Source organism: Ranitomeya variabilis, chromosome 8 (assembly GCF_051348905.1).
Source record: "Ranitomeya variabilis isolate aRanVar5 chromosome 8, aRanVar5.hap1, whole genome shotgun sequence".
NCBI classification, from domain to species: domain Eukaryota; kingdom Metazoa; phylum Chordata; class Amphibia; order Anura; family Dendrobatidae; genus Ranitomeya; species Ranitomeya variabilis.
Window position 1 is genome coordinate 66,806,447 of NC_135239.1, and position 246,148 is coordinate 67,052,594.

General features: G+C 45.1%; 1 protein-coding gene across 2 annotated transcripts; it reads left to right on the forward strand.

Annotated features, from left to right (window-relative positions):
* The first annotated feature begins 587 nt into the window (after positions 1-587).
* Positions 588-202,525, forward strand: LOC143787567 (flavin-containing monooxygenase 3-like). 2 transcript variants are annotated; one of them, XM_077276427.1, is made up of 9 exons: positions 588-718; positions 94,470-94,609; positions 98,012-98,200; positions 131,378-131,540; positions 193,374-193,516; positions 198,044-198,240; positions 199,923-200,278; positions 200,388-200,460; positions 201,014-202,525. In XM_077276427.1, the coding sequence occupies exons 2-9, from the start codon at positions 94,478-94,480 to the stop codon at positions 201,357-201,359; spliced, it is 1,599 nt and encodes a 532-aa protein (XP_077132542.1). In that variant the 5' UTR covers positions 588-718; positions 94,470-94,477; the 3' UTR covers positions 201,360-202,525. The 2 variants fall into 2 exon arrangements, with proteins under 2 accessions (XP_077132542.1, XP_077132543.1); XM_077276428.1 differs by lacking the exon at positions 588-718 and adding an exon at positions 18,422-18,548.
* The last annotated feature ends 43,623 nt before the right edge of the window (positions 202,526-246,148 follow it).

Here is a 246,148-nt window from a genome sequence, read left to right on the forward strand (position 1 = left end):
TCATAAAGTATAATATGTCACGAAAAAACAATCTCAAAATCACCGGGATTTGTTGAAGCGTTGCAGAGTTATTACCACATAAAGTGACACTGGTCAGATTTCAAAAATTTGGCTCCGTCACTAAGGGGTTAACTTATTTATTTCAAAGGGTATGCAAGCAAATATAAAGCAGGGGGAGCCAAGATTTTGTCTGGCCCATTTTTGAGGTTTTGCATGAAATTATGTCAAATTTGCCCCTTTTCTCTTTTTTTTGTGTGTTGTTCCCATACACACAAAGGAAATAAATATGTGTATAGCAAAACGTGTAATCGCAATAATTTTCAGGATGAAATGCTTCATTTTCTGGAACAATTTCAACTGTACCAACACTTTCAGTCATGACTGTATTTCTGTCATCTGGTGAGGTGATTGTACTAGATATCTTACTGTTTGCTAATTTTAGTGCAAAATAGATATTGCTTCTGCGGGCTATGCGATGTGTATCCCTCTTTCTAGTCTTTCAACGTTTTGTAAGATATGGATACCAGTGTCGGTGCAATCTCTCTCTCTGGATCAGACCTTTGATCTCTTTTGCTTCACAACAAGGAGAGGACTGTCAACTGCTCTTTGTTTATTTCCGACCATATCACAGTAGTTACTGATTCTTATAGTCCTAGACGGAAAGAAGTATCATACTTCTACAGATAGTCCAGATTCCAGGAGAAGAGCAACAGGACAAGTAAGACACTTTCCATTTGTTATGAATGTTTGGTTATTAACTTAGCAGTAGCTTTCTTTGAGCTGGCATATTCTCCTCTCTAGTAAATTAGTAATTCAAATCGATAGATAGTAAAGCTTTTTCTTTCTTATCACTGTTTTTGCAGAAGATGTCATTTTCACCCTGTTTGAAAAGTATATGTTGGTATAAAATGGTGAAAAATAAATCCTTCTCTCCCTCAGTCTCTAAAGTTAAAAGTGCTGAGAGAAATAGACTGACAGCGGTATTTAATATGTGCCGACATGGGAGGGCTTCATTCCGCATGCCAAACTACGAGTCCGTGACATGATCGCGGGATGCCAATGTGCTGCCATGACAGTCAGAGGTCTGCTGAAGACCTCGGTGTTTGTCATGAAAATTCTCCTGTGAAAGCCAGCCTGTTGCTGGCATTCATTGGCAGTGTCGGACTGGAGAACACAAAGCCCACCAGAGAATATTATGCTTGGGGCCTACCATCCATTTACTATATTAATAAGAAAGTCTAAGTTCTGCAACAAAAAGGAGGACACACTCTGTACAATAAGATAAAGATTGCAAAACTAAAAATGATAGATTTCTTTCATTTTTTTTATCACTATTTGGACTATACAGCTCTGGAAAAAATTAAGAGACCACTGCAAAATGTTCAGTTTGTCTGATTTTTCTCTTTCTAGGTATATTTTTGAGTAAAATGTAAATTGTTCTTTCAGTCTATAAACTATTGACAACTAGTGATGAGCGAATATACTTGTTGCTCGAGTTTTCCTGAGCACGCTCGGGTGATCTCCGAATATTTATGACTGCTTGGAGATTTAGTTTTCCTTGCCTTAGCTAGATAATTTGCGGCTACTAGACAGCTTGATTACATGTGGGGATTCCCTAGCAACCAGGCAACCCCCACATGTACTCAGCCTGGCTAGCAGCCGTAAATCATCCAGCTAGGGCAAGGAAAACTAAATCTCCGAGCAGTCATAAATACTCGGAGATCACCCGAGCGTGCTCGGGAAAACCCGAGCAACGAGTATATTCGCTGATCACTTCTGACAACATGTCTCCGAATTTCCAAGCAATCATTTTTGTATTATTTTTCTGATAAAGAAAAATGGTCAAAATTAAAAAAAACTAAACAGTGCTTTCAGACCTGAAATAATGCAGAGAAAAAAGTTCATTATCATTTAGAAACAACAATACTGATGTTTTAACTCAGGAAGAGTTCAGAAATCAATATTCTGTGGAATAACCATAATTTTTAATCACAGCTTTCACTCGTCTTGGCATGCTTTCCACCAGTCTTTCACACTGCTTCTGGCGCAAAAACGTAAGCAGTTCTTCTTTATTTGATGGCATGTGACTATCCATCATACTCTTGATTACATTTCAGAGGTTTTCAATGGGGTTCAGGTCTGGAGATTGGGCGGACCATGACAGGGTTTTGATGTGGTGGTCTCTTAATTTTTGCCAGAGCTTTATACTGTATTTGATGGACTATGTTGGACCAACATAGGATCTATTTGGTTAATAAAATGATCAACGGGGGATGGTGTTTAAAATATGTTAGCGTCAGGGTTGTTTTGTTGCCTCAAAAATAGATTCCCCCTCACTATTATTTCACTGCCTACTGCACCATGAGAGTGTGAATGTTTGCTTTCCTGGGGTGGCTGCAAGCCATTATTTTTAGATAAGGAAGTAACCAATATCCACGGACCTTCACATCCCAAAAGGATCTGTTTTATGGTGTTGGTTTTCTGTTGGCTGGTTTGGAACCATTTTATTAAAGAGATGAATCCCATGCCGATCCAAAGTAGTCTATCAAATCTGATGTAAGGGGCTTACAAGAAACAGATTTTTCGAAAGGGTGTTTCAAAGTGGCTTATTGATGATCAATCCTTATAAAATATAACTTTTAATAAGTAAAGTTTAAAAATAGACCCAAAACAAGGTGAAAAGTGCAACGTTCAAAGCAGGTATTTTTATATGTACTGTAATGCTGCAGAAGCACCGTTCGCAATGAAGAGGCAGTGACCCACAAAGTTCAAACACAAAAGTCTCTTTACTGTGTTACTTCACACATAAAGGTGCATAGTTTTTTACAGTACATGACATCAAAGTTAAATACACAGTGCCCGTTTCATAGCACTATACATCATGCGGCTTTAGATTGCAGTCCCTAAAGAGGCCAGACTTCCCTTGTCCTGTTTCCCTGGGCGACCGCACGCCATATTACAGTCTCCAAGCACACAGCTTTACATGTTGCAAACACTACACACGCCAGTCCTCTTCTGACTACTTCACGTGGGTATCCTGCATTGCTGTATCACAGTCTCTCTACTCACACAGCTGTACACAGCCCAGGATATCCCCTAGATAGCAGGCGGGCACCATATCCACCTGTTTGCAATCGTTACACATGCCAGTCTTCTTTTGGGCACAGGACATCTACCTCCGGTATACCTTTGGGCACAGGACTGTCCACATCCGAGACCAGTTACCATGGGCGACTTGCATTGCTGTATATGCTGTGGGTGTCAGGCTATTCAGTTGCCATAGCTGCTGGCTCCGCTGGCCTGTGCTGCTTCACACACACACAGCCATCGCTCTGCAGGCCTCGGCCCTGCACAAGAGCACACACCAGACTGACACTGATATTACACCTGACACACCCATACCCCTTACTGCAGGCTTTTTAACAAACAAACCCGTGGCATTCAGCCAAATCGAAAATCCGTACCGGAAATCCGTGACTCCCATGCACACCTATGGACTCCATCAGTCTCCATGCACAACCTGGGGAGAACACACAGCGACCCCTACCTGTGACATGAGTCACTGCCTCACAATACATATAGAGGGCTACCGAAAACAGGGGGCAGGCTAGTAGCATATATGAAGAACTAACACTATACTCCCTTGTCCACAACATTGATGCAACTGATAGCACCTTACGTTCTCTATGTGAGTGTCAGCTTAATCTGACAAAAAACATGCAGACAGAGTAGAAGACACATAAAAGTCTATTATAGCCCTATATAAGGCCGCATCTGGAAGAATAATAAAGGTAATGTATAACTAAATTGCCTGGAGAAATAACAAAGATCAAACCTGCAATACCTGTGGACAGGTAATCAGCTATTACTGTACATCTTATTATTGCTATACCATGCTTAGGGAAAATGTGCCACAGTCAGCGAAAAAAACATTCACACTAAGCCGATGTTTGGCACCCTAAGCTGGCGAGATATGGCGCCCCCGCTCGTGCGTCGGCTGCCCCTAAGCTCTTACCAAATACCCTTGTGCAGACATAGTCAGAAAAAGTGGGCTCACTCCCTGACGAAGCAACTTGTGAAACGCCCGTTGGAGTGGGGGGTAGCAGTGGCACCACGCTTAAGATGAATTCCAGTTAGTATATGCAGATATATGCCTTATTATTACTCTTTATGGACAAGGTTATTGATTACTGTTTGCACTTTGGCACTTTACAATATTTATGGGCATATATGTACATTTTACTATGTGTGCACTGAGCGCTTTTTTTGCTCACCAGTATTATCTGGATTTATTATGTATATGGCACCTTATTGATTAATAGATTATAAATTTTTGAGCACTGAGCACTCCTTTTTGCTTACCAGCACCATCTGGATCTAATATGAATTATTTGGATTTATTATGTCTATGACACCTTATTGATTAACAGATTATAAACTATTAAGTACTGAGTACTCCTCTTTGCTTACCAGTATCATCTGGATTTGCTACTTATAAAGCACTTTATTGATTATGGAGTGAATTTTACCTTTTTCTACCATTAATTATATTTGTACTACGATTGGTGCCCTGCTCCCCTTGTGTGTTTTTAATTTTGTTATATGTTTTTATCATGTATTGTGTAAATTTGGATTGGTGTCTTTAATAAAATTGTGTTTTATATGAAGATTAATTTGTGTATTATGTGGTTAATATGGATTTAGGTGTTCAAGCAGTTTTTTTTTGGTTTGAAGATTAGGTTGTCTACTTGAACAAGATTTTGATTATATAATTGATAGGTTATTTTTTACTCCTATTTTTTGGTTTAAAGAAAAAGAGGGCCAGTCTGAGCTGTATCTGCTAATATCAGTCCTTAGGACCATGAAAAAAGGTATTAGATAAAACAAGGGAATAAAAATTGGGGTAAGAAGGAGGGTAGGGGTTTGTATGATAAAGTGACAGAATGGAGTACAGACACACCTTTATAAACACTGTTTATTGCAATAAACAGTCAATGCAGATTGCAATAGAACAAACAAAGTAAACATGATATACAAATAATATTAAACTTTCCCACTGGCATTATACATAAAGGAAAATAAAAATAACAATGCACGTGAATGATGAACAATGAGCACTATGCAAACCAGGAGCAAAGCATAGACAGATAGGTCACATGGCCTACCCTAGGCGAGGCCGATAACAGACGTTCAAATTAGATCAGAGAATGATTTATGAGTTTAGATGTGTTGCTTCAGGCTAGATAGATGGTGCCAAATTCAATCTTGATGTGTTTACCCCATGGCTGGGTTCATCAGGAGATGCAAAGATATTCGCTGTTGCAACAGCCTCATCCTAAGGACACTGATTCTCTGTAATGCACCATATCTTTGCATCTCCTGATGAACGCAGCCCTTGGGGAAACACATCGAGATTGAATTTGGCACCATCTATCTAGCCTGATGCAACACATCTAAACTGATAAGTCATTCTCTGATCAAATTTGAATGTCTGTTATCAGGCCTCCTCGCCTAGGGTAGGCGATGTGACCTATCTGTCCATGCTTTGCTCCTGGTTTGCATAGTGCTCATTGTTTAGCGTTCACGAGCAGTGTTATTTTTCTTGTCCTATATGTATGGCGCCAGTCAGTGGGAAAATTTAATATTATTTGTATATCATGATTACTTTGTTCCATTGCAATCTGCATCGACTGTTTATTGCAGTGTGAATAAAGGTGTGTCTGCACTCCATTCTGTCACTTTATCTTACAAACCCCTACCCTCCTTCTTACCCCAATTTTTATTCCCTTGCTTTATCTAATATCTTATTTTATGGTCCTAAGGACTGTCATTAGCAGATACAGCTCAGACTGGCTCCCTTTTTCTGACTATACGTCTGCACACGGGTATTTGGTAGGAGCTTAGGGGCAGCTGACGCACGAGCGGGGGCGCCTTATCTCGCCATCTTAGGGTGCCAACCTTCGCAAATAGGTAGGTGTGCAGCAGGGGTAATACTTAGGGCTAGCGCACCCCTTCCTCACATCGGCTTAGTGTGAATGGTTTTTCACGGACTGTGGCATATAATTCCTAAGCATGATATAGCCATAATCAGATGTAATAGCTGATCACCTGCCCACATGTATTGCAGGTTTGATCTTTGTTATTTCTCTAGGCAATTTAGTTATACATTACCTTTATTATTCTTCCAGATGAGACCTTATATAGAGCTATAATCGACTTTTATGTGTCTTCTATGCTGACTGCATTTTATTTTTGTCAGATTAAGCCGATACTCACATAGAGACAATAAGGAACTATCAATTGTATCACTGTTGTAAACAGGGGAGTATAGTGTTAGTTCTTCTTATTCCCTCCTACTAACTGCCCCTCTGTTTTCGCTAACCCTCTAAATGTATATAAAGAAATACATGCTTTGCACGTTGCACTTTTCACCTTGTTTTGGGGCTATTTTCAAAAAGGAACCTGTCACCAGGTTTGGCCGATAGGAGTTACGGACATGCCTTTTCAGGACTTATATACAGCATTCTATAATGTTGTGTATAAGCCCCCGATCCAACATGTAAGAGAAGAAAATTAACTTTTATTATATTCACCTGTGGGGCGGTCCGGTCCGATAGGTGAAACCTACAAAAATTACTACAAAAATGTCAATAAGAACAATGAAAGAAATCTCTTATATTGCAGCACTAAAAGCTTTGGACCTTAGAGCACAGTCATCTATGCTGGAGTGAACTCCACTCCCCAAAACAGAAGCACATGTAACAAACAAGAAATATAGGGGATCATTAAGGGTATGTGAACACGGTCATTAATTGGCAGCACTTTGGATGCAGCACATGTCTGCTGCGTCCAAAGCACTGCCAGCTTTTGAACGCAGGTGATTCCGCATGTGTTCATTGAACCGTGCAGAATCGCCGGGCCCAATAATTGTATGGGTGAGATTTATCTTGCGGAGACTCGCATCTCTTCAAGATAAATAGACATGCTGTGGTCTGGAAAGATGCGCCTCATGTCCATCTCCACAGGTGAGCCACAGGCCCTTATGCACGCATAGTGAACATGAGATTTCTTGAAATCCCATCCACTATGCTGTTGTAAGAATAGCAGGGACGCAAGATGCAGCAACAAGCCGGAGGTAGAGCAAGAGTTAAAGTGTTTATTACAGGGGATACTCAATGCAGGGAGAGAAAGGGTTAAGAGAGGAGTTAAACAGGATATTATGTGAGGGTAAGAACAAACGGTTATGAAACAGGTACACTTATCAGTCTGATGGTTTCCGGCCTGTCGAAGCTTGAAATCCCACGGTGGCACCGTAAGTGACTCAAAGTCTCTGGCCTGCTCCTGAAGAAAGTTGATGTGTAGCGCCCCCACCGCCGCAGGGCCGAGGGGTACCCGGTACCGGGCCTCTGAGTCTCTGTTCTGGGGTAGTCACGGTGGCTAGACCCGGCCCGTGACCCTGCTGAGGGGCGTACAATGTAGGTAGAGGTATAGGAGGGTGTTATCGTGCAGGACGCAATCAATCACAAGGACACAGGGGTGCAGTCTCTTTACCTCTTTACTGAAGGTCTCAAGGTCCTCAGTCCGGAATACGCTGTCAACAGGGCTGCCTGAGACCGGCCGGTCCAAAGGCACATCAGGAGTTCCCTTAACAGGTGGGAATCAGTGTCTACCTTCTAGCGCCTGTGTGTTGTAGTCCTTCCCTGCTGAGCTCCCGGGATAGTCCTCACAACTGGTTCTGTCTGTCTCTGATGTTCGTTCTCTCCGTCCCCCAGATGGTATGGTAGGATGCACCCGTATGACGGGGTAGGCCTGGAGTTCTTCCGGGACCCTAGAGTCGCCCCTCTCCCACAGCTGCCTCCGTTGTCTGCTTAGGTGATTTGTGTGAGACAGCCAACCTATAATTGGCTGTCCGGCCGTGGTTTGCAGTATGGCTTAGAGTCTCTTACTTGCTCGGCGTTCCGGCCACCGACTGTTGCGCCTCAGAAGGATGCTGCCTTGGTCTAACAGCACGACTCCTTCTGGTCCTAATGCCTCTTAACTGTATTCCCGTTGCTCACTGGTTTGTTCTGCTCTAAGGAGTCTGCCAGGATCCCATCCCTGACAGGTCCTCTCTCCATCTCTCCCCAGTTACTTCTCCCTGTCTTCCTGTCCAACCCCCAGTTTTACCAGAGTGTGAGGAGTGGCCTACTAGATAGAACCACCCCCCCTGGTGGCCGGAGTGTGAAGTGTAGTGTGTGTTACCTGATCAGGTGAACTCCTTTAGTGCAATCAGACGTAACATCACTCACCTTAGTGGCAGAGCGACGTTACTGCAACGACCAGGACTCTGGGGCGCTGCACTCCCCCCCGGTTAAATCCAGTACTCCCGGACTGGGAAAAACAAAAAACAACAACACATGTTAACAGAAAACACACCACATTTTGAAATATTGTAAACAATCCAACATAACAGAGCTTCCCTTTATGGGAGGTGAGGACTCTTGAACGTTGCAAAAGTTAGGTCATGCACAGTTTATGACTCTTAGTTCAGTGGTTGAAACAGCGGGGACCCCGGGTAAACAAAGGGGTCCCCCTTTTGAAAGTTTTTGAGCAATTCACCGTCCATTACTCTATTGTCCATTTTACAACCTGTAACAAAAGATATGTACACAAACAATTTCAACTACATAGCAGCCCTTATTAATACCTCCAAGTTTTGTAGTGGAGGGGAGTTTGATTCTGAGTGCTGCGCGTGGACCTGCGCAGCGCAGGGGTTGCTACTGGCCTAGCCGGGCCCACTATGCTTGCTACCGCTGGTGTAGTGTACTGCCTCCTAGCTACACTTCTAGTGAGTCTGGGTAGCACGGGCAGGCTAGAGCTCTCAGGGCTGCTACTAGCAACAGTGGGTACGGCAGGCTCGCTGATAGCAGAGGCAGGACTCGCCAGTTCAACAGTCGGCGTGGCATCTTCAGGTAGGGCTTGTTGAGGTAGCAGGACCGGATGATCTGGTACCACTATTGTTTCTGGTGGGTCCGGCTGGTGAAACGTGAGAACAGGTACCACGATGGCCTGATTTATCTGAGTCCAGGACTGGGGAAAGTCTCCAAGGACGGTGTGGATCATCTTCTCCTTTTCCACCGGTGGGGAGATTCCTGGGGCCGTGTCCCTCTCTCTCAACTTATCGGGGCAGACCTTAAGGTGATCCCTGGATATCGCTGTTGAGGTCTCTCCTCCGTCCTTGCTGACGAGACAGACCTTCGTGTTGTCAAAATCGGATGGCAGGATGGTATACGGTTCCGCTTCCCATTAGTCGTCGAGCTTGTGTAGCCTCCTCTTTCGTTTGAGTACTTGCTCACCAGGTGACAGGGGAATCGCAGGAGCATGCTGGTTGTAGTCCCTTTCTTGTTTTTGCCTAGCCTGGGCGAGACTTCTTTCCACGCACTCCTGTACTTGGCGGTATCTTCACTGCCTTTCTGCATCCCAATCTGCATCCGACGAGGTATCTTCGGGGACTAGGACCCCCATGTCCAGATCAACAGGTAACTGGCTAGACCTTCCTCGCATCAGGTACGCTGGAGTGCAGTTGGTGGAATTTACTGGGATGTGGTTGTACATATCCACCAAGTCAGGCAACTTGGTCGGCCACATGTTCCGTTCCTCTACGGGTAAGGTCTTCAATAATTCGATCACCACTTGGTTCATCTTCTCGCACATCCCATTGGTTTGAGGGTGGTACGGTGTGGTTCTGATCTTCTTACACCCGTACAGTTGGCAGAACTCTTGAAACACTTCTGCTTTGAATGCTGGTCCCTGATCGGTCAGTACCTTCTCCGGGTAGCCATGGGGCCTACAAAAGTACTGCTGGAAGCCTTTGGCGGCAGTCCTGGCCGTGAGATCCTTGACAGGTACGACCACCAAAAATCTGGAGTAGTGATCTACGATGGTAAGAGCGTAGATATAGCCTGACCGGCTAGGTGTCAGCTTCACATGATCCAGTGCGACCAGTTCGAGCGGCCGTTTGGTGATGATAGGCCGCAGGGGAGCCCGTTGACTACCACGGTCCTTCCTGCGTAGGCTACATGGACCACACTCCCGACACCACTTCTCAATGGCTCTCTTCATGCCAATCCAATAGAACCTCCCTCGGAGTAGCCTCTCTAGCTTCCTCCATCCGAAGTGTCCGGCTCCATCGTGGTAGGCTCCCAGAACCATGGGTGCATCTCGCCTTGGCACCACTATCTGCCACACCAATTCATGAGTACGTGGGTCGATGCTCCTCCGGCACAGCTTGCCATCATGGATAAACAGTTTGCTTCTCCCCTTCCACAGCTGTTGGGTCTCCTGGGGATCATCTGGGCCGGGGTGCAACCCTGCCTGCGTCAAGAGCTCTTTCACCCGACGGACCGCGGGGTCACCATCCTGGGTTACCGCCCATCCGTGATGGGGCAGGGGATTCAGCGTGGCATCCGGTTGGTTCTTGTGCCTGTTCTTCACATGATGAGAGTTCTGAGTGGCTTTGGGGCGATGGAAGGCAGGCAGCTCCACCTCTTCAAGTGCCTCCGGGTCTTCTCCCATTTCTGGCAAATTGGGCATTCGGTACAAGGCATCGGCATTGGCATTCTTGTGTCCTGCCCGGTACTTGATGGTGAAATCGTAGTTGGACAGCCGGGCCATCCACCGCTGTTCCAAGGCCCCGAGTTTGGCAGTATCCAGATGCGTTAGCGGATTGTTGTCCGTGAAGATGGTGAATTTCGCAGAGGCCAGGTAGTGTTTGAACCTCTCTGTCTTTGCCCAGACGATGGCAAGGAATTCCAGCTTAAAGGAACTGTAGTTGTCAGGGTTTCTTTCCGTGGGACGGAGTTTCCTGCTGGCGTAAGCGATCACCCTCTCTTTGCCTTTCTGGACCTGGGACAGCACGGCTCCCAATCCCACATTGCTGGCATCCGTGTACAGCACAAACGGCTGGTCGTATTCGGGGTAGGCCAGTACCTCTTTGCCCGTCAGTGCCGACTTCAAACAAGTGAAGGATCCCTCTAGCTCCTCGTTCCAATCAAATGGGGTGTTTCTCCCCTTGGTCTTCTTTGGTTGGCCCACCAACAGGTTTTGCAAGGGTGCGGCCTTCTTGGTGAAGTCCTTAATGAACCTCCGGTAATAGCCTACCAGCCCGAGGAACTGCCGGACTTCGTGGAGGTCACTGGGCTTTGGCCAGTCCTTGATCACCGTGACCTTGTCCGGGTCTGGGGCCACTCCTTCAGCGCTCACCACATGGCCCAGGTACTGCACTTTAGGTTTCAGCAGATGACACTTGGACGGTTTCACCTTTAAGCCAAAGTTGGACAGAGCTTCAAACACCTTGGCCAGGTGCTTCAGATGGTCTTCATAGGTCTTAGAGAAAACAATAACATCATCCAAATACAGCAGCACGGTTTCAAAGTTCATGTGTCCCGGGCAGCACTCCATCATCCTCTGGAACGTCCCTGGAGCATTGCACAATCCGAAGGGCATGTAATTGAATTCGCAGAGACCCATTGGTGTCGTGAAGGCCGTCTTCTCTTTGTCTGCCTCCGCCACGGGAACCTGCCAGTACCCACTGGTGAGATCTAAGGTAGAGAAATAGTTAGCAGATTTTAAAGCAGCCAGAGACTCCTCTATCCTGGGCAGTGGGTATGCGTCCTTATGTGTAATGCGATTCAACTGCCTGTAATCAACACACATCCTCATTGTACCATCTTTCTTTTTAACAAGGACTAACGGAGCTGCCCAGGGGCTACAGCTGTCTCTCACCACCCCAGCCTCCTTCATTTCCCGCAACATGTCTTTGGCACACTGGTAATGAGCTGGGGGTACAGGGCGATATCTATCTTTTATGGGTCGGTGATCTCCCGTGGGGATATGATGTTGGATCCCTTTCACCTGCCCAAAATCTAAGGGGTGTTTGCTGAATACCTGCTCGTACTCGTGTACCACCCTGTAGGCCCCCTGTTTTTGATGGGATGGGGTAGAGTCAGTGCCCACATGCAATTCCCGACACCAGTCTTTCGAGTGCTCTGCAGAACCGTTGTCCTCTGCCACGTTTGACGGGACCAAGGGTTCAGGTGTCTGTATCATACTATTATTAACAGTGAACAATTTGGCGAGCGTGGCATACTTGGTGAGGTGAACTTCTTCCTCCCCACAATTGAGGACACGTACAGGCACCCTCCCCTGGCGAACGTCGACCACCCCCCGGGCTGTCAGAATAGTAGGCCTATTGTCTGAATATACGGGTTCTACCAAGGCCTGGTAGTTCTTTCCCCTGAGGCCTATGGCTGCCAGACACCATATTAACATTTCACTCCTGAGGGGTATCGCGATGGGGTTTGAATCACTCACAGTGACACGACCAATCTCACCACCAGTCAGCTCTACCTGCTGTCTCTGCATCAGAGCTCTGATTTCCTTCTGCAGGGCACGTTGCTCACTGTGGCCAGCGGTTTCTGCCACCTGTTGCAACAAAACAATAACTTCTGCAAGACAATTTTCTATAACATTAGTACCAAGAGTCATCATGGGATTACATTCTCGACGATCAATATCAACAATCACAATCCCTTGGGCTTTCAATTCCACCTGCCCCACCTTGATGGTGACCTCCTTATACCCCACTTGTGGCAATGGCTGACCATTACTGGCTATTATGGTGAAATCATCGTCAGGGCCACGAGTAATATCGGTGTCCTCCCAATACCGTTTATAAAGCACATAAGGTATAGTTGTCACCTGAGAACCGGTGTCCAGCAAAGCGTTCAAGGGGATTCCATCAACCACTACAGGGAGAACTGGTCGTCCTCCAATGTACTTGGTTCTCCAATGCTGCGGGCCTGACCGTCCTACTCCTGGGGGTTGGCCCTTTGCCCCAGGGGTTGCTTGTTTAAAGGACAGTACCTTGCAAGGTGGTCCACCTGGTGACAGCGGCGGCAGATGGGTCGTCCGTCCTGGTGGAAGCGGTCGTCGTTCCGGCCTCTGGTCGGCGGAATCCTCCTCTGTCGCATCCAAGGGACATCCTCTGGTCTGGAGGCCAGCTGAATCTTCTCCTTGGGGGCCTCCTGTAGGGACTGCACCGTCCGGGCCAGCGCAGCAACGCTCTTGGTTAGCTCCTGCATTTGGAGGCGAAGCCCTGCAGGGGAGTCGTCCTCTAGGCTCTGGGCATCGGCCTCGGCGGCGACTGGGGCATCCGACGCCACCTCCTGGTGGTACGTGAGAGCGGGACGCCTGGGTGGTACTGCGCGGCTGGGTTGTCGCTCCTGCAGCGCCTGGATAGCTTTATCTTTGAATTGCGCAAAAGTCAAGTCTGGATTCTGCATGGCCAGGAAGTGCAATTGGCCCCGCTGGTAACTGCACAGGAGCCCCTCAATGAACCGCTCCTTCAAAAGTTTATCTTCATCTTTCGTGCTGTCGGGGTCACTCTGCTTAATGGCCCGCATCGCCTCCTGGAGATTAAGGGCATAATCCCGTAAGCTATCCTGTGGCTTCTGTTTGCATCCATAGAAAGTCAATTTAATTTCTGTAACAGTACGGGTATCGAAGGGAAGGTGGCCTTAAGCTTTGCAAAAATCTGCTGTGCCGTTCCCTTATCCACAGCGGGCCAGGACTTCACTTCTCTCAAAGCCGCCCCAAAGAGTTGGCCGACTATCATATGAACCTTCTGAGGCTCTGTCAAGGGATAAAACTCGAGCAGGCTGCAGATCCCTTCTTTAAAATCAGTGAAGGTATGTGACTCCCTAGAGTATCGTGGGAGCCAGGCCACTCCAGGCAGGTACGGCATAGAGAAGGGCATTATGGCTTTTGTGGTAGCGGCAGTGTCCGACTGGCTGAGGGGGCAGCGGGTTCTGCGGCAACCGGTGGTTGTACTAGAGCCGCGGCTTCGCCCACTGCGGGGCCCGGAGGTGCCCCTGCGTCCCCGGCTGCGGCCCCCACCTCCACTCCTTCCGATTTGGACATGGCTGGCCCTTCCTCCACTAACCTGCTGGGGGTCGGAGTTCCTCTTCCGGGATTGGTACGTTACCGCGCTTTCTCGTTCCGAGCTTCTTTCGGCCGGTTCCGCCCACGAAACTAAGGCTCCTCCCTCCGTGCCCGGCAATGGCAAATCGTGGCGGGAACTCTTGGCGGCAAGTGGCAATACACAGTTCTTGCAATAAAGTACAGTCCAAGCACAGTAAATCACAGTAGTTCCAAGGCACACATGACCTGATTCTTCAGGATTAAGTAGATCCTGTTCGTGACGCCAAGTTGTAGCGCCCCCACCGCCGCAGGGGCGAGGGGTACCCGGTACCGGGCCTCTGAGTCTCTGTTCTGGGGTAGTCACGGTGGCTAGACCCGGCCCGTGACCCTGCTGAGGGGCGTACAACGTAGGTAGAGGTATAGGAGGGTGTTATCGTGCAGGACGCAATCAATCACAAGGACAAAGGGGTGCAATCTCTTTACCTCTTTACTGAAGGTCTCAAGGTCCTCAGTCCGGAATACGCTGTCAACAGGGCTGCCTGAGACCGGCCGGTCCAAAGGCACATCAGGAGTTCCCTTAACAGGTGGGAATCAGTGTCTACCTTCTAGCGCCTGTGTGTTGTAGTCCTTCCCTGCTGAGCTCCCGGGATAGTCCTCACAACTGGTTCTGTCTGTCTCTGATGTTCGTTCTCTCCGTCTCCCAGATGGTATGGTAGGACGCACCCGTATGACGGGGTAGGCCTGGAGTTCTTCCGGGACCCTAGAGTCGCCCCTCTCCCACAGCTGCCTCCTTTGTCTGCTTAGGTGATTTGTGTGAGACAGCCAACCTATAATTGGCTGTCCGGCCGTGGTTTGCAGTATGGCTTAGAGTCTCTTACTTGCTCGGCGTTGCGGCCACTGACTGTTGCGCCTCAGAAGGATGTTGCCTTGGTCTAACAGCACGACTCCTTCTGGTCCTAATGCCTCTTAACTGTATTCCCGTTGCTCACTGGTTTGTTCTGCTCTAAGGAGTCTGCCAGGATCCCATCCCTGACAGGTCCTCTCTCCAGCTCTCCCCAGTTACTTCTCCCTGTCTTCCTGTCCAACCCCCAGTTTTACCAGAGTGTGAGGAGTGGCCTGCTAGATAGAACCACCCCCCCTGGTGGCCGGAGTGTGAAGTGTAGTGTGTGCTACCTGATCAGGTGAACTCCTTTAGTGCAATCAGACGTAACATCACTCCCCTTAGTGGCAGAGCGACGTTACTGCAACGACCAGGACTCTGGGGCGCTGCAGATGCACTGTCTCCTGATGGAAGCGGCGTATCCTGGCTCTCTGAGGTGAGGTCCTGGGTTACTGGGTTACTGGGATGACGTCCGTGCTGTGATGTAGTCTGAGGTACTGCCGAACTGCGTCTCAGTTCAATGGCAAAGGCGTGGATGATGCTACCCGGTTCAGCTGGTCCGACTTAGGCCGCGCTTCTGCGGTATTAAGCGGAATGGTGCGGGAAGGAATCCAAAAGACTGGGGTAAGTGGGAACACAGATATACATTCCTCACAGTCAGTGTGCTCAACGGCTGGTGAGATGCAGCGCAGGCCTGGACTATTGCATCTCCCCACTGAGAGTGAATAAACCTTCCCCTGCTGCGTGCTCTGTCTTCCCACAACTGTCTCACTGTCCTGTGCACTGACCCTTTTATCCCTGACATGTCTCCTACAGTCGGGTGCAAAGGTCTGTCTGGGTCGGAAAGCTTTCCTCACCAGCAACAATGGTGGAAGCCCTGATAGTTCCGGAACCAACACGAGAGAGGTATTAACAGCCCGGTCCATCTTCCTACACTCCCCATCTCCTTTTGCTCGCCATTCCACGGGTGAGTGTTCTTGTAAAACGCATTGGCAATCTTCTTTTTCTTGAACAGTTTGCTGACAAATAAATTGGCCCCGATTGTATTGATTGGGGGGTATTCCGGCTGTTGTTCATTCGGAGCGGCGTAAGTCAGAAGGAGTATGTAATAATTATAGGGGATAACTCAGGAGACTCTTTGCGTGGAACAAGACAACTACAGGACACAGTTTTATAAGTGGTAAAGTCTATATTATCACACGGTGATTCAAACAGGTGCAGAGAGAAACTCAAGTCCACAACACTTGGTGCAAATAATAAACGCAGCTTAGCAGTCTATAGGAAACTTCAGAGCAAAATGCAATCAAGCAGAAAGTCTATGAAGCACAGTTATTCTTGAGGATACTTGACACGAATAAATCCTTGTCTTAGTCCAGACACAGATAGATATGCTTATAGGCAGTTCAAATCATATCTTAGCTCAACCAGGGAGGCCTGGTTAATAGTCTCAGGTTATAGCAAAGCAGCAGCAGCTTACATGTCCAGCAAATGCAGATGAAGTAAACACGAGCAGCAGATGAAGGAGGATTACTGGAAACTTGTGTATGCAGCAGGAACTCAGAGCAGAGTAGCAGGATCACCACACAGGTTAACAGGAGCAGGTGTTTAGCCAGGGAGTAATCAGAGGTCAGGAGCTGGATGCAAGGCAGAATACTCTAGCACAGACTGAAGGCTGGGGTGGAGTTTTATAGCAGGAAGACACAGTGCACATGAGACCAAAGACGCCATCTTGGAAGAGAGCAGTAATGCATAAAAGGTAAAAAATGAAAGGTAAAAAATGAGTCCTGACATTACTCCCTCCTTAGAAGCGGCCTGAGGATGATCCTGGACCTGGTTTCTCAGGGAATCTCTGATGAAAACGACAAATCTTCTGTTGGGCATTGATGTTTTCCACTGGTTCCCAAGAGTCTTCCTCAGGGGGATATCCCTGCCATCTTATCAGATACTGGAGCCGATTCCTGTGAATCCTCGAATCAATAATTTCCTCCACCACAAATTGTTCTTGCCCATCAATCACCACAGGCTGCGGAGGTGGCACAACATGTCCCTGAAAGGTATTAGGAGATACAGGCTTTAGTAAAGATACATGAAAAAATGGGTGTATCTTCATTGTCCTAGGCAGCTTCAGCCGGCAGGCCACAAAGCTCACAATACCGTTGATCTTGAAAGGGCCAATGATTTTCTGTCCAAGTTTTTGTGAAGGAACGTTTAACTTCAGATTCTTAGTTGCTAACCACACGGAATCTCCTACCTTGAACATGGGTGCAGGTTTACGGAATCTATCAGCCGATCTCTTATAACGTTCTTGAGCTGTGGTCAGGGATTCCTTCAGAACCTCCAGATTTTGTCTCATCGCAGTCAGCCTTTCCTCCACTGTCGGACAGGAGAATTAATTGGAGACCTAGGTAAAATACACGGATGATAACCCAGATTGGCAAAGAAAGGTGTAAATTTAGTGGAGGTGCTCTGAGAATTATTATATGAAAATTCGGCTAACGGCAACAACTCCAACCAATCATCCTGGAGATGGCTGACATAGCATCTTAGATATTGTTCCAGCGTCTGGTTGGTACGCTCAGTCTGACCATTTGTCTGGGGATGGTAAGCAGAAGAGAGACAGACATTAATATTGAGTGCAGAGCAAAACCCCTTCCAGAATCTTGAAGTGAACTGTACTCCACGGTCAGAGATGATCTCATCCGGAACCCCATGCAACCGAAAGACATTCTGTATAACCAAGTTCACTGTATCTTTAGCTGAGGGGAGGCCGGTGCACGGAACAAAATGAGCAGCTTTAGTCAGGCGATCAACTACCACCATGATTGTATTCATGCCCCCTGATGTAGGCAGCTCCACAATAAAGTCCATTGATATAGACCCCCAAAGGTGGGACGGAACCGGTAATGGGTGTAGAAGACCCGTAGGTGCCACATGAGGAGTCTTGTAATGGGCACATACCTCGCAAGAGAGAACATAGTCCTTGGTAAATCTTGCCAAATCAGACAAGGTGATTTTCTGGATTTGTTTTCTCATTTTGATTCTCATAGTTGTGGTCTACCTAGGATGTCAATTACAGGCATCTCTCATCTTTTTCAAGTTGGAGAACTTGCACAATTAGTGGCTGACTAAATACTTTCCCCACTGTAGCTGGGACTATGAATAAATGCAGTAATTTATTTCTAATTTTTTTCCTTTTTTATCTTTTTTTTTGTTGATTATTACTTGTCTATAAGATTTCCATTATATTCTTGATCTGGGGGATCAGATAAAGAGAAATTCTGTGACTCTTAACTCTGATAAGATTATCCTTCTCCAAGAGACACATATGACAGTAAAAGCAATATCAACTTCGCACTGGAAATTGTTGTGTCAGAACTACAGCTTATGTTATTCATATTTTTCCACATGTGACTTTTGATTTAATAAGTAAAAGAAAATATGCTACTGTATATTCATTTACAAGTCTACAAATGCAGATGAAAGCTACAGATTATAGACTATACACTGTGACTATTGGATGATTGTTTTATGGGATGTTTATTCAGAATGCAATCAAAAGTGAATTTCGAAATATCAAGTTGAATTTGTGTAGTCAAGTCCTCCCTTAAGGCTTTCAGTTAAGACATAGCTGTAAAAACAAGAGGACGGAACTTGTTTTGATTAATGTAAAACGATAATAAGGCATGCTGTAGAAGAAGAACAAAATTAAGTAAGTATAAAAAATTTTTTTTTGGATATGATCGATAGCCAGACAAATATATATGTATGTATTTATATGTTTACAGATAGATAGGTAATAGTAGATAGACAGTGCTCAGATCAATTATTTTTCTGTTGTACAGCTAGCAGACAGCAAATATATCGTGAGTTAATGATTTGTGTTGTCTTGTGTAATTTACAGGATTTGGTTCCATGCTATTATGTGAGCATGAAATTGCATTCCTGTTTTAGTTGATATTCAATTCAGCTGGCATCCAATAATTTTGACTTGATGCATTTCACACTTGAAATTTGTTGCGTTATCCAAAATTGAAAGATATCATGCTCAAATAGTAGTCAAGCATAATTTAAAAAAATGTCAAAACATATTTTGTGTGAGGTTTTGTCTTTTAACAAAATCGAACAAAGTCCAGCTCACCATGATCGACATCCTTGGAAACTCGGAGCACGGAACGGACTGATAGTATTAGCTTCTATATTGTATGCGCTAACAATTATGGTGTATTTTTCCATGTTCATAAAATCATAACATTAAATGCAATAATTTTTTTTTCTTATCATAAGCATGCATTCGTTAGACTATTATATACAACTAGATGGTGGCCCGATTCTAACGCATCGGGTATTCTAGAATATGCTATTGCCCAGCCACGTAGTATATTACCCAGCCATGTAGTATTCTTGTTTTTCGTTTGAGAGGATTTAATTTATAAATTGACTGATAACTAGTGTTGAGCGATACCGTCCGATACTTGAAAGTATCGGTATCGGAAAGTATCGGCCGATACCGGCAAAGTATCGGATCCAATCCGATACCGATACCCGATACCAATACAAGTCAATGGGACTCAAGTATCGGACGGTATCCCTGATGGTTCCCAGGGTCTGAAGGAGAGGAAACTCTCCTTCAGGCCCTGGGAACCATATTAATGTGTAAAAGAAAGAATTAAAATAAAAAATATTGCTATATTCACCTCTCCGAGGGAACCGGCAGCGTTGTTTGCTTAAAATTCGCGTTTTTCTTTCCTTACGTGAAGTCCCGGCTTTGTGATTGGTTGCGTCGCAGTCACATGGGCGACGCAACCAATCACAGCAAGCCGTGATGTAATTTCAGGTCCTTAAGGATTTTAAAATTACGTCCCGGCTTTGTGATTGGTTGCGTCGCAGTCACATGGGCGACGCAACCAATCACAGCAAGCCGTGACGTAATTTCAGGCCCTTAAGGATTTTAAAATTACGTCCCGGCTTTGTGATTGGTTGCGTCGCAGTCACATGGGCGACGCAACCAATCACAAGCCGTGACGTCACGGGAGGCTGGACACGCGCGCATTTTAAAATGCGCGCTTGTCCAGCCTCCCGTGACTGGACACGCGCGCATTTTAAAATGCGCGCTTGTCCAGCCTCCCGTGACGTCCCGGCTTGTGATTGGTTGCGTGGCGGTCAACCAATCACAAGCCAGGAGGCTGGACACGCGCGCATTTTAAAATGCGCGCGTGTCCAGCCTCCCGTGATGTCACGGCTTGTGATTGGTTGCGTCGCCCATGTGACTGCGACGCAACCAATCACAAAGCCGGGACGTAATTTTAAAATCCTTAAGGACCTGAAATTACGTCATGGCTTGCTGTGATTGGTTGCGTCGCCCATGTGACTGCGACGCAACCAATCACAAGCCGGGACTTCACGTAAAGGAAAGAAAAGCGCGAATTTTAAACAAAGAACGCTGCCGCTTCCCTCGGTAAGGTGCAGGCTGCGTCGGAGAGGTGAGTATAGCAATATTTTTTATTTTAATTCTCTCTTTTACACATTTTTACATTAATGTTGTTTCGATACCGATACCCGATACCACAAAAGTATCGGATCTCGGTATCGGAATTCCGATACCCGCAAGTATCGGCCGATACCCGATACTTGCGGTATCGGAATGCTCAACACTACTGATAACCTTAGATTTGCATCTATACTGTATGTGCTAACAATTATGGTGTATTTTCCCATGTTCATAAAATCATGACATCAAACAAAATTCCATATATATAGGATATTTTTTGCTGCTATTTTTATGCAATAGGATATATAATCCAAAAATTATTTAATACTGTGAATAACATATTGCCCATATTGTACTTTCATCCAGCGAAAGTATTTGTTTTAATTTGTATTCATATTCACTTTCTTGTGTTTTCACCTTGTTTAGCAATTATGTTAATTAATCAGTGTACCGGTGTGCTCACCGGATCTTAGTATAAAAATGCAAGACTAGCCACATATTGGATATCATGACTAAGGGTGTTTGATCACCAGAAACGCGTTGATATCGCTTTTTATTCTTTGTAATCGCTGATGTTTTTATCCTCTACTGAACACATCTTTCAAGTGAATAAAGAAAAGCATTTTTTCACTACCTCATTGAGCTGGATTCCTCATTTCTTCTTTGTCTTTTAAGCCCTTCCACCTGCAGGCATTTTTAATTTTTTCCCTTGATTTTTTTTTTTTATCCAAGTCATAACTTTTATATTTTTCCATCAGCAAAGCTATATGATAACTTGTTTATTTTCATGATGAATTGCAGTTTTTTCTTTATTCCTAATTTACTGTATAATGCTAGCTGAAAAATGGAGGAAATTGTAAGGTGGAATACAGGAAAGTAATTCTTCTACTGTTGATGGGTCTTGTTTTTACATTGTTCAGTGTCTGAAAAAAAAATTACCCACTAGCTTTATTTTGCATGTTAGTGTGGTTACAGTGATACCAATTGTAAATAACTTTTATGTTTGACAGCTTTTAAAAAATACAAAATTATAAAAAGTCACCATTTTTCTTCCAATAGGTCTGTAAGATCTTGCAATTTCTGAAATAAACTGCAGTATATATTATTGCCAATTTAGGGTACTGTACATAATCACTCTGATTGCATTTTGTTTCATTGATTTGGTGAGAGGTAATCAAATATCAGCTACAAAAATTGGCATTTTTATTTATTTCTTAGTGCTCAAAAGTTTGGACTTTTAGAGACTGCATAACACTTAATATGTTTATTTTTTATTAATGAATGGTAAAATGGTGATGTATTATTTTGTATTTTTTTTTACATATTTTTAAATAGTTTTCATTTTAAGAAATTTAGAAAAAAAAAACATTTTCATGCTGCTAAGGGACAGGAATTGTATGCACAGGAAGCAGATACAACTCACTGCAATACTTTTGCATTGAAATCTGTTATCCATTTAGTGAGGCTTAACATGGGGTGTGTTTTTGCTACAAAAATTTTAGCAGTAGAAAAAACTAAAAATTTGCAACAGCATATTCGCAGTATTTGCTGAGAAAATTCTACAGTTATACTGCAGACTTTTTGCATTTCAAAAGATGAACTTCAAAACTAATATAAATAATCACAACACTGATGCTGTAACACATGTAAGCTTTTATGTCCAGAAAATCCGCTGCTTATTCGACCCATTTGAACATACCCAGTGTAATGCTGGTGGTCGGGTGATAGAGCAACCAACGCTTCGACCACTGGCAGTAGGTCAGTGGCTGCATGACTATGAATCAATGTTGTGTGGCTATTGACTATCGCTGTGGCCAGAATTTCAGCTGTATGCGGTCAACCACTCTATCTAGCACTACCCTAAAGCTACATTTGTATGAGCATATACAGTATATATGCATGAGTGTATATTTTCATCTGTATTGTCATTTGTATGCAATCCATATAGCACCCTTATTTATACAGTGGGTATGGAAAGTATTCAGAGCCCTTTACATTTTTCACTCTTTGTTTCATTGCAGCCATTTGGTAAATGTTTTTTTTCTAATTAATGTACACTCTGCACCCCATCTTGACTGAAAAAAACAGAAATGTAGTACTTTTTGCATATTTATTAAAAAAGAAAAACTGAAATATCTCATGGTCATAAGTACTCAGACCCTTTGCTCAGACACTCATATTTAAGTCACATGTTGTCCATTTCCTTGTGATCCTCCTTGCGATGGGTCTACTCCTTCATTGGAGTCCAGCTGTGTTTATTTAAACTGATAGGACTTGATTTGGAAAGGCGCACACCTGTCTATATAAGACCTCACAGCTCACAGTGCATCTCAGACCAAATGAGAATCATGAGGTCAAAGGAACTGGCCAAGGAGCTCAGAGACAGAATTGTGGCAAGGTACAGATCTGGCCAATGTTACACAAGAATTTCTGCAGTACTCAAGGTTCCTAAGAGCACAGTGGCTTCTATAATCCTTAAATGGAAGAAGTTCTGGACCACCAGAAGTCTTCCTAGACCAGGCCGTCAAGCCAAACTGAGCAATCGTGGGAAAAGAGCCTTGATGAGAGAGGTAAAGAAGAACCACAAGATCACTGTAGCTGAGCTCCAGAGCTGCAGTAGGTAGACTGGAGAAAATTCCACAAAGTCAACTATCACTGCAGCCCTCCACCAGTCGGGCCTTTATGGCTTAGTGGCCTGATGGAAGCCTCTCAATAGTGCAAGACATATGAAAGTCCACATAAATTTTGCTAAAAATCACATGAAGGATTCCCAGACTATGAGAAATAAGATTCTCTGGTCTGATTAGAGAAAGAGACCATTTTGGTGATAATTCTATGTGGTATGTGTGGAGAAAACCAGGCAGTGCTCATTACCTGGCAAATACAATCCCTACAGTGAAACATGATGGTGGCAGCATCTTGCTATGGGGGTGCTTTTCAGCTGCAGGGACAGGAAGACTGGTTGCCATTGAAGGAAACATGAATGCGGCCAATACAGCGATATGCTGGATGAAAACCTCTTCCAGAGTGCTCTGGACCTCAGACTTGGCCAAAGGTTCACATTCCAACAAGACAATAACCCTAAGCACACAGCTAAAATAACAAAGGAGTGACTTCAAAACAACTCTGTAACCATTCTTGACTGGCCCAGCCAGAGCCATGACCTAAACCCAATTGAGCATCTCTGGTGAAACCTGAAAATGTATGTCCACCAACGTGTACCATCCAACCTGACTGAACTGGAGAGAATATGCAAGGAAGAATGGCAGACGATCCCCAAATCCAGATGTGAAAAACTTGCTGCATCATTCTCAAGAAGACTCGTGGCTGTACTAGCTCAAAAGGGTGCTTCTACTCAATACTGAGCAAAGGGTCTGAATACTTATGACCATGTGATATTTCAGTTTTCTTATTTAATACATTTGCAAAAATTTCTACATTTCTGTTTTTTTCAGTCAAGATGGGGTGCAGAGTGTACATTAATGTGAAAAAATAACTTTTTTGAATTTATCAAATGGCTGCAATGAAACAAAGAGTGAAAACTTTAAAGGGGTCTGAATACTTTCTGTACCCACTGTACATCAGCAGTTATTGAAATATATAAGAAGAAATAACATTCCATATATTAAAGAATTGCAATATTTAATTAAAAATTCGATGCTGTACAGATGATCTGTATGAATTCTGCGCACCCACAGACTTGAATAGACACATCTTATAAAATATGTAAGAGACTTGTGCATACTGGGATTTTTTTTCATGGGGACATTTGGTCCAGGTGAAAAAATAGTCATCAGAGTAGCCTTATTGAACAACAAAGGTGTGAGTGATCTCAATTTTTTTCACAGAGAGTACCCAGAAGGAAAATAAGGCAGAGTGAACGTACACTAAGGGCTCTCACATATCACCGTATAAATTGGATAAGCACTATCTTTTTGTTTAACATATCACAATGGCACTAACGTTATTCAATGGGGCAGTGCTGGTAACCGATTTTTTTCAGTGACAGAATTTGTGATTTCATTCTGAAATAGGATGGATGAGAGAAAAAATCAGATGCCATTCAGAGCCACAGTATAGCGCCCGATTATTACAGATACATTACAATTCTGTAGCATACGAAACAGTAAATGGTCCTGTGAAAGATTAATAGCTGCTGAATAAAAAAATGGATTGCATACGGACATCACACGGATGATAAATGAGGAAAAAAATCATTACACTTTTCTGGATGAAAATCGGACCAATTTTTTTTTATACTCGTGTGACCCTAGTCTATGGCAAAGTTCCCACAATGAGTGTTTGGTGCTTTTTGGATGATGCAAATCTTTAGCACCATTTGTGCACAAATTAGTCAGTAAAAATCAAACATCATTTGGATGTCATCAATAGTGTTGAGCATTCCGATACTGCAAATATCGGGAATCGGCCGATATTCGCGGTATTGGAGTTCCGATACTTTTAGTGTATCGAATACCGGAATCGGAAGTTCCCATAATGCAATGACCCAGTTTGATTTGATTCAGCCAATGAGGAATCCCAAGAAGTGTGGGCACATCCTGTTATGCATGTTAGGCATGTAACTAATGGCATGGCAGTGATTGGCTGCTGAAATGATGTCATGATGCACTATAAAAGCCGCTGCTGCCATTTTGGGTTCACTCTGCTGTGAATTCAGTTAGGGACGGACGCTGCTGTTCTGACTGAGGGCCAGTTTGAGATAGCGATTTGCTACATTGTGCTTTACCCAGGCTACTTTAGCAACCGCTGTGTGAGAAGCTTTTTTTTGCCTTGCAGCGCTGTTCACAGCTGTCTGCAATGTGTCTGTGTGTGAGTGCAGCTCACGCTGTAGTCTGTTCTGCAGCCACATCTGGTTGTAGTCCACTCAGCGTGCGTCACTGCCTCATACTGTTTAATTGTCCTTTTTTGCATTTGTGCAGCTGCACATTTTTGCTGATTTCTCCTATTAGTGTGTTTCCATCCGTATCCAGCTAGATTGCGTGCGCACAATATATAGGAGTAGATAGAGGAGCTTTTCTGAAGCCTTGCAGCGCTGTTCACGGGTGTCTGCAAGGTCTCTGTGTGTGAGTGCAGCTCATGCTGTAGTCTGTTCTGCAGCCACATCTGGTTGTAGTCCGCTCAGCGTGCGTCACTGCCTCATACTGTTCAATTGTCCTTTTTTGCATTAGTGCAGCTGCTCATTTTTCCTGATTTCTCCTATTAGTGTGTTTCCATCCGTATCCAGCTAGATTGCGTGCGCACAATATATACTGTAGGAGTAGATAGAGGAGCCTTTCTGCAGCCTTGTGCCCTGCAGCCCCAGCCAGATTAGTATTAGCGTATTTTTTGGAGTCTCATCTATTGCATTGTAGGTTACCTTCCTGCATTGTAATAGCTACAAAAAGTTTGTGATACTATCGGTTTTACATCTTTGGGCACATCCAGTATCTTTTTGTGAAAAAAACAAAAAGTTAATAAAGTTCACCAAACACTCCACTTTACAGTTGTGTAGGCCACATTAGCTCATATTAAAGTCTAGTCCACACTTTATAAAATTAGTGTTTCTTATACCTGTTAGCAGCTGTTCAGGAATAAGCACACTCAGCCCTTAGTACTTTTCTGCCTATCTTTATCAGTCTACCAAGATGAAGAAGGCAGGGAGTAAGGCACGTGGTCGTGGGCGTGGAGTTTCTGCAAGGAGAGGACATGGGGATTCTGTGCCTGCTGCAGGCACCAGAGACTCAGCATCCCCCAGTTTTACCAGGGAACAGTCCTTTATGCGCAGCTTTGTAGGAGCTCGCCGTACCCCACTGCTGCGGGAGGAACAAATTGAAGCTGTTGTTGGATGGATGGCAGCTAATGCATCGACTTCAATTAGTGCCACATCCTCTCAGGTCCAGAGCACTGAAGAGCACCCATCTGTCTCTTCACCACCTGCCAAATTGCCCAGGCAGTCAGAGAGCCCTGGACAGGAGCCATCTCTACTTCTGTTCTCTGAATCTCTTGGCTTGGAAAGAGGGAGCCAGCCAAGCAGCATTCAAGAAATTGAGCAGTGATGCGCAACTGCTTTGTCTCTCTGAATCTGAAGAGGCGGGTGGGCCAGTGCCTACGGTCAGCACACCTCAGTACGCATCTGATGATGAGACTCAGGTGTTATGGACCTGGTGGTTAGGAGCACCCAGAATGACCTGATGGTTAAAACGGAAAACCTGGGACAAGCTCTGAGGAGGTGGTAACTCTACTGACCGCAATCCCTAATCCTATCACACACACTAGAAATAGCCGTGGAGCGTGCCTAACTCTCCCTAGATGCCTCTTCACAGCCTAAGAGCTAACTACCCCTAAAGACAGAAATAGAAGCCTACCTTGCCTCAGAGAAATTCCCCAAAGGAAAAGTAGCCCCCCACAAATAATGACTGTGAGTTAAGAGGGAAGTGACAAACACAGGAATGAAACAAATTTTAGCAAAGGAGGCCGAATCTTCTCTAGATAGACAGAGGATAGGAAAGGGAACTGTGCGATCAGTATTAAAAACTACAAAAACCACGCAGAGTGTGCAAAAAGACCTCCACACCGACTCACGGTGTGGAGGTGCAACTCTGCACCCCCAGAGCTTCCAGCTAGCATGGAAATATCATAATAGCAAGCTGGACTAGAAACATAGCATGTACTGAGAAATATATTCAAAAACCCATGAACAACAAATGAACTAGCAGGGACTTAGCTTCTGCTGAAGTAGACAGGTCATCTGAGAAATCCAAGAGAGAACTGAACCAGTACTGACACATTGACAGCTGGCATGAACTAACGATCTGAGCAGAGTTTAATAGGGAAGCCAGCAGAAGCAATAAGCGAGGGCAGCTGAGAAAGCCAACCTCAAAGATCAGCAGTTCCACTCAAAGCCACCAGAGGGTGTCTAAGGACAGAACTCACCAAAGTACCATTCACGACCACAGGAGGGAGCCCGAGAACGGAATTCACAACACTCAGGTGCCACTTTCTGGGGCATACTGTGCTGCCGGGACTACCCAGGAGAAGCAGTCATTGGAAGAGGGTAGTGTAGATGATGAGGTCCTTGACCCATCATGGCGTGAGGTACAGGAAGGTGGTGGGAGCAGCTCTGAGGAAGAGATTCCCCGAACGACCTAAAAAGGAGGGAGAGGGAGGGGGCAGACTGGGTTTCCTGTAGCCTCCACTTCGGCACCCATTAGGAGCATGCCTCTTCCAAAAACCAAAATGGGCGCTCCCAAGACTTGCAGTGCTTGGTCCTTTTTTGACACAGTTGCAGATGACATTTGCTGTGTCAAATGCAAGCTATGTAATCAGAAAGTCAAAAGAGGGAAAAGTGTCAGCAACCTCAATTGTTGTGAATTCCGTTCTCGGGCTCCCTCCTGTGGTCATGAGTGGTACTGTGAGTTCTGTTCTTGGGCTCCCTCTGGTGGCTTTTAGCGATGCGGATGGTTTGTAGCTGGGCTCCAGCTGCCTCGTTTTCTGCTAGTCTGGCTGCCTATTTAACTCCACCTGGACCTTTACTTGTTGCCTGCTGTCGTTGTATTCAGTACTGGTCCTGATCTCTCTTGGACTTCACTAGTGACCTGTCTCCTCCTGGAGAAGCTAAGTTTTGCTAGTTCATGTTTGCTCATTGTTTTCTTGAAAATGTTTCTCAGCATATGATGAGTTCAGTCCAGCTTGCTTATATGTGATTTTCTCGCTTGCTGGAAGCTCTGGGGTGCAGAGTTGCGCCCCTCACATCGTGAGTCGGTGTGGGGGTTTTTTGTATTCTCTGCATGGATAATTTTGATAGTATTTTATACTGACCGCACAGATCCCGTGCTATCTTCTGACTATTTAGTGTTAGCGGGCCTCATTTGCTAAAACCTGTTTTCATTTCTACGTTTGTGTTTTCCCCTTAACTCACCGTTATTATTTGTGGGGGGCTATCTAAACTTTGGGGTAATTTCTCTGAGGCAAGTGAGGCTGTGTTTCTCTCTAGGGGTAGTCAGTTTCTCAGGCTGTGAAGAGGCGTCTAGGTTTTTAGGAACGCTCCACGGCTGCCTATAGTGTGTGTCGATAGGATCAGGGTTGCGGTCAGTAAAGTTCCCACATCCCCAGAGCTTGTCCTTAATATGTGGTTTACTTATCAGGTCGGTTTTTGTGATCCAAACAACCAGGATCATAACACTCAATACCACAAATATGTGGAAACGTGCGGACCAAGCATGTGGTGGAGTTACAAAGACACACTGAAGACCTAGGCCAACCTACAGTGCCACCTACTACCTCTTCAGCTCATGTTGTAGCCTCTTCCTCCTGCTCACACACAGCTGGTTCGGTTTCCTCACAGGATCGCCATGGAAGAACCTCTGGCACTGTTGGACAGAGACAGAGTGTAATTCCACCCACAGCACCACGTTCCCTGTCATCGTCACACTCCCAGGTCAGTCTACAGCCATAAGTAGCACAGGCATGGGAGAAAAGGCGCCCATACTTGGCAAATCACCCCCGAGCACAGGCTCTGAATTCTGGCATTGCAAATCTACTGTCGCTTGAAAGGCTCTCATTCAGGCTTGTGGAGACTGACACCTTCCGTAACTTCATGGCATTGGCAGTCCCACAATACAATATGCCCATCCGATTTTATTTCAGCAGGCAAGCCGTCCCTGCCCTGCAAAAGCAAGTGGAGGGAAACATTAAACATACGCTACTAAACGCGATCAGTAGCAAGGTCCACCTGACCACTGATGCGTGGACCAGTAACCATGGACAGGGACGATACCTTTCCTGTTGTGATTTTGCTTTTTGCTCCCTCTAGTGGTCATTAGTGATTTGACTCTGGAGCTTCTGTCTTTTCCTATATCCTCACCTGGGCCGTTAGTTCAGGGGCGTTGCTATATAAGCTCCCTGGACCTTCAGTTCAATGCCTGGCATCGTTGAAATCAGAGCTAATCTGTTGTGCTCTTGTCCTATGATCCGGGTTCCTGTATTTCAAGCTAAGTCTGCTTCCTTGCTTTTTGCTTTTGTTTTGTTCGGTATTTTTGTCCAGCTTGTTCCAATCTGTATCCTGACCTTTGCTGGAAGCTCTAGGGGGCTGGTGTTCTCCCCCCGGACCGTTAGACGGTTCGGGGGTTCTTGAATCTCCAGCGTGGATTTTTATAGGGTTTTTGTTGACCAGATAAGTTATCTTGCTATATTCTGCTATTAGTAAGCTGGCCTCTCTTTGCTGAACCTGGTTCATTTCTGTGTTTGTCATTTCCTCTTACCTCACCGTTATTATTTGTGGGGGGCTTGTATCTTGCTTTGGGGTCCCTTTCTCTGGAGGCAAGAGAGGTCTTTGTTTTCTTCTCCTAGGGGTAGTTAGATTCTCCGGCTGGCGCGAGTCATCTAGCGATCACCGTAGGCATGATCCCCGGCTACTTCTAGTGTTGGCGTTAGGAGTAGCTATTTGGTCAACCCAGTTACCACAGCCCTATGAGCTGGATTTTTGAATCTCGCAGACTTACACGTTCCTCTGAGACCTTGTCCACTGGGGTCATAACAGTATGCCAGGCCAGTATTAAATGTTTAATGCATTGCAGAAGTGGGATTATAAGAAAGAAAATTTTGAGTTTTTTTTTCCCTCTCTCATTTTTTTTTTTTTTTTCTCTTTTCCCCTTTACCTCAGAGTGGCTTAAGCTTGCTGCAGACATGAATGTCCAGACCTTGATTACAAGTGTGGACCAGCTTGCCGCTCGTGTGCAGGGTATACAAGATTATGTTACCAGAAATCCTAGGTCTGAACCCAAGATTCCGATTCCTGAACTGTTTTCAGGAGACCGATTTAAGTTTAGGAATTTCAGGAATAATTGTAAATTGTTTTTGTCCCTGAAACCTTGTTCATCTGGAGACTCTGCTCAACAAGTAAAAATTGTTATTTCATTCTTACGGGGTGACCCTCAAGATTGGGCTTTTTCGTTGGCGCCAGGAGATCCGGCATTGGCTGATATTGATGCGTTTTTTCTGGCGCTCGGTTTACTTTATGAGGAACCCAATCTTGAGATTCAGGCAGAGAAAGCCTTGCTGGCTATGTCTCAGGGCCAGGACGAGGCTGAGGTGTATTGCCAAAAATTTCGGAAATGGTCTGTGCTGACACATTGGAACGAGTGTGCACTGGCCGCTAATTTTAGAAATGGCCTTTCTGAGGCCATTAAGAATGTTATGGTGGGTTTTCCCATTCCCACAGGTCTGAATGATACCATGTCCCTGGCTATTCAAATTGACCAGCGGTTGCGGGAGCGCAAAACCGCAAATTCCCTCATGTTGTTGTCTGAACAGACACCTGATGTGATGCAATGTGATAGAAAAACCGCAAATTCCCTCATGGTGTTGTCTGAACGGACACCTGATTTGATGCAATGTGATAGAATCCTGACTAGAAATGAGAGGAAAATTCATAGACGCCGGAATGGCTTGTGCTACTACTGTGGTGATTCTACACATGTTATCTCAGCATGCTCTAAACGTATATCTAAGGTTGTTAGTCCTGTCACCATTGGTAATTTGCATCCTAAGTTTATTCTGTCTGTAACTTTGATTTGCTCACTGTCATCTTATCCTGTCATGGCGTTTGTAGATTCAGGTGCTGCCCTGAGTCTTATGGATCTCTCATTTGCTAAGCGCTGTGGTTTTATTCTTGAACCATTAGAAAATCCTATCCCTCTTAGGGGTATTGATGCTACGCCATTAGCAGAAAATAAACCGCAGTATTGGACACAGGTTACCATGCGCATGACTCCTGAACACCGCGAGGTGATACGTTTTCTCGTTCTACATAAAATGCATGATTTGGTTGTTTTGGGGCTGCCATGGTTACAGACCCATAATCCAGTCCTTGACTGGAAGGCTATGTCAGTGTCTAGTTGGGGCTGTCGTGGTATTCATGAGGATTCCCTGCCTGTGTCTATTGCTTCTTCTACGCCTTCGGAAGTTCCTGAGTATTTGTCTGATTATCAGGATGTTTTCAGCGAGTCCAGATCCAGTGCATTGCCTCCTCATAGGGAATGTGACTGTGCAATAGATTTGATTCCAGGCAGTAAATTTCCTAAGGGAAGACTGTTTAATCTGTCGATACCTGAACATACCGCTATGCGTTCATATATCAAGGAGTCTCTGGAGAAAGGACACATCCGTCCGTCTTCTTCCCCTCTTGGTGCGGGATTCTTTTTTGTGGCTAAAAAGGACGGATCTTTGAGGCCTTGTATTGACTATCGGCTTTTAAATAAGATCACTGTCAAATTTCAGTATCCTTTGCCGCTGTTGTCTGACTTGTTTGCCCGGATTAAAGGTGCCAAGTGGTTTACCAAGATAGACCTTCGTGGTGCGTACAACCTTGTGCGCATTAAGCAAGGGGATGAATGGAAAACCGCATTCAATACGCCCGAAGGTCATTTTGAGTACTTGGTGATGCCTTTTGGGCTCTCTAATGCTCCCTCAGTGTTTCAGTCCTTTATGCATGATATTTTCCGGAAGTATCTGGATAAATTTATGATTGTTTATCTGGATGATATTCTGGTTTTCTCTGAAGATTGGGACTCACATGTGGAGCAGGTCAGGATGGTGTTTCAGGTTTTGCGTGAGAATGCTTTGTTTGTTAAGGGCTCAAAGTGTCTCTTTGGAGTACAGAAGGTTCCCGTTTTGGGGTTTTGAGTACTTGGTGATGCCTTTTGGGCTCTCTAATGCCCCTTCAGTTTTTCAGTCCTTTATGCATGACATTTTCCGGAACTATCTGGATAAATTTTTGATCGTTTATCTGGATGATATTCTGTTTTTTTCTGATAATTGGGACTCGCATGTGGAGCAGGTCAGGATGGTCTTTAAAATTTTGCGTGAAAATTCTTTGTTTGTCAAGGGCTCAAAGTGTCTTTTTGGTGTACAGAAGGTTCCCTTTTTGGGGTTCATTTTTTCCCCTTCTGCTGTGGAGATGGACCCAGTCAAGGTCCGAGCTATTCTTGATTGGACTCAGCCCTCATCAGTTAAGAGTCTTCAGAAGTTCTTGGGTTTCGCTAACTTCTACCGTCGTTTTATCGCTAACTTTTCTAGCATTGTGAAACCTTTGACGGATATGACCAAGAAGGGCTCCGATGTGGTTAATTGGGCTCCTGCTGCCGTGGAGGCTTTCCAGGAGTTGAAACGTCGGTTTACTTCGGCGCCTGTTTTGTGCCAGTCTGATGTCTCGCTTCCCTTTCAGGTTGAGGTGGATGCTTCAGAGATTGGAGCAGGGGCCGCTTTGTCGCAGAGAGGCCCTGGTTGCTCTGTTATGAGACCTTGCGCCTTTTTCTCTAGGAAGTTTTCGCCTGCGGAGCGAAATTATGATGTGGGCAATCGGGAGTTGTTGGCCATGAAATGGGCATTTGAGGAGTGGCGTCATTGGCTCGAGGGTGCTAAGCATCGTGTGGTGGTCTTGACTGATCACAAAAATCTGATGTATCTCGAGTCTGCTAAACGCCTGAATCCTAGACAGGCCCGCTGGTCATTGTTTTTCTCCCGTTTTGACTTTGTTGTCTCGTATTTACCAGGTTCAAAAAATGTGAAGGCCGATGCTCTTTCCAGGAGCTTTGTGCCTGATGCTCCTGGAGTCGCTGAACCTGTTGGTATTCTTAAGGATGGTATTATCTTGTCAGCTATTTCTCTAGATCTGCGACGTGTGTTGCAGAGATTTCAGGCTGATAGGCCTGATTCTTGTCCACCTGACAGACTGTTTGTGCCTGATAAGTGGACCAGCAGAGTCATTTCCGAGGTTCATTCCTCGGTGTTGGCAGGTCACCCAGGAATTTTTGGCACCAGAGATCTGGTGGCCAGATCCTTTTGGTGGCCTTCCTTGTCTAGGGATGTGCGGTCATTTGTACAGTCCTGTGGGACTTGTGCTCGAGCTAAGCCTTGCTGTTCTCGTGCCAGCGGGTTGCTCTTGCCCTTGCCTGTCCCTAAGAGACCTTGGACACATATCTCCATGGATTTCATTTCTGATCTTCCGGTGTCTCAAGGCATGTCTGTTATCTGGGTGATATGTGATCGCTTCTCCAAGATGGTCCATTTGGTTCCTTTGCCTAAGCTGCCTTCCTCTTCCGATCTGGTTCCTGTGTTTTTCCAGAACGTGGTTCGTTTGCACGGCATCCCTGAGAATATTGTGTCAGACAGAGGATCCCAGTTCGTTTCCAGATTCTGGCGATCCTTTTGTAGTAGGATGGGCATTGACTTGTCGTTTTCGTCTGCTTTCCATCCTCAGACTAATGGACAGACGGAGCGAACTAATCAGACTTTGGAGGCTTATTTGAGGTGTTTTGTCTCTGCTGATCAGGACGATTGGGTGACCTTCTTGCCGTTGGCTGAGTTTGCCCTTAATAATCGGGCTAGTTCCGCCACCTTGGTTTCGCCGTTTTTCTGCAACTCTGGTTTCCACCCTCGTTTTTCTTCGGGTCATGTGGAACCTTCTGACTGCCCTGGGGTGGATTCTGTGGTGGATAGGTTGCAGCGGATCTGGAATCTTGTGGTGGACAACTTGAAGTTGTCACAGGAGAGGGCTCAGCGCTTTGCCAACCGCCGCCGCGGTGTGGGTCCCCGACTACGTGTTGGGGATTTGGTGTGGCTTTCTTCCCGCTTTGTTCCTATGAAGGTTTCCTCTCCCAAATTTAAACCTCGTTTTATTGGTCCTTACAAGATATTGGAAATCCTTAATCCTGTATCCTTTCGCCTGGATCTTCCTGTGTCGTTTGCTATCCACAACGTGTTTCATAGGTCCTTGTTGCGGCGGTACGTTGTGCCTGTGGTTCCTTCTGCTGAGCCTCCTGCTCTGGTGTTGGTTGAGGGCGAGTTGGAGTACGTGGTGGAGAAGATCTTGGATTCTCGTCTCTCCAGGCGGAGGCTTCAGTACCTGGTCAAGTGGAAGGGCTATGGTCAGGAAGATAATTCCTGGGTGGTCGCCTCTGATGTTCATGCGGCCGATTTAGTTCGTGCCTTTCACGCCGCTCGTCCTGATCGCCCTGGTGGTCGTGGTGAGGGTTCGGTGACCCCTCACTAAGGGGGGGGTACTGTTGTGATTTTGCTTTTTGCTCCCTCTAGTGGTCATTAGTGATTTGACTCTGGAGCTTCTGTCTTTTCCTATATCCTCACCTGGGCCGTTAGTTCAGGGGCGTTGCTATATAAGCTCCCTGGACCTTCAGTTCAATGCCTGGCATCGTTGAAATCAGAGCTAATCTGTTGTGCTCTTGTCCTATGATCCGGGTTCCTGTATTTCAAGCTAAGTCTGCTTCCTTGCTTTTTGCTTTTGTTTTGTTCGATATTTTTGTCCAGCTTGTTCCAATCTGTATCCTGACCTTTGCTGGAAGCTCTAGGGGGCTGGTGTTCTCCCCCCGGACCGTTAGACGGTTCGGGGGTTCTTGAATCTCCAGCGTGGATTTTTATAGGGTTTTTGTTGACCAGATAAGTTATCTTGCTATATTCTGCTATTAGTAAGCTGGCCTCTCTTTGCTGAACCTGGTTCATTTCTGTGTTTGTCATTTCCTCTTACCTCACCGTTATTATTTGTGGGGGGCTTGTATCTTGCTTTGGGGTCCCTTTCTCTGGAGGCAAGAGAGGTCTTTGTTTTCTTCTCCTAGGGGTAGTTAGATTCTCCGGCTGGCGCGAGTCATCTAGCGATCACCGTAGGCATGATCCCCGGCTACTTCTAGTGTTGGCGTTAGGAGTAGCTATTTGGTCAACCCAGTTACCACAGCCCTATGAGCTGGATTTTTGAATCTCGCAGACTTACACGTTCCTCTGAGACCCTGTCCACTGGGGTCATAACAATTTCCCTCACTGCCCATTGGGTAAATGTTGTGGAGCCGGGTACAGATCTTCAGAGTGGCGCTGTACGTGTTCTGCCAACTCCAAGGATTGCAGGAATCCAGTCTGTATACATTGACTCCTCCTCATAATCCAGTTCCTCTGAATCACTGCTGCAGGAGCCGTCACGGTCTACCTCCACCTTGACCCATGAACGCTTACCTGTTACAACCGATATGAACACAGCCGTGGCCAAACGTCAACAGGCCATATTGAAATTAATTTCTTTGGGGAATCGAAGCCACACTGCGCAGGAGCTCTGGAATGCCATCAAGCAGGAGAGCGACTTGTGGTTTGTGCCAGCGAATCTCCAGCCAGGCATGGTAGTGTGTGACAATGGCCGAAATCTGGTGGCTGCTCTGGGCCTAGGCAACCTCACTCACATCCCATGTCTAACACATGTGCTCAACTTGGTCGTGCAGTTTTTTGAGGGACTATCTGGATCTTGATGCACTGCTGCACAAGGTCCACCTAGTGTGCGCTCACTTGCGCACCAGCATGGCAAGTTCGCGCATTGCAGCTCTGCAGCGCCGATTCCGCCTTCCGGAACATCGCATCATATGGGACCTGCCTGCCAGGTGGAATTCAACCTTACATATGTTGGAGCGGTGGTGTGAGAAGCAGGCAGCAGTAATGAAGTACCAGCTGCATCAGGCGCAAACAAGTCGCACTGCGCGCCGTTCACACTTCACCACCCCTGAGTGGGCCTCTATGAAGGACATCTGCCACGTTTTGCGTGCCTTCGATGATTCCACGCGGATGGCGAGTGCAGATGATGCACTAGTCAGCATGACTATCTCACTTATCTTCCTGCTTGAAAAAACACTGCAAGTACTAAGGGAGGAGGTTTCGGAAGAGGTGGAGGATGAGGAGCCACAAATGCCATCTGCTTCTGGACAGTCTGCGCAACGTGGTTCTTCACAGTGGCCTAGGCAGGGGACACTTTGTGAGGAGGATGAGTCAATGGAAGAGGAAGACATCTGTCCAGAGGAGGGAGGTACACAATGCTCTAGTAGTCAGTTTGTAGAGCGAGGGTGGAGTGATGCAGAGCAGGAAGAGATGACGCCTCAAGCAGGGGACAGCGTTTCTTGGCCAGTTGGCAGTCTGCAGAACATGGTTGATTTCATGCTGCGGTGGCTGAGAAATGACCACTGCATCGCCCACATTCTCAACACGGCTGATTATTGGGTGTACACCCTCCTCGATCCTCACTACCGGGACAACTTACAAAGCCTCATAACACCGTTGAACTGTGAGCGTAATGTTATGATCTGGTGACCTTGGAGCCGCATGAGACTTTCTCTGGAGTAGGTGGTACCTGTACTGACCGCAAACCCTAAACTGACACCGCAACTAGAAGTAGCCGTGGGGTGTACTTAACACATCCTAGACACCTCGACACAGCCGGAGGACTAAATACCCCTATAGATGGAAATGGGAATTCTATCTTGCCTCAGAGCAGAACCCCAAAGGATAGGGAGCCCCCCACAAATATTGACTGTGAATATAAAAGTAAAGACACACACAGGCAGAAAACAGGATTTAGCAAAAGAGGCACCTCTAGCTAAATAGAAAAGGATAGGACAGAGTACTAAGTGATCAGTATTAAAATCCTAAAAATATCCACAGCAGAAAATACAAAAATACCACATCTAACTAAAGACATGGAATGTATATATGCATCTCCTGAGAATGCAACATGACTGAAAAATCCAAACACAGTCTAAGCTGGACAAATAAACACAATGAATTGCACTGAATTGTAAAGCACACAGCATGTGTGCTGCAGAGACAAAAACAGAAACTTATCTTAGCTGAATTGGCAGCAGAGCAGGAGGAACCAGACAGAGATGAAACACCTCCAAGAACAATGGACAACTGGCAATGGCTAATGGATCCTGCAGACCTAAATAGCCCAGTCAGAGCTGCAATCAGCAGAAACACCTGCCCAGGATTGCATCCCAGAGGCAACTGCACTACCACCAACAACCACCGGAGGGAACCCAAGAGCAGAATTCCCAACAGCATAAAATGCGGGAGTACCAAGACACACTGGTGCATTCCATCATGTTCTCCTTTCCAACCGAGAGCAGTGCTGCTAGTGCTTTACAAAGCAGCTCAGTGCGTCAAGGTAGTGAAGAAAGCTCTGCACAAAGAGGGAGCAGAAGCAGCGCCTCAGCACAAGGCAAGACCAGTATGGCCCAAATGTGGCAAAGTTTTGTGTCCCCGCCACAAATGTCTACACCATCACAGACGGCTCTAGTCAGCAGGAGGCAACGTTTCCGTCAGATGGTGACGGACTACATGTAATCCCTGGGCTCCAACACTGCCAGTTGCTGCTCAGAAGTGCTGTCTGCACAGTCAACACCTGCTCCTGTGTTATTGGGGTTCAGTAACGTCAGCTGATCCCCTGCTGTGTATTTGACAATTGCTCCTGCTCCATCCACACTCACACTACAACAGATATTAAACTTGCTCCAATTAGGCCTCGGCCTAAACTCTGTTTCTAGCATTTACCCTGGGCTCCAACACCACCAGTTGCTGCTCGGAAGTGCTGTCTGCACAGTCAACACTTGCTGCTGTGTTTATTGGGGTTCAGTAACGTCAGCTGATCCTCTGCCGTGTGTGCCGCAATTTCTCCTGCTCCCTCCACATTCAAACTACTACAAATATCAAACTTACTCCAATTAGGCCTCGGCCAACACTCTGTTTCTCCTGTAATCCCTGGGCTCCAACACTGCCAGTTGCTGCTCGGAAGTGCTGTCTGCACAGTCAACACCTGCTCCTGTGTTATTGGGGTTCAGTAACGTCAGCTGATCCCCTGCTGTGCATCCGGCAATTGCTCCTGCTCCGTCCACACTTATCGAATAATCAAGATACTGGGCGCACTACCATATAATGATAAAGCATATTATGGGTGCAAAGTCAGTAATAAACAAAATTGCAAAACCAAGAAGAAAAAGCATTACTGCAAAAAACTCGCACACCAATAATAATATGCAATAATATATAAAAATAACAAGCTGATTTTATTAGACAATTCATAGACCTCACAAACAGTTAAAACACAATTAAAAAATACACACCATCCAAAATACACAGGTAATAAAGACCAAATAGCAATATAATATAGCCACCCAAATCAAACCCAAACTAATGGCTCATGAATAGTGTTGAGCGATACCGTCCGATACTTGAAAGTATCGGTATCGGAAAGTATCGGCCGATACCGGCAAAGTATCGGATCCAATCCGATACCGATACCCGATACCAATACAAGTCAATGGGACTCAAGTATCGGACGGTATTCCTGATGGTTCCCAGGGTCTGAGGGAGAGGAAACTCTCCTTCAGGCCCTGGGATCCATATAAATGTGTAAAAGAAAGAATTAAAATAAAAAATATCGCTATACTCACCTGTCCGACGCAGCCTGGACCTCAGCGAGGGAACCGGCAGCGTTGTTTGTTTAAAATTCGCGCTTTTACTTGGTTACGTGAAGTCCCGGCTTGTGATTGGTCAGGGCGGCCATGTTGCCGGGACGCGGACCAATCACAGCAAGCCGTGACGAAATTACGTCACGGCTTGCTGTGATTGGTCCGCGTCCCGGCAACATGGCCGCCATTAACCAATCACAAGCCGGGACGTCACGGGAGGCTGGACACGCGCCCATTTTAAAAAGCGCGCGTGTCCAGCCTCCAGTGACATCCTGGCTTATGATTGGTCACGGCGCCATGTTGCCGGGACGCGGACCAATCACAGCAAGCCGTGACGAAATTACGTCACGGCTTGCTGTGATTGGTCCGCGTCCCGGCAACATGGCCGCCATTAACCAATCACAAGCCGTGACGTCACGGGAGGCTGGACACGCGCGCTTTTTAAAATGGGCGCGTGTCCAGCCTCCCGTGACGTCCCGGCTTGTGATTGGTTGCGCCGCGGTCAACCAATCACAAGCCGGGAGGCTGGACACGCGCGCATTTTAAAATTTTAAAATGGGCGCGTGTCCAGCCTCCCGGCTTGTGATTGGTTGACCGCGGCGCAACCAATCACAAGCCGGGACGTCACGGGAGGCTGGACACGCGCCCATTTTAAAATGCGCGCGTGTCCAGCCTCCCGTGACGTCACGGCTTGTGATTGGTTGCGTCTCCCATGTGACTGCGACGCAACCAATCACAACGCCGGAACGTAATTTTAAAATCCTGAAGGACCTGAAATTACGTCACGGCTTGCTGTGATTGGTTGCGTCCCGGTCACATGGGCGGCACGCAACCAATCACAAGCCGGGACTCACGTAAAGGAAAGAAAAGCGCGAATTTTAAACAAAGAACGCTGCCGCTTCCCTCGGTAAGGTGCAGGCTGCGTCGGAGAGGTGAGTATAGCAATATTTTTTATTTTAATTCTCTCTTTTACACATTTTTACATTAATGTTGTTTCGATACCGATACCCGATATCACAAAAATATCGGATCTCGGTATCGGAATTCCGATACAGCAAGTATCGGCCGATACCCGATACTTGCAGTATCGGAATGCTCAACACTACTCATGAAGCAATGTGCAAAAATATATCCGTATTAGGCAGCATAGTATACACCCAATATACGCACACTAGCAGTCCTATGCAAAAACATATATACAAACAACTGCCCAAGGAATTGTATACCCAGAGAGTAGCCAAAAAAGGGGGGGGGAAGGGGGGGGGAGGGTTTAAGAATCACCCATAAATAAAGGTGCTGAGCTGGATCTAATAGCTATATACAGAGGAAACCCTCCATTAGAATACAACCTGGTATATGGAGCGATGCCCACGCGTATCGCCTGACAAGCAGGCTTCGTCAGGGAAGATGTCAATGGAATGGCCCGACAGCTATAAATATTAAGAGCCTAATAGCTCATAAGAGACCGGTATGTGGGCGCCCGGAGACGACGGAAGTAGATCAAGCCGCCCAAAGCAGGACCACGCATGATCCAAAGCATAGTGCCTGATAGACACAGGATTGAAACAAGGCGCATGTGCAAAGAAATTGTATAAGAACAGCCGCTCATATACAAACAGCGGCTGCGCCAGATGAGGCGCATAGATCCAGGGCGCGCACGCGCAGAAGGCACAGGGCATCATTCAGGTGTCCACACATGGGCAAAGGATCATGCCCATACTGAACGGAACACTGATATGCCGAGTGCACAAGCGCTGAAAGAAAAGACGAAGTAGAGAAGCTTAGATAGAGCAAAGGCCATAGGAAAAGTGCCTGCCCATAAGGTAGCAAGTTGTGATACTCCAAATCAAAGCTGTTATATGAAAAGCCCAAATAGGTATAAACAGAATATACCAACCAAAGGACATATAGGCATACCACTCCTAACATACATATCCCATAAGTCATCCGCCACATTCCCCCGGGGGCACTCATCCATGCAATCATACCGACCTGACCAAATAAATACAAAAAGAGCCAGCAAGGAACCAGCAAAGAGTATAAACATTTATACAAATTGTTGCAAAAGGATTTCTTTATTATTATTATTATAATTATTATTGCCACAATTTTATTATGTAAAGAACCATGGTGTATACTATGCGGATTTCCCTAGACAATAAATATTAAGGTCACAGTACGATAAGATAGAATGGGCGAATAGACACCCAAGAAGTAGCAGCAATACAGCATATATATATATAAATATAACGGGAAGGGGGGAGGTTAAGAACAACATACCAAAAACTACCCTAAACTGAGAGAGTACAAAGCACACCCCATGAGCCAGGCAAAGACACACCACCTCTTGAGCCAATATAGAAAAATATATATACACTATAGCATTCGCCCAAAATATGTCCAATAAAGGCATTATAGCGGACTATATACCAAAAAAGGGGGCACATCAAAATGGAATTCTAGGCCCACCATAGTTAGGTAGATGTTAGCAAAGCATAAACATGGAAGATCAAGGGTTACCACAAGCAACATCGGACAAAATTCACACTAAGGGTAACTACCAATACAGAGCCCAGGCTAGAAGGCAATATAGCCGGGTGGAGGAGGCTATCCCCCAAAGCAAGGGAGAATGATGGAAAGAAGATAATTCTTATAGTCCAGATTCTTCTAGTCCAAGTTACGATCAATTGGAGAAGAGGAGAGATGGTCATCCCAAAAAACCGGTGAATAATAATTCCTCGTTCAGACCTGTGGGGGTAATGGAGCCAAGATTAAAGATCCATTTTGCTTCCATACGTAAAAGCAATTGCTTGTGTTACGCTCCCCTATTAGACATTTGAATCTTATCCAAGCCAACAATCTTAGTGCCGGAAACCCGGCCACCATGTTGTGCCAAGAAATGAGAGGCCACCGGAGTCAGCATCCTACCCTTGAGGTCATCAGAGCGTGCGAGATTAATTGTAGAAAGATGTTTTTGTATTCTACGTCGCAGCTCCTGAGACGTCTGGCCAACGTAAACACGTTGGCATGGGCATATAAGGGCATAGATTACATAGGCCGTTCTGCAGTTAATGTAGGATCGTAATCTATGTTTATTGACGTCCCCTGGGTTCACAAAGAAGTCCCCAGTTGGGGACATATAAGGGCAGATACTGCAATTACCACATGCAAAGGACCCACGATATTCAATGCCCCGATGAAGTTTCACAGTTTGGCGCTTGTAATGGCTCCTAGTTAGAAGATCCCTAAAATTAGGGGCTCTTCTTGCTGTAAGTTGTGGTTGGTCTCCCACCACCAAAGAGGTGCATAAGTCAGTGGTAAGAATGCCCCAATGCTTATAAAGGATGGCCCTAATTTGTGACCAATTATTATTATAATTGGTGATAAGCCTTGACTTATTATCCCGCACCTTATTCTAGGGCATCAAAAGTGACTCTTGTGTATGTGTCCTAGCCCATTGAAAGGCTGTACTGATGCTCCTCTGTGGGTAGTGTCTCTGTTTAAATCGATCCATCAATTTAAGGGCCTCTTGATGAAAATCCTCATCCGAGGTACAGTTTCTTCTGATCCTAAGAAATTGTCCCATTGGAACTCCATTTTTGGTGTGTTGTGGGTGAAAACTTCTATAGTCCAAAAGACTGTTTGTTGCAGTTGGCTTGCGAAACAATCTAGTAGAGAGAGAGCCATCCCCAGCCAGCCCCCAGGTCCAAGAAGGTAGCTGTGATAGGAGAAACAGAGTGTGTAAGCACAATATTGTGGGGATTCACATTTAAGGAATCAATGAAGCTACAACACTCCTCCCTACCCCCTGTCCAAATGAAAAACACGTCGTCGATGTAATGACTCCAATGGCGTATATGCCTCTTAAATTCCTCCCGGGTATAGGCCATGGTGGCCTCCCACCAACCCAAGAAGAGGTTGGCGAAGGCCGGGGCACACCTAGCCCCCATGGCCACACCCGAGATCTGGAGATAGTAAGCTCTGTCAAATAAGAAGAAATTGTGCTTCATAATAAATTCCAGGAGGCCAACCACTAAAGAGTCGTGCATCCTATCCGAATGCCCTAGTTGGTAAAGAAAATACAAAGTCGCTGTGATCCCGTCCTCATGGCTGATATTCGAATATAGCGACTCCACATCGCAAGTAACCAATAGAGAGTCAGGGGGCAGAGAGACCTCACAGCAAATCCGGATGAAATGTGACGAGTCCTGAACAAATGAGGGCAGATTTCTGACCAAGGGCTGTAGGAAGTGGTCCACATATACACACGCTTTCTCACAGAGGCTGCCAATGCCGGCTACAATAGGCCGGCCCTGCGGCCTCTGTAAATCTTTGTGGACCTTCGGCCACATGTAGAAAGTAGCCATAATAGGCGATTCTACCCACATGAAGTCGAACTCCTGATGACTAATAATGCCCAGGTCCCTAGCCCTTTCCAGGAGCCGTCTGAATTTGACTGCAAATACTGCCGTAGGATTGGATGGAAGCCTCCTATAGAACCGGCTATTTCCAAGCTGACGATGTGCCTCCTCCAGGTAGAGTGAATGTGGCCACTAGACCACATTACCCCCTTATCCGCCTCTTTAATCAAAAAGGCGTTGTTATCCCTCAGACCGTTGAGAGCACGCCTCTCCTTCCCACTGAGATTACCCAGGAAGGAAGTACATGGGCGCAAAGCCATAATGTCCCTTTTGGTAAGTTCAAAGAAAACCCTAATGGCAGGGACCAGAGAAAAGGGCGGGACCACACGAGACTTATTTTTAAATGGACAAGGATTCTTACCGTCGTCCGAGCTGTTTTCCTGTAAAAGTTGCAGTAGATCACAAAATACTTGTTGGTCCGTTGGCTCAACACCCTCAATCATACGGGGTCTGTTATGTAACACCTGCAATAGAAGACGTCGACAAAATAAGTATAGGTCCTTTACCAGAGTAAACTTGTCCAATACATGGACATGGGAAAAGGTGACACCTCGTTGTAATACAGAGAGTTCAATAGGGGACAGAGTATAATCCAACAGGTTAATGACCTGAAATGTCCCCAAGGGTACCTGGTCATCAGCAGCAGAGTCCCCGGGGGCAAATGCCCCTACTTGCGGTTGTTCCTGTTGTGCTTCTGTACAGGGGGTCTGTGACCTCCGTATCTGGTGGTCCGTGGTGGTAGAGATGCGACGCCTCCGCCCCCTTCTAGTCCAACGTCGGGCTCGCTTTCCACTGACGATAAAAAAAAAAATCGCTCTCCGAAGTATAGTCCATTCTCCTAGAGGAATCAAGTTTTGTATCCACCACTTTCTAGATTTGTGGCCCCCGTCTTCCATTTCCTTGGTGTCTCCATTTAAATGCCTTATTTGAATCAAAATCATTACGATCTCTAAAAAAATTATTTTTCTTTTTTGACATAATGTCACGGTCATACTTTTCTAAGCCCTCCTTTAACATACCTCTGAGCGGCTGGACCTGTGTTGCATCATCAAAATTAACCAACCTGGTTTTTTGCAGTAATGCTTTTTCTTCTTGGTTTTGCTCCGTCAACACTCACACTACTACAGATATGAAACTTGCTCCAATTAGGCCTCGGCCTACACTCTGTTTCTCCTGTAATCCCTGGGCTCCAACACTGCCAGTTGCTGCTCAGAAGTGCCGTCTGCACAGTCAACACTTTCTACCGTGTTATTGGAGTTCAGTAACGTCAGCCGATCCCCTGCTGTATATCTGGCAATTTCACCTGCACTGTCCACACTCACACTATTACTGATTTTAAACTTTCTCCAATTACGCCTCTGCCTCCAGTCTGTTTCTAGTATTTACCCTGGGCTCCAGCACTGTCAGCTGTTTCCCAGCAGTGTCTTTGGCACGGGTACTCCCTCTTGCCCAGCCTGGTTCCAGCACGCCAGCTGGTCCTTGGTAGTGCTTTCTGGCATGGGTACCTCCTGCTTAGTAACTGGGTTCCAGTACCGTCAGCTGGTCCTCGGTAGTTCTATTGGCTCTTGTACCTTCTGCTACCCATCCGGGTTCCAGCACCACCAGCTGGTTCTTGGCAGTGTCTTTGGCACAGGTACTCCCTCCTGCCCACCTTGGTTCCAGCACGCCAGCTGTTTCCGGGTAGTGTCAATGTCACTTCGCCTCCAATACGTTGTCCTGTCGGGTTGCTGGCGAGTTTGCCGACTCTATGGTGCCTGCAGTTTAGGTGCTTCCTATGTGGGCTGCGGGATCTGGCAATCAAGGCTGGTTCCGTAGTGCCAATAGGACATGCTCCCCCTGTAGGACTGTGGGTTTCAGTAACTGCAGCTGGCTCGCGGCCTTGCTACTTTTTTTTTCATGTGGACCTTCTGCTGCCTATCTGAGTTCCAGCACCATTAGCGGGTTCTTTGGAAGTCAATCTTAAATAGGTCCCCCTGGGTTCCAATACCATCAGCTGATTCCAGGCAGAGCCTTTGGCTTAGGTGCCTCCTTCTCGGTATCAGAGTTCCACCAATGTCTGGTGGTCCTTGGTAGTGCATTCTGGCACGGGTACCTCCTGCTTAGTAACCGAGTTCCAGTACCGTCAGCTGGTCCTCAGTAGTTCCATTGGCTCTTGTACCTTCGGCTACCCATCCGGGTTCCAATACCGTCAGCTGGTTCTCGGCAGTTCCTCAGCCTTCTTGTACCTTCTGCTACATTTCCAAGTTCAAGCGTTTTTTAAATGGTTTTTGGTAATCACTCTGGATCTCCCTGATGACAACCCTAAAGATGACGACCCTGAAGACGACCTCGAAGAAGACGACGACCCCGGAGACGACGACCCTGGAGACGACGACCCTGGAGACCACCCCGAAGAAGATGACGACCCCGGAGACGATGACCCCGGAGACGACGACCCTGGGGACGACAACCCTGAAGACCACCCCAAAGAAGACAATGACCCTGGAGACAACGACCCTGAAGACCACCCCAAAGAAGACCAAGAAGATGACCCTGAAGAAGATGACCAAAAGGAAAAAGAACAAGAAGGCAACCACCAAGATACAGAAGAACAAGAGACAGAAGACCAAGAAGCAGAAGAGAAAGAAGCTGCAGAACAAAAAGCAGAAGTACATTAAGCATAAGACTAAAAATCAGAGCAAAAGATATTATCTAAATTATAAGCAGAAGAATACTAAGCAGTGTATGGGGATGAGTCTGTTCCTCCTCGTGGTGCCCCTGGAAAAAACCTGCTGCTGCAGGCCAAACTGAACGTGGACAAATCCTGTTGTAAATCTTTTGTGACAGGCAGAATGGAAGGTGTAATCTTCAAACTTTTATAGATGACAACTACAGGAATGCCTGCTACAAATAAGAATATGATGAAGAAGAAGAATACGAAGAAGATGAAGAAGTAGAATATGAAGCGGAATAATAGTTGAATAAGAAGAATATGAAGAATGTAAAAAAAAGAATAATAGGAAGAAGGTGAAGAAGAAGAATATGAATAAGGTGAAGAAGCAGTTGATGAAAAAGATGCTGCTGCTGAGGATGATGAAGGAGAAAGTGTGGGAGAAGTAAAAAAAGAAGGTGAAGAGCATGGAAGTAGTGAAACATAAATATCTGACAAAATATAAAAAAGCTTAAAATAGTCAATATCTTTGTAACCCCGAACGTCTTAAAAAAAAAATAATTCCTGCTATTCCATTTGATTGGGCTAAACCTCTATGCCTTTAATGTCTCCTCCACCTCCCCCAATACATTCTACATTATTCTTAGTTGTTTTCCTTCATGTAGAATTAACCTACAAGGAAAGAAAGGGTTTATTTTAATTCCGATATTTGTGTTCCATTGACTTGCATTTGGTTTCCGGTATCGGAATCGGCGATACCCGATATTTTTTGGATATCGGCCGATCCAATCCGATCCCAATATTTCCCGATATCAGAAGGTATCGCTCAACACTAGTCATCAAGCATTTTTACCAAGAACCATAGACTTTCATAGGCGAGTATAATCAGTAACTTGGATCAAAATTGGACATGTCTTTATGTTGTGCTGATCATCAGCAAAAATACATGGATGTGTGAACAGCCACACAGACTATGAAAGGTACAAATTCTATCTGTGAAAAATATTGATAGAACACGGACGTAACTAATGGACGTCATCATGATGTCTGTCATTGAGAAATAACGCTATATAGCTAGAACACACAGTGAAACTTGTGCTGCATGTCTGTCTAAAGTGCTCAGGGCATTAGCCGTGGCCGAACTGCGGCTTCTCTACACTCTGGCACCCCATAAACAAACAGTGTCCCAGTCCATTAGTGTTCTGTACATTGCATTGTACTCACTTGCAGGCCAGAGGTCCAGGATTAGCTGCACACACATCAGGGGACATCCAGTTCATTATAACAAGTTCAACTTTACTCGACAGTTTAAGTACATCAGTCTTTAACATGCAGTATCAGGCAAAGCACCCTCCAGTTCCAGTTACATCAACATAGTATGTCAAGCTCTAGCTTACGTTCAGCTCAGACTATCCCTATGCTTGATCCTCCTGTCAGCCCCAGGGATTTCCTAACTGGCACCATAGCATAGCACTCCAGAGAACGTTACATTTTCCTCACGTGCTTCACTATTTGGCTTTCTCTGTATGGAAAAGAATAAAGCACACCGCTCTGTGCCTAGTTCGTGTCATAGGTCACGGACGTTACAGGAATGTCCACAGAAAATCTGGTGCAACCTCATCCTGTCAGAACTATATATGAATCCTCTCCAGCCACTGCAACTTGTGCCTGAACTTCACACTTTACCTAGCTAACTAATCTGGGAAGTGATTCCCCTTTTTACTTGAGCCTCCCATGATCGGCTGGTCCCAAACATTTAACTGTTTTCATACATTATTCCTATTACTGTACACTAATAAGGCCCGCCACTGCCTTATCTATCCTAATGTTCCTATTGATCACAATCTAAGTACTAACCTATTTTCTACACTTTCCCTACCACTGATCTGAGTGTATCAAAGTTACCTTAGGCGTTACCTTACAAAACACACACTCTGCATTAATCACGTTACACTTTTCACATTACAAAATAAAATGTGGTAAATCCTCAAGACAATATTCACACTACGCAAATAGTTGTTTTTATTGGCAGGTATACCACTGTCTCAGTCACACCCTTATTTTATGATCCTATATATTCTGTGTTCTTTTGAGATAGACTATCTGTGGACCATGCTTCATGCTTAATAATGATTCAATTATATTAGGATTAAAACATTAACTGGGCGTGACACACAGAGAAAAGAACATACCGTACACATTTCTCAATCCAGTTCTGGTCAATTTAATCTAATTATCTAGTTATAAATTATGCAAAATATGTGCAAAAGTATTAGGACACCCTAAATTCAGGATATTCACTCAGCCCCCTTGCCATATGGATGTAAAATTCATCACCTCGCTAGTAAGTCTTTCTAAAGCGTGATTTTTCTGAATGTTAGATGGTATGATGTATTGATACACTTATTTATACAGTTCCCTAAGGCAAGTAATTACCACCCCTCTACTTAACTATTAATACTTCACTTTTATTAGCGTTTGTTAAAATTTATTTAATTTATTTAAAAAAAATCCCTGATATCTTTATAAATATTACCATTTTTTCATTCATTTATTCTAACTACCATGCATGGCTGAATGAACAGATTGTATCAGTTATTAAGTCTTGTCTGCAGCACACACCACATCTAATACATCATATGGGAAGCACCAGCATTAATGTTTGCCATTACAGCATCCTAGACATTGTTTTCCTCGACAAGGCAATACAAATTCTAAAAATCTCCAAGAGAGTTTGTATAGAGATAAAATGTTGACTTTATTTCATCTTAAAATTGCTGTGATTTTAAGGATGAAATAAAAGCTACATTTTATCCATATACAAACTCTCTGGAGTCACTGAACTTTTTGGAATTTGCATTGCCTTGGACCTTTTGTGGGGTCATACTGTGCCAGCACGTAGTAAACATTGGTGCCTGAGAATCGCTCACTGGTTCCTTTGACAGTTCATTATCAAAGGGAACCAGGGCTATAGCATAGGGACAACGTCATTTAGATGTTCTGCATTTCTTAATTTTCTAATCCCCCTTATAACTTTCAATCAGAGTTTGTGATAGCAGGCAAGTCTCTATTTACTTTGACAGGCATTTTGATCCTTCAATAACTGAACTTGCTCACTGAGTCAAGGGATTGACCCTGCTACTATTATATTTACGCCACCTTACAAAGTGCTGGTCTGCTCGTCATTCTGATGTACCTCAATTCTATGTAAAAGTGCAGCTGAAGGGTCCTTGCTTCTATTTTACATGCCTAACATTGAATTTGTTAGGGAATTTAAACTTTGAAGTATATGTCTTTGCACTTAGGGTACGTGCATGTCTCATAATAAACGATAAATAAATGTTAATAAGAAAAAAGCATATACTTTTGACTTGCTGTACATACTGTTTAATGTTTTGAGCTTCACCAACAATTTTATTTTTAAAGCATTACATTTTTTTCTTATGCATAATTATTTTTGATTGATGGTGCCTCTTATTATTAGGTACAGCCATGGGTATAGTTTGTGCACCATTGTTTGCCAATCTTCTTTAGGGTGGTAGGATGACCAACAGATGATATGATTTTTTACATGAGTCACATTTCTTTTTGGGGCAATATATGTATTTTTTGGAAGGCAAGAGACACATTTTTGTGGATTTTATTTTTATCCTAAGTAGCAATAAAATAAGGATGCCCTTCATATGTTATATGTGCAAGAGATACATTGCGTAGATCTGAGGATCTGGGTTGATCTTGATGGCTGTGTCCAAAAAAGATATTTTTTTAACAGCCATTTGAATTGGAAAAGCTGGCATCTACCATTTCTGTTTATGGGAATAACAGTTGGGCAATATGTTAAAGCCTATAGGAACTATATTACAGTATATTCCTATAGTTCTGATTACTTCACACTCTAGACTGAATTTAATAACTGATATAAAAAATTCCAGATGAATGGAGGATACCCTAATAAACCATAGAGGAGAGCATAATGGCAAAACAAGGGTTAGTACATGATTTAATCTGTTAATCAGAAGGATAAACAACAATAAAAAAAAACCTCTAAATCAGATTAAGTGCATTCATGTTGGTATTGAAAGCAGATTCAACATTACATAATCACTGTCCATTATTGGCCAATCCTGAATTTAAAAATGTCATCGCCCCTGAGTGTAACCTACAGATGAGGAAAAAATCTACGAAAATTTCTTGTGCATAGCAATTTAATTAAAGAAATATCAATAGATTTTTGCAGAATAATGGCTCATGAAAAAAGAAAAAGTGTCATGCTTACACTTTGCAAGAAAGAAATTTCTTGAGTGGTTTCTAACAGAAGTTATTCAAGGTTGCCAAATGGATGTAAATCCACAAAGTGGAAGAAAAATTAGAAAATGTAAAACATCAAAATTAATGGTACAATTGAAAACAGGGAATTACATTAAAGATACATGATCAGGATTAAGAGCTACATAGCTAAAAACTCGTACATCCGATGTCTTTTATCCCCTTTATTCATGTGTTTTTAACGCATTTGCATGTTTTTAATTATACCATTAAATGTGATGTTTTAAATGTTCCCATTATTTTCCGATGCTGTATTTACCTCCTTTATCCTGCATTCATTATTACACTTAGAGACCGGCCTGATGATTCCCTGCACCGCACCCTAATGTTTGGAAATTCTCTGAGCTGATATTTCTTTCCTTTATTCTTAGCACTGTAAGCAGGTTCGGAAATGCAGTAATGCAGGGATTGCAGAACAATGCTGTTTAACAATAGTATTTAATTTTTTAACAAAAGGATGAAACTGATCTCCTTGCATGGAGTTAACAAAAAATAGACAGGAATCTAAGGAAGTAAATAGTTATCACAACAGTCTGATAGCTAAACAGCACTTATCGTAGTCTTCTCTGATCCTCATCCACATACAAACATACAGTCTGATGGGAGTTGGAGTACCGGAAACGGCCGGCGTGGTGTCCTCAGACGGATCACAACAAATCATGGTCCAGCTTCTGGCGGCAACGGGTGGTCGCTGGTTTTGCCCTCTGAGCCCCTAGTCCATAAATCTGTGCAGCCAAAGTGGGGAGCGCTGCAGTAGTCTTTGTGCCGCACATGCGCTGATGCGCATATCTCAGCAATGGGGAACACACGTCAGGGTCCTGCCACTGGCAACCGTGTTGTGAACTCTGTTTTCGGGCTCCCTCTTGTGGTCACAGGTGGTATTGTGTGAGTTTGGTTTTTGGGCTCCCCCTGGTGGCTTTGTTTGTTATCCTGTGGGTCTGTGGCTGATCAGCTGCCTCGTTATTCACCAGGGAGGTTCCTATTTAGCTCTGCTACACCTTCACTTGTTGCCGGCTGTCGATGTACTCAGTGCTATTCTGATTACTCCTGACTATCTTCGTTTTCAGTCTCTTCATGAGAAGCTAAGTTTCTGTTTGATTACTTTTTGCTCATCAGTCTGCAATATGATTTCTGTGTATGATGAGTTTAGTCCAGCTTGCTAATATGTGATTTCTTGCTGCTGGTAAGCTCTGGGGTACGGAGTTGCTTCCCCCGCACCGTTAGTTGGTGCGGGGGCTCGAGCAATCTCTGCGTGGATATTTTGTATAGGGTTTTCTATTGACCGCACAGCTCCCTTCCTATTTTCTGCTATCTAGTGTTAGCGGGCCTCATTTGCTAAATCTATTTCATCTCTGCGTTTGTGCTTTCCCCTTAACTCACCGTTAATATTTGTGGGGGGCTTTTCTATATCTTTGGGGTCATTTCTCTGAGGCAAGTGAGGACTTTACTTCCCCTCTAGGAATAGTCAGTTTCTCAGGCCGTGAAGAGACGTCTAGGATTTCCAGGTAACGTTCCACGGCTACCTATAGTTGTGTGCGGATAGGATCAGGTTGCGGTCAATCCAGTTACCACTTCCCCAGGGCTAGTCGTCGGTTTAGTTTCTTAGCTACTCATTCTTGCGATCCTTGCCGCTAGGATCATAACAGTACAGCCGGCCATAAAGTGTTAATTGCATGGCAGAAGCAGGAGAAGAGAAGCCTTGAGAAATTTTTTTTTTCTTTTTGCTGCCGTGTGTCTAGCTGCTGTGTGTCTAGCTTCTCTCCTCCTCTTAATCTTGGTGTGGCTCTGTGTTCAGCTGCTGACATGGATATCCAGAGTTTGGCTTCCAGTGTAGATCATCTTGCTGCAAGGGTACAAAGTATTCAGGATTTTGTTGTTCACAGTCCTATGTCAGAGCCTAGAATACCTATTCCGGAGTTGTTTTCTGGAGATAGATCTAGGTTCCTGAATTTTAAGAACAATTGCAAATTGTTTCTTTCTTTGAAACCTCGTTCCTCTGGCGATTCCGTTCAGAAAGTTAAAATTATTATTTCTTTCTTGCGTGGCGACCCTCAAGATTGGGCCTTCGCACTGGCGCCAGGGGATCCTGCATTGCTCAGTGTGGATGCGTTTTTTCTGGCCCTTGGATTGCTCTATGAGGAACCTAATCTTGAGAACCAGGCTGAAAAATATTTGCTGGCTCTCTCTCAGGGGCAAGATGAAGCAGAGGTGTATTGCCAGAAATTTCGGAAATGGTCGGTGCTTACTCAATGGAATGAGTGTGCCCTGGCTGCAAATTTCAGAAAAGGTCTTTCTGAAGCCATTAAGAATGTCATGGTGGGGTTCCCTACGCCTGCAGGTCTGAATGAGTCAATGACTCTGGCCATTCAGATTGATCGGCGTTTGCGGGAGCGCAAACCTGCGCACCATTTGGTGGTGTCTTCTGAACAGACACCTGAGTCTATGCAATGTGATAGAATTCTGACCAGAAGTGAACGGCAAAATTATAGACGGCAAAATGGGTTGTGCTTTTACTGTGGTGACTCAGCTCATGTTATCTCAGCATGCTCTAAGCGCACAAAAAAGATTGATAAATCTGTCACAATCGGTACTTTACAGCCTAAGTTCATTTTGTCTGTTACCCTGATTTGTTCCCTGTCATCTTACCCGGTTATGGCTTTTGTAGATTCAGGTGCTGCCCTGAGTCTGATGGATTTGTCATTTGCCAGGTGCTGTGGTTTTGTTTTGGAGCCTTTAAAATTCCCTATTCCACTAAGGGGAATTCATGCTACACCATTGGCTATAAATAAACCTCAGTACTGGACGCAAGTGACCATGTGCATGACTCCTGTTCATCAGGAGGTGATTCGCTTTCTTGTACTGCATAATTTGCATGATGTTGTCGTGTTGGGTCTGCCATGGTTGCAGACTCATAATCCAGTCCTGGATTGGAAAGCAATGTCTGTGTCAAGTTGGGGTTGCCAGGGAATTCATGGCGACGCTCCTGTGGTGGCAATTGCTTCGTCCACTCCTTCTGAAGTCCCTGCGTTTTTGTCGGACTACCAGGATGTATTTGATGAGCCCAGACTCAGTTCTCTACCTCCTCATAGGGATTGTGATTGTGCTATAAATTTGATTCCTGGTAGTAAGTTTCCTAAGGGACGACTTTTCAATTTGTCAGTGCCGGAGCATGCTGCTATGCGGAGTTATATAAAGGAGTCTTTGGAGAAAGGACTTATTCGCCCCTCCTCCTCCCCTCTTGGTGCGGGGTTCTTTTTTGTGGCTAAGAAGGATGGTTCCCTGAGACCTTGTATTGATTATCGCCTTCTAAATAAAATCACGGTCAAATTTCAGTATCCTTTGCCATTGTTATCTGATCTGTTTGCTCGCATTAGGGGGTCTAGTTGGTTCACCAAGATAGATCTTCGTGGTGCGTATAACCTTGTGCGTATTAAGCAGGGTGATGAATGGAAAACTGCATTTAATACGCCCGAAGGCCATTTTGAGTACTTGGTGATGCCTTTTGGACTTTCTAACGCTCCTTCTGTCTTTCAGTCCTTCATGCACGACATCTTCCGCGAATATCTGGATAAATTTATGATTGTGTATCTGGATGATATTCTGTTTTTTTCTGATGATTGGGAGTCCCATGTTAAGCAGGTCAGGATGGTGTTTCAGGTCCTGCGTGCCAATGCTTTATTTGTGAAGGGCTCAAAATGTCTTTTTGGAGTCCAGAAGGTTTCTTTTTTGGGTTTCATTTTTTCTCCTTCTACTATTGAGATGGACCCAGTCAAGGTTCAGGCTATTCATTACTGGACTCAGCCTACATCTGTTAAGAGTGGGGAGTCCACCACTCCTCTGTGGGTCATTTGCATTTAAGCTGTTCCATCCTGCATGTCCACATGGATAGTCCTTCTCTGAACCCTGCTTATACAGGTACTATACAGATGATCAGGTTTTAAATATATCAGATAGGGATTTTATACATTAGTTAGGACTGCTCTATAAGGGTATACCTTGATGATTTGGTGGAGCAGCTTAGTATACATTTTTTTGCAAAAAAACGTATCAACTAAATACCCTGTTTTCTTTACATCTTTTGACTAGCACTTGCTGATTACTGTGATTTTTTTTTACAACAGCGTATTTTTGACCTCACTGTGCTCTTTTGTCTTCAAGTTTTCTGGTGGTGTGAACAGGTTCCTATAGACTTGTTCAATGTGAAAGTGGCCCATGTGTTTCTGGTTCTCTAATTGTTCTCTTGTTTCTACAAGACTGGGGAGTCCACCACTCCTCTGTGGGTCATTTGCATTTAAGCTGTTCCATCCTGCATGTCCACATGGATAGTCCTTCTCTGAACCCTGCTTATACAGGTACTATACAGATGATCAGGTTTTAAATATATCAGATAGGGATTTTATACATTAGTTAGGACTGCTCTATAAGGGTATACCTTGACGATTTGGTGGAGCAGCTTAGTATACATTTTTTTGCAAAAAAACGTATCAACTAAATACCCTGTTTTCTTTACATCTTTTGACTAGCACTTGCTGATTACTGTGATTTTTTTTACAACAGCGTATTTTTGACCTCACTGTGCTCTTTTGTCTTCAAGTTTTCTGGTGGTGTGAACAGGTTCCTATAGACTTGTTCAATGTGCAAGTGGCCCATGTGTTTCTGGTTCTCTAATTGTTCTCTTGTTTCTACAAGACTGGGGAGTCCACCACTCCTCTGTGGGTCATTTGCATTTAAGCTGTTCCATCCTGCATGTCCACATGGATAGTCCTTCTCTGAACCCTGCTTATACAGGTACTATACAGATGATCAGGTTTTAAATATATCAGATAGGGATTTTATACATTAGTTAGGACTGCTCTATAAGGGTATACCTTGACGATTTGGTGGAGCAGCTTAGTATACATTTTTTTGCAAAAAAATATATCAACTAAATACCCTGTTTTCTTTACATCTTTTGACTAGCACTTGCTGATTACTGTGATTTTTTTTACAACAGCGTATTTTTGACCTCACTGTGCTCTTTTGTCTTCAAGTTTTCTGGTGGTGTGAACAGGTTCCTATAGACTTGTTCAATGTGCAAGTGGCCCATGTGTTTCTGGTTCTCTAATTGTTCTCTTGTTTCTACAAGACTGGGGAGTCCACCACTCCTCTGTGGGTCATTTGCATTTAAGCTGTTCCATCCTGCATGTCCACATGGATAGTCCTTCTCTGAACCCTGCTTATACAGGTACTATACAGATGATCAGGTTTTAAATATATCAGATAGGGATTTTATACATTAGTTAGGACTGCTCTATAAGGGTATACCTTGACGATTTGGTGGAGCAGCTTAGTATACATTTTTTTGCAAAAAAACGTATCAACTAAATACCCTGTTTTCTTTACATCTTTTGACTAGCACTTGCTGATTACTGTGATTTTTTTTACAACAGCGTATTTTTGACCTCACTGTGCTCTTTTGTCTTCAAGTTTTCTGGTGGTGTGAACAGGTTCCTATAGACTTGTTCAATGTGCAAGTGGCCCATGTGTTTCTGGTTCTCTAATTGTTCTCTTGTTTCTACAAGACTGGGGAGTCCACCACTCCTCTGTGGGTCATTTGCATTTAAGCTGTTCCATCCTGCATGTCCACATGGATAGTCCTTCTCTGAACCCTGCTTATACAGGTACTATACAGATGATCAGGTTTTAAATATATCAGATAGGGATTTTATACATTAGTTAGGACTGCTCTATAAGGGTATACCTTGACGATTTGGTGGAGCAGCTTAGTATACATTTTTTTGCAAAAAAACGTATCAACTAAATACCCTGTTTTCTTTACATCTTTTGACTAGCACTTGCTGATTACTGTGATTTTTTTTTACAACAGCGTATTTTTGACCTCACTGTGCTCTTTTGTCTTCAAGTTTTCTGGTGGTGTGAACAGGTTCCTATAGACTTGTTCAATGTGCAAGTGGCCCATGTGTTTCTGGTTCTCTAATTGTTCTCTTGTTTCTACAAGACTGGGGAGTCCACCACTCCTCTGTGGGTCATTTGCATTTAAGCTGTTCCATCCTGCATGTCCACATGGATAGTCCTTCTCTGAACCCTGCTTATACAGGTACTATACAGATGATCAGGTTTTAAATATATCAGATAGGGATTTTATACATTAGTTAGGACTGCTCTATAAGGGTATACCTTGACGATTTGGTGGAGCAGCTTAGTATACATTTTTTTGCAAAAAAACGTATCAACTAAATACCCTGTTTTCTTTACATCTTTTGACTAGCACTTGCTGATTACTGTGATTTTTTTTTACAACAGCGTATTTTTGACCTCACTGTGCTCTTTTGTCTTCAAGTTTTCTGGTGGTGTGAACAGGTTCCTATAGACTTGTTCAATGTGAAAGTGGCCCATGTGTTTCTGGTTCTCTAATTGTTCTCTTGTTTCTACAAGACTGGGGAGTCCACCACTCCTCTGTGGGTCATTTGCATTTAAGCTGTTCCATCCTGCATGTCCACATGGATAGTCCTTCTCTGAACCCTGCTTATACAGGTACTATACAGATGATCAGGTTTTAAATATATCAGATAGGGATTTTATACATTAGTTAGGACTGCTCTATAAGGGTATACCTTGACGATTTGGTGGAGCAGCTTAGTATACATTTTTTTGCAAAAAAACGTATCAACTAAATACCCTGTTTTCTTTACATCTTTTGACTAGCACTTGCTGATTACTGTGATTTTTTTTACAACAGCGTATTTTTGACCTCACTGTGCTCTTTTGTCTTCAAGTTTTCTGGTGGTGTGAACAGGTTCCTATAGACTTGTTCAATGTGCAAGTGGCCCATGTGTTTCTGGTTCTCTAATTGTTCTCTTGTTTCTACAAGACTGGGGAGTCCACCACTCCTCTGTGGGTCATTTGCATTTAAGCTGTTCCATCCTGCATGTCCACATGGATAGTCCTTCTCTGAACCCTGCTTATACAGGTACTATACAGATGATCAGGTTTTAAATATATCAGATAGGGATTTTATACATTAGTTAGGACTGCTCTATAAGGGTATACCTTGACGATTTGGTGGAGCAGCTTAGTATACATTTTTTTGCAAAAAAACGTATCAACTAAATACCCTGTTTTCTTTACATCTTTTGACTAGCACTTGCTGATTACTGTGATTTTTTTTTACAACAGCGTATTTTTGACCTCACTGTGCTCTTTTGTCTTCAAGTTTTCTGGTGGTGTGAACAGGTTCCTATAGACTTGTTCAATGTGCAAGTGGCCCATGTGTTTCTGGTTCTCTAATTGTTCTCTTGTTTCTACAAGACTGGGGAGTCCACCACTCCTCTGTGGGTCATTTGCATTTAAGCTGTTCCATCCTGCATGTCCACATGGATAGTCCTTCTCTGAACCCTGCTTATACAGGTACTATACAGATGATCAGGTTTTAAATATATCAGATAGGGATTTTATACATTAGTTAGGACTGCTCTATAAGGGTATACCTTGACGATTTGGTGGAGCAGCTTAGTATACATTTTTTTGCAAAAAAACGTATCAACTAAATACCCTGTTTTCTTTACATCTTTTGACTAGCACTTGCTGATTACTGTGATTTTTTTTTACAACAGCGTATTTTTGACCTCACTGTGCTCTTTTGTCTTCAAGTTTTCTGGTGGTGTGAACAGGTTCCTATAGACTTGTTCAATGTGAAAGTGGCCCATGTGTTTCTGGTTCTCTAATTGTTCTCTTGTTTCTACAAGACTGGGGAGTCCACCACTCCTCTGTGGGTCATTTGCATTTAAGCTGTTCCATCCTGCATGTCCACATGGATAGTCCTTCTCTGAACCCTGCTTATACAGGTACTATACAGATGATCAGGTTTTAAATATATCAGATAGGGATTTTATACATTAGTTAGGACTGCTCTATAAGGGTATACCTTGACGATTTGGTGGAGCAGCTTAGTATACATTTTTTTGCAAAAAAACGTATCAACTAAATACCCTGTTTTCTTTACATCTTTTGACTAGCACTTGCTGATTACTGTGATTTTTTTTACAACAGCGTATTTTTGACCTCACTGTGCTCTTTTGTCTTCAAGTTTTCTGGTGGTGTGAACAGGTTCCTATAGACTTGTTCAATGTGCAAGTGGCCCATGTGTTTCTGGTTCTCTAATTGTTCTCTTGTTTCTACAAGACTGGGGAGTCCACCACTCCTCTGTGGGTCATTTGCATTTAAGCTGTTCCATCCTGCATGTCCACATGGATAGTCCTTCTCTGAACCCTGCTTATACAGGTACTATACAGATGATCAGGTTTTAAATATATCAGATAGGGATTTTATACATTAGTTAGGACTGCTCTATAAGGGTATACCTTGACGATTTGGTGGAGCAGCTTAGTATACATTTTTTTGCAAAAAAACGTATCAACTAAATACCCTGTTTTCTTTACATCTTTTGACTAGCACTTGCTGATTACTGTGATTTTTTTTTACAACAGTGTATTTTTGACCTCACTGTGCTCTTTTGTCTTCAAGTTTTCTGGTGGTGTGAACAGGTTCCTATAGACTTGTTCAATGTGCAAGTGGCCCATGTGTTTCTGGTTCTCTAATTGTTCTCTTGTTTCTACAAGACTGGGGAGTCCACCACTCCTCTGTGGGTCATTTGCATTTAAGCTGTTCCATCCTGCATGTCCACATGGATAGTCCTTCTCTGAACCCTGCTTATACAGGTACTATACAGATGATCAGGTTTTAAATATATCAGATAGGGATTTTATACATTAGTTAGGACTGCTCTATAAGGGTATACCTTGACGATTTGGTGGAGCAGCTTAGTATACATTTTTTTGCAAAAAAACGTATCAACTAAATACCCTGTTTTCTTTACATCTTTTGACTAGCACTTGCTGATTACTGTGATTTTTTTTTACAACAGCGTATTTTTTACCTCACTGTGCTCTTTTGTCTTCAAGTTTTCTGGTGGTGTGAACAGGTTCCTATAGACTTGTTCAATGTGAAAGTGGCCCATGTGTTTCTGGTTCTCTAATTGTTCTCTTGTTTCTACAAGACTGGGGAGTCCACCACTCCTCTGTGGGTCATTTGCATTTAAGCTGTTCCATCCTGCATGTCCACATGGATAGTCCTTCTCTGAACCCTGCTTATACAGGTACTATACAGATGATCAGGTTTTAAATATATCAGATAGGGATTTTATACATTAGTTAGGACTAGGGTTGAGCGAAACGGGTCGATCATTTTCAAAAGTCGCCGACTTTTGGCTAAGTCGGCGTCTCATGAAACCCGATCCGACCCCTGTGCTTGTCGGCCATGCGGTACGCGACTTTCGCGCCAAAGTGGCGTTTCAATGACGCGAAAAGCGCCATTTCTCAGCCAATGAAGGTGAACGCAGAGTGTGGGCAGCGTGATGACATAGGTTCTGGTCCCCACCATCTTAGAGAAGGGCATTGCAGTGATTGGCTTGCTGTCTGCGGCGTCACAGGGGCTATAAAGGGGCGTTCCCGCCGACCGCCATCTCACTGCTGCTGATCTGAGCTTAGGGAGAGGTTGCTGCCGCTTCATCAGAAGCAGGGAGAGCGTTAGGCAGGGTCCACTAACCACCAAACCGCTTGTGCTGTAGCGATTTCCACTGTCCAACACCACCTTCGGTGTGCAGGAACAGTGGAAGCTATTTTTTTTTTTTTTTCCTCAGCGCTGTAGCTCATTGGGCTGCCCTAGAAGGCTCCGTGATAGCTGTATTGCTGTGTGTACGCCACTGTGGAAACCAACTGCTTTTTTCAAAGCACATATCCTCTTGTTCCTTTCTGCACAGCTATCTTTTTTGTTTGTCCACACTTTTTATTTAATTTGTGCATCAGTCCACTCCTATTGCTGCCTGCCATACCTGGCTTAGATTACTGCAGGGAGATAGTAATTGTAGGACAGTCCCTGTTTTTTTTTTTTTTTTGTGGGAGATTAAGATTGGCATTTCTGCTACAGTGCCATCCCTGTGTGTGCCATCTCTCACTGAGTGGGCCATAGAAAGCCTATTTATTTTTTCCGTGATTTGTGTTCTAAATTCTACCTCAACACAAAAACACTACATCAATCAGTGGTAGAAAAATATTGGCCTCAGTCAGGGCTTGTGTGCCACTGCTGTGTGTGCTATCTCTCATTCAGTGGGCTATAGAAAGCCTATTTATTTATTTATTTTTTTTTCTTATTATTTGGTTTCTAAAGTCTCCCTGAAAAAAAAAAAAAAAAAAAAAAAACAGTGGGAGAGTAATATTGCCCTTTCAGCTTGTGTGCCAGTCTTGACTCCTGGGTGTGCCACCGCTCTCTCATTCAGTGGGCCATAGAAAGGCTATTTATTTTTTTGGTTTTTTTAATATTATTTGGTTTCTAAAGTCTCCCTGAAAATAAAAGAAAAAAAACTTAAGAAAACAGTGGGAGAGTAATATTGCCCTTTCAGCTTGTGCGCCAGTCTTGACTCCTGGGTGTGCCACCTCTCTCTCTCTAATTGTGGGCCATAGAAAGCCTTTATTTTTTTGTTTTTTTTTAATATTATTTGGTTTCTAAAGTCTCCCTTAAAAAACAAAAAATACATAAAAAAACAGTGGGAGAGTAATATTGCCCTTTCAGCTTGTGTGCCAGTCTTGACTCCTGGGTGTGCCACCTCTCTCTCTCTCATTCAGTGGGCCATAGAAAGCCTATTTATTTATTTTTTAAAATATTATTGGGTTTCTAAAGTCTCCCTTAAAAAACAAAAAATACATAAAAAAAACAGTGGGAGAGTAATATTGCCCTTTCAGCTTGTGTGCCAGTCTTGACTCCTGGGTGTGCCACCTCTCTCATTCAGTGGGCCATAGAAAGCATTTTTTTTTTTCCTTGATTTGTGTTCTAAAATCTACCTCAACACAAAAACACTACATCAATCAGTGGGAGAAAAATATTGGCCTCAGTCAGGGCTTGTGTGCCACTGCTGTGTGTGCTATCTCTCATTCAGTGGGCTATAGAAAGCCTATTTATTTATTTATTTTTTTTCTTATTATTTGGTTTCTAAAGTCTCCCTGAAACAAAAAATACATAAAAAAACAGTGGGAGAGTAATATTGCCCTTTCAGCTTGTGTGCCAGTCTTGACTCCTGGGTGTGCCACCTCTCTCTCTCATTCAGTGGGCCATAGAAAGCCTATTTATTTTTTTGGTTTTTTTAATATTATTTGGTTTCTAAAGTCTCCCTGAGAAAAAAAAAAAAAAAATTAGGTGGGAGATTAATATTGACATTAGTGCTTGAGTGACCGTCCTGCGTGTGTGTCATCTCTGTGATTTTGTGCCACAGAAAACAGAGTGTGTAACATTGTGCCTGATTTTCCTTGTGGTCTCACCAACCTGTTAAGGGATATTGAAATCATACTGAAGTTATAGCTCACCGTGTAAGTTGTTTGACAGCAACAAATAAAGTTACTTTGGTTAAGATTTTAAAACAATGAGGAAGTCTGGTGCAAGAGGTCGTCGTGGGCGTTCATTGTCAGCTGGTAATGATGGTAGTGGTAGTGGAGCATCAGGTGGTCGTGGGGATAAAAATATTCCACCTAAGTCTGGAGCTGTGGAGCCAGTTTCGTCGTCAGGCTACACAAGGCCTCGAACGCTCTCTTTTCTGGGAGTAGGAAAACCGCTTTTAAAGGCGGAGCAGCAACAGCAAGTTTTGGCTTACATTGCAGACTCAGCCTCTAGCTCTTTTGCCTCCTCTTCCGAAACTGGTAAATGTAAAAGCAGCGCGTCGCTTGTGGATGTTCACGGTCAGGGACAAGTCGCTTCCTTGTCCTCCTCAGCAAAAACTACAACAAGAGAGAAGGATGCAGCAGGCGACACAACGGGTCACTCCATGGAGCTCTTTACACATACCGTCCCTGGCTTAGAAAGTGAAACATTTAACAGGCCATGCCCATTACAAGTAGATTCTGACATGGAGTGCACTGATGCACAGCCACAGCCAGAGTACTATGCTGCTCCTTTGACTCAGACCACCACATTGCCCTCTCAGGGTACAGATCCACAATCAGACCCTGATGAGACTATGTTGCCCCGCCACGAACGCTATACCACCGACCGACACAGTGACACAGACGAAGTTGCACACGAGCTCGAAGAGGAGGTAATAGATGACCCAGTTATTGACCCCGATTGGCAGCCATTGGGGGAACAGGGTGCAGGCGGCAGTAGTTCAGAAGCGGAGGTGGAGGAGGGGCCGCAGCAGGCATCAACATCGCAACAGGTTCCATCTGCCGGGCCCGTATCTGGCCCAAAACGCGTGTCAAAGCCAAAACCTGTTGGAGGACAGCGTGGCCATCCGGTTAAAGCTCAGTCTGCAATCCCTGAAAAGGGATCCGAGTCTAGGAAGAGTGCAGTCTGGCATTTTTTTAAACAACATCCAACTGATCAGCGCAAAGTCATCTGTCAAAAATGTTCAACTAGCTTAAGCAGAGGTCAGAATCTGAAAAGTCTAAATACTAGTTGCATGCATAGACACTTAACCACCATGCATTTTCAAGCCTGGACTAACTACCAAACGTCCCTTAAGGTTGTAGCACCCTCGGCCAATGAAGCTAGTCAGCAACGCAACATCCCTTCCGTCACTGTAAGGCCACCATTTTCCGCACCAACGGCAGTATCTGTGCAGGTTTCTTTGCCAGCCAAAAGCAGTCAGGGTCAGGGAACCACCAGTTTTGTAGGAGGAAATATTGCATCTAGGGCACCGGCGGAAACAATACCGTCTCCAACCGTCTCTCAGTCTGCCATGTACACCGGCACACCCGAAAGTTCCACGATCTCCAGCTCTCCAGTCCAGCTCACCCTACATGAGACTCTGGTTAGAAAAAGGAAGTACTTATCCTCGCATCCGCGTACACAGGGTTTTAACGCCCACATAGCTAGACTAATCTCGTTAGAGATGATGCCCTACCGGTTAGTTGAAAGCGAAGCTTTCAAAGCCCTGATGGAGTACGCTGAACCACGATACGAGCTACCCAGTCGACACTTTTTTTCCAGAAAAGCCATCCCAGCCCTGCACCAGCATGTTAAACAGCGCATCGTCCATGCACTCAGGCAATCTGTGAGTACAAAGGTGCACCTGACTACAGATGCATGGACCAGTAGGCATGGCCAGGGACGTTATGTGTCCATCACGGCACACTGGGTGAATGTGGTGGATGCAGGGTCCACAGGCGACATCAATTTAGGGACAGTTGTGCCTAGCCCACGGTCTAGGAAACAGTTGGCTGTAGGCGTTCGCACCCCCTCCTCCTCCTCCTCCTCGTCCTCCTGCAGAAGCTACAGCTCTTCCACAGAACGCAGTCTGCCAACCACTCCATCGGCAGATGACACTGTTGCACACCAGTTGTCCCATTATGGGCCAGCTACTGCCAAGCGTCAGCAGGCTGTATTGGCTATGAAGTGTTTGGGCGACAACAGACACACCGCGGAAGTTCTATCCGAGTTCTTGCAACAAGAAACGCAGTCGTGGCTGGGCACAGTAGATCTTGAGGCAGGCAAGGTAGTGAGTGATAACGGAAGGAATTTCATGGCTGCCATCTCCCTTTCCCAACTGAAACACATTCCTTGCCTGGCTCACACCTTAAACCTGGTGGTGCAGTGCTTATTGAAAACTTATCCTGGGTTCTCCGACCTGCTCCTCAAAGTGCGTGCACTTTGCTCACATATCCGACGTTCGCCTGTACACGCCAGCCGTATGCAGACCTATCAGCGGTCTTTGAACCTTCCCCAGCATCGCCTAATCATAGACGTTGCAACAAGGTGGAACTCAACACTGCACATGCTTCAGAGACTGTGCGAACAGAGGCGTGCTGTTATTTATTTGTGGGAGGATACACGGGCAGGCAGTAGGATGGCAGACATGGAGTTGTCAGGTGTGCAGTGGTCTAAGATACAAGACATGTGTCAAGTCCTTCAGTGTTTTGAGGAATGCACACGGCTGGTTAGTGCAGACAACGCCGTAATAAGCATGAGCATCCCCCTAATGCGTCTGCTGATGCAAAGTTTGACGCACATAAAGGAGCAGGCGTCTGCACCAGAGGAAGAGGAAAGCCTTGATGACAGTCAGCCATTGTCTGGTCAGGGCAGTGTACAGGACGAGGTAGCGGGCGAAGAGGAGGTGGAGGACGAGGAGGATGATGGGGATGAGTATATTTTTAATGCCGAACCTTTCCCGGGGGCACAGGAAATTGGTTGCGTGTCACGGCCGGGTTCTGGTTTTTTGAGGGACACAAGTGACGTAGATTTGCCTGCAACTGCCCCTCAACCAATCACAACCGGAGATTTGACAACTGGAACTTTGGCCCACATGGCGGATTATGCCTTACGTATCCTAAAAAGGGACACACGCATTACGAAAATGATGAACGATGACGATTACTGGTTGGCCTGCCTCCTTGATCCACGCTATAAAGGCAAATTGCAAAATATTATGCCACATGAGAACTTGGAACTAATATTAGCAACCAAACAATCAACTCTTGTTGACCGTTTGCTTCAGGCATTCCCAGCACACAGCGCACGTGATCGTTCTCACACGAGCTCCAGGGGGCAGCAGACTAGGAGTGTTAGGGGTGCACACATCAGAAGTGGCGTTGGACAGAGGGGTTTTCTGACCAGGTTGTGGAGTGATTTTGCTATGACCGCAGACAGGACAGGTACTGCTGCATCAATTGAAAGTGACAGGAGACAACATTTGTCCAGTATGGTTACTAACTATTTTTCATCCCTTATCGATGTTCTCCCTCAACCGTCATTCCCATTTGATTACTGGGCCTCCAAATTAGACACCTGGCCAGAATTGGCAGAATATGCATTGCAGGAGCTTGCTTGCCCGGCAGCAAGTGTCCTATCAGAAAGAGTATTCAGTGCTGCAGGTTCAATATTAACCGAAAAAAGGACTCGTCTGGCTACCCAAAATGTTGACGATCTAACATTCATTAAAATGAACCACAACTGGATTTCGAAATCTTTTGCCCCACCTTGCCCGGCCGACACCTAGCTTTCCTATGAAAAGCTCTTGCCTGTGAATTACTTTTCTAATGTCTAATTTGCTGCAGCTGATTGTACAGCATACGACATGTTTACACCTCCCTAAATGGCAAAACTCCCCACACGGGGCCGTGGTATCGCGACTTGGCGCAAGCACCCGTGAGACTGCTGTTTGTCTGAAGAGGTGGGTGTGCTCGCTTTTGGTTGACGGCATTGCTACTGGGTCCCTCATAGTACAATGTAGTGTCTCTGGCGGTGGTGGTGCGCACCCAACGTCAGACACACCGTTGTAACATGAGGGGCCCTGGGGCGGTCCCGCCGGCCTCAAGAGAGTTCCCCCCTACCCCAGCTCAAAATGTGCTCTACCACGTGCAAAATTATGTCGCACAGCTCCACCAATCTTTAGTCTATTCGCTGACATCATTCAATGTCTGGCACTGACAATACAAATTTGTAGACATCTATGATGCAACTTAAAGTAGTCTGTGTCTGTGTCCTATATTGGCACCATTAAATAGTTACTGCCAAATTACTATGTCAGAAACTCAGTAGATGAGCCCACCCCTGTACCTAAGTATGCCACCTTTTTTTTTGTTTTGGTTGTTTTGCGAGACATTAACATCTATTTATATTTTGGGAGTACTGGGACAGACACTCCTTGCACTACTCCTCCACTCACCACCAAGCTGCCTGTGTATCCATGTAACCGCTGTAAAGCTGCCATGAGCCTATTGTTTGTTATTTTAGGCCTTTGATAGCCTGTCTGCGGTCCCTACTTTAAATACTCCTCCACTGACCACCAAGCTGCCTGTGTATCCATGTAACCGATGTAAAACTGCCATGAGCCTATTGTTTGTTATTTTAGGCCTTTGATAGCCTGTCTGCGGTCCCTACTTTAAATACTCCTCCACTCACCACCAAGCTGCCTGTGTATCCATATAACCGATGTAAAACAGCCATGAGCCTATTGTTTGTTATTTTAGGCCTTTGATAGCCTGTCTGCGGTCCCTACTTTAAATACTCCTCCACTCATCACCAGCTGCCTGCCCGTGTATCCATGTAACCGCTGTAAAACTGCCATGAGCCTATTGTTTGTTATTTTAGGCCTTTGATAGCCTGTCTGCGGTCCCTACTTTAAATACTCCTCCACTCACCACCAAGCTGCCTGTGTATCCATGTAACCGCTGTAAAGCTGCCATGAGCCTATTGTTTGTTATTTTAGGCCTTTGATAGCCTGTCTGCGGTCCCTACTTTAAATACTCCTCCACTCATCACCAGCTGCCTGCCCGTGTATCCATGTAACCGCTGTAAAACTGCCATGAGCCTATTGTTTGTTATTTTAGGCCTTTGATAGCCTGTCTGCGGTCCCTACTTTAAATACTCCTCCACTCACCACCAAGCTGCCTGCCCGTGTATCCATGTAACCGCTGTAAAGCTGCCATGAGCCTATTGTTTGTTATTTTAGGCCTTTGATAGCCTGTCTGCGGTCCCTACTTTAAATACTCCTCCACTCACCACCAAGCTGCCTGTGTATCCATATAACCGATGTAAAACAGCCATGAGCCTATTGTTTGTTATTTTAGGCCTTTGATAGCCTGTCTGCGGTCCCTACTTTAAATACTCCTCCACTCATCACCAGCTGCCTGCCCGTGTATCCATGTAACCGCTGTAAAACTGCCATGAGCCTATTGTTTGTTATTTTAGGCCTTTGATAGCCTGTCTGCGGTCCCTACTTTAAATACTCCTCCACTCACCACCAAGCTGCCTGTGTATCCATGTAACCGCTGTAAAGCTGCCATGAGCCTATTGTTTGTTATTTTAGGCCTTTGATAGCCTGTCTGCGGTCCCTACTTTAAATACTCCTCCACTCATCACCAGCTGCCTGCCCGTGTATCCATGTAACCGCTGTAAAACTGCCATGAGCCTATTGTTTGTTATTTTAGGCCTTTGATAGCCTGTCTGCGGTCCCTACTTTAAATACTCCTCCACTCACCACCAAGCTGCCTGCCCGTGTATCCATGTAACCGCTGTAAAGCTGCCATGAGCCTATTGTTTGTTATTTTAGGCCTTTGATAGCCTGTCTGCGGTCCCTACTTTAAATACTCCTCCACTCACCACCAAGCTGCCTGTGTATCCATGTAACCGATGTAAAACTGCAGTATTTTGCTTATAAAAAAGAAAATACTGGAGAGATATCAAATGCAGACATTTTAACATTAAAAACAAAAACACATACAACAAAAAACTGGTACAGTACAAAAATTGGCCACCAGCTACAAAAACTTGCTCCTGCAAGTAGTTAACTGAAAGGTTTTTTTCCATTGAAAACACAGATATGGCATCCACCGAGTGTTGTCCTGTCGCGTCTTCTTTATATTATTGCCAAGAAGCTGCAACTGAATAAAGCTGAGCTTCTACCTTCTGCCTCTTATTAACTGCTTTTTTTAAAAAAAATTGTCCACCAGCTACAAAAACTTGCTCCTGCAAGTAGTTAACTGAAAGGTTTTTTTCCATTGAAAACACAGATATGGCATCCACCGAGTGTTGTCCTGTCGCGTCTTCTTTATATTATTGCCAAGAAGCTGCAACTGAATAAAGCTGAGCTTCTACCTTCTGCCTCTTATTAACTGCTTTTTTTAAAAAAAATTGTCCACCAGCTACAAAAACTTGCTCCTGCAAGTAGTTAACTGAAAGGTTTTTTTCCATTGAAAACACAGATATGGCATCCACCGAGTGTTGTCCTGTCGCGTCTTCTTTATATTATTGCCAAGAAGCTGCAACTGAATAAAGCTGAGCTTCTACCTTCTGCCTCTTATTAACTGCTTTTTTTAAAAAAAATTGTCCACCAGCTACAAAAACTTGCTCCTGCAAGTAGTTAACTGAAAGGTTTTTTTCCATTGAAAACACAGATATGGCATCCACCGAGTGTTGTCCTGTCGCGTCTTCTTTATATTATTGCCAAGAAGCTGCAACTGAATAAAGCTGAGCTTCTACCTTCTGCCTCTTACTAACTGCTGTTTTTTTAAAAAATTGGCTGTTCCGGCCTACTAAAGGTGTCTGTCTGCCCCTGCCTGGTGTTGTCCTCAACTGAATAAAGCTGAGCTTCAACCTTCAGTTCCAAATTACCATTTTTAAAAATGCAATTGGCTGTTCCGGCCTACTAAAGGTGTCTGTCTGCCCCTGCCTGGTGTTGTCCTCAACTGAATAAAGCTGAGCTTCAACCTTCAGTTCCAAATTACCATTTTTAAAAATGCAATTGGCTGTTCCGGCCTACTAAAGGTGAATGTCTGCCCCTGCCTGGTGTTGTCCTCAACTGAATAAAGCTGAGCTTCTACCTTCTGTTCCAAATTACCATTTTTAAAAATGCAATTGGCTGTTCCGGCCTACTAAAGGTGAATGTCTGCCCCTGCCTGGTGTTGTCCTCAACTGAATAAAGCTGAGCTTCTACCTTCTGCCTCTTACTAACTGCTGTTTTTTTAAAAAATTGGCTGTTCCGGCCTACTAAAGGTGAATGTCTGCCCCTGCCTGGTGTTGTCCTCAACTGAATAAAGCTGAGCTTCAACGTTCAGTTCCAAATTACCATTTTTAAAAATGCAATTGGCTGTTCCGGCCTACTAAAGGTGTCTGTCTGCCCCTGCCTGGTGTTGTCCTCAACTGAATAAAGCTGAGCTTCTACCTTCTGCCTCTTACTAACTGCTGTTTTTTTAAAAAATTGGCTGTTCCGGCCTACTAAAGGTGAATGTCTGCCCCTGCCTGGTGTTGTCCTCAACTGAATAAAGCTGAGCTTCTACCTTCTGCCTCTTACTAACTGCTGTTTTTTTTAAAAATTGGCTGTTCCGGCCTACTAAAGGTGTCTGTCTGCCCCTGCCTGGTGTTGTCCTCAACTGAATAAAGCTGAGCTTCTACCTTCTGCCTCTTACTAACTGCTGTTTTTTTAAAAAATTGGCTGTTCCGGCCTACTAAAGGTGTCTGTCTGCCCCTGCCTGGTGTTGTCCTCAACTGAATAAAGCTGAGCTTCAACCTTCAGTTCCAAATTACCATTTTTAAAAATGCAATTGGCTGTTCCGGCCTACTAAAGGTGTCTGTCTGCCCCTGCCTGGTGCTGTCCTCAACTGAATAAAGCTGAGCTTCAACCTTCAGTTCCAAATTACCATTTTTAAAAATGCAATTGGCTGTTCCGGCCTACTAAAGGTGTCTGTCTGCTCCTGCCTGGTGTTGTCCTCAACTGAATAAAGCTGAGCTTCTACCTTCTGCCTCTTACTAACTGCTGTTTTTTTTAAAAATTGGCTGTTCCGGCCTACTAAAGGTGAATGTCTGCCCCTGCCTGGTGTTGTCCTCAACTGAATAAAGCTGAGCTTCAACCTTCAGTTCCAAATTACCATTTTTAAAAATGCAATTGGCTGTTCCGGCCTACTAAAGGTGAATGTCTGCCCCTGCCTGGTGTTGTCCTCAACTGAATAAAGCTGAGCTTCTACCTTCTGTTCCAAATTACCATTTTTAAAAATGCAATTGGCTGTTCCGGCCTACTAAAGGTGTCTGTCTGCCCCTGCCTGGTGTTGTCCTCAACTGAATAAAGCTGAGCTTCTACCTTCTGCCTCTTACTAACTGCTGTTTTTTTAAGAAATTGGCTGTTCCGGCCTACTAAAGGTGTCTGTCTGCCCCTGCCTGGTGTTGTCCTCAACTGAACAAAGCTGAGCTTCCACATTCTGGCTTTCGCCCTATACTATCAGATATTAAACTGCATTTGGCCTACTAGTGTGGTTAGGCCCTTGAAACAGTGTCTGCTGCTCTTGGGTTTGCTACTCCACTGAACAAAGCAATGCCGCCTGTTTAGTCCTGTTACCAATTTTGAACTGCATTTAGCCTACTTTATTCTTTGGCCCTATATCTGTTTCCTCCTCATCCTGCCCATTGCCCAGCCACTGCTAGATGAGTCTGCTGGTACATTGACCTAGACCACTACATTCCCCTTATACTCTACACAGCCAGAATCTGACCCTGCTGAAAGTAAGGTTCCCCTTCCCGCATGTTATACCACCTTACACAGGGACAGAGAGGAAGGTGCAGATGAAAGTGCAGGTTCCTTCATCAGGTGGGGGGGCATACTCGTTGGCGACGTCACTGGCACAGGGCCCCTCAGAGTACGCAAAAGTGTCGCTGCTGGTGGGAGGCGCCCCCGCCATGCAAACACACATCGCTGTACTTTGAGGGGCCCTGTGCCAGTGCCAATGCGAACGAGTGGGCCCCCCCTGCTTGCTCAGGATCACAGCACTTGCAACGTTGAAATACTTACCTTTCCCTGCAACACCGCCGTGACGTAGTCCGCATTTCCTGGGCCCACGAAAAACTTGAGCCGGCCCTACTCCCCCCACAACTTTTGCCAAATGACCCCCAATTCCCTATGCCCAACTATTATTATAAAGTTAATTAAGATTGACAAGCTTCAGAAACAAGAATGGATGTTTTTGGCATTAAAATGGGCACTGTAGGTGTTTTCCTGGCCTCCACTCACTGCCGACTATGCTTCCCCATTGACTTGCATTGGGTTTCGTGTTTCGGTCGATCCCCGACTATTAGCGATAATCGGCCGACTGCACTCGACTCGACTCTGGACAAAATCGGGTTTCACAAAACCCGACTCGATCTTAAAAAAATGAAAGTCGCTCAACTCTAGTTAGGACTGCTCTATAAGGGTATACCTTGACGATTTGGTTGAGCAGCTTAGTATACATTTTTTTGCAAAAAAACGTATCAACTAAATACCCTGTTTTCTTTACATCTTTTGACTAGCACTTGCTGATTACTGTGATTTTTTTTACAACAGCGTATTTTTGACCTCACTGTGCTCTTTTGTCTTCAAGTTTTCTGGTGGTGTGAACAGGTTCCTATAGACTTGTTCAATGTGCAAGTGGCCCATGTGTTTCTGGTTCTCTAATTGTTCTCTTGTTTCTACAAGACTGGGGAGTCCACCACTCCTCTGTGGGTCATTTGCATTTAAGCTGTTCCATCCTGCATGTCCACATGGATAGTCCTTCTCTGAACCCTGCTTATACAGGTACTATACAGATGATCAGGTTTTAAATATATCAGATAGGGATTTTATACATTAGTTAGGACTGCTCTATAAGGGTATACCTTGACGATTTGGTGGAGCAGCTTAGTATACATTTTTTTGCAAAAAAACGTATCAACTAAATACCCTGTTTTCTTTACATCTTTTGACTAGCACTTGCTGATTACTGTGATTTTTTTTACAACAGCGTATTTTTGACCTCACTGTGCTCTTTTGTCTTCAAGTTTTCTGGTGGTGTGAACAGGTTCCTATAGACTTGTTCAATGTGCAAGTGGCCCATGTGTTTCTGGTTCTCTAATTGTTCTCTTGTTTCTACAAGACTGGGGAGTCCACCACTCCTCTGTGGGTCATTTGCATTTAAGCTGTTCCATCCTGCATGTCCACATGGATAGTCCTTCTCTGAACCCTGCTTATACAGGTACTATACAGATGATCAGGTTTTAAATATATCAGATAGGGATTTTATACATTAGTTAGGACTGCTCTATAAGGGTATACCTTGACGATTTGGTGGAGCAGCTTAGTATACATTTTTTTGCAAAAAAACGTATCAACTAAATACCCTGTTTTCTTTACATCTTTTGACTAGCACTTGCTGATTACTGTGATTTTTTTTACAACAGCGTATTTTTGACCTCACTGTGCTCTTTTGTCTTCAAGTTTTCTGGTGGTGTGAACAGGTTCCTATAGACTTGTTCAATGTGCAAGTGGCCCATGTGTTTCTGGTTCTCTAATTGTTCTCTTGTTTCTACAAGACTGGGGAGTCCACTACTCCTCTGTGGGTCATTTGCATTTAAGCTGTTCCATCCTGCATGTCCACATGGATAGTCCTTCTCTGAACCCTGCTTATACAGGTACTATACAGATGATCAGGTTTTAAATATATCAGATAGGGATTTTATACATTAGTTAGGACTGCTCTATAAGGGTATACCTTGACGATTTGGTGGAGCAGCTTAGTATACATTTTTTTGCAAAAAAACGTATCAACTAAATACCCTGTTTTCTTTACATCTTTTGACTAGCACTTGCTGATTACTGTGATTTTTTTTTACGACAGCGTATTTTTGACCTCACTGTGCTCTTTTGTCTTCAAGTTTTCTGGTGGTGTGAACAGGTTCCTATAGACTTGTTCAATGTGAAAGTGGCCCATGTGTTTCTGGTTCTCTAATTGTTCTCTTGTTTCTACAAGACTGGGGAGTCCACCACTCCTCTGTGGGTCATTTGCATTTAAGCTGTTCCATCCTGCATGTCCACATGGATAGTCCGTCTCTGAACCCTGCTTATACAGGTACTATACAGATGATCAGGTTTTAAATATATCAGATAGGGATTTTATACATTAGTTAGGACTGCTCTATAAGGGTATACCTTGACGATTTGGTGGAGCAGCTTAGTATACATTTTTTTGCAAAAAAAGTATCAACTAAATACCCTGTTTTCTTTACATCTTTTGACTAGCACTTGCTGATTACTGTGATTTTTTTTTACAACAGCGTATTTTTGACCTCACTGTGCTCTTTTGTCTTCAAGTTTTCTGGTGGTGTGAACAGGTTCCTATAGACTTGTTCAATGTGAAAGTGGCCCATGTGTTTCTGGTTCTCTAATTGTTCTCTTGTTTCTACAAGACTGGGGAGTCCACCACTCCTCTGTGGGTCATTTGCATTTAAGCTGTTCCATCCTGCATGTCCACATGGATAGTCCTTCTCTGAACCCTGCTTATACAGGTACTATACAGATGATCAGGTTTTAAATATATCAGATAGGGATTTTATACATTAGTTAGGACTGCTCTATAAGGGTATACCTTGACGATTTGGTGGAGCAGCTTAGTATACATTTTTTTGCAAAAAAACGTATCAACTAAATACCCTGTTTTCTTTACATCTTTTGACTAGCACTTGCTGATTACTGTGATTTTTTTTACAACAGCGTATTTTTGACCTCACTGTGCTCTTTTGTCTTCAAGTTTTCTGGTGGTGTGAACAGGTTCCTATAGACTTGTTCAATGTGCAAGTGGCCCATGTGTTTCTGGTTCTCTAATTGTTCTCTTGTTTCTACAAGACTGGGGAGTCCACCACTCCTCTGTGGGTCATTTGCATTTAAGCTGTTCCATCCTGCATGTCCACATGGATAGTCCTTCTCTGAACCCTGCTTATACAGGTACTATACAGATGATCAGGTTTTAAATATATCAGATAGGGATTTTATACATTAGTTAGGACTGCTCTATAAGGGTATACCTTGACGATTTGGTGTAGCAGCTTAGTATACATTTTTTTGCAAAAAAACCTATCAACTAAATACCCTGTTTTCTTTACATCTTTTGACTAGCACTTGCTGATTACTGTGATTTTTTTTACAACAGCGTATTTTTGACCTCACTGTGCTCTTTTGTCTTCAAGTTTTCTGGTGGTGTGAACAGGTTCCTATAGACTTGTTCAATGTGTAAGTGGCCCATGTGTTTCTGGTTCTCTAATTGTTCTCTTGTTTCTACAAGACTGGGGAGTCCACCACTCCTCTGTGGGTCATTTGCATTTAAGCTGTTCCATCCTGCATGTCCACATGGATAGTCCTTCTCTGAACCCTGCTTATACAGGTACTATACAGATGATCAGGTTTTAAATATATCAGATAGGGATTTTATACATTAGTTAGGACTGCTCTATAAGGGTATACCTTGACGATTTGGTGGAGCAGCTTAGTACACATTTTTTTGCAAAAAACGTATCAACTAAATACCCTGTTTTCTTTACATCTTTTGACTAGCACTTGCTGATTACTGTGATTTTTTTTACAACAGCGTATTTTTGACCTCACTGTGCTCTTTTGTCTTCAAGTTTTCTGGTGGTGTGAACAGGTTCCTATAGACTTGTTCAATGTGCAAGTGGCCCATGTGTTTCTGGTTCTCTAATTGTTCTCTTGTTTCTACAAGACTGGGGAGTCCACCACTCCTCTGTGGGTCATTTGCATTTAAGCTGTTCCATCCTGCATGTCCACATGGATAGTCCTTCTCTGAACCCTGCTTATACAGGTACTATACAGATGATCAGGTTTTAAATATATCAGATAGGGATTTTATACATTAGTTAGGACTGCTCTATAAGGGTATACCTTGACGATTTGGTGGAGCAGCTTAGTATACATTTTTTTGCAAAAAAACGTATCAACTAAATACCCTGTTTTCTTTACATCTTTTGACTAGCACTTGCTGATTACTGTGATTTTTTTTTACAACAGCGTATTTTTGACCTCACTGTGCTCTTTTGTCTTCAAGTTTTCTGGTGGTGTGAACAGGTTCCTATAGACTTGTTCAATGTGAAAGTGGCCCATGTGTTTCTGGTTCTCTAATTGTTCTCTTGTTTCTACAAGACTGGGGAGTCCACCACTCCTCTGTGGGTCATTTGCATTTAAGCTGTTCCATCCTGCATGTCCACATGGATAGTCCTTCTCTGAACCCTGCTTATACAGGTACTATACAGATGATCAGGTTTTAAATATATCAGATAGGGATTTTATACATTAGTTAGGACTGCTCTATAAGGGTATACATTGACGATTTGGTGGAGCAGCTTAGTATACATTTTTTTGCAAAAAAACGTATCAACTAAATACCCTGTTTTCTTTACATCTTTTGACTAGCACTTGCTGATTACTGTGATTTTTTTTACAACAGCGTGTTTTTGACCTCACTGTGCTCTTTTGTCTTCAAGTTTTCTGGTGGTGTGAACAGGTTCCTATAGACTTGTTCAATGTGCAAGTGGCCCATGTGTTTCTGGTTCTCTAATTGTTCTCTTGTTTCTACAAGACTGGGGAGTCCACCACTCCTCTGTGGGTCATTTGCATTTAAGCTGTTCCATCCTGCATGTCCACATGGATAGTCCTTCTCTGAACCCTGCTTATACAGGTACTATACAGATGATCAGGTTTTAAATATATCAGATAGGGATTTTATACATTAGTTAGGACTGCTCTATAAGGGTATACCTTGACGATTTGGTGGAGCAGCTTAGTATACATTTTTTTGCAAAAAAACGTATCAACTAAATACCCTGTTTTCTTTACATCTTTTGACTAGCACTTGCTGATTACTGTGATTTTTTTTACAACAGCGTATTTTTGACCTCACTGTGCTCTTTTGTCTTCAAGTTTTCTGGTGGTGTGAACAGGTTCCTATAGACTTGTTCAATGTGCAAGTGGCCCATGTGTTTCTGGTTCTCTAATTGTTCTCTTGTTTCTACAAGACTGGGGAGTCCACTACTCCTCTGTGGGTCATTTGCATTTAAGCTGTTCCATCCTGCATGTCCACATGGATAGTCCTTCTCTGAACCCTGCTTATACAGGTACTATACAGATGATCAGGTTTTAAATATATCAGATAGGGATTTTATACATTAGTTAGGACTGCTCTATAAGGGTATACCTTGACGATTTGGTGGAGCAGCTTAGTATACATTTTTTTGCAAAAAAACGTATCAACTAAATACCCTGTTTTCTTTACATCTTTTGACTAGCACTTGCTGATTACTGTGATTTTTTTTTACAACAGCGTATTTTTGACCTCACTGTGCTCTTTTGTCTTCAAGTTTTCTGGTGGTGTGAACAGGTTCCTATAGACTTGTTCAATGTGCAAGTGGCCCATGTGTTTCTGGTTCTCTAATTGTTCTCTTGTTTCTACAAGACTGGGGAGTCCACCACTCCTCTGTGGGTCATTTGCATTTAAGCTGTTCCATCCTGCATGTCCACATGGATAGTCCGTCTCTGAACCCTGCTTATACAGGTACTATACAGATGATCAGGTTTTAAATATATCAGATAGGGATTTTATACATTAGTTAGGACTGCTCTATAAGGGTATACCTTGACGATTTGGTGGAGCAGCTTAGTATACATTTTTTTGCAAAAAAACGTATCAACTAAATACCCTGTTTTCTTTACATCTTTTGACTAGCACTTGCTGATTACTGTGATTTTTTTTTACAACAGCGTATTTTTGACCTCACTGTGCTCTTTTGTCTTCAAGTTTTCTGGTGGTGTGAACAGGTTCCTATAGACTTGTTCAATGTGAAAGTGGCCCATGTGTTTCTGGTTCTCTAATTGTTCTCTTGTTTCTACAAGACTGGGGAGTCCACCACTCCTCTGTGGGTCATTTGCATTTAAGCTGTTCCATCCTGCATGTCCACATGGATAGTCCTTCTCTGAACCCTGCTTATACAGGTACTATACAGATGATCAGGTTTTAAATATATCAGATAGGGATTTTATACATTAGTTAGGACTGCTCTATAAGGGTATACCTTGACGATTTGGTGGAGCAGCTTAGTATACATTTTTTTGCAAAAAAACGTATCAACTAAATACCCTGTTTTCTTTACATCTTTTGACTAGCACTTGCTGATTACTGTGATTTTTTTTACAACAGCGTATTTTTGACCTCACTGTGCTCTTTTGTCTTCAAGTTTTCTGGTGGTGTGAACAGGTTCCTATAGACTTGTTCAATGTGCAAGTGGCCCATGTGTTTCTGGTTCTCTAATTGTTCTCTTGTTTCTACAAGACTGGGGAGTCCACCACTCCTCTGTGGGTCATTTGCATTTAAGCTGTTCCATCCTGCATGTCCACATGGATAGTCCTTCTCTGAACCCTGCTTATACAGGTACTATACAGATGATCAGGCTTTAAATATATCAGATAGGGATTTTATACATTAGTTAGGACTGCTCTATAAGGGTATACCTTGACGATTTGGTGTAGCAGCTTAGTATACATTTTTTTGCAAAAAAACCTATCAACTAAATACCCTGTTTTCTTTACATCTTTTGACTAGCACTTGCTGATTACTCTGATTTTTTTTACAACAGCGTATTTTTGACCTCACTGTGCTCTTTTGTCTTCAAGTTTTCTGGTGGTGTGAACAGGTTCCTATAGACTTGTTCAATGTGTAAGTGGCCCATGTGTTTCTGGTTCTCTAATTGTTCTCTTGTTTCTACAAGACTGGGGAGTCCACCACTCCTCTGTGGGTCATTTGCATTTAAGCTGTTCCATCCTGCATGTCCACATGGATAGTCCTTCTCTGAACCCTGCTTATACAGGTACTATACAGATGATCAGGTTTTAAATATATCAGATAGGGATTTTATACATTAGTTAGGACTGCTCTATAAGGGTATACCTTGACGATTTGGTGGAGCAGCTTAGTACACATTTTTTTGCAAAAAACGTATCAACTAAATACCCTGTTTTCTTTACATCTTTTGACTAGCACTTGCTGATTACTGTGATTTTTTTTACAACAGCGTATTTTTGACCTCACTGTGCTCTTTTGTCTTCAAGTTTTCTGGTGGTGTGAACAGGTTCCTATAGACTTGTTCAATGTGCAAGTGGCCCATGTGTTTCTGGTTCTCTAATTGTTCTCTTGTTTCTACAAGACTGGGGAGTCCACCACTCCTCTGTGGGTCATTTGCATTTAAGCTGTTCCATCCTGCATGTCCACATGGATAGTCCTTCTCTGAACCCTGCTTATACAGGTACTATACAGATGATCAGGTTTTAAATATATCAGATAGGGATTTTATACATTAGTTAGGACTGCTCTATAAGGGTATACCTTGACGATTTGGTGGAGCAGCTTAGTATACATTTTTTTGCAAAAAAACGTATCAACTAAATACCCTGTTTTCTTTACATCTTTTGACTAGCACTTGCTGATTACTGTGATTTTTTTTTACAACAGCGTATTTTTGACCTCACTGTGCTCTTTTGTCTTCAAGTTTTCTGGTGGTGTGAACAGGTTCCTATAGACTTGTTCAATGTGAAAGTGGCCCATGTGTTTCTGGTTCTCTAATTGTTCTCTTGTTTCTACAAGACTGGGGAGTCCACCACTCCTCTGTGGGTCATTTGCATTTAAGCTGTTCCATCCTGCATGTCCACATGGATAGTCCTTCTCTGAACCCTGCTTATACAGGTACTATACAGATGATCAGGTTTTAAATATATCAGATAGGGATTTTATACATTAGTTAGGACTGCTCTATAAGGGTATACATTGACGATTTGGTGGAGCAGCTTAGTATACATTTTTTTGCAAAAAAACGTATCAACTAAATACCCTGTTTTCTTTACATCTTTTGACTAGCACTTGCTGATTACTGTGATTTTTTTTACAACAGCGTATTTTTGACCTCACTGTGCTCTTTTGTCTTCAAGTTTTCTGGTGGTGTGAACAGGTTCCTATAGACTTGTTCAATGTGCAAGTGGCCCATGTGTTTCTGGTTCTCTAATTGTTCTCTTGTTTCTACAAGACTGGGGAGTCCACCACTCCTCTGTGGGTCATTTGCATTTAAGCTGTTCCATCCTGCATGTCCACATGGATAGTCCTTCTCTGAACCCTGCTTATACAGGTACTATACAGATGATCAGGTTTTAAATATATCAGATAGGGATTTTATACATTAGTTAGGACTGCTCTATAAGGGTATACCTTGACGATTTGGTGGAGCAGCTTAGTATACATTTTTTTGCAAAAAAACGTATCAACTAAATACCCTGTTTTCTTTACATCTTTTGACTAGCACTTGCTGATTACTGTGATTTTTTTTACAACAGCATATTTTTGACCTCACTGTGCTCTTTTGTCTTCAAGTTTTCTGGTGGTGTGAACAGGTTCCTATAGACTTGTTCAATGTGCAAGTGGCCCATGTGTTTCTGGTTCTCTAATTGTTCTCTTGTTTCTACAAGACTGGGGAGTCCACCACTCCTCTGTGGGTCATTTGCATTTAAGCTGTTCCATCCTGCATGTCCACATGGATAGTCCTTCTCTGAACCCTGCTTATACAGGTACTATACAGATGATCAGGTTTTAAATATATCAGATAGGGATTTTATACATTAGTTAGGACTGCTCTATAAGGGTATACCTTGACGATTTGGTGGAGCAGCTTAGTATACATTTTTTTGCAAAAAAACGTATCAACTAAATACCCTGTTTTCTTTACATCTTTTGACTAGCACTTGCTGATTACTGTGATTTTTTTTTACAACAGCGTATTTTTGACCTCACTGTGCTCTTTTGTCTTCAAGTTTTCTGGTGGTGTGAACAGGTTCCTATAGACTTGTTCAATGTGCAAGTGGCCCATGTGTTTCTGGTTCTCTAATTGTTCTCTTGTTTCTACAAGACTGGGGAGTCCACCACTCCTCTGTGGGTCATTTGCATTTAAGCTGTTCCATCCTGCATGTCCACATGGATAGTCCTTCTCTGAACCCTGCTTATACAGGTACTATACAGATGATCAGGTTTTAAATATATCAGATAGGGATTTTATACATTAGTTAGGACTGCTCTATAAGGGTATACATTGACGATTTGGTGGAGCAGCTTAGTATACATTTTTTTGCAAAAAAACGTATCAACTAAATACCCTGTTTTCTTTACATCTTTTGACTAGCACTTGCTGATTACTGTGATTTTTTTTACAACAGCGTATTTTTGACCTCACTGTGCTCTTTTGTCTTCAAGTTTTCTGGTGGTGTGAACAGGTTCCTATAGACTTGTTCAATGTGCAAGTGGCCCATGTGTTTCTGGTTCTCTAATTGTTCTCTTGTTTCTACAAGACTGGGGAGTCCACCACTCCTCTGTGGGTCATTTGCATTTAAGCTGTTCCATCCTGCATGTCCACATGGATAGTCCTTCTCTGAACCCTGCTTATACAGGTACTATACAGATGATCAGGTTTTAAATATATCAGATAGGGATTTTATACATTAGTTAGGACTGCTCTATAAGGGTATACCTTGACGATTTGGTGGAGCAGCTTAGTATACATTTTTTTGCAAAAAAACGTATCAACTAAATACCCTGTTTTCTTTACATCTTTTGACTAGCACTTGCTGATTACTGTGATTTTTTTTACAACAGCATATTTTTGACCTCACTGTGCTCTTTTGTCTTCAAGTTTTCTGGTGGTGTGAACAGGTTCCTATAGACTTGTTCAATGTGCAAGTGGCCCATGTGTTTCTGGTTCTCTAATTGTTCTCTTGTTTCTACAAGACTGGGGAGTCCACCACTCCTCTGTGGGTCATTTGCATTTAAGCTGTTCCATCCTGCATGTCCACATGGATAGTCCTTCTCTGAACCCTGCTTATACAGGTACTATACAGATGATCAGGTTTTAAATATATCAGATAGGGATTTTATACATTAGTTAGGACTGCTCTATAAGGGTATACCTTGACGATTTGGTGGAGCAGCTTAGTATACATTTTTTTGCAAAAAAACGTATCAACTAAATACCCTGTTTTCTTTACATCTTTTGACTAGCACTTGCTGATTACTGTGATTTTTTTTTACAACAGCGTATTTTTGACCTCACTGTGCTCTTTTGTCTTCAAGTTTTCTGGTGGTGTGAACAGGTTCCTATAGACTTGTTCAATGTGCAAGTGGCCCATGTGTTTCTGGTTCTCTAATTGTTCTCTTGTTTCTACAAGACTGGGGAGTCCACCACTCCTCTGTGGGTCATTTGCATTTAAGCTGTTCCATCCTGCATGTCCACATGGATAGTCCTTCTCTGAACCCTGCTTATACAGGTACTATACAGATGATCAGGTTTTAAATATATCAGATAGGGATTTTATACATTAGTTAGGACTGCTCTATAAGGGTATACATTGACGATTTGGTGGAGCAGCTTAGTATACATTTTTTTGCAAAAAAACGTATCAACTAAATACCCTGTTTTCTTTACATCTTTTGACTAGCACTTGCTGATTACTGTGATTTTTTTTACAACAGCGTATTTTTGACCTCACTGTGCTCTTTTGTCTTCAAGTTTTCTGGTGGTGTGAACAGGTTCCTATAGACTTGTTCAATGTGCAAGTGGCCCATGTGTTTCTGGTTCTCTAATTGTTCTCTTGTTTCTACAAGACTGGGGAGTCCACCACTCCTCTGTGGGTCATTTGCATTTAAGCTGTTCCATCCTGCATGTCCACATGGATAGTCCTTCTCTGAACCCTGCTTATACAGGTACTATACAGATGATCAGGTTTTAAATATATCAGATAGGGATTTTATACATTAGTTAGGACTGCTCTATAAGGGTATACCTTGACGATTTGGTGGAGCAGCATAGTATACATTTTTTTGCAAAAAAACGTATCAACTAAATACCCTGTTTTCTTTACATCTTTTGACTAGCACTTGCTGATTACTGTGATTTTTTTTTACAACAGCGTATTTTTGACCTCACTGTGCTCTTTTGTCTTCAAGTTTTCTGGTGGTGTGAACAGGTTCCTATAGACTTGTTCAATGTGCAAGTGGCCCATGTGTTTCTGGTTCTCTAATTGTTCTCTTGTTTCTACAAGACTGGGGAGTCCACCACTCCTCTGTGGGTCATTTGCATTTAAGCTGTTCCATCCTGCATGTCCACATGGATAGTCCTTCTCTGAACCCTGCTTATACAGGTACTATACAGATGATCAGGTTTTAAATATATCAGATAGGGATTTTATACATTAGTTAGGACTGCTCTATAAGGGTATACCTTGACGATTTGGTGGAGCAGCTTAGTATACATTTTTTTGCAAAAAAACGTATCAACTAAATACCCTGTTTTCTTTACATCTTTTGACTAGCACTTGCTGATTACTGTGATTTTTTTTACAACAGCGTATTTTTGACCTCACTGTGCTCTTTTGTCTTCAAGTTTTCTGGTGGTGTGAACAGGTTCCTATAGACTTGTTCAATGTGCAAGTGGCCCATGTGTTTCTGGTTCTCTAATTGTTCTCTTGTTTCTACAAGACTGGGGAGTCCACCACTCCTCTGTGGGTCATTTGCATTTAAGCTGTTCCATCCTGCATGTCCACATGGATAGTCCTTCTCTGAACCCTGCTTATACAGGTACTATACAGATGATCAGGTTTTAAATATATCAGATAGGGATTTTATACATTAGTTAGGACTGCTCTATAAGGGTATACCTTGACGATTTGGTGGAGCAGCTTAGTATACATTTTTTTGCAAAAAAACGTATCAACTAAATACCCTGTTTTCTTTACATCTTTTGACTAGCACTTGCTGATTACTGTGATTTTTTTTTACAACAGCGTATTTTTGACCTCACTGTGCTCTTTTGTCTTCATCTGTTAAGAGTCTTCAGAAGTTCTTGGGTTTTGCTAACTTTTACCGTCGCTTCATCGCTAATTTTTCTGGTGTGGTTAAGCCTTTGACGGATTTGACCAAGAATGGTTCTGATGTTACTAATTGGTCTCCTGCGGCTGTGGAGGCCTTTCGGGAGCTGAAGCGCCGGTTTTCTTCGGCTCCGGTCTTATGTCAGCCAGATGTCTCTCTTCCTTTCCAGGTCGAGGTTGATGCTTCTGAGATTGGAGCGGGGGCTGTTTTGTCGCAGAGAAATTCTGATGGCTCTGTGATGAAGCCATGTGCTTTCTTTTCAAGAAAGTTTTCGCCTGCCGAGCGGAATTATGATGTCGGTAATCGGGAGTTGTTGGCTATGAAGTGGGCATTTGAGGAGTGGCGACATTGGCTCGAGGGAGCTAAGCATCGTGTGGTGGTCTTGACTGATCACAAAAATCTGATTTACTGTATCTCGAGTCTGCCAAGCGGCTGAATCCTAGACAGGCTCGTTGGTCGTTGTTTTTCTCTCGTTTTGATTTCGTGGTCTCGTACCTGCCTGGTTCGAAGAATGTGAAGGCTGATGCTCTTTCTAGGAGTTTTGTGCCTGACTCTCCTGGAGATTCAGAGCCGGCTGGTATCCTCAGAGAGGGGGTGATTTTGTCTGCCATCTCCCCAGATTTGCGACGAGTGCTGCAAAAATTTCAGGCGGATAGACCTGACCGTTGTCCTCCGGAGAGACTGTTTGTCCCAGATAGATGGACCAGCAGAGTTATTTCCGAGGTTCATTCTTCGGTGTTGGCGGGCCATCCTGGAATATTTGGTACCAGAGATTTGGTGGCCAGGTCCTTTTGGTGGCCTTCCTTGTCGCGGGATGTGCGTTCCTTTGTGCAGTCTTGTGGAATTTGTGCTCGGGCTAAGCCTTGCTGTTCTCGTGCCAGTGGTTTGCTGTTACCTTTGCCTGTTCCGAAGAGGCCTTGGACGCACATTTCCATGGATTTTATTTCAGATCTCCCTGTCTCAGAGAATGTCTGTCATCTGGGTGGTTTGTGATCGTTTTTCTAAGATGGTCCATTTGGTGCCCTTGCCTAAGTTGCCTTCCTCCTCCGAGTTGGTTCCGCTGTTTTTTCAAAATGTGGTTCTTTTGCACGGGATCCCTGAAAATATTGTTTCCGACAGAGGATCCCAGTTTGTGTCTAGATTTTGGCGGACCTTTTGTGCCAAGATGGGCATTGATTTGTCTTTTTCGTCGGCCTTCCATCCTCAGACAAATGGCCAAACCGAGCGAACTAATCAGACCTTGGAAACCTATTTGAGATGTTTTGTTTCTGCTGATTAGGACGACTGGGTGACTTTTTTGCCATTGGCCGAATTTGCCCTTAATAATCGGGCTAGTTCTGCTACTTTGGTTTCGCCTTTCTTTTGTAATTCGGGGTTTCATCCTCGTTTTTCCTCGGGTCAGGTGGAGCCTTCTGACTGTCCTGGAGTGGATCTTGTGGTGGATAGGTTGCATCAGATTTGGAATCATGTGGTGGACAATTTGAAGCTGTCACAAGAGAAGGCTCAGCGCATTGCTAACCGCCGTCGCTGTGTGGGTCCCCGACTTCGCGTTGGGGACTTGGTGTGGTTGTCTTCTCGCTTTGTTCCCATGAAGGTCTCCTCTCCTAAGTTTAAGCCTCGGTTTATCGGTCCTTATAAGATTTTGGAAGTCCTTAACCCTGTGTCATTTCGTTTGGACCTCCCAGCATCGTTTGCTATTCATAATGTGTTCCATCGGTCGTTGTTGCGGAGGTTTGTGGTGCCTGTGGTTCCTTCGGTTGAGCCTCCTGCCCCTGTGCTGGTTGAGGGAGAATTGGAATACGTGGTGGAGAAGATCTTGGATTCTCGTATTTCTAGACGGAGGCTTCAGTATTTGGTTAAGTGGAAGGGCTATGGTCAGGAGGATAATTCCTGGGTGGTCGCCTCTGATGTTCATGCGGCCGATTTGGTTCGTGCCTTCCATGTGGCTCACCCTGATCGCCCTGGGGGTTTTGATGAGGGTTCGGTGACCCCTCCTCAAGGGGGGGTACTGTTGTGAACTCTGTTTTCGGGCTTGTTGTGAATTTGCTTTTTGCTCCCTCTAGTGGTTACTAGTTTTTTGACTCTGGTTTTTCTGTCATTCCTTTTATCCGCACCTGGGTCGTTAGTTAGGGGTGTTGCTATATAAGCTCCCTGGACCTTCAGTTCAATGCCTGGCAACGTAGTTATCAGAGCTAGTCTGCTGTGCTCTTGTCTACTGATCCTGGTTCCAGTTATATCAGCTAAGTCTGCCTTTTGCTTTTTGCTATTTGTTTTGGTTTGGTATTTTTGTCCAGCTTGTTCCAAATCTATATCCTGACCTTTGCTGGAAGCTCTAGGGGGCTGGTGTTCTCCCCCCGGACCGTTAGACGGTTCGGGGGTTCTTGAATTTCCAGTGTGGATTTTGATAGGGTTTTTGTTGACCATATAAGTTACCTTTCTTTATTCTGCTATCAGTAAGCGGGCCTCTCTGTGCTAAACCTGATTCATTTCTGTGTTTGTCATTTCCTCTTACCTCACCGTCATTATTTGTGGGGGGCTTCTATCCAGCTTTGGGGTCCCCTTCTCTGGAGGCAAGAAAGGTCTTTGTTTTCCTCTACTAGGGGTAGCTAGATTCTCCGGCTGGCGCGTGTCATCTAGAATCAACGTAGGAATGATCCCCGGCTACTTCTAGTGTTGGCGTTAGGAGTAGATATATGGTCAACCCAGTTACCACTGCCCTATGAGCTGGATTTTGTATTCTGCAGACTTCCACGTTCCTCTGAGACCCTCGCCATTGGGGTCATAACAGTTTGCCAGGCCAGTATTAAATGTTTAATGCATTGCAGAAGAGGGATTATAAGAAAGAAGATTCTGAGTTTTTTTTTTTCTTTTTTTTTTTCTTCTTCCCCTTTACCTCAGAGTGGCTATGCTTGCTGCAGACATGAATGTCCAGACCTTGATTACAAGTGTGGACCAGCTGGCTACTCGTGTGCAGGGCATACAAGACTATGTTATCAGAAATCCTAGGTCAGAACCTAAAATACCGATTCCTGAACTGTTTTCCGGAGACAGGTTTAAGTTTAGGAATTTCGTGAATAATTGTAAATTGTTTTTGTCCCTGAGACCCTGTTCATCTGGAGATTCTGCTCAGCAAGTAAAAATTGTTATTTCGTTCTTACGGGGCGACCCTCAGGATTGGGCTTTTTCACTGGCGCCAGGAGATCCGGCATTGGCTGATCTTGATGCGTTTTTTCTGGCGCTCGGTTTACTTTATGAGGAACCCAATCTTGAGATTCAGGCAGAAAAGGCCTTGCTGGCTATGTCTCAGGGGCAGGACGAGGCTGAAGTGTATTGCCAAAAATTTCGGAAATGGTCCGTGCTGACACATTGGAACGAGTGTGCACTGGCCGCTAATTTTAGAAATGGCCTTTCTGAAGCCATTAAGAATGTTATGGTGGGTTTTCCCATTCCCACAGGTCTGAATGATACTATGGCACTGGCTATTCAAATTGACCGGCGGTTGCGGGAGCGCAAAACCGCAAATTCCCTCATGGTGTTGTCTGAACAGACACCTGATTTAATGCAATGTGATAGAATCCTGACTAGAAATGAGCGGAAAATTCATAGACGCCGGAATGGCTTGTGCTACTACTGTGGTGATTCTACACATGTTATCTCAGCATGCTCTAAACGTATAGCTAAGGTTGTTAGTCCTGTCACCGTTGGTAATTTGCAACCTAAATTTATTCTGTCTGTAACTTTGATTTGCTCACTGTCATCTTATCCTGTCATGGCGTTTGTAGATTCAGGTGCTGCCCTGAGTCTCATGGATCTCTCATTTGCTAAGCGCTGTGGTTTTACTCTTGAACCATTAGAAAATCCTATTCCTCTTAGGGGTATTGATGCTACACCATTGGCAGCAAATAAACCGCAGTATTGGACACAGGTTACCATGTGCATGACTCCTGAACACCGCGAGGTGATACGTTTCCTGGTTTTACATAAAATGCATGATTTGGTTGTTTTAGGGCTGCCATGGTTACAGACCCATAATCCAGTCCTGGACTGGAAGGCTATGTCAGTCTCAAGTTGGGGCTGTCGTGGTATTCATGGGGATTCCCTGCCTGTGTCTATTGCTTCTTCTACGCCTTCGGAAGTTCCGGAGTATTTGTCTGATTATCAGGATGTCTTCAGTGAGTCTGAGTCCAGTGCACTGCCTCCTCATAGGGACTGTGACTGTGCTATAGATTTGATCCCAGGCAGTAAGTTTCCTAAGGGAAGACTGTTTAATCTGTCGGTACCTGAACATACCGCTATGCGTTCATATATCAAGGAGTCTCTGGAGAAAGGACATATTCGTCCGTCTTCTTCCCCTCTTGGTGCGGGATTCTTTTTTGTGGCAAAAAAGGACGGATCTTTGAGACCTTGCATTGATTATCGGCTTTTAAATAAGATCACTGTCAAATTTCAGTATCCTTTACCGCTGTTGTCTGACTTGTTTGCCCGGATTAAGGGTGCCAAGTGGTTCACCAAGATAGACCTTCGTGGTGCGTACAACCTTGTGCGCATTAAGCAAGGTGATGAATGGAAAACCGCATTCAATACGCCCGAAGGTCATTTTGAGTACTTGGTGATGCCTTTTGGGCTCTCCAATGCGCCTTCAGTTTTTCAGTCCTTTATGCATGACATTTTCCGGAAGTATCTGGATAAATTTTTGATTGTTTATCTGGATGATATTTTGGTTTTTTCTGATAATTGGGATTCGCATGTGGAGCAGGTCAGGTTGGTCTTTAAAATTTTGCGTGAAAATTCTTTGTTTGTCAAGGGCTCAAAGTGTCTCTTTGGTGTACAGAAGGTTCCCTTTTTGGGGTTCATTTTTTCCCCTTCTGCTGTGGAGATGGACCCAGTCAAGGTCCGAGCTATTCTTGATTGGACTCAGCCCTCGTCAGTTAAGAGTCTTCAGAAGTTCTTGGGCTTCGCTAACTTCTACCGTCGTTTTATTGCTAATTTTTCTAGCATTGTGAAACCTTTGACGGATATGACCAAGAAGGGCTCCGATGTAGCTAACTGGGCTCCTGCTGCCGTGGAGGCTTTCCAGGAGTTGAAATGCCGGTTTACTTCGGCGCCTGTTTTGTGCCAGCCTGACGTCTCACTTCCTTTTCAGGTTGAGGTGGATGCTTCGGAGATTGGGGCAGGGGCCGTTTTGTCGCAGAGAGGCCCTGGTTGCTCTGTTATGAAACCTTGTGCCTTTTTCTCTAGGAAGTTTTCGCCTGCCGAGCGAAATTATGATGTGGGCAATCGGGAGTTGTTGGCCATGAAATGGGCATTTGAGGAGTGGCGTCATTGGCTCGAGGGTGCTAAGCATCGTGTGGTGGTCTTGACTGATCACAAAAATCTGATGTATCTCGAGTCTGCTAAACGCCTTAATCCGAGACAGGCCCGCTGGTCATTGTTTTTCTCCCGCTTTGATTTTGTTGTCTCGTATTTACCAGGTTCAAAGAATGTGAAGGCCGATGCTCTTTCTAGGAGCTTTGTGCCTGATGCTCCTGGAGTCGCTGATCCTGTTGGTATTCTTAAAGATGGAGTTATCTTGTCAGCTATTTCTCCGGATCTGCGACGTGTGTTGCAGAGATTTCAGGCTGATAGGCCTGAGTCTTGTCCACCTGACAGACTGTTTGTCCCGGATAAGTGGACCAGCAGAGTCATTTCCGAGGTTCATTCCTCGGTGTTGGCAGGTCACCCGGGAATTTTTGGCACCAGAGATCTGGTGGCCAGGTCCTTTTGGTGGCCTTCCTTGTCAAGGGATGTGCGGTCATTTGTGCAGTCCTGTGGGACTTGTGCTCGAGCTAAGCCTTGCTGTTCTCGTGCCAGCGGTTTGCTCTTGCCCTTGCCTGTCCCGAAGAGACCTTGGACACATATCTCCATGGATTTCATTTCTGATCTTCCGCTATCTCAGGGCATGTCCGTTATCTGGGTGATATGTGATCGCTTCTCCAAGATGGTCCATTTGGTTCCCTTGCCTAAGCTGCCTTCCTCTTCCGATCTGGTTCCTGTGTTTTTCCAGAACGTGGTTCGTTTGCACGGCATCCCTGAGAATATTGTGTCAGACAGAGGATCCCAGTTCGTTTCCAGGTTCTGGCGATCCTTTTGTAGTAGGATGGGCATTGATTTGTCGGCTGAGTTTGCCCTTAATAATCGGGCTAGTTCCGCCACCTTGGTTTCGCCTTTTTTCTGCAACTCTGGTTTCCATCCTCGCTTTTCTTCGGGTCATGTGGAGCCTTCTGACTGTCCTGGGGTGGATTCTGTGGTGGATAGGTTGCAGCAGATCTGGAATCATGTGGTGGACAACTTGAAGTTGTCACAGGAGAAGGCTCAGCGCTTTGCCAACCGCCGCCGCGGTGTGGGTCCCCGACTACGCGTTGGGGATTTGGTATGGCTTTCTTCCCGCTTTGTTCCTATGAAGGTCTCCTCTCCCAAATTTAAACCTCGTTTTATTGGGCCTTACAAGATATTGGAAATCCTTAATCCTGTATCTTTTCGTCTGGATCTTCCTGTGTCGTTTGCTATTCACAATGTATTTCATAGGTCCTTGTTGCGGCGGTACATTGTGCCTGTAGTTCCTTCTGCTGAGCCTCCTGCTCCGGTGTTGGTTGAGGGCGAGTTGGAGTACGTGGTGGAGAAGATCTTGGATTCTCGCCTCTCCAGGCGGAGGCTTCAGTACCTGGTCAAGTGGAAGGGCTATGGTCAGGAGGATAATTCCTGGGTGGTCGCCTCTGATGTTCATGCGGCCGATTTAGTTCGTGCCTTTCATGCCGCTCATCCTGATCGCCCTGGTGGTCGTGGTGAGGGTTCGGTGACCCCTCACTAAGGGGGGGGGTACTGTTGTGAATTTGCTTTTTGCTCCCTCTAGTGGTTACTAGTTTTTTGACTCTGGTTTTTCTGTCATTCCTTTTATCCGCACCTGGGTCGTTAGTTAGGGGTGTTGCTATATAAGCTCCCTGGACCTTCAGTTCAATGCCTGGCAACGTAGTTATCAGAGCTAGTCTGCTGTGCTCTTGTCTACTGATCCTGGTTCCAGTTATATCAGCTAAGTCTGCCTTTTGCTTTTTGCTATTTGTTTTGGTTTGGTATTTTTGTCCAGCTTGTTCCAAATCTATATCCTGACCTTTGCTGGAAGCTCTAGGGGGCTGGTGTTCTCCCCCCGGACCGTTAGACGGTTCGGGGGTTCTTGAATTTCCAGTGTGGATTTTGATAGGGTTTTTGTTGACCATATAAGTTACCTTTCTTTATTCTGCTATCAGTAAGCGGGCCTTTCTGTGCTAAACCTGATTCATTTCTGTGTTTGTCATTTCCTCTTACCTCACCGTCATTATTTGTGGGGGGCTTCTATCCAGCTTTGGGGTCCCCTTCTCTGGAGGCAAGAAAGGTCTTTGTTTTCCTCTACTAGGGGTAGCTAGATTCTCCGGCTGGCGCGTGTCATCTAGAATCAACGTAGGAATGATCCCCGGCTACTTCTAGTGTTGGCGTTAGGAGTAGATATATGGTCAACCCAGTTACCACTGCCCTATGAGCTGGATTTTGTATTCTGCAGACTTCCACGTTCCTCTGAGACCCTCGCCATTGGGGTCATAACAGGGCTCTCTCTTGTGGTCACAGGTGGTATTGTGTGAGTTTGGTTTTTGGGCTCCCCCTGGTGGCTTTGTTTGTTATCCTGCGGGTCTGTGGCTGATCAGCTGCCTCGTTATTCACCAGGGAGGTTCCTATTTAGCTCTGCTACACCTTCACTTGTTGCCGGCTGTCGATGTACTCAGTGCTATTCTGATTACTCCTGACTATCTTCTTTTTCAGTCTCTTCATGAGAAGCTAAGTTTCTGTTTGATTACTTTTTGCTCATCAGTCTGCAATATGATTTCTGTGTATGATGAGTTTAGTCCAGCTTGCTAATATGTGATTTCTTGCTGCTGGTAAGCTCTGGGGTACGGAGTTGCTTCCCCCGCACCGTTAGTTGGTGCGGGGGCTCGAGCAATCTCTGCGTGGATATTTTGTATAGGGTTTTCTATTGACCGCACAGCTCCCTTCCTATTTTCTGCTATCTAGTGTTAGCGGGCCTCATTTGCTAAATCTATTTCATCTCTGCGTTTGTGCTTTCCCCTTAACTCACCGTTAATATTTGTGGGGGGCTTTTCTATATCTTTGGGGTCATTTCTCTGAGGCAAGTGAGGACTTTACTTCCCCTTTAGGAATAGTCAGTTTCTCAGGCCGTGAAGAGATGTCTAGGATTTCCAGGTAACGTTCCACGGCTACCTATAGTTGTGTGTGGATAGGATCAGGTTGCGGTCAATCCAGTTACCACTTCCCCAGGGCTAGTCGTCGGTTTAGTTTCTTAGCTACTCATTCTTGCGATCCTTGCCGCTAGGATCATAACACATCCGCTCCTCCACGCGAGTACTGAACCCTGCTTGGCCTGGCGGGTGGCACTCTGAACCCTTGCTGGCTCACTGGAGCATTCACCTAAGCTTTGCAGGGGCACGTCTCCACACTGCCTCTGTAACTGCAGAGCGCGCCACACACCTCTCTCTGCTCTCACTGCCGGTGGGTAACTGAGAGCACGCTCCCGTGCTTCCTGCTCACTGCCTGGCTTAGCCACGCCCCCTCTTCCCGGGTCATGGGACCTGTCCGGCTCTCTATTCTTTCCCCCGGCAACACTGGATGCAGCCTCGACAATTCCAGACCAGAAGCCCGGTCTTCCTCCGGACATCACAATTATATTTTGAATAGATTACTGCCATCTTTTTTTTTAACATATTTATTAATTAAAAACAAAGTGAATCCTTCTTAACTCTATGTAGAAACAAGAAGTCTCTGTTCCCTGCGTGAGTCATCATTAGAACTATAATTCAACATTACTGAAAAGTCCCTGGTAGGGGGAGAAGAGGAGCAATTGGTTGTTACAGTGGCATTGCTTTCCTCACGGGGAGAGTGATGTCACGCTTGGAAGCGAGGTAAGATCTCTTTCATCCGGGAACCACAAAGCACACAGCATGTTCACACTCCAGGCCAGAAGGGGGAGCTCTGATCCAGCTTGTGGGTGGCTCCCATATATATATACATATTCTGGTCTGGAGGGAAAGTCAGTTAGTTCCTGTCAGAGAGACAGAGGGGAAGGAAGCAGAGGGGCCATGCAGCCACGATAAAGTGCTGCAGCTCCTGGAGTGACAGAGAGTTGGAGAAGGCAAGAGAGGAACTTGCCACGGAACATCAGCTGAGGCGGGGCTGGTACGAAAGGAGTGTAGCTGAGCAGACGTGGGAGTCTACAGCTCCTGGCAGAAAGAGAGAGAGAATACAGAAGGAAGAATCGCGGGTAGTGAGTGTGCAGGAGAGCGAAGCACAGGAGCATGACAATTGGGGAGGACAGCTGTGACTGGGCTACCTCCTTGGCAGAATTCAGACACGGGTAGCCGGGGACCGAGGTTGTGAGGGACTGCAAGACTTACAGCAGAAACCAGCAGGATAGCTGGACTACACATCACCTGTCTGCCCTAATACAGAGAAGACACAGTGGCGCATAGAGCTCGGGTCATGATAGAGACCCTGTAAAAAGGCTCGAGCCACCTGTCATACGGGTGTCCCAACTTTAAGGAGGACAGAGAGAACTGTGAGGACCTTGACAGAAGCCACAGGCAGCAAGGGACTACACCACCGCGCTAGTAGGAAGGCTTTTAACTCCACCTAGTAAAGGGGACTCTGAATTCGCTTCCAAGCTGGCCGGACCCTGCCTGTACCTGTGATCTGGTGCCCTGGACTGTAGCTGCCTGAAGTCTTCAGTAAACCAAGTAAAGAGATTGTAAACCTGTGTCCTCCGTTCTTTGCTGCACCACTCACCATCTCCATCTACACATCGGGAGCTCTGAGGACTGACTTCACCTGTGGGAAGTTACTCCATTCCATAGAATGTAATTCTAGCTGCCTTAACATCATCCCAGAGGACCCCTTTAAGCAGCGTCGGTTATCTGTGACCGAACACCACAGGTGGCATCACAAACACAAACTTTATTCACAAATCCCCTTTAAAGACTATTCCTTTTACTTGGGCGCCCAGGGCCACGGACCGGTTCGCAGCCACCGTGACCACCCCTTTAACAGAGACCAGACTTGGTACTGAGCAGGGCTGGACTGGGACTAAAATTCAGCCCTGGCATTTGAAGTTACACAGGCACACTTGTCACATGCTGACTGTATAATATCTTTGTACACTTGTAGGTTACAAGAAGTGAGGGGAGTGTAACACGACTATATAACATATAATCACAGCTGTTTCCAGCATTACAGCTCAGTCCTATTTATTGCTTTTAGTTGCAGTACCAAGAAAAGCAGCTATTACCTACATAACTGGATCTCGCAGATAATGAAGGGATTGAGACCAACAAAGGCTATGGAAACTCATTCTGATTCTCCATAAACTTTGCCTACAGCCACTTTTGGTTCTGCTGCACAGCACGAGACCCAGTGACTCTGAAGAGCGGTGACATCAGTAACGTCACGCTCTTCAGATATTCCGGGTCTTGCGCTGAGCTTGGCGACTGTGAAGAGCGGTATTGTTACTACCGTCACCGCTCTTCATAGTCGCTGGGTCTCGCCAGGTCTGGGCTATTACTGGGGGTGTCTGATAGACATCTCTCCATTACTTACACCAAGGATTGATAGCAGCTGACATTACGCAGCTGACATCGACCCTAAAAATCATTACACATACCAGAATTAAATGCTCTGGCGGCTGGGAAAAGCAGTAGAGTTAGCGCTATTCCCATAGAATATAATACAGCACCCCATAGAATATAATACAGCACCCCATAGAATATAATACAGCCCCCAGAGAATGTAGTACAGCCCCCATAGAATGTAATACAGCCCTCCCCATAGAATGTAATACAGCCTGCTGCTCCCCCCATAGAATGTAATACAGCCCACCCCATAGAATGTAAGACAGCCCCCCATAGCATGTAATACAGCACAGCACCCATAGAATGTAATACATCCCTTCCCCATAGAATGTAATACAGCCAGCCCCATAGAATTTAATGCAGCACAGCCCCCAATAGAATGTAATGCAGCCAGCCCCCATATAATGTAATGCAGCCAGCCCTCATAGAATGTAATATAGCACAGCCCCCATAGAATGTAATACAGCACAGCCCCCATAGAATGTAATGCAGCCAGCCCCCATAGAATGTAATGCAGCCAGCCCCCATAGAATATAATACAGCACAGCTCCCATAGAATGTAATACAGCACAGACCCCATAGAAAGTAATACAGCCCTTCCCCATAGAATGTAATGCAGCCAGCCCCCATAAAAAATGTAATACAGCACAGCCCCATAGAATGTAATACAGCCCTTCCCCATAGAATGTAATGCAGCCAGCCCCCATAGAATGTATTACAGCTCCCCCAATTGCCCCACAATCCAGTTATCACTCATTGATATATTAAAAAAAACAAACACTCTCCTCACCTCTCCTCGTGCCCGGTGCTGCTCCCGGCTCCAGTCTCAGCAGCTGCAGTCTGCCCGCCCGAAACACAGCAGGTTCGTGATGATATGACATCATCGCGCACCCACGGTGTCAGAGGCAGACCGGGGAATAATGGAAGAGGGAGCGACAGCAGACGCTCTCTCCTCCATCATTGTATTCAACTGTTGAATGCGGGGCGGGGAGTGTGCTGACAGCGGGGGGAGTGTGCTGACAGTTGCACACTCGAGCGGCCCACTACTGCCACCGGCACTTCTGGCATTTGCCAGAACTGCCTGACGGCCAGTCCGGCCCTGGTACCGAGTATCCCAGGCCCTGGTGAGCGTTCCAGATTCATGCAGGGGTAAAAGACCTACTGTTTTTACATAGATTTTAAAATGATTCAGCTAGTCCATGTTTAATCACGTGATGTCATAGGCCTAATGGAAAAGAGGAGAATTAACTGGATAGAAAGGCAAAATGAGCAATTGTAAGAACAAAGTACTTATATAAACTGATGACTGCAATTTACTCTATATGCAATATAGAGGATAGAAAGTTTGATAGGAGTGCTTCTTTAATTATATGCCTAGTGAAAAGGGAAACTGAAATATGAAAACAAATACTTTATGTTTAATTTGTTTTAGGCACAAAGTTAGATGTCAATTTACAAATTATTTTCTTCATGTTGCAGATAAAGTCATGGTAAAGACAGTTGCTATCATTGGAGCTGGAATTAGCGGCTTGGGTGCTATTAAGGCATGTGTAGAAGAGGGTCTTGAGCCTACTTGCTTTGAAAGAAGTAATGATATTGGAGGCCTCTGGAGATTTACAGTAAGTACTCTACATATAATTACTGTCATAAATGGGTGCTTGATGATAAAACCCATCAATCCCGGGCAATTATTTTGTTTTTTATACTTTCTGTTTTTTCTCCCCTTCCTCTAAGAGCCTTTTTTTTTTTTCATTTTTCCATTCAAGGAAGGAATTGTGTGGAAGGAGTTATAATTTTGAATGATATAATTCACTTTACCATGTAATTTACAGAAAAATGGGAAAAAAATTAAATGTGGGATAAAATACCTTATATACTCGAGTATAACTCGAGGCACCTAATTTTTCCACGAAAAACTGGGTAAACCTAATAAGTCGGGTAGCACTGTCCCCTCATCCCTATCCTGGTATGCATGGCTCCCACATCCCTGTCCTTGTATGCATGGCTCCCCTGTCGCTGTCCTTGTATGCATGGCTCCCCTGTCACTGTCCTTGTATGCATGGCTCCCCTGTCGCTGTCCTTGTATGCATGGCTCCCCTGTCGCTGTCCTTGTATGCATGGCTCCCCTGTCACTGTCCTTGTATGCATGGCTCCTTGTTCCCTATCCTTGTATGCATGGTTCCTATATAAATAAAAACATCCTACTTACCTTGTCTGTGCGCCCTCGTTGCATCTTGTTCTGGCGCCAGCAGGTCCATGTGATCACTCAGCCGGAAGAGATGCTGGCACCGGAACGAACAAGATGCAACGATGGCGCGTAGGGAAGGTAAGTAGGATATGTGCTGGAAGCTTGCAGCTGCAGCTGTCACTGTGCGCTATTACAGAGAAATGCATATTCATTTCTCCTTAGCAGCGGGCACAGGCTTTAGCTACAGCTGTCGGCTCCTGCCTCTGTGACCCGCTGCTCTGTTGCTCCCCCTCCCCATCTTTCTGGGACAGTTGACTCCTGTATAAGCCGAGGGAGGCATTTTCAGCACAAAAAAAGTGCTGAAAAACTCAGCTTATACACGAGTATATATGGTAATTAAAAAAAAATGCAAATCTACCATATTTTCATGGATTTTTCTTACGAAATTCATTGTGCAGTAAAAGTTATTTATCAATATGATTCTTCAGGTCAGTATGAATGTGACTATGCCAAACCTGTATAGTTTGGTTATTGTTTTAGTGATAACATTTTTTAGAAATTTGCTAAAAAACATTGTATTTTTTGTCACTTGGAACTTTTTTAGTTCTCTCTTGATAGAGCTGTGTCAGTGCATATTTTTTGCACCTTATGCTGCTAATTTATTGATACCATATGGCAGTATATAAGACATTTTGATTGCTCTGTACTATATTTTTTAAGAGGTGAGGCGATGAAAAAAACAGCAATTCTAGCATTTTTTTTTAACTGTAAAGTATTGATGTTTTCCATGCAATTTAATTACTTTATGTTGAGATAGTTCAGCCTTTTACGGATGCAACAGTACTAAATATTTTTTTTACTTTAAAATTCGAAAATGGGAGAATGATTTAAATTTTTATATATTTTTTAAATTGTTTTTAAATATTTTCATATATAATTTCACTTTTAGGGATTTGATTTTATTGATTGCTTGTTCTATGTATTGCTGTATTGCAGTATATATTTAAAGTATTGGGCTCCAGAAGACTACCAATATGGCAGCTGTGGGTGCTTTTAGCAAGTCCCCAACTGCCATAGTAGCCCATTGGCACCCTGTGATCATTTTGTGGAAGGTGGGCAATGCAATTGCTCTGTCTAAATGCCCCTGCCAGCAATTGACAGGAGCATCTACGGTAAATAGTTAAACAGCAGTGAATGGCGCTCCCTCCAGTCAGAGGCAGATGCTGTAAAACACTGCTGGCATCTGATGTGTATGGAGTGGGCTCAGCAGCTGAGGCCACTTCACAAATGCAGATTCCGGCACAATGTCTATATGCACCAAGGTTAAATACTATATATATAGAGGGACAGGGAATGGAAGAGTCAGCTTACCATATATCAATTCCTCAGATGAAGATAGAGTCCATGCAGGGCCGGCCCGAACGTATAGGCAAACTAGGCGGCCGCCTAGGGCGCTGACCCTAAAGGGGCGCCAGAGAAAAAATAGAAAAAAGTATAAAAAATCTTTTCAAAAGGCAAAAGGTGTATGGAGCGGAGCTGAATGTGTATGAGGTGTATGGAGTGGAGCCGTGTGTGTATGAGGTGTATGGAGCGGAGCTGTGTGTATGAGGTGTACAGAGTGGAGTCATGTGTGTATGAGGTGTATGGAGGGACAGGGAATGGAAGAGTCAGCTTACCGTATATCAATTCCTCAGATGAAGATAGAGTCCACGCAGGGCCGGCCCGAACGTATAGGCAAACTAGGCGGCCGCCTAGAGCACCGACCCTAAAGGGGCGCCAGAGAAAAAATAGAAAAAATTATAAAAAATCTTTTCAAAAGGCAAAAGGTGTATGGAGCGGAGCTAAATGTGTACGAGGTGTACGGAGCGGAGCCGCGCGTGTACGAGGTGTATGGATCTGAGCGTGTGTGTACGGAGTGCAGCCGTGTGTGTAGGAGTAGCTATGTGTGGCCATTATACGGTACGAAGTATCATGGGCGGCCAATATACAGTATGGAGCATCATGTGTGGCCATTATACAGTATGGAGCATCATGTGTGGCCATTATACAGTATGGAGCACTGTGTGGCCATATTTTTTTGTTTATAATTATTCTTTATGAAACAGTGTGATCAGCAGTGCTAAATGGGTGTGGTTGGGATGTGGATATGGGTGTGGCTAATTATGAATGGGTGTGGTCAGAGGTGTGGCCTAAAATTTGCCACGACACGCTTCGCGCACCACAAACTTTGTCCCTCTTTCCCATCTTCAAAAGTTGGGAGGTATGTTAAAAGTAGTAGGGGCACAACAAAATAGTTTCGCCTAGGGCGCCGTAATCTCTCGGGCCAGCCCTGAGTCCACGCAGTGAGCTGCCCCGACTCTGGGCTTGCAGGAGCAAATAATGTGAAAGAGGTTCTCCAGCTTGGTCAGGAATAAAACTTCACGCTTCTGAAGACCATGATTAAGACCTCAAGGTCAAAATGCGTTGGTCACTAGCCATCCTGGGCTCTCCACCATATGTCCTCTTAATGTTTCTACAACAAATGTGAAGTTGTATTCCTCACAATGCTGGAGAACCTCTTTCACAAGGTGAAATACTAGGTTTTTATTCTGGATCTATTTTTCAACTAAGTAGATTTGGGTCGAGTGTCTCCATCTATTGTGAGGGTTTATAAGAATAACTGCACTGGAAGTGACATCTTCCATCGGCATTTTTCAAAAGCTATTAGAATAAAAAAATGTTTTGTAATGGAATAATGTCATATTTAAACGTGGAACAAACAATTTAAGTAAAAATATCTAGATATTGCCATAATGTGAACTAATAAACATATTGAAAAATTGAACTACCTCAGGATGAAGCAGAAGATGGAAGAGCGAGCATCTACAAGTCTTTGGTTACCAATGTTTCCAAAGAAATAATGAGTCACAGCGATTTTCCAATGCCGGAAGATTTCCCAAACTACTTGCCACATCACAAATATTTTGAATACATCAAGCTCTATGCGAAACATTTTGCATTAGTAAGATATATCAAATTTAAGGTAAGAATATTAATATTTTGCATGGTAAAGTCTAGAAATATTGTTATGCAAAACAAAACTGGTACATTATTTTTGATATCTTGTAGTGTCTCTTAGGGTGTGTGCACACATTAAGTTTTTATTGCAGAAATTGCTGCACCAAAAATGCATCCCTTGGCAGGAATAAAGCATGCATAGATTACACACACTTTGACTTATTGGACTTATTTTTTTGCATGCAGTTTTTTTTGTTTTTTCCCTAGTCATATGGATGAAAAACACTGCAAAAATGTTGAAACTGCTTTAAATCCTAAATATGTGCACATACCCTGGGGTTTCCCCACATCTAATTTTTTTTTTAATAAAAGCATATAACAGCACACTGTAAGTGAAAACATTTATACAAACATTGAATACTGTATATAAAATTTGAACTAATGGAATATACTTATAAGGCTGGGGTCACACTTGCGTGTGCAATGCGAGAAGCACGAGCGAGTCTCTATCATCAATTCCTGGCACTGCCGCCGGCAGTTCGGACCGGAGTGTTCAGCTGCATAGAAATACCTGCAGTCGCACACTCCGATCCCGAGTGCCGGCGGCAGTGCCAGGTATTGATGCGTGAGTTTCTCGTATTGCACAAGTGTGACACCGGCCTAAAGGTACTTCGTGCATAAATTGGCCAATACATGAGAGCCAACAAGCCATGATAAAGCGTACTTCCCCTTGATGGGACCACAACAGAATGTCATGACTCTCCTGGGCTCAAAGCCCTCAAATTTAAAGGGAAGGTAGGATCCAGCACTAATTAAAAACAGCCTTAGGCCTCCTTCAAACATCAGTGATCCCAAGTATGTGTGGTGACAGTTTTCACATGTTCTGGAGAAACACTTACTTACACACATAGACCAGTTCAAGTCAATGGGCACGTCTGCGCACATGTCAATGTGTTTACAAGGACAGTATATCCTTGTGAAATGAATGCTGACATGTGTTACGGAACTGCAACACAGAACTAGAATAGAAGGGGGAAAACTGACCCTACATTGAGACTAGGCTGATACCCTACGATGGAGTGGGTGACCCATTCCTTGCGAATAGACCCGACGATCCTAGGTTAAGCTCAAGCGAAGACTTATAGACAGGGGGAAGGAGGTCCCTGAAAGATCTAAAGACTGGGTATAAAATTCAGGCCACATCCTAATAGAAAACACAGAGACAGTTGCAGAAAACAACTGAAAACAGAGACTAAGGATAGCAGAACCAGAGATCCCAGAACTGTACAATATACAATACAGAAAGCTATCAAAGCACCTAGCCAGAACTCTAGCGGATGAACACTGTTGCCCAGCAAGGAATGGGAGGCTGGTGCTGGGTAATAAAGGGTGATACAATCACCTGACCTAAGACAACCCAGCACCAGGGGAAAAAGACCAGCAGACAGAAAACCACAACAAGATGGCGGATGGTCAAAAAAACAAAACAGATTCTAACACATATTCATGAGTCCTCAGTGTGACATGTATTGGCGCCTACGAAAAGCAGTACAGTTAGCGCTTTTCCCAGTTGCCGGGTGCTGAATCCAGCTCTCAGCATTGTCGCCTGGTCTCCCTGTGGTCAGCGTGACCAGGTGACAATGATAAGAGTTGGCGTCAGCAACTGCTGTGTGTGTGTATCGTGCGTATTAAATAAATAATTTTAAAAAAGAAAACACTGTGGGGTTCCCTTAACCCCCTGGGGTATTTTTGTTTTTGCATTTTCATTTTTCGCTCCCCTCCTTCCCAGAGCCATAACTTTTTTACTTTTCCATCAATATGGCCATGTGAGGGCTTGTTTTTTGCGAGACAAGTTGTAATTTTGAATTACACCATTGGTTTTATCATGTCGTGTACTTGAAAACGTGAAAAAAAATTCCAAGTGCGGTGAAATTGCAAAAAAAGTGCAATCCCACACTTTTTTGTTTGGCATTTTTACTAGGTTCATTAAATGCTAAAACTGACCTGCCATTATGATTCACCAGGTCAGTGGGTGGCGCTCACAGCAGGCCGGCAGTGACAAGCATAGAGGTCTCTAGGAAACCTCTGGTTGTCATGTCAATCCACCGTTGACCCTCGATCACGTTACGGAGGTCACCAGTGAGCAGATTTCCGGCATGATTGCCGGAAGCTCATGTTAAACGCCACTGTCAGCATTTGACAGCGGCATTTAACCACAGTTTAACAGGTTGACATGTCTTCCAGGCACATTTCAGCTGTTCAAAACAGCTGCCATGTGCCTGGAAAGGTATGGGCTCACTGCCGAAGCCCACATCAGCGGGATGGAGTCCGACACTGGCGTATTATTATGACCAATGTCGGAAAGGGGTTAATTTTCCTAACCAGTTGAGGGAAAGCCAACAGCTGGGGGCTGGTGTTCATATTCTGGGAAGCGGCCAATAGCCATAAAAGTTCCCAGCCTATTAATCACAGCTCACAGCTGTTTGCTTAGACCACCCCGAAAAAATGACAAGTGGTACCCCCTATTATTACTAACCATCAAAGGATAAACAAACATATGTTGGTTGATGTTAAAAGGCTGGGAAGGAACAATGGATATTGGCCCCCTCCCAGACTAAAAACATCAGCCCTCAGCAGCCCAAGAAGTGGCGCATATACAGTATTAAATGTGCCAAATCTGGTATGTAGCTACAGCTCTTCTCACTTGCCCTGGTGTGGTGGCAAGTGGGGTCATATTTTTGGGGTTAATGTCAACTGTTTTATGTCCACTGACAACAAGCTCATAGGTTAGTAATGGAGATGTGTATATCAGTCATTACTAACACCATAGTCAAAAGTAATAAAGACACACACAGAAAAAAAGTCCTTTAATTGAAAAAAACACTCTCCAACAATGAGCCTCTTTTACCCATTTATTTACCAAAAAAAATAAAATAGCAAAGTTAAAACTCATTTGTTCACCAAAAATCCATTAAATGCTGGTGTCCCACCACGATCCGGATGGTTTGGTGAGTGGTCACATCAGTAATGCGACTGCTTATCACTAGGGATGAGCAAGCACTAAATTGCTCAGGTGCTCATTGCTCAAACCAAGCAATTCCTAATACTTGCATGCTCGTTTCAAGTAATGAGTATAATGGGAATCAATGGGAAAGCCAAGCTTTTTTCTGGCAGACCCTACAAAGAGGTCTAAGGGGCAGTGAAAATGTTGCTGAATGGAACAGTACGGGGAAGACCCCGGAAGCATCTATAACTCCCAGATCGCTGCTGAGAACAATGTTGTCACACTTTTTACTTCACTTCAAAGGGAACCTGTAAGCAGGATTGTGCACAGTAACCTACAGTGTCAGGTCGGCGCCGTTATACTGATTAAAATAATACCTTGGTTGATGAAATCCGTCTTGTAGTTGTTGTTTAATCTATATTTTCAGTTTTGAGCTAATGATATGCTTATGTTACGGGGTGGCCTGTGGAGGGTCTTCATGTTGTGCTCTGATTATTTATTCATCAGTATGATGAATTTAATAGTTTACATAATGAATATTATATATATATATCTTAAGAAAAACAACCCTTCTGCAGGCAGGCGCCATTTTCAAATGGATTTTTTTTTTAGGAACTTCAAGATTACAGCAAACAAATGTGTATGTATATAATTCATTACATATGCAATCATGCTGCAGCACAGGCACCACCATCGGGAACACACTTGCTTTATTCAAGTAATCCTTTGTGAAAGCAGCACATGGCTCTTATCTCAGGCCTTCCCCAAGGTTACCTGAGGAGTCAGGCCATGTGCACACGTACAGTATTTTTCGCAATTTTTTTGCGTTTTTTTTGCTATAAAAACGTGATAAAAATGCGAAAAAAAGCTTACATATGCCTCCCATTATTTTAAGTGTATTCCGCATTTCTTGTGCAAATGTTGCATTTTTTTCCGCAAAAAAATCACATCGCGGAAAAAAAAGCAACATGTTCATTAAATTTGCGGAATTGCGGGGTTCCGCACACCTAGGAATGCATTGATCTACTTACTTTCTGCATGTGGCTGTGCACACCATGCGGGAAGTAAGCAGATCATGTGCGGTTGGTACCCAGACTCTCCTCCACGGACTGGGCACCGTATAATTGGTAAAAAAAAAAGAATTAAAATAAAAAATCGTGATATACTCACCTTCGATGGACCCCTGGAGTCTTCCCGCCTCTCAGTGCTGCATGCTGCCGCTTCGGTTCCTATAGATGGTGTGGTGAAGGACCTGCAATGACGTTGCGGCTTGTGATTGGTCGCGTGACCGCTCATGTGACCACTCACGTGACCGCGACATCATCGAAGGTCCTGCGCACACACACCATCTATAGGAACGGACGCTGCTGAGGAGATCGGCTGTCTGCAGGTGAGTATAACCATTTTTTTAATTTTTTTAAAACATTCTATCTTTTACTATTGATGCTGCATAGGCAGCATCTATAGTAAAAAGTTAGTCACACTTGTCAAACGGTATGTTTGACAAGTGTGACCAACTTGTCAGTCAGTTTTCCAAGCGATGCTACAGATCGCTTGGAAAACTTTAGCATTCTGCAAGCTAATTTCGCTTGCAAAATGCTAAAAAAAACGCAAAGGAAACGGGAAAAAAACGCAAAAAAAATGCGGATTTCTTGCAGAAAATTTCCGGTTTTCTTCAGGAAATTTCTGCAAGAAATCCTGACGTGTGCACATACCCTCACTATGGTACTCTGTAAGGAGCCTCAGCACGGAGCTTCTGTCCACAAACAAACTTCTCTTACAAACTTTGTGGACAAAAGCTGTGCTGAGGCTCCTTACCATAGTTACTCCTCAGCTAGCCTTGGAGAAAGTCTGAGATAAGAGCCATGTGCTGCTCTCACAAAGTATTGCTTGAATAAAGCAAGTGTGTTCTCATCACTATGTTTGTCATCAAAGTGTTAAAGAACCAAACAAATGTGAGCAGACATCCATGTCCACTCTTCAGTTGCTATGTGCGGAGGCGACCACCGACGGGCATGTTGGAGTTGGTACTCAACCACTGACCTCTTCTGCTAGCAAAGCCTTGTCAGCATGGGCAGTGTGGAGTTCCAGCACGTGATGACATCGCACACCAGTTGGCGAGCTGGCACTTGCATGTGCTGCTAGTTGCTGCAGCACTGCCAGAGCAGAGGCAGCTGTAGCTGACTTGTGGAAATGGGCGCTGAAGCTGCATACCTTGACCAGAAGCTCTGACAAATATGAGTATATTTTCAGAAACCACTGAACTACCAAGTTTAGTACATGTGCCAAGCATGGTGCGTGTGTGAGCTTGCCACGATTCACAGCCACGATCAGGTTACGTCCATTATAATACACGACAATACCTGGTAGGAGGTTCAGCAGCTAAAACCACAGAGCTGTCTGGTCTATTATTCCTTTAAGTAACTCTGAAATTAGCTTCAGAAGAGTCTGCTGCCTCTTCGCTGTGCCAGTGCTCCAGAGCATCCAGCTGATGTGGACGACGTGCTCTGAAATACGACGTTGTAGATGGAGTATGTGGAGGAGCACGAGGATGTGTAAGAACTGATGTATGCGGAGGAGGAAGCCATAATAGGTGTAGGGCCAGCAATCCTCAACGTCGGGAGCACATGCAACGTGGCAGGGTGTGACTCTGCTCCAGCCTCCATAATGTTCACAAAGTGTTCCATCAGGAAAATGTAGCATCCCTGGCCACAAGCGCTTGTCCATGTGTCAGGCGTTAAGTGGACAATGCCAGTAAGGCTGTGTGCACACATAGCATATTTTTCGCGTTTTTTTCACGGTTTTTCGCTATAAAAACGCTATAAAACCACGAAAAAAATGCTAACATTAAGCATCCTATGTAATAGAATGCATTCCGCATTTTTTGTGCACATGTTGCATTTTTTTCCTGAGCGGAATCGCATTCCAGAAAAAAACGCAGCATGTTCATTAAAATTGCGGAATCGCGGCGATTCTGCACCCATAGGAGTGCATTGATCTGCTTACTTCCCGCATGGGGCTGTGCACAACATGCGGGAAGCAAGCAGATCATGTGCGGTTGGTACCCAGGGTGGAGGAGAGGAGACTCCTCCACGGACTGGGCACCATATAATTGGTAAAAAATAAAAGAATTAAAATAAAAAATAGTGATATACTCACCTTCGATGTCCCCCGCAGTCTTCCCGCCTCTCCGCTGCACGCTGCCGCTTCGGTTCCTATAGCTGCTGTTCGGTGAAGGACCTGCTATGACGTCGCGGTCTTGTGATTGGTCGCGAGACCGCATGTTACCGCTCACGCGACCAATCACAAGCCGCGACGTCATCGCAGGCCCTTCACCGCACACCAGCTATAGGAACGGACGCCGCTGAGGTCTGCAGGTGAGTATAACCATTTTTTTTATTTTTTTAATTATTTTTAAACATTCTATCTTTTACTATAGATGCTGCATAGGCAGCATCTATAGTAAAAAGTTGGTCACACTTGTCAAACACTATGTTTGACAAGTGTGACCAATCTGTCAGTCAGTTTTCCAAGCGATGCTACAGATCGCTTGGAAAACTCTAGCATTCTGCAAGCTAATTATGCTTGCAAAACGCTAGTTTTCTGCGGGTATATGCATGCTAATTCTGCATGCGATATACCCGCGGCAGGAGGCGCAGAATTGCCGCGGAAATTTCCGCTGCAATTCTGCAACGTGTGAACTTAGCCTTAGTGTGTTGGTAAGGGCATGGGTGGTGTTCATTAACACATGCTGGTACAAAGCTGGGACACCCCACTGGGAGAAAAAGTGTCAGCTGAGGACCAAGAACTGAGGGATGGCTGCCACCAAGAGTTGGTAGAAATCCTCCGTGTCAACCAGCCTAAATGCCATAACCCCTATTGTATATTAATCAATGAGGTAGAGAGTATTTTCAAAATATCAATATTTTATTATATATATATATACAAGATTCATTTACATGGGAGTAGAGTACCACAAACCAAGCAGGTTTAAAGGGGAATAAAACCAGGTATGTTGCAAGTAACAATTTATACCATCAAAATTTAATGAAGCATTATTTTATAAACATAAATGCCAAGACCATAAAAGGTTTCATATACACTCACCGGCCACTTTATTAGGTACACCATGCTAGTAACGGGTTGGACCCCCTTTTGCCTTCAGAACTGCCTCAATTCTTCGTGGCATAGATTCAACAAGGTGCTGGAAGCATTCCTCAGAGATTTTGGTCCATATTGACATGATGGCATCACACAGTTGCCGCAGATTTCTCGGCTGCACATCCCAAAGATGCTCCATACAAGGCAGGATGGATCCATGCTTTCATGTTGTTTACGCCAAATTCTGACCCTACCATCCGAATGTCGCAGCAGAAATCGAGACTCATCAGACCAAGCAACGTTTTTCCAATCTTCTACTGTCCAATTTCGATGAGCTTGTACAAATTGTAGCCTCAGTTTCCTGTTCTTAGCTGAAAGGAGTGGTACCCGGTGTGGTCTTCTGCTGCTGTAGCCCATCTGCCTCAAAGTTCGACGCACTGTGCGTTCAGAGATGCTCTTAGGCCTACCTTGGTTGTAACGGGTGGCGATTTGAGTCACTGTTGCCTTTCTATCAGCTCGAACCAGTCTGCCCATTCTCCTCTGACCTCTGGCATCAACAAGGCATTTCCGCCCACAGAACTGCCGCTCACTGGATTTTTTTTCTTTTTCGGACCATTCTCTGTAAACCCTAGAGATGGTTGTGCGTGAAAATCCCAGTAGATCAGCAGTTTCTGAAATACTCAGACCAGCCCTTCTGGCACCAACAACCATGCCACGTTCAAAGGCACTCAAATCACCTTTCTTCCCCATACTGATGCTCGGTTTGAACTGCAGGAGATTGTCTTGACCATGTCTACATGCCTAAATGCACTGAGTTGCCGCCATGTGATTGGCTGATTAGAAATTAAGTGTTAACAAGAAGTTGGACAGGTGTACCTAATAAAGTGGCCAGTGAGTGTATATCCATACCAAATTTTGTGCAAAGTTGCTGTGTATAGTGAGAAACCAAAAGATGTCTGGCCCTTTAAGAGGGAAGTAAATATTAAGAGACCAAGGACACTTGTATGTATAAGGCTAATTTATCCTGGATGCTAATTAAAGCTAATAGGAAATCAAGTATAATCTGCAAGTGCAGTATAATACAACCCCACTGCAGGGTAAGCTCCAAGTGCTATGCAGAGATTAAGAGCCTAAGTTATATAACGTGTGTCAAACTATAACTTACTTCCAAAATGGAGACCTGGACCCCAGCCTGCCGCCCCGATGCGCGTTTCGCTGTTCTTCTTAAGGAGGCGTGGCTTAATACTGAGCTCATATCCGTATATATACAAAGAGCTAACCAATGAAGAAATCCCATTCCTTATTGATGTCAGCCGATGTTCGGCGCATGCGCGAGTATTCTCCGGCCCCATATGGGCACTTCCTCCTACGCTCCTGAGACGCAAGCGATCCACCGCTGCTTATCAGTGGGGAATGCCCACGCATCATGTGAGCGCATCGGGAAGGTCCGGGCACAGGAATCTCCGGGCATGCGCTCTGGCTGAAGAGGGTATACCAGTGGCCAATACATAAAGGGCATGTGTAACCAAGAGAAATGGCCGTGTAAATACTGAGTATATTAAGGGGACAATATTAATTCTCAGAAGTATGTGGACAGGAAAATAGACTTAAAATTAGAGTTAGGACTATTCTACTAGCTACAGAGACAACGGACCAGCATCATGATGGATCACCATACACAGCACCAATGCAAAGTGCAAACTCCAGCAGCAAATCATAAGATATACTGTATATAGTTCAAGTAGAATTTCAAAATTAACATATGTAATAAGCTCAATTAATTATAAAATATATATATATATATATATATATATATATATATATATATATATATATATAGAATAATATCAATTACAGTGCATGAAATATAAATGCATATAAAGTGCTGTGTAGATAATACAGTACTAATATACAATAAGAAAATGTATATAAAAAATACCGTATCCAGTGTAAAAAATTATTTTATATAAGTGAGATAATTAATATACAAATTATACCAAAACAGATGCATATTAAATTACAAAGGCCATTTAAGACTACAATGGCCATGTGGAAGTGTATGTGTTAATTATAAATAGCTATAAGGTGCTATATAAAGATTACAATACTGATGTACAATATCAGAATGTCTATATAATGTAATACCACAAATAAAAGTGTGGAACTAAGGTGCATATGTGTTAATTAATATTAAATTTATACAAGACCATTACATATCAAATAACAATAAATATATAAAATCACAATAACAATAAAAGGAAAATATTATAAGAATTAGTAATAATAATAATTAATAATTATATCTGTCCATGATTGTGCTTGATAATTCTTCATAAGATTTGTCAGAGTTGTAGAATTCTTTACTCTTGACAGTATTCGCACAGGCTTTGCATTTTTTACAAGGAAAAAAGCCTTGTACTTCCCAAAAGGGGTTCATCTGAATAGTTTTCCTTGGGCGAAAGGAGAGAGAGGTTTAGGTGTCAAAGTCCTCTTTATGATAGGGTCCGTTAATAAAATGGCCCAGCGGTTATGTATGATTTTAGTTAATTCCTCCCATTGGCCATTAAACGTAGTGATCAGTCTTACTTTATCGGATTTTGGTTTCTTAACCTTGTTCATATAGAGGAACTGATTTCTTATAACACTCCGAGGTCTATTATAGGCATGACGGATTGGACGATGTCCATATCCCCTTTTTCGAAACCTGGAGTAAAGATCAGGGAATTTGTCAGAGTTTTATCTCAAGTGGAAAGTCACTGGATTTATAGGCTGAACACTCTAGTCCCAAATGGACTAAATGAGAGTCATGGATTCGGATCATTTCTTTGAATTACTGCTCATTATGGGTTAATTCTTTTATAACATGTTCATATATGGTTTTAATTTGTTTTTAGTCTTTGTATTGATATTTTGATTTATATTCCCTAGATATATTTACTTATACATCTGAGCGACCATTCTTTGAGTGTGGATGATGGGAGCTAGTTCTTGATTGGAGAATGGAATATGTTGGATCTTATGAAGAATTATGAAGCACAATCATGGACAGATATAATTATTAATTATTATTATTATTACTAATTCTTATATTATTTTCCTTTTATTGTTATTGTGATTTTATATATTTATTGTTATTTGATATGTAATGGTCTTGTATAAATTTCATATTAATTAACACATATGCACCTTAGTTCCACACTTTTATTTGTGGTATTACATTATATAGACAATCTGATATTGTACATCAGTATTGTAATCTTTATATAGCACCTTATAGTTATTTATAATTGACACATACACTTCCATATGGCCATTGTAATTTAATATGCATCTGTTTTGGTATAATTTTTATATTAATTATCTCACATATATAAAATAATTTTTTACACTAGATACGGTATTTTTTATATACATTTTCTTATTGTATATTAGTACTGTATTATCTACACAGCACTTTATATGCATTTATATTTCATGCACTGTAATTGATATTATTCCTACCTATATATATATATATATATATATATATATATATATATATATATATATATATGTAATCTATTTTATAATTAATTGAGCTTATTATATATATTAATTCTGAAATTCTACTTGCACTATATATATCTTATGATTTGCTGCTGGAGTTTGCACTTTGCATTCGTGCTGTGTATAGTGATCCATCATGATGCTGGTCCGTTGTCTCTGTAGCTAGTAGAATAGTCCTAACTAATTTTAAGTCTATTTTCCTGTCCACATACTTCTGAGAATTAATATTGTCCCCTTAGTATACTCAGTATTTACACGGCCATTTCTCTTGGTTACACATGCCCTTTATGTATTGGCCACTGGTATACCCTCTTCAGCCACTGCGCATGCCTGGAGGTTCCTGTGCCCGGACAAAATGAGAATGCTGTGTCTGGGGAAAATGTGTGTAAAAGGGTGAGTAACTGGCTTAGTGATAGAAAGCAGAGGGTGGTTATAAATGGTATATTCTCTAACTGGGTCGCTGTGACCAGTGGGGTACTGCAGGGGTCGGTGTTGGGACCTCTTCTCTTCAACATATTTATTAACGATCTGGTAGAAGGTTTACACAGTAAAATATTGATATTTGCAGATGATGCAAAACTATGTAAAGAAGTCAACATAAGAGAAGATAGAAATCTGCTACAGATGGATCTGGATAGGATGGAAACTTGGGCCGAGAGGTGGCAGATGCAGTTTAACAATGATAAATGTAAGGTTATACACATGGGAAGAAGGAATCAATATCACCATTACACACAGAATGGGAAACCACTGGGTAAATCTGACATGAAGAAGGACTTGGGGATACTAGTTAATGATAAACTTACCTGGAGCAGCCAGTGCCAGTCAGCAGCTGCCAAGGCAAACAGGATCATGGGGTGCATTAAAAGAGGTCTGGATACACATGATGAGAGCATTATACTGCCTCTGTACAAATCACTGCTTAGACCGCACATGGAGTACTGTGTAAAGTTTTGGTCACTGGTGCTCAGGAAGGATATAATAGAACTAGAGCGAGTACAAAGGAGGCAACAAAATTAATAAAGGGGATGGGGGAACTACAATACCCTGAGAGATTAGCAAAATTAAGATTATTTATTCTAGAGAAAAGACGACTGAGGGGCGATCTAATAACCATGTATAAGTATATAAGGGGACAATACAAATATCTCTCCGAGGATCTGTTTATACCAAGGAAGGTGACGGTCACAAGGGGGAATTCTCTGCTGTCTGGAGACGAGAAGGTTTTTCCATCAACGTAGAAGAGGATTCTTTACTGTTAGGGCAGGGAGAATCTGGAATTCCTTGCTTGAGGAGGTGGTGATGGTGATCTCAATCGAGAGGTTCAAGAGAGGCCTGGATGTCTTTCTGGAGCATAATAATATTGTATCTTACAGTTATTAGGTTCTTTAGAAGGACGTAGATCTGGGATTTCTTCTGACGAAATATAGGCTGAACTGGATGGACAAATATCTTTTTTCGGCCTTACTAACTATGTTACGATGTTACTATGATGGCACCAATAATGTACCCAGGTGTTCTGCCCACTGAGTCAGGTGCTTAGATGACATGTGCCTGATCATGCTGGTGGTGGTTAGGCTCTTAGTGGCCAGACCCCTGCTGATCTTTGCATGGCACAGGTTGTAAATGGCCATTTTATTTGTCTCAGAACTCTTTTTAAAAAAGTCCCAAATTGGGGACCACCTAACTCTTTGACGGAGAAATTCAGAAGTGTTGGTGACCTGCGTAACAGTTGCCCAACTTCTCCCACTGGTCACTCCACTTCCTCTTCCTGTCTCCGAATGCCAGCTTTCCAGGTTGGGTCAGTGACTTCATCTTCTACCATCCTGGTCCTCCTCAATTTGTGACTTAACAACAAGATTTAGCGGCAACTGTGTCTAATCATCATCATCCTCCTTATCCCAAATTTGCCATTCCCCACCGCCATGTTCTTGCGGCAGTGGCTGCTCTAAGTTAAGTTTTATGCATCACTAAACCGCATGTTGACCTATCCCTCTTCAAGCATGCAGGTTGAAAAGCCACAATCAAGAAATGTTGGGATAAACAGCTCCTCAGAGAGTCCTAGTGTGGGTTCTCTCATCTCCTGGGAACTTAACATGATGCAAAGAAGGAGGATCAGGGTGAAGATTATGTGATCCAGACTTTAGGCTGGTGAGACTGGACCATGTGGAAGACTGTGTGATGCTGCCCAGCCTGCTAGAAGCATTATCTGCTATCCAACCAACCACATGTTCGCATTGCTCTGGCTTGAGAAGTAATGTACCATGCCTCCCTGCATAGTGAGACAGGAACCTATGGGGTCATGGATGGGCATGATTCTTGTGCTCCAGCAACAGGCATAGTTACACCTGCCCCATGTCCTCGGCATCTGAATGCATTATTATGAGCACTTCCCCTTCTCTTAATGCACACCTTACGCCTTTTGTAATTGCTAGGTCTCTTGAAACAAAGTTTATTTTTAATATAAGAAAAAAAATGGTCACCTGCAGCAATCAAAGTGGGTTTGGGGAGTTTACTCCACCGTAGTGTAACAAAAAGAATGCAAAAATTCACGGATGTTTCCAGACCACCTATTACTGTAGGGCTGAGAAATGGAAGCCTACAAAAAATTTTAAAGCTTTTTTTCACTTTTAAAGATGAAAGAAATGGTCACAGACCACGTAACACTGTATGGCTGAGAAAAGGAAGCCTACAAAATTTTTAAAAGCTTATTCTCAGTTTTAATTTATTTCACACTACCGAATAATGTATGGCTGAGAAATGTAGTCTAGAAAAATGTTTCAATGATTTTTGGGCATGTTATATAACACAAATGAAAGTAATACTTCATGAATCAAAATATATTAAATTTTTTAAGCCCCCGCAAAAAAAGCTGCTGCTATATATTTGCCAACAGACTACACAGGCCTAATCCCTGTCTAAAGACTGGATTCTATCACTTTTCCTGCTCCTGCGCACTCTCTCCCTCCCTATGCTATATGCAGATTATATGTTATATGTAGCGCCCCCACTGCCGCAGGGCCGAGGGGTACCCGGTACCAGGCCTCTGAGTCTCTGTTCTGGGGTTGTCACGGTGGCTAGACCCGGTCCGTGACCCTGCTGAGGGGCGTACAATAAAGCTGGAGGTATGAGATGATGTTATGGTGCGTTGCAGGTCACAGTAAATAACAAGGACACCAGTTTGCAGTCTCTTTACTGAAGGCTTCACGGTGCTCAGTCCGGAGCACTGTTAACAGGGCTGTCCGAGACCGGCCGGTCCAAAGGCACATCAGGAGTTCCCTTTTCAGGTGGGAATCAGTGTCTACTTTCTAGCGCCTGTGTGTTGTAGTCCTTCCCTGCTGAGCACCCCGGGATAGTCCTCACAACTTCTGTGTCTGTCTCTGATGTTCGTTCTCTCCGTCCCCCAGATAATATGGCTAGGATGCACCCGTATGACGGGGTAGGCCTGGAGTTCTTCCGGGACCCTAGAGTCGCCCCTCTCCCACAGCTGCCTCCGTTGTCTGCTTAGGTGTTTGAGTGAGACAGCCAACCTATAATTGGCTGTCCGGCCGTGGTTTGAAGTAATGCTTGTAGTTTCTTACTTGCTCAGCGTTCCGGCCACCGACTGTTTGCGCCTCAGAAGGATGTTGCCTCGATCTTACAGCACGACTCCTTCTGGTCCTATTGCCTCTTTGCTGTATTCCCGTTGCTCACTGGTTTGTGCTGCTCTTAAGAGTCTGCCAGGATCCCATCCCTGACAGGTCCTCTTTCTAGCTCTTCCCAGTTACTTCTCTCCCTGTCTTCCTGTCCAACCCCCAGTTTTACCAGAGTGTGAGGAGTGGCCTATTAGATAGAACCACCCCCCCTGGTGGCCGGAGTGTGGAGTGTAGTGTGAGTGTTACCTGGTCAGGTGAACTCCTTTAGTGCAGTCAGACGTAACATCACTCCCCTTAGTGGCAGAGCGACATTACTGCAGCGACCAGGACTCTGGGGCGCTGCATTATACACACAGCACAGCAAATGATTAGCCTTTAGAAGGGCTGTTAGAATGATGGCTTAGCTTCAGCATCAGTATCAACACTACAAGCCTCTGATTCGTTATTCTGTGCACACAGGCTTAGACAAGCATTGTCTCCCTCCAATACGAAGTGTCACAGAACTATGCAATGGTGTCAGTGTGCCGTGCTGGGTAGTGCCTGTCCTTTTATAATCCTCGATGATGTCACAAGACCAGCCAATCACAATATTACAACAACCAAGATGGCTACGGCATTACTATGACTCCCAGGCAATCCCCCCATGCTTATTGGCTACGTAAAAGTCGCCAAACATGCGGGGTGGGGACTCGAGTTTTACAATAAACACTGCCCATTAGGGTTGAGCGAAACGGGTCGATCATTTTCAAAAGTCGCCGACTTTTGGCTAAGTCGGCGTCTCATGAAACCCGATCCGACCCCTGTGCTTGTCGGCCATGCGGTACGCGACTTTCGCGCCAAAGTCGCGTTTCAATGACGCGAAAAGCGCCATTTCTCAGCCAATGAAGGTGAACGCAGAGTGTGGGCAGCGTGATGACATAGATCCTGGTCCCCACCATCTTAGAGAAGGGCATTGCAGTGATTGGCTTGCTGTCTGCGGCGTCACAGGGGCTATAAAGGGGCGTTCCCGCCGACCGCCATCTTACTGCTGCTGATCTGAGCTTAGGGAGAGGTTGCTGCCGCTTCGTCAGAAGCAGGGAGAGCGTTAGGCAGGGTCCACTAACCACCAAACCGCTTGTGCTGCAGCGATTTCCACTGTCCAACACCACCTTCGGTGTGCAGGGACTGTGGAAGCTATTTTTTTTTTTTTTTCCCCTCAGCGCTGTAGCTCATTGGGCTGCCCTAGAAGGCTCCGTGATAGCTGTATTGCTGTGTGTACGCCACTGTGGAAACCAACTGCTTTTTTCAAAGCACATATCCTCTTGTTCCTTCCTTTCTGCACAGCTATCTTTTTTGTTTGTCCACACTTTTTATTTAATTTGTGCATCAGTCCACTCCTATTGCTGCCTGCCATACCTGGCTTACATTACTGCAGGGAGATAGTAATTGTAGGACAGTTTTTTTTTTTTTTTTTTTTTTTTTTTTGTGGGAGATTAAGATTGGCATTTCTGCTACAGTGCCATCCCTGTGTGTGCCATCTCTCACTGAGTGGGCCATAGAAAGCCTATTTATTTTTTCCGTGATTTGTGTTCTAAAATCTACCTCAACACAAAAACACTACATCAATCAGTGGGAGAAAAATATTGGCCTCAGTCAGGGCTTGTGTGCCACTGCTGTGTGTGCTATCTCTCATTCAGTGGGCTATAGCAAGCCTATTTTTTTTTTTTTTTTTTAATATTATTTGGTTTCTAAAGTCTCCCTGAAAAAAAAAAAAAACCTAAAAAAACAGTGGGAGAGTAATATTGCCCTTTCAGCTTGTGTGCCAGTCTTGACTCCTGGGTGTGCCACCTCTCTCCCTCTCATTCAGTGGGCCATAGAAAGCCTATTTATTTTTTTTAAAAAATATTATTGGGTTTCTAAAGTCTCCCTGAAAAAACAAAAAATACATAAAAAAACAGTGGGAGAGTAATATTGCCCTTTCAGCTTGTGTGCCAGTCTTGACTCCTGGGTGTGCCACCTCTCTCCCTTTCATTCAGTGGGCCATAGAAAGCCTATTTATTTTTTCCGTGATTTGTGTTCTAAATTCTACCTCAACACAAAAACACTACATCAATCAGTGGGAGAAAAATATTGGCCTCAGTCAGGGCTTGTGTGCCACTGCTGTGTGTGCTATCTCTCATTCAGTGGGCTATAGCAAGCCTATTTTTTTTTTTTTTTTTTTTTTTTTAATATTATTTGGTTTCTAAAGTCTCCCTGAAAAAAAAAAAAAAACCTAAAAAAACAGTGGGAGAGTAATATTGCCCTTTCAGCTTGTGTGCCAGTCTTGACTCCTGGGTGTGCCACCTCTCTCCCTCTCATTCAGTGGGCCATAGAAAGCCTATTTATTTTTTTTTTTTAATATTATTTGGTTTCTAATTCTCCCTGAAAAAAAAAAAAAAACCTAAAAAAACAGTGGGAGAATAATATTGCCCTTTCAGCTTGTGTGCCAGTCTTGACTCCTGGGTGTGCCACCTCTCTCCCTCTCATTCAGCGGGCCATAGAAAGCCTATTTATTTTTTTTTAAAAATATTATTGGGTTTCTAAAGTCTCCCTGAAAAAACAAAAAATACATAAAAAAACAGTGGGAGAGTAATATTGCCCTTTCAGCTTGTGTGCCAGTCTTGACTCCTGGGTGTGCCACCTCTCTCCCTTTCATTCAGTGGGCCATAGAAAGCCTATTTATTTTTTTTTTTAAATATTATTGGGTTTCTAAAGTCTCCCTGAAAAAAAAAAAAAAACCTAAAAAAACAGTGGGAGAGTAATATTGCCCTTTCAGCTTGTGTGCCAGTCTTGACTCCTGGGTGTGCCACCTCTCTCCCTCTCATTCAGTGGGCCATAGAAAGCCTATTTATTTTTTTTTTAAAATATTATTGGGTTTCTAAAGTCTCCCTGAAAAAAAAAAAAAAAACCTAAAAAAACAGTGGGAGAGTAATATTGCCCTTTCAGCTTGTGTGCCAGTCTTGACTCCTGGGTGTGCCACCTCTCTCCCTCTCATTCAGTGGGCCATAGAAAGCCTATTTATTTTTTTTTTTAAATATTATTGGGTTTCTAAAGTCTCCCTGAAAAAACAAAAAATACATAAAAAAACAGTGGGAGAGTAATATTGCCCTTTCAGCTTGTGTGCCAGTCTTGACTCCTGGGTGTGCCACCTCTCTCCCTTTCATTCAGTGGGCCATAGAAAGCCTATTTATTTTTTCCGTGATTTGTGTTCTAAATTCTACCTCAACACAAAAACACTACATCAATCAGTGGGAGAAAAATATTGGCCTCAGTCAGGGCTTGTGTGCCACTGCTGTGTGTGCTATCTCTCATTCAGTGGGCTATAGCAAGCCTATTTTTTTTTTTTTTTATATTATTTGGTTTCTAAAGTCTCCCTGAAAAAACAAAAAATACATAAAAAAACAGTGGGAGAGTAATATTGCCCTTTCAGCTTGTGTGCCAGTCTTGACTCCTGGGTGTGCCACCTCTCTCCCTTTCATTCAGTGGGCCATAGAAAGCCTATTTATTTTTTCCGTGATTTGTGTTCTAAATTCTACCTCAACACAAAAACACTACATCAATCAGTGGGAGAAAAATATTGGCCTCAGTCAGGGCTTGTGTGCCACTGCTGTGTGTGCTATCTCTCATTCAGTGGGCTATAGCAAGCCTATTTTTTTTTTTTTTTTTTTTTTATATTATTGGGTTTCTAAAGTCTCCCTGAAAAAACAAAAAATACATAAAAAAACAGTGGGAGAGTAATATTGCCCTTTCAGCTTGTGTGCCAGTCTTGACTCCTGGGTGTGCCACCTCTCTCCCTCTCATTCAGTGGGCCATAGAAAGCCTATTTATTTTTTTTTTTAAATATTATTGGGTTTCTAAAGTCTCCCTGAAAAAACAAAAAATACATAAAAAAACAGTGGGAGAGTAATATTGCCCTTTCAGCTTGTGTGCCAGTCTTGACTCCTGGGTGTGCCACCTCTCTCCCTTTCATTCAGTGGGCCATAGAAAGCCTATTTATTTTTTCCGTGATTTGTGTTCTAAATTCTACCTCAACACAAAAACACTACATCAATCAGTGGGAGAAAAATATTGGCCTCAGTCAGGGCTTGTGTGCCACTGCTGTGTGTGCTATCTCTCATTCAGTGGGCTATAGCAAGCCTATTTTTTTTTTTTTTTTTTTTTTTTTAATATTATTTGGTTTCTAAAGTCTCCCTGAAAAAAAAAAAAAAACCTAAAAAAACAGTGGGAGAGTAATATTGCCCTTTCAGCTTGTGTGCCAGTCTTGACTCCTGGGTGTGCCACCTCTCTCCCTCTCATTCAGTGGGCCATAGAAAGCCTATTTATTTTTTTTTTTTAATATTATTTGGTTTCTAATTCTCCCTGAAAAAAAAAAAAAAACCTAAAAAAACAGTGGGAGAATAATATTGCCCTTTCAGCTTGTGTGCCAGTCTTGACTCCTGGGTGTGCCACCTCTCTCCCTCTCATTCAGCGGGCCATAGAAAGCCTATTTATTTTTTTTTAAAAATATTATTGGGTTTCTAAAGTCTCCCTGAAAAAACAAAAAATACATAAAAAAACAGTGGGAGAGTAATATTGCCCTTTCAGCTTGTGTGCCAGTCTTGACTCCTGGGTGTGCCACCTCTCTCCCTTTCATTCAGTGGGCCATAGAAAGCCTATTTATTTTTTTTTTTAAATATTATTGGGTTTCTAAAGTCTCCCTGAAAAAAAAAAAAAAACCTAAAAAAACAGTGGGAGAGTAATATTGCCCTTTCAGCTTGTGTGCCAGTCTTGACTCCTGGGTGTGCCACCTCTCTCCCTCTCATTCAGTGGGCCATAGAAAGCCTATTTATTTTTTTTTTTAAATATTATTGGGTTTCTAAAGTCTCCCTGAAAAAAAAAAAAAAAACCTAAAAAAACAGTGGGAGAGTAATATTGCCCTTTCAGCTTGTGTGCCAGTCTTGACTCCTGGGTGTGCCACCTCTCTCCCTCTCATTCAGTGGGCCATAGAAAGCCTATTTATTTTTTTTTTTAAATATTATTGGGTTTCTAAAGTCTCCCTGAAAAAACAAAAAATACATAAAAAAACAGTGGGAGAGTAATATTGCCCTTTCAGCTTGTGTGCCAGTCTTGACTCCTGGGTGTGCCACCTCTCTCCCTTTCATTCAGTGGGCCATAGAAAGCCTATTTATTTTTTCCGTGATTTGTGTTCTAAATTCTACCTCAACACAAAAACACTACATCAATCAGTGGGAGAAAAATATTGGCCTCAGTCAGGGCTTGTGTGCCACTGCTGTGTGTGCTATCTCTCATTCAGTGGGCTATAGCAAGCCTATTTTTTTTTTTTTTTTTTTTTATATTATTTGGTTTCTAAAGTCTCCCTGAAAAAAAAAAAAAAACCTAAAAAAACAGTGGGAGAGTAATATTGCCCTTTCAGCTTGTGTGCCAGTCTTGACTCCTGGGTGTGCCACCTCTCTCCCTCTCATTCAGTGGGCCATAGAAAGCCTATTTATTTTTTTTTTTAAATATTATTGGGTTTCTAAAGTCTCCCTGAAAAAACAAAAAATACATAAAAAAACAGTGGGAGAGTAATATTGCCCTTTCAGCTTGTGTGCCAGTCTTGACTCCTGGGTGTGCCACCTCTCTCCCTTTCATTCAGTGGGCCATAGAAAGCCTATTTATTTTTTTTTTAAAATATTATTGGGTTTCTAAAGTCTCCCTGAAAAAAAAAAAAAAACCTAAAAAAACAGTGGGAGAGTAATATTGCCCTTTCAGCTTGTGTGCCAGTCTTGACTCCTGGGTGTGCCACCTCTCTCCCTCTCATTCAGTGGGCCATAGAAAGCCTATTTATTTTTTTTTTAAAATATTATTGGGTTTCTAAAGTCTCCCTGAAAAAACAAAAAATACATAAAAAAACAGTGGGAGAGTAATATTGCCCTCTCAGCTTGTGTGCCAGTCTTGACTCCTGGGTGTGCCACCTCTCTCTCTCTAATTGTGGGCCATAGAAAGCCTTTTTTTTTTTTTTTTTTAATATTATTTGGTTTCTAAAGTCTCCCTGAGAAAAAAAAAAAAATAAATTAGGTGGGAGATTAATATTGACATTAGTGCTTGAGTGACAGTCCTGCGTGTGTGTCATCTCTGTGATTTTGTGCCACAGAAAACAGAGTGTGTAACATTGTGCCTGATTTTCCTTGTGGTCTCACCAACCTGTTAAGGGATATTGAAATCATACTGAAGTTATAGCTCACCGTGTAAGTTGTTTGACAGCAACAAATAAAGTTACTTTGGTTAAGATTTTAAAACAATGAGGAAGTCTGGTGCAAGAGGTCGTCGTGGGCGTTCATTGTCAGCTGGTAATGATGGTAGTGGTAGAGGAGCATCAGGTGGTCGTGGGGATAAAAATATTCCACCTAAGTCTGGAGCTGTGGAGCCAGTTTCGTCGTCAGGCTACACAAGGCCTCGAACGCTCTCTTTTCTGGGAGTAGGAAAACCGCTTTTAAAGGCGGAGCAGCAACAGCAAGTTTTGGCTTACATTGCAGACTCAGCCTCTAGCTCTTTTGCCTCCTCTTCCGAAACTGGTAAATGTAAAAGCAGCGCGTCGCTTGTGGATGTTCACGGTCAGGGACAAGTCGCTTCCTTGTCCTCCTCAGCAAAAACTACAACAAGAGAGAAGGATGCAGCAGGCGACACAACGGGTCACTCCATGGAGCTCTTTACACATACCGTCCCTGGCTTAGAAAGTGAAACATTTAACAGGCCATGCCCATTACAAGTATATTCTGACATGGAGTGCACTGATGCACAGCCACAGCCAGAGTACTATGCTGCTCCTTTGACTCAGACCACCACATTGCCCTCTCAGGGTACAGATCCACAATCAGACCCTGATGAGACTATGTTGCCCCGCCACGAACGCTATACCACCGACCGACACAGTGACACAGACGAAGTTGCACACGAGCTCGAAGAGGAGGTAATAGATGACCCAGTTATTGACCCCGATTGGCAGCCATTGGGGGAACAGGGTGCAGGCGGCAGTAGTTCAGAAGCGGAGGTGGAGGAGGGGCCGCAGCAGGCATCAACATCGCAACAGGTTACATCTGCCGGGCCCGTATCTGGCCCAAAACGCGTGTCAAAGCCAAAACCTGTTGGAGCACAGCGTTGCCATCCGGTTAAAGCTCAGTCTGCAATCCCTGAAAAGGGATCCGAGTCTAGGAAGAGTGCAGTCTGGCATTTTTTTAAACAACATCCAACTGATCAGCGCAAAGTCATCTGTCAAAAATGTTCAACTAGCTTAAGCAGAGGTCAGAATCTGAAAAGTCTAAATACTAGTTGCATGCATAGACACTTAACCACCATGCATTTTCAAGCCTGGACTAACTACCAAACGTCCCTCAAGGTTGTAGCACCCTCGGCCAATGAAGCTAGTCAGCAACGCAACATCCCTTCCGTCACTGTAAGGCCACCATTTTCCGCACCACAGGCAGTATCTGTGCAGGTTTCTTTGCCAGCCAAAAGCAGTCAGGGTCAGGGAATCACCAGTTTTGTAGGAGGAAATATTGCATCTAGGGCACCGGCGGAAACAATACCGTCTCCAACCGTCTCTCAGTCTGCCATGTACACCGGCACACCCGAAAGTTCCACGATCTCCAGCTCTCCAGTCCAGCTCACCCTACATGAGACTCTGGTTAGAAAAAGGAAGTACTTATCCTCGCATCCGCGTACACAGGGTTTTAACGCCCACATAGCTAGACTAATCTCGTTAGAGATGATGCCCTACCGGTTAGTTGAAAGCGAAGCTTTCAAAGCCCTGATGGAGTACGCTGAACCACGATACGAGCTACCCAGTCGACACTTTTTTTCCAGAAAAGCCATCCCAGCCCTGCACCAGCATGTTAAACAGCGCATCGTCCATGCACTCAGGCAATCTGTGAGTACAAAGGTGCACCTGACTACAGATGCATGGACCAGTAGGCATGGCCAGGGACGTTATGTGTCCATCACGGCACACTGGGTGAATGTGGTGGATGCAGGGTCCACAGGCGACATCAATTTAGGGACAGTTGTGCCTAGCCCACGGTCTAGGAAACAGTTGGCTGTAGGCGTTCGCACCCCCTCCTCCTCCTCCTCCTCGTCCTCCTGCAGAAGCTACAGCTCTTCCACAGAACGCAGTCTGCCAACCACTCCATCGGCAGATGACACTGTTGCACACCAGTTGTCCCATTATGGGCCAGCTACTGCCAAGCGTCAGCAGGCTGTATTGGCTATGAAGTGCTTGGGCGACAATAGACACACCGCGGAAGTTCTGTCCGAGTTCTTGCAACAAGAAACGCAGTCGTGGCTGGGCACAGTAGATCTTGAGGCAGGCAAGGTAGTGAGTGATAACGGAAGGAATTTCATGGCTGCCATCTCCCTTTCCCAACTGAAACACATTCCTTGCCTGGCTCACACCTTAAACCTGGTGGTGCAGTGCTTATTGAAAACTTATCCTGGGTTCTCCGACCTGCTCCTCAAAGTGCGTGCACTTTGCTCACATATCCGACGTTCGCCTGTACACGCCAGCCGTATGCAGACCTATCAGCGGTCTTTGAACCTTCCCCAGCATCGCCTAATCATAGACGTTGCAACAAGGTGGAACTCAACACTGCACATGCTTCAGAGACTGTGCGAACAGAGGCGTGCTGTTATTTATTTGTGGGAGGATACACGGGCAGGCAGTAGGATGGCAGACATGGAGTTGTCAGGTGTGCAGTGGTCTAAGATACAAGACATGTGTCAAGTCCTTCAGTGCTTTGAGGAATGCACACGGCTGGTTAGTGCAGACAACGCCGTAATAAGCATGAGCATCCCCCTAATGCGTCTGCTGATGCAAAGTTTGACGCACATAAAGGAGCAGGCGTCTGCACCAGAGGAAGAGGAAAGCCTTGATGACAGTCAGCCATTGTCTGGTCAGGGCAGTGTACAGGACGAGGTAGCGGGCGAAGAGGAGGTGGAGGACGAGGAGGATGATGGGGATGAGTATATTTTTAATGCCGAACCTTTCCCGGGGGCACAGGAATTTGGTTGCGTGTCACGGCCGGGTTCTGGTTTTTTGAGGGACACAAGTGACGTAGATTTGCCTGCAACTGCCCCTCAACCAATCACAACCGGAGATTTGACAACTGGAACTTTGGCCCACATGGCGGATTATGCCTTACGTATCCTAAAAAGGGACACACGCATTACGAAAATGATGAACGATGACGATTACTGGTTGGCCTGCCTCCTTGATCCACGCTATAAAGGCAAATTGCAAAATATTATGCCACATGAGAACTTGGAACTAATATTAGCAACCAAACAATCAACTCTTGTTGACCGTTTGCTTCAGGCATTCCCAGCACACAGCGCACGTGATCGTTCTCACACGAGCTCCAGGGGGCAGCAGACTAGGAGTGTTAGGGGTGCACACATCAGAAGTGGCATTGGACAGAGGGGTTTTCTGACCAGGTTGTGGAGTGATTTTGCTATGACCGCAGACAGGACAGGTACTGCTGCATCAATTGAAAGTGACAGGAGACAACATTTGTCCAGTATGGTTACTAACTATTTTTCATCCCTTATCGATGTTCTCCCTCAACCGTCATTCCCATTTGATTACTGGGCCTCCAAATTAGACACCTGGCCAGAATTGGCAGAATATGCATTGCAGGAGCTTGCTTGCCCGGCAGCAAGTGTCCTATCAGAAAGAGTATTCAGTGCTGCAGGTTCAATATTAACCGAAAAAAGGACTCGTCTGGCTACCCAAAATGTTGACGATCTAACATTCATTAAAATGAACCACAACTGGATTTCGAAATCTTTTGCCCCACCTTGCCCGGCCGACACCTAGCTTTCCTATGAAAAGCTCTTGCCTGTGAATTACTTTTCTAATGTCTAATTTGCTGCAGCTGATTGTACAGCATACGACATGTTTACACCTCCCTAAATGGCAAAACTCCCCACACGGGGCCGTGGTATCGCGACTTGGCGCAAGCACCCGTGAGACTGCTGTTTGTCTGAAGAGGTGGGTGTGCTCGCTTTTGGTTGACGGCATTGCTACTGGGTCCCTCATAGTACAATGTAGTGTCTCTGGCGGTGGTGGTGCGCACCCAACGTCAGACACACCGTTGTAACATGAGGGGCCCTGGGGCGGTCCCGCCGGCCTCAAGAGAGTTCCCCCCTACCCCAGCTCAAAATGTGCTCTACCACGTGCAAAATTATGTCGCACAGCTCCACCAATCTTTAGTCTATTCGCTGACATCATTCAATGTCTGGCACTGACAATACAAATTTGTAGACATCTATGATGCAACTTAAAGTAGTCTGTGTCTGTGTCCTATATTGGCACCATTAAATAGTTACTGCCAAATTACTATGTCAGAAACTCAGTAGATGAGCCCACCCCTGTACCTAAGTATGCCACCTTTTTTTTTTGTTTTGGTTGTTTTGCGAGACATTAACATCTATTTATATTTTGGGAGTACTGGGACAGACACTCCTTGCACTACTCCTCCACTCACCACCAAGCTGCCTGTGTATCCATGTAACCGCTGTAAAACTGCCATGAGCCTATTGTTTGTTATTTTAGGCCTTTGATAGCCTGTCTGCGGCCCCTACTTGCAATACTCCTCCACTGACCACCAAGCTGCCTGCCCGTGTATCCATGTAACCGCTGTGAAACTGCCATGAGCCTATTGTTTGTTATTTTAGGCCTTTGATAGCCTGTCTGCGGTCCCTACTTTAAATACTCCTCCACTGACCAGACCACTGCTGCCCGTGTACCCCTGGAACCAATTATAAAGTGCCTACAGCCAGCCCATTTTTTTATGTTAGGCCTTTGAAGCCTGTCTGCGGTCCCTACTTGCAATACTCCTCCACTGACCACAATGCTGCCTGGAGTGCCTGCCTGTGTATCCATGTAACCGATGTAAAACTGCCATGACTGCCTACTGTTTGTTATTTTAGGCCTTTGATAGCCTGTCTGCAGCCCCTACTTGCAATACTCCTCCACTGACCACCAAGCTGCCTGCCCGTGTATCCATGTAACCGCTGTGAAACTGCCATGAGCCTATTGTTTGTTATGTTAGGCCTTTGATAGCCTGTCTGCGGTCCCTACTTTAAATACTCCTCCACTGACCAGACCACTGCTGCCCGTGTACCCCTGGAACCAATTATAAAGTGCCTACAGCCAGCCCATTTTCTTATGTTAGGCCTTTGAAGCCTGTCTGCGGTCCCTACTTTAAATACTCCTCCACTGACCACCAAGCTGCCTGCCCGTGTATCCATGTAACCGCTGTAAAACTGCCATGAGCCTATTGTTTGTTATTTTAGGCCTTTGATAGCCTGTCTGCGGCCCCTACTTGCAATACTCCTCCACTGACCACAATGCTGCCTGGAGTGCCTGCCTGTGTATCCATGTAACCGATGTAAAACTGCCATGACTGCCTACTGTTTGTTATTTTAGGCCTTTGATAGCCTGTCTGCAGCCCCTACTTGCAATACTCCTCCACTGACCACCAAGCTGCCTGCCCGTGTATCCATGTAACCGCTGTGAAACTGCCATGAGCCTATTGTTTGTTATGTTAGGCCTTTGATAGCCTGTCTGCGGTCCCTACTTTAAATACTCCTCCACTGACCAGACCACTGCTGCCCGTGTACCCCTGGAACCAATTATAAAGTGCCTACAGCCAGCCCATTTTCTTATGTTAGGCCTTTGAAGCCTGTCTGCGGTCCCTACTTTAAATACTCCTCCACTGACCACCAAGCTGCCTGCCCGTGTATCCATGTAACCGCTGTAAAACTGCCATGAGCCTATTGTTTGTTATTTTAGGCCTTTGATAGCCTGTCTGCGGCCCCTACTTGCAATACTCCTCCACTGACCACAATGCTGCCTGGAGTGCCTGCCTGTGTATCCATGTAACCGATGTAAAACTGCCATGACTGCCTACTGTTTGTTATTTTAGGCCTTTGATAGCCTGTCTGCAGCCCCTACTTGCAATACTCCTCCACTGACCACCAAGCTGCCTGCCCGTGTATCCATGTAACCGCTGTGAAACTGCCATGAGCCTATTGTTTGTTATGTTAGGCCTTTGATAGCCTGTCTGCGGTCCCTACTTTAAATACTCCTCCACTGACCAGACCACTGCTGCCCGTGTACCCCTGGAACCAATTATAAAGTGCCTACAGCCAGCCCATTTTCTTATGTTAGGCCTTTGAAGCCTGTCTGCGGTCCCTACTTTAAATACTCCTCCACTGACCACCAAGCTGCCTGCCCGTGTATCCATGTAACCGCTGTAAAACTGCCATGAGCCTATTGTTTGTTATTTTAGGCCTTTGATAGCCTGTCTGCGGCCCCTACTTGCAATACTCCTCCACTGACCACAATGCTGCCTGGAGTGCCTGCCTGTGTATCCATGTAACCGATGTAAAACTGCCATGACTGCCTACTGTTTGTTATTTTAGGCCTTTGATAGCCTGTCTGCAGCCCCTACTTGCAATACTCCTCCACTGACCACCAAGCTGCCTGCCCGTGTATCCATGTAACCGCTGTGAAACTGCCATGAGCCTATTGTTTGTTATGTTAGGCCTTTGATAGCCTGTCTGCGGTCCCTACTTTAAATACTCCTCCACTGACCAGACCACTGCTGCCCGTGTACCCCTGGAACCAATTATAAAGTGCCTACAGCCAGCCCATTTTCTTATGTTAGGCCTTTGAAGCCTGTCTGCGGTCCCTACTTTAAATACTCCTCCACTGACCACCAAGCTGCCTGCCCGTGTATCCATGTAACCGCTGTAAAACTGCCATGAGCCTATTGTTTGTTATTTTAGGCCTTTGATAGCCTGTCTGCGGCCCCTACTTGCAATACTCCTCCACTGACCACAATGCTGCCTGGAGTGCCTGCCTGTGTATCCATGTAACCGATGTAAAACTGCCATGACTGCCTACTGTTTGTTATTTTAGGCCTTTGATAGCCTGTCTGCAGCCCCTACTTGCAATACTCCTCCACTGACCACCAAGCTGCCTGCCCGTGTATCCATGTAACCGCTGTGAAACTGCCATGAGCCTATTGTTTGTTATGTTAGGCCTTTGATAGCCTGTCTGCGGTCCCTACTTTAAATACTCCTCCACTGACCAGACCACTGCTGCCCGTGTACCCCTGGAACCAATTATAAAGTGCCTACAGCCAGCCCATTTTCTTATGTTAGGCCTTTGAAGCCTGTCTGCGGTCCCTACTTTAAATACTCCTCCACTGACCACCAAGCTGCCTGCCCGTGTATCCATGTAACCGCTGTAAAACTGCCATGAGCCTATTGTTTGTTATTTTAGGCCTTTGATAGCCTGTCTGCGGCCCCTACTTGCAATACTCCTCCACTGACCACAATGCTGCCTGGAGTGCCTGCCTGTGTATCCATGTAACCGATGTAAAACTGCCATGACTGCCTACTGTTTGTTATTTTAGGCCTTTGATAGCCTGTCTGCAGCCCCTACTTGCAATACTCCTCCACTGACCACACCAATGCTGCCCGTGTACCCCTGGAACCTATTTAAAAGTTCATAGAGCCTAGTTATATATTTTATTTACTATTAATAAGGCCATGATGGACTACGCTGTACCACGCTACAAGCTAACCAGTCGACACTTCTTTTGCGAGAAAAGCCATCCCAACCCTCCACCAGCATGTAGAAGACCGCATTGTCCATGCACTCTGGCAATCTGTGAGTACAAAGGTGCACCTGACAACAGACGCATGGACCTGTAGGCATGGCCACGGAAGATTACGTGTCCATTACGGCGCAATGGGTTAATGTGGTGGATGCATGGTCCACAGGGGACAGCCTACTAAGTCTGTCTGCAGTCCCTAATTCAAATTGTCCTCCACTGTCTAAATCGGAACTTCCACCTTCTGGCTTTCGGCCTATAGTATCAGAAATTAAACTGCATTTGGCCTTCAACTTTGGTTAGGGCCTACTAACGGCTTCTGCCCCTCCCTGGTGTTGTCCTCAACTAAATAAAGCTGAGCTTCAACCTTCCGGCTCTCATTATGTGGTTTTAAAAAAAAAATGGTGGTTAGGGCCTACTAACGGCTTCTGCCCCTCCCTGGTGTTGTCCTCAACTAAATAAAGCTGAGCTTCAACCTTCCGGCTCTCATTATGTGGTTTTAAAAAAAAAAATGGTGGTTAGGGCCTACTAACGGCTTCTGCCCCTCCCTGGTGTTGTCCTCAACTAAATAAAGCTGAGCTTCAACCTTCCGGCTCTCATTATGTGGTTTTAAAAAAAAAATGGTGGTTAGGGCCTACTAACGGCTTCTGCCCCTCCCTGGTGTTGCCCTCAACTAAATAAAGCTGAGCTTCAACCTTCTGCTCCAAATTACCATTTTGAAAAATGCAATAGGCTTTTCAGGCCTACAAAAGGTGTCTGTCTGTGTGCCCCTCCCTGGTGTTGTCCTCAACTAAATAAAGCTGAGCTTCAACCTTCCGGCTCTCATTATGTGGTTTTAAAAAAAAAAATGGTGGTTAGGGCCTACTAACGGCTTCTGCCCCTCCCTGGTGTTGTCCTCAACTAAATAAAGCTGAGCTTCAACCTTCCGGCTCTCATTATGTGGTTTTAAAAAAAAAAATGGTGGTTAGGGCCTACTAACGGCTTCTGCCCCTCCCTGGTGTTGTCCTCAACTAAATAAAGCTGAGCTTCAACCTTCCGGCTCTCATTATGTGGTTTTAAAAAAAAAATGGTGGTTAGGGCCTACTAACGGCTTCTGCCCCTCCCTGGTGTTGCCCTCAACTAAATAAAGCTGAGCTTCAACCTTCTGCTCCAAATTACCATTTTGAAAAATGCAATAGGCTTTTCAGGCCTACAAAAGGTGTCTGTCTGTGTGCCCCTCCCTGGTGTTGTCCTCAACTAAATAAAGCTGAGCTTCAACCTTCCGGCTCTCATTATGTGGTTTTAAAAAAAAAAATGGTGGTTAGGGCCTACTAACGGCTTCTGCCCCTCCCTGGTGTTGTCCTCAACTAAATAAAGCTGAGCTTCAACCTTCCGGCTCTCATTATGTGGTTTTAAAAAAAAAAATGGTGGTTAGGGCCTACTAACGGCTTCTGCCCCTCCCTGGTGTTGTCCTCAACTAAATAAAGCTGAGCTTCAACCTTCCGGCTCTCATTATGTGGTTTTAAAAAAAAAATGGTGGTTAGGGCCTACTAACGGCTTCTGCCCCTCCCTGGTGTTGTCCTCAACTAAATAAAGCTGAGCTTCAACCTTCCGGCTCTCATTATGTGGTTTTAAAAAAAAAAATGGTGGTTAGGGCCTACTAACGGCTTCTGCCCCTCCCTGGTGTTGTCCTCAACTAAATAAAGCTGAGCTTCAACCTTCCGGCTCTCATTATGTGGTTTTAAAAAAAAAAATGGTGGTTAGGGCCTACTAACGGCTTCTGCCCCTCCCTGGTGTTGTCCTCAACTAAATAAAGCTGAGCTTCAACCTTCCGGCTCTCATTATGTGGTTTTAAAAAAAAAATGGTGGTTAGGGCCTACTAACGGCTTCTGCCCCTCCCTGGTGTTGTCCTCAACTAAATAAAGCTGAGCTTCAACCTTCCGGCTCTCATTATGTGGTTTTAAAAAAAAAAATGGTGGTTAGGGCCTACTAACGGCTTCTGCCCCTCCCTGGTGTTGTCCTCAACTAAATAAAGCTGAGCTTCAACCTTCCGGCTCTCATTATGTGGTTTTAAAAAAAAAATGGTGGTTAGGGCCTACTAACGGCTTCTGCCCCTCCCTGGTGTTGCCCTCAACTAAATAAAGCTGAGCTTCAACCTTCTGCTCCAAATTACCATTTTGAAAAATGCAATAGGCTTTTCAGGCCTACAAAAGGTGTCTGTCTGTGTGCCCCTCCCTGGTGTTGTCCTCAACTAAATAAAGCTGAGCTTCAACCTTCCGGCTCTCATTATGTGGTTTTAAAAAAAAAAATGGTGGTTAGGGCCTACTAACGGCTTCTGCCCCTCCCTGGTGTTGTCCTCAACTAAATAAAGCTGAGCTTCAACCTTCCGGCTCTCATTATGTGGTTTTAAAAAAAAAAATGGTGGTTAGGGCCTACTAACGGCTTCTGCCCCTCCCTGGTGTTGTCCTCAACTAAATAAAGCTGAGCTTCAACCTTCCGGCTCTCATTATGTGGTTTTAAAAAAAAAATGGTGGTTAGGGCCTACTAACGGCTTCTGCCCCTCCCTGGTGTTGCCCTCAACTAAATAAAGCTGAGCTTCAACCTTCTGCTCCAAATTACCATTTTGAAAAATGCAATAGGCTTTTCAGGCCTACTAAAGGTGTCTGTCTGTGTGCCCCTCCCTGGTGTTGTCCTCAACTAAATAAAGCTGAGCTTCAACCTTCCGGCTCTCATTATGTGGTTTAAAAAAAAAAAATGGTGGTTAGGGCCTACTAACGGCTTCTGCCCCTCCCTGGTGTTGTCCTCAACTAAATAAAGCTGAGCTTCAACCTTCCGGCTCTCATTATGTGGTTTTAAAAAAAAAATGGTGGTTAGGGCCTACTAACGGCTTCTGCCCCTCCCTGGTGTTGCCCTCAACTAAATAAAGCTGAGCTTCAACCTTCTGCTCCAAATTACCATTTTGAAAAATGCAATAGGCTTTTCAGGCCTACAAAAGGTGTCTGTCTGTGTGCCCCTCCCTGGTGTTGTCCTCAACTAAATAAAGCTGAGCTTCAACCTTCCGGCTCTCATTATGTGGTTTTAAAAAAAAAAATGGTGGTTAGGGCCTACTAACGGCTTCTGCCCCTCCCTGGTGTTGTCCTCAACTAAATAAAGCTGAGCTTCAACCTTCCGGCTCTCATTATGTGGTTTTAAAAAAAAAAATGGTGGTTAGGGCCTACTAACGGCTTCTGCCCCTCCCTGGTGTTGTCCTCAACTAAATAAAGCTGAGCTTCAACCTTCCGGCTCTCATTATGTGGTTTTAAAAAAAAAATGGTGGTTAGGGCCTACTAACGGCTTCTGCCCCTCCCTGGTGTTGCCCTCAACTAAATAAAGCTGAGCTTCAACCTTCTGCTCCAAATTACCATTTTGAAAAATGCAATAGGCTTTTCAGGCCTACTAAAGGTGTCTGTCTGTGTGCCCCTCCCTGGTGTTGTCCTCAACTAAATAAAGCTGAGCTTCAACCTTCCGGCTCTCATTATGTGGTTTAAAAAAAAAAAATGGTGGTTAGGGCCTACTAACGGCTTCTGCCCCTCCCTGGTGTTGCCCTCAAGTAAATAAAGCTGAGCTTCAACCTTCTGCTCCAAATTACCATTTTAAAAAATGCAATAGGCTTTTCCGGCCTACTAAAGGTGTCTGCCCCTCCCTGGTGTTGTCCTCAACTGAACAAAGCTGAGCTTCCACATTCTGGCTTTCGCCCTATACTATCAGATATTAAACTGCATTTGGCCTACTAGTGTGGTTAGGCCCTTGAAACAGTGTCTGCTGCTCTTGGGTTTGCTACTCCACTGAACAAAGCAATGCCGCCTGTTTAGTCCTGTTACCAATTTTGAACTGCATGTAGCCTACTTTATTCTTTGGCCCTATATCTGTTTCCTCCTCATCCTGCCCATTGCCCAGCCACTGCTAAATGAGTCTGCTGGTACATTGACCTAGACCACTACATTCCCCTTGTACTCTACACAGCCAGAATCTGTCCCTGCTGAAAGTAAGGTTCCCCTTCCCGCATGTTATACCACCTTACACAGGGACAAAGAGGAAGGTGCAGATGAAAGTGCAGGTTCCTTCATCAGGTGGGGGGGCATACTCGTTGGCGACGTCACTGGCACAGGGCCCCTCAGAGTACGCAAAAGTGTCGCTGCTGGTGGGAGGCGCCCCCGCCATGCAAACACACCGCCGTACTTTGAGGGGCCCTGTGCCAGTGGCAATGCGAACGAGTGGGCCCCCCCCCTGCTTGCTCAGGATCACAGCACTTGCAACTTTTAAATACTTACCTTTCCCTGCAACACCGCCGTGACGTAGTCCGCATTTCCTGGGCCCACGAAAAACTTGAGCCAGCCCTACTCCCCCCACAACTTTCACCCAATTCCCTATGCCCAACTATTATTATACAGTTAATTAAGATTGGCAAGCTTCAGAAACAAGAATGGATGTTTTTGGCATTAAAATGGGCACTGTAGGTGTTTTCCTGGCCTCCACTCACTGCCGACTATGCTTCCCCATTGACTTGCATTGGGTTTCGTGTTTCGGTCGATCCCCGACTTTTAGCGATAATCGGCCGACTGCACTCGACTCGACTCTGGACAAAATCGGGTTTCCCAAAACCCTACTCGATCTTAAAAAAATGAAAGTCGCTCAACCCTACTGCCCATTGTTCACCAAATAATGAGTGATAACCGAGTACATTCCCTCATCCCTACTAAGTAAGACTCTAGACCAAACAGAGAATACACAGAATGATACAGAGCAACTAGACAACACTCCTAAAATCAGTAAGAATATGAACATAGACAGACTGATACCTCACACACCAAATCACACCATCACATCTGGGTTTTATTTTTAGATTGTCTCTCACAGTTGAAGTGTACGTATGATAAAAATTTTAGTTCTCCGTTGTTTGTGGGTGGGAATACTTGCAAAATCGGCAGTGTATTGAATACTTATTTTCCCACTGTATACTATAAACATACTAGCTTTTTAGGCACTTTTTTCTGACAAACATTTATGAATCCTAATTGTATAAATATAAATTAAATAGAATTGTAATCTCTTATATAATATATTATTCAATAATTTAAGTTAGTAATTAAAATGAAAAAATTCAATATATAAGACTTCCTTTAAATAAAACCCCAATGAAATCAACGATATAACAAAAACAAATTAATAAATTACATTTAAAGCATTCTCCTAATATTACCTAATTTTTGCCTTAAATTTAGACAACCGTTTGCCGAGTAGAGAAGCATTCTGAGTTCTCAGTCACTGGTCAGTGGCTAGTTACTACAGAAAGCAATGGAGAAAAGAAGACGGATATATTTGATGCAGTTATGGTTTGCACTGGTCAGCATGAACAGCCTGTGGTACCTTTGAATACTTTTCCAGGTAGTTATAAAGTATGATTTTTTCATTTTTTTATTTTATCTAATTTCTACATAATTTAGAATGTTGTAATGAAGATACAATTGTATTTTATCTAATTCCATATAAATTCTACATAACGTATCCACTTTAGGTAACTTTAGAAAACAATACTTTTGTCTGACTATCTAACAATATATCTACAAACCAAAGAGTACAGCTATAGATAGGGATGTACTAATCGCTGTCCCATCCTCTGCCATGATTGGGCCCATACACTCCCTGACAGAAGTTATGTCGCTTATCCAGGTTATGTAAATAAAAGCTTATAACCTGACGTTAAATTCATCCATTGGTTGTATAAGTTATTCTTTTGAAAGCTGAAACCCTCCTAAATGTGGTTTAGGTTAAGAAAATAAATTGGCATCAATGCAGAAATATTGATCAGTTAATGGACACAGAATGGTCAGATTTTGGTAAGACAAAAGTTTTGTTGCCTACAGAAAGTAATATGATATTCAAACAAATAATTAACTTAAAATACAAATATATGTTGCATAACATTGGTGAATGAAGTTGTGGTGCTATTAGAGTCATATTTAATATTTTGAGTGACTTCCATGAGCTTGAAGGACTGCATCCATTCGGTTCAACAATGATTCATACAATTTATTAACGAAGTCATCAGGAATAGCAAAGAATGCAGTCTTACATGCCTCCCAGAGTTCATCTAGATTCTTTGATTTTGTCTTCCATGCTTCCTCTTTCATTTTACCCCAAACATGCTCAATGATGTTCATGTCTGGTGACTGGGCTGGCCAGTCCTTGAGCACCTTGATCTTTTTTGCCTGGAGGAACTTTGGTGTAGAGATGGATGTATTTATCAGCAATTTCTCATTTTTTCAACATCTACAAAACCAAATTTTTTATAGACATCACATGTGAAGTCATTTTGAAAAACTTATGTGACAGAAAATGCCTAAAAGTGACACCCCTCAAGGTACTCAAAACGGCATTCAAGAAGTTTATTAATCCATTAGGTGCTTCACAGGAATTAAAGCAATGTAGAAGAAAAAATACTTTTTCACAGAGGTAACTGGAACAAACTGAGTCCAAAATTGTTGCGAAATTTCTCTTGAGTATGCTTATACCCCATATGTTGTGGAAAAGTACTATTTGGGCGCACGGCAAGGCTCGGAAAGGAAAGAGTACCATTTTACTTTTGAAACTCAAAATGAGCTGAAATAGATAATGAACATCATGCTGCGTTTGCAAAGCCCTTGATGTTCCTTGATGGCTTGGTTTTATAATTAGATCCTCAGACCTGTTGCTCCATGGTCAGCTCCCCTATCTGCTTAGCTATTACCTTTTCTTTCCAGTCCAAATGCTGATGGTTGATAGTTCTAATTTTCCCCTTACTTTGTTTGCTCTTCTCCAGATGTTTTCCATTTTCCTGTTTTAGTCTGTCCTATTATATTCTGAATTGGGTTTTATATGTTCACCCTTCACTGTACTTCCTTGCTAGCTATACCTCTAGGTGGTCTTGGGTTTAGGATTTCTAGCCATTCAGCTAAGGGGTTTACTTTGCATGGCAAACCCCACTTGAATTCCTACAGTTAATCTGTTTGCTTTCTTTCACAGTTCCTCTTACTTTCAACTCTTTAGGTTTCTGGGAGATTATACTTGTTCCATTTACTCATGTCTCTCCTTAGCTTTCACTCTCTACTCTATGTGAATATGTTCTAATTTTTTCACTCTGAGTTTTTGTATCTTCTTGCACACTTTCCTCTCCTCTTGTTGACAGTGTGCGCTGAGACCCCATGTGTTGTTGTGAAAAACTACTGTGTAGGCACACTGCCAAGCTCCAAAAGGAAGAAGGAACATTTTTGAGCAGACATTGATGGAATGGTCTGTGGGCGCCATGTTGCATTTGAAGAGCCCCTGATCTTCATAAGTAATGGAAACTCCAACAAGTGACCCCATTTTGGAGACATTCCCCCAAAGAATTTATCTAGAGATGTGGTGAACACCTTGAACCCACAAGTACTTCACAGAGTTTTATAATGTGAGCCGTGGGAAAAAAAATTACAGTTTTCACCAATATATGTTGCTTTAGTCCAAATTTTTTCATTTTGACAAGGGTACAAAGAAGAAAAATAATAATACTATTTGTTATGCAATTTCTCCTGTTTATGTGAATACCCAATATATGGTCAAGAACTACTTTTAGGCACAGTACACAGCTTATTAGAAGGGAAGGAAAACCATATTATAGTACAGATATCGCTGTTATGGTTTATGGGTGCCATGTTACATTGGCAAAGCCCCTGAGTGGCCAGAACAGCAGAACCCTCCCATAAGTGACTGCATTTTATAAACTACATCCCTCAATGAATTCACCTAAGAGTGCAGTGATCATATTGACACCACAGGCGTGTCATAGAACCTTATACCATTTTGCGGTGAAGAAAAAATAATTACATTAGTTATTGCCGCAAAAAAATTTGCTATAGCCCCAAATTGTTCATTTTTACATGGGGAAATCAATAAAAATTGCACCAAAATTTGTCACTCAATTTCTGCTGAATGCGGCAATACCCCATATGTGGCTGTACAGTACTGCCTAGTCACACGACGAGACTATGGAGGGAGCGCTATTTGACTCTTTGAGCACAGATTTTCCTAGAATAGTTTGCGGACTCCACATATAGAGCCTCTAAGCACCAGAACAGAAGAAGTACCCCTCAAGTTACCCCATTTTGGAAATTAAACCCCTCTAGAAATTTAATTACAGGTATAGTGAAAAGCTTGACTCCATGGGTGTTTTACAGAAACAAACACCAATAGATGTTGCTGAGTGAAAATTGCAAGTCTGCCATTGTAGTACATTGTAGAGTCCAGTATGTTGTAGTGCCCATACATTGTGCCCAGCTTGTGCTTCTGGAGTCATGCAACCCATAAATTAAGCAGGCTTTCATTGCTACAAACAAGAGTGGGGACTTGTTTTTTGTGGATTTAGCTGAAACGTTTGTTGGGAAAACTTGACAGCGTTTTGGATCACGTTTATCCTTCTCTCTACGCTGAGCACTTACATGTGTTTCTATTTAATTGACATGATTCAGATGAAACCCCCGATGGATCCATTATAATGAGGCAGAAGCATTATATCTGGCATCTGTTCAGCAGTGTTCCTTTTTTCAGAGGCCCAAATCACAGATTTCAGCAATTTAAACGAAACCCGAGTGTAAGCTCTCAGTGTAGAGCTCAGGATAAATGTGAGCCAAGCCTTACTGCGATCTTTGGGAGGCAAAATAAACGGAACAACATCCGGTCAAGAATTGTTTGTATTTATTTTTTATGCCATTTTTCATGCTATATAAGTGATAAGGTGGTTTTTTTCTACGGGTCGGTGCGGTTACAGCTATACCAGACTCTTTTTTTTTGGTTTGGGTACTATCTATCTGTCACCGAAAAAAAAAAATGTTCTGGTTTTGTAAAAACAAGTTTTTGCATCGCCATATTTTTAGAGCTATAATTTTTGTATATTTCTGCAGACAGAGTCACGTGAGGGCTTGTTTTTTTGCGAGAAGAATCAGTTTTTATTGATATAATTTTCAGTTTTTTTCATCACTATAGTCAGAGCTATAACTATTTCTCGGCTGATGTAGCTGTATGGTGGCTTTCGTTTCAGGTGTAGATGATGCTGTCAGCTATACCATTTTTATTTTATATTCAACTTTTTATCACGTTTTATTCCACTTTTTTATCATCAGTGTGACAAAACATTTTTTGTCGCTTTTTTACGGTGTTCAATTAAGGGGTTTGATAGTGTGACAGTTTTATAGATCATGTAGTTTTGGACATGGCAATGCCAAATATGTGTACTTTGTTTATTTTTGTTTTACATAAATATGGATATTTATTGGTATTTTTTTATTTTTATATTCTTTATTTTGGAATTTGGGATTTTTTTTTATTAAAGTTTTACAATTGTTTTACTTTCATTTATTTTTTTTTTTACCTAGTGCATTCATTAGACATCAAACTTCCCTACCCTGATCTCTGATCTAGTATTCTGCAATGCTTTTGAATTACAGGGTATTTGATCAGTGAATCTCACACAGGCGGGAGGTGTGTCAGCTCCTGCCCTCAGCAAGAACTTACAGGACTGGATGACCCCTTGGCTATCTATTGGCCCAGCATCATCATGGAGACCATCAACAGCATGAATACAATCATGTTGTACTGTCTGAAGCAAAGAGGGAGCATCATACCAGGAAGTGGCCTAGGATGGAGAACAGTATACCAGGATGGAGGACATTACACCAGGAAGGGGCTTGGGGTAGGGGTCATTATACTAGGAAGGGGCCTAGGATGGGTTTTCATTATACCAGGAAGTGGCCCAGGATGGGGGGCATTATTACAGTAAGGGGGTCAGGAAAAATTACATTATTACAGGAAAGGGCACAGGATGGGGGACATTATAATTTCAAAGGTCTAGAATGAGAGACTTTATTACATGATGGGAACCACAATGGGGGATATTATTACAGGAAACAGCCAGGATGGGGCTCATCGTACTCTATTTACAACACTAGCTATAGATATGTGAAAACATTGAATATCTGCATTTTAAATCTAAAAATAAATTACAGCAGTAAGAAGAAATCCTTATAAAGCATCCAGCTGATTTCATGTACATTACCCACTTCACGACCTTGGACGTATCCATGTATCCAGGTCGTCATGGAGATTTTGCGCACATAGAAGCTGTGCGTAAGCGATGGCCGCTAGGTGTTCAGTTTATACGACAGTTGACACCAGACACTCACTGCTAGAAGTGGCACCTCACAACTCCTGCCAATTTAACCCTCTCAATAGCGATCACATCATTTAGAAAGCAGGCAGAGGGAAGGGCCGATCATTGCCATGATGACCCAATGTCACCAGAGCTAGCATGCTTGCTACACCATGCTGAGTGTAAATTAAGTAAAAAAAAAGTAAAACAAAAATTGTAAAAATACAGTACAGACCAAAAGTTTGGACACACTTTCTCATTTAAAGATTTTTCTGTATTTTCATGACTATGAAAATTGTACATTCACACTGAAGGCATCAAAACTATGAACTAACACATGTGGAATTATATACTTAACAAAAAAGTGTGATACAAATGAAAATATGTCTTATATTCTAGGTTCTTCAAAGTAGCCACCTTTTGCTTTCATGACTGCTTTGCACACTCTTGGCATTCTCTTGATGAGCTTCAAGAGGTAGTCACCGGGAATGGTCTTCCAACAATCTTGAAGGAGTTCCCAGAGATGCTTAGCACTTGTTGGCCCTTTTGCCTTCACTCTGCGGTCCAGCTCGCCCCAAACCATCTCGATTGTGTTCAGGACTGGTGACTGTGGAGGCCAGGTCATCTGGCGTATCACCCCATCATTCTCCTTCTTGGTCAAATAGCCCTTACACAGCTTGGAAGTGTGTTTGGGGTCATTGTCCTGTGGAAAAATAAATAATGGTCCAACTAAAAGCAGACCGGATGGAATAGCATGCTGCTGCAAGATGCTGTGGTAGCCATGCTGATTCAGCCTTCAATTTTGAATAAATCCCCAACAGTGTCACCAGCAAAGCACCCCCACACCATCATACCTCCTCCTCCATGCTTCACGGTGGGAAACAGGCATGTAGAGTCCATCCGTTCACCTTTTCTGCGTCGCACAAAGACACGGTGGTTGGAACCAAATATCTCAAATTTGGACTCATCAGACAAAAGCACAGATTTCCACTGGTCTAATGTCCATTCCTTGTGTTCTTTAGCCAAAACAAGTCTCTTCTGCTTGTTGCCTGTCTTTAACAGTGGTTTCCTAGCAGCTATTTTACCATGAAGGCCTGCTGCACAAAGTCTCCTCTTAACAGTTGTTGTACAGATGTGTCTGCTGCTAGAACTCTGTGTGGCATTGACCTGGTCTCTAATCTGAGCTGCTGTTAACCTGCGATTTCTGAGGTTGGTGACTCGGATAAACTTATCCTGAGAAGCAGAGGTGACTCTTGGTCTTCCTTTTCTGGGGTGGTCCTCATGTGAGCCAGTTTCTTTGTAGCGCTTGATGGTTTTTGCTACTGCACTTGGATACACTTTCAAAGTTTTCCCAATTTTTCGAACTGACTGACCTTCATTTCTTAAAGTAATGATGGCCACTCGCTTTTCTTTACTTAGCTGCTTTTTTCTTGCCATAATACAAATTCTAACAGTCTATTCAGTAGGACTATCAACTGTGTGTCCACCAGACTTCTGCACAACACAACTGATGGTCCCAACACCATTTATAAGGCAAGAAATCCCACTTATTAACCCCTTCCCGACCCATGACGCCACGCAGGCGTCATGAAAGTCGGTGCCAATCCGACCCATGACACCAATGTGGCGTCATGATATGATTGTGTCCCTGCAGATCGGGTGAAAGGGTTAACTCTAATTTCACCCGATCTGCAGGAACAGGGGGAGTGGTGCTTCAGCCCAGGGGGGTGGCTTCACCCCCCCCGTGGCTATGATCGCTCTGATTGGCTGTTGAAAGTGAAACTGCCAATCAGAGCGATTCGTAATATTTCACCTAAAAAACTGGTGAAATATTACAATCCAGCCATGGCCGATGCTGCAACATCATCGGCCATGGCTGGAAACACTTATGTACCCCCCCACCACCACCGATCTCCTCCCCGGTCCTCCATCCGGTGCTCCGCTCCCCTCCGTCGTCCTGTCTGCTCCCCCGTCCTCCTGCCCGCTCCCCCGTGCTCCGATGCCACCCCCTGTCCTCCGATCCACCCCCCATGCTCAGATCCCTCCCCCCCACTCATACTTACCGGGCCTCCTGGTGTCCGTCCGTCTTCTCCATGGGCGCCGCCATCTTCCAAAATGGCGGGCGCATACGCAGTGCGCCCGCTGAATCTGCCAGCCGGCAGATTCGTTCCAGGTATAGTTTGATCACTGTGATATAACCTATCACAGTGATCAAAATAAAAAAATTGTAAATGACTCCCCCCCTTTATCACCCCCATAGGTAGGGACAATAATAAAAAAATATATATATTTTTTTTTCTTTTTCCACTAGGGTTAGGGTTAGAAGTAGGGTTAGGGGTAGGGTTAGGGGTAGGGTTAGGGCACGTGCACACAGTGCGGATTTGGCTGCGGATCCGCAGCGGATTGGCCGCGGATCCGCAGCGGATTGGCCGCGGATCCGCAGCGGATTGGCCGCGGATCCGCAGCGGATTGGCCGCTGCAAATTCGTAGCAGTTTTCCATCAGGTTTACAGTACCATGAACACCTATGGAAAACCAAATCCGCTGTGCCCATGGTGTGGAAAATTCCGTGCAGAAACGCTGCGTTGTATTTTCCGCAGCATGTCAATTCTTTGTGCGGATTCCGCAGCGTTTTACACCTGTTCCTCAATAGGAATCCGCAGGTGAAATCCGCACAAAAAAACACTGGAAATCTGTTGTGAACTCTGTTCTCGGACTCCCTCCTGTGGTTGTGAGTGGTACTGTGTGAGTTGTGTCTTTGGGCTCCCTCTGGTGGCTCTTTTGTCTTTCTGCGGGTCTGTGGCTGGGATCAGCTGCATCGTTACCTGCTAGACAGGTTTCCTATTTAACTCACCTGGACCTTCATTTTTTGCCTGCTGTCGATGTATTCAGTGCTGTTCTGATCTCTCCTGACTTCATTCGTTTTCAGTCTCTCCAAGAGAAGCTAAGTTTTTTTGCTTGTTCATTTTTGCTCATCTGTGTTCTATATGTTTCTCAGTATATGATGAGTTCTGTCCAGCTTGCTGGTAGTGCTGGGGTGAAGAGTTTCTCCCCTCACATCGTTAGTTGGTGTGGGGGTTCTTGCATTCTCTGCGTGGATATTTTTTGGATAGGGTTTTTTACTGACCGCACAGATTCTTGCTATCCTCTTTCTATTTAGTGATTAGTGGGCCTCCTTTGCTGAACCTGTTTTCATTTCTACGTTTGTGCCTTCTCCTTTACTCACCGTTTTTATTTGTGGGGGCTGTTCTAAACTTTGGGGTTATTTCTCTGAGGCAAGTGAGGCTTTTATTTCTCTTTAGGGGTAGCCAGTTTCTCAGGCTGTGAAGAGACGTCTAGGAATTTTAGGAACGTTCCACGGCTGCCTATAGTGTGTGCAGTTAGGATCAGGTTTGCGGTCAGTCTAGTTACCACATCCCCAGAGCTCGTCCTATGTTCTCTTACTTAGCTGGTCAGATTTGTGATCCTAAGCCACTAAGGATCATAACAGAAATCCACTGTAAATCCGCAGGTAAAACGCAGTGCCTTTTACCTGCAGATTTTTCAAAATTCGTGCGGAAAAATCTCACACGAATCCGCAACGTGGGCACATAGCCTTAGGGTTAGGGTTGGAATTAGGACTAGGGTTGGAAATAGGAATAAGACTAGGCTTGTGGTTAGGGTTACGGATAGGGTTAGGGGTGTGTTGGGGTTACAGTTGTGGTTAGGGTTGGGATTAGGGTTAGAGTTGGGATTAGGGTTAGGATTAGGGTTAGGATTAGGGTTACGGGTGTGTTGGGGTTAGGGTTGTGGTTAGGGGTGTGTTGGGGTTAGTGTTGTGATTAGGGTTATGGCTACAGTTGGGATTAGGGTTAGGGGTGTGTTGGGGTTAGTGTTGAAGTTAGAATTGAGGGGTTTCCACTGTTTAGGCACATCAGGGGTCTCCAAACGCAACATGGCGCCACCATTGATGCCAGCCAATCTTGCTTTCAAAAAGTCAAATGGTGCTCCCTCCCTTCCAAGCCCCGATGTGCGCCCAAACAATGGTTTACCCCCACATATGGGGTACCAGCGTACTCATAATTATTGAGGAAAGAACAATTATTTTTTATTTCCACGGCTCTGCGTTATAAACTTCTGTGAAGCACTTGGGGGTTGAAAGTGCTCACCACACATCTAGATAAGTTCCTTGGGGGGTCTAGTTTCCAAAATGGGGTCACTTGTGGGGTGTTTCTACCGTTTAGGCACATCAGGGGCTCTGCAAATGCAATGTGACGCCCGCAGACCATTCCATCAAAGTCTGCATTTCAAATGTCACTACTTCCCTTCCGAGCCCTGACGTGCGCCCAAACAGTGGTTTACCCCCACATATGGGTTATCATTGTACTCAGGACAAACTGGGCAACAAATATTGGGGTCCAATTTCTCCTGTTACCCTTGTGAAAATAAAAAATTGCTTGCTAAAACATCTTTTTTGAGGAAAGAAAAATGATTTTTTATTTTCACGACTCTGGGTTGTAAACTTCTGTGAAGCACTTGAGGGTTGAACGTGCTCACTACACATCTAGATAAGTTCCTTGGGGGGTCTAGTTTCCAAAATGGGGTCACTTGTGGGGAGTTCCTACTGTTTAGGCACATCAGGGGCTCTGCAAACGCAACCTGACACCCGCAGAGTATTCCATCAAAGTCTGCATTTCAAAACGTCACTACTTCCCTTCTGAACCCCGACGTGTGCCAAAACAGTGGTTTACCCCCACATATGGGGTATCAGCGTACTCAGGAGAAACTGGACAACAACTTTTGCGGTCCAATTTCTCCTGTTACCCTTGGGAAAATAAAAAATTGTGGGCTAAAATATCATTTTTGAGAAAAGTAAAATCATTTTTTATTTTCATGGCTCTGCGTTATAAACTTCTGTGAAGCACTTGGGGGTTCAAAGTGCTCATGACACATTTAGATTAGTTCCTTGGGAGGTCTAGTTTCCAAAATGGGGTCACTTGTGGGGGAGCTCCAATGTTTAGGCACACAGGGGCTCACCAAACGCGACATGGTGTCCGCTAATGATTGGAGCTAATTTTCCATTCAAAAAGCCAAATGGCATGCCTTCCCTTCTGAGCCCTGCCGTGCGCCCAAACAGTGGTTTACCCCCACATATGGGGTATCATCGTACTCAGGACAAACTGGACAACAACATTTGGGGTCCAATTTCTCCTATTACCCTTGGGAAAATAAAAAATTCCGGGCTAAAAATCATTTTTGAGGAAAGAAAAATTATTTTTTATTTTCACGGCTCTGCGTTATAAACTTCTGTGAAGCACCTGGGGGTTTTAAGTGCCCACTATGCATCTAGATAAGTTCCTTGGGGGGTCTAGTGTTATGATCCTTAGTGGCTTAGGATCACAAATCTGACCAGCTAAGTAAATGAACATAGGACGAGCTCTGGGAATGTGGTAACTGGACTGACCGCAATCCTGATCTTAACCGCACACACTAAAGGTAGCCGGTGAACGTGCCTAGAATTCCTAGACGTCTCGACACAGCCTGAGAAACTAGCTACCCCTAGAGAGAAAGCAAAGACCTCACTTGCCTCAGAGAAATAACCCCAAAGATATAGAAAGCCCCCCACAAATAATAACGGTGAGGTAAGGGGAAAATACAAACGTAGAAATGAAACAGGTTTAGCAAAATGAGGCCTGCTAACACTAGATAGAAGAAAATAGTGAATGATAATGAGTTAAATAGGAAACCTAACTAGCAGGTGACGAGGCAGCTGATCCAGCCACAGACCCGCAGAAAGACAAAAGAGCCACCAGAGGGAGCCCAAAGATACAACTCACACAGTACCACTCGTGACCACAAGAGGGAGCCCGAGAACAGAGTTCACAACAGTACCCCCCCTTGAGGAGGGGTCACCGAACCCTCATCAGAGCCCCCAGGGCGATCAGGACGAGCCACATGGAAGGCACGAACCAAATCGGCCGCATGGACATCGGAGGTGACAACCCAGGAATTATCCTCCTGACCATAGCCCTTCCACTTAACCAAGTACTGAAGCCTCCATCTTGAAATACGAGAATCCAAGATCTTCTCCACCACGTACTCCAATTCTCCGTCAACCAACACTGGAGCAGGAGGATCCACAGAAGGAACCACAGGCACCACATACCTCCGCAACAATGACCGATGGAACACATTATGAATGGTAAACGATGCTGGGAGGTCCAAACGAAATGACACAGGGTTGAGAATTTCTAAAATCTTATAAGGACCGATGAAACGAGGCTTGAACTTAGGAGAGGAGACCTTCATAGGAACATAACGAGAAGACAACCATACCAAATCCCCCACACGGAGTCGGGGACCCACACAGCGACGGCGGTTAGCAAAGCGCTGAGCCCTCTCTTGTGACAATGTCAAATTGTCCACCACGTGGTTCCAAATCTGCTGCAACCTATCCACCACAGAATCCACCCCAGGACAGTCAGAAGGCTCAACCTGACCCGAGGAAAAATGAGGATGAAAACCAGAATTACAAAAAAAAGGCAAAACCAAAGTAGCAGAACTAGCCCGATTATTAAGGGCAAACTCGGCCAATGGCAAAAAAGTCACCCAGTCATCCTGATCAGCAGAAACAAAACATCTTAAATAAGTTTCCAAGGTCTGATTAGTTCGCTTGGTTTGGCCATTCGTCTGAGGATGGAAAGCCGATGAAAAAGACAAATCAATGCCCATCTTAGCACAAAAGGACCGCCAAAATCTGGACACAAACTGGGATCCTCTGTAAGACACAATGTTTTCAGGGATGCCGTGCAAACGGACCACATTCTGAAAAAAGAGCAGAACCAAATCGGAGGAGGAAGGCAACTTAGGCAAGGGCACCAAATGGACCATTTTAGAAAAACGAACACACCACCCAGATGACAGACATTCTCTGAGAGACTGGAAGATCCGAAATAAAATCCATGGAAATATGCGTCCAAGGCATCTTCGGAACCGGCAAAGGCAAAAGCAAACCACTGGCACGAGAACAGCAAGGCTTAGCCCGAGCACAAATCCCACAGGACTGCACAAAGGAGCGCACATCCCGCGACAAGGAAGGCCACCAGAAAGACCTAGCCACCAAATCTCTGGTACCAAAAATCCCAGGATGACCCGCCAACACCGAAGAATGAACCTCGGAAATAACTCTGCTGGTCCATCTATCTGGGACAAATAGTCTCCCTGGTGGACAACGGTCAGGTCTATCCGCCTGAAATTCCTGTAACACCAGTCGCAAATCTGGGGAAATGGCAGACAAAATCACCCCCTCTCTGAGGATACCAGCCGGCTCTGAAACTCCAGGAGAGTCAGGCACAAAACTCCTAGAAAGAGCATCAGCCTTCACGTTCTTCGAACCAGGCAGGTACGAGACCACAAAATCGAAACGGGAGAAAAACAACAACCAACGAGCCTGTCTAGGATTCAGCCGCTTGGCAGACTCGAGATAAATCAGATTTTTGTGATCAGTCAAGACCACCACACGATGCTTAGCTCCCTCTAGCCAATGTGGCCACTAGGGTTGAGCGACTTTCATTTTTTTAAGATCGAGTAGGGTTTTGGGAAACCCGATTTTGTCCAGAGTCGAGTCGAGTGCAGTCGGCCGATTATCGCTAAAAGTCGGGGATCGACCGAAACACGAAACCCAATGCAAGTCAATGGGGAAGCATAGTCGGCAGTGAGTGGAGGCCAGGAAAACACCTACAGTGCCCATTTTAATGCCAAAAACATCCATTCTTGTTTCTGAAGCTTGCCAATCTTAATTAACTGTATAATAATAGTTGGGCATAGGGAATTGGGTGAAAGTTGTGGGGGGAGTAGGGCTGGCTCAAGTTTTTCGTGGGCCCAGGAAATGCGGACTACGTCACGGCGGTGTTGCAGGGAAAGGTAAGTATTTAAAAGTTGCAAGTGCTGTGATCCTGAGCAAGCAGGGGGGGGGCCCACTCGTTCGCATTGCCACTGGCACAGGGCCCCTCAAAGTACGGCGGTGTGTTTGCATGGCGGGGGCGCCTCCCACCAGCAGCGACACTTTTGCGTACTCTGAGGGGCCCTGTGCCAGTGACGTCGCCAACGAGTATGCCCCCCCACCTGATGAAGGAACCTGCACTTTCATCTGCACCTTCCTCTTTGTCCCTGTGTAAGGTGGTATAACATGCGGGAAGGGGAACCTTACTTTCAGCAGGGACAGATTCTGGCTGTGTAGAGTACAAGGGGAATGTAGTGGTCTAGGTCAATGTACCAGCAGACTCATTTAGCAGTGGCTGGGCAATGGGCAGGATGAGGAGGAAACAGATATAGGGCCAAAGAATAAAGTAGGCTACATGCAGTTCAAAATTGGTAACAGGACTAAACAGGCGGCATTGCTTTGTTCAGTGGAGTAGCAAACCCAAGAGCAGCAGACACTGTTTCAAGGGCCTAACCACACTAGTAGGCCAAATGCAGTTTAATATCTGATAGTATAGGGCGAAAGCCAGAATGTGGAAGCTCAGCTTTGTTCAGTTGAGGACAACACCAGGGAGGGGCAGACACCTTTAGTAGGCCGGAAAAGCCTATTGCATTTTTTAAAATGGTAATTTGGAGCAGAAGGTTGAAGCTCAGCTTTATTTACTTGAGGGCAACACCAGGGAGGGGCAGAAGCCGTTAGTAGGCCCTAACCACCATTTTTTTTTTTTAAACCACATAATGAGAGCCGGAAGGTTGAAGCTCAGCTTTATTTAGTTGAGGACAACACCAGGGAGGGGCACACAGACAGACACCTTTAGTAGGCCTGAAAAGCCTATTGCATTTTTCAAAATGGTAATTTGGAGCAGAAGGTTGAAGCTCAGCTTTATTTAGTTGAGGGCAACACCAGGGAGGGGCAGAAGCCGTTAGTAGGCCCTAACCACCATTTTTTTTTTAAAACCACATAATGAGAGCCGGAAGGTTGAAGCTCAGCTTTATTTAGTTGAGGACAACACCAGGGAGGGGCAGAAGCCGTTAGTAGGCCCTAACCACCATTTTTTTTTTTAAAACCACATAATGAGAGCCGGAAGGTTGAAGCTCAGCTTTATTTAGTTGAGGACAACACCAGGGAGGGGCAGAAGCCGTTAGTAGGCCCTAACCACCATTTTTTTTTTTAAAACCACATAATGAGAGCCGGAAGGTTGAAGCTCAGCTTTATTTAGTTGAGGACAACACCAGGGAGGGGCACACAGACAGACACCTTTTGTAGGCCTGAAAAGCCTATTGCATTTTTCAAAATGGTAATTTGGAGCAGAAGGTTGAAGCTCAGCTTTATTTAGTTGAGGGCAACACCAGGGAGGGGCAGAAGCCGTTAGTAGGCCCTAACCACCATTTTTTTTTTAAAACCACATAATGAGAGCCGGAAGGTTGAAGCTCAGCTTTATTTAGTTGAGGACAACACCAGGGAGGGGCAGAAGCCGTTAGTAGGCCCTAACCACCATTTTTTTTTTTTAAACCACATAATGAGAGCCGGAAGGTTGAAGCTCAGCTTTATTTAGTTGAGGACAACACCAGGGAGGGGCACACAGACAGACACCTTTAGTAGGCCTGAAAAGCCTATTGCATTTTTCAAAATGGTAATTTGGAGCAGAAGGTTGAAGCTCAGCTTTATTTAGTTGAGGGCAACACCAGGGAGGGGCAGAAGCCGTTAGTAGGCCCTAACCACCATTTTTTTTTTAAAACCACATAATGAGAGCCGGAAGGTTGAAGCTCAGCTTTATTTAGTTGAGGACAACACCAGGGAGGGGCAGAAGCCGTTAGTAGGCCCTAACCACCATTTTTTTTTTTAAAACCACATAATGAGAGCCGGAAGGTTGAAGCTCAGCTTTATTTAGTTGAGGACAACACCAGGGAGGGGCAGAAGCCGTTAGTAGGCCCTAACCACCATTTTTTTTTTTAAAACCACATAATGAGAGCCGGAAGGTTGAAGCTCAGCTTTATTTAGTTGAGGACAACACCAGGGAGGGGCACACAGACAGACACCTTTTGTAGGCCTGAAAAGCCTATTGCATTTTTCAAAATGGTAATTTGGAGCAGAAGGTTGAAGCTCAGCTTTATTTAGTTGAGGGCAACACCAGGGAGGGGCAGAAGCCGTTAGTAGGCCCTAACCACCATTTTTTTTTTAAAACCACATAATGAGAGCCGGAAGGTTGAAGCTCAGCTTTATTTAGTTGAGGACAACACCAGGGAGGGGCAGAAGCCGTTAGTAGGCCCTAACCACCATTTTTTTTTTTAAAACCACATAATGAGAGCCGGAAGGTTGAAGCTCAGCTTTATTTAGTTGAGGACAACACCAGGGAGGGGCAGAAGCCGTTAGTAGGCCCTAACCACCATTTTTTTTTTAAAACCACATAATGAGAGCCGGAAGGTTGAAGCTCAGCTTTATTTAGTTGAGGACAACACCAGGGAGGGGCAGAAGCCGTTAGTAGGCCCTAACCACCATTTTTTTTTTTAAAACCACATAATGAGAGCCGGAAGGTTGAAGCTCAGCTTTATTTAGTTGAGGACAACACCAGGGAGGGGCAGAAGCCGTTAGTAGGCCCTAACCACCATTTTTTTTTTTAAAACCACATAATGAGAGCCGGAAGGTTGAAGCTCAGCTTTATTTAGTTGAGGACAACACCAGGGAGGGGCAGAAGCCGTTAGTAGGCCCTAACCACCATTTTTTTTTTAAAACCACATAATGAGAGCCGGAAGGTTGAAGCTCAGCTTTATTTAGTTGAGGACAACACCAGGGAGGGGCAGAAGCCGTTAGTAGGCCCTAACCACCATTTTTTTTTTTAAAACCACATAATGAGAGCCGGAAGGTTGAAGCTCAGCTTTATTTAGTTGAGGACAACACCAGGGAGGGGCAGAAGCCGTTAGTAGGCCCTAACCACCATTTTTTTTTTTAAAACCACATAATGAGAGCCGGAAGGTTGAAGCTCAGCTTTATTTAGTTGAGGACAACACCAGGGAGGGGCACACAGACAGACACCTTTTGTAGGCCTGAAAAGCCTATTGCATTTTTCAAAATGGTAATTTGGAGCAGAAGGTTGAAGCTCAGCTTTATTTAGTTGAGGGCAACACCAGGGAGGGGCAGAAGCCGTTAGTAGGCCCTAACCACCATTTTTTTTTTAAAACCACATAATGAGAGCCGGAAGGTTGAAGCTCAGCTTTATTTAGTTGAGGACAACACCAGGGAGGGGCAGAAGCCGTTAGTAGGCCCTAACCACCATTTTTTTTTTTAAAACCACATAATGAGAGCCGGAAGGTTGAAGCTCAGCTTTATTTAGTTGAGGACAACACCAGGGAGGGGCAGAAGCCGTTAGTAGGCCCTAACCACCATTTTTTTTTTTAAAACCACATAATGAGAGCCGGAAGGTTGAAGCTCAGCTTTATTTAGTTGAGGACAACACCAGGGAGGGGCACACAGACAGACACCTTTTGTAGGCCTGAAAAGCCTATTGCATTTTTCAAAATGGTAATTTGGAGCAGAAGGTTGAAGCTCAGCTTTATTTAGTTGAGGGCAACACCAGGGAGGGGCAGAAGCCGTTAGTAGGCCCTAACCACCATTTTTTTTTTAAAACCACATAATGAGAGCCGGAAGGTTGAAGCTCAGCTTTATTTAGTTGAGGACAACACCAGGGAGGGGCAGAAGCCGTTAGTAGGCCCTAACCACCATTTTTTTTTTTAAAACCACATAATGAGAGCCGGAAGGTTGAAGCTCAGCTTTATTTAGTTGAGGACAACACCAGGGAGGGGCAGAAGCCGTTAGTAGGCCCTAACCACCATTTTTTTTTTAAAACCACATAATGAGAGCCGGAAGGTTGAAGCTCAGCTTTATTTAGTTGAGGACAACACCAGGGAGGGGCAGAAGCCGTTAGTAGGCCCTAACCAAAGTTGAAGGCCAAATGCAGTTTAATTTCTGATACTATAGGCCGAAAGCCAGAAGGTGGAAGTTCCGATTTAGACAGTGGAGGACAATTTGAATTAGGGACTGCAGACAGACTTAGTAGGCTGTCCCCTGTGGACCATGCATCCACCACATTAACCCATTGCGCCGTAATGGACACGTAATCTTCCGTGGCCATGCCTACAGGTCCATGCGTCTGTTGTCAGGTGCACCTTTGTACTCACAGATTGCCAGAGTGCATGGACAATGCGGTCTTCTACATGCTGGTGGAGGGTTGGGATGGCTTTTCTCGCAAAAGAAGTGTCGACTGGTTAGCTTGTAGCGTGGTACAGCGTAGTCCATCATGGCCTTATTAATAGTAAATAAAATATATAACTAGGCTCTATGAACTTTTAAATAGGTTCCAGGGGTACACGGGCAGCATTGGTGTGGTCAGTGGAGGAGTATTGCAAGTAGGGGCTGCAGACAGGCTATCAAAGGCCTAAAATAACAAACAGTAGGCAGTCATGGCAGTTTTACATCGGTTACATGGATACACAGGCAGGCACTCCAGGCAGCATTGTGGTCAGTGGAGGAGTATTGCAAGTAGGGGCCGCAGACAGGCTATCAAAGGCCTAAAATAACAAACAATAGGCTCATGGCAGTTTTACAGCGGTTACATGGATACACGGGCAGGCAGCTTGGTGGTCAGTGGAGGAGTATTTAAAGTAGGGACCGCAGACAGGCTTCAAAGGCCTAACATAAGAAAATGGGCTGGCTGTAGGCACTTTATAATTGGTTCCAGGGGTACACGGGCAGCAGTGGTCTGGTCAGTGGAGGAGTATTTAAAGTAGGGACCGCAGACAGGCTATCAAAGGCCTAACATAACAAACAATAGGCTCATGGCAGTTTCACAGCGGTTACATGGATACACGGGCAGGCAGCTTGGTGGTCAGTGGAGGAGTATTGCAAGTAGGGGCTGCAGACAGGCTATCAAAGGCCTAAAATAACAAACAGTAGGCAGTCATGGCAGTTTTACATCGGTTACATGGATACACAGGCAGGCACTCCAGGCAGCATTGTGGTCAGTGGAGGAGTATTGCAAGTAGGGGCCGCAGACAGGCTATCAAAGGCCTAAAATAACAAACAATAGGCTCATGGCAGTTTTACAGCGGTTACATGGATACACGGGCAGGCAGCTTGGTGGTCAGTGGAGGAGTATTTAAAGTAGGGACCGCAGACAGGCTTCAAAGGCCTAACATAAGAAAATGGGCTGGCTGTAGGCACTTTATAATTGGTTCCAGGGGTACACGGGCAGCAGTGGTCTGGTCAGTGGAGGAGTATTTAAAGTAGGGACCGCAGACAGGCTATCAAAGGCCTAACATAACAAACAATAGGCTCATGGCAGTTTCACAGCGGTTACATGGATACACGGGCAGGCAGCTTGGTGGTCAGTGGAGGAGTATTGCAAGTAGGGGCTGCAGACAGGCTATCAAAGGCCTAAAATAACAAACAGTAGGCAGTCATGGCAGTTTTACATCGGTTACATGGATACACAGGCAGGCACTCCAGGCAGCATTGTGGTCAGTGGAGGAGTATTGCAAGTAGGGGCCGCAGACAGGCTATCAAAGGCCTAAAATAACAAACAATAGGCTCATGGCAGTTTTACAGCGGTTACATGGATACACGGGCAGGCAGCTTGGTGGTCAGTGGAGGAGTATTTAAAGTAGGGACCGCAGACAGGCTTCAAAGGCCTAACATAAGAAAATGGGCTGGCTGTAGGCACTTTATAATTGGTTCCAGGGGTACACGGGCAGCAGTGGTCTGGTCAGTGGAGGAGTATTTAAAGTAGGGACCGCAGACAGGCTATCAAAGGCCTAACATAACAAACAATAGGCTCATGGCAGTTTCACAGCGGTTACATGGATACACGGGCAGGCAGCTTGGTGGTCAGTGGAGGAGTATTGCAAGTAGGGGCTGCAGACAGGCTATCAAAGGCCTAAAATAACAAACAGTAGGCAGTCATGGCAGTTTTACATCGGTTACATGGATACACAGGCAGGCACTCCAGGCAGCATTGTGGTCAGTGGAGGAGTATTGCAAGTAGGGGCCGCAGACAGGCTATCAAAGGCCTAAAATAACAAACAATAGGCTCATGGCAGTTTTACAGCGGTTACATGGATACACGGGCAGGCAGCTTGGTGGTCAGTGGAGGAGTATTTAAAGTAGGGACCGCAGACAGGCTTCAAAGGCCTAACATAAGAAAATGGGCTGGCTGTAGGCACTTTATAATTGGTTCCAGGGGTACACGGGCAGCAGTGGTCTGGTCAGTGGAGGAGTATTTAAAGTAGGGACCGCAGACAGGCTATCAAAGGCCTAACATAACAAACAATAGGCTCATGGCAGTTTCACAGCGGTTACATGGATACACGGGCAGGCAGCTTGGTGGTCAGTGGAGGAGTATTGCAAGTAGGGGCTGCAGACAGGCTATCAAAGGCCTAAAATAACAAACAGTAGGCAGTCATGGCAGTTTTACATCGGTTACATGGATACACAGGCAGGCACTCCAGGCAGCATTGTGGTCAGTGGAGGAGTATTGCAAGTAGGGGCCGCAGACAGGCTATCAAAGGCCTAAAATAACAAACAATAGGCTCATGGCAGTTTTACAGCGGTTACATGGATACACGGGCAGGCAGCTTGGTGGTCAGTGGAGGAGTATTTAAAGTAGGGACCGCAGACAGGCTTCAAAGGCCTAACATAAGAAAATGGGCTGGCTGTAGGCACTTTATAATTGGTTCCAGGGGTACACGGGCAGCAGTGGTCTGGTCAGTGGAGGAGTATTTAAAGTAGGGACCGCAGACAGGCTATCAAAGGCCTAACATAACAAACAATAGGCTCATGGCAGTTTCACAGCGGTTACATGGATACACGGGCAGGCAGCTTGGTGGTCAGTGGAGGAGTATTGCAAGTAGGGGCTGCAGACAGGCTATCAAAGGCCTAAAATAACAAACAGTAGGCAGTCATGGCAGTTTTACATCGGTTACATGGATACACAGGCAGGCACTCCAGGCAGCATTGTGGTCAGTGGAGGAGTATTGCAAGTAGGGGCCGCAGACAGGCTATCAAAGGCCTAAAATAACAAACAATAGGCTCATGGCAGTTTTACAGCGGTTACATGGATACACGGGCAGGCAGCTTGGTGGTCAGTGGAGGAGTATTTAAAGTAGGGACCGCAGACAGGCTTCAAAGGCCTAACATAAGAAAATGGGCTGGCTGTAGGCACTTTATAATTGGTTCCAGGGGTACACGGGCAGCAGTGGTCTGGTCAGTGGAGGAGTATTTAAAGTAGGGACCGCAGACAGGCTATCAAAGGCCTAACATAACAAACAATAGGCTCATGGCAGTTTCACAGCGGTTACATGGATACACGGGCAGGCAGCTTGGTGGTCAGTGGAGGAGTATTGCAAGTAGGGGCTGCAGACAGGCTATCAAAGGCCTAAAATAACAAACAGTAGGCAGTCATGGCAGTTTTACATCGGTTACATGGATACACAGGCAGGCACTCCAGGCAGCATTGTGGTCAGTGGAGGAGTATTGCAAGTAGGGGCCGCAGACAGGCTATCAAAGGCCTAAAATAACAAACAATAGGCTCATGGCAGTTTTACAGCGGTTACATGGATACACGGGCAGGCAGCTTGGTGGTCAGTGGAGGAGTATTTAAAGTAGGGACCGCAGACAGGCTTCAAAGGCCTAACATAAGAAAATGGGCTGGCTGTAGGCACTTTATAATTGGTTCCAGGGGTACACGGGCAGCAGTGGTCTGGTCAGTGGAGGAGTATTTAAAGTAGGGACCGCAGACAGGCTATCAAAGGCCTAACATAACAAACAATAGGCTCATGGCAGTTTCACAGCGGTTACATGGATACACGGGCAGGCAGCTTGGTGGTCAGTGGAGGAGTATTGCAAGTAGGGGCTGCAGACAGGCTATCAAAGGCCTAAAATAACAAACAGTAGGCAGTCATGGCAGTTTTACATCGGTTACATGGATACACAGGCAGGCACTCCAGGCAGCATTGTGGTCAGTGGAGGAGTATTGCAAGTAGGGGCCGCAGACAGGCTATCAAAGGCCTAAAATAACAAACAATAGGCTCATGGCAGTTTTACAGCGGTTACATGGATACACGGGCAGGCAGCTTGGTGGTCAGTGGAGGAGTATTTAAAGTAGGGACCGCAGACAGGCTTCAAAGGCCTAACATAAGAAAATGGGCTGGCTGTAGGCACTTTATAATTGGTTCCAGGGGTACACGGGCAGCAGTGGTCTGGTCAGTGGAGGAGTATTTAAAGTAGGGACCGCAGACAGGCTATCAAAGGCCTAACATAACAAACAATAGGCTCATGGCAGTTTCACAGCGGTTACATGGATACACGGGCAGGCAGCTTGGTGGTCAGTGGAGGAGTATTGCAAGTAGGGGCTGCAGACAGGCTATCAAAGGCCTAAAATAACAAACAGTAGGCAGTCATGGCAGTTTTACATCGGTTACATGGATACACAGGCAGGCACTCCAGGCAGCATTGTGGTCAGTGGAGGAGTATTGCAAGTAGGGACCGCAGACAGGCTTCAAAGGCCTAACATAAAAAAATGGGCTGGCTGTAGGCACTTTATAATTGGTTCCAGGGGTACACGGGCAGCAGTGGTCTGGTCAGTGGAGGAGTATTTAAAGTAGGGACCGCAGACAGGCTATAAAAGGCCTAAAATAACAAACAATAGGCTCATGGCAGTTTCACAGCGGTTACATGGATACACGGGCAGGCAGCTTGGTGGTCAGTGGAGGAGTATTGCAAGTAGGGGCCGCAGACAGGCTATCAAAGGCCTAAAATAACAAACAATAGGCTCATGGCAGTTTTACAGCGGTTACATGGATACACAGGCAGCTTGGTGGTGAGTGGAGGAGTAGTGCAAGGAGTGTCTGTCCCAGTACTCCCAAAATATAAATAGATGTTAATGTCTCGCAAAACAACCAAAACAAAAAAAAAAGGTGGCATACTTAGGTACAGGGGTGGGCTCATCTACTGAGTTTCTGACATAGTAATTTGGCAGTAACTATTTAATGGTGCCAATATAGGACACAGACACAGACTACTTTAAGTTGCATCATAGATGTCTACAAATTTGTATTGTCAGTGCCAGACATTGAATGATGTCAGCGAATAGACTAAAGATTGGTGGAGCTGTGCGACATAATTTTGCACGTGGTAGAGCACATTTTGAGCTGGGGTAGGGGGGAACTCTCTTGAGGCCGGCGGGACCGCCCCAGGGCCCCTCATGTTACAACGGTGTGTCTGACGTTGGGTGCGCACCACCACCGCCAGAGACACTACATTGTACTATGAGGGACCCAGTAGCAATGCCGTCAACCAAAAGCGAGCACACCCACCTCTTCAGACAAACAGCAGTCTCACGGGTGCTTGCGCCAAGTCGCGATACCACGGCCCCGTGTGGGGAGTTTTGCCATTTAGGGAGGTGTAAACATGTCGTATGCTGTACAATCAGCTGCAGCAAATTAGACATTAGAAAAGTAATTCACAGGCAAGAGCTTTTCATAGGAAAGCTAGGTGTCGGCCGGGCAAGGTGGGGCAAAAGATTTCGAAATCCAGTTGTGGTTCATTTTAATGAATGTTAGATCGTCAACATTTTGGGTAGCCAGACGAGTCCTTTTTTCGGTTAATATTGAACCTGCAGCACTGAATACTCTTTCTGATAGGACACTTGCTGCCGGGCAAGCAAGCTCCTGCAATGCATATTCTGCCAATTCTGGCCAGGTGTCTAATTTGGAGGCCCAGTAATCAAATGGGAATGACGGTTGAGGGAGAACATCGATAAGGGATGAAAAATAGTTAGTAACCATACTGGACAAATGTTGTCTCCTGTCACTTTCAATTGATGCAGCAGTACCTGTCCTGTCTGCGGTCATAGCAAAATCACTCCACAACCTGGTCAGAAAACCCCTCTGTCCAATGCCACTTCTGATGTGTGCACCCCTAACACTCCTAGTCTGCTGCCCCCTGGAGCTCGTGTGAGAACGATCACGTGCGCTGTGTGCTGGGAATGCCTGAAGCAAACGGTCAACAAGAGTTGATTGTTTGGTTGCTAATATTAGTTCCAAGTTCTCATGTGGCATAATATTTTGCAATTTGCCTTTATAGCGTGGATCAAGGAGGCAGGCCAACCAGTAATCGTCATCGTTCATCATTTTCGTAATGCGTGTGTCCCTTTTTAGGATACGTAAGGCATAATCCGCCATGTGGGCCAAAGTTCCAGTTGTCAAATCTCCGGTTGTGATTGGTTGAGGGGCAGTTGCAGGCAAATCTACGTCACTTGTGTCCCTCAAAAAACCAGAACCCGGCCGTGACACGCAACCAAATTCCTGTGCCCCCGGGAAAGGTTCGGCATTAAAAATATACTCATCCCCATCATCCTCCTCGTCCTCCACCTCCTCTTCGCCCGCTACCTCGTCCTGTACACTGCCCTGACCAGACAATGGCTGACTGTCATCAAGGCTTTCCTCTTCCTCTGGTGCAGACGCCTGCTCCTTTATGTGCGTCAAACTTTGCATCAGCAGACGCATTAGGGGGATGCTCATGCTTATTACGGCGTTGTCTGCACTAACCAGCCGTGTGCATTCCTCAAAGCACTGAAGGACTTGACACATGTCTTGTATCTTAGACCACTGCACACCTGACAACTCCATGTCTGCCATCCTACTGCCTGCCCGTGTATCCTCCCACAAATAAATAACAGCACGCCTCTGTTCGCACAGTCTCTGAAGCATGTGCAGTGTTGAGTTCCACCTTGTTGCAACGTCTATGATTAGGCGATGCTGGGGAAGGTTCAAAGACCGCTGATAGGTCTGCATACGGCTGGCGTGTACAGGCGAACGTCGGATATGTGAGCAAAGTGCACGCACTTTGAGGAGCAGGTCGGAGAACCCAGGATAAGTTTTCAATAAGCACTGCACCACCAGGTTTAAGGTGTGAGCCAGGCAAGGAATGTGTTTCAGTTGGGAAAGGGAGATGGCAGCCATGAAATTCCTTCCGTTATCACTCACTACCTTGCCTGCCTCAAGATCTACTGTGCCCAGCCACGACTGCGTTTCTTGTTGCAAGAACTCGGACAGAACTTCCGCGGTGTGTCTATTGTCGCCCAAGCACTTCATAGCCAATACAGCCTGCTGACGCTTGGCAGTAGCTGGCCCATAATGGGACAACTGGTGTGCAACAGTGTCATCTGCCGATGGAGTGGTTGGCAGACTGCGTTCTGTGGAAGAGCTGTAGCTTCTGCAGGAGGACGAGGAGGAGGAGGAGGAGGGGGTGCGAACGCCTACAGCCAACTGTTTCCTAGACCGTGGGCTAGGCACAACTGTCCCTAAATTGATGTCGCCTGTGGACCCTGCATCCACCACATTCACCCAGTGTGCCGTGATGGACACATAACGTCCCTGGCCATGCCTACTGGTCCATGCATCTGTAGTCAGGTGCACCTTTGTACTCACAGATTGCCTGAGTGCATGGACGATGCGCTGTTTAACATGCTGGTGCAGGGCTGGGATGGCTTTTCTGGAAAAAAAGTGTCGACTGGGTAGCTCGTATCGTGGTTCAGCGTACTCCATCAGGGCTTTGAAAGCTTCGCTTTCAACTAACCGGTAGGGCATCATCTCTAACGAGATTAGTCTAGCTATGTGGGCGTTAAAACCCTGTGTACGCGGATGCGAGGATAAGTACTTCCTTTTTCTAACCAGAGTCTCATGTAGGGTGAGCTGGACTGGAGAGCTGGAGATCGTGGAACTTTCGGGTGTGCCGGTGTACATGGCAGACTGAGAGACGGTTGGAGACGGTATTGTTTCCGCCGGTGCCCTAGATGCAATATTTCCTCCTACAAAACTGGTGATTCCCTGACCCTGACTGCTTTTGGCTGGCAAAGAAACCTGCACAGATACTGCCTGTGGTGCGGAAAATGGTGGCCTTACAGTGACGGAAGGGATGTTGCGTTGCTGACTAGCTTCATTGGCCGAGGGTGCTACAACCTTGAGGGACGTTTGGTAGTTAGTCCAGGCTTGAAAATGCATGGTGGTTAAGTGTCTATGCATGCAACTAGTATTTAGACTTTTCAGATTCTGACCTCTGCTTAAGCTAGTTGAACATTTTTGACAGATGACTTTGCGCTGATCAGTTGGATGTTGTTTAAAAAAATGCCAGACTGCACTCTTCCTAGACTCGGATCCCTTTTCAGGGATTGCAGACTGAGCTTTAACCGGATGGCAACGCTGTGCTCCAACAGGTTTTGGCTTTGACACGCGTTTTGGGCCAGATACGGGCCCGGCAGATGTAACCTGTTGCGATGTTGATGCCTGCTGCGGCCCCTCCTCCACCTCCGCTTCTGAACTACTGCCGCCTGCACCCTGTTCCCCCAATGGCTGCCAATCGGGGTCAATAACTGGGTCATCTATTACCTCCTCTTCGAGCTCGTGTGCAACTTCGTCTGTGTCACTGTGTCGGTCGGTGGTATAGCGTTCGTGGCGGGGCAACATAGTCTCATCAGGGTCTGATTGTGGATCTGTACCCTGAGAGGGCAATGTGGTGGTCTGAGTCAAAGGAGCAGCATAGTACTCTGGCTGTGGCTGTGCATCAGTGCACTCCATGTCAGAATATACTTGTAATGGGCATGGCCTGTTAAATGTTTCACTTTCTAAGCCAGGGACGGTATGTGTAAAGAGCTCCATGGAGTGACCCGTTGTGTCGCCTGCTGCATCCTTCTCTCTTGTTGTAGTTTTTGCTGAGGAGGACAAGGAAGCGACTTGTCCCTGACCGTGAACATCCACAAGCGACGCGCTGCTTTTACATTTACCAGTTTCGGAAGAGGAGGCAAAAGAGCTAGAGGCTGAGTCTGCAATGTAAGCCAAAACTTGCTGTTGCTGCTCCGCCTTTAAAAGCGGTTTTCCTACTCCCAGAAAAGAGAGCGTTCGAGGCCTTGTGTAGCCTGACGACGAAACTGGCTCCACAGCTCCAGACTTAGGTGGAATATTTTTATCCCCACGACCACCTGATGCTCCTCTACCACTACCATCATTACCAGCTGACAATGAACGCCCACGACGACCTCTTGCACCAGACTTCCTCATTGTTTTAAAATCTTAACCAAAGTAACTTTATTTGTTGCTGTCAAACAACTTACACGGTGAGCTATAACTTCAGTATGATTTCAATATCCCTTAACAGGTTGGTGAGACCACAAGGAAAATCAGGCACAATGTTACACACTCTGTTTTCTGTGGCACAAAATCACAGAGATGACACACACGCAGGACTGTCACTCAAGCACTAATGTCAATATTAATCTCCCACCTAATTTATTTTTTTTTTTTTCTCAGGGAGACTTTAGAAACCAAATAATATTAAAAAAAAAAAAAAAAAAGGCTTTCTATGGCCCACAATTAGAGAGAGAGAGGTGGCACACCCAGGAGTCAAGACTGGCACACAAGCTGAGAGGGCAATATTACTCTCCCACTGTTTTTTTATGTATTTTTTGTTTTTTCAGGGAGACTTTAGAAACCCAATAATATTTTAAAAAAAAAATAAATAGGCTTTCTATGGCCCACTGAATGAGAGGGAGAGAGGTGGCACACCCAGGAGTCAAGACTGGCACACAAGCTGAAAGGGCAATATTACTCTCCCACTGTTTTTTTAGGTTTTTTTTTTTTTTTCAGGGAGACTTTAGAAACCCAATAATATTTTAAAAAAAAAATAAATAGGCTTTCTATGGCCCACTGAATGAAAGGGAGAGAGGTGGCACACCCAGGAGTCAAGACTGGCACACAAGCTGAAAGGGCAATATTACTCTCCCACTGTTTTTTTATGTATTTTTTGTTTTTTCAGGGAGACTTTAGAAACCCAATAATATTTAAAAAAAAAAATAAATAGGCTTTCTATGGCCCACTGAATGAGAGGGAGAGAGGTGGCACACCCAGGAGTCAAGACTGGCACACAAGCTGAAAGGGCAATATTACTCTCCCACTGTTTTTTTAGGTTTTTTTTTTTTTTTCAGGGAGACTTTAGAAACCAAATAATATAAAAAAAAAAAAAAAAAAAAAATAGGCTTGCTATAGCCCACTGAATGAGAGATAGCACACACAGCAGTGGCACACAAGCCCTGACTGAGGCCAATATTTTTCTCCCACTGATTGATGTAGTGTTTTTGTGTTGAGGTAGAATTTAGAACACAAATCACGGAAAAAATAAATAGGCTTTCTATGGCCCACTGAATGAAAGGGAGAGAGGTGGCACACCCAGGAGTCAAGACTGGCACACAAGCTGAAAGGGCAATATTACTCTCCCACTGTTTTTTTATGTATTTTTTGTTTTTTCAGGGAGACTTTAGAAACCCAATAATATTTAAAAAAAAAAATAAATAGGCTTTCTATGGCCCACTGAATGAGAGGGAGAGAGGTGGCACACCCAGGAGTCAAGACTGGCACACAAGCTGAAAGGGCAATATTACTCTCCCACTGTTTTTTTAGGTTTTTTTTTTTTTTTTCAGGGAGACTTTAGAAACCCAATAATATTTTAAAAAAAAAATAAATAGGCTTTCTATGGCCCACTGAATGAGAGGGAGAGAGGTGGCACACCCAGGAGTCAAGACTGGCACACAAGCTGAAAGGGCAATATTACTCTCCCACTGTTTTTTTAGGTTTTTTTTTTTTTTTCAGGGAGACTTTAGAAACCCAATAATATTTAAAAAAAAAAATAAATAGGCTTTCTATGGCCCACTGAATGAAAGGGAGAGAGGTGGCACACCCAGGAGTCAAGACTGGCACACAAGCTGAAAGGGCAATATTACTCTCCCACTGTTTTTTTATGTATTTTTTGTTTTTTCAGGGAGACTTTAGAAACCCAATAATATTTTTAAAAAAAAATAAATAGGCTTTCTATGGCCCGCTGAATGAGAGGGAGAGAGGTGGCACACCCAGGAGTCAAGACTGGCACACAAGCTGAAAGGGCAATATTATTCTCCCACTGTTTTTTTAGGTTTTTTTTTTTTTTTCAGGGAGAATTAGAAACCAAATAATATTAAAAAAAAAAAATAAATAGGCTTTCTATGGCCCACTGAATGAGAGGGAGAGAGGTGGCACACCCAGGAGTCAAGACTGGCACACAAGCTGAAAGGGCAATATTACTCTCCCACTGTTTTTTTAGGTTTTTTTTTTTTTTTCAGGGAGACTTTAGAAACCAAATAATATTAAAAAAAAAAAAAAAAAAAAAAAAATAGGCTTGCTATAGCCCACTGAATGAGAGATAGCACACACAGCAGTGGCACACAAGCCCTGACTGAGGCCAATATTTTTCTCCCACTGATTGATGTAGTGTTTTTGTGTTGAGGTAGAATTTAGAACACAAATCACGGAAAAAATAAATAGGCTTTCTATGGCCCACTGAATGAAAGGGAGAGAGGTGGCACACCCAGGAGTCAAGACTGGCACACAAGCTGAAAGGGCAATATTACTCTCCCACTGTTTTTTTATGTATTTTTTGTTTTTTCAGGGAGACTTTAGAAACCCAATAATATAAAAAAAAAAAAAAAAAAAAAATAGGCTTGCTATAGCCCACTGAATGAGAGATAGCACACACAGCAGTGGCACACAAGCCCTGACTGAGGCCAATATTTTTCTCCCACTGATTGATGTAGTGTTTTTGTGTTGAGGTAGAATTTAGAACACAAATCACGGAAAAAATAAATAGGCTTTCTATGGCCCACTGAATGAAAGGGAGAGAGGTGGCACACCCAGGAGTCAAGACTGGCACACAAGCTGAAAGGGCAATATTACTCTCCCACTGTTTTTTTATGTATTTTTTGTTTTTTCAGGGAGACTTTAGAAACCCAATAATATTTAAAAAAAAAAATAAATAGGCTTTCTATGGCCCACTGAATGAGAGGGAGAGAGGTGGCACACCCAGGAGTCAAGACTGGCACACAAGCTGAAAGGGCAATATTACTCTCCCACTGTTTTTTTATGTATTTTTTGTTTTTTCAGGGAGACTTTAGAAACCCAATAATATAAAAAAAAAAAAAAAAAAAAAATAGGCTTGCTATAGCCCACTGAATGAGAGATAGCACACACAGCAGTGGCACACAAGCCCTGACTGAGGCCAATATTTTTCTCCCACTGATTGATGTAGTGTTTTTGTGTTGAGGTAGAATTTAGAACACAAATCACGGAAAAAATAAATAGGCTTTCTATGGCCCACTGAATGAAAGGGAGAGAGGTGGCACACCCAGGAGTCAAGACTGGCACACAAGCTGAAAGGGCAATATTACTCTCCCACTGTTTTTTTATGTATTTTTTGTTTTTTCAGGGAGACTTTAGAAACCAAATAATATAAAAAAAAAAAAAAAAAAAAAATAGGCTTGCTATAGCCCACTGAATGAGAGATAGCACACACAGCAGTGGCACACAAGCCCTGACTGAGGCCAATATTTTTCTCCCACTGATTGATGTAGTGTTTTTGTGTTGAGGTAGAATTTAGAACACAAATCACGGAAAAAATAAATAGGCTTTCTATGGCCCACTGAATGAAAGGGAGAGAGGTGGCACACCCAGGAGTCAAGACTGGCACACAAGCTGAAAGGGCAATATTACTCTCCCACTGTTTTTTTATGTATTTTTTGTTTTTTCAGGGAGACTTTAGAAACCCAATAATATTTAAAAAAAAAAATAAATAGGCTTTCTATGGCCCACTGAATGAGAGGGAGAGAGGTGGCACACCCAGGAGTCAAGACTGGCACACAAGCTGAAAGGGCAATATTACTCTCCCACTGTTTTTTTAGGTTTTTTTTTTTTTTTTCAGGGAGACTTTAGAAACCCAATAATATTTAAAAAAAAAAATAAATAGGCTTTCTATGGCCCACTGAATGAGAGGGAGAGAGGTGGCACACCCAGGAGTCAAGACTGGCACACAAGCTGAAAGGGCAATATTACTCTCCCACTGTTTTTTTAGGTTTTTTTTTTTTTTTCAGGGAGACTTTAGAAACCCAATAATATTTAAAAAAAAAAATAAATAGGCTTTCTATGGCCCACTGAATGAAAGGGAGAGAGGTGGCACACCCAGGAGTCAAGACTGGCACACAAGCTGAAAGGGCAATATTACTCTCCCACTGTTTTTTTATGTATTTTTTGTTTTTTCAGGGAGACTTTAGAAACCCAATAATATTTTTAAAAAAAAATAAATAGGCTTTCTATGGCCCGCTGAATGAGAGGGAGAGAGGTGGCACACCCAGGAGTCAAGACTGGCACACAAGCTGAAAGGGCAATATTATTCTCCCACTGTTTTTTTAGGTTTTTTTTTTTTTTTCAGGGAGAATTAGAAACCAAATAATATTAAAAAAAAAAAATAAATAGGCTTTCTATGGCCCACTGAATGAGAGGGAGAGAGGTGGCACACCCAGGAGTCAAGACTGGCACACAAGCTGAAAGGGCAATATTACTCTCCCACTGTTTTTTTAGGTTTTTTTTTTTTTTTCAGGGAGACTTTAGAAACCAAATAATATTAAAAAAAAAAAAAAAAAAAAAAAAATAGGCTTGCTATAGCCCACTGAATGAGAGATAGCACACACAGCAGTGGCACACAAGCCCTGACTGAGGCCAATATTTTTCTCCCACTGATTGATGTAGTGTTTTTGTGTTGAGGTAGAATTTAGAACACAAATCACGGAAAAAATAAATAGGCTTTCTATGGCCCACTGAATGAAAGGGAGAGAGGTGGCACACCCAGGAGTCAAGACTGGCACACAAGCTGAAAGGGCAATATTACTCTCCCACTGTTTTTTTATGTATTTTTTGTTTTTTCAGGGAGACTTTAGAAACCCAATAATATTTTTTAAAAAAAATAAATAGGCTTTCTATGGCCCACTGAATGAGAGGGAGAGAGGTGGCACACCCAGGAGTCAAGACTGGCACACAAGCTGAAAGGGCAATATTACTCTCCCACTGTTTTTTTAGGTTTTTTTTTTTTTTCAGGGAGACTTTAGAAACCAAATAATATTAAAAAAAAAAAAAAAAAATAGGCTTGCTATAGCCCACTGAATGAGAGATAGCACACACAGCAGTGGCACACAAGCCCTGACTGAGGCCAATATTTTTCTCCCACTGATTGATGTAGTGTTTTTGTGTTGAGGTAGATTTTAGAACACAAATCACGGAAAAAATAAATAGGCTTTCTATGGCCCACTCAGTGAGAGATGGCACACACAGGGATGGCACTGTAGCAGAAATGCCAATCTTAATCTCCCACAAAAAAAAAAAAAAAAAAAAAAAAAAAACTGTCCTACAATTACTATCTCCCTGCAGTAATGTAAGCCAGGTATGGCAGGCAGCAATAGGAGTGGACTGATGCACAAATTAAATAAAAAGTGTGGACAAACAAAAAAGATAGCTGTGCAGAAAGGAAGGAACAAGAGGATATGTGCTTTGAAAAAAGCAGTTGGTTTCCACAGTGGCGTACACACAGCAATACAGCTATCACGGAGCCTTCTAGGGCAGCCCAATGAGCTACAGCGCTGAGGGGAAAAAAAAAAAAAAATAGCTTCCACAGTCCCTGCACACCGAAGGTGGTGTTGGACAGTGGAAATCGCTGCAGCACAAGCGGTTTGGTGGTTAGTGGACCCTGCCTAACGCTCTCCCTGCTTCTGACGAAGCGGCAGCAACCTCTCCCTAAGCTCAGATCAGCAGCAGTAAGATGGCGGTCGGCGGGAACGCCCCTTTATAGCCCCTGTGACGCCGCAGACAGCAAGCCAATCACTGCAATGCCCTTCTCTAAGATGGTGGGGACCAGGATCTATGTCATCACGCTGCCCACACTCTGCGTTCACCTTCATTGGCTGAGAAATGGCGCTTTTCGCGTCATTGAAACGCGACTTTGGCGCGAAAGTCGCGTACCGCATGGCCGACAAGCACAGGGGTCGGATCGGGTTTCATGAGACGCCGACTTAGCCAAAAGTCGGCGACTTTTGAAAATGATCGACCCGTTTCGCTCAACCCTAGTGGCCACTCCTCAAATGCCCACTTCATTGCCAACAACTCCCGATTACCAACATCATAATTCCGCTCAGCAGGCGAAAATTTTCTTGAAAAGAAAGCACATGGCTTCATCACAGAGCCATCAGAGTTTCTCTGCGACAAAACAGCCCCTGCTCCAATCTCAGAAGCATCAACCTCGACCTGGAAGGGAAGAGAGACATCTGGCTGACACAAGACTGGAGCCGAAGAAAACCGGCGCTTCAGCTCCTGAAAGGCCTCCACGGCCGCAGGAGACCAGTTAGTCACATCAGAACCCTTTTTGGTCAAATCCGTCAAAGGCTTAACCACACCAGAAAAATTAGCGATGAAGCGACGGTAAAAATTAGCAAAACCCAAGAACTTCTGAAGACTCTTAACCGATGTAGGTTGAGTCCAATCATGAATAGCCTGGACCTTGACTGGGTCCATCTCAATATTAGAAGGAGAAAAAATAAAGCCCAAAAAGGAAACCTTCTGTGTCATGGTTCTCAATGGCAAGAGAACGTAGTAAAGCATACAAAAAGGACTAGCTCTTGGAAGATGGGAACTCGAGCTGACTGTGAGCTAAACCTACCGCACAAATAACAGTGGCCGGGTAGCGTGCCTATGTTTTATCCCTAGACGCCCAGCGCCAGCCGGAGAACTGACTGACCCTAGCAGAGGAAAATACAGACCTGGCTTACCTCTAGAGAAATGTTCCCCAAAAGGCAGACAGTAGCCCCCACATATATTGTCGGTGATTTCAGAGGAAATTGACATACGAAGTATGAAGATAGGTTTAGCAAATTGAGGTCCGCTTACTAGATAGTAGGAAGACAGAAAAGGGAACTTCACAGTCAGCTGAAAACCCTTTCAAAACACCATCCTGGAATTACTTTAAGACTCTAATATCAACTCATGACACCAGAGTGGCAATTCCAGCTCACAAGAGCTTCCAGCCTCAGAAATAAACAATCACAGAGAACTGGAACAAAAATGCAAAACAAACTTAGGACTACAAGTCCAACTTAGCTGATAGTAGTCTAGGAGCAGGAACATGCAACAGAAAGGCTTCTGGTAACATTGTTGGCCGGCATAGAAATGACTGAGGAGCAAGGCTAAATAGACAACTCCCACATCCTGATGGAAACAGGTGAACAGAGGCGATGAAGCACACAAGTTCAGTACCACCAGTGACCACCGGGGGAGCCCAGAAACCAAATTCACAACAGTACCCCCCCCTCAAGGAGGGGGCACCGAACCCTCACCAGAACCACCAGGGCGATCAGGATGAGCCCTATGAAAGGCACGGACCAAATCGGAGGCATGAACATCAGAGGCTGTCACCCAAGAATTATCCTCCTGACCGTAGCCCTTCCACTTGACTAGATACTGAAGTCTCCGTCTGGAAACACGGGAGTCCAAGATCTTCTCGACAACGTACTCCAACTCACCCTCAACCAACACCGGAGCAGGAGGCTCAACGGAAGGCACAACCGGTACCTCATACCTGCGCAACAATGACCGATGGAAGACATTATGAATAGAAAAAGATGCAGGGAGGTCCAAACGAAAGGACACAGGGTTAAGAATCTCCAATATCTTGTACGGGCCGATGAACCGAGGCTTAAACTTAGGAGAAGAAACCTTCATAGGGACAAAACGAGAAGACAACCACACCAAGTCCCCAACACAAAGACGAGGACCAACACAACGACGGCGGTTGGCAAAATGCTGAGTCTTCTCCTGGGACAACTTCAAATTGTCCACCACATGCCCCCAAATCTGATGCAACCTCTCCACCACAGCATCCACTCCAGGACAATCCGAAGACTCCACCTGACCGGAAGAGAAACGAGGATGAAACCCCGAATTACAGAAGAAAGGAGAAACCAAGGTGGCAGAACTAGCCCGATTATTGAGGGCAAACTCCGCCAAAGGCAAAAAGGCAACCCAATCATCCTGATCCGCAGACACAAAACACCTCAAATAAGTCTCCAAGGTCTGATTAGTTCGCTCGGTCTGGCCATTAGTCTGAGGATGGAAAGCAGACGAAAAAGACAAATCAATGCCCATCCTAGCACAGAACGCTCGCCAAAATCTAGACACGAATTGGGTTCCCCTGTCAGACACGATATTCTCCGGAATACCATGCAAGCGAACCACATTTTGAAAAAACAGAGGAACCAACTCGGATGAGGAAGGCAATTTAGGCAAGGGGACCAAATGGACCATCTTAGAGAAACGGTCACACACCACCCAGATGACAGACATCTTCTGAGAAACAGGGAGATCAGAAATAAAATCCATGGAGATGTGAGTCCAAGGCCTCTTCGGAATAGGCAAAGATAACAACAATCCACTAGCCCGAGAACAACAAGGCTTGGCCCGAGCACAAACATCACAGGACTGCACAAAACCTCGCACATCTCGCGACAGGGAAGGCCACCAGAAGGACCTAGCCACCAAATCCCTGGTACCAAAGATTCCAGGATGACCAGCTAACGCAGAAGAATGGACCTCCGATCAGGGGCGTAGCTAGAGCTTTTGCCGCCCGGGGCTGTTCCCGAGTTTGGCGGCCCCCCCCCCCCCCCCCCAGAATGTATGCGATTTTCACACTTAGTCATGTACCGACGAGCTCCTCTCCCTTAAGCTCCCAATGTTAAGTGAAAAACTGAGAGAAGCAGAAGAGAAGCTCGTTGTTACAGGACCACGAGTATGCAAATCGCATATGAGTGACGTGTCCATGTGTCGACGACTGGAACCTGCAGAGCTGAATCCTGACATCGCAGCTTCTGAATTCTCACAACTAATGCACTGCACACTTTTAGGATTCTCCCTGGCCGGTGGACGGTCATGTCAGCACAAGCATGTGATTTGTATACTTCTGACCACATTCCGACTAGACGTGCCCAGCCTCGCTCAGTTCATTATCATAGAGTGAGGCCACACATGTCTAGTCAGCATGTGACCGCATGTATGTAAATCGCCAGCACGAGAGAATCCTGACAGTGTGCAGTGCGCACTGTGAAAAGTCAGAAGTCTGCAGTCACAAAGAATGACTGCAGACTCATTACAAACCTGGACATCCCCTTTAATGCTCCTAACATAAATAAAAACATGAGAGTTAGTTAGTATCACAAATAACATTTACATCCAGGTACCTTATAGATGACGTCGCCTCTGGAGTTGTTCTCCTTCATTTCTTCATATTGTCCAGACCCCATGATGAGTTTTCTGATCCACAGCCGTCTCTGCAGACTTCCATCTTCTCCGTTCTTTTGCAGAAAATCTCCACATGACGCCCTTAAAGATACAAGTGTCATTATAATGCTCCTGAATAAAAAATTGCCCCTCACTATATTGTCTGCATAAAATATGACCCCCACACTGTCCGTCTTATGGTACTTGCTCTTCACACTGACCTCTCCTTTCTATACCGGACCCCTTTTCACACTGACCTCTCACACTGTGTCCCCCCTATAGGGCCCAGTATTTATACTGTACTCTCTCATCACACTCCCCCTCCTTTGTATACTATCCCCTCCTGGCTGTGCCCTTACACTGTCCCCCATGCTACGCATGCACACATCCCAACACCCTCACTCCCCGTACTCTGTCCACATACGTTTTTCACATCGCTACTCATACTGTATCCGCATACATCCCCCCGTTTGACCCCAAGCTGTCTGCACCCATCGCCCATACTGTTTCCTCATATATGCCCCCCCATCTCCCCCTTTGCTCTTCATTTTGTGTCCTCAGATCTCCCCCACACATTAAATCCCCCATCTCCACTCACATTAAATCTCCCCCCACAATAAATCCCCTCATCTCCACTCATTAAATATCCCCAATCCAATAATATATCCCACTATCCCCACTCACATTAAATCCCCCCCACTCACAGTAAATCCCCCCCACAATATATGCCCCCATCCCCACTCACAGTAAATCCCCCCCACAATATATGCCCCCCATCCCCGCACATTAAATCCCCCCCACAATATATCCCCCCCATCCCCGCACATTAAATCCCCCCCACAATATATCCCCCCCATCCCCGCACATTAAATCCCCCCCACAATATATGCCCCCCATCCCCGCACATTAAATCCCCCCCACAATATATGCCCCCCATCCCCACTCACAGTAAATCCCCCCCACAATATATGCCCCCCATCCCCTCACATTAAATCCCCCCCACAATATATGCCCCCCATCCCCTCACATTAAATCCCCCCCCACAATATATGCCCCCCATCCCCTCACATTAAATCCCCCCCACAATATATGCCCCCCATCCCCACTCACAGTAAATCCCCCCCACAATATATGCCCCCCATCCCCTCACATTAAATCCCCCCCACAATATATGCCCCCCATCGCCTCACATTAAATCCCCCCCCACAATATATGCCCCCATCCCCTCACATTAAATCCCCCCCACAATATATGCCCCCCATCCCCTCACATTAAATCCCCCCCACAATATATGCCCCCCATCCCCACTCACAGTAAATCCCCCCCACAATATATGCCCCCCATCCCCACTCACAGTAAATCCCCCCCACAATATATGCCCCCCATCCCCTCACATTAAATCCCCCCCACAATATATGCCCCCATCCCCACTCACAGTAAATCCCCCCCCCTGCACCTTCGGTGTCTTCAGCTCCACTGGAGCACTTACCACCGCTCTGCATCTCCTGCTCTGCAGCGCAGGTGAGTGACGTCAGCAGCGTGATCACATGACCTGATCACACTGCTGGCGTCGCTCTGACCCGGCAGTCAGAGCTTCAATTGTACTCGCATCTCAGATAAGAGTACAATTGAACACTGGGAGCCGGCGCGCCGCAGCTTCTCTGTGCCGGCTGTCAGCTTGACAGTCGGCACAGCGAACAGCTGACTCCCAGTGCGGGGGCGGCAGAATGCAGCCGCCGGGGGGGACACTGCGGACCGCCGCTTTAGGCGGCCCGACTGCGCCCCCCTGCCGGCTGCTCCCCCCTAGATACGCCACTGACTCGCCCCCGCATTGTGCCGCCCCCCCGCATTGTGCCGCCCGGGGCGGCCCGCCCCCCCCGCACCCCCCTTCCTACGCCACTGCCTCAGATATGACTCTACTGGTCCAATCATCAGGAACAAACATTCTACCAGGCGGGCAACGATCAGGTCTATCCGCCTGAAACTCCTGCAAGACCCGACGCAAGTCTGGGGAAACAGCAGATAATATCACTCCATCCTTAAGGATACCTGTAGGTTCAGAATTACCAAGGGAATCAGGCTCAAAACTCCTAGAAAGGGCATCCGCCTTCACATTTTTAGAACCCGGTAGGTAAGAAACCACAAAATTAAACCGAGAGAAAAATAACGACCAGCGCGCCTGTCTAGGATTCAGGCGCCTGGCAGACTCAAGATAAATCAAATTCTTGTGGTCAGTCAATACCACCACCTGATGTCTAGCCCCCTCAAGCCAATGACGCCACTCCTCAAAAGCCCACTTCATAGCCAAGAGCTCCCGATTACCAATATCATAATTTCGCTCAGCGGGCGAAAATTTACGAGAAAAGAACGCGCAAGGTCTCATCACGGAGCAGTCGGAACTTTTCTGCGACAAAACCGCCCCAGCTCCGATTTCTGAAGCGTCGACCTCAACCTGAAAAGGAAGAGTAACATCAGGCTGACGCAATACAGGGGCGGAAGAAAAGCAGCGCTTAAGCTCCCGAAAGGCCTCCACAGCAGCAGGGGACCAATCAGCAACATCAGCACCCTTCTTAGTCAAATCAGTCAACGGTTTAGCAACATCAGAAAAACCAGTTATAAATCGACAATAAAAATTAGCAAAGCCCAAAAACTTCTGAAGGCTCTTAAGAGAAGAGGGTTGCGTCCAATCACAAATAGCCTGAACCTTGACAGGGTCCATCTCAATGGAAGAGGGGGAAAAAATGTACCCCAAAAACGAAATCTTTTGAACCCCAAAAACGCACTTAGAACCCTTTACACACAAGGAATTAGAGCGCAAAACCTGAAAAACCCTCCTGACCTGTTGGACATGAGAGTCCCAGTCGTCCGAAAAAATCAAAATATCATCCAGATACACAATCATAAATTTATCCAAATATTCACGGAAAATGTCATGCATAAAAGACTGAAAGACTGAAGGGGCATTTGAAAGACCAAAAGGCATTACTAAATACTCAAAATGGCCCTCAGGCGTATTAAATGCGGTTTTCCACTCATCCCCCTGCTTAATTCGCACTAAATTATACGCCCCACGAAGATCAATCTTAGAGAACCACTTGGCCCCCTTTATTCGAGCAAACAAATCAGTAAGCAGTGGCAAAGGATACTGATATTTAACCGTGATTTTATTCAAAAGCCGATAATCAATACACGGCCTCAAAGAGCCATCTTTTTTAGATACAAAGAAAAAACCGGCTCCTAAGGGAGATGACGAAGGACGAATATGTCCCTTTTCCAAGGACTCCTTAATATATTCCCGCATAGCAGCGTGTTCAGGCACAGATAGATTAAATAAACGACCCTTTGGAAACTTACTGCCCGGAATCAGATCTATTGTACAATCGCAATCTCTGTGCGGAGGTAGTGAACCAAGTTTAGGCTCCTCAAAAACGTCACAATAATCAGATAAAAATTCCGGAATCTCAGAGGGAATAGATGACGAAATGGAAACCAAAGGTACGTCCCCATGAGTCCCCTGACATCCCCAGCTTAACACAGACATAGCTTTCCAGTCGAGGACTGGGTTATGAGATTGCAGCCATGGCAATCCAAGCACCAACACATCATGTAGATTATACAACACAAGGAAGCGAATAATCTCCTGGTGATCCGGATTAATACGCATAGTTACTTGTGTCCAGTATTGTGGTTTATTACTAGCCAATGGCGTGGAGTCAATACCCTTCAGAGGTATAGGAACTTCCAGAGGCTCTAAATTAAACCCACAGCGTTTGGCAAAGGACCAATCCATAAGACTCAAAGCGGCGCCAGAGTCGACATAGGCGTCCGCGGTAATAGACGATAAAGAGCAAATCAGGGTCACAGATAGAATAAACTTGGACTGTAAAGTACCAATTGAAACAGACTTATCAACCTTCTTAGTACGTTTAGAGCATGCTGATATAACATGAGTTGAATCGCCACAATAGAAGCATAACCCATTTTTTCGCCTAAAATTCTGTCGTTCGCTTCTGGACAGAATTCTATCACATTGCATAATCTCTGGCGCCTTCTCAGTAGACACCGCCAAATGGTGCACAGGTTTGCGCTCCCGCAAACGCCGATCAATCTGAATAGCCATTGTCATGGACTCATTCAGACCTGCAGGCACAGGGAACCCCACCATAACATCTTTAATGGCATCAGAGAGACCCTCTCTGAAATTCGCCGCCAGGGCGCACTCATTCCACTGAGTAAGCACAGACCACTTACGAAATTTTTGGCAGTATATTTCAGCCTCATCTTGCCCTTGAGACAGGGCCATCAAGGCTTTTTCAGCCTGAATCTCTAAATGAGGTTCCTCATAAAGCAACCCCAAAGCCAGGAAAAACGCATCCACATTGAGCAACGCAGGATCCCCTGGTGCCAAAGCAAATGCCCAATCCTGAGGTTCGCCCCGGAGCAAGGATATTACAATCCTGACCTGCTGTGCAGGATCTCCAGCGGAGCGAGATCTCAGAGACAAAAATAATTTACAATTATGTTTGAAATTCTGGAAGCGAGATCTATCCCCGGAGAAAAATTCAGGCAAAGGTACTCTAGGTTCAGATATAGGAGCATGAATTACAAAATCCTGTAAACTTTGAACCTTCATAGCGAGATTGTTCAGACCTGTAGCTAAACCCTGAGGATCCATTTTCATCAGGTGAAGTCAGAACCATTCAAGGATTAGAAGGAGAGAGAGACGAAGGCTGCAGTAAGCAGAGAAGCTAGTGAATCAACTAATGAGCAAACTCAGAAAAAAAAAAAAATTCTCTGCAGACTTCTTTTCTCTCCTTTCTTCTGCCAATAATTTTAACCCTTGGCCGGCCAAACTGTCATGGTTCTCAATGGCAAGAGAACGTAGTAAAGCATACAAAAAGGACTAGCTCTTGGAAGATGGGAACTCGAGCTGACTGTGAGCTAAACCTACCGCACAAATAACAGTGGCCGGGTAGCGTGCCTATGTTTTATCCCTAGACGCCCAGCGCCAGCCGGAGAACTGACTGACCCTAGCAGAGGAAAATACAGACCTGGCTTACCTCTAGAGAAATGTTCCCCAAAAGGCAGACAGTAGCCCCCACATATATTGTCGGTGATTTCAGAGGAAATTGACATACGAAGTATGAAGATAGGTTTAGCAAATTGAGGTCCGCTTACTAGATAGTAGGAAGACAGAAAAGGGAACTTCACAGTCAGCTGAAAACCCTTTCAAAACACCATCCTGGAATTACTTTAAGACTCTAATATCAACTCATGACACCAGAGTGGCAATTCCAGCTCACAAGAGCTTCCAGCCTCAGAAATAAACAATCACAGAGAACTGGAACAAAAATGCAAAACAAACTTAGGACTACAAGTCCAACTTAGCTGATAGTAGTCTAGGAGCAGGAACATGCAACAGAAAGGCTTCTGGTAACATTGTTGGCCGGCATAGAAATGACTGAGGAGCAAGGCTAAATAGACAACTCCCACATCCTGATGGAAACAGGTGAACAGAGGCGATGAAGCACACAAGTTCAGTACCACCAGTGACCACCGGGGGAGCCCAGAAACCAAATTCACAACACTTCTGGACTCCAAAGAGACATTTAGAGCCCTTCACAAATAAGGCATTGGCACGCAGTACCTGAAATACCATCCTGACCTGTTTCACATGGGACTCCCAATCATCAGAAAAGACCAAAATATCATCCAGATACACAATCATAAATTTATCCAGATATTCTCGGAAGATGTCGTGCATAAAGGACTGAAACACAGAAGGGGCATTAGAAAGTCCAAAAGGCATCACCAAGTACTCAAAATGGCCTTCGGGCGTATTAAATGCTGTTTTCCATTCATCGCCCTGCTTTATACGCACAAGATTATACACACCACGAAGATCTATCTTGGTGAACCAACTAGACCCCCTAATCCGAGCAAACAGATCAGACAACAATGGCAAAGGGTACTGAAATTTGACCGTGATTTTATTTAGAAGGCGATAATCTATACAGGGTCTCAAAGAACCATCCTTCTTGGCCACAAAAAAATATCCTGCACCAAGAGGGGATGAGGACGGGCGAATATGTCCCCTCTCTAAAGACTCCTTTACATAACTCCGCATAGCGGCATGTTCTGGCACCGACAAATTAAACAGTCGTCCCTTAGGGAACTTACTGCCAGGAATCAGATTTATAGCACAATCACATTCCCTATGAGGAGGTAGGGCACTGGATTTGGGCTCATCAAATACATCCTGGTAGTCCGACAAGAACTCAGGGACCTCAGAAGGAGTAGAGGAAGCAATTGACACCAAAGGAGCATCGCCATGAATTCCCCAGCAACCCCAGCTTAACACAGACATTGCTTTCCAATCCAAGACTGGATTATGAGCCTGCAGCCATGGCAGACCCAACACGACAACATCATGTAAATTATGCAGCACAAGAAAACGAATCACCTCCTGATGTGCAGGAGTCATACACATGGTCACTTGAGTCCAGTATTGAGGTTTATTCTTAGCCAATGGCGTAGCATCAATTCCCTTCAGTGGAATAGGAAACTGCAAAGGCTCTAAGACAAAACCACAGCGCCTGGCAAATGATAAATCCATCAGATTCAGGGCGGCACCTGAATCTACAAAAGCCATAACAGAGTAGGATGACAGAGAGCAAATCAAAGTAACAGACAAAATGAATTTAGGCTGTACGGTACCAATGGTGACAGATTTAGCGATCTTTTTTGTGCGTTTAGAACAAACTGAGATGACATGATCAGAATCACCACAGTAGAAGCACAACCCAATCTGACGTCTATGATTTTGCCGTTCAATTCTGGTCAGAATCCTGTCACATTGCATAGATTCAGGTTTCTGTTCAGAAAACACCGCCAGATGGTGCACAGGTTTGCGCTCCCGCAAACGCCGATCAATTTGAATGGCCAAAGCCATTGACTCATTCAGAGTCGCAGGAGTGGGGAACCCCACCATAACATTCTTAAGGGCTTCGGAAAGACCCTTTCTGAAAATTGCTGCCAGAGCACACTCATTCCATTGAGTAAGCACTGACCATTTCCTGAATTTCTGACAATAAACCTCTGCTTCATCCTGACCCTGAGAGAGGGCCAGCAAAGCCTTTTCTGTCTGGTCCTCAAGATTAGGTTCCTCATAAAGCAATCCAAGCGCCAGAAAAAACGCATCCACATTCAGCAATGCAGGGTCTCCTGGCGCTAGGGAGAATGCCCAATCCTGAGGGTCACCACGTAACAAGGAAATAATAATTTTAACTTGCAGAGCAGGATTACCAGAGGAATGAGGTCTCAAAGAAAGGAATAACTTGCAATTCTTAAAATTCAAAAACCTAGATCTAGCTCCAGAAAACAACTCAGGAATAGGTATTTTAGGCTCTGACATAGGACTGGAAACAACATAATCCTGAATGCTTTGTAGCCTTGCAGTAAGCCGATCCATATTAGAAGTCAAACTCTGAATATCCATGTCTGCAACTGAATTCAGAGCCACCCTGAGATTAAGGGGAGGAGAGAAGCTAGACAAACTGCAGCAAAGAAAAAAAATGCACTCAGGACTTCTCTTATCCCGCTTCTGCGATGCATTTAACACTTTGTGGCCTGCTGTACTGTTATGATCCTTAGTGGCTTAGGATCACAAATCTGACCAGCTAAGTAAATGAACATAGGACGAGCTCTGGGAATGTGGTAACTGGACTGACCGCAATCCTGATCCTAACCGCACACACTAAAGGTAGCCGGTGAACGTGCCTAGAATTCCTAGACGTCTCGACACAGCCTGAGAAACTAGCTACCCCTAGAGAGAAAGCAAAGACCTCACTTGCCTCAGAGAAATAACCCCAAAGATATAGAAAGCCCCAAACAAATAATAACGGTGAGGAAAGGGGAAAACACAAACGTAGAAATGAAACAGGTTTAGCAAAATGAGGCCCACTAACACTAGATAGAAGAAGATAGCGAGGAAACTGTGCGGTCAGTACAAAACCCTATTCAAAAATATGCACGCAGAGAATGCAAGAACCCGCACACCAACTAACGATGTGAGGGGAGAAACTCTGCATCCCAGAGCTACCAGCAAGCGAGGAAATCACATATTAGCAAGCTGGACAGAACTCATCATATTCTCAGAAACATATTGAACACTGATGAGTGGAAAATAAACAAACAAAAACTTAGCTTCTCTTGGAGAGACTGGTAACGAATGAAGTCAGGAGAGATCAGAATAGCACTGAATACATCGACAGCAGGCAACAACTGAAAGTCCAGGTGAGTTAAATAGGAAACCTAACTAGCAGGTGACGAGGCAGCTGATCCAGCCACAGACCCACAGAATGACAAAAGAGCCACCAGAGGGAGCCCAAAGATACAACTCACACAGTACCACTCGTGACCACAAGAGGGAGCCCGAGAACAGAGTTCACAACAGTCTAGTTTCCAAAATGGGGTCACTTGTAGGGGAGCACCAATGTTTAGGCACACAGGGTCTCTCCAAACGCGACATGGTGTGCGCTAACGATTGGAGCTAATTTTCCATTCAAAAAGTCAAATGGCGCGCCTCCCCTTCCGAGCCTTGCCATGCACCCAAACAGTGGTTTACCCCCACATATGAGGTATTGGCATACTCAGGAGAAATTGCCCAACAAATTTTACGATCCATTTTATCCTGTTGCCCATGTGAAAATGAAAAAATTGAGGCTAAAAGAAATTTTGTGTGAAAAAAAAGTACTTTTTCATTTTTACGGATCAATTTGTGAAGCACCTGAGGGTTTAAAGTGCTCACTATGCTTCTAGATAAGTTCCTTGGGGGGTCTAGTTTCCAAAATGGGGTCAATTGTGGGGGAGCTCCAATGGTTAGGCACACGGGGCTCTCCAAACGCGACATGGTGTCCGCTAAAGATTGGAGCCAATTTTTCATTCAAAAAGTCAAATGGCGCTCCTTCCCTTCCGAGCCCCTCCGTGCGCCCAAACAGTAGTTTACCCCCACATATGAGGTATCAGCATACTCAGGACAAATTGGACAACAATGTTCGTGGTCCAGTTTCTCCTTTTACCCTTGGGAAAATAAAAAAATTGTTGCTAAAAGATCATTTTGTGACTAAAAAGTTAAATGTTAATTTTTTACTTCCATGTTGCTTCTGCTGCTGTGAAACACCTGAAGGGTTAATAAACTTCTTGAATGTGCAAAAGGAAAAAAAAGAGCATGAACCGCACATCCCAAAATCATACGTTGATCTAAAGCCGCTAGGCAAAAATTTAAATACTGAACATGAGGTTTTCAGTTTAACATTCTGATCAGACTGTATGAAGCCCACTGCCCCTTCACGGCAAACCTCGTAGTGGGTCCTAACGCCCTAACGGAGCGGAGCCGTGCGGCAACCACCACCGCAGCGGCCATGCACCAGCAGGGCGGATGGCCTGTTGCCCCACAGCACCCATGCTGCGAGACTGAGCCCCCAAGACTCCAGACCACGCCGCCCCACCAGCACAAAGCCACAGCAACAATGGCCGCCACACAGCACCAGCACCAAAATGAAAAGGAGTATTTAAACTCACCTTCCTCCAGCTCTTCAGTGAGAGCCAAAATGGGCTAGACCCCTTACTTTGCAGTCTCCTGCTAATTAAAATCACCTGAGCCAAATGGGAGGAGTGCTGGTCCAAAAAAAGAGACAACTACATGCTATGTGCAAAAGGAAAAAAAAAGAGCATGAACCGCACATCCCAAAATCATACGTTGATCTAAAGCCGCTAGGCAAAAATTTAAATACTGAACATGAGGTTTTCAGTTTAACATTCTGATCGGACTGTATGAAGCCCACTGCCCCTTCACGGCAAACCTCGTAGTGGGTCCTAACGCCCTAACGGAGCGGAGCCGTGCGGCAACCACCGCCGCAGCGGCCATGCACCAGCAGGGCGGACGGCCTGTTGCCCCACAGCACCCATGCTGCGAGACTGAGCCCCCAAGACTCCAGACCGCGCCGCCCCACCAGCACAAAGCCACAGCAACAATGGCCGCCACACAGCACCAGCACCAAAATGAAAAGGAGTATTTAAACTCACCTTCCTCCAGCTCTTCAGTGAGAGCCAAAATGGGCTAGACCCCTTACTTTGCAGTCTCCTGCTAATTAAAATCACCTGAGCCAAATGGGAGGAGTGCTGGTCCAAAAAAAGAGACAAGTACATGCTATGTGCAAAAGGAAAAAAAAGAGCATGAACCGCACATCCCAAAATCATACGTTGATCTAAAGCCGCTAGGCAAAAATTTAAATACTGAACATGAGGTTTTCAGTTTAACATTCTGATCAGACTGTATGAAGCCCACTGCCCCTTCACGGCAAACCTCGTAGTGGGTCCTAACGCCCTAACGGAGCGGAGCCGTGCGGCAACCACCGCCGCAGCGGCCATGCACCAGCAGGGCGGACGGCCTGTTGCCCCACAGCACCCATGCTGCGAGACTGAGCCCCCAAGACTCCAGACCGCGCCGCCCCACCAGCACAAAGCCACAGCAACAATGGCCGCCACACAGCACCAGCACCAAAATGAAAAGGAGTATTTAAACTCACCTTCCTCCAGCTCTTCAGTGAGAGCCAAAATGGGCTAGACCCCTTACTTTGCAGTCTCCTGCTAATTAAAATCACCTGAGCCAAATGGGAGGAGTGCTGGTCCAAAAAAAGAGACAAGTACATGCTATGTGCAAAAGGAAAAAAAAGAGCATGAACCGCACATCCCAAAATCATACGTTGATCTAAAGCCGCTAGGCAAAAATTTAAATACTGAACATGAGGTTTTCAGTTTAACATTCTGATCAGACTGTATGAAGCCCACTGCCCCTTCACGGCAAACCTCGTAGTGGGTCCTAACGCCCTAACGGAGCGGAGCCGTGCGGCAACCACCGCCGCAGCGGCCATGCACCAGCAGGGCGGACGGCCTGTTGCCCCACAGCACCCATGCTGCGAGACTGAGCCCCCAAGACTCCAGACCGCGCCGCCCCACCAGCACAAAGCCACAGCAACAATGGCCGCCACACAGCACCAGCACCAAAATGAAAAGGAGTATTTAAACTCACCTTCCTCCAGCTCTTCAGTGAGAGCCAAAATGGGCTAGACCCCTTACTTTGCAGTCTCCTGCTAATTAAAATCACCTGATCCAAATGGGAGGAGTGCTGGTCCAAAAAAAGAGACAAGTACATGCTATGTGCAAAAGGAAAAAAAAGAGCATGAACCGCACATCCCAAAATCATACGTTGATCTAAAGCCGCTAGGCAAAAGTTTAAATACTGAACATGAGGTTTTCAGTTTAACATTCTGATCAGACTGTATGAAGCCCACTGCCCCTTCACGGCAAACCTCGTAGTGGGTCCTAACGCCGTAACGGAGCGGAGCCGTGCGGCAACCACCGCCGCAGCGGCCATGCACCAGCAGGGCGGATGGCCTGTTGCCCCACAGCACCCATGCTGCGAGACTGAGCCCCCAAGACTCCAGACCGCGCCGCCCCACCAGCACAAAGCCACAGCAACAATGGCCGCCACACAGCACCAGCACCAAAATGAAAAGGAGTATTTAAACTCACCTACCTCCAGCTCTTCAGTGAGAGCCAAAATGGGCTAGACCCCTTACTTTGCAGTCTCCTGCTAATTAAAATCACCTGAGCCAAATGGGAGGAGTGCTGGTCCAAAAAAAGAGACAAGTACATGCTATGTGCAAAAGGAAAAAAAAGAGCATGAACCGCACATCCCAAAATCATACGTTGATCTAAAGCCGCTAGGCAAAAATTTAAATACTGAACATGAGGTTTTCAGTTTAACATTCTGATCAGACTGTATGAAGCCCACTGCCCCTTCACGGCAAACCTCGTAGTGGGTCCTAACGCCCTAACGGAGCGGAGCCGTGCGGCAACCACTGCCGCAGCGGCCATGCACCAGCAGGGCGGACGGCCTGTTGCCCCACAGCACCCATGCATTTTGGCTCTCACTGAAGAGCTGGAGGAAGGTGAGTTTAAATACTCCTTTTCATTTTGGTGCTGGTGCTGTGTGGCGGCCATTGTTGCTGTGGCTTTGTGCTGGTGGGGCGGCGCGGTCTGGAGTCTTGGGGGCTCAGTCTCGCAGCATGGGTGCTGTGGGGCAACAGGCCGTCCGCCCTGCTGGTGCATGGCCGCTGCGGCGGTGGTCGCCGCACGGCTCCGCTCCGTTAGGGCGTTAGGACCCACTACGAGGTTTGCCGTGAAGGGGCAGTGGGCTTCATACAGTCTGATCAGAATGTTAAACTGAAAACCTCATGTTCAGTATTTAAATTTTTGCCTAGCGGCTTTAGATCAACGTATGATTTTGGGATGTGCGGTTCATGCTCTTTTTTTTAACTTCTTGAATGTGGTTTTGAGCACCTTGAGGGGTGCAGTTTTTAGAATGGTGTCACTTTTGGGTATTTTCAGCCATATAGAACCCTCAAAATGACTTTAAATGTGAGGTGGTCCCTAAAAAAAATGGTTTTGTAAATTTTGTTGTAAAAATGAGAAATCACTAGTCAAATTTCAACACTTATAACTTCCTAGCAAAAAAAAAAATTTGTTTCCAAAATTGTGCTGATGTAAAGTAGACATGTGGGAAATGTTATTTATTAACTATTTTGTGTCACATAACTCTCTGGTTTAACAGAATAAAAATTAAAAATGTGAAAATTGCGAAATTTTCAAAATTTTCGCCAAATTTCCGTTTTTTTCACAAATAAACTCAGAAATTATCGACCTATATTTACCACTATCATGAAGCCCAATATGTCACGAAAAAACAATCTCAGAATCGCTAGGATCCGTTGAAGCGTTCCTGAGTTATTACCTCATAAAGGGACACTGGTCAGAATTGCAAAAAACGGCCGATCATTAAGGCCAAAATAGGCTGGGTCATGAAGGGGTTAAACCTGACAAGGCACACCTGTGAAGTGAAAACCATTCTTGGTGACTACCTCTTGAAGCTCATCAAGAGAATGCCATAAGTGTGCAAAGCAGTCATCAAAGCAAAAGGTGGCTCCTTTGAAGAACCTAGAATATAAGACATAATTTCAGTTGTTTCACACTTTTTTGTTAAGTATATAATTCCACATGTGTTAATTCATAGTTTTGATGCCTTCAGTGTGAATGTACAATTTTCATAGTCATGAAATACAGAAAAATCTTTAATTGAGGTGTGTCCAAACTTTTGGTCTGTACTGTATGTAAAAAAAAAAAAAAAATCACAAAATAATAAAAATATATTGTACCTAAAAATGAATATTTTAGTAAAGAAAAAGTACAAATGTTTGGTATCGTCCGAGCTATAAAACTGTCCCACTAGTTAATCCCTTCAGTGAACACCATAAAAAATAAATAAAAAAATGAGCCCAAAAAGTTAAACAAAACTCGATCAAATAGACGAATGTAAATAAAAATGAGAGGAAAAGTAAAAAACGTATAGCTCTCAGAATGAAGCGATGTAAAAATAATTATTTTTCCTATAAAATAGTTTTTAATTGTGTTAAAGCGCCAAAACATAAAAATTGTATAAATATAGCTTCCATACCAATTTTCCCACTTGTGGAACGGTATAAGAAAAAAAAACAAAAAACAAATCCTGAATTGCTGGTTATTGTTCGTTCTGCTTCCCAAAAATTAGAGTAGAAAGCAAGAAAAAAAAATTAAATGTCCCCAAAAATGGTACCAATAAAAACAACAACTCGTCCTGCAAAAACCAAACCCTGCTTACCGAAATATGGAAAATATATAGCTATCAAAATATGGCAACGCAAAAACTTGTTTTTGGAATTAAAAGCATTTTTTAGTTCTACAGCAGCCAAACATAAAAACCTGATATAAATCTGGCATCACTGTTATCGCACCCACCCAAAGAATAAAGTTGTCTAATCACCTATACTGAAAAAACAGCAAAAAGGCAGAGATGCTTACCTGCCTAGGCCTCCAAACAATTGCACTATCAGGATGCAGTGGACCCCTGTGGTTAAGATGGCGGCAACACAGGTGCAGAATTACCGATGAGGCAACCACTCACAACCTACCACCAAACTAATGGAGGGGGTGGCTGCTTGGCATATTACTGCACATAAATGGAGATGCACAGCATCCAGGCAGGCCTAGTAGTGACACCCTTCTATTAGATCAGGCAGGCTGGCCAGCGCTATCCAAATGCGCCCCATGTGAACAGACACCACAGTTTACAAGACAAAATGGACCCAACTGCACCCCGAAAAAAAGTGCAAAAAACACGTATAAAAAAATATATATATATGTAAGGTGTTAGTTTATATTTTGGCCAAAATGCGCAAGCTTGTAACCCACGTCACGGGTCCCCACGCTTACGAGTCCTAATTCTAAACAGCAATAGCACAAAAAGAGGATTCAGAGATCCTCCAAAAAATCAGAAAAAAACAGCAAAAAGGCAGAGATGCTTACCTGCCTAGGCCTCCAAACAAATGCACTATCAGGATGCAGTGGACCCATGTGGTTAAGATGGCGGCAACACAGGTGCAGAATTACCGATGAGGCAACCACTCACAACCTACCACCAAACTAATGGAGGGGGTGGCTGCTTGGCATATTACTGTACATAAAAGACTTGTATGTGGCGCTGTTCACATAATGGAAATGCACAGCATCCAGGTTAACAGCCTAGTAGTGACACCCTTCTATTAGATCAGGCAGGTTGCCAAGCGCTATGCAAATGCACCCCATGTGAACGGACACCACAGTTTACAAGACAAAATGGGCCCAACTGCACCCCGAAAAAAAGTGCAAAAAACACATATAAAAAAAAAATATATATATATATGTGAAGCATTAGTCTATATTTTGGCCAAAATACGCAAGCTCGTAACACACGTTACGGGTAATCACTTATACTGCATACCGTAAAAAAATAAATAGAACCAATTTTTCACCTACTATTGAATTGTTCATTCTGCCACTCAAAGATCGCAGTAAGGCTTGGCTCACATTTATTCTGCGCTCTACACTGAGTTCTTACACCGAGATTTCCAGGTAATACTCTAATATGTGATTCAGATGAAAACACTAGCTCAAGATAACCCTCTAATGGGGTAGAAGGAGTCGCTGTGGATGCTGTCTGGCCTGTGATCCAGCAGCGTTTATCTTTTTAGGCATGCATAAAAGCATAGTTGGCTACAGTTTTGTGCATTGCTGAAAAGGACACTGCTGAACAGAGGCCAAATTGAGTACAGAGTAGCTTTGCTGCCTCACTATAGTGAATGAATCCCTCAGGTGTTTCATTTGAATCTTGTCACTCGGAGATTTAGATGGAAACCCCAAGGTTAGTGCTCAGCGTAGAGTACTGGATAAATGTCATCCCAAAGGTCATGTAAAATGTTCCCCTCAAAAGCTTTAAATCAATCCACAAAAAATCAAGTCCCTATTCTGGTCCATCATCTGCTATTGGAAATATAGGGAGTTTCCACATTACTGAGGCTCTAAAAAGAAAAATGTCTCTTCGCACCCCAAAAGAAGTTCAGAAAATTCTGCGCCCCCAAATCCAAATGCTACCCTTCCTTCTGAGCCCCAGTGTGCCTAAACTACATTTAGCGCACACATGTTTGGCAGATGTTTGAAGAGATGAGAGTCTGCCTAATTTATGGGTGCGTGTCTCCAGAAACCCTAACTGTACACAATGTACTTGGGACAACATATTGTGCATTACAACTTACTGGTAACGACAACATACTGGCCATTAGAATGGCAGTTTGCAATTTACACTCAACATCCACTGTTTCTTATAATTTCTTGTCAATGGTATAACATTCTGTGACACAGCTGTGGTGTCAATGCAGCGCCCCAGAGTCCTGGTTGCTGCAGTAATATTATTGTCACCACCTCGCGGCCCGGGGCACCTACTATCTCTTCCCCGCCTGTTCTTACCTCCTCCGGCCCTGTCCTGAGCCAGCAGGGTCACGCTCCGGTCATCCGCCGGCGCTCCGGGGTCCATCCCTGCAGACATGCTGCCCGGGTCCTTGCTCCCATGTCTGCTGCACTTCCTCGTTCCTCTCCCTCTCCTAGGGAGTGCATAGGGGGCGGGCAGGCCAGCTCTCTGGCTTCTTAAAGGGCCAGCCCGTTCCTACTCACTGCCCCTCCTCCCGGCCTATCACCTGCAGGCTGGAGGGATAAAAGGATCTCAGTCACTCCTGGACTCCGCCTGGGCAACTTCTATTATCCTGAAGTTGCTGCTCCAGGTCTGGTCCTGCTATGCTTACCAATCCAGTTTGCCTGCCTTACTCTGTGTTCCTTTTTCCCTAGGATCGTGTCTGGCCTTCTCGGCATCCTGAGTCCTGGATCCTGTACGGTTCCCTGCAGTCTTCAGCCTGCTTCCTAGTTCCACGTTCTGCCCTGTTTTTTCAGTTCATTTCTTCCCAGCCTCCTAGGTCGGTTTAACACAGGTGTCTGCTTCATCGGACCCTCTATTGGTGGTCAAGGGGAAATCCCTGTATAGGGGTCACTCCAAGCCTTGGACTCCTTAGAGGCACCCTGGTGTTGTGGTCTGTGGCCCTCCTTTGGGGTGTCTCCCCTAGTATTTGTATTACTTTACAATAAAGCGTTTGAACCTGCTTTCTTGGTCTGGCTCTCCCTTCCTGGTATCAGCAACCGCTGTATTTGCGGTCCAGAGGGTCCACCCGATAGACCCATTTGTAGGGCGTGACAGATTTTGCCCAGGACATGGACCCCGCTGATGCCAGGTTCGATGCTCAGAGGGAGCTTGCTAGTCTCCGCCAGAGCCAGGAACAGGTTGTTGCGTTCATGCGGACCCTTGAGGCCCTTCTAGGTTCCCCTCAGGGGGTGGATGCATCTTACTCCTCTCATCTTGCAGATCTACATCAAGAGCTGGATCAACAAGGACGGATACAGACCCAGATGCTGGAGTACATGACATCTGTGGACGAGCGGCTCTCGAATCTGCAGCGGTCTCCTGCCCCGGTTGCTGCACCCGTGTTGGATCCCGGTGCCGTAGGAGGCGTCTTCTCTTCCCCTCGTCTCTGCAAACCCACCAGGTACTCTGGGGATCCAAAAATGTGCAGGGGTGTCATCAACCAATGCCAGCTGCATTTCAGGCTTCTCCCTCATCAATACCCTACGGATGTGGCGAAAGTGGCCTTTCTGGCATCACACCTGGAGGGTGAGGCCTTGGCCTGGTTCAACCCACTACTGGAGAGAGAGGACCCCATTGTATCCGATCTGCGGTCCTTCTTGGACACCTTCCGGAAGATCTTTGATGAGCCAGGTCGAGTGGCTTCGGCCACGGAGGAGTTGTTCAGCTTACAGCAAGGTACTCTGTCGGTTGGCCAATACGCCATACAGTTTCGCACTTTGGCTTCGGAGCTTCGCTGGTCTGACGAGCCCCTGATCGGTGTCTTCCGGAGAGGGTTATCCAGTCGCCTGAAGGACGAGCTTGCCATACGAGACCTTCCCGGTACCCTGGACGAATACATCTCCCTTGCCGTCCGGATGGACCGCCGCCTACAAGAACGCACCAAGGAGAGAACCCAGGAGAGAAGACCACCTCGATTGGCGCCCTCTTTTCAGAGGCCCCTGTTACCAGGTAACGCCTCGTCTGCCGAAGCACCCGAACCCATGGAGGTGGATCGTCTCCGGCTGAGTCCCCGGGAGCGTGAGGAGAGAGTCGCCCGGAGGTTGTGTCTCTATTGTGGTGGCTCCAACCACTTCCGCCGGCAATGTCCCAGAAGACCGGAAAACTCCTCCACCTAGGACAGGTAAGAGAGGCCATCCTAGGTGAGAGTGATACCTCTCTACCGTTAACTGTTTCCATACAGGTGAAAATCGGTGACAGGCGGTTCTCAGAGTTGGCGTATTTGGACTCGGGATCTGCAGGTAACTTTATTCAGTGAGACAGGGCTCTCCGCCTCGGCATCCCTATACACCCCCTGCAGCATCCCCGCACCATCACCTCCATTGACGGGAGACCCCTACAAGACTCCGTTGAGGGCATTACCAGTGAGGTGGAGATTCAGATCGGAGCTCTCCATACTGAGAGGATTGCCTTTTACGTGCTACCCACTCTCTCCCCACCTTTCTTGCTCGGTCTGCCATGGCTGCGTATGCATGAGCCAGTCATAGACTGGCGAAGTGGGGAGATACAGCGTTGGGGTTCGGCCTGCCATAGCCATTGCCTGCTGTCCGTCCGGCCTATCCGTTTGCCTCCCTCACCTACGTCCTTGCCTGGACTTCCGGAGGCCTACTGGGCATATGCGGACGTCTTCGATAAACGAGAAGCCGAGGTCTTGCCCCCGCACAGGCCTTATGATTGTCCCATCGATTTGGTTCTAGGTGCTTCTTTTCCTACAGGACGAATCTACCCACTGTCCCCTGCTGAGACTCAGGCGATGTCAGAATACGTCACAGACAGCTTGGCCCGGGGATTCATCCAGAGGTCCACATCCCCTGTTGGAGCCGGGTTCTTCTACGTGAAAAAGAAGGACGGGTCTTTGCGTCCTTGCATTGACTACCGTGGATTAAACGCCATCACAGTAAAGAATAAGTACCCTCTGCCTCTTATTCCAGAACTCTTCGATCGGCTCCGGGGAGCCCGGATGTTCACCAAGCTGGACCTGCGAGGGGCTTACAACCTTGTCCGCATCCGGGCCGGTGACGAGTGGAAAACCGCCTTCAACACCCGTGATGGTCACTTCGAATACCGGGTGATGCCCTTCGGACTGTGCAATGCACCAGCCGTTTTCCAGGAGTTCGTGAACGACGTCTTCCGTGACTTGCTGTACGTATGTGTTGTGGTATACCTAGATGACATCTTGGTTTTCTCCCCAGACCTACCCACACACAGAAGAGACGTCCGATGAGTTCTCCTTCGATTACGGGAGAACCGCTTGTACGCCAAGTATGAGAAATGCCTCTTCGAGCGGTCTTCTCTGCCGTTCCTTGGATACATCCTCTCTGACTCTGGGCTGGAGATGGATCCTGATAAAGTGTCGGCCATCATGAACTGGCCTCGGCCGGTCGGGATCAAAGCCATCCAGCGCTTCTTGGGATTCGCCAACTACTACCGGCAGTTTATCCCGCACTTCTCGGATCTGGTCAAGCCCCTCACTGCACTCACACGCAAGGGAACACCTGCTAATGGATGGGCCCCAGAGGCCGAGTGCTCCTTCCAGGCTCTCAAACGGGCCTTCTCCTCCGCACCAGCCCTGCACAGGCCCGTCGCTGAGAAGCAGTTCTTTCTGGAGGTGGACGCATCCTCCACAGGTGCCGGGGCCGTCCTCACGCAGAGAGCCGCCTCTGGACGTAAGGTCTCTTGCGGCTTCTTTTCGAAGGCCTTTTCCCCCTGTGAGCGGAATTACTCCATTGCTGACCGTGAGTTGCTTGCCATCAAAATGGCCTTGGAGGAGTGGCGTTACCTCCTAGAGGGAGCGGTGCACCCGGTGGTGATCTACACCGACCACAAGAACTTGGCCTATCTCCACTCTGCCCAGAGGCTCAATCCTCGCCAGGCCCGTTGGTCTTTATTCTTTGCTCGGTTTGACTACCGTCTTCATTTTCGTCCCGCAGATAAGAATGTCAAGGCTGACGCCCTCTCCTGGTCTTTTCTTACCGACGATCATGAGGAGGAACCTCGTCCCATCATCGATCCATCCAAGGTGATCATGGTTGCACCGCTCCGACTGTCGCAGGTACCCCCAGGGAAGACGCTGGTGCCTGAACCTAATCGAGAACGCATCCTTCGCTGGGGACATTCCTCCTTACTAGCCGGGCACGCGGGTCTGACTAGGACCCTACAGTTGATCGGCCGGTACTACTGGTGGCCTGGGATGCGTCAAGAGGTGACAGATTACGTCTCTGCCTGTTCTTCCTGTGCCCGCAACAAGACCCCCAAACGGCTTCCCGCCGGTCAACTCTTGCCCTTGCCTATACCATCAAAACCATGGCAACACATTGCGATGGACTTCATCACGGATCTTCCTGCATCCTCCGGGAATACTGTCATCTGGGTCGTGGTGGACAGATTTTCCAAGATGGGTCACTTCGTTTCTCTGCCTGGTCTTCCTTCGGCACCCAAGCTGGCCGAGTTGTTTGTTCTACATATCCTCCGGTTGCATGGGTTACCCTCCAACATTGTTTCCGATAGGGGAGTTCAATTCGTGTCCCGATTCTGGTGGTCTCTCTGCAGGAAACTCGATATTACCTTGGACTTCTCTTCGGCTTATCATCCACAGACTAACGGACAGGTGGAACGGGTAAACCAGGTGTTGGCAGGTTATCTACGGCACTTTGTCAACGCACACCACGACAACTGGACGTCCCTACTGCCTTGGGCGGAGTTCTCGTACAATAATCATGTTGGTGAGTCTTCACGTAACACTCCATTTTTTATTGTATATGGGCAGCACCCGAGGATCCCGACCCCCTTGGACATCGCAACTACCAATCCTGCAGCAGAGGCCGTGGCTCGCGACTTCCCCGACATCTGGAACAAGACTCGTGTAGCTCTTGAGAAAGCATCCCAGCGTATGAAGGACCATGCCGACAAAAGAAGACTTGATGCCCAGATGTTTCAACCGGGTGACAAGGTATGGTTATAAGCCAAGTACGTCCGCCTTAAGGTGCCCTCTTTCAAGCTCGGACCTCGGTACATCGGACCGTTCGAGGTGTCCCGGAGACTCAACGATGTGTGCTATCGGCTACGACTGCCTCCTTCTCTGCGAATACATAATTCTTTCCACCGTTCCCTCCTCAAGCCTGTGATCCTCAACCGCTTCTCCCAGGATCCGGGAGAGCGACCTCCTCCTATCTCGGCCAATGACGAGTATGAGGTCAGTGCCATTCTGGACGTGAAGAAGAGAGGGCGTGCCACATGGTACCTGGTCGACTGGAAGGGGTTTGGTCCTGAAGAGAGGTCCTGGGAACCGGAGGGCAACATCCATGCTCCTCGTCTCCTACGTCGGTTCCTTGCCAGTCGCCGCCCGGGGGGGGCCTGGAGGGGGGGGTACTGTCACCACCTCGCGGCCCGGGGCACCTACTATCTCTTCTCCGCCTGTTCTTACCTCCTCCGGCCCTGTCCTGAGCCAGCAGGGTCACGCTCCGGTCGTCCGCCGGCACTCCGGGGTCCATCCCTGCAGACATGCTGCCCGGGTCCTTGCTCCCATGTCTGCTGCACTTCCTCGTTCCTCTCCCTCTCCTAGGGAGTGCATAGGGGGTGGGCAGGCCAGCTCTCTGGCTTCTTAAAGGGCCAGCCCGTTCCTACTCACTGCCCCTCCTCCCGGCCTATCACCTGCAGGCTGGAGGGATAAAAGGATCTCAGTCACTCCTGGACTCCGCCTGGGCAACTTCTATTATCCTGAAGTTGCTGCTCCAGGTCTGGTCCTGCTATGCTTACCAATCCAGTTTGCCTGCCTTACTCTGTGTTCCTTTTTCCCTAGGATCGTGTCTGGCCTTCTCGGCATCCTGAGTCCTGGATCCTGTACGGTTCCCTGCAGTCTTCAGCCTGCTTCCTAGTTCCACGTTCTGCCCTGTGTTTTCAGTTCATTTCTTCCCAGCCTCCTAGGTCGGTTTAACACAGGTGTCTGCTTCATCGGACCCTCTATTGGTGGTCAAGGGGAAATCCCTGTATAGGGGTCACTCCAAGCCTTGGACTCCTTAGAGGCACCCTGGTGTTGTGGTCTGTGGCCCTCCTTTGGGGTGTCTCCCCTAGTATTTGTATTACTTTACAATAAAGCGTTTGAACCTGCTTTCTTGGTCTGGCTCTCCCTTCCTGGTATCAGCAACCGCTGTATTTGCGGTCCAGAGGGTCCACCCGATAGACCCATTTGTAGGGCGTGACAATTATTCCTCCACCAGGGGGAGTGATATTACGTCTGGAGGCAATAAAGGAGATCTCCTGTCCAGGTATCACAAACACACCACACACTTCACACTCCAGTCCACCAGGGGGAGCAAAGGTTCTATCTATTAGGCCACTCCTCTCAGTTGGGTAAAACTGGTGGGTTGGTTAGAAAGTAGGGAGAAGCTAGCTGGATTCCATCCAGTGAGCATCAGACAGAAGCTGACTGGGCTTCATACAGACAGTCGGATCCAGATGGAGTTTGGCAGAAGCTGGCTGGAGTGGGTTCCAGCCAGATCCAGACTGCGGTCTGTGGAAGACGAGGGTCCACGGAGCTGCGCCTGCCCCACGTGCGGCAGCATCCAAAGAAAGAGACATTGAAAGGAAGCATGTTGTAGTGAGTGAGAAAAGAAGGCATAGCAACAAGTGGATACCAGAGAGGATAGTAGACGAGAGGAGCTGCATCCTTCTGGTGCACGTTCCGGTAGCCAGAATACCGAGGGAGTAAAGTGCTCTACGCCATTGCTTCAGAGACTGGCAGGACAGTCAATTTCAAGTTGGCTGCCCGACCTAAAATACCTAAGAAGACACGGTGGCAACTTGTGGGGGTCGGGGCATCTCTAGGGTCCCTATAAACAAGCCTCAGGCCATCAGTCATACGGGTTTTGTTCTATCCGACCATGGGGAACAGAGAGAAGAGTAATAACAGTGAGGACTTCATTAGAGCAATAAGCTCCACATCAATATGATCACTGCACCCCTAGATGAATTCATTGAGAGGTTTAGTTTGTAAAATAGAGCCACTTATGGAAAGTTCTGCTGTTAGGCACCTCAGGGGCTATTCCAGTGGGTTATGACACCTGCAAACCATAACAATAAAATCTGCACTATAATAAGGTGCTCCTTCTCTTATGAGCTGTAGATTTCTCCCACATATGGGGCATCTGTGTACTCACGAGAAATTGCACAAATATTTTGGGTTCTATTTTCTCCTGTTACTCTTGTGAAAATAAAAAATTGAGACTAAAAGAACATTTTTGTGAGAAAAAATGTAAATTTTTGTATTTTCACGGCTCTACATTATAAATTTCTCTGAAACCTGGGGGTTCAAGTTGCTCCCCACACATATAGCTACATTCCTTGAGGGGTCTACTTATCAAAATGGTGGTCACTTGTGGGAAGTTTCTACTGTCTAGACGCATCAGTGCTGTCTAGACGCATCAGTGGCTCTTCAAATGTAGCAGGGCATTCACTAATGATTCCAGTCAATGAGTCAAATGGCACTCATTCCCTTTCCGAGCCCTCCGGTGAGCCCAAACAGTAGTTTCCCCCACATACGGGGAACCAGAGCGTACTCAGAAGAAATTGCACAATAAATTGTATGTGCAATTTTTCCTATTACCCTTGTGAAAATTAAAAAATTGGGGCTAAAACAACATTTCTGTGAGAAAAATGTATTTTTTTTTTATTTTTACGGCTCTACATTATAAACGTCTGTGAGGCACCTGGGAGTTCAAGGTTCTCATCACACATCCAGATACATTTCTGAAGGGGTCTAGTTTTGAAAATGGCATCATCTGTGGGGAGCTGCAACTGTTTATACACATTAAGGCTCGCCAGACACAACATGGTGTCCGCAAATAATTCCAGCCATTTTTGTGTTCAAAAAGTCAAACGGTGCAACTTTCCCTCTGAGCCCTGCCGTGAACCCAGACAGTAGTTTTCTCCCACATATTGGGTCTCAGCGTGCTCAGGAGACATTGGACAATAAATGTCTGGGTCAATTTTCTCCTGTTAACCTTGTGAAAAAAATCGGGGCTAAAAAAACATTTTTGTGGAAAAAAATGTGATTTTTTTTATTTTATGGCTCAACATTATACATTTCTATGAAGCACCTGGGGGTGCAAGGTGCTCACCATACAACTATATAGGTTTCTTGAGGGGTCTAGTTTCCAAAATAAGGTTACTTGTGGGGAGCTTTCACTGTTTAGGCACATCAGGAGCTCTGCAAATGCAACATGGCATCTGCCCTCAATTCCATCCAATTTTGCTTTTGAAAGTTCAAACGGTGCTTTTTCTCTTCTGAGCGCTGTTGTGCATCCAAAAAGTATTTATCCCCCACATATGTAGTAGTATAGGTGTGCTCAGAAGAAATTCCATAACAAAATTTTGAGTCTATGTTTTCTTGTTACCCTTGGGAAAGTGGAAAAAAATTAGGTCTAAAGTAAAATTTTTGTGAAAAAATGTTAAATGTTAATTTTTTTCCTTCCACATTCCAGTAATTCCTGGGAAGCACCTGAAGAGTTATTAAACTTCTTGAACGTGGTTTTGAGCAACTTGAGGGGTGCAGTTTTAGAATGATATCACTTTGTCAATTTTATGCCATATAGGCCCTTTAAAGTCACTTCAAATGTGATGCAGTCCCTAAAACTATGTTATGTGACATAACTTTCTGGTTTAAGGGGGGGGAAAAAATGGAAAATTGCAAAATATTCCACATTTTTGCCAAAGTTTCTTTTATTCCACAAATAAATGCCAGTCATAACAAATAAATTTTACCACTTTCATCAAGTACAATATGTCTTGAAAACAACAATCTACGAATCAGTGGGATCCGTTGAAGCGTTCCAGAGTTATTACCACATACAGGGCCACTGGTCAGAATTGTAAAATTTGGCACAGTCATGAAGTTGAAAACATACTGGGGGGAGGGGGGTAAAGGGGTTAAAAATTCAGATCTGGTATCTCAGACAGATAAGTCCTTACACATGACTTAACATAACTAAATAAACGCTTTGCTTAGAACCACCATCAAAAGTGACATGATTCATTTAAATAATGATGTCAGCCAAGCTTAATCATGTGCTAGTAAAACATTTTGTAGCATTGCATAGATCTTAACATAGTAAAACAACAAGCCTTCATATTGCATTATGTATATATTTTTTTAGCATGATACGGGCTCTGCAAAATGTAAGATGATGGCACTGTGCAGCAACTGATTTCAACACCAGTAAAGTGGGACCTGTGTATAGTGGTCCATACGCCCTCTGCTTGCCACCATGCGATGCTTCCCTAATTTACTCTACACCCATAGAACCACTGACCTCACCGCGAGGGACCATGCCACAATTTTTATCCCATATAATATTTGAGGGACACAGAGGCACAGTACACACATGTACCTCAGTGCCATAGATTTCTTATACATTTGAAGTTATGTGGTTGAGCAGTTGAAACATTTTATAACAAAAGAGCTAGCATGCAAATATTATTGACCAGTATGCAAATTAAAAATATCTTGTAAACTGGGTATAAGAAATCATTGAGGCATGCCTGATGTAGAGCACAACAATAGGCCGTGTCCAAACAGGACGAGAGTGGAGCTCAGCCCAGAACTTCAGACAGGGGCATAACATTGGTCCTCAATATTCTTGACCTTTGTTGATCCTAGCTGTTATGAACCAGTGGCTTTGGAGCCGCATGAGACTTTCTCAGGAGAAGTGGAATCTATACTGACCGCAGACCCTGAACTAACACCGCAACTAGAAGTAGCCGTGGGGTGTGCCTAACAAACCCTAGACACCTCGACACAGCCAGAGGACTAAATACCCCTATAGGTAGAAATAGGAACACTATCTTGCCTCAGAGCAGAACCCCAAAGAATAGGCAGCCCCCCACAAGTATTGACTGTGAATAGGAGAGGAACGACACACACAGGCAGAAAACAGATTTCAGCAAAAGAGGCCACTCTAACTAAACAGGGAAAGATAGGACAGAATACTAAGCGGTCAGTAATAAAACTCAAAAAATATCCACAGCAGAAAATACAAAAAGATTCCACAATCTAACTAAAGATATGGAATGTATATCTGCAACTCCTGAGAATCCAGCAAGACTAAGGGTACCGTCTCACAGTGGCACTTTGGTCGCTACGACGGCACGATCCGTGACGTTACAGCGATATACTTAGGATCTCGCTGTGTCTGACACGCTACTGCGATCAGGGACCCCGCTGAGAATCGTACGTCGTAGCAGATCGTTTGAAACTTTCTTTCGTCGTCAAGTGTCCCGCTGTGGCGGCATGATCGCATCGTGTAACAAAGGTGTGCACAATATTATATATGATGTGCGCACAGTAATCAACGGCTTCTACATCGCAAATACGTCATGAAATTATCGCTCCAGCGCTGTGCATTGCGAAGTGTGATCGCAGTCTACGACGCTTGAGCGATAATGGAGCGACGCTGGAGCGTCATGGATCGTGCCGTCGTAGCGACCAAAGTGCCACTGTGAGACGGTACCCTAAGAAAATACTGATACAATCTAAGCTGGACAAAAAAACACTGAATAGCACTAAAGTGTTAAGCACACAGCAAGTGTCTCACAAAAAAACAGGCACTTATCTTTGCAGATTTGGCAGCAAGGCAGGAGGGAACCAGGCAAGGACAAAACCTCCAAAAACAATGGACAACTGGCAAGGACCAATTAATCCTGCAAGCCTAAATACCCCAGTCAGAACTGCAATTAGCAGAATCACCTGACCAGGACTGCAACTCAGGGACAACTGCATTACCACCTACAGCCACCGGAGGGAGCCCAAAAGCAGAATTCACAACACCTAGCCCCCTATCATAGATTGGCAGTCCCAGTGTTGCCAGTTTTGGACAGTTCTCCTTATTGAAACATTTAGTAGATAAATCATTGATATTATCAGACCTACAGCAGTGAGATGAGTAAAGAACATACCAATGGAAACAGGGACCCTGCTCTGGGATTGAGAAGCATAAACCTGGTGACAGATTACCATTAAACAATTTGAAATAATGTTTTGATGGAAAATATTTTCTAAGGCCCATCACTACAGTATATCTGTGAATTCGCCTTGTTTGCTGTGGGTAATGCTGACTGATATTGTCATTGTATGTACAGTATGTCTATACAGTATGTACGGTATGTTAAGAATATTATGTATGCTATAAATACTATTTTCAGTTTACCTACGTATTTTGCGTTTTTTTAAGGTATTGAAAAGTTTAGAGGTCAAGTACTGCATTGTCGAGAATACAAGAGGCCTAATGAGTTTGAAGGGAAACAAGTTTTAATAATTGGAATGGGTAACACTGGAGTTGATATCGCAACGGAGTTATGCACAAAAACCTCGCAGGTATATTTCACTCTGTTACAATAAACTAATTTAGAGTTATAGATTTATTTTTTAACAATAAACGCTTCTGGTTTTGAGGACCTTTTTAGCGTTGAATCTCTGGCGTGAACTTGGGACAGACCATATAAGAGGCGCAGTCCATGCCTCATTATTTTAGTTGGAGGCGCGCTGACTGGCAGATAGATGAGCTGTTACAGCTATGAGATCTGTAGATTTGGAAATGTGACTGGAGCTGAATGCATCCATTCTGGACTGCTAGTTGCCACATTCTGGTAAACTATGAAGTGGACTATGGCACAAAGATGCAGAATCAATACTCCAGAAAAAGGGAGGATAGAAATTGTGATGCAGTGACCCCTGTTACAGCAAGGGGGCTCTGTGTATGCTCCTCGGGATATGCATGGAGGCGTATCTGTGGTTATAATGATGGTGGAACAGTGACTGGCAGAATTGTAAATGGCCGATATGTGTCGCAGAGGGAGTCTGCGCTGTAAGCCTGAAGTAATGTTGTTGTTATGGGACCTGTAGTCCCACAAGTGTTTGTATAATTGTGAAGGGAGGCTTACAGGGCTAGTTATGAGAGCTGGGTGGGTAGAACTAGCCGCACACACCTCCCATCTATGGGAGTGGTTACAACTACATAATGTGACCATGGTGTGGTCATATGGTTCCTGTGTATGGACCTGAATGTTCTCTGTAATGGAGAGTGTGAGATCCTGGATGTCTTGTGTGTTGGGAGGTCCTGTGTGTGGACTGGATCCCTGAATAGCACACTGTGAGGCCATGGATCTGAAGACTGGTGTGTTGGGAGATCCTAGGAGTAGGATCTGATCCCTGAAAATCGCATTTAGAGACTTGTGTGTTGGACGGTTCCAGGTGGGGACGGACGTCCTGAATAGCGCACTGAGTGGCCTGTGATGGAAGTCCTGGGAGTAGGACTTTCTGAATAGCATAACCTGAACTTCCTGAAGAGCACATGGGAAGGAGTAGATGCAGAGTCTGCAACGGCACTGCACTGGGGGAGCTACAGTCCTGAGAATCTGGACTGTCAGATGGCCTAGTGAGCAAGGCATTGTCCGGGATGATGATCCCAGGTCAGCAGCTTCCCTGAGGAGAGAGGACTGACAGAAGTCAGCATGTGGAGCAGGAGCTCCTGGAAGGTAACATCGAGAATGGGGAACTGTGTGCACTGATGAGGGTCAGTAATGAACTGTGTGGTCTCCCACGGTAACTGGACGAAGTGAGGTCCAGCATGTTTAGAGACTGCAAATCAATGTCGTTTGTGCTATATGACTAGCGACATTGATACGGTGTACGGACACCCCCAGGAACTAGTCAAGGAGGGCTGGTGAGTGTAGTGTCTGAACTGTGAGTTAAAGCCGTACAAGAAGTATCTAAGTTAAAGCTGCAACTTAATGTCACCTGTTGGTGCCAATTGTGTTCTATGAAGTTTATACTGAACTGTGTATAACCCGGTTTATGATTGCATAATTAACCGCATAGACTGTTTAAGAGGAAAATTGTCCCTGTGTGACTGAGTCCCGTTGCTAAGCGAATGTCCCCCAACACATGCAGTAAGTGATATCTCACAAAATAATAAGTAGGTCATCTGCTGAACTAATGGAGACCCAAAAGAATGATCCAGGTTGCACAGTAGACTTGATACAACATTATTACCAATACGTTTTGAAGTCTTAAGACTTCATAGGGATAAAACCACATACAAAGAACATAGCTTCACAGTACCAGACTTAAATAGGAAGTACATTCAAATAAAAGGCGCCAAAAAGGAACACATGGAGGGTCAGTGACTCATCAATTTATCAGTATTAATAAAGCTCATTGGAGAGGAAATTTGTTGATAATTGTTGCTGATAAACTCTTCATATATTTAAATGTTATCTGTTCTTTCTCATTCATCTATGAAACAACACATGTCCTCATGTGGCTTACCGCATTCCTACCCACTATCACAGTCACACTCCCTGGTCCTTACTATTATTTTTTAATCAACGTAAATACTTTTATGCCCAAAAATCACAAAAGTATTCTAGGAGTGATACCTTTATCACAAAAAATATGTTTTTAAGCTTTCAGAGTATAGAGGCTCCTTCTTCAGGTGAGATTACAAATTAGGCTACTAAAAAAGATAGAACAAGGGTGTTTGGGGGCTCACTGTAAATAACCTTTATAAAAATGAACTTTTATTGAACAAATGCTAAAAAAAAAACGACCCCGCGAGAGTGAAGAAAGTGCAAAAGTGCTAAACAGTAACAGAGATAATATCAGGGAGGTGGTCTGATCCTAAGAACTAGGTCCTAGAAACACCTGCCTGTCTGCGGAGGTCGGCACCTCATACATAGATGGCAAGAATTGGTGCACCCACTCACACAGCGACTGTTCCCATAGTAACCCCAGTGGCCCTAGATAAGGAACAGATAACAATCAATTATATCCCCGATACTGTACACCTCAACTGTGGAATGAATGTTCATAGAGGAATATACAAGGAAGATTCCTCAAACTCAATATACTGAGGAAAAATCTCAATTGAGGAATCAAAAAAAGTGCAGTATAAAAAGTAAGGATAAGCGATGCATCATAGCCTAGACTAGAAAACTGAATCCATGTCCTGAAGACAGTGCAAGGGTCAGTGCAATACACACACCAAAGGATCGGTGTAAGGAAGAGATGCTCTCTCTCTGATGCTGGAGCCTGCTGCACACCTTCCTATTTGCGGAGGTTGGCACCCTAAGTTGACGAGAGATGGTGGCCCCACTTGTGCATCGGCTGTCCATAGACTTCCCTGAGTAGACCTACAGTTAGACGCAAAGATAGCAAAGGTAAAATGCATCAAAATGACTACAGGTAGAAACCTGAGGGCACTAATGCACAGTAATATCAAGAGAGGTTCGAGGTGGGATTCCTTCTATGAACTAATGAAAAATAGTACACAATAAGGTATTGTGGTGCAGTGAGCAATGTTACAGCCAGGGGGCGCTGTGTGTGCACTTCAAGATGCACTTGGAGGCATAGTTGTGATGAAACAGTGACTGGCAGTGTTGTGAATGGCCGATATGTGTCGCAGAGGGAGTCTGTGTGGTAAGTCTGATGTAACGTGATTGTTCTGGGACCTGTAGTCCCTCAAGAGTTTGTGTAGTGTTTTTTAATAGTCAAGGGAGACTTACTAGGCTAGTTGTGTGAGATGGGCGGGACAAGCTAGCCACACATCTACACTCCCATCCAAGGGAGTGGTTAAGGGTATATAATGTGACCAGGGTGTGGGTCACATGGTTCCTGTGTTTGGATCTGAATGGTCCAAATGCAAGGACCTGGAAGTCTGTGTTGGAATTCCTGAATAGCACATGGTTGGGATTTGGCACTGAGTGGCCTGTGTGCTGTAGGTCCTGGAAGCACCTAGAGACCGTAGACCTGGACGGTCTGTGTTGAGGACCTGGGACTGACGTGAAGTCAGCGTGAGGAGTGGAACTCCTGAAAGGTAACCCCGGACAAGGGGATTATAATATACGACAGAGAAGCCTATCTGCTACATGAACTGACTGATGTCCTATAATGTTTCGTGACTGTAATGAAACGGACTGTACCCAGTCTGGTTTATGCGGAGTTTAAATAAACCATGTGGGCTGAATTGTGTGAGGTGCCGTGCCTGAGTGCTTGAATCCTATGCCAAGCGAGTGTCCCCCAAGACACGTAGTGGGTGAAACGCTACAGTATCTAATGGGTAAGTGTGTTTAATTAAAAAGAGTGATGGTCTGTAAAATACTCAAGTAATAGAGGAAAGTCCCATGCATGCATCAATATATACATAGACTATCATTAAGGTATGATGAGAGAATGCGGCACTACGTTAGACAGGCACTGTTCAAAAGATATCAAAGCTATCTGTAAACCTGCGTTGTACAGTCCTAGTACACATAGATGCTGGGTGTCATAAAGCATATCCATTGTACCAAAAGGAAATTAATAGATATATGACATTTCCCATCAGAAATGCAGTGTGAGTAAAACAGATAAGTGGAATAACCTGTTCTCACTAAGGAGACCCAATGATACAGGCTAAAATAAAATGAAAAGAGGTTATAAACAGGTTATTAATCTTTAGATGGTACTGCTTCTACTGGGATGTAGAATCAGAATAGCGACGCGTTTCGCCCATTACTACGGGTTCATCAGGAGATCAAAAAATGGATAGGCATCGTGATGGATCTCTTTTTGCTAGGTCACTTCTTTTTTTACTTCATGTTGTGATGTACCTTTCCTTTTTTCAATTTTTTTTATTTTCCACCTCTAATGAGATTTACAGATACTGACAAATTGATCAGTTACTGACACTCCATGTGTTCCTTCTTGGTGCTTTTATTTGCAGGATGTGCCTCCTGCAAATTACCTTTGATAGATTTGTGTTAGAAGGACCACAGTTGGGTGGAAAAGACTGACATTGCACTATTACCCATAGCTCATATTTCCGATGACATTGCTATATTTGACCATTTTATATTTTCACAGGTATATCTTAGTTCTCGACAAGGAGTGTGGGTTTTCCCACGGGTTGAAAAAGGAGGACTTCCTTTTGATTTGCGATTCATGCGCCGTTACCAGACCTGGATAAATAATGTGTTGCCAGGACCTGTGTCTCGATGGATGCTAAAGAAATATTTGAATGAACACTTTAACCATGAATTGTACAACATACAACCTGAAGGGTAAATGAAAGGATATGATGATATAAAAGGAGTATGTCCCCTTCTGTGCACAGTGAATTTGGATTGTGCATATCCATCCTTGAAATACTTTTTGTCTTTATCCAAATAGGTCCAAAATTCTAATCAATTTATTTTATTTTACAATTTTATAGTTGAATACTAATTTTCCAAATGTATAGATGAAAATCCCCTAGACATAGTTCTGAACCACAGTATATTTAACTGAGGGCGATGACCTTACTACATTGTGTTTTTACATTGAACTCAGCAATAACACAGTATGCAAAAATTCCCAAGCTTTTTTAGCTCTGTTGCAAGGTGGATATTTACTTTCAGTTTTATCCTGTCGAGCTAAGGCCTCAGCTCATCAAAGCATTTTTGCCAGAATTCTGATGTAAATTGCTTTGAAAAGTTGCAAAATATTGGTGCAACTTGGAGTTGCACTTAAACTTTAGCTCCTATTTTGCATTTTCATCACAGTTTCTCCCAGCTACCCACAAATGAGCAGAGCTGGGTGGGTGGAGCTGGGGTGTAAAGATGGTGTGACACCATGGCTCATCTAATATATGATGAGCTGTGACGTTCCTTACTCCAGAAATATTACTCTAGTCAAAGACTGGTGTAAGATTTCTCCTGATTCATTAACAGGTAAGCACCGCTTCATGAATTCGGAGAATCTGTCTCCTCCATGCCCTTCTCATCAAGACCAGTGAGAAAATCACTTGTCTTGGTGAATGAGAACCTCTGTCTAGTTAAAACACACACACTCAATGAGAGGTTCTTCCAAGTGAGCAGCAGAAATAAATTTTAACATACTAAGTGTGTATAACAGCAAAATAACACAAACTTATCTTAATTTTGAAAGGTACCAACCATTGCGTAGGTGTAACACCTCATCAGTCCTGCCATTTTGAAGATGATATGGCGAAGTCACCTAGCCATTATAATTTGACCTTTGTGAATGTCACACAGATCCTTATATTTGGTCATTTTTTCTGTTTCAAGAGTATCTTCCAGAACTGAATGTTCACTTTCAACCAGGTCATGTTCTAGTTCATTGCAAAGTAGGACCACAAGAGATGAAAGGTTTAACAATTGCTATAGCTATGGGCTATGACACGGAGCATACAAGATATAAGGTGCAAAATCTAATTTTGCATTGTTGGCGAATTTACATTAGTATGTCTTCCTTTTCTGGAGATTTGCAGTGGTTATCAAGGGATTTTACACTTCATGCTGTATTTCACTGCTAAGTGTGTGTGTGGGGGGTTCCAAATAAAGGCCCACATACACATTAGATAGCTGTCGGATGAACATTTGTTTGGCCAACAGCTATCTCACCCAACTCCACCATACACAAAAATGCTTGCCTTGGCCATGCGCTCATGTGTCCTCTGGCAGTGGCTTAACTCAAATTAAACAGGTTGGATCCTTCTCTCCCTGAGATCATCTGTCGGAGCAGAGGTGGGAGGCCCCCCATACACATTAGATTGTTGGCCGATATTGCCAGTTGTGGCTGACTTTAGTCTAATATGTACAAGGGGGCACTACTCTGATATAGGAATCCCATAAATCATACTGTTTTATCAACTATTTAAAACTTGCGGCAATTTTCTTTAAGGTTTTATCTCATGTTCCTATATTTAAACTTGCTCAAGTTTATATTATTATTTTAATTACAGAATTGCATGGAAAGAGCCTTTGGTGAATGATGAATTTCCAAGCCGTATTTTGTCTGGTTCAATCATGGTCAAGCCACATGTTACAAAGTTCACCGAGACATCAGTCCATTTTGCAGATGGATCTGTTGTGGACAATCTTGACGTGGTTTTGCTCGCCACAGGCTATGACTATAGTTTCCCTTTTCTGGATGAAGCTATTGTTAAAAAGGATGAAAGCAAAGGATCTTTTTACAAAAAGATAATCCCTCTGGGAATTGAAAAGCCTACAATTGCATTCATTGCATTTGTTCTTGCCGTTGGGCCAACTATGGTAATGGCTGAACTTCAGTGTCGATGGGCCACTAGACTTTTTAAGGGTAAGTAATTTTTAAAACAGCAAGAAAAGAAATACTGTAATAAACAGAGATAATTATCCTTCTCATAAATTTGTATCAATTATCATCATACTATTATTTGATTTTGAAGGATTACACAAACTTCCATGCAATGAAGGAATAAAAAATGAGATGCTAAAGGATGAACGGCTTAGGAAGAAATGGTAAGTTCAAAGATATCATTATATATATTTCTTTATTTCTAGATGTGGGTCATTGCGAATCTTTAAGATTTGTATTATATCTTATCAAGGGAAGATGAGTTTTTTATCACCTTCCAGTTCCCTATATTTCCCCATTCTGACATCATGAGTATTATCAGCATAACCACTGAACTATGTGATTGGCTGAAACTGTGTTGACTGCTGTAGTTGGGAAGTCACCGTTGCAGCCAAAACACCAATCTCAGCTGTAGCCGGGAGCTGGCACTGGACTCCAAATTTTTTGTTTTGCAAGTAAGCAATTTGTTTGGGCACAAGCTTTTTAGGAGTTGAAAACCCCTTTAACAACCAACCGTTCTGTTCCAAAAATTATTCTTCAGTCTATGTAAACAGGCCAGTAAAAAATGCCAACTAACTTGTATACTGAGCTTTAAATGCTATTGTGGAAATAACCATTTAATACATGTTGCTCACATGTTGGACTTATATTGATGCGATGACTTTAAAATAATTAATACTTCAATGATTTTTATTATCTTTTTTTATATACAATAAGGTTTGCAACAGCTGTCGATAACTTTCGCCGTACAGATTACATCATGTACATGGACGATCTAGCCTCAGATATTGGAGTGAATATAAACATTTGGAAGCTATTTCTAACAGACCCAGTTTTGGCATGGAAGGTTGTTTTTGGACCCTGCAATCCTTATCAATTCCGTCTGACCGGTCCAGGAAAATGGGCTGGAGCCCGAGAAGCGATTTTTACCCAATGGGATCGAATTAAAAAGCCCCTAAGAACAAGGGTGATAAAGCAGAATCAGGAATCTCATTGGATAACACTTCTGCCTTGGATCGTTTGCCTTTCTATTTTGATTTTAGCATTTTTCCTAAGAGCGTGATATGTGGAAAAACTGCTAAATAATAATGTGCTTGTCTCACTCAAAGCATCATACCAGTAGATGTATTTTTAATTACCTCCTCCTTCAGCCTTAGGAAATATATGCACAGTGTACACAATAAAATACTTACCTTTTTCTGTCTTATCCTGTTTCCATCACTGCTCGAGTCTTCTCATATACTATGTGATTGCAGTTTTGTCTAGCTGGCTCATACAGCGTTTTCTGAGTGTACTGGAAGACAAATTCTCAATGTTCAATTAATATATAAGATTCACATCAAGGTTCTCAAAGTCTGAGGGCTTGTGCACACGACTGTATAAATCAAATGTATTTTTGATGGAGAGCACTCGTACCCATGTTATTCAATGAGACGAAGTGTTGAGAGGAAAAATATTGCAGCATGCACGATTTTCCTCCTATTATTAGATCACACTCAGTCATCCAAGTCTAAGGGTCTGTGACCGCACTCTGATGTCATCTGATTGTGGTCCGATTTTTTTTCCTTAGACATGGATGGCTGAGTGCGACCTATAACTGGAGGAAAATTGTGCATGCAGCTATTTTTTTATGGACAGACTGAATGGAGAAGTTAAAGGGTTCTTTTTTCTTCAAATCTGAGAAAATCGGATCACACTGATCAAACTCTGATAAAACTCGGAACAGAGTCTGATCAGAGTGTGATTAGCATAATCAGACTGATTTTCTCAAATAGTAAACCGGTCGTGTGACCCCGGCCTTATATTGAAAAGGCAACGGTTTGCTATGTGATCCCGCTAGTCAAAGCTGTATTCACATTGCATAGAACTGGACCGGTACAGCACTAGAAGTAGGAAGAAGCAGTGATCAGTAAGTATTTTAATGCCTGTACTGTGCATCACTGTGTATTACCTATGACTAAAATCAGAGAGAATAAAAAGAATGCTAGAGTGATACTTTCTGACGATCAATTATATGAGCTTTTTTTTCTTCTCCATTGTGTAATCTGTATAACAGTATGTAATCTATCTATTTGCAATTGCATTTCTGTTTGTAAGATTTTCAATTGGATCAATATATAACCATGTATGCTGTGCTAACACTATTGTGTTACTTCTATTTTGCATAGTTTACATTAAATTATGGAGATCAGAATTCAGAAAAATAAAAATAAACAAAATGGAAAACTGCTCAGGGTATTGAATTCCTTTATACGGTATTTATTTAATTTGACTGCCTCCTATTGCCTTCTTTAATCTGATAGATTATTGACAATAATCCATACTTTCTGATTGTATATGACCTATTTTACTACACAATGCCTTTTTCATTATAAAGCAGAGTAAGTGCTTTCATGAAGACTCCTTCGAGTGGTAACTCCGCTGCCTGCACAGGGTGCTGGACTGCTGCTCATATTAATAAGCTTTCAATTAGACACCAGGAAATATTTCTAAATTCGATTTCCCACAATTTGTCAAATATTCCTCCACAATTCGATTCAATTGGATACAGATCACAAGTTCTGCAAAAGCCTCCAGTTGCCAATAAAAAACATATATAACAATCTGAGGTCTCCTATGACAGCATTTGATGTTTAATGCCAACACAGCCCTATTAATGTAAAAGTGACCTGACTATTTATGGCTACAGGTAATTTAAATTACCTGAACATTTTTTGTTTTTGCGCTTTCATTTATTCTTCCCCTTCTTCCAAGAGCCATAACGGCAAATCTCTTAGTAGGTCCTTATCGTCCTAACGGAGCAGAGCCCTGACCACCACCGCAACGACAAAGCACCGGCAGGGCTGACGGCCTGGTGCCTCACAGCACAATCACAATCACAGAACAATCACTTGTTCAAGTACCAAAGGGAGATTAAAAATAAAGCAAAAATACACATGTATATGTTTTAAAAGTTTAAAAAATATTGGATCCTGGTGATTCTGTTTTCTCGTAACATGTTGTACTTCATGTTAGTGGTAAAATTTCTTTGATATGACTTGCGTTTATTTGTGAAAAAAAAAGGAAATTTGGCGAAAATTTTCCAACTTTGAATTTTCATGCCCTTAAATCACACAGATATGTCACACAAAATATTTAATAAGTAATATTTCCCACATGTCTACTTTACATCAGCACAACTTTGGAACCACAATTTTTTTTTGTTTGGAAGTTATAAGGGTTAAAAGATTTCTCATTTTTACAACACCATTTTTTGGGGGGACCACATCACATTTGAAGTCACTTTGAGGCATCTATATGATAGAAAATACTCAAAAGTGACACCATTCTAAAAACTGCACCCCTGAAGGTGCTCAAAACCACATTCAAGAAGTTTATTAACCCTTCAGGTGCTTGACAGGAATTTTTGGAATGTTTAAAAAAACGAACATTAAACTTTTTTTCACAAAAAATTTACTTCAGATCCAATTTTTTTTTATTTTACCAAGGGTAACAGGAGAAAATGGACCACAACAGTTGTTGTACAATTTGTCCTGAGTACGCTGATACCCTATATATGCAGGTAAACCACAGTTTGGGCGTATGGCAGAGCTTGGAAGGGAAGGAGCGCCGTTTGACTTTTCAATGCAAAATCGTCTGGAATTGAGATTGGACGCCATGTCGTTTTTGGAGAGCCCCTGATGTGCCTAAACAGTGGAAACCCCCCACAAGTGACACCATTTTGGCAACTAGACTCCCCAAGGAACTTATCTGGATGTGTGGTGAGAACTTTGAACCTCCAGGTGTTTCACTAAAGTTTATAACGCCCTGGTGTGAAAATAAAAAAATCAAATTGTTTCCACAAACATGATATTTAGTTCACAATTTTTTATTTTCCCAAGGGTAACAGGAGAAATTGGACCAGAAGAGTTGTTGCCAATATGTCCTGAGTACGCTGATATGTGTGGGGGGGCCACTGTTTGGACAGACGGCAGAGCTTGGAAGGGAAGGAGCGCCGTATGACTTTTTCAAACCAAAATTTGCTGGATTTCAGATCGGATGCCATGTCGTGTTTGGAGAGCCCCTGATGTGCCTAAACGGTGGAAACAGTGGAAATGACCCCATTTTGAAAACTAAACCCCCTAAGCAACTTATTTAGGTGTGTGGTGAGCACTTTGAACCCCCAAATGCTTCACAGAAGTTTATAACATAGAGCCGTAAAAATAAAAAATCATAATTTTTCCACAAAAATTATCTTTCACCCCAATTTTTTATTTTCACAAGGGTAACAGGAGAAATTGGACCCCAAAACTTGTTGTGCAATTTGTCCAGAGTATGCCGATATGTGGGGGTAAATCACTCTTTGGGCGCACAGCAGAGCTCAGAAGGGAAGGAACACCATTTGACTTTTTCAATGCAGAATTGGCTGGAATTGAGATTGGGCGCCATGTCATGTTTGGAGAGCCCCTGATGTGCCTAAACAGTGGAAACCCCCCAATTCTAACTCCGACCCTAACCCCAATACACACCTAACCCTAATCCCAGCCCTAATCCTAACTTTAGCCCCAACCCTAACTTTAGCCCCAACCCTAACCCTAACTTTAGCCCTAATCCTAATGGGAAAATGGAAATAAATACATTTATTTTATTTTATTATTTTTCCCTAACTAAGGGGGTGATAATGGGGGGTTTGTTTTACTATTTATTTTTTTACTTTGATCACTGTGATAGGGTCTATCACAGTGATCAAAATGAACCAATAGGAAAAAATCTTCTATTGTTGCTGGGTGCCGGTCGGCAGATCACAGCAGGTGCACTGCACATGCGCCAGCCATTTTCTCCCAGAAGAAGAAGCTGGCAGCCTGGGGGACTTCTAGGGGGCCTGCAGGGACAACGGAGGTACCGGGGGTGATCAGGGGAGAGGGGGACCCTATTTCTCTCTCCACTGATGTGCGATCACATCAGAGGAGAGAGAAAGTAAATGGAAAATCTGACTTTTTTTTTGCGGTCACCATTATACCATTAATAATGGCGATCACAACACCGGAGTTGGCAAAAACCGACCCGAATCATGTTCTCTGGGTTCTCGGCTTCCCCTGGCAACCGAAACCTGGAGAAATTCAGAAGCTAAGGGGCACTATAACCTTAAACCTCAGCGCAATTAAAAAGCGGCGCTGTGGTTTAAGTACCCTTAACTGCTGCCGTTAAAAGGCGCATCGGCAGTCATTAAGGGGTTAAATATAACTCATCATTCTCCCATGTTCACGCCAATCGCCGGCAGAGCACGGGAAAATGATAGAGCCATGTTCAGCCCCCGGCGCTGGGGAACAGCGCTTACTGTAACGCTTCTTCCCTAGCGCCCGTCCGTGTGGTACTGATGCGGCACACACATGCAACACGTGTGCCGCAAGTATTACACTCACAGACACTGACATCTCCGGTGCCAGAAATATCAGGACGTGTGAAAGAGGCATTGTAGCAGGTTTTTATGTTTGGCAGCTGTAACATGCTAAAAGACGCTTTTTATTGCAAAAAATAGTTTTTGCATCACCACATTTTGAGAGCTATAATTTTTCCATATTTTGTCCCACAGAGTCTTGTGAGGTCTTCTTTTTTGCAGGACGAGCTGACGTTTTTATTGGTATAATTTTCGGGCACATGACAGTTTTTGATCACTTTCTATTCCAAATTTTGGGAGACAGAATGAGCAAAAACCAGCAATTCATGAATTTCTTTTTTGGGGTGGTGTTTACACCATTCCGCGTGTGGTAAAATTGATAAGGCAGTATTATTCTTCGGGTCAGTACGATGACAGTGATACCTCATTTATATTTTTTGGCGCTTTTATATAATAAAAACTATTTTACAGAAAAAATAATTTTTTGCATACATTTTTGCATCTCTTTATTCTGAGAGCTATAACTTTTTTATTTTTCCATTGATGGAGCTATATGGGGGCTTGTTTTTTGCGGGACAATATACTGTTTTCAGCGACACCATGTTTATTTATATCCGTTTTTTTGATCGCGTCTTATTCCACTTTTTGTTCGGCGGTATGATGATAAAGCATTGTTTATTTGCCTTGTTTTTTTTTTTTCTTATGGGGTTCACTAAAAGGGTGAACTAGTGGGACAGTTTTATAGGTCGGATCGTTCCGGATGCTGCAATACCAATTTTTTTTTTTATTCAAATATTTATTTATTGATATAATACATATTGATTTTTGTTATTGTTATTTTTTTATATTATATATATATTTTATACACTCACTGGCCACTTTATTAGGTACACCTGTCCAACTTCTTGTTAACACTTAATTTCTAATCAGCCAATCACATGGCGGCAACTCAGTGCATTTAGGCATGTAGACATGGTCAAGACAATCTCCTGCAGTTCAAACCGAGCATCAGTATGGGGAAGAAAGGTGATTTGAGTGCCTTTGAACGTGGCATGGTTGTTGGTGCCAGAAGGGCTGGTCTGAGTATTTCAGAAACTGCTGATCTACTGGGATTTTCACGCACAACCATCTCTAGGGTTTACAGAGAATGGTCCGAAAAAGAAAAAAAATCCATTGAGCGGCAGTTCTGTGGGCGGAAATGCCTTGTTGATGCCAGAGGTCAGAGGAGAATGGGCAGACTGGTTCGAGCTGATAGAAAGGCAACAGTGACTCAAATCGCCACCCGTTACAACCAAGGTAGGCCTAAGAGCATCTCTGAATGCACAGTGCGTCGAACTTTGAGGCAGATGGGCTACAGCAGCAGAAGACCACACCGGGTACCACTCCTTTCAGCTAAGAACAGGAAACTGAGGCTACAATTTGTACAAGCTCATCGAAATTGGACAGTAGAAGATTGGAAAAACGTTGCTTGGTCTGATGAGTCTCGATTTCTGCTGCGACATTCGGATGGTAGGGTCAGAATTTGGCGTAAACAACATGAAAGCATGGATCCATCCTGCCTTGTATGGAGCATCTTTGGGATGTGCAGCCGACAAATCTGCGGCAACTGTGTGATGCCATCATGTCAATATGGACCAAAATCTCTGAGGAATGCTTCCAGCACCTTGTTGAATCTATGCCACGAAGAATTGAGGCAGTTCTGAAGGCAAAAGGGGTCCAACCCGTTACTAGCATGGTGTACCTAATAAAGTGGCCGGTGAGTGTATATTTTATATTATTTTTTACAATTATTTTCAAAAATGTATTACTTTATTCTTACTTTTACACTTTGTCCCACTATGGGACAATCATTTTTTGCAGGCTGATCGCATATATGGCATGCAGATGAAGCAGCATCTGCATGCCATATAAGCTGACAGCGCTGCACTTTCTGCACACAGAACTGAGAGACTTCCTGACATGTACTGTGCATGGCAGGACTTTTCTCAGCTCTGGTAACCCGGATGTCGTCATGATGACATCAGGTTACCATAGCAGCGATCGGGACCCCTGTCAGCCCCTCTGCTGGCACCAGAAAGCTGCGATCTTTTTTGATAGCAGTGTTTCGGGGGTTAAAGTGACGGGAGCGGTCTGTGACATCTCCTGGCTCTTAGCGCCTGGTATCAGCTTTGAGAATCAGCTGACACCCGGCCGCTCCCCCAGTGAGCGCTGCTGATCGCCATGACGTACTATCCCGTCCATGCTCTAATTGTGCCGGGGCACATGGACAGGATAGTACGTCAGATGGCAGAAAGGGGTTAAAAAGATTATGGCTCTTGGAACAAAGAAATGAAAAAAAGAAAATACAAACACAAAAAATTCTCAGGTCATTAAGGGTTTAAAATCCACCAGGTGGATTACATAGATCACCATACCCCCTTCCACATCCTTAACCCCTTCATCCCAAAGTCTGTTTTCACCTTCCTGAGCCGGCCAATTTTTACAATTCTGTCAATTTATGAGGTCATAATTCTGGAACGCTTCAATGGATCCCACTGATTCTGATATTGTTTTCTTGTGACTAGTGTTGAGCATTCCAATACCGCAAGTATCGGGTATCGGCCGATACTTAGCGGTATCGGAATTCCGATACCGAGATCCGATACTTGCCGCGTATCGGATACCGGAATCGGAAGTTCCCAGGATTCAAACTGCACAAATTTGCACGAAATCAGCCAATGAGAATGATTCCAAGTGTGGGCACATCCTGTTCAGCATGGAGGGCATGAAACTACTGGCAAGGCTGTGATTGGCTGCTGAAATGATGTCATGATGCAGTTTAAAAGTCGCTGGCGCCATTTTGCGCTCACTCTGCTGTGAATTCAGTTAGTGACAGGACGCTGTTTGCTGACTGAGGGCCAGTTTAGAGATAGCGATTTGCTTCTTTGTGCTTTTCCAAGGCTAATTTGGCAACCGCTGTGTTCACCTACTAATCACCTTGCTTTTGCCTTGTAGCGCTGTTTTCACAGCGATCTGCAAGGTCTGTGTGTGTGTGTGTGTGTGAGTGCAGCCCACTCTCTAATCTGAGTGCAGCCACATAGGCCATCCATAGCTGGTTGTATTCAGTTCAGGGAGGGTGGTTCATTGCCTCATACTGTTCTTTTTTTTTTTTTTTTCCAAGTAGTGTAGTCTGCTGCTAATTTTTTCAAAAAAATCCTATTAGTGTCTTTCCACCCGTCTCCAGCTAATTTGTGGAAAAACACTACATAGGATAACGTAGAGGAGGGTTTTTGGGCCTTGCAGCGCCGTTTACGGCTGTCTGCACGGTCTCCGTGTGACTGCAGCTCGCCCTGTAGTCTGTGAGCAGCCATAGCCTGGTTGTCTCCAGCTCAGGGTTCTTCACTGCGTCATACCGCAAAATCAATTTTCATTTTGTTTTAAGTAGTGCAGGCTGCTGCACATTTTTTCAAAAAATTCCTATTAGTGTCTTTCCACCCGTCTCCATCTAACTTGTGGAAAAACACTACATAGGATAATGTAGAGGAGGGTTTTTGGGCCTTGCAGCGCCGTTTACGGCTGTCTGCACGGTCTCCGTGTGACTGCAGCTCGCCCTGTAGTCTGTGAGCAGCCATAGCCTGGTTGTCTCCAGCTCAGGGTTCTTCACTGCGTCATACCGCAAAATCAATTTTCATTTTGTTTTAAGTAGTGCAGGCTGCTGCACATTTTTTCAAAAAATTCCTATTAGTGTCTTTCCACCCGTCTCCAGCTAACTTGTGGAAAAACACTACATAGGATAACGTAGAGGAGGGTTTTTGGGCCTTGCAGCGCCGTTTACGGCTGTCTGCACGGTCTCCGTGTGACTGCAGCTCTCTCTGTTGTCAGTTCAGCCCCCAAAAAATAAATAAATAATAAAGTTCACCAAACACACCAGTGACACCACTTTACATTTGTGTAGGCCACATTAGCTCATATTAAAGTCTAGTCCACACTTTAGAAAATTAGTGTTTCTTATACCTGTTAGTTGTTCAGGAATAAGCACACAAATCCGTTAGTACTTTTCTGCTTATCTTTATCAGTCAACCAAGATGAAGAAGGCAGTGAGTAAGGCACGTGGGCGTGGGCGCGGAGCAGGGAGGGGACGTGGGGATTCTGTGCCTGCTGCGGGCACCGGTGACTCATCAGCACCCACTTTCACCAGGGAACAGTCATTCATGCGCAGCTTTGTCGCAGAGCGCCGTACACCGCTGCTGCGTGAAGAACAAATTGAAGCCGTTGTCGGATGGATGGCAGCTAATGCATCAACTTCAATTAGTGCCACATCCTCTCAGACACAGAGCACTGGAGAGCAGCCATCTGTCTCTTCACCACCTGCCAAATTGCCCAGGCAGACAGAGAGCCCAGGACAGGAGCCGTCTCTACTTCTGTTCTCTGAATCTCTTGGCTTGGAAAGAGGGGGCCAGCCAAGCAGCATTGGAGAAATGGAAGAAGAGGCAGGGTGCAGTGATGCCCAACAGCTTTTTCTCTCTTCCTCTGAAGAGACGGGTGGGCCAGTGGCTCCGGTCACCACATCGCAAGCCGCATCAGCTGATGATGACACTCATGTGCCACTTACTGGTGCGTGCTCTGCTGCTGAGACTACCCAGGAGGAGCAGTTGGGGGCAGAGGGTAGTGTAGATGATGAGGTCCTTGACCCATCTTGGCGTGAGGGACAGGAAGGTGGTGGGAGCAGCTCTGAGGAAGAGATTCCCCGTACGGCCCAAAGAGGGAGAGGGAGGGGGAAGACTGCGGATCCTGCAGCCTCCGCTTTGGCACCCGTTAGGAGCGTGTCTCTTCCAAAAGCCAAAAAGGGCGCTCCCAAGACTTGCAGTGCCTGGTCCTTTTTTGACACAGTTGCAGATGACATTTGCTATGTCAAATGCAAGGTGTGTCATCACAAAGTCAAAAGAGGGAAAAATGTCAGCAACCTCAATACCTCCAACATGTGGAAACATGTGCGCACCAGGCACGCGGCGGAGTTAGAAAAACACACTGAAGAGCTAGGCCAATCAACAGCGGCAGCTACCACCTCTTCAGCTCGTGTTGCCTCTTCCTCCAGCTCACATGCAGCTGGTTCGGCTTCCTCCCAGGAACGCCGTGGAAGAACCTCTGGCCTTGTTGTCCAGAGACCCGCTGTAATTCCACCCGCAGCACCACTTTCCCAGTCATCCACACACTCCCAGCCCAGTCTACAGCCATCGGTAGTACAGGCATGGGAGAAAAGGCGGCCTTTCTCGTCAAACCACCCACGAGCACAGGCTCTGACTGCAGGCATTGCCAAACTTCTGTCACTGGAAATGCTGTCATTCAGGCTGGTGGAGACTGACAGCTTCCGTGACTTGATGTCATTGGCAGTCCCACAGTACAATGTGCCCAGCCGCTTTTACTTCAGCAGGCAAGCCGTCCCTGCCCTGCACAAGCATGTGGAGGGACACATAAAACACGCGCTACTGAACGCCGTCAGTAGCAAGGTCCACCTCACCACCGATGCGTGGACCAGTCAACATGGACAGGGGCGATACCTTTCCCTCACTGCCCATTGGGTTAATGTCGTTGAGCCGGGTACAGACCGTGCGAGTGGCACAGGACGTGTCCTGCCCACTCCAAGGATTGCAGGAATCCATTCTGTACGCATTGACTCCTCCTCTTACACCAGTTCCTCAGAATCATCGCTGCAGGAGCCGTCACAGTCCACCTCCACATGGACCCGTGATGAATGTTTACCTGTTACGACCGACATGAGCACAGCCATGGCCAAACGTCAACAGTCCGTCTTGAAATTAATTTCTTTGGGGAATCGAAGCCACACAGCGCAGGAGCTCTGGAATGCCATCAAGCAGGAGAGCGATGTGTGGTTTGTGCCAGCGAATCTCCAGCCAGGCATGGTAGTGTGTGATAATGGCCGAAATCTGGTGGCAGCTCTGGGCCTCGGCAACCTCACTCACATCCCATGTCTGGCACATGTGCTCAATTTGGTCGTGCAGAGTTTTTTGAGGGACTTTCCGGATCTTGATGCACTACTGCACAAGGTCCGCCTAGAGTGTGCTCACTTGCGGCGTTCCAGCACGGCAAAAGCGCGCATTGCGGCTCTGCAGTGCCGACACCACCTGCCGGAACATCGCATCATATGTGACCTACCTACCAGGTGGAATTCCACGTTACATATGTTGGAGTGGTTGTGTGAGCAGCAGCAAGCTGTAATGGAGTACCAGCTGCATCAGGCGCAAAGAAGTCGCACTCCACGCCGTTCAGACTTCACAACCACAGAGTGGGCCACTATGAAGGACGTCTGCCAGGTTTTGCGTCCCTTCGATTATTCCACGCGGATGGCGAGTGCAGATGATGCACTAGTCAGCATGACTGTCCCCCTTATCTGCCTGCTTGAAAAATCACTGCAAGCGCTAAGGGATGATGTTGTGGAAGAGGTGGAGGATGAGGATTCACCATTTCCATCATCTTCTGGACAGTCAGCGCCACGTGGTTCCTCACAAATGCATAGGCAGGGGACAGTTTGTGAGGAGGATGAGGAGGAGTCAATGGAGGAGGAAGACATCCGTCCAGAGGAGGGAGTTACACAATTGTCCAGTACTCAGTGTGTACAGCGAGGGTGGGGTGATGACGAGCGGGCAGAGATCACGCCTCCAGCAGGGGACAGCGTTTCTTGGGCAGTTGGCAGTCTGCAGGACATGGTGGATTACATGCTGCAGTGCCTGAGAAACGACCGCCGCATCGCCCACATTCTCAACATGTCTGATTATTGGGTGTTCACCCTCCTCGATCCTCGCTACCGGGACAACATAGAAAGCCTCATCACACCGTTGAACCGGGAGCGAAAAATGCGGGAGTACCAAGACACACTGGTGAATTCCATAATCTTCTCCATTCCAATTGAGAGAAGTGCTGCTAGTGCATTACAAAGCAGCTCAGTGCGTCCAGGCAGTGGTGGAGGCTCTGCACAAAGAGAGAGCAGAAGCAGTGCCTCTGCCCAAGGCAAGACCAGTATGGCCGAACTGTGGCACAGTTTTCTGTGCCCGCCACAAAAGTCTACACCATCACAGACGGCTCCAGTCAGCAGGAGGCAACGGTTCCGTCAGATGGTGACAGACTACATGTCTTGCCCTCTTGCTGTACTCCCAGACGGCTCTTCCCCTTTCAAGTTTTGGGTCTCAAAGCTGGATACATGGCCAGAGCTAAGCCAGTATGCATTGGAGGTGCTGGCTTGCCCTGCGGCTAGTGTATTATCGGAACGTGTCTTTAGTGCTGCAGGTGGTGTACTAACTGACCGTCGCATGCGACTATCCTCCGATAACGTTGACCGGCTTACTTTCCTGAAAATGAACAAGGCCTGGATCTCGCAGGAATTTGCCACTCCTCTTCCTGATTAAATAATTAGGTCACTGTCTACGTTATCCAGGTCTCCTGTTGTGTTCATCTTTCTACCACCTGAACTTAAATTCCTGGGCTCCAACACCGCCAGTTGAGGCTCAGAAGTGCCGTCTGCACAGTCAAGACATACGACCCAGTGTTATTGGGTTTCAGTAACGTCAGCTGATCCCCAGCTGTGTAGCTGGCAATGTGTCCTGCGACCGCCACGCTGACACAACAACTGAAATGTAAGGGAACCTGTCCCCCCCCCCAAGGCGTTTGTTACTGAAAGAGTCACCTTGTGCAGCAGTAATGCTGCACAAGGAAAAGGTAGCTATTTTTGTTTAGCTCCTTGCACACGCAGAACTTAACACTTATAAAATGTGTCCACTGATACCGTAAAACCGTCCCGGAGGTGGGACTTTCCTTCGTAATATGATGCAGCACAGCCGTCATTCCTACCCCCTTGGCGCCGTGCCCCGGCTCCTCAGCGTTGTTTGATTCCGTCCCGGAGCCTGCGCTGTTATGTTATCCCTTGGCCAGGCACACTTAGCGCTGCCCGTCTTCTGACATCATTTGGTGTCAGGATGGCTGCGCCTGTGCGGCCGCGCTGGCCGAGAGCCCGCCTCGCAGTGTCTTCTGATTTAATCCCACTGGGGGCCTGAGATCCATGGACATGCGCAGTGCATATCTGAACCTCCACCTCTCACTCATCTCCCTACAGCTTCTTCAGACTGTTCGGTGTCAGCTGGTCCCTAATAGCATGCCACGGCCGTGACACCGCACAGTCTTAAGAAGCCGTAGGGAGGGGAGTGAGAGGCGAGGATATGCACTGCGCATGGCCATGGATCCCAGGCCCGCGGTGGGATTACATTAGACGACACTGCGAGGCGGGCTCTCGGCCAGTGCGTCCGCACAGGCGCAGCCAGCCTGACACCAAATGATGTCAGAAGATGGGCAGCGCTAAGTGTGCCTGGCCAAGGGATAACATAACAGCGCAGGCTTCGGGACGGAATCAAACAACGCTGAGGAGCCGTGGCACGGCGCCGGGGGGGTAAGAATGACGGCTGTGCTGCGTCATATTACGAAGGAAAGTCCCACCTCCGGGACGGTCTCACGGTTTCAGGGGACACATTTTATAAGTGTTTAGTTCTGTGTTTGCAAGGAGCATAATGAAAAGAGCCACCTTTTCCTTTTGCATCTTTTGTGCTGCACAAGCTGGCTCATTCAGCTACAAACGCCTTGGGGGGGGGGTTAAAGGTTCCCTTTCGACTTTCTCCAATCAGGCTTTGGCCTACATTGTGTTCCTCTGCTTTTCCTCCTGTCCCTGGGCTCCAACACCGCTAGTTGCCGTCCAGAAGTGCTGCCCGCACAGTCCCCACAGTCCCTCCTCTGTTATTGGGGTTCAGTAACGTCAGCTGTTCCCCTGCTGTGTGTGTGGCAATCCCTCCTATCTCCTCCACCTCCTCCTCCTCCTCCTGTCCCTGGGCTCCAACACCGCTAGTTGCCGTCCAGAAGTGCTGCCCGCACAGTCCCCACAGTCCCTCCTCTGTTATTGGGGTTCAGTAACGTCAGCTGTTCCCCTGCTGTGTGTGTGTCAATCCCTCCTATCTCCTCCACCTCCTCCTCCTCTTCCTGTCCCTGGGCTCTAACACCGCTAGTTGCCGTCCAGAAGTGCTGTCCGCACAGTCCCAACAGTCGCTCCTCTGTTATTGGGGTTCAGTAACGTCAGCTGTTCCCCTGCTGTGTGTGTGGCAATCCTTCCTATCTCCTCCACCTCCTCCTCCTCCTCCTGTCCCTGGGCTCCAACACCGCTAGTTGCCGTCCAGAAGTGCTGCCCGCACAGTCCCCACAGTCCCTCCTCTGTTATTGGGGTTCAGTAACGTCAGCTGTTCCCCAGCTGTGTGTGTGGCAATCCCTCCTATCTCCTCCATCTCCTCCTCCTCCTCCTGTCCCTGGGCTCCAACACCGCTAGTTGCCGTCCAGAAGTGCTGTCCGCACAGTCCCAACAGTCGCTCCTCTGTTATTGGGGTTCAGTAACGTCAGCTGTTCCCCTGCTGTGTGTGTGGCAATCCCTCCTATCTCCTCCACCTCCTCCTCCTCCTCCAGTCCCTGGTCTCCAACACCGCTAGTTGCTGTCCAGAAGTGCTGTCCGCACAGTCCCAACAGTCGCTCCTCTGTTATTGGGGTTCAGTAATGTCAGCTGTTCCCCTGCTGTGTGTGTGGCAATCCCTCCTATCTCCTCCACCTCCTCCTCCTCCTGTCCCTGGGCTCCAACACCACTAGTTGCCGTCCAGAAGTGCTGTCCGCACAGTCCCAACAGTCGCTCCTCTGTTATTGGGGTTCAGTAACGTCAGCTGTTCCCCTGCTGTGTGTGTGGCAATCCCTCCTATCTCCTCCACCTCCTCCTCCTCCTCCTGTCCCTGGGCTCCAACACCGCTAGTTGCCGTCCAGAAGTGCTGTCCGCACAGTCCCAACAGTCGCTCCTCTGTTATTGGGGTTCAGTAACGTCAGCTGTTCCCCTGCTGTGTGTGTGGCAATCCCTCCTATCTCCTCCACCTCCTCCTCCTCCTGTCCCTGGGCTCCAACACTGCTAGTTGCCGTCCAGAAGTGCTGCCCGCACAGTCCCCACAGTCCCTCCTCTGTTATTGGGGTTCAGTAACGTCAGCTGTTCCCCTGCTGTGTGTGTGGCAATCCCTCCTATCTCCTCCACCTCCTCCTCCTCCTCCTGTCCCTGGGCTCCAACACCGCTAGTTGCCGTCCAGAAGTGCTGTCCGCACAGTCCCAACAGTCGCTCCTCTGTTATTGGGGTTCAGTAACGTCAGCTGTTCCCCAGCTGTGTGTGTGGCAATCCCTCCTGTCATGATTCTCAATGGCGAGAGAACATAGCCCAGCATATATGAGAACTAGCTCTTGGAAGATGGAAACTATACTGACCATGAACTAAACCTGCCGCACAACTAGAAGTGGCCGGGTAGCATGCCTACGTTTTTTATCCCTAGATGCCCAGCGCCAGCCGGAGAACTACCTAATCCTAGCAGAGGAAAAGACAGTCCTGGCTCACCTCTAGAGAAATTTTCCCAAAAGGCAGACAGAGGCCCCCACATATATTGGCGGTGATTTTAGATGAAATGACAAACGTAGTATGAAAATAGGTTTAGCAAAATCGAGGTCCGCTTACTAGATAGCATGAAGACAGAAAGGGCACTTTCATGGTCAGCAGAAAACACTATCAAAACACCATCCAGAAATTACTTTAAGACTCTAGCATTAACTCATAACACCAGAGTGGCAATTTCCGCTCACAAGAGCTTTCCAGACACAGTAACGAAACAGCAGCTGTGAACAGGAACAAAATGCAAAAACACACAAGGACAAAAGTCCAACTTAGCTAGGAGTTGTCTAGTAGCAGGAACATGCACAGAAGGCTTCTGATTACATTGTTGACCGGCATGAAACTGACAGAGGAGCAAGGTTATATAGCGACTCCCACATCCTGATAGGAGCAGGTGAACAGAGGGGATGATGCACACAAGTACAATTCCACAAGTGGCCACCGGGGGAGCCCAGAATCCAATTTCACAACAGTACCCCCCCCCCTCAAGGAGGGGGCACCGAACCCTCACCAGAACCACCAGGGCGATCAGGATGAGCCCTATGAAAGGCACGGACAAGATCGGAGGCATGAACATCAGAGGCAGTGACCCAAGAATTATCCTCCTGACCGTATCCCTTCCATTTGACCAGATACTGGAGTTTCCGTCTGGAAACACGAGAGTCTAAGATCTTTTCCACAACGTACTCCAACTCACCCTCAACCAACACCGGAGCAGGAGGCTCAACGGAAGGCACAGCCGGTACCTCATACCTGCGCAACAATGACCGATGAAAAACATTATGAATCGAAAAGGATGCAGGGAGGTCCAAACGGAAGGACACAGGGTTAAGAATCTCCAATATCTTGTACGGGCCGATGAACCGAGGCTTAAACTTAGGAGAAGAAACCCTCATAGGGACAAAACGAGAAGACAACCACACCAAGTCCCCAACACAAAGCCGAGGACCAACACGACGACGGCGGTTGGCAAAAAGCTGAGTCTTCTCCTGGGACAACTTCAAATTGTCCACCACCTGCCCCCAAATCTGATGCAACCTCTCCACCACAGCATCCACTCCAGGACAATCCGAAGATTCCACTTGACCGGAGGAAAATCGAGGATGAAACCCCGAATTACAGAAAAACGGGGACACCAAGGTGGCAGAGCTGGCCCGATTATTGAGGGCGAACTCCGCCAAAGGCAAAAAAGCAACCCAATCATCCTGATCCGCAGACACAAAACACCTCAAATATGTCTCCAAGGTCTGATTAGTCCGCTCGGTCTGGCCATTAGTCTGAGGATGGAAAGCAGACGAAAAAGACAAATCTATGCCCATCCTAGCACAGAATGCCCGCCAAAATCTAGACACGAATTGGGTCCCTCTGTCAGAAACGATATTCTCCGGAATACCATGCAAACGAACAACATTTTGAAAAAACAGAGGAACCAACTCGGAAGAAGAAGGCAACTTAGGCAAGGGAACCAGATGGACCATCTTAGAGAAACGGTCACACACCACCCAGATGACAGACATCTTCTGAGAAACAGGCAGATCCGAAATAAAATCCATCGAGATGTGCGTCCAAGGCCTCTTCGGGATAGGCAAGGGTAACAACAATCCACTAGCCCGAGAACAACAAGGCTTGGCCCGAGGACAAACGTCACAAGACTGCACAAAGCCTCGCACATCTCGTGACAGGGAAGGCCACCAGAAGGACCTTGCCACCAAATCCCTGGTACCAAAGATTCCAGGATGACCTGCCAACGCAGAAGAATGAACCTCAGAGATGACTCTACTGGTCCAATCATCAGGAACAAACAGTCTACCAGGTGGGCAACGATCAGGTCTATCCGCCTGAAACTCCTGCAAGGCCCGCCGCAGGTCTGGAGAAATGGCAGACAATATCACTCCATCTTTAAGGATACCTGTGGGCTCAGAATTACCAGGGGAGTCAGGCTCAAAACTCCTAGAAAGGGCATCCACCTTAACATTCTTAGAACCCGGTTGGTAAGACACCACAAAATTAAACCGAGAGAAAAACAACGACCAGCGCGCCTGTCTAGGATTCAGGCGCCTGGCAGACTCAAGGTAAATTAAATTTTTGTGGTCAGTCAGTACCACCACCTGATGTCTGGCCCCCTCAAGCCAGTGACGCCACTCCTCAAAAGCCCACTTCATGGCCAAAAGCTCCCGATTCCCAATATCATAATTCCGCTCGGCGGGCGAAAATTTACGGGAAAAAAAGGCACAAGGTCTCATCACGGAGCAGTCGGAACTTCTCTGCGACAACACCGCCCCAGCTCCGATTTCAGAAGAGTCGACCTCAACCTGAAAAGGAAGAGCAACATCAGGCTGACGCAACACTGGGGCGGAAGAAAAGCGGCGCTTGAGCTCCCGAAAGGCCTCCACAGCATCAGGGGACCAATCAGCAACATCAGCACCCTTCTTAGTCAAATCAGTCAATGGTTTTACAACATCAGAAAAACCAGCAATAAATCGACGATAAAAGTTAGCAAAGCCCAAAAATTTCTGAAGACTCTTAAGAGAAGAGGGTTGCGTCCAATCACCAATAGCCTGAACCTTGACAGGATCCATCTCGATGGAAGAGGGGGAAAAAATATATCCCAAGAAGGAAATCTTCTGAACCCCAAAAACACACTTAGAACCCTTCACACACAAGGAATTAGACCGCAAAACCTGAAAAACCCTCCTGACCTGCTGGACATGAGAGTCCCAGTCATCCGAAAAAATCAGAATATCATCCAGATACACAATCATAAATTTATCCAAATAATCGCGGAAAATGTCATGCATAAAGGACTGGAAGACTGAAGGGGCATTTGAAAGACCAAAAGGCATCACCAAATACTCAAAATGGCCCTCGGGCGTATTAAATGCGGTTTTCCACTCATCCCCCTGCTTGATTCGCACCAAATTATACGCCCCACGGAGATCAATCTTAGAGAACCACTTGGCCCCCTTTATACGAGCAAACAAATCAGTAAGCAGTGGTAACGGATATTGATATTTAACCGTGATTTTATTCAAAAGTCGATAATCAATACACGGCCTCAAAGAGCCGTCTTTCTTAGACACAAAGAAAAAACCGGCTCCTAAGGGAGATGACGAAGGACGAATATGTCCCTTTTCCAAGGACTCCTTTATATATTCTCGCATAGCCGCGTGTTCAGGCACAGACAGATTAAATAAACGACCCTTAGGGTATTTACTACCCGGGATCAAGTCTATGGCACAATCGCACTCCCGGTGCGGAGGTAGTGAACCAACCTTGGGTTCTTCAAAAACGTCACGAAAGTCAGACAAGAATTCAGGAATCTCAGAGGGAATAGATGATGAAATGGAAACCAAAGGTACGTCCCCATGAGTTCCTTTACATCCCCAGCTTAACACAGACATAGCTCTCCAGTCAAGGACTGGGTTATGAGATTGCAGCCATGGCAATCCCAGCACCAAAACATCATGTAGATTATACAGCACCAGAAAGCGAATAACCTCCTGGTGATCCGGATTAACACGCATAGTCGCTTGTGTCCAGTATTGTGGTTTATTACTAGCCAATGGGGTGGAGTCAATCCCTTTCAGAGGTATCGGAGCCTCCAATGGCTCCAAATCATACCCACAGCGTTTGGCAAAGGACCAATCCATAAGACTCAAAGCAGCGCCAGAGTCGACATAGGCGTTCGCGGTAATAGATGACAAAGAACAAATCAGGGTCACAGATAGAATAAACTTAGACTGTAAAGTGCTAATTGAAACAGACTTGTCAGGCTTCTTAGTACGCTTAAAGCATGCTGATATAACATGAGTTGAATCACCACAATAGAAGCACAACCCATTTTTTCGTCTAAAATTCTGCCGCTCGCTTCTGGACAGAATTCTATCACATTGCATATTTTCTGGCGTTTTCTCAGTAGACACCGCCAAATGGTGCACAGGTTTGCGCTCCCGCAGACGCCTATCGATCTGAATAGCCATCGTCATGGACTCATTCAGACTCGCAGGCACAGGGAACCCCACCATAACATCCTTAATGGCATCAGAGAGACCTTCTCTGAAAATCGCCGCCAGGGCGCACTCATTCCACTGAGTAAGCACAGACCATTTGCGGAATTTTTGGCAGTATATTTCAGCTTCATCTTGCCCCTGAGACAAGGACATCAAGGCCTTTTCCGCCTGAAGCTCTAAATGAGGTTCCTCATAAAGCAACCCCAAGGCCAGAAAAAACGCATCCACATTGAGCAACGCAGGATCCCCTGGTGCCAATGCAAAAGCCCAGTCCTGAGGGTCGCCCCGGAGCAAGGAAATTACAATCCTGACCTGCTGTGCAGGGTCTCCGGCAGAGCGAGACTTCAGGGACAAAAACAATTTGCAATTATTTTTAAAATTTTGAAAGTGAGATCTATTCCCCGAGAAGAATTCAGGCAAAGGAATTCTAGGCTCAGACATAGGTGCATGAACAACAAAATCTTGCAAATTTTGTACCTTTGTGGCGAGATTATTCAAACCTGTAGCTACACTCTGAAGATCCATTTGAAACAGGTGAACACAGAGCCATTCAAGGATTAGAAGGAGAGAAAGAGAGGAAGGCCGCAGTATAGGCAGAATAGCAAGTGATTCAATTAAGAGCACACTCAGAACTAGAGGGAAAAAAAAAAAAAAATTGTAGCAGACTTCTTTTTTCTCTCCTTTCTCAGCCAGTAATTTAACCCTTTTTTGGGCCGGTCAAACTGTCATGATTCTCAATGGCGAGAGAACATAGCCCAGCATATATGAGAACTAGCTCTTGGAAGATGGAAACTATACTGACCATGAACTAAACCTGCCGCACAACTAGAAGTGGCCGGGTAGCATGCCTACGTTTTTTATCCCTAGATGCCCAGCGCCAGCCGGAGAACTACCTAATCCTAGCAGAGGAAAAGACAGTCCTGGCTCACCTCTAGAGAAATTTTCCCAAAAGGCAGACAGAGGCCCCCACATATATTGGCGGTGATTTTAGATGAAATGACAAACGTAGTATGAAAATAGGTTTAGCAAAATCGAGGTCCGCTTACTAGATAGCATGAAGACAGAAAGGGCACTTTCATGGTCAGCAGAAAACACTATCAAAACACCATCCAGAAATTACTTTAAGACTCTAGCATTAACTCATAACACCAGAGTGGCAATTTCCGCTCACAAGAGCTTTCCAGACACAGTAACGAAACAGCAGCTGTGAACAGGAACAAAATGCAAAAACACACAAGGACAAAAGTCCAACTTAGCTAGGAGTTGTCTAGTAGCAGGAACATGCACAGAAGGCTTCTGATTACATTGTTGACCGGCATGAAACTGACAGAGGAGCAAGGTTATATAGCGACTCCCACATCCTGATAGGAGCAGGTGAACAGAGGGGATGATGCACACAAGTACAATTCCACAAGTGGCCACCGGGGGAGCCCAGAATCCAATTTCACAACACCCTCCTATCTCCTCCACCTCCTCCTCCTGTCCCTGGGCTCCAACACCGCTAGTTGCTGTCCAGAAGTGCTGCCCGCACAGTCCCCACAGTCCCTCCTCTGTTATTGGGGTTCAGTAACGTCAGCTGTTCCCCTGCTGTGTGTGTGGCAATCCCTCCTATCTCCTCCACCTCCTCCTCCTCCTCCTCCTCCTGTCCCTGGGCTCCAACACCGCTAGTTGCTGTCCAGAAGTGCTGTCCGCACAGAGCCAAACACCTCGCCAATGTGTTAGTGGGGTTCAGCACCGCCAGCTGTTCCCCTGCTATGTATACGGCAACGTGTACTGCGACCGCCACGCAGACACAACAAGTTAAATTTAAGGGAACCTGTCCCCCCCCCCCAGGCGTTTGTTACTGAAGGAGCCACCTTGTGCAGCAGTAATGATGCAAAGGGAAAAAGTGCCTCTTTTCGTGGTGCTCCTTGCACATGCTGAACCTAACACTTATGAAATGTGTCCCCTCCTACCGTGATACCGTCCGGTAGGTGGAACTTTCCTTTGTCATGTGGTGCAGCACAGCCGTCATTCTTACCCCTTTGGCGCCGTGCGCCGCCTCCTCACCGTTGTTTGAATCAGTCCCGGAGCCTGCGCTGTTGGGTTAGCCCTTGGCCATGCACAGATTTTGCGCTGCCCGTCTTCTGACATCATTTGGTGTCAGGCTGGCTGCGCCTGTGCGGCCGCTCTGGCCAAGATCCCGCCTCGCAGTGTCTTCTGATTTAATCCCACTGCGGACCTGTGATCCATGGACATGCGCAGTGCATATCTGAACCTCCACCTCTCACTCATCTCCCTACGGCTTCTTCAGACTGTGCGGTGTCAGCTGATCCCTAATAGCATGCCACGGCCGTGACACCGCACAGTCTGAAGAAGCCGTAGGGAGGGGAGTGAGAGGCGAGGATATGCACTGCGCATGGCCACGGATCCCAGGCCCGCGGTGGGATTACATTAGACGACACTGCTAGGCGGGCTCTCGGCCAGCGCGGCCGCACAGGCGCAGCCAGCCTGACACCAAATGATGTCAGAAGACGGGCAGCGCTAAGTGTGCCTGGCCAAGGGATAACATAACAGCGCAGGCTCCGGGACGGAATCAAACAACGCTGGGGAGCCGGGGCACGGCGCCGGGGGATAAGAATGACAGCTGTGCTGCGTCACATGACAAAGGAAAGTTCCACCAACCGGACGGTATCACGGTAGGAGGGGACACATTTCATAAGTGTTAGGTTCAGCATGTGCAAGGACCATAATTAAAAGAGCTAAGTTTACCTTTTCCAGCATTAGTGCTGTACACGATGGCTCTTTCAGCTACAAACGCCTGGGGGGGGGGGGTTAAAGGTTCCCTTTCAACTTGCTCCAGTGCAGGCTTCGGCCTACACTCCGCTCCCTCTCCTCCTCCTGCTGACCCTGGGCTCTAACACCGCCAGTTGGGGCCCAGATGTGCTGGCTGCACAGAGCCAAACACCTCGCCAATGTGTCAGTGGGGTTCAGCACCGCCAGCTGTTCCCCTGCTGTGTAGCCGGCAACGTGTCCTGCAACAGCCACGCAGACACAAGAACTGAAATTGAAGGAAACCTGTCCCCCCTCCCCCAGGTGTTTCTATGTTTTACAGCCACCTTGTACGGCAGTAATGCTGCAGGTGTGCAAGGTGGCTCAGAAACTTATTCTCCTTGCCCATGTTGAACTGAACACGTCTAAAATGAGTCCTCTGCGACCATTAAAACGTCCCTCAGGTGTGATTTTCCTTTGTATTGACGCGCAACAAGCTCCTTGGTAGCGCTGCCCGTCTTCTGGCATCATTGTTTGGCTGCCTGCGCCTCTGCGGCCGCCCTGACCCACACAACGCCCCTCGGTGTCTTATTTATTTGGACTGCGAGGGTGTGATTGATGGGCATGAGCAGTGCATCAGTTCGCCTGTCCCTCATCTCCTTCCGCCTTCTTCAGACTGTGCGGCTTCATGCCCGTGGCATGCGATAAGGGATCAGCTGACGCCGCACAGTCTGAAGCGGGTGTAAGGACCCGAGTGTGAGAGGCGAACATATGTGCTGCGCCAGGCCATGAATCCCAGCCCCGCAGTGTTTTAACAATGTTAAGACACTGCGGGGCTGGGATTCATGGTCATCGCGAACCGCACCGGCCGACATTAAATGATGTCAGAAGATGGGCAGCGCTAACAGCGCTAGGCCAAGGGATAACACGACAGCGCAGACTCCTGTACAGCAAATAACAACGCTCAGGAGGCTGCACCCAGCACCAAGGTGGGATTCTTGACATTTGTGCTGCGTCTCATTACGAAGGGAACTCGCGCCTCCAACACAGTTTAACTGTATAAAGGGCTAAATGTTATACGTGTTTCATTCAGCGTGTGCAAGAAGAAAAATTAAAAGAGCAACCTTTGACTTGTGCAGCACTACTGCTGCATAAGCTGTGGCTCTTCTACTTTGTAACACCTGAGGGGGGGTTAAAGGTTACCTTTAAAATTGGTTCAATTAGGCTTCGGCCTACACTCTGCTCCCCCTGCAGAGCCTGGGCTCTAACACCGCCAGTTGGGGCCCGGTACTGCTAGCTGCACAGAGAAAAACACCAGCCAATGTGTCAGTGGGGTTCAGCAACGCCAGCTGTTCCCCTGCTGTGTAGCCGGCAACGTGTCCTGCAACAGCCACGCAGACACAAAGCTGCCGCCAGTGCAGGCTTCGGCCTACACTCTGCTCCCTCTCCTCCTGCTGACCCTGGGCTCTAACACCGCCAGTTGGGGCCCGGTACTGCTAGCTGCACAGAGAAAAACACCAGCCAATGTGTCAGTGGGGTTCAGCACCGCCAGCTCTTCCCCTGCTGTGTAGCCGGCAACGTGTCCTGCAAATGCCACGCAGACACAAGAACTGAAATTGAAGGGAACCTGTCCCCCCTCCCCCAGGCGTTTGTATGTTTTACAGCCACCTTGTACAGCAGTAATGCTGCATGTGTGCAAGGTGGCTCATAAACGTATTCTCCTCGCACATGTGGAACTGAAAACACGTCTAAAATGTGTCCTCTGTGTGACCATTTAACCGTCCCGGAGGTGTGACTTTCCTTTGTAATGACACGCTGCAACCCCCTTGGTAGCGCTGCCCGTCTTCTGGCATCATTGTTTGGCTGCCTGCGCCTCTGCGGCCGCCCTGACCCACACAACGCCCCTCGGTGTCTTATTTATTTGGACTGCGAGGGTGTGATTGATGGGCATGAGCAGTGCATCAGTTCGCCTGTCCCTCATCTCCTTCCGCCTTCTTCAGACTGTGCGGCTTCATGGCTGTGGCATGCGATAAGGGATCAGCTGACGCCGCACAGTCTGAAGCGGGTGTAAGGACCCGAGTGTGAGAGGCGAACATATGTGCTGCGCCAGGCCATGAATCCCAGCCCCGCAGTGTTTTAACAATGTTAAGACACTGCGGGGCTGGGATTCATGGTCATCGCGAACCGCACCGGCCGACATTAAATGATGTCAGAAGATGGGCAGCGCTAACAGCGCTAGGCCAAGGGATAACACGACAGCGCAGACTCCTGTACAGCAAATAACAACGCTCAGGAGGCTGCACCCAGCACCAAGGTGGGATTCTTGACATCTGTGCTGCGTCTCATTACGAAGGGAACTCGCGCCTCCAACACAGTTTGAATGTATAAAGGGCTAAATGTTATACGTGTTTCATTCAGCGTGTGCAAGGAGAAAAATTAAAAGAGCAACCTTTGACTTGTGCAGCACTACTGCTGCATAAGCTGTGGCTCTTCTACTTTGTAACACCTGAGGGGGGGTTAAAGGTTACCTTTAAAATTGGTTCAATTAGGCTTCGGCCTACACTCTGCTCCCCCTGCAGAGCCTGGGCTCTAACACCGCCAGTTGGGGCCCGGTACTGCTAGCTGCACAGAGAAAAACACCAGCCAATGTGTCAGTGGGGTTCAGCACCGCCAGCTGTTCCCCTGCTGTGCAGCCGGCAACGTGTCCTGCAACTGCCACGCAGACACAACAGACCCAAAGCTGCCGCCAGTGCAGGCTTCGGCCTACACTCTGCTCCCTCTCTTCCTCCTGCTGACCCTTTGCTCCAACACTGCTAGTTGGGGCTCTAGGAAGACAAGCTTGAATAGGTGCCCATCCTGGTTCCAGCACCGTCAGCTGGTTCCGGGCAGAGCCTTTGGCTTAGGTGCCTCCCTCTGGGTATCCGAGTTCCACCAACGTCAGGTGGTCCTTGGTAGTGCTTTCAGGCACGGGTACCTCCTGCTTAGTAACCGGGTTCCAGTAACGTCAGCTGGTCCTCGGTAGTTCCATTGGCTCTTGGACCTTCGGCTACCCATCCGGGTTCCAGTACCGTCAGCTGGTTCTCGGCAGTGTCTTTTGCTCTTGTACCTTCTGCTCCCCATCCTGGTTCCAGCACCGTCAGCTGGTTCCGGGCAGAGCCTTTGGCTTAGGTGCCTCCCTCTGGGTATCCGAGTTCCACCAATGTCAGGTGGTCCTTGGTAGTGCTTTCAGGCACGGGTACCTCCTGCTTAGTAACCGGGTTCCAGTAACGTCAGCTGGTCCTCGGTAGTTCCATTGGCTCTTGGACCTTCGGGTAGCCATCCGAGTTCCAGTTCCATCAGCTGTTTCTCGGCATTTTCTCAGCCTTCTTGTACCTTCTGCTACATTTCCAAGTTCAAGAGACTAAACACGATGACCCGGAAGACCACCCCTAAGATGACGACGACACCAGAGACGACAACCACCGTGATGACGACGACCCTGGAGACGATGACCCTGAAGACCACCCGATGACGACGACCCCAGAGACGACGACCCTGGAGACGACGACGACCTGGAAGACCGAGAAGCAGAAGAACAAGAGGCTGCAGAACAAAGAGCAGAAGAACATTAAGCATAAGACTAAATTTCAGAGCAAAAGATATTATCTAAATTATAAGCAGAAGAAGACTAAGCAGTGTATGGGGGTGAGTCCGTTCCTCCTCGTGGTGCCCCTGGATAAAGCCTGATGCTGCAGGCCAAACTGAACGCGGACAAATGTAACTGTTTTGTGACAGGCAGAACGGAAGGTGTAATCTTCAAACTTTTATAGATAACAACTACGGGAATGCCTGTCACAAATAAGAATATGATGAAGAAGTAGAATATGAAGAAGATAATAGTAAAATAAAAAGAATATGAACAATGTAACAAAAAAAATAATAGGTAGAAGATGAAGAAGAAGATGAATAAGGTGAAGAAGTTGATGTCAAAGAAGCTGATGATGAGGATAATGAAGAAGAAAGTGTGGGAGAAGTAAAAAAGAAGGTGAAGGGCGTGGAAGTAGTGAAACATCAATATCTGACAAAATAATAAAAAAAAAATAACAGTCAAAATCTTTCTAACGCCGAACGTCATAAAAAAAAATAAAAATCCTGCTATTCTATTTGATTGGGCTAAACCTCTGTGCCTTTAATGTCTCCGCCACCTCCCCCAATACATCCTACATTATTCTTAGTTGTTTTCCTTCATGTAGAATTAACCTACAAGGAAAGAAAGGGTTTATTTTAATTCCGATATTTTCGTCCCATTGACTTGCATTGGGATCGGGTATCGGTATCGGATTAGATCCGATACTTTGACGGTATCGGCCGATACTTTCTGATACCGATACTTTCCGATATCGGAAGGTATCGCTCAACACTACTTGTGACATATTGTATTTCATGATAGTGGTAAAATTTATTTGATATGACTTGCGTTTATTTGTGGAAAAAAAAATGGAAATTAACCCCTTCATGACCTTGGGATTTTTCGTTTTTCCGTGTTCGTTTTTCACTCCCCTCCTTCCCAGAGCCATAACTTTTTTATTTTTCCGTCAATTTGGCCATGTGAGGGCTTATTTTTTGCGGGACGAGTTGTACATTTGAACGACATCATTGGTTTTACCATGCCGTGTACTAGAAAATGGAAAAAGAATTCCAAGTGCGGTGAAATTGCAAAAAAAGTGCAATCCCACGCTTGTTTTTTGCTTTACTTTTTTGCTAGGTTCACTAAATGCTAAAACTGACCTGCCATTATGATTCTCCAGGTCACTATGAGTTCATAGACACCTAATATGACTAGGTTATTTTTTACCTAAGTGGTGGAAAAAAATTCCAAACTTTGCTAAAAAAAAAAAAAAAAAAAAAAAAAAAATTGCGCCATTTTCCGATACTCGTAGCGTCTCCATTTTTCATGATCTGGGGTCAGTTGAGGGCTTATTTTTTGCATGCCGAGCTGGTGTTTTTAATTATTCCAATTCGGTGCAGATACGTTCTTTTGATCGGCCGTTATTGCATTTTAATGCAATGTTGCGGCAACCAAAAAAACGTAATTCTGGCGTTTCGATTTTTTTTCTCGTTACGCCGTGTAGCGATCAGGTTAATGCTTTTTTTTTGTTGATAGATCAGGCGATTCTGAACGTGGCGATACCAAATATGCGTAGGTTTGATTTTTTTTTTATTGATTTATTTTGATTGGGGCGAAAGGGGGATGATTTAAACTTTTATATTTTTTTTATTTTTTTCACTTTTTTTTTTTTTACTTTTGCCATGGGAGGCTAGAAGCAGGCACAGCACGATCGCCTCTGCTACATAGCAGCGATCTGCTGTTCGCTGCTATGTAGTAGAAAATCAGGTGTGCTGTGAGTGCCGACCACAGGGTGGCGCTCACAGCTACCGGCGGTCAGTAACCATAGAGGTCTCAAGGACCTCTATGGTTACAATGGAGAAGCATCGCCGACCTCCGATCATGTGACGGGGGTCGGCGATGCGCTCATTTCCGGCCGCCCGGCTGGATGCGGTAGTTAAATGCCGCTGTCTGCGTCTGACAGCGGCATTTAACTAGTTAATAGCGGCGGGTGAATCGCGATTTCACCCGCCGCTATTGCAGGCACATGTCAGCTGTTCAAAACAGCTGACATGTCCCGGCTTTGATGCGGGCTCACCGCGGAGCCCTGCATCAAAGCAGGGGATCTGACCTCGGACGTACTATCCCGTCCGAGGTCAGTAAGGGGTTAAGCGACAATTTTGAAAATGTTGCAATTTTTCAAACTTTTCATTTTTATACCCTTAAATCAAAGAGTCATATCACACAAAATAGTTAATAAATGACATTTCCCACATGTCTACTTTACATCAGCATCAGCACAATTTTTGAAACATATTTTTTGTTAGGAAGTTATAAGGGTTAAAAGTTGACCAGCGATTTCTCATTTTTACAACAAAATTTGCAAAACCATTTCTTTAGGGACCACATCACATTTAAAGTGACTTTGAGGGGCATATATGACAGAAAATACCTAAAAGTAACACCATTCTAAAACCTGCTCCCCTCAAGGTACTCAAAAGCACATTTCTTACGTTTATTAACTCTTCAGGTGTCTCACAGGAATTTTTGGAATGTGGAAGGAAAAAATAAGCATTTACTTTTCTTTCACAAAAATATTCAATATACTTTGTTGTACAATTTCTCCTAAGCATGCCGATGCCCCATATGTGAGGAAAAACTAATGTTTGGGCGCACGGCAGGGCTCGGAAGGGAAGGAAAGCCATTTCACTTTCTGAATGTAAAATTTACTGGCATAATTAGTGGACGCCATGTCATGTTTGGCGAGCCCCTGATGTGCTGAAACAATGGAAAACCCCAACAAGTGACACCGTTTTGGAAACTAGACCCCTTAAGAAACTTATCTACATGTGTATTGAGCACCTTGAACCCACAGGTGCTTCACAGAAGTTTATAACGTTAAGCCATGAGAATATAAAAAAAAAAATCACATTTTTCCCAGATAAATCTTTTTTAGCTCCAAATTTTGGATTTTCATAAGGGTGTGGCTCCCCAGGGTCCTGGTCATCACAGTACCATTACTTCCCTCATGGGGGGAGGTGATGTTACGTTTGAAGGCAAGAAGGGATAACTGTCACCAGGTAAACACAAGCATGCAACACATTCACACTCCAGGCCACCAGGGGAGCTTTTGATCCTATTTACTAGGTGACTCCCCATATATATGGTAGTTTTGGAGGGAAAGGTCAGAACAGTTCTTGCCAGGAAACAGACTGGAGCAGTCTGAGGCAGAGGGTTTACGGAGCTGTGTAGCAACAGTGCTGCAGTTTCTGGAAAGAGACATACAGAAAGCCGAATATATTGCAGTGAGCATGTAGGAGAGTGAAGCACAGGAGAGGATACCAGTGGGAGACCTGCCACGAGCAGGCTGCCTCCTTCTGAGGTGCAGAGACCGGTAACCGGAATACTGAGGTTGTAAGGGCCTCTACGACTTACATCAGAGACAGGCAGGACAGCTGAACTCCAAGTTACCTGTCCGCCCTAATACCCAGGAGGCACGGTGACACCCTTAGAGCCCGGGGCGTGCTAGAGTCCCTATAAACAGGCTCATGTCACCAGTCATAACGGTTATGTCCTATCCTATACAGGGGACAGAGAGAGAATATCTGTGAAGATCTTACCTAACCCAAGAAGAGGTGCGAAACCGGCTAAATAAGATTAAAATAGATAAATCTCCGGGTCCGGATGGCATACACCCACGAGTACTAAGAGAACTAAGTAATGTAATAGATAAACCATTATTTCTTATTTTTAGGGACTCTATAGCGACGGGGTCTGTTCCGCAGGACTGGTGCACAGCAAATGTGGTGCCAATATTCAAAAAGGGGAATTAATAATATGTATAAGGGTGCACTCTAGCTGTTAAGGAATAAGAATCAAAGGTGTGCAGAGCCAAGTCCAATGATGTAGATATGAAACAAAAACAAAGAAAAGAATGGACTATAAAGAGGCCCGCACAACCAAATGCAGTAGAAAAATACAATATCGTTTATTAAACTCCACAACAACGCAGATAATAAAAACATTTAAAATGCAACACCATGTACAAAAACACTCCAAAAAATATCATAACAATGGAAACTGAATACAAATGGCCATATAGCATATAAGCACAATATAGAAAATGAATGGGTATGTATCCATAAAAACTAACACAGCTAGAAACATGCGGCCCCTGAGAATAAGATAATCCACAGTGCATAGGGCACAAGTCTCCCAAAGGGGCCCTAATGGAAGGTAAGGTGTGTAACCTGAAAACCTTAACCTGCACGTATAGCTAAAAATACTCAGCTAGAGCAATGAGCAGCTGCGCTGAAATCCATACCCAATCTGGCCATAGGATCCTGAGCCAAAAGTCCGTGCCTAAGTGTCCGGCATCAGGACAAAGAATGGAGTGGGCAAAGAAACTCCCACGCATATCGCCGCCGCAGCGGCTTCGTCAGGGAAAGTAAAGGAAGTGGTGATTAATCCACATATATATACACTCACAAGTATCGTCCGGTGTGCAGACAGCTGGAATGTTCGGAAGCCGATGGCGGAAGTGCAGTGACGTACGCCGGTTAAGTGAAAAGGGAGACAAACCGGAAGTATCAGCAATCTCCATGGAGAGAGGTGGCGGCTGCGCAAACCCGACTCCCCATTGAGTCGCATTGCGCAAGCGCCTGGAAGCAAAACCGAAGGATGCGCAAAGAATGAACTAAAGAGCGAGGAGAGACGGGGAGCAAATAGAAAGCATATCGTAGGATCGAACATATATCATAGTCCAATTGCCAATGTGGCGGATGAGGCACCTAAAGCCGGGGGGAAGTAATGAATGTTAATGAGTGTACACATAGGCATGTAACATGACAAATGAACATAACAGATGTCCACGAAGGTGTCTTGAACAACTTGGCATACAAAAATGTGTGCATATCACAGTCCTATATATATAAGTACCCAGCACAAACAAACATATCTAGTGGTGTCCACAAGTAAGGACTCAACAGCCGATAGAGAAGAACAATAATATAATAACGCCATAGTGGCGTAAAGACTATCAAAATCACATAGAGGGTGTTTATTCATCACTGGGTGTCCATTAGGGGAAATAAGTCTATGCCGTTATGCCATGGTAGTCCACAGAGGTCTCATACGAAAGGCACTCCATCAACCCCTCCATATTCCACGGCGATGTCAATAGGCCTGGATGTCCATGGTGAATAGTATTGGCAAACAGGTCATGTACAAATAGAGCCACTCAAGTCCAGTGTCCGGCCTGGGTCCAGATGTCGTAGTGTCCAAGTGGACAGAGAGAATCCCCATGGAACAGTGAGAGAACAGGGAAATGTCCAGATAAAGCGTATTCCTTTATGCATCTCCACGGATTCCCAGAGGTTTCCGAGTAGTAGAAGGGTTAGTACACATCATATAGACGGGTCACCGCCACACGGAAACTGCAAGAATATTATAGATGAAATTATAACCTCAAAGAAAACATGTATGTACAAAGAAAGCGGAAACGAGGCATTCCATTTGTTGAATATCAGCCTAAGAAACCCGTGAAGAGGAGCTCCTCATTCAATCCGAATGGGGCCACCGTTTGCAATTGAAAAATCCACCTAGATTCTACTTGTAGTAAAATCCTACGTTTGTCCCCTCCTCTTTCATTATGACCTAGTTTTTGCAGGCCCACAACCTGAAGACCGGAAGAAGTACCGCCATGATGTGCCAGAAAATGTTCGGACACTCGAGTGAGGGCCTTACCCTTCCTGAAGTCAGAAGCCGCTAGGTGTATCGTGGAGATATGTTTCTGGACACGTTTTCTGAGTTCTTGCAACGTCTGTCCAACATACAGTAGTTTGCAGGGACAGGTGAGGGCATAAATCACGTCCCTAGACTTACAATTAATGTGAGTCTTAAGTGGATGTCTACTGGAACGGGTAGGGTGAATGAAAGAATCTCGCGACGCAGCCATATGGGGACAGATGTTACAGTCCCCACATGGAAATGAACCCCTCAGAATAATGCCCCTATTCAATCTTGTTGTGGGTCTTTGAAAATGACTTCTAGTGAGCAGGTCTCTTAAATTTGGTGCTCGCCTAGCTACCATAAGGGGTCTCTCACTGATGATGTCCGCTGTTTGAAGATCTACTCGTAAGATCTGCCAATGCTTAGATAGGATACCACTGACCTGCTTCCAACCACTGTTATAGTCTGTGATGAACCTAGTTTGTGTATCCTGACATCGTCTCCTAGAGGACAAGAGTGATCTCTGATCCTGATTCCTCGCCCTTTGATAGGCCGTAGAGATAATGCGTTTCGGGTAACCCCTCTGATGGAAGCGGTCCGTAAGATCACGAGCTTGAACCGAAAAATCACAGTCACGGGTGCAGTTACGCCTTACGCGTAAAAACTGCCCTGTGGGAACACCTACCTTAGTATGCCAAGGGTGAAAACTTGTAAATTCCAGAAGTGAGTTTGTTGCTGTCGGCTTACGATATAGATCCGTTGCCAAGCCATTCCCATAGGAGAAAATCCTCAGATCCAGAAAGGTAATCTCACTGGCAGAAAAAGAATAGGTGAGGTAGATGTTATAGGGGTTAGAATTTAGAGTATTGAAAAACTCAACACAGTCCTCCTCCGTCCCCTTCCACAAAATAAAGATATCGTCTATAAAGCGAAGCCAGGCGTGGACATGGGTCGCAAATGCTGGTGATGGGTAGACGAGCTTCTCCTCCCACCAGCCAAGAAAGATGTTCGCAATATTCAAAAAGGGCTCTAAAAGTGAACCTGGAAATTATAGGCCAGTAAGTCTAACCTCTACTGTTGGTAAAATATTTGAAGGGTTTCTGAAGGATGTTATTCTGGATTATCTCAATGAGAATAACTGTTTAACTCCATATCAGCATGGGTTTATGAGAAATCGCTCATGTCAAACCAATCTAATCAGTTTTTATGAAGAGGTAAGCTATAGGCTAGACCACGGTGAGTCATTGGACGTGGTATATCTCGATTTTTCCAAAGCGTTTGATACCGTGCCGCACAAGAGGTTGGTACACAAAATGAGAATGCTTGGTCTGGGGGAAAATGTGTGTAAATGGGTTAGTAACTGGCTTAGTGATAGAAAGCAGAGGGTGGTTATAAATGGTATAGTCTCTAACTGGGTCGCTGTGACCAGTGGGGTACCGCAGGGGTCGGTATTGGGACCTGTTCTCTTCAACATATTCATTAATGATCTGGTAGAAGGTTTACACAGTAAAATATTGATATTTGCAGATGATACAAAACTATGTAAAGCAGTCAATACAAGAGAAGATAGTATTCTGCTACAGATGGATCTGGATAAGTTGGAAACTTGGGCTGAAAGGTGGCAGATGAGGTTTAACAATGATAAATGTAAGGTTATACACATGGGAAGAAGGAATCAATATCACCATTACACACTGAACGGGAAACCACTGGGTAAATCTGACAGGGAGAAGGACTTGGGGATCCTAGTTAATTATAAACTTACCTGGAGCAGCCAGTGCCAGGCAGCAGCTGCCAAGGCAAACAGGATCATGGGGTGCATTAAAAGAGGTCTGGATACACATGATGAGAGCATTATACTGCCTCTGTACAAATCCCTAGTTAGACAGCACATGGAGTACTGTGTCCAGTTTTGGGCACCGGTGATCAGGAAGGATATAATGGAACTAGAGAGAGTACAAAGGAGGGCAACAAAGTTAATAAAGGGGATGGGAGAACTACAATACCCAGATAGATTAGCGAAATTAGGATTATTTAGTCTAGAAAAAAGACGACTGAGGGGCGATCTAATAACCATGTATAAGTATATAAGGGGACAATACAAATATCTCGCTGAGGATCTGTTTATACCAAGGAAGGTGACGGGCACAAGGGGGCATTCTTTGCGTCTGGAGGAGAGAAGGTTTTTCCACCAACATAGAAGAGGATTCTTTACTGTTAGGGCAGTGAGAATCTGGAATTGCTTGCCTGAGGAGGTGGTGATGGTGAACTCAGTCGAGGGGTTCAAGAGAGGCCTGGATGTCTTCCTGGAGCAGAACAATATTGTATCATACAATTATTAGGTTCTGTAGAAGGATGTAGATCTGGGGATTTATTATGATGGAATATAGGAATATAGGCTGAACTGGATGGACAAATGTCTTTTTTCGGCCTTACTAACTATGTTACTATGTTACTATGTTACCTGAAGTCATAGGCAGTAAGGGACTACAACACCACAGTGCTAGAGGAAGGCTTTGATTTCCACCTGGATAAGGGGACTCCTAACTTACCTTCAAGCTGGCTGGACCCTGCCTGCCCTGTGATCTGGTGCCCTGGACTGTGGCAGCCTGAAGTCTTCAGTAAACAAGATAAAGAGACTGCAACCTGTGTCCTCATTCCTTATTGCGCCATTCACAATCTTCCATCTACACACCAGGAGCCCTGGGGATATATTTCATCTGTGGGAAGTTATACCATCTAGCTGCCATAACATCACCCCAGAGGACCCCTTAAAGCAGCATCGGTCCCCACTGACCGAATACCACAGGTGGCGTCACGAACATAAACTTTATTCCCTTTAAAGACCTTTCCCTTTTACATGGGCGCCCAGGGCCACAGACCGGGTCGCCTCTGTGACATCCCCCTGTGAACACCGGACCCGGTACCGAGTACCCCATGGCCCTGGCGGGTGACTCAAGGGTAACAGGAGAAATTGCTCCATACAATTTGTTGTGCAATTTCTTCTGAGTGGGCATATACCCAATATGTGGCTGAAACCAACAGCGCACGGCAGAGCTTGGAAGGGAAGAAGCGCCATTTGAATTTTTGAATGCAAAATTTGCTGGAATAATTAGCAGATGCCATGTCGCGTTTGTAGTACCCCTGATGTGCCTAAACAGTGGAAACCCCCCACAAGTGATACTATTTTGGAACTTATCTAGAAGTGTATCGAACACTTTCAACCCCCAGGTGATTCACAGAAGTTTAGAACATTAAGCCGTAAAAATAAAAAAAATCTAATTTGTCCGCAAAAATCTGTTTTAGCTCCAAAGTTTGAATTTTCACGAGAGTAAGAGGAGAAAACGGCCCCCAAAATTTGTTGTGCAATTTCTCCTGAGTTTACCGATCCCTCATATGTCATCAAAAACTACTTCTGAGGCACAGTGCAAAGCTCAGAAGGGAAGAAACACCATATTACAGTGCAGTGGCAGAGCTCCTGAGGTGCCAACACAGCAGAACCACCCATAAGTGATTCCATTTTACAAACTAAACCTCTCAATGAATTCATCTAGGGGTGCAGTGATTATATTGACAGCACAGGTGTGTCACAGACTTTTATACCATTGAGCAGTGAAGATAAAATAATTTACATTTTTATCACCAAGATTATGTGTTAGCCCCAAATTTTACATTTTCATACTGGGAAATGGTTATAAATGGCACCAAAATTTGTCCCACAATTTCTACTGAATGTAGCAATACCCCATATGTGGCTGTATAGTACTACTTAGCCGTACGGAGAGACTTGGGAGGGACGGAGCGCTATTTGTCTTCTGAAAAGCAGATTTTCCAAGAATAGTTTGCAGATTCAATATACAGAGCCCCTAAGTGCTAGAAAAGTAGAATCCCCGCTCAAGTGACCCCATTTTGGAAATTATAACCCTTTGCAAATTTATCTACAGACGTAGTCATGATTTTGAGTCCATGGGTGTTTTCCAGAAACAAGTAGCAGTGGATGTTGCTGAGTGAAAATTGCAAACCGACATTCTAGTGACCAGTATGCTGTAGTCACCAGTACATTAAGTCCAGCTCATGCTTCTGGAGACACGCACCTGTAAGTATGTGCATGCAGAGCACAGGATAAATGTGCGCCAAGCCTTACTGCAATCTTTGGGAGGCAGAATGAAAAAATCAACAGCATGTGAAGAATTGTTTTTATTTATTTTTTACTAGTGATGAGTGAGTGTACTCGTTGCTCGGGTTTTCCCGAGCACGCTCGGGTGGTCTCCGAGTATTTATGACTGCTCAGAGATTAAGTTTTCATCGCCTCAGCAGCATGATTTACATACCTCCCAACTTTTGAAGATGGGAAAGAGGGACAAAGTTTGCGGCGCGCTTTGCGCGCCGCGGCAAATTTTAGGCCACGCCTCTGACCACACCCATTCATAATTAGTCACACCCATATCCACATCCCAACCACACCCATTTAGCACTGCTGATCACACTGTTTCATATACAATAATTATAGACAAAAAAAAATGGCCACACAGTGCTCCATACTGTATAATGACCACACATGATGCCCCATACTGTATAATGGTCACACATGACGCTCCATACTGTATAATGAACACACATGACGCTCCATACTGTATAATGACCGCATGCATACTGTATAATGGCCGCACATGATGCTCCATACTGTATAATGACCGCACATGATGCTCCATACTGTATAATGGCCACACATGATGCTCCATACTGTATAATGGCCGCACATGATGCTCCATACTGTATAATGGCCGCACATGATGCTCCATACTGTATAATGACCGCACATGATGCTCCATACTGTATAATGGCCACACAGTGCTCCATACTGTATAATGGCCACACATGATGCTCCATACTGTATAATGACCACACATGATGCCCCATACTGTATAATGGCCACACATGATGCTCCATACTGTATAATGGCCACACACAGTTCTCCATACTGTATAATGACCGCACATGATGCTCCATACTGTACGATGACCACACATGACGCTCCATAATATATAATGACCACACATGACGCTCCATAATATATAATGAACACACATGACACTCCATACTGTATAATGAACACACATGATGCTCCATACTGTATAATGACCGCACATGATGCTCCATACTGTATAATGACCGCACATGATGCTCCATACTGTATAATGACCGCACATGATGCTCCATACTGTATGACCGCAAATGATGCTCCATACTGTATGACCGCAAATGATGCTCCATACTGTATAATGACCGCACATGATGCTCCATACTGTATAATGACCGCACATGATGCTCCATACTGTATGACCGCAAATGATGCTCCATACTGTATGACCGCAAATGATGCTCCATACTGTATAATGACCGCACATGATGCTCCAGACTGTATAATGACCGCACATGATGCTCCATACTGTATAATGGCCGCACATGATGCTCCATACTGTATAATGACCGCACATGATGCTCCATACTGTATGACCGCAAATGATGCTCCATACTGTATAATGACCGCACATGATGCTCCAGACTGTATAATGACCGCACATGATGCTCCAGACTGTATAATGACCGCACATGATGCTCCAGACTGTATAATGACCGCACATGATGCTCCATACTGTATAATGGCCGCACATGATGCTCCATACTGTCTAATGACCGCACATGATGCTCCATACTGTATAATGACCGCACATGATGCTCCATACTGTATAATGGCCACACATGATGCTCCATACTGTATAATGGCCGCACATGATGCTCCATACTGTATAATGGCCGCACATGATGCTCCATACTGTCTAATGACCGCACATGATGCTCCATACTGTATAATGACCGCACATGATGCTCCATACTGTATAATGGCCACACATGATGCTCCATACTGTATAATGGCCACACATGATGCTCCATACTGTATAATGGCCGCACATGATGCTCCATACTGTATAATGGCCGCACATGATGCTCCATACTGTCTAATGACCGCACATGATGCTCCATACTGTATAATGACCGCACATGATGCTCCATACTGTATAATGGCCGCACATGATGCTCCATACTGTATAATGGCCGCACATGATGCTCCATACTGTATAATGGCCGCACATGATGCTCCATACTGTATAATGACCGCACATGATGCTCCATACTGTATAATGACCGCACATGATGCTCCATACTGTATAATGACCGCACATGATGCTCCATACTGTATAATGACCGCACATGATGCTCCATACTGTATAATGGCCGCACATGATGCTCCATACTGTATAATGGCCGCACATGATGCTCCATACTGTATAATGACCGCACATGATGCTCCATACTGTATAATGGCCACACATGATGCTCCATACTGTATAATGGCCACACATGATGCTCCATACTGTCTAATGACCGCACATGATTCTCCATACTGTATAATGACCGGACATAATGCTCCATACTGTATAATGACATACAGGCACGCAGCTCACACGCACGCAGCTCACACACGCACGCAGCTCACAAACACATGCAGCTTTGACACAAATGCATCACACACGCAGCCATCACACACACACGCAGCCATCACACACACACGCAGCCATCACACACACACACGCAGCCATCACACACACACACACGCAGCCATCACACACACACACACGCAGCCATCACACACACACGCAGCCATCACACACACACGCAGCCATCACACACACACACGCAGACATCACACACACACACGCAGACATCACACACACACACGCAGACATCACACACACACACACAGCCATCACACACACGCAGCCATCACACACACACACGCAGCCATCACACACACACACACACGCAGCCATCACACACACACGCAGCCATCACACCCACACACGCAGCCATCACACCCACACACGCAGCCATCACACCCACACACACGCAGCCATCACACACACACGCAGCCATCACACACACACACGCAGCCATCACACACACACGCAGCCATCACACACGCAGCCATCACACACGCAGCCATCACACCCACACACACGCAGCCATCACACACACACACACGCAGCCATCACACACACGCAGCCATCACACACACGCAGCCATCACACACACACATGCAGACATCACACACACACATGCAGACATCACACACACACACACAGCCATCACACACACGCAGCCATCACACACACACACACACACGCAGCCATCACACACACACGCAGCCATCACACCCACACACGCAGCCATCACACCCACACACGCAGCCATCACACCCACACACACGCAGCCATCACACACACACACACGCAGCCATCACACACACACACACGCAGCCATCACACACACACGCAGCCATCACACACGCAGCCATCACACCCACACACACGCAGCCATCACACACACACACACGCAGCCATCACACACGCAGCCATCACACACGCAGCCATCACACACGCAGCCATCACACACGCAGCCATCACACACACAGCCATCACACACACACACAGCCATCACACACACACAGCCATCACACACACACAGCCATCACACACACACACCCAGCCATCACACACACACACGCAGCCATCACACACACACACACGCAGTCATCACACACATCACACACACACAATCTCCTCTGTGATGCAGGGGCGGCTGATGTCCATGTGCAGCTCTCTGCTGAAGTCTTCAGTCTCCTGCTCACAGCTCTGCACTATCCCGGCACCTCCCCCGTCTCTCCTTCTCTGCCGGGATAGCAGATAAGAGCTACAGGAGAAGCCGGAGATCCGTGCACACACAGCCAGAGGTAGTGAATCGCTGACCTTTCTTCTTGATTGCTGCAGGCTCTCTCCTTCAGCGTGGCAGCGCCGCACAGGGGGCGGGGGCGGGGGCGGGGGGGGCTCGCGGGCGGTCAGGAGGCAGCTTTTATAAAAAAAAAAAAAAAAAAACAGCCACGGGCTCTCTCTACGTCCCGGAAGTGGGCGGGGCTTCACCGGCGGCCGCAAAATCGGGATTTTAAATGCCCGAAGCGGGACAGCGGGACCCCGGTGCCAAAGCGGGACTGTCCCGCTGAAATCGGGACGGTTGGGAGGTATGGATTTACAGCTATTAGCCAGCTTGATTACATGTGGAGATTCCCTAGCAACCAGGCAACGCCCACATGTACTCAGTCTGACTAATAGCTGTAAATGATTCAACTGCGGAAATGAAAACTAAATCTCCGAACACTAACAAATACTCGGAGGTCACCCGAGCAACGAGTACACTTGCTAATCACTATTTTTTATACCATTCCTTGTGCGGTATAAGGCTACGTTCACATTTGCGTTGTGTGCCGCAGCGTCGGCGTCGCAACGCACAATGCAGGAACAACGCATACACAACGCATGCCCAACGCTGCGTTTTGCGACGCATGCGTCCTTTTTTGGCTTGATTTTGGACGCACCAAAAATGCAACTTGCTGCGTCCTCTGCGCCATGACGCGTGCGCCGCAGTGACGCATGCGTCGCAAAACGCAAGTGCAACGCATGTCCATGCGCCCCCATGTTAAATATAGGGGCGCATGACGCATGCGGCGACGCTGCGGCGCAGAATGCTAATGTGAACGTTACCTAAGTGATTTGGCAACTTTATTCTCCCCGTCGGTGCAATTACAGCGATGCCAGATTTATATTGGGTTTTTATGTTTGGTTGCTGTAACACACTAAAAGACACTTTTTATTGTAAAAACTAGTTTTTGCATCACCATATTTTAGAACTATAATTATTCCATATTTCGGCTGACAGAGTCATGTTATGGCTTGTTTTTTGCAGGACAAACTGATGATTTTATTGGTACGATTTTTAGGCACTTGGAATATTTTGATAACTTTCTATTCTGATTTTTGGGAGACAGAACGAACAAAAACCAGTAATTCAGTAATTGTTTTTTTGGGTTATTTTTCATACCGTTCCGCATGTGGAAAAATTGGTAAGAAAGCTTTATTCTTTGGGTCAGTATGTTTACAGCAATACCCAATTTATGTAGTTTTTTTATGTTTTGCCACTTTTACACAATATAAACTATTTTATAGAAAAAATAATTATTTTTGCATTGTTTTATTCTGAGAGCTATAACTTTATTTTTCTGTTGATGGAGCTGTATAATGGCTTGATTTTTGTGGGAGAACATGATGTTTTCACGGCGGTACCATTTTTATTTACATTTGTCTTTCTGATCGCGTTTTATTGCACTTTTTGTTTGGCGGTATGATGATAAAGCAATGTTTTTTGCCTTGTTTTTATTTTTATTTTTTTTACGGTATTCACTGAAAGGGGTTAACTAGCGGGACAGTTTTATAGAGCAGGTCGTTGCGGACACAAATATGTGTACTTTCATTGTTTTGGTTTTTTTACCTAAATAAATGTATTTATTGGAAAGATATTTGTTTCTTTTTTTCTTTATTTGGTATTTTTACTTTTTTTTACATTGTCCCAGGATGGGACATCATTGTATGGGATCAGATCACTGATCTGAAGTTCTGCAATGCATCTGCACTGCAGAACATTGGAGCAGTGTCTGACAGGCAGGGAAGGAGGTGTCTCAGTTGCTGCTTTCTGCAGGCACTGCGAAGCCGCCTTCCTTGAAGGACCTTGCTGCCATCTTGCAGCTGGGAGTCCCCATGGAGACCATCAGGACAACGCGATCACATCGAGTCGTCCTGATGGAAGCGTGCAGGGAACCTATTCCCTGTGCAATGCTCCTCTATGTCCCTGAAACTATAGACAGCGGCATCAGAGGTGTTAAATGCCCATGATCATTGCTAGCACCAATTGTGGGCATTGCTGCGGGGTGTCAGCTCTGATACCCACACCCGATTCCCGCGGTACTCAGCGTGAGGCCACGCGATCGTGCCGCCATACATATATTGCTGTTTGCGGGAACGCAGCTCCCGCAGAGAAGTACATGTACAGCACATGTCGGGAAGGGGTTAAAAGGAACCTGTCACTTGAAAAAAACGCTATTAACCTGCAGATATGGGAATATGGGGTTAATCTGGCATGCGCATTTAGCTGAATGCTGCTAAGGTGTTTTTTCATTGTTTTTTTTAGTTTATTTTTATCACATTTTTGTCTCTTGTTTGCATATTATGTGTTTTTAGTTTGTTTCCACCAGAGAAGCACACTGAAACCGCATGTGTGTTTTTTACCTTATTTTCTTCATCTAATGCAAGTCTATGGGAAAAATCTCCACTTAAAACTCGGTATCCACAAGAGTAATTTACAAGTTGCGAAATGAAACATGCACCGTGGGTCAGTTTACACAAGGTACAAAAAAGCACAGTGGCCAGGAGATTTCTTTAACTCCCATCCACTTTGCTGGAACTATGATCATGTTCACACAGTGACTATTTGAGTTTTTTACCTCAGTATCTCTAAGCCAAAACCAGGAGTGAGTGATAAATACAGAAGTGGTGACGTGTTTCTATTATACTTTTCCTCTGATTGTTCCACTCCTTGTTTTGGCTTACAAATGCTGAGGTAAAAAACTCACCAAATACTCAATGTGTGCATGCAGCCTTAGGGCTGTCCCACACGTCCAGATAATTCCGGTACCGGAGTTATCCGTGTCCGTGTGCCTGGGAACTCACGTAGGCCATACCTGCGGCACACGTGTGCCGCCCGTATGGCGAGTGGGTACCACACAGAGTGTGTGGTACCCACGCGTGTGGTACCCTGAATCGTGCTGAAGCCGCGATTCATATGTTCCCTGCAGCAGCATTTGCTGCAGAGAAAATATGAATAATAGTGTTTAAAATAAAGATCTATGTGTCTGGCGCCCCCCCCACCCCCTGTGCGCCCCCCCGCTGTTCAGAAAATACTTACCCGCCTCCCTCGCTGCTTCCTGGTCTGGCCGCGGCTTCTAGTGTATGCGGTCACGTGGGGCCGATCATTTACAGTCATGAATATGTGGCTCCACCTCCCATAGGGGCGGAGCTGACTATTCATGATTGTAAATGAGCGGCCCCACGTGACCGCATACAGTAGAAGGCGCGGGGCAGAGAGGAAGGAGTGACAGCCAACGTGGGAGCGGGTGAGTATTTTCTGAACAGCGGGGGGGCGCACAGGGGGTGGGAGGGCGGCGGACACATAGATCTTTATTTTAAACACTATTATTCATATTTTCTCTGCAGCAAACGCTGCTGCAGGGAACATATGAATCGCGGCTTCAGCACCATGTGGGGGGGACAGCGCTTACTGTAGCGCTGTCTCCTGCACGCACACGGACCCCAGACGGAGAACATCTGTGTGAGGTCCGTGTTTTACACGGACCCATTGACTTTAATGGTTCCGTGTAATACGTGAGCTCCCACGAACACTGACATGTCTCCGTGTTTGGCACACGGAGACACGGTCCGCAAAAAATCAATGACATCTGAACAGATGCATTGATTTTTATGGGTCTACGTGTGTCAGTGTCTCCGGTACGTGAGGAAACTGTCACCTCACGTACCGGAGCCACTGACGTGTGAAACCGGCCTTATGGGTTTAAAAACGTGTAAAAACCTTTTCAGCAATGTTTGCTCCTTGTGTCCATTTTTATATCCAGTGCTTTATCAGTTTTACAAAACTGTATATAAAAAAACATAGTGATGGAAGTTTTTCAAGCTTCTATCAGTCAGTGAAAAGTGGACAGCAATAGGACACAGGGAACTGGGAAGTTATCAGTGTGTTGTCCAAATATTTAATGGATTCATTGATTTGGGTGCATGTGTTTGATCAAAGTCAGATATGTCTCTGTATTTATTTTTATTTTTTGCAAACGTGAACAAACCCACAGTTAATAATGGACACGTGTCCTCTATGTGAAGAACATGTACATGAAACAGAGGCATCTGAATGACATCTTATACAGTCTATGTTTTGACCGCAACATTCAGCCTGACAGGCCTCAGCTCAAATAAGGAGAACCTGCAGTTTGGTCAAGAATCCAAACACAAACTGTATAATGAGGATATGTGAATTCAACCTTAGAATACTGTACATTCAGACAAACTTAATTTTTTGTTCATGTGAGAAACAAACAACACATGGACCGAATAATAACCTACATGCTAGTTCACAAGGGCTATTTTTGACATGGATCTCAAGCCCACAGAGTTGCAAATGATAGATTAAGAGCACCATGTGAACGTAGCTGAATAGAGTATAAGGCCGGCCTCACACTTGGCGTAAGTCAATACGCCACGTATTATACGTCCGTACTACGGCCGTAATACGGAGAAATGTTAATATTGATCCGTAGTCAGGGTGTGTCAGCGTATTTTGCGCATGGTATCCTCCGTATGTAATCCGTATGGCATCCGTACTGCGAGATTTTCGCGCAGGCTTGCAAAACCGACATCTAATGGATTTATGTGCTCAAATGTTCGGGAAAACATATATACAGTATATATATATATATATGTCATTGAGACACATATATATACACTCACTGGCCACTTTATTAGGTACACCTGTCCAACTTCTTGTTAACACTTAATTTCTAATCAGCCAATCACATGGCAGCAACTCAGTGCATTTAAGCATGTAGACATGGTCAAGACAATCTCCTGCAGTTCAAACCGAGCATCAGTATGGGGAAGAAAGGTGATTTGAGTGCCTTTGAACGTGGCATGGTTGTTGGTGCCAGAAGGGCTGGTCTGAGTATTTCAGAAACTGCTGATCTACTGGGATTTTCACGCACAACCATCTCTAGGGTTTACAGAGAATGGTCCGAAAAAGAAAAAAAATCCAGTGAGCGGCAGTTCTGTGGGCGGAAATGCCTTGTTGATGCCAGAGGTCAGAGGAGAATGGGCAGACTGGTTCGAGCTGATAGAAAGGCAACAGCATACCTCCCAACCGTCCCGATTTCAGCGGGACAGTCCCGCTTTGGCACCGGGGTCCCGCTGTCCCGCTTCGGGCATTTAAAATCCCGATTTTGCGGCCGCCGGTGAAGCCCCGCCCACTTCCGGGACGTAGAGAGAGCCCGTGGCTGTTTTTTTTTTTTTTTTTTTATAAAAGCTGCCTCCTGACCGCCCGCGAGCCCCCCCCGCCCCCGCCCCCGCCCCCTGTGCGGCGCTGCCACGCTGAAGGAGAGAGCCTGCAGCAATCAAGAAGAAAGGTCAGCGATTCACTACCTCTGGCTGTGTGTGCACGGATCTCCGGCTTCTCCTGTAGCTCTTATCTGCTATCCCGGCAGAGAAGGAGAGACGGGGGAGGTGCCGGGATAGTGCAGAGCTGTGAGCAGGAGACTGAAGACTTCAGCAGAGAGCTGCACATGGACATCAGCCGCCCCTGCATCACAGAGGAGATTGTGTGTGTGTGATGTGTGTGATGACTGCGTGTGTGTGTGTGTGATGGCTGCGTGTGTGTGTGTGATGGCTGGGTGTGTGTGTGTGATGGCTGTGTGTGTGTGATGGCTGTGTGTGTGTGATGGCTGTGTGTGTGTGTGATGGCTGTGTGTGTGATGGCTGCGTGTGTGATGGCTGCGTGTGTGATGGCTGCGTGTGTGATGGCTGCGTGTGTGATGGCTGCGTGTGTGTGTGTGTGATGGCTGCGTGTGTGTGGGTGTGATGGCTGCGTGTGTGATGGCTGCGTGTGTGTGTGATGGCTGCGTGTGTGTGTGTGTGATGGCTGCGTGTGTGTGTGTGTGATGGCTGCGTGTGTGTGGGTGTGATGGCTGCGTGTGTGGGTGTGATGGCTGCGTGTGTGGGTGTGATGGCTGCGTGTGTGTGTGATGGCTGCGTGTGTGTGTGTGTGTGTGATGGCTGCGTGTGTGTGATGGCTGTGTGTGTGTGTGTGATGTCTGCATGTGTGTGTGTGATGTCTGCATGTG

Bases quoted from the DNA above. Each gene is read 5' to 3' on its own strand.
- LOC143787567 (XM_077276427.1), top strand. From the start codon at position 94,478: ATGGTAAAGACAGTTGCTATCATTGGAGCTGGAATTAGCGGCTTGGGT. The intron at 94,610-98,011 runs GTAAGTACTCTA...GAACTACCTCAG, and splicing joins GAGGCCTCTGGAGATTTACA to GATGAAGCAGAAGATGGAAG. The intron at 193,517-198,043 runs GTATATTTCACT...ATATTTTCACAG, and splicing joins TATGCACAAAAACCTCGCAG to GTATATCTTAGTTCTCGACA.